General features: G+C 44.8%; 7 protein-coding genes across 10 annotated transcripts; 5 read left to right on the top strand and 2 right to left on the bottom strand.

Annotated features, from left to right (window-relative positions):
• The first annotated feature begins 20,262 nt into the window (after positions 1-20,262).
• JDP2 (Jun dimerization protein 2) lies at positions 20,263-35,778 on the top strand. Its single transcript, XM_065752330.1, has 4 exons — positions 20,263-20,503; positions 30,727-30,950; positions 34,055-34,159; positions 34,729-35,778. The coding sequence occupies exons 2-4, from the start codon at positions 30,750-30,752 to the stop codon at positions 34,912-34,914; spliced, it is 492 nt and encodes a 163-aa protein (XP_065608402.1). The 5' UTR covers positions 20,263-20,503; positions 30,727-30,749; the 3' UTR covers positions 34,915-35,778.
• A 10,642-nt stretch (positions 35,779-46,420) lies between these two features.
• BATF (basic leucine zipper ATF-like transcription factor) lies at positions 46,421-52,034 on the top strand. The gene is made up of 3 exons (XM_065755691.1): positions 46,421-46,833; positions 48,576-48,680; positions 51,443-52,034. The coding sequence occupies exons 1-3, from the start codon at positions 46,768-46,770 to the stop codon at positions 51,650-51,652; spliced, it is 381 nt and encodes a 126-aa protein (XP_065611763.1). The 5' UTR covers positions 46,421-46,767; the 3' UTR covers positions 51,653-52,034.
• A 7,783-nt stretch (positions 52,035-59,817) lies between these two features.
• On the top strand, positions 59,818-90,132 carry FLVCR2 (FLVCR choline and putative heme transporter 2). 3 transcript variants are annotated; one of them, XM_065752371.1, is made up of 10 exons: positions 59,818-60,327; positions 70,697-70,838; positions 71,506-71,646; positions 76,200-76,267; positions 77,007-77,110; positions 80,769-80,879; positions 81,343-81,448; positions 81,929-82,040; positions 82,445-82,500; positions 82,876-82,905. In XM_065752371.1, the coding sequence occupies exons 1-10, from the start codon at positions 59,818-59,820 to the stop codon at positions 82,903-82,905; spliced, it is 1,380 nt and encodes a 459-aa protein (XP_065608443.1). The 3 variants fall into 3 exon arrangements, 2 of the variants coding, with proteins under 2 accessions (XP_065608443.1, XP_065608449.1); XR_010623158.1 differs by lacking the exons at positions 59,818-60,327; positions 82,876-82,905 and adding exons at positions 84,965-85,061; positions 89,839-89,916 and having other exon boundaries at positions 70,606-70,838; XM_065752377.1 differs by lacking the exons at positions 59,818-60,327; positions 82,876-82,905 and adding an exon at positions 89,839-90,132 and having other exon boundaries at positions 70,606-70,838.
• Positions 90,133-91,694: 1,562 nt separating this feature from the next.
• Positions 91,695-93,132, bottom strand: ERG28 (ergosterol biosynthesis 28 homolog). Of its 2 annotated transcripts, XM_065755690.1 has the most exons (5): positions 92,957-93,132; positions 92,787-92,877; positions 92,354-92,472; positions 92,121-92,219; positions 91,695-91,985 (listed from the first exon to the last, which is right to left on the bottom strand). In XM_065755690.1, the coding sequence occupies exons 1-4, from the start codon at positions 93,087-93,089 to the stop codon at positions 92,140-92,142; spliced, it is 423 nt and encodes a 140-aa protein (XP_065611762.1). In that variant the 5' UTR covers positions 93,090-93,132; the 3' UTR covers positions 91,695-91,985; positions 92,121-92,139. The 2 variants fall into 2 exon arrangements, with proteins under 2 accessions (XP_065611762.1, XP_065611761.1); XM_065755689.1 differs by having other exon boundaries at positions 91,695-92,219.
• Positions 93,133-93,363: 231 nt separating this feature from the next.
• Positions 93,364-213,706, top strand: TTLL5 (tubulin tyrosine ligase like 5). Its single transcript, XM_065751986.1, has 35 exons — positions 93,364-93,435; positions 93,779-93,949; positions 95,972-96,081; positions 97,304-97,386; positions 98,107-98,213; positions 98,774-98,904; positions 99,408-99,490; positions 101,510-101,579; positions 101,885-101,969; positions 113,911-114,012; positions 114,133-114,224; positions 116,246-116,353; positions 122,859-122,940; positions 124,209-124,270; positions 124,995-125,086; positions 127,798-127,839; positions 129,449-129,562; positions 129,959-130,050; positions 130,621-130,683; positions 131,536-131,574; positions 132,552-132,697; positions 134,031-134,313; positions 136,759-136,879; positions 139,092-139,238; positions 141,327-141,427; positions 143,906-144,039; positions 144,623-144,730; positions 145,106-145,257; positions 145,339-145,516; positions 151,043-151,233; positions 161,112-161,266; positions 188,945-189,122; positions 199,048-199,268; positions 206,283-206,368; positions 213,584-213,706. Exons 2-35 carry the CDS (start codon positions 93,864-93,866, stop codon positions 213,622-213,624), a joined length of 3,885 nt encoding a protein of 1,294 aa, XP_065608058.1. The 5' UTR covers positions 93,364-93,435; positions 93,779-93,863; the 3' UTR covers positions 213,625-213,706.
• An 11,034-nt stretch (positions 213,707-224,740) lies between these two features.
• TGFB3 (transforming growth factor beta 3) lies at positions 224,741-238,930 on the bottom strand. The gene is made up of 7 exons (XM_065751853.1): positions 238,149-238,930; positions 232,882-233,045; positions 231,425-231,554; positions 229,832-229,939; positions 228,857-229,028; positions 228,244-228,397; positions 224,741-225,872 (listed from the first exon to the last, which is right to left on the bottom strand). The coding sequence occupies exons 1-7, from the start codon at positions 238,867-238,869 to the stop codon at positions 225,714-225,716; spliced, it is 1,608 nt and encodes a 535-aa protein (XP_065607925.1). The 5' UTR covers positions 238,870-238,930; the 3' UTR covers positions 224,741-225,713.
• Positions 238,931-241,193: 2,263 nt separating this feature from the next.
• On the top strand, positions 241,194-283,202 carry IFT43 (intraflagellar transport 43). The gene is made up of 9 exons (XM_065751865.1): positions 241,194-241,265; positions 241,462-241,548; positions 255,706-255,773; positions 267,635-267,667; positions 268,065-268,111; positions 279,799-279,871; positions 281,273-281,348; positions 281,699-281,761; positions 282,495-283,202. Exons 1-9 carry the CDS (start codon positions 241,221-241,223, stop codon positions 282,603-282,605), a joined length of 603 nt encoding a protein of 200 aa, XP_065607937.1. The 5' UTR covers positions 241,194-241,220; the 3' UTR covers positions 282,606-283,202.
• Positions 283,203-283,470: the final 268 nt, after the last annotated feature.

The following is a 283,470-nucleotide window of genomic DNA, read 5'->3' as shown; positions in this document are numbered from 1 at the left end:
CCACCGTTTTTCCCAGAATCGAGGGGGTTGGAAGGGCCGGCTGGAGATCTTCGAGTCCGTTGGCGGCCGGTAGGTGGTGCGGCCGAGCTCCGCGCCGCCTCACCCGGGGACCCCGCAGCGCTCTGCGGACACCTTCGCCAGAGCTGGGAGGGAAGGTCCTTTTTCATCGCTTAGCTTGGAAGTGAAGACAGCAACGAACAGCGGAGCGACAGAGAGCTCGCGATTCCTGCTGTCGCGATGTTACCAAAATGCAGAAAGGACACTGAGCCGTTTTCTATGCTTCGCCTGACGTTTCTCTTTTTGACTGTTATGTGCAGGTTGATGCTGCGTGTGCGGACTTGGGGCTGGGGGCAGATTTGTAAGGGTTCCCCTTTGTCTGTTCTGTACCTTGCTGGTTCTTAACGTTTTAGACTCACAAATATTCTAGGCATCGCAATACCTCCCTCCTGCTTCTCCGTTCTCCCGGCTCCTTGCGGTGGTCTCTGCTGACCCTGCTGCCAAAGCCCCTTGCAGGGGGACAGCTGGCAAGAGCTCACATCCAGCCAAGCTTTCAGCACATGGACTTCTTTACCCGGGCTCCGGTGGGCTCTGGCAGCCTTAAGTGATTTGCAGGATTTGGACATACTTGTAAAGACATCTGTCAGACAAACCTGGCTCTTTTAGTAGTGCAGTTCTGCACCTGACCCATTCTGGAGGAGTTACCTACAAATGAAAGTAGAACTGGAAAAGTGGTCAGAGTTTGGCTCATAAAATGTATAAAGTTTTTTTTTTTGCTTGGCATCTACACTGCCACTACAGTTATTTCCATGTTTGCAAAGAGATGCAGAGATTCTTTTTTTCTTGTTTTATTTTCAGTCTCTGCCACTTTGGGGAGATGACTGAGGAGGCAAGCTGCAGGTTGTGACTAATGGAGTGTCTCAGATGCCTTTCCATGATGAGACAGCCACCACTATGGAAAACACTGTTCTTTCTGGGGGGGATTTTATCTCTAGCTGTCTGTTATAGGGAACCCACTCTTGTTCTTTATTTTAGCTTTCAGCAAAGGAGGAAGAGGTTTTCCAACAAGTCAGAGTGAGCTGTCTTTCTAGAGCTCCAGCAGGTTCTCAGGGCTGTGATTCTCAGGTTTCTTTGTTTCCGGTTTACTCCAGGCTGAGCTGTTACAAATGTGCCCTGCTTGGCCTCTGCCATTGCCTCTGCTGAACTGAGATGTCTGTTGGGAGCTGTAGCACCAAGGAGTGTACAGAAGCTGTGGCAGTGGCAGTCCTTGCCCTGTTGATAACTGGGGTGTGTGGGCAGGTGCCTGTTGTCAGTGTGTGGATTGGCTCTTGTGATGTGCACAGTGATGGTGAGAGCAGCAACTGTTGATCCCTGGATTGGGCATGTATGCACTGTGGGATCTGTCATTGCTTGTGATACAGCTGTCCATGGCTTTTGTTCTCCAAAAGCTTGGTTTTAATGGACAGCATGACTGCCTATCAGCAGAAAATACTGAAGAATAGGTGTGGAAGCTGGGACAGAATGCAGGAAGGAAGCAGAGAGAAGAGAAAATGAAATCTTGTAATTGTAGGAGAGCAGGAGAGGTGTGACATTGGCTTTTATGGGGTGCAGTGTGAGTCTGAGGAGGAGCAGGTAGCTGAGAATATCACTGTTTGGAGAGGTTATTTAGGCTAAGCCTGCTGTGCTCAATGCTGCGTCCTCACCAAAATAAGCAGTCCAGTCTCTTCCAGACATCTGCATGTAGACAAACGCTGGAGGAAAGGCTGATTTTTTAATTTTTTTTATTTTTGCTGCTGCCTGGTTGGCTTTTGCTCTCAGAAAGGCATTAGCTATGAATCCTGACAATTAACGATTTCAATTCATTCTTTTCATGATGTTTTAGAGAGCTGTGGCTATTTTGGCTGTTGGACAAGTGGGATGAAAGCAGAAATTCAACTCAGTGCTGTAACTATTTGTTACTGTCCCTTTTATTATCTTGGTTCCCTTTGATGTGGAAATGTTGGCCACTCTTGTCCTCTGGAATGGTGCTCAGGGTAATAATGCAGGACATCTGTCTGCTGTGAGCCCATGCTGCTCATCACCTGCTTGTCAGGACCAGGTTTTGTATGCGTGCAGAAAGCCAGTGCTCAGCTGCACGTTCAGGCCAAGCTGCCCATGCAAAAAGAAGCTTCAGGCACTGCAGTGAATGCTGAGATTGTTTGTGCAGATTTTCCCAAATCTCCTGTGCTTGGGGATATCCTGCAAGGAGTCCAAACACTTTTACTAGAAAAGGATCATTAACAGCCAGTCCTTAAGAGATCCTGTATGTGTTCATTACCTTGAGCTGAAACCACAGATAGGATGTTGCTGGGTCCTGGCATTTGGTGCTTCTCACTTTGAAGTGTGGGCATTAAAAAGTAATTGTGTAACATGCCTGAATTGATTCCCTGTGTAAAAAGAGCAGCTCTGCTCTATTTGCAAGCTCTTCAGTCTCATAAGCTAGGCGTCAGTTGTAATAATTGTATATTATTTTTTTTAAAGGAAACATGACCATGTCAGATTTGGCACTCCACTTTAGGCTTTATGTAACAGAGAACTCATTAGAATCTCTTGATTAAAAAAAAAAAAAAGCTACATGAAGACTTTCTCCAGAAAAGAAGCAAATGTGCCTTTGCCCATTGTGCTTTCAGCTGTGGCATTGCAGCCATGAAATCCTGCAAAAGAGATGGGCTTAAAAGCATGGACAAAAATGTGAAACTAATTAGCTCAGTGTCATTGTCCAAGTTGAATGAAGTGCTGAAAGAAAATAAACATTTGCAATGAAACTCAGCATGGATCTAAACAAATTCTTTCAGCTTTAGTAATAATCTGTAGTGCTTCCTTAGTAAATGAATGACTGGGGATTTTTGTTTTAGAGCTGCAGTTGTACGCTGACAACATAACCACCAAGCCTGCATGGGGCTGTGGGGACCTGCATTTCCAAGGGCTTTTGCCACAGTGCTGGGCCAGGTTCTTTCTCTCTCTGCTATCAAAGTGTTTGTTTCTGCAGGCAATCATGGTAGCTGAATGTGTCAACAAAACATGCAGCTGCATGCATGGTTTTTCCTGTTGCTTTGGACTCCTGCCTCTTAGATCAGGCCGTGAATTATTATGTCTTTTCAATTTGCTTTGCAGCTAGTATCCCTGTGAGTGCCTTCATTTCCAGAAGAGGCTGCTCAACGAATTTCTCTTTATCTAAAGACTTTTCTGTACTCTGCCCTGTGTGGAGCTTGGTGGCTGCAGGCAGGATCATAGCTGCAGTTATGTCTGCTGTGAAATTCCCAAGATTCCCATCACCACCCTCATTTAAACATCCCCCAGCCCTGCTATAAACAAGTGAGAGACACTCACCCTGCTTGCTGGCTGGGAGCCAAGGGTACAGGGCGCTCCAGCTGGAGACACGAAGGGAGCACAGAAAATAGTGTCAAGTCATGAATCATCTCAGTGAGGACTGACAGCCACCATCAGCAGAACCAGACAGACCTGGGGCTCGCTGCTGAATTAAGTAGTTTATTTTTCATCAAAGTGACAATTCACAGGCAAGCTGGAAAGGCAGCAAAGCACTGCTGGCAAGCAGCTGCCTTTGCTCCATGCCTCCTTACCACATTATTTTGCAGCAAGATACCTATAGAACTATGGATGTAGCATATGGGCCTCTTAGCTGGTCCTGGCTGGTTTCCTAAGGTGACAAAGCCTATGTCATCATGCTGTTTACCATGGGGCCCCTCTAGCTGCTTCTGAAGATGCTGGATGGTTTCAATCAAATTTGAGGAAAGATTAGGAATTTCCAGGATTGCTATATTTCTACAAGTTTTCTAATGCTCTGCAGGTGGAAGGAGAACGAGGCCCAAATCAGCACCTTGTCACAGCACAGGCACTGGTGGTGTGGAGCTGGAACGTGCAGGGTACGTGTGCTGGTGCAACAGCCAGCACGCATTCATCAGGGCTAGCCAGAGCAGGGGATGGAAAGAAGTGTAAAGGGAAAGCCAGGATTAATGTAGTGCCAGAGGGCAAAGACACAAATGTGGAATATGTCTCATCAGCTGTTTTTTCTATTCCGAGATCCTTATGCATACCAGGTTGTGCCTCTTAATTCTTCAAAGAGTTCTATGTGGTCTGGTCATGAGCATAGGCTTAGGTGCACCTTCACGTTCCATGTGTGAGACTTGCTTAGTTGTCTTCATCCTAAGCTCTTCTTTAGCAGAGCCTGAAGCTTGAAAAACAGTGCCTCCATCCTGATGGGCTTCAGGGGATTTAGGTGCAGCCCACCCATGCCTGGCAGGTTTCTAGGTTGTCACAGCTTCTTTTCTTTGGATGTTCTCACTGCCCGGCCTATATATGCTGCACCCCTGCCACATGTATGAGATAACAAAGGCTAAGGCGCTGTCATGTGACAGGTGAAGTTGCAGTGAAGTTTTTCTTGGGTACTACATACTACATTTATTGAGTATTCCCATGGTTCATGGGTCTACAACCCATTTTCTTGGCACAAACAGCCTCATCCCCGAACAGGAACCATGTTTTGTGTTTGGGGGTTTTTTTTTGCCTTATGGAATGTCTTGCCACATTACTTTGGATGGGTTTTAGCTTTGTTTTGCAAGATGATCTCCTGCTGTACAACTGATGCCAGTAGATCCTCATGATTAACTGCATGCCCCAGGCAGTCCTACTTCATCTCTGCCACACTGCAGCACTTCCCTTCTGGGTCATCCTTGTGCTCTGTAGCTCTGGAGTCACCTTCAGCAGCTTTCTTCCACTTGATTTGCACTGGGTCTGCATGGCCTCTTGTCTGTGACCAGGGGAGCAGTCAGCTCCCTCTGGTTGCCGTGCCCCTGCTTCTTCAGGGTTATATGAGGAAATCTGAAACTTTCTTGCCAGAGGCTGGGGAGCAGATTCAGTCTCCAGCAGACCTGGAACAACGAACAGCTTGGAGAAGGTGTGCTTTCAGGACATGTGCCAGCATTGAACCAGCACCAAGAAACTGCGGCAGGTTTACAGAAATGCCACAGGCAAAACGAGAGCTCTGGTAATTCACAGGCTCCCTGGGTTTGACAGGCAATCATCCAGCCTCACCTCTTGTATAAGACTGGACCCTTCATTTCATGTAGTTACCCCTGTCCCACACCCAATAATACGTGCTTCCCAGCAGTGCTTTTGGGAAGTTAACCAGCCTCAGTGCAGAGCTGAATGGAGATGAGGAATCTGCCACTTCCACTGGTTGAACAGCTCCACTCTAAAAATAAATAAATAACTGTTTTATTTCTAATCAGAAATTGCCTTGTTATGGCATCCGGCTGTGGTCACCATTCTTCCTTTCTACAGGAGATGAAAAGCTTTCTGAGTGCCCTGTGTTTACTCCATGGGATTACAGCAGTACAAAGGCATTTTTTATTTTCATTTGTGAGGCTGAACAGGTTGAGCTTACAATGGGGCAGGTGATGCAGCTGTCCGCTGTTGGAGTTTCTCCCCAGTCCTTTCCCAAGAGGTCATCGTTCCTTTTAAAGCAAGGAAGTGATGCTTTTGCTGGAGCTGTACGTTGGCATCAAGTAGCTCCCATCCACCTGCCCACCGTGTCCCTCTCTGAGTGCCTGCTGTATGGACTTGGGCTGCATTTTAGTCTGTGTTCCTGAAGGAGAGTGCTTGGAGCCTCTGCATTTGGTGCAAGGTGCACGGTGAGTTAGACAGGGACAGAATCAGCTGTAAGTGAAAATCTCATTCTGGGTTGTAAGTGCTTTAAAGGGCCAAAAGTAATAAGTCACTGCAGGGAAATAGGCTTTCTAGTCTACACGGGCAGTGAGAGAGAGAAGAGAAAGGGCTCTAGAAGAGAGGAAAGGTTCTTGCAGTGTTGCTGTCATACCAATATAAATCTCTAAGGAAAGAGGGGGGAAACAGTAGCAGCAGAAAGCTTCCAGAGCAAAGGCAGATCTCCTCCTGACTGAAGGCTGCCAGCTCTGGACCTTGGTGGTGGTTAGTTAGCTTTGGTGAACCTCGTAACCACTGGCATGTGCTTGTCTTTCTCATCAGTGGCTGCTCACTAAGCAGGCCAAGTGGTGATATCCTAGCAGGAGTGTAGCTGAGCTGTTGGATCAAATTCTGGATTTGAACCAAACCAGTTCTGTTTTGGAGCAACTAAACTGTCCGGTGGGCTGGAAAAAGCTCTGGGGAACCTTGACCAAGTTTGCTAGAGATTGAAGCTGCGGAGAGTTTCCATCCAAAAAGGATCCAGGCAACAATTCCTTACAGTAAACAGAAAAAAAAAAAAGCTCTGCAGTTCTGTGATCCTTAAGCGTGGGGGGAGTGGAGGAGGCTGTTGGGAACAGACTGAGAGTCCTGGGAGGTTTCAGACTGACATAGCACATCTGTAGGGGAGAGTAGCAGTGGTGGAAACCCATAGGGAGACTGTCTCACATACAGAGCACGTGCTGTCTGTATCTCCAGGGGTTCCTCATACCTTCCTGGACGTGAGTGCAGGTGAGGAAGGAGGTTATATCTTTTGGCATTGTCAGCAGCAAATCTGACATCTGGGCTGGTCAGTGGAACTACCCAGGCATTCGGTTTGTTTACTTTTCTTCTGCCTTTGGTGCTTTTTGCTCCTTACAGAAGAAGGCCTGAGTGCGTTGCTAACACACCACTCAGGGTAAGCACTAAACGATACTCCCACTATTTTGAGGAACTGAGCTCAGGCATTTTTTAAATAACTGCTGCTTCATTGTGATTCTTGGACAAATTGAAACTAAAACTTCTTCCCCTCTGCATTGTTTTTGCCTGTCGTGCTGATAGGCTGCTCTGTGGTTGCAAATCTCAACATTTCAAAGTACTCTAAATCATTCCGTTCTCATCTGGCCTAACTTGACACTGCACTAATTTCGTTAACGTCAATGGCAATACTTCCTCTTTGTGTTGGCACAGAAGAGGATTTCTCCCCCCTGCTGCAGCTAGCAATATCTGCACAACAGAGGTGAACTTGTTGCAATGCAGAACACAAATACGTGATTGCTTGGACCAGAGAGCAGCTTTCTCTTCTCCAGTGTGTAAATGGTTTATCCAAGAGCACATTTTCAACTGGGGACTGTTGATTTCCCCAGTGCATGACCTACAGCACAGAGGAAACGGTATTCTGAGGAACCTGCTCTTCTCCATTTTTCCTCTCTCCATTTCCAAATGCCCTCATTGGCATCCCAGGGCCTAGCATCATAAGCCACTTGCTCTCTTGTCATTAAAAGCAATGGGGCTCAGCATTGGACTCTTTGGAGAAGCTAGGGTCTATTTTTAGCTGAGCTGCTTTGGAGAACAGCTGGGTAGGTGCAGGTGTGGTGTTGGAAGATGAGACTGGAGCTTATGGCTGCTGAGATCTGAGCAGAGCTCGGGTGAGTCTGGGAGGTTCACTGTTCCCCAGGGGTGTTGCAGGGAGGGGGCTGAAGTGGGTGTAGCTGGTGATACGTACAGGCAGCCAAAACCTGGTGTTGTAATGTCTGAGACGGTCTGAGTTTGGAAAAAGCCCCGATGATATCACCCCGCAGAACTGTTAACGGCAGAGCGCAGGAAAGGAAACATTCACAAGTCCTTTCCAAATCTGCAAAGGAGAGGAATTAATACTCCTTCTTCCCATACTCACCAGTCTGCTTGGAAATGGCTTTCATTCATGACCAGCTACAAGAAAAGATGGTTATTCCTCTTTTTAATTCTCCTTGCTGCTGTGATCTCTCTGCTACATGTAGCAGAGTGCTGAGGGCAGAGTGCAAGAGCTCATCAGTACCAGTTCCCTGCAGGGACACTGAACTCAGCAAGCCATGCTGCTGTTTTGCCTAATCCACTTTCAGAAGAGGTTAACAAGGCATGGCGCTTCCATTGTTACCTCAGAATATCCACAAAGCAATTAAGTTCTGCAGGAGCCCTCCCGTGCTCCTTTCTTGTGGCTGCTCTCTTTGAAACTTGTTGTGAGTCCTTGCTGTCCTACATCACCACTGGCACTGTCCGAGCCAGGTACAAGTGCTGAACCAAAGATCTCCCCTGCACTTTTCAGCTGTAGCCAGCACAGCACAGCCCTCCTGCTTAAGAAAGCACCTCTGGAGGAGGTGGGAGTGAGACCAGGCAGAGAATGCTTAGCTGATCTCAAATCTGCTTCTTAGTGCGACCCACCCACTGTCACAGTATCCTTGGGAGGATGGGAAGGAGGAGCCCAGAACTGCAGCCAGTTCATGTGAATTGAGCGAGCAATATCCTGCATGGCACAAGGAGTGTGAAGTATGATGTCAACCAGTGACTGCATGAACTAGGCAATTATCTTTGTGATTTTTCTCCAACCAAGATGTCGAGAACGAATGCGAAACATTTCCCTCTAGACTCTCATGCAGCAAGACCTTCAGATTGACAGGGCTGTTGTGTCACACTGAGAACAAGTGAATGCAGGGCCTGTTGAGCTGCTTTGACAGGGGGAGTGTTCTCTTTCAGCCAGCTGCTCACTGCCAAAGCACAGCCTTGCTTACCCTCTTTTCCAGCACTCAGTAGCATGGGCTGGTCTTCTTCCACCATCTGTGATGGATGAGATCAGCATGCGGCTCCCACCCTCCTGCTCGCGCTAGAGCCAACTTCATGGGCAATTTGAGGAAGGGGCAAGGCAGATAACAATCTTTTTCTGTGGCTTTCATGAAACTTGAAGTCATGCACTCGGGCTTGGCTGCAGACTGGCTGAGAAATGGCTGTGATTTATGCTTGTGAGCATAGTTTTGTAGCAAGTGCAGTCCTACCCTTAGGAAACCAGAAAGATAAGAGGAGGAATTGACAGTGTCTTTTGCTTTATTTTTTTTTTTAATTTTTAATTTCTTTTTTGTTTGTTTTTGAGTGAATCCCAGAGGACAGCAGTGGGGAGCAAGCTAGACAGGGAGCCTGTGTCGTGTTGTGGCTGCAGGCTAAGCCAGTCTTTTTCCTCACCTATGAAGAGAGTGAGAGTCTTTCTCCCAACAGTTCACCAAATATTGTAACCTGTACTGGAGGTAGCTGGAGCTGTTGACATAGTGGGGAGATAGACTGAGCATAATGCTAACCAATTTAGCCAAAAGATGACTAAGGTGGGGAAAGGATTGTTGACTCCAAACATCTGCGTGGAGATGGGAATTGCATTAACAAAGGAGAAAATTTAGACGGGAAAGTACTTCCTAGAAGTGAACTGTGCCTCTCCAGGGAGGGGGTGGGGGTCCTGTATCTAGCAAGATGGGAATAGCAAGAGGTAACAACAAATCTGATTGCTTGCCATCTACTGATAACTGAAGTATCTACTGATAAATAGTGTAAAATAAGTCTTGATAAAGAGCCAGATAACAACCCGACAGGAACCAAATGCAGAAGTCAGGGGCATGAGCAGGGTGGGACTTTGGGAGTTCTGATGCTGGCAGCATGTGTCTGGGAGATCTTATGACTTCATGATTTGAGCCATGAAGTTCTGTATTTAAGCTTTTTTTCACTCGGTACTTTTAATCAGAAGTAAATTCAGTTCCTGGGCTCCTTCTGTAAGATTTTTTAATTGAATGAGTAGTGTGGTACAGCAATGATCAGTTTGCACTTTATTTGCTGGCAGTGAGATTGCAGAGACAACCACACAGCTGTATGTCACTCTTCTGCTGTTTGAAGTGAAAGACCTCCCAGCAGAGAGAGCAGAAAAGCAAATTTATGACTGTGGGGAGTTTTTCTGTGATACGCACCAGGGGATGGAGTAGGGACATGAGTGGACAGTCAAATCCAGAAGTACATGAGAAGCAATTCCTCTGAGACGTGTCCAAGTGCCTAGACAGCCTGTAGTGCTAAAGGGGGCCTTCACTATAGGGCGGGCAGAGCTGTGGGTGAGTGGAGGAATTGCATCTGTAGGCTCAAGTTAGCCCCAACATCCAAACTGGAGAAGGGATAAGGCTCCCCTGTGGCAACTAACAGTGTCCTACTGATTGGCCATTCAGAAAAAGTGGGTTAAGGTCGGGGCTTTTCAGTATTTTGGGGCTTTGGCTCAGCTAGTGATGATTCCTTCTTTTTTTTTTTTCATTTGGTAACACTAGAACAAGATGGCAGCATTTTGTCTTCTTTGTAATCCCGAAGCCATGGTTTTGTTTAGTATGAGCCTTAGTGCCAGCTCTGGAAGGTTAAAATGTGAAAGGGGAACACCCTTTGCTTGTGCACTTGACCAGCTGGTCTGTTTATGACAATTTCTTAGGTGGCAATCATAAGATAAGAGGGAAAATGTGACTGAGATGGTGCTGGGAGAACTGAGGCAGAACTGTCCATCACCTGCCCCAGCAGTGAAAGAGGAAGTAAGTGACTCAGGGTCTAGGGACACAGCAGGGGCAGGATGGAGGTGACAGCTGCCTTGCAGGACTCCGGCTGAGAGTGGCTGGATGCAGCCTGTGGGAGTCAGCCTCTGTCACCCAACAAGCTTTCTGAGGGAGAGGTGTTGCCAGCCTTGCCTTGCAGAAACCCCACCTCATGGAAATGTCAGGCTGTTGGACACTTGATCGCGTAAAAGTGAAACTGACGAACATGGGGAAAACAGACAAGAAAAGGGGCTGGTGGTTGACATTGCTGTTTATCATGGAGGAGATTGTCAGAGTGCAGCCACAGCTGCACAAGGTGTCTCTCTTAGGCTAAGGGAAGTAAGTGCACGGTGAAAATAGACAGTAAGAACTAGGCACTTAAAAAGCCTAGGGCAAGATCACTCAGGTTGGATATTAGATATAGAAAAACGTCTTCTTGGAAAGAGTGGTAATGCATTGGAACAGGCTGCCTAGGGAGGTGGTGGAGTCACTGTCCCTGAGGTGTTCAAGAAACGTGTAAATGTGGCACTGAGGGATGTAGTGGGCATGGTGGTGATGGGTTGACAGTTGGACTGAATGATCGCAAAGCTCTTTTTCAAACTGTGTGATTCTATGATTGTCCACAGTGAGCCCAACTGATGATGCATCATTTCAGAGATGCTTATCTCCCCATCATCATGCTGGGTAAAAGTCACTCTTCAGCCTACCCAGCTCCACTGTTCGATCCTGGCCTGGCTTGGAGGCCTGATGCTGAAATGTCCAAAGAAGGAGTGGAGACTCCCATGGAGCTGTTGCTGGGAATGATCTGATGCACACATTTCCTCTTGTCCCTGCCTAAAGCAGACCTGCTTTGAGTGCCGTGATCATGGGCCACAGAGAAGATAGCTGCAGCTGGGGACACATCTGCAGTTTGGCGAAGATAGTTTCTTTCCACAGAAGCTCAGTTTCTGCATGACCTAATCTGGGTTTGCTGATTCTCTGTGCTGTGAGTCACCATGTGCATGGTCCTTTGGTCACTGCAGCAGGCTGCAGGACTTCACAGTGGCCTTTTGCTCTTCCTAGGAAGAACAGCTCTGACTTGGGTGTCATGTGCTCTTGCTCTTTGATACTTTTCCTTTTATGCATGATAAGATCATTGCAATCTGTAGGTTGTCATCCTAAGATCTTTGGCAGCTCTCTTTTGCTGTTGGTAGCTCTCAGGAATTAAAAGTCATTGGAGAGAGTCAGTTCCTGTGGGGCAGCATGTCTGGTCAAGGGAAAGCTCTACACAGCTGGAAAGAGGGCAGAAATCTCAGTATAAAAACAGAGCAGAAACTGGCCATTCATGGCAAGGCAATCTCTGGCTTCCTCAGCAGCCTGTCCAGCACCCGTGGAAAAGCTTTTGCCATAGGTAAAACTAGCCTCTCAACCTATGGGCTCTCAATCTTACCCTGTACCTAATGGGCCAGCTGAACCCTGAGCCTCTGCAGATCCCCAAGCTGCAAGCTCTGGGCCGTGGGTACCAGATTAGCTCGTTTTTATTTCCTTTCATTTAGCAGGATCCTGCAGAGCTGGGCAGCTGCCAGTCAGTCTGTCAAGACACGAACTATTTTGGGAATTTTTATGATGGAACAATATTTTTTTGGTAAACAAACGGAAAGCTGTTAAACAGGGACCTTCACCTCGCAGCTCCCGGTTCAGCTCCCTCACTGCTGCGATGCCACAGTGCCTGTACTGTCCACTCTGCAGAGCTCCCTTCATGGCTCCTGCAGGGGCAAAACAAATAGCAGCTTTTTTTTTCCCCTTTTCATGAACTCCTCAACAAAAAAGGGAGGGAGAGAGAAGAAAAAGAGTCATTTTGGTTAAAGGAGCAGAAGCTTTTTCTTGGTAGACTTAACCCCTCACACACCTAAGGGCAAGCTTTATGTTGGCTTGTCAGTTGTGCTGAGGCTCCCTGTTGTGTAGCACCTAGCCACCTCCCAGGCTGGATTTCCTTGGGACTGCTGGACTACAAATCCAGCCAGCAGCGACATGGGGTTGACGATGCTCAAAAAGAACACTTCCCTCTTCACAGTGCCTATCAATGGGAAGCCCTGATGGAGTTACAGAGTGCAGAGAGGAAGGTGCTTGTACAGAACTAAGCAGTGGAAGGAAAGGCAGAAACTCGTCCCACTCTAAAATGGAGGTGTCACATCTCCTTGGAAAAGCCTGTAAGGGGCCCATTTGTCCTTATGCTGTCGCAAGCTAAAACTGGTTTTGTGATTTCAATGACGTGTTTTCATGTCAGTGAGGAGTCCGGTTTTACGTGGAGCACAACCCCCCTTGATGCTGGGGGAATCGATTGGTACCGATCAGCTGGAACAAGCTGAGACATTTGCATGTACTAGTCCACTCCACACACACTTTGTCCACGTCACAAAAACGTCTTGTGGTTTTCTCCAGTTCCTGGAATGTCCAGTCCAGCTTGTACAACAACTCTGTCTCGCAGGCCTTCCTGGCAGCCCACTAACCACAGAGCATGCCGATTGCTGAAGGGTCTCGAGGGATGCTGCTCTGCTCTTCTTGTCTGCCCCTTGTTCCACTGTCAGACTCATCAGGGAGTTGTAGGTTGCCCCACTGAAACCTCACACAGTGGGATCTTTGTTTACCCTATCTGGTTCTGCCTTAAGGTCTCTCCTGTAACTCATTAACAGTTCTCACTCTGAGGCTCTGCCGCTAATGATTTTCAGAGAAGTCTTCAGCACGGTCCCACCTTTTCCCTGGCCAGCTGTCTTCCCTTCTCCTGCACTTCCCTCTCTTCTCTCCCAGTTTCTTGTTTTTAGAATCCCGACAAGTTGGCTCAGGAGCCATTACACCTCACCCTTCTCCCTCACATTGTGACACTTCTAGGATTTCCCATGCCCATCCCTATCTGTGTCCTTTTTCCCACTAACAGGTTTTGAATGCTTTCCCAGGGCAGCCCTCTCACCCCACTGTTCCTACTCTCAGTGCTATGTAGGAACAGCTCTCTGCTACATAGGAACAGAACTCAGCCCCACCATGGCACAGCATGCCAACTGAGTCCCAGGAGTGCTGGGAGGACATGGCGTGAACTTCTCAGGAACTCTGGCCATGCCACTGCGTGAGAGATGCACACCTGTCCTCAGCTCCCCTGGCACTCAGGGCATCCCTGTTCTGCAGATGGAGTTACACAGACCAGTTTACTCAATAGTTTTGGATATCATGTCTGCATTTTTAAACAGACACCTAAGCTCTCAAAATCCACGCAGCTATTATTTCTTGTGATTACAGCTTCTACTGTCTACTACTGGAGTCCCAATCCTACTTCCTCTTCCTACTTTGTCTTCGCTGACTTTACCCACTCACTTCCCCTCCCTTAATTGCACCCCACATCTTAGTTTCATGCACTGAGTTTATGCATGCTTCACTGGCCCTCGGTTCCCAGAGAACAGCCTCCATCCCCAGCAAATAGCCCAGCTCTATTCTTTATCTTTCTCCTGAACTGATTGTGCTCCTCTGCAGGACATTCCCTCTCTAGCACTCAGTGGCTTACGTAATTTAGTGTCACTTACGCCTATTGCTCCTGTTTCTCCTGCTCAGCCTCATTCCTCCCCTGGATAAGGATTCTTTTTCTGCTGTAATGTTATGCCTCCGGCATTGATCCAGCTTGGTACCCTCCAGGTCCAGCTGAATTTCGTCTTGCGTAACAGCCGTACTCCAGAAGCATGGCCACGCTGGATGATCATGCAGTAAGTCATGCTGATGTGATATTTTCTTCCTTACCTAGTGCCTCTCTGAGCCTCAGTCTTAGCTTTCCAGCTCTGTTTTCTCCCTAACAGGCCCTCAGGGCCAGCTTTATGATCCTCCCCTTGAGTTTGAGCATTTACCTCATGCAGGCACAACAGAACATATGTTTTCTGTCCTTATTGTAAATGGGAAGCACAGGGAAAAGGTCTTGAATAGAGATACTGGCAAAATGTTGCCTTGGCCTGCAGCATGTGGGCCTGCCTTGTCTTTACTCTGCCTGTGCTTCTGGGGAAGACATTCTTTCTCTCAGCTCCCAACCTGCAGGCAGCTCCTGAACCTCGGTTGTTTGTGACACTGCCATTTGTTGCCTTGGAAATAAGTGCTATTTTATCCCAAACAGAGCCTACAGATTCACAGTGCAATCCAGTGAGAGGAGCAGCTGGTTTCCCCCCATCTCTGTCTTCATTCCCATTATCCCCCTCCGTTAGATGACAGGAACCTGTGATTCAGTGTTGTGTTCATGACCCAGCTCTATCTACCAACATAAGTTGGGGAGCCCTATTTCTGCTGGATATGGCATGCCTTTGAGTCTAGCATCATCATTTTGGCTTCTTGTAAACAGAACTTGACTAAAAGCCTAACATAAATGACTTTTCTTGCTGACTTCAGTGGAGACCATGAGTGATGGGCAGAAGGAGCATTTGACACCGGCATTTTCTGTTTCCTGGGGCTTTGTAGTATCTCTTCTCACCCTCTCAGCCCTCTGCAGGCTCGTTTTGCTATTCTGTATGTTAGACTTCGGACACTCCTGTGCTCCCTGCAGCTCTGTAGTCTCCGTCCTTACCTGCAGCTCTCTGAAGGCTTAGCTGCAGTTTGGCTGTGGCTGTGTGAGGTGGGATGCAGGGCATTGGGCGGAGGATGTATGTTCGTGCAAATGTATTTTCCTGGAAGCAGTTTTCAGAAGACTGTTAGTACTGGGATATAGTGGGATCATGGCTCTAATAAGCACATGGGGAACCAGAGAGATATGGGTGCTCTAGAGGGCTGAGGAGCCCACAGGATCTGAAATGGTCCAGGGAGTGAACATCTCTGAACCTGAGATCAATTGCTTTGCATACAGTTCTATTTTCATTCTTTGCCTTTATTCTTCGTGATTCAGTTTGATTTGTTTGCATTCTGTTCTCAGGTTTATGTCCTATCCAGTGCTTTGCTGCCTGGGTGCTGTTTTTCATTGCCAGAGCAAACAGGAATGGGTAAATTTAGGCTGGAGATTAACAAAATGTTTCTTCCTTTCTTAGCAGTATGATCTTTGAGCAGCTTTCTAGTGGGAACAGTGAGAGCAAAATCCAAATCAGTTTCAAGACTGAGCTTGGTTTGTTTATGATAGGGATTATATAAGGGATGGCGTTAGAGCTTGTGGCTGAGTCCAGCGATCTTCCTCGGGGCCAGCTAGGTTTAAAAATCATTTGAAGATGGGGAAATTGTTCTCAAGTGCAGTACTGGGGTAAGGGGTGGTGGGGCACAGACCAGTGAGGCAGCATCATCAGGAGAAGAAAGGAAGAAAGCTGCCTTTCCCGTCCTTGCCGTATTGAGCTCTTTTGCTTATCACCAGATTTATCCTTTCTACAGTGAGTAACTGACTGAGGCTCCTTGTGCTGCACCATTAATCTGTGGCTTTCCATTAACAGGCAGGTGCTTGTACCCGAGGGACCACCGTGCTGACTGCCAGCGATTCCTGGCACTGGGTACTATGGAGTTAAGCAGCCAGGCTGGAGTGTGCAAACAAACAGTCAGGCCTGTGCTAACAGCCCTGCTTTGTGCTGGTGGGAAGCACAGGCTCCAACTTCTTCCGATTTCTCACCTGTCCAGACTGGTACAGAGAGAAAATGCCTCTTGGAGCTGCAGAGAAAACCACACCTATTTACAGTGGATTCCCCAGAGCCCTCCTGTGGGGTATTAACCCTTTAGCCCCAGGCCCAGAGCCTCCAAACACTTACTTTGGCAAGTCAGATCCCCCTGCAGAACCTGAGGAAGGTGGCCCTCCTCTGCTGCACAGCAATCCACTGCCACTCTGCTCCCTGCAGCATGACACTGCTTTTCTTCCCTCCCCATCTGCACAGTTCTCTCTGTCCTTTGGATAACTGTGTGTGGGGCTCTGTCGGTGGATGCCAGGCTTTACAAAGGGGCTTCCTCCCCCAGAGCACAGGACTTCTCCCCCATGTTTGGGTTGGAGCTGTGATCCCTCTCTGTGTTGTTCTCAACCCCACTGCGTTTCCCTGAGATACCAGCTCATCCCTCCCCCTTGAAATACCCTCGCTCTTCTTCCTGTTCTCTCTGTTTGCTTTCCCTCTTTTCCCTGGTTTCTGAGTTCTCTCGGAAGGAATCCCGAGCTCCGGCCTCCTTGGGCTGCAGTGTTGTGTTGTTGTTTTTCCTTTCGTCGCTATGGGCAGGGATTTCAGATACTGAGCCAAGGAGAGGAGGGAAGAAGGGAGGCAGCGAAGGAAGGAGGGAGTGCGAGGGGAGGGACAGAGAAAGTCGGGAAAGGGAGAAAGTGAAGTATGCAGGGAGCGGGGCAAAGAAGCCATGGTGAAGGAATGAAATAGGGAAGAGGAGAAGAGGGCATTGTGGAAAGGAAGGCTTTGGGATAAAATATAAAGGAGAGATTTTTATTTGTCCCTTTTACTATTAACACCACTACAGCAGACAGCAGTCTCCAGAGGAAGGCAGAGATCCCCACCGTCCGCTTAGGGTGCAAGGTGGGAAAGGTTATTCAAAGCAAAGAGGTATCCATCAGAGAATGAGCATCCAACCTCAGAGCAGTCAGTCGGGAAAGATGTCAGCAAGTAACACGGGAGGTGAGAACTTGCTAGGTAAGGAGAGAATGTAACACACAAAAACACAAAGACTTACAGGACCTTCTTTAGGTGTGTTAGAAGTAGGAAGCCAGAAGAGGGCTGGCAGATCGGCTGAGAACAAGGAGGAAAGTAGAGCAGTTAAGGAAGGTAAGGGAGCTGCAAAGCTAAAGAATTTGTAAACCAAAACCCAAGATAACTTCCTACCAGTGCAGTTCTGGGTACAGATGAGGAACCCTTAGGCCATGGAAGTTATTAAAGGAAATGTGGATGTGTCAGAGAACAGCATTCTCCTGATCAGGCAGCAGCGCGTCAGAACAGTGACTGATAGAGGCCAGCAGCTGCACTCAAAAATAGAGGAGGGCAGAGCTGCAGAGAGCTGCAGATACACGTCTTATTTCAGTCCCAGGTACATTGCTGGAATGGCCATTCAGGCTCTGCACGTCCCCTCCACACACCCACCTGCTCAGCAGCATAGCAGGGAGAGATCTGCAGCTCACTTTCCTCTGCAAAAATAATCGTGTTCCTGGAGCTGCTCGGAGTTCTGCAGTGCTTCCTGCTGTAGGAAGTATGGCAAAGCATGGGTTTGGAACAGGTTGTGAGCAGGGTATTTCAAAGGCACTTCTTGCTGAGGGTAAGTGGCCAAGTGGTGAGCTGTGCTGGCACTGCTGAAACACAATGAGGGAGTGGAGACCAAAGGCCCCAAAGGCTCCAAGCGGTGGGAGCCGTGCAGGGGTGGTTTTATAGCAGGATGGAAGCTGACCCAGATGGCTCTGTTAATGCCTCTCAGTGAGCCTGGGATGCACCTTTATTGGGAATACTCTGTGTGCTTCTCATCATCCCTGCTGGGAAAAGCAGGGAAGATAAAGGCAGATGTATCCTTTATACTTTAAAGTCTAAGCCAGTGCCTAACCAACAGAGATAAGAAGGAAATTCTTCTTTGATTGCTTATCCCACAACTGTCCAGCATGAAGACTGCTTAGCCAAAAGGCTGCAGCACTGTCAGGGACAAGCTCATAGGCAGCAATTGCCAGCCCTGGTATCTGCTCAGTGCTGTTTATAGGCCAGCAGCTGGGGATCAGCCAGCCCAGTCTGCAGCCTGGACCCTGCCGCTTTCCCCCACACTTCCCTGCTGTGTCTGGGGGGCAACACTCCATCCTCTCCTGCAGCCTGTGAGGTAGTACACACTTTTTAAGTGTGCATCCCCATGCACAATGACTGAAGTTCCTTAAAAAGTGTGTACATAAAATCAGCTAGAAATTAGGTAAGGTTAGGTGGACAGCTAAACTAGAGTGGGGATGGTGCAGCATGCAGGCAAAGGTGGCTGAAGGGAACTGCTGCCTTCCTCTGTGGGGTGACCGTTCATTTGTGCTGTAGGTGGGTGCTGTACTCCGACTGAATTGGGGTCAGGCAGAGCTCCTGCACAGCTTTCCCAAGGGCTGAGAGCAGCTTTCCTGCGATCGAACTCCTGGGTTGGTGCAGCTCTGTTTTGCTATAGTGTTCACTGTGTTCCTGATAACCTCTTGGTCCCCATGTAGTGCTGCTGGGCTGTGTTCCAATATCCAGGAGCTTTCACCTTCCACACACTTTATGCGGGACAAAAATATGCAGATCATCCCTTTGGTCTGAGCAGGAAGCCATCCTGCAGGTGGAGGGATACTGACAGCTTTTTGCATTATTGTGCCGTGGAGCATCACCTTTCCCCAGCTCTCGTGGGTCCCTTACAGGTGCTGCCATTCCCATGTGATTCATTAATCTCTGTGGCAGTGGTGGAACTGAGCAGCCCCAGTTGGGCGGCTGTGCTTGCCCAGCGCTCCATATCCCTCAGCAAGCACTCTGCTAGTCTGGGGCTCTTCTGTTCACTTCTACCCACTGAAACCACAAATTCTCAATGAATTCCTGTGCCCGAGTGAAACTATATCTGGAAAGCAAACATGTTTTGTGTTTACATGAGGCAAAAACCTCTTTGGGAAAAGGACAGTTCAGGCACAAGTGGCGGTGAGAGCGATGAGAATTCCCCTGTGAGTTAAGAGTTGCTGTCTCCAGAAAGAAGGATGCAAGTGTGTCCCTTCAAACGCGTGTAAGCACTAGCCTGAGCGAGGGTGCTTCCCTGGAGCTGGCACTGAAACAGTTAAAGAAACTGCAGTAGGGATAACCCGGATTCATCATAATGGAAGCTTAGTACCACTGGGAGAGGGGACCTGCAGAGTTGAACAGAGAGGGAAAGGCATTAGGGGCTGAACAGGGAGGTTTGGCTGGACCTTCTGCTCCCTACCGTGCCCTGAAGGCGGCTGTGCATGAAGTGCTGGGCAGTTCTGTTTGTCACCCACACCTTCCAACTTGAGGTGCTACCAAACCTATCCATCTGATACAGGGAGGGGAAGGAATGTACGTAGGTAAGGGCACCGCAGCTTGCACTGCTCCCTGATGTGAGGTGCTTAGATAAGGGAAATGTTGGGGGTGTGTGCAGATTAGTGAAATACTGGGGTTGTATGCAGAGGTGTATATAGAAAGCGTTCTGCCTCCCCTAGACCAGAAAGCTGATGGCATGAGGAGAGCAGGAATGGAAGACACAGGTGCCGTGTCCTGCGCAGCTGGGTTGCTGTCTTCTGCTGTAGGACAGCACGACTGAAGATGTCCTGTGCTGAGCAGTTCTGTCTGTGGCTTGGTCCCAACTGCACTGCCCTGTTTTCTGTTCCTGGGACTCAGATGGAGGGATTGGGATGTGCTGGTGTGGGAAGACCGCCAATGATGGGCAGTGCGATGGCAGCAAGAAATGAACTCTGGGAACTGAGCAGGAGCAATGACCGATAAGCCTGGAGCAGGAAGATGGAGCTGCTCTAGGAGCATCCGTGTGGGTGCATCCAGTTCCTGCTGCAGGTTCACATGGCTCTGTGTGAACCGTGCTTCCCCAGCAGCAGGTGCAGGTGAGAGAAGGCCAGTGTTGTGAGGAGGAAGGAAGCGACTGGCATCCATGCAAATCAGTTATCAGGAAGGCCACGGTCCCACGGCTGCTCCCTCATCCCCACCTGACGTCTGCCTGCAGTGCCAGAGGTCCCCCGGGATGTGCCGGTGACAGGGGCCCGAAGCAGCGGGGCAGGGGAGCCGTGACCCCTGCGCTTCTTCCCGGCTCCTCTCCATCGCGGCTGGGGCGCGGGGCGGCCGGCTCCGCGCGGAGCAGCACAGGCCGGGCCGGGGGGGATCGGTGCGGCGGGGCCGGGGGTGCCGGTGCAGCCGGCTGGTCCCACCCCTGCGCGCCGCTCCCCGCCCCGCGGCCCCGCTCCCCCGCCCGCCCTCCCTGACGTGTGGCGCTGGCAGCCCAGCCGGTTCCGCATTCCCGACCCCTCCCCGCAGCCCGGGGCCGCTATATAACCGGGGCTGATGCAACCCACCCCGCCGCCCGCCACAGCCTGCGGGAGGCGCGCACCGGGGCGGCGGGGGGCGGCGGGCCGAGGCGACCCGGCGGCGGCCGGCACCGGGACCGACACCGGCGGCGGGCGGGGCCCGGGGGTCGGGGCAGCGCCGGGCGGCGGCGGCGGGGCCGAGCCTGCAGCCCGCGCCCGGCCCCTGCGGTCGGGCCCCGCGGGCACCCCGGCGGCCCGCTCCCCGTGCACGGTGGGTGCGGGCGCAGCGCGGTGCGGAGGGACGCAGGGCGGGCCGGGATGGCGGCGAGGAGGGGGGTTGGGGGGGGGGGGGGTCACGGCCGCAGCCGGGCCGGGTGCGCCGAGGCGATCTTGCCGCCGCTCCGGGTGCGGGTCCGCGCGGGGCCGAGCTGTGCGAGGGGGCCGCCTTCGGGGAAGGGGTAGAGCCCCCGCGGGGTGGCGAGGAGCAGCCCCCGGGGCGGTGGGTGCCCACCCGCGCTGCGCTCCACTCCACCTGCCGCTGCTGGGGGCCTGCGCTCCGCCGGCGCCGTGCGGACAGCGCTCCCGGCTCGTGGCCGGGGAAGGAGGGGGCCCCGCCAGCCCCTCCGCCCGCTCCCAAGTACTGCAGCGCTCAGGCGTGGAGTTGAATGGAAGTTGCGTTCTTTTGCACGATCTGCTCCGGGAGGCACTTTTTCCATCCTGAGGAAATAGGCTTGAGAACAAATCGGGGGAAAGGGAGAAATAGCAAGAGAGTGAGAGCCCCCTTATGTTTCCATTTTCCTTTAATGAAGGCCCTGTGGAGGTGTATTTGAAAACACAGGGTCTCCTATGCCTTCAAGGAGGGTGAGAACACAGTGCTGGCTGCTTCCAGGGCCATATGCAGCGTATGGTGGCCAATGAAATGGGGCCTGGCTCGTTCTGTTGCTTGTCTTGGCAGCCAGCTTCATGGCTTGTGTTACCAGCCCTGGAACACAACCACTGCCAAACCGTGTGTGTGTGTGTGTGTGTGTGTTTGGACTTGGAGCTCAGCAGAAACAAATGCTCCAGCAACTCAGACTGAGATTTTTTAGCTCGTTTTGAGACAACTTGCATGTAAGAGCTCTATGTGGAGGCCATTGCCGGAGCTGCACTGGGAATTGGCTGGTTAATGCTTTTGAGGGACGTCTGGGAATACTGATTGTTGGAGTTCACATCCTCAGTATGACTCCTGGTGATTGAAAAATGTGGAAAGCTGTCTGTGTGGGGGTGAGCGTGTGGGTGGGACCTGCTGTCCAAACCATCCCCGTGTCAGGCAGCGACTGGCTGTAGGTTCCTCGAGTCCCTGGGATTTAATGAGGACAGCTGGAAGCCAGGTGCAGGTTGCTTCTCTGCTCCTCACCATGGATGATGCTTCTCCCTCCTCTGTACAGCTGAGAATGACCTTCCCTACAGGATGCGAAGGTCTCTGTGCTGTGCTCCTGGCTGCCGAGGACCAGACCTTCCCTCCTGCTCCCTGTGCCCTGCATTGCTGCAGTGTACCCTGCTGCACTGTTCAGAGCGGTGCTGAGCATCTGCTGTGCACTCTCCTTTGCTATGCTGCCATTTGCTGCTTCAGCTGCGTGGCTTGGGCCGGGTACTTGGCAGCACAATGCTTTGAGCGTGTGAAGCTTCTCTCCCTGCAGGAGGCTGTGCCCTGTCAGTGCTGGCTACCCCAGGACCAGGGCAGGGAGAGCTGCGGTGTGTAGTGTCCTGCACCTGTCCCACAGTGAGAGCCCAGCACAGGGCAGGCACAGCAGGGCTGGTGTCGTTTATCTGGGCTGTTTGCATAGGTTATTGTTTTGCACTATCTGACCAGATACTAACCCAGCACTGCAGGCTGTTTGATGTGCAGTGGGAGCTGCAGATCTGTGTGAGCCTCCACTGAGCAGGGCTGCTGCAAACTAGCTGTAGCTGAGTGACCAGCATAGCTAGCTATGTCAGCATTCAGAACATAGCTTTGTGGAGTTTGTAGCCTTCCTTGAGCCCTGAGGTTGGAGCTCTGTGCCTGGGGAGAGTCATCTCTTGGAGATTCCAACCTTGCTCATATGTGACTGTGGAAGGCCCTGGGGGGATGTTAACACATCTGCTGTTCACCTCTGTGTCTGAGCTGCAGCCTGGCTCAGGTCAGCACATTCCCTCCTCCCTGAATCCGTTTGAACTGCTCTAAGCAGGAGTAGGACAGCTTTTACCCTTGTGCTCTTTACTGCCCGCCTGTGTGCAGTGTGGCACGGGAAATGTCAGCCACAAATGTCTGCTGCAGAGGCAAATAATTAATTGCAGTAGCTGTGGGGAGCCTTGCTGCACTAGGTGCTGTGCAACCCCCTGCTGTTACAGGTTGCTCCGAGTCAGTGACTGCATTGCAGTGGTGGGGGTATAGCATCGTGCTAATCCATAGCTTTTTATTGCCCTGAGAAGGGATGGAGTAAAATGCTGGGGAAGGAGGAGGACTGCAAGCTGACTGCTTTGCTAGTGGCAAAGGGTTTATTTCTGAAGCTGAGGACTGATTTCTCCCCTCATAAGGGGGTAAGTTACAGCATCAGACAGGTGTGGGCCACAGTGGTGTGTACAGCTGGGGGGGCTGCAGCATGGCAGGAGGCACAGTGCAGGGGGATGGGTGCCCCTCTGATGGGAGAGAGCAGGGAGATGGCAAGGTCTGTGTTGCTGTCAGAAAGCTTTTCACAGCCTTCTGACTGGGAATGACTCGGGCATTCACGCTGCCATCTGTGTGTAGCTCGGTGCTTCGAGCTGAGCCAGGCTGTTCCCACTCAAGAAACGGGTTTAGAATTCCACTTCCTGAGGATCTGTCCTTCAAAGCTTCTTCCTCTTCTTAGCATCGAGGCCCTGCAGTCTGCTTGCTGCAGCTCAGTAGTCTGGGAGGAGATGTTACACAGTAGGCTGTTCTCAGACCCTGCAGTACTCTGCCAACTCTGCAGGGTTACCCATGGGAGGGAAGAACAGAGTGGGCAGATGGGGGTTTCTGGTAAGGGCATAGGTGCTGCTTTGGCTTTGCAAACCCAGAGCTGGGTTGCAGGAGCTGTCTGCCCCTTGAAGATGGAAGTGAAGCATGGTGGCAGCATGGCACTGCAGTGTCTGGCTCACAGAAGTGGCATGCAGAGCTGGTAAGCCATGCTGTAGCCATGCCTCAAACTGATATTCAGACAAAGGAGAACTTCCTTGAATGCTGTGCAACACTCATTAATCCTGTAGCCTTGCTAGGAAGGAGGCAGGCACAATTCAACCCAATGAGTGTCACAGCAGTGCTCTGGGACACTGCAGGTGTTGGGTTCCTCTGCATCACTGGGTTCAGCAGGTGAATGAATAAATCCACAGTGATGGTTAAAGACCTTGTTTGCAAGCAGTAGTGCATGGCGTGGGCAGCTGAAAGGACAGGTTACGACCAAAGGCTGCCGTTGTGTGTTGATGGTTGGCAAATAACCTTGATTCTGATCAGTGTGGCCTTTGACACTGGAAGTTATTGCTCTTAAAAATATGGACCAGGAGAAGCCAGGCAGTGCCATACCGCAGGTTGTTCCACAGCCTACGTCAAACCAAGTGTGCCATGCTGATCCCAGTCCCCTGGGAATGGGAGCACTTCTTGTTCTAGACAGAAGAGGCTGCATACACCTGGCACTGGGAATGTGAGGTAGTGGTTTTCTGCCTCCAGCTCTGTAGTGCTTCGTGCTGGGTGCTGAACCTTGAAGTGAAAGTGCTTCTGGACACCAGTGACCCTTAGCCCCTGCAGCCTCCCCTGCCAGATGTGCCCAGATGAGAAGAAGCTAGTGAGCATGCTTCAGAGCAAGTGATACCAAATTGCTCTGTCTTTGTTTAGAAAGTTGCTTTCTTGAGGCATGAGAAGGTGGGCATGTCAGGAAAGGGCTTTCATATAAATCATCCATCTGCCAATGAGAAGGAACTGGAAGGATGTGAGGTACATACAGACTGAGCAAACTTAATAGTAAAAATAGTAAAAAATGACAGTAAAACCATAATATGTTCCACGAGCCAAATGTTGCTTCTCATGGATGGCAGCATTACCTCTGATCTCCAGAGCAGAGTTCTTGCCTGTTGACCATGAGCAGGTGAAGGGCTGATTGCTGTGACGTAGAGGCTCCAAGGCTGTACATACAAATGGTGGTAGTGTGGGAAGTGCTGATGTACTGATGAAGAGATCAGAGATGCTTGTGTGGTGGCTGGCGGACTTTGGCAGGTCTCCTGTCCATGGCAGCTGGCAGGCAGTGGCAGACACCCAGGTGGAACCTGGCTGGGAGCAGTGGGCAGCAGGAGGGCTGGCAAGGCAGGCTTGGCCTTATTGCTGTGCTTTTTGTTGTGGGCAGAGGAGAACCATGCTGGTGTTTACTGAGTGGCAAAAGCCTAGGATGGCAGTGTTATGTGCTGGACTGGGCATAGGAAGAGTTCCTGGTTCAACCACTGCAGATGTCAGAGTGCAGCATAGCTTGTGTTGTCTCTTAACAAGAGACTGAAAATCAGATTGTAAACAGCTCCCACCGTCACCGAGGAAGCTGTCAGCGCTGCTAAGACAACAATAGTAATCTGAATTGAAGTGTGGCTGTCAGAACCTGCTTTGTAATGTTGTGATCCTGTCTGCACGATAATGCTACAGTCACAGCAGATTTGTAAAGAAGCAGGCGGCACGCTTGGATGAGTGAGGGTGCATAGAGTAGACCTGGTGAACAGTGGGTACAAATTAAGGCTGCTTCTGTATAGAGAAATGAATGTATGACTTTGCACAGGTGGGCATTCCTGTGCCAGATTTAGTCTGTGGGTAAGAATAGCACTGAGAAGGTGGCAGGGGGGCACGAATGTAGGCTAGCACATGGAGTACTGCCTTCAGGGACCTGGGCTGCGTGGATTGTGCCTACGCTCATCGGATTTATGCTGTAACTGCTGTGCTAATAGCATCTCTTTAAAAAAAAAAAAAAAAAAAAGGAAAAAAGAAAAAAAAACAAAACAAAAAACAACCCTCAGAGTCACCAAAAAAAGGCATCAGCAAAATCAGCATGGAGAAATAAAAACACAAGCAAATGAAAACTTGAACTATAGGGAAAAAGAAGAGAGGGTGTGGGGGACAGTGTCAGTGAGGCACTGAGCAAACGTGTCAGTGAGGCACTGAGCAAACGTGAGCAACAGCAGCTCAGTGAAGCAGCTTCCCACAAGGCAGCTGGTCCCAGGAAAGACCAGATTCAGGCAATAGGAGGAAAACGGGGTGCACTGCATGCTGCCTTGAAAGTGCTGAATTGGCTGATGTCAAACTGCTGACCGGAAAGGCATGGCTGGAGAGAAAGGGCAGAACCATGCATCACTGATATTGAAAGATGCAGCAAGAAAGGTGAGAAAAGGAAACTGTACTGTTGTCAGCTTTTAGAGATATGAGCGTAGCTAAAGTGACTGAACTTGCCAGTAGAGTGTGGGTCTGGGAGAGAGTGGTTCCAAAACAAATATGCAAAAGGAACTGTGGTAATTAGGAGCATTTACAGAAAATTTGGCCACAGGTCAGAGCCTTTTACAGCACTTGCTAGGACAAGGAGCAGAGCTGAAGGAGCACAAGCTGAATGCTGAGCCATGGAATCATGTGCTGCCCAGGTCTGTGCTGTAAGGTTAGTTGCTGAAGCGAGTGCTGAATGCCACAAGCTGCTCATCATTAGGCTGGAGTTCTAAGAAGGCCTGTTCTGTCTCATCGTTAGCTGTGGAGCATCTTGAGATGTTGTGGCACAATAATAAATAGTATGGGTGCAGAATGTGCAGCTCCAGTGAATGTAAACTTGAGCAGCAGGCATCATGTAGAGAGCAGTGACAGATGTAAGACTACACACATTCTCTTTCCCCTCACTGCTTCGCTATTGGCTTTATTGCGTGCAGGTGCACAGCTGGTGCAATTCAGGAATTGTGTGGTTCAGCAGTGGGACACCAGCAAGCTAGGTGTCCCCGATGGCACAACTTCTATTGGCTGGAGATGCTGAAAGGTTGCTTAGTATGGAGAAAAAAGTTGGTGCTATTATAGTAATAAGTTATGAAAAGAATAAGGAGTAAGGATCCAGCCAAAGCACAGTGTTAGAAAGTGGAGGAATACAGAAGTGAGTTGGTTCTTGTTCTTTAGAAATAACAAACACTTGCAAGGAAATATCCAGAGAGGAATTATAGACTGGCAGTGTACCAGCTGTATTCCCCATGTTCAGCAAGGTCTGGTTATTGAAAAACTACAGCTTAAAGGTCAAACTCAGATCCTGAACTTTGAAGTTCTTTCTCCCCTGACATGTGAATCTGGTAGAAATATGCTGGAGCTACAGGCAGGGTTGTCAGCCTCAGAAATAAGACCAAGTATTAAATAAAATGACATACTTGGGCATTTTTAACGTGGTCAGAGTGTAACTCCTTACCTTTAGGGTTATCCAGGAAAGGTGAACGTATCTGAGACTTGGGTTGGAACAAAGTAGTTGAAGGAGAGAATCCCTTCCATCAGCAGTGAGTGGCAGCGCCTGGAGTTGGGGGTGTCAAGAGCTGGGCTGGATTAGTTCTCACTGCCCCCTGCTCTGCAGAGTGATGCCATTTCTCCCCATTCCTGTATTCTGTGATTGCAGCCCTGCTGGGAATGGTTTACTTTTCTCTCCAAGGTCTGACTTGACTCTTGGCAGTTCTCAGCATGCTCCTGAGCTTCCTGGCTGCTAAGCAGGATCTCAATTGAAGGAGTCATTTTCTTCTTTCTCGCTTCTGTCACAGCTCATTCTGATAGGCAGGTTCACATTCTTCCAGGTAGCTTCAAATGCTTTGGTTGGAACAGCTTCATGTTTACTGTACACAGATGTGCATGCGATGGGTGCTTTGCCAGTGCACTAACTGGGTCCAGGATAAGTTTTTCGTGTCAGGTAGGTATTGGGCCAGCTCCTTCACTGAGGCTGTCTCAAGGCATGTTAAGGCACCAGATCAGAGGCAGAGAAAAAAGGTGGGTCAGATAAAATGCTGTGTTTTCCCCAGTCTTTAGCCAGCCTTCCCTGGGAAGCTGCTCAGACTGGAGTGCTGGGTGACACTTAGTGATCAGGCCATCCCAAAGTCTGGAAAAAAAACAAATTTCTCCTCCCTCCTTATTTCAGAAATCATGGTGACCACGAATTCTGCATGGCAGAGGGCCTGTGCTGTGCAGCCCAGCATGTAGGTGCTGTTGGCTGTGTGTCGTGGTGCAAAGCAATGAATGAAATCTGGTCCCTCAAGTCTGGGTTGAATTTAAGCATCCAGTGTTGGACTCAAGTCAGGTCTCAGACTGAAGTATATAAAAAGGTGAACCAAGGCCCCAGATTAATGTGAACTAGAGCAGCTCACGCAGAATTTGCAGGAGGCAGGCTTTGAGATTCATGTACTTCTGCAACTGATTTCTGTTGGTTTTATTAGGCCCAGACTGTTCAAGTTTGGGGTGGATGAGAGGGGTAGTTCCTGAGGAAGATGGCAGGAATTTAGGCACACACCTCCTTGCCTTCGGTTGCCTGGAGCACAGCCCAGTGCAGGATGGTGCCTGCTGTCTGGATGCCTTTAGTTACATGTGGGCCTGAAGGCTGGGCAGGGAGGTGATTGCAGCTTGTAGCACTGAGAGCATCCGTGTCCTGGTGCTGTGCAGCCGCTGCAAACGTGGGATTACAGCTATCTGCTTGAGGGACTGTTGTGGAAGAATGAACGCTTTGGATTGTTTTATGTCTCTGCAATCTCAGTGAGTTGATATGTGGTCTTTTCTGAGGTCAAGTGTCACTAGCAGGTATTTTCTCTTTTCTTTTTTATGGCCAAATGGGCAGGAGTTCATTTCTCAGCTAGTATTGCTTTCCTCCAGAAGTTACTCATCTCCTGCTCCTTGTCAGGCTGACACATCCCTGTGCAACACTCTATCTAGCTCAGCATTTGCCCTGCATACCAGCAGTGCCCTTTCTCATCGCTCCTGAAGGATGACCAGAGGAGCAGAGGGCTTGCTTCCCACTTGCTGCATGCCACTGCCTCTTTATGATAACCACGCTGCATTTGCTTACTATGCTGTTAATAAGTACTGTTGATTCCCACTGCTTCCTGCTGAGCACACTCTACAGAACAGCTTGTGCTGACACCTAATCTCCTTGGTGGCAGGTTAGGGCATATGACAGCTCACAGCATATAGTGAAAGCACTCTCTGGTGCAAATCTCTTGCTCTGTCACACCAGGATGGCTTGCGTGGCACCCATGCCAAGAGCTGTGCAGCTTTCATTTGCTTCTCTGTTCTGGACTAACCTGTAAGATTGGCTTTCCTTCCCATTCATTCCTCATCTCCTGTTCCCTGACATTAACAAATACACCAAATAGACTCCTGGTCAGGAAGATGTGCCAGTTCCAAGAAATGTGTAACATCTGTGTTTCTGGTGATTAACACTTCAGCTTGCTCCTGCTGACCCTGCTCTAGCAGGGTTGGACTAGGTGACCCCAGAGGTCCCTCCCACCTCAGCTGTTCTGTGCTCAGTGATCCATCACTCATGCCTCACATGCGGCTTTGCAAAGGATTTGTGGCCTAGTGGCAGTGCAGTTCTGTCGCTCAGGATGGTCAATGTGGAGCAGCTGTGGCAGCTGGCCTGGCAAGGTGTGTGTGTGCCTGCTTAGCACAGCTGTGGTGCCTGCACTGAATATCTGCATTGCCCCTTGCCTGCTCTCCCGGTGTCTGAAAGCACATACTTCAGAAAGAACTGGGCGAGTGCGCATTACTCTGAACTGCATGCATCTCCTGGCTCTGGCAGTCCGTGCTGTCAGTGCTTCCATCACTTTGCACAGATGCTTGTTGAATCCTGCATTGTGACCAGCCCCAGTGGTGGCTCAGTGGGCTCTTAGTTCCACGTGTGGCCAGTTCCTCTGTCGTCGTGGCTCTCTGGGAGCTCAGGCTGCAGTCCCTCTGCCTCCTGGCGCAGGCGTAAGATGGTGCTGCTGCCCCAAGGCTCCTCAAGTGTGCTGGAGTTGGTTTGGCTGGACAGAGCAACACAGGAGCACAGTGACGTATGGTCGTGTTGAAGGTGCAGGAGAAAAATGCTTGTAGAGTGGACAGAAGTGACTACATGTTGTAAGTGGGTCACTTCAGAGTGTCCCACGCCTGTTACGCAAGCAGAGATGTACTTACACTGTAGCTGACAGCCACCTGCTCCCTTTGCTTTTTGGCTGGTGCTGCAGCTCCAGCTCTGCAAGCTTCTCATTTTAGGTCTAATTTTATCTCTTAGCCCACTCGTTCTTCATGTTTCCTTGTAACCCCATTTCTTTTGCCTGTAAGTGACTTGCAAAGCTTGTCCCAGTCCTATTCTTGCCCAAGCTGTATGTTTTGTTTTTTTTCTAATAGAAGAAACTTCTTGCTCATTGCTCCATTTCCCCTCCCCTCCAGCCTTTGTTTCCTCGTGTTTGTGCTGGGAGATGTTTGCTCAGTAGCAGCTTTTCTCTCAACAGCTTTTCATTGTTTTGTCCTTGATCCCAGTGTGCCATGCCCCTGGTCAGCAGGCTCAGCCTGTCCAAGGCGCTCAGCCTCAGGCACATTGTGGTCCTCTTAATGCCATTTGCTTCTTGTTCTCTACCTACTCATTCACCAACGCTCAGTAAAGAGCAAACCACGATCTTATGCACTCCAGAGAAAGGCTTGGCAAAACCAATAGTCCATGAGATCACATCACAGCTTATCCTGTAAGTCACTGCAGCCAGCTCATGTTTTTCTGGTGCTCTGCTTCTCAGGTCTCTTCTCTTCATCTGCAGGTCAGTAGCATATCTTTCCTCTCAGGATTCATATATTTCTGTCAGCCAGGTTCTGCTCACTCCTTGCCTTTGCCAACCCCAGGGAAAAGTGGCCACTTCTGGGGCTGTGAAATAAGAAGCACAGAAAGGCTTGGGTTGGAAGGAACCTTAAAGTTCTCCTGAGCCCCAACCCGTGCCATGTGCAGGGCTGCCCCACAAGCTCAGGCTGCTCAGGACCCCATCCAGCCTGGTCTTCAGCACCTCCAGGGCTGGGACACTCATAGCTTCTGGGCAGCAGTGCCAGGGCCTCACTGCCTTCCGAGTGAAAAAAATTCTCCTCAGCAACTAACCTAAATCTCACCTCTTCTAGTTTAAAGCCATTCCTCCTTGCCCGTTGCTATCAGAACATGTAAAAAATTGGTCTTCCTTCTGCTTCTAAGCTCCCTTCTCTTCTCCAGGCTGTATAAGCCCAGATCCATGAACCTTTCCTTACAAGAGAGATGCTCCAGCCTTGTGAGCATTCTCATGGCCTCCTCTGGACCACTCCAACTGCTCCCCATCTTTCTTGTGCAGGAGCCCCAGACCTGGGTGCAGTACTCCAAACGGGGCCTCACAAGGGCGGGGCAGAGGGGGACAGTCACCCCCCATGCCCTGCTGCCACCCCTCTGTTGATGGAATTCTGTGCCACGCTGTGAGCTGGCAGTAATGGGCCATGTCCTGCTCTCTCTCCAGCCTGCGGAGCTGCTGCCCTTGCTATGATGCCTGGGCAGATCCCCGACCCGTCCCTGACGGCCGGTGCACTGCCAGGGCTCGGCCCCTTGACAGGACTGCCTGGCACCACCCTGACAGCTGAGGAGTTGAAATACGCCGACATCCGCAACATTGGGGCCATGATCTCACCACTCCACTTCCTGGAGGTGAAGCTCGGGAAGAGACCTCAGCCTGTGAAAAGTGAGGTGAGTCTAAGAGCTGCTATCAGAAGGCTCCTGTGGTGCTTTCCTCCCATCTCTGGTGGACATGAGCCCTTGTGTTCTGGTATCATGTTTTAGCTGTCTCCTTGAACCTCACTGGTGTTGAGTGTTTGCATCTCCTACTGCCTGCAAACAGAAATCCCTTAGTTTGAGGCCCTAGTCTGCTACTCCTCTAGCAGCTTTTGATCTGCAAGAGCCAGAGAAGCCCTGCAGCTGGCTGGGAATGTGCTGGCACTGGAAAAGGATGTGGTCAGGATGCAGCTGCATGGCTGATACCCATAGTGAAGCAGTACTTGTAGTAAAGCTGTGCCTGCATGGATGTCATGCATCAAACAGTGGGTGCAATACTCACATGGCTGTACGTGCTGTGGGACAGAGAGTCTGTAGGCTGTGTGCTGCCTTTCCAGGGCACAGCTCCTTTCCTCTGTGGTACCTTAGAGCTGGCCCTGCAGCAGTTGCTTGCCCTCAGTGCCTGTGGGGATGGGCATACAGTCCCACCAGCTCTGTGTTAACAGGAGCAGGGTAGCCCTCCCCTGCTGTAAGCACTGAATGTGCTCTAAGCTGCTTGCTCAGATACTGTGGAGGAAAGATGAGGGAAAATCCACTGACAACCTCCTGGACTGCCACCTTGCCTGCAGCCTCCTCCTCCCCTACATGGCCTGTGGAGCCAAGGAGTCGAGGATGGCAAATGAAGCGTCCCTGGTGTGGGTTTTGCAGCAAAAGACTAGAAGAGCTGAAGCAGTGGCTGCTTATTCCATGAGTAGCCAAGAAGCAACCCACGCATAGTTTTGCAGTGCAGCCTGCAGCTGCTTTCTTCTTGCAGGGAGTGGGAGCCTGAGTAGCCTGGGCACCATCATGCCCTGCTCTGTGCAGGGAGGATAGGCAGGTTTCTCTTCTGTGCTGTGGGCAGCAGCATCCCCTGGCATGGGGTGTCTGTCTGTGTCAGGGCACGCAGAGCTCACCCAGTTGGTTCTGGGCACTGGCATGGGGGGGGGGTGGGGAGCCCTGCAGGGCAGCCTGTGCTCCTCTTGGGGCAGCTGGGAAAAGGTGCTGCCAGTCTTCTCTGCCTCCAGAACCCACACAGGATATGTCTCCTAGGCTGAAGGCAGCAATCCTGCCTCTAACACTGATGTCATCCTCTGCCCTGGATGCAGCTGGCTGGAGTAATTCAGGAGGCAAGACAAACCTACTAACAGGGCTCACCTGCAGATTGATTGCTGCAGCATGCTATGGTGGAGATGACGCTCCATCATCTTCCCTCATGTCTCTCACTGAACTGAGTCTTAGCACCAGGGCCATGTCACCATTTTGAGTTGAAACAGGTAGGAAGGAAGAAGGCTGCTTTCTTGAAGTCGCAGAACTGGTGAGCAACAAAAAGTGAAGCCAAGAGTTCAAATTTTGCTATCTGTGTGGAGCTCGCCTCCCTGTAGGCCCTAAGGGACACCCTTTACTGGCCTTTACTGGCCCTTTGTGAAGTATAGGGGAAGCTGAAGGAGATGGGGGAGAGTCAGTTGACTGCTGCTGGGCAGAGCAGCTGGGCATGGAAATGTGGCAGGTATTTCCAGAGAGACAGTGAAGGCTGCATTGTCACTGTTCTCCCAGGGCAAGGCAGCAGGGCATGGAGTTAGGGCCTTCCTGGTCTCTTCTTCCAGTGCCACCACTGGCCTTTGGGAAATCAGTGCAGATCCCTCCCTTGTTCTCCCAAGTGTAGTGCACAATACCACACACACTGCTGTGGCAGAGGAGTGATTGCAGCCTGATGCTGTGGGAAATCTGTGTGGTTTGTGCTGACTTTGCTTGTTATTTTTCTCTGTGCTTGGGAAGTAAGGTACAGCAGATGCAAAAGCTGTTAGTGTTATAAAACTTGGACATTGTCTTCTAAACATTAGACATGCAGCTTACTTAATTCTGCCCAGACAGTGTTTCATCCCATCCTTGCACATCATGTTGAGATATTATGATTAGTGGGGTTTGGACTAGAAGAATGTTAGCAGCTTGCCTGGATTGGATGATGGCTCTTGCAGCCTTCATTTCCTGCAGGCACCACCAGCATATCTTTGTCTGGGGACACTTAGGCAGCCCTCAATTTCACCACCACTTTGTGGCCTCAGTACTGGAGATCCTGCAGCTCTGTTTGAGGTCCTCGAGCCCAAGAGAAAGCAATTAAGCTGCTCAAATGGTGTGTGCTGTGAGAGGCTCCTCTGAGGTATACCTTCTAATCACACTCGCCTTGGGAATGCTAGAGAAAGGAGGAGGCTGCCTTGTCAAACGAGTTACTCTTACAGAACATGCAAGTAGGCTGCTGAAGTGATTGTAAAGTAAATGCTTCTGCTGCTGTATTTGAAAAGATTATGCTGTCGGATGTCAATTGTTAGGAACAAGACAGTGCAGTCTGAAATCTCCAATTTCAGAGCCCCAGGCCAAATGTGGATGATTGTTTGTGGGTCTTAATGGCAACAGGGTCTTTTTCTCCTGTATCTGTGTCCCAGAGTGCCATGGGATGCTGAATTTGCAGGACTTTCTGCCACTCAGTTTTCTTGAGAAGGAGCTGGACTGAGTCCCTGGGTGTAAGAGTGCCATAGGCCTCTTACACAGGTTTTGTAGTAAAAATCCATGAATATTTTGATTGTGTTGTTTTCAGCTCACAGGGCTTATTAGCCTGGTCTGTGTGGTTTGCATTGGATAGCAGTGAGCATCTGGGTCATGGCAGGCAGCACTGCTGTGCCCTTCTTCCTTAGCAGGGATGCAGCAGCTGTCCCCACCTTGCTGCAGTGTCCGGGTGACTTGTCCAGCACTGAGGATGCAGCACTGGAAGTGCACTGGGAGTGGGCAACAAGCTGGGTTCAGCTCGTCCAGGTGTCTCTGTATGCTGCATGTAGCTATGTGTTTGATGCTTTGAAGACTCAGAATGGTGTCTCTAGATGTCTATATGTGGCAAGCTATGCTGTTCTGGCAGCAGTGTGCTTCTTGGTTCCTGGTGAGAATGGGACCATATTGCTGGTGAGAGTAGTGTCAGGACTGCTAGGGACTCCCAGCCTCCTCCCATGCTCCCCCGATGCTCTGACCTGGACTTCTGCATCTCATTGCAGCTTGATGAGGAAGAGGAGAGGAGGAAAAGGCGTCGGGAGAAAAACAAAGTAGCGGCAGCACGATGTCGTAACAAGAAGAAGGAGAGGACGGAGTTCCTGCAGCGGGTGGGTGCCCTGACCTGGAGGTGGGCTTGGGGCAGAGGGCTCTGATATCTCCCCGTATCTGCTGGAGCAGGAGCACTGTGTGAGCGTGGCTCAGGACGGGCTGGATGCCCGCTGGCTCCCTGCCCAAATTCCAGGAGGTTTCCTCATTCAGAGGCCAGATGCCCTCTGGTGGTGGCCTCAAGACAAAAACCACTTCGAGCACCTTTTCTTTAAGGGCCGGTGGGATACAGGCAAACGACACACGTGTTGTTGCAGACAGAAAGGTGAACCTTTAAAATTTGAAAATGCAGGTTTATTTCCCAACATCTGCCCAGGCCGTGGAAAGCAGCCGGGCATGGAGGCTGCTGTGGTGCAGCAAGGCCCTGTCCAAGGAGATAGTTATATTTCCTAGCCCTGACACAAGGTGATGGGCTGGGTAGGAGCTGCCTGGAGGAGCCCGATGTCTCGGCATGTCTTCAGGCTGCTCCTTTACTGCAGGGCTGAGTAGAAGTGGCTTGTTGGCCAAGTATTTCTGTTTGCACCTTGTCCTCGTGGAGCAGTCACGTGTGCTTGTGTTTCTGCTGTGCTAGGAGTCGGAGCGCCTGGAGCTCATGAACGCCGAACTGAAGGCACAGATAGAAGAGCTGAAACAAGAGAGGCAGCAGCTGATCCTGATGCTGAACCGGCACCGTCCCACCTGCATCGTACGGACAGACAGCGTCAAGACGCCTGAGAATGAAGCCAACCCGCTGCTGGAGCAGCTGGAGAAGAAGTGAAGGTGGCACTGGAGGAGGAGACTGGCGCGGGGTCTTCCAAGGTCTCTAATGTATGTACTGTATGAAGAACTGTGCACCGAGGCCTGGTGCATCCAGGACCCAGTGGGCTTCCTTGGGAACTATGGACCAAAAAAAATGTGGGGACAGAGAAGACTGGGAATCTGTCAGCTGTCCACTCCGTGGCTGCACCAGGGAGCAGGGCTGGTGGCACGGGTGAGGGCAATCTCTGTGTGATACCTCATCATGACCTTTCTGCCTGTTTGCGGCCCCGGGGACCCACGGCACGCAGAGGAAGAGGAGAGGCAGGAGAAGAGCTCCCACTCGGCCCTCTTCCCCACAGCCCTCAGCGTGCCCGTGGGGCGCAGGGGCCGCGTCCTGCCGGAGCCACCCCACAGGCCGCCGCTCCCGGCACACACTCCGCACGGAGCCGCAGACACTTGAGGCGCCCGGGCCGGTGGCAGGCCCGTCGGGGCCCGGTGGCGCAGGCGCCCCCCACAAGCACACTCTCAGTATAATGTTTACAGCCCAGCTGTCCGTGTCGGCCGTGCTTTTGAATGCACATTTTTACACTTTTTTTTGTAAAGATATTTTTTACGAAAGTTTTTATACAGCGATCTCTATATGGATTTATATAATCACTAGATGTGATCCCATAGAAATGTATGTTACGACGGTCTGTTTGTTACAAACGCATATGCCACAGTTATCTCCGTTGTGTTACCTGTCTGGCCGTGGGCTCCTTCCCCCAGCACGCTGGGACTGGGGCCCAGCAGCCCTCTGCAGTGCTGCCGCTGCCGCCTCCACCCATGTATGTCCTTCATAATACTCAGTTCTGTATCTCCCAGTAAATGTTACCTTTATGTACCTCTTGTGCTCTGTCTGAGTCAGGCCGTGGTGGGCTCTGGATGGAGTTCAGCCCCATGACGGGAGCTGTGGGGTTTCTGACTGTGCTGGCTGTGTTCTGGCTGACTGGGATCAGGAGACTGATCCCAGAGCCGTTTTGGTCTTAGCTGTGTTGAAGGCATTTATCTGGGGAAGCTGGGAACGTCAAAGGTGGCTCTGACATCTGTCAGTCAAGCAGTAGCTCAGTGCTGTACCTTAGAGGGGATGCGGGGCATGAAATGAAGAGGTGGGAGATGTGGGAGACCATTTCATCTTTGCTTCTTCCTAAGTTCAATTCAGTTACGAGTGCCACAGCTTGAGCCCCATTAAGGAAGACAAAGAGTGGTTGCATGTTGCAACATCAGAGTGGTGACGATCCCACTGTGGAAAGAGGCAGAATACAGGTCCTCTGGGCCTCTCCTGGGTCCCAGCTTTCTGAGAAGGCTGAGCCCTGCCAGTGCTGAGCACAGGGACGTGCAGGATAGAATGTAATCAGCCAGGTGGCACCCAGGTGCTAGGACAAAAGGGCTCTCTAGGACTGAAGGAGTTGGCATGCTCATGTGTGTAACCAATGCCTGTCACTATATTGGTGTGCTTCTGAGTCTTACATACAAAGGCAATGGGAAGGCACCTTGCTGTGGGCAGGGCAGGCTTCATCATATGCTTGGAACACCACCAAGCGATGGTGTCCTGCATATTGTCTCAGAGGAGCTGTGGTGAACTGATCTCCCCATTCCTTTACCAGTGTGGATGAGGAGACTTTGATGAAAACTGAGCTGTGGTGCAGACACACGTTCCAGCCAGTAATGCTGAAGTACTGCTGGGGGGAGGATAAGCTCCCCCTAGATGTGGTAATAGATGTGGTAAGAGTGCAGGAGGTGGCCTTTTCTGAGCATGACTGCTTCTCTGGTGTACATGTATTTATCTGCAGTTTCCTCTTCCACCTCCAGCAATATCTGACATTAGTTCCTTCCCCGTCTCATACTTTCTTCCTCGATTTCCCCTTCTGTTCTGTAACTTCTGTCTCTGGGATCTCCCAGAATGCTGCCAGCTGCCTTTTTTAGCGTAAGGTGTGTTGGATCTTGTACAGGCAGTTTTTGCCACAGGAGCATTTGCTGGCTGAGGTGTGCTAGAGAGACTTAGAAGGAAAGGATCTGGAACAAAGCTGGTGAAGAAAGGCAGCGTGTGGCCTGGCTCCCACCACAGCTGTGCAGCCCTCTGCAGCTGGATGGCACTTGGTTCTGCCCAGCAGCAGTGGCTCAGGCCTCACCCTACTCTCACAACAAACCAATGTTGGCACTTCCAAGGAATGTGGTGGCTCTCACTGAGCTGTGCTGAAAGTCTGCGGAGCATTTTCTGGGCCTGCTTTTCTCTTCAGGACTTTATTTCCCCCTGCAGAGTATTCAAGGTGATGAATTTCCAGGCTCCCACATGTATCAGTTTCCTCTTTCCTGGTCAGAGCAAGCTCCTTGAGGGACATCAGATAGCCCAATCACAGTCATGGCACGCTGCTTACTCTCCTGGACAGCCCGCATGCTCACCCTTATGTGGAGAGCCTGTGTGACTCCCATGTACTGTCAGCCTGGGCACTGCTGTGAGTGCAGGCGATGGATGGCCCTTCTCTGGCAAACAGCCATGCTGCGCTGAAACTTCCTGCTATGAAAACAGCTGGCTTGAAAGAGAAATATAAGATGCTCTTTGAAGCCAAGCACACTGAAAGCAGACAGCAAAGGCAACTGCAGCGAAGTGGTGGATCTGTGTTGGTTTAATGTGCAGTGCCTCCTGCCAAGGCTCAGGCAGAAGCATTCTGAGCCCCGGCAGTGCCAAGGCAGGATGTGCCTGTTTCCTGTATGTCTTCAGAGCAGCCCTTTGCTGCACTCCGGATCACTGCCAAGGAGATTGCCCCTCAGTTTAAGGCATTGTTTTTCCAGGGCACTTGGTTGGACCGCAGCCCAGTGGTGCGTTACAGTGGTACCACCTGAGCGTGTTCAGAAGCAGGGGCACATTTCAGGTATGAGCCCACCTCACCTATAATGTTGCATTTCTGGCCAGCCCTCATTCAGCTTCCAGCACTGGGCTGGCCCGCTCCTTGTTCCGAGCCAGCACGGAGCTCCCAAACCCAACAAGGAGTGTCGGTACCATCCTCCCAAGCACAGTCCCACGCAAAGGCTGATGATTTCACCTCGAAACGACAAAAGTTGCTTCCCAAAGGTCAGCCCGCTGCCTGCCGGGCAGGGCCCGTAGTACCCCGAGCCCGGTGCTGCCCGAGGCCGCCAGCAGGAGGGGCTGCGCGGCCGTAGGAGAGCCGAGGCCTGTCGGGGACCCACGGGCTTCTGTCCATTTCCATCTTCCGGGAGAGCCTCGTCGGGCCGTTACTTTTCTTGGGGTGATTCCATGATGCTGCGATGCGTGGTGTCATCTAGCTTTGCCAATGACCTGCCCTTGTTTCCTTTTGAGCTGGGGCCAGCAGGTATTCACTTATCTTTGTCTTTATTGGTTCTTCTACTTGGCTGGAAAACAACCCCTAGAAATCCCCAGCCTTGATATTTACCAAGAGACACGGAAACTGGTTCACGTGGTGCTGGCCTGCTCTGAGCGATGCCAGCACAGCCCATGGCTGCAGTGGGGCCTGGCTGCATGGCATGGCTGCAGGGAGCGAGAGAACCCACCCGCTGCTTCCTCCAGCCTGGAGACAGCAGCTGGAAGCAAGGATACAAGCCCAGTACTGCAAGAAGAAGCACCCAGTGTGTGCTCAGTGCTACTTACAAAGCCTGATGTGGCTCGAAGCAGAAGTGGAGTTTGGGTATGTGTGACAGCGAAGTTTCGCTGCTGCCTGTCACGTCTCAGATGAAGCTTCAGGAACAGGATCCTTTGCCAGTAACCACCACCTTGTGCTGATGTTATCTGGTTTCTGCAGAATGAACTTGCTGAGCTGTCATCTGTATCGCTGTCGGGGGAAGTCCTGACTCCTGACGCTGCAGTTCCCATGGTGGCTCCACCAGCGCCCTGATTCCAGCGGCACCGCCGGGTGGGGAGGATCTGCTAGATACCCGCGGCAGCAAGGCTGGGATTGCCGGGAGGAGGTGGGCGGTGAGGCTCTGTGCCTGCCCCCGGAGCTGGCAGAGCTTCCAGGCAGCCAGCCTGTGCCTTCTAGTCACTGCTAGTGCAGTGCTGCTGAGTGCCATAGCCCTGTAAGCTGGCCAGGGAGGTGTGCTGGAGTGAGGGAGTGGGCATCAACAGGTGCCTCTCAGCATGTGGCTGCTGGGATCTGCCACATAGGCACACCCTGTGGGTGCCAGGCAGTCACTGCCGCACTTCTGTGGAGGCATCTCTCCTTTTTGGTGAAGGTCTTTCCCCTTAGCAGTGTGATCTGACGTGCTCATCACTTCCAGGCTGCAGATGTTGGTTGTGTAGCAAGCCGAGGTACCAGCAAGGCATTGGCTGGGCCTCTTGCACCAGGGCAGCTGAAATATGGCTTCCTGCAGCCACTCTGCTGCCCATGGATGCTATCAGACTGATGTGCACAGGGTTTTAGGAGCAGCACAGCGTGCCAGGGGCCCTGCTAGGTCTTGCTGCGTGCATGGATCCAAGTGCATGGGCATCTCCCTGCCTGATGGCCACCACATGCCAGGGCTGCTGTGCCTTGGTGTTGCTTCTCACCACATTCCAGAGCATGGCCGAGCACTAGCAGCATGTTGATGGTGCAAATGGGTTCTGGTGTATCCAGCCTCTGTGTAGCAGTGGGAAAAGGGAGCCTAGGGAATGGGAATGGGAGAGCACATCCATCCTACTATCATACCAGTACCGATGGGTATGGGACATCTTGCCTTGTGTGTTGCGTCACTTCTACTTGCCCCACTGTGAAAATGGGAGAAGTCCAAAGATGGGCACTGACCTCAATCAGAGGCGTAGGAAAATTTCCCTATGTGGAGGCTAAAAGTCCCAGTAGTTTAAAGCGGAAACTAATGAAATGCCATGTGATAGAGCTGTGTAGAGCAATGCCTGGCTTAGAGATAAGTCTGTTCCTCTGCTCACCCCCTCACAAGATGTTCAAAGAAATGGAAAGACAACTCATTTCAAACTGGTAAACTGACACACTTCTCAGAGAGCAACTGATTGCCTTGTGCAGGTGGACAGGGTGCCCGCTGGCATCGCAGAGCACTGAGGATAAGGTACTCATGAAAAATGAGGATGTCCAAACTCAGGTCCAAGAGTTTGGATTAAAAAGAATGGGGAAATGGCACAGCTCTTTTACACATGCTTCAGGATTCAGGTAAAGTGGGGAGGACAGGATGTTCTGCCTTTCTCTGTCCCCTCTTTGAAGCTACAGAGGGAGCTGTCAGCAGCAGCGGGCATTCCTCACGCTGGGGTGTGAGGATGTGGGCCCTTCTCCCATGTCCCACCTCCCAGGCACTGCTGGGCATGAGGCCCTGAGAAATGAGGGGGAAAGGGGGAAATTGTGAAGAAAAAGGAGAGAAAATGAAGAAGGTGCTGTTGGGATTGGAGTGTGCTTGGAGCAGTCCTACTGTTCAGCCATTCCCTGCTGAGAAGGGCGTCTTGGAGTTTGCTAGCTGCAACATGCCCTAAACAAACTGTGCCCTGTCCCTGGGAGGGGTGGACAGATGGCGAGGGTGAGCTTGGTGAACATTTCTCTCTGAAAGGAGTCATGCATTCATTTAGGAGACAAGAAATGTGTTTGCTGCTGTGCCCCATGCCCCAGGGCATGGCAACCATGCCCAGTGAGCATCAGATCCTGTCAAGCTGCAGCCATCCCTGGGAGCAAAATGGTTGCTGTTCAGTTGGACTGACTGCAGCACCAGAACAGGGCCAAGGTGTGTGGGGCTGCACAGCCATGCATCGTTCCTGCCTCACTGTCTGGAAATACATAAAGGAAGCTGGGGCTGCAGCCCCCTGCAAGCACCAGTAACCTGCCCTGGGTGGATCAGCCACTCTGGTTAAACGGGTCGCTGCCCTTCCTCTTCGGGTCTTCCCCACTATTGCTGAACGATACTGCCATCGAGGTGAGTCAAACCGCCAGACAGCAGCTGTGCCCTGCACACACTGTGTCCATGCATTTGGATAGGTCACATGGTGGGCCCTGTCTTGGCAGGGGAAAAAGAAAAGCCCTGATTTACCAGCGACATGTGGAGGAGAGGCCTTCTGGAGCTTCAGGTGCATGCTCATCCAGTGGGCTGGGTGGACAGGTCAGCTCCTGGTAAGAAAGGGACAGGGTGCACTGAAGAAAGCAACTGTTAAGAATTTGGCCTTGACACCTGGGGAGAAATAATGGCACACATCAGCACATGTCAGGGACTGACCTTCTGGAGAGCAGTTCTGCAGGGAAGGACTTGGGGCGACAGGTTGGCCATGAGCCAGCAGTGTGCCCTGGTGGCCAAGAAGGACAATGGCATCCTGGGGTGCATTAGAAAGAGTGTGGCCAGCAGGTAGAGGGAGGTGATCCTCCCCTTCTACTCTGCCTTGGTAAGGCCTCACCTGGAGTACTGTGTCCAGTTCTGGGCTCCCCTGTACAAAAAAGACAGGGATCTCCTGGAAAGAGTCCAGCAGAGGGCTACAGTGGCAATAAAGGGCATGGAAAACCTCTCTCATGAGGAGAGGCTGAGAGACCCAGGTCTGTTTATCCTAGAAAAGAGAAGATCGAGAGGGGATCTGATCAATGTTTATAACTATCTACAACGTGGGAAGTAATCTGGTGAGGCCAGATTCATTTCAGTGGTATGTGGTGATTAGACAAAGAGCGATAGTCTAAAACCTGAATGTAGGAAGTTCCATACAAACATGAAGAATTTCTTTATGATAAGAGTGATGGAGCACTGGAACAGGTTGTGCAGATAGGCTGTGGAGCCTCCTTCAATGGAGATATTCAAGGCTCATCTGGATGCCTACCTGTGTGACCTATTGTAGGGAGCTGCTTTGGCAGGAGGTTGGCCTCAATGATCTCTAGAGGTCCCTTCCAACCCCTGCAATTCTGTGATTCTTAGTACTACACCAGATAATCTGCTGGAGAAGCATGTAAGCACTCACCTGAGTGCTGTGCTTGTTCTTAAGCTGCTAAATCCTTGCATGGAACAGATTAGAGGTTGTTCAGTTAATTACCCAACCTGCCCTAGGTATAGAATAGGAGAAGGAGGCAGCAGCCAGACTGATCTCTTCTGCAGCCTGGTGTGAACACGTTATTTGTGCCCTGAGACTGAAGCTCTGGGGTATGCTTGAGGTTAGACCCTGCTGAGCTCTGCTGGGACAGCTTGTTCTGGAGAGCAAATACATCTGGAGGTTAGTTTCTATAGCTTGCTTCTTGTGATACACAGTGAGGGACACACAGAAAACACATCAATGACATTCAAAAAATTCATAGAAATAGCAAAGACAGGTACAGAAGAACTATACACTGCCAGAAATGGCTTTGCCTGGGCAACCTAGCTTCACCAATCTCATACATGTAATCACCTCTGCTTTTTGCCCTAGATGACCACATCTTCATCAGCCAGACTGGATCACTGCTGGAGGGGACTGAGTGCTGGCCTACTGGGCTGCCTGCTTTCTTATCAGGGCTGACACTCCTATCAGGCAAGGAAACAAGGGACAGCAGAAAGAAAGGAGGTCTCCTGAGCAGATCTTTGGTGCCTCCTGAGAGAGCTGAATTTGCCCTAAAGGGACCTGGTGAGCTGCATAGCAAGTCTTTCATGGGGACAGCCATGTGTTCCTCATTTGCCAGGACTGTTTGTAGAAGACCTAAAGGTTTGCAGCTGCAGCCCCAGACATCAGGAGCTGGGGTCTGGTTAAATGAATTACTACACTGAGCCAGAAACACTGAAAATTTAGTTGCTAATTGGTTAAAATGACCAAAATTGATGAGTACTTATGAGCTAAATCCCTCTTTATCTCTCATTTTGCAATTGTGAAACAGGGATAACTCTATCCCTTCATGTGGAAAGGTGGTTGAGGAAACAACTTCGTTAACAGCCCTGGAGCACTTACCTGGGGATGTGGAAGAGATTAGCACTAGGAAGAGGCTGTGAAGAAATGAAAAAGCAGGATATCAAGGTGGGATCTGACCACCAGGGTAAAGGTAAGGCAGCACTGGCAGGGAAGGAACCTCTGTGAATACTGCAGCTGTAGAGCCCATCCCAGAACGGTATGTTACACAACAGTGCAAGTGCAGTGTGCTTAAGGGAGCTCATTCTGAGTTTTCTGTACTTTTGTAGCGCCTGATTTTTAAGGCCCTTGTTCATAATTAATTTTGGATGTTTGTCTCCTGAAGATGGTGAGGTTGTGCTCGCTGTGGATTGAAAGTGCTTGTGGGATGGGTGTTTGGGGGTGGTTCAGGTGGATAAACATGGTGGGACAGAGCACCTGTTTATCACCTCTCCTGTTGCAGCTTGACTCTCCTGCTCCTCCTTACCTCAGCACAGGTAATATAATTCTAGGATAGAGACAAGCTGTCCTGCCAGCTGGGGAAGCTGTCCTGATGCAGATAGGACTGTCCTGTCCTGCTGGGATGGAATGGGATGGGATTCTGTGCTGCAGAAACTTGCAAGGTAGAGTGAGGCTTCCATTTACCACCACCATTCACTCATCATCAGCATTGAATCCCACACAAGAGTTTTTGAGCTCGAATGGGGAATGATATGCAAATTATTGTGATTGCATTGTGAGAAAGTGTTTGCATAAGATGTTGCACGCGGAGCAGAAGCAACCCCCGCGGTTTACAGGAGGCTAAAGTTGATAACTTCTCTACGCTGGCTTTTTAAATAGCACCATTCACTGAGTGCTCATGCAAAGAAGATGAGTGAGAGGGATGTGGTAGGTTTATGGGGAAGCTGCAGTGGTCTTCTCTCCTGAGAAAGCAGTGTCTATGGGCAGGTGTGGGCTGGCTGCAGTTAAAGCCTGGCAAATGCATAACGTGCTCTCTTAGTAGCTATTCTGTAAATAAGTCACCATGTTTAAACCTTGGGAGCAACCCTTCCAAGCCCATCCTACAGAAGCAGGATGAAACCCAGGTCATTTCTGATGAAGGTTTGTTCCTCACCACTTCACATGCAGGGGACAGCGTTGCCTTCCTAACCTTGACCTATTTTCAACCTGGATCTTTCTCACTGAAATTGAAGCCTGGCGTTGGCTGCACAGAAAACAGTTGACCACTCTTTCCATTACAGCATATCAAAGACAGCTCCTTCCTCCCCCGCCCTCCCCTCTCCCCCAGGGCTTCTCTTTTCTAGGCTGAGTGGAGACCCATCATCTTCATTTCTTCCTCTTTGCGCAGGATTTTGGTGTGTTCACCCCATGGGTTATTTTCTTCAGGGCTTTTCCATGCCTTGGGAGGGGCAGCCACCCCCTCGCCTCCCTCACCCGCCTGCTGCCTGACAACTTGCACAGCTCTGCACCACTGCCAACGCTTTGCTTTGAGATGCTCTGCAACCCCCAGATTTTTCCCTGCTGTTCTGCAGCCTAACTGGTTATTCCCCACTTCTTCTCTATACACCTCACGTTGCTTTATATTTGCATTTGTTTTTGCTGAGTTGCACCTTGCTGCTCTCAGACCATGACTCTAGTAGCCGAGGTCACGCTAACCCCCAGCCTCTGCCCTCGCATCATCTGCACACCTCAGGTAATGGGACTGCCCTCAACAGGGCCCACCCCTGTTCAGCAGGGACCCAGATGGCTCCATCCTCCCCCTGCACTCCTCTGAGAAAAATCTCTGCTCTGTAGGCCTGCTGGCGTGGCAGTCACCTAACACTTGTTGCAAGTGTCATGCAGTGCTGCTGTTAATGATTTTGCAGCTGCTGTGATTAAGGTCAAGAAACTTAAAAGGTCCCATTGGGAAAGACAGGGGATGCTATTCACAGTGTGTGTTGAAGTCACCAGCAAGAGATGTGGGGGTTAGGAGGCTGAATCTCATGTAGGCTGCCAGATGGGATTTCTCTATCAGCCTTGGGCTGCTAAGAAGAGTCCAGCTAAGGCACAGCTCCAGATTTTTTTTTAAGTGAGTTTCCAAAGAACTGACTGCCCAACTTGTGTCTGCATATACCTAGCTTCCAGAACTGCATTCTGCCAACTACTCAACTCTGACTGAATTGTTTCCCAGCTGCTGGTCTTGCTGGCTGCCAAAGTAGGGCATTTGGCCTGTTTTGCCCAAGGTTGAGGCAAGTAAGAAAGGAGCTCTCTGCAGCCTGCCTTGGGCAACAGTGGCAGTAGAGCCTTTGAAGAAGGCTCAAAGGAGCTACTGATGCAGTGGATATGAGCCCAGGTGATCCATGAGTTGTGCTTTATGTCAGGGGAGTGTGGGTTTCCTCAGGAACAGCTAGAATCCAACAGAGTGCTTCCTGCAAAAGAAGCGCTGTGAGGGGTTGCAGCGTTCAGAGGAAGTGAGGCAGTGTTTGAAGTGATGGTTCAATGGTTTGGCTCCCAGCAACAGCTTGGCAGCCCTGATTCTGCCCCTCTTCTCACCAGCACCCTGTGGGTGCCCCATTCCTGGGGCTCTGAAGAGCTCTGGGTGCTGGGAGAGGTGGCAAAGGGAGCAGGGCTGTGCTGAGCATGCAGACTTTGTGCTCACAGGCTGCTAAGGCTGGGGTACAGCGCTGCATTGCACTGTGCTGGACTTTGATATTCCTGGGCAGAAAGTAGAAGGAATTGAAACACTGGTAAGCAGGAACTGCCAACTGCTGCTTTCCACAGCAGTGCGTTACTGTGGGTGGGCTAATGCATTGCTCTCTATCTGCTCTTCACAACACATGTGCACCCATTCTCTCTGAGGATGTGCACTTCTGACTGAGACGGACAACCTGCTGGCACCCAGAACTGCTCATCCTTCTGGCTCTGATGCTGTGAGCAAATCAGGAAGGGAATGGTCCTTCTTCGCTCCCTGCCATATACTATCACCTGCAGAGCTGCAGTTGAGTAAGTTGAAACATGGCAGTCGTTGGGCTGTGCTTGAAGCAGAGTGCTCTCAGGGCACAAATAGCAAGGAAACAACCCCAGTATGTTACGTTATTCCTGTCTCCACATCTGCTGCTGCTGGGTACGGTGAGAGAGGGCAAGAAGGGAGCAGGCAGGGAGCCAGGACTCATGCACAACAGCTGTATGTCTCCAAGATGGAAAAGCCTGTATTGTTGGGTCTATAGGATCCTCCCTCTCCTGCCAGCAACTCCAAATGTTCTTTCATCTCAGCTCTTTGCTTTCAGCTGGGCCTGGCTCATCCCACACATATAAGCCATGGCACCAGCATCATCTAGGTGTCACTGGCTGAGGATGCAATCTCCCCTGACATCTGTGCAGGCAGAGCTGGGGGTGGCAGGACAGGAGAGTGAGCTTTGGGGTTGAGGGAGGCTGCCCTGGAACTTCCCAGCAGTGTTAGGGTAATGGAGGCCACCAGCTCTGGATTGCATCCTGCCCTCATAAGGCTATGAGTGCACAGCTCCTTCTGCCCTGGAGTTTCTGGGGCTCCCAACAGCACCTCCTCCGTGCTGCCCTCCTCTGAGGGTCCCAGTTTCACAGCCAGGGCTGGGGCTTTTCTTCCCTTTACATCTCTGCTGTTTGTCTCGGAGAAAACCCATTTTACTGTTTTTCTACTACTTGAAGGTGTTTTTGGGGGTTTTTTCAGGCTATTTTGAAGCTCATTTTTCCCAGATGTGCTTTTTTTTTTTTTCTTCTTCTGTAACTTTTCTTCTTCGTCTTAAAGTTTCCGGCCACGTGACTTTCAGCTTACATCCCCTAGGTTCTGAGAAACCACAGGAGGCCAAGACCTAAAGGAAGGTGCAGTGCTCAGAGAGAAGAGCCAGAGGAAGCAGCAGAGCACAGGGCAGGAGGACAGTGTGCCACTGGGCTGGGGAGTACCAGAGCCCAGCAAGCACCCCAAGGCAGAGGAGAAATCAAGAGGGAAGCCAGGCACACCATAGGTGCAAAGGAAGCCGAGGAGGTCCTGGGAGCCAGAGACGAGAGACAGAGACAGGAGCCATGCCCCACAGCTCTGACAGCAGCGACTCCAGCATCTCCAGCCAGTCACCCCCTCCCAGCAAGCAGGTAAATAGGGACCCTTCCCTGCCTCTCCCCAGCTCTCCTTCAGGTGGGCAGGTGGCTCTGAGTGGCCAGGAGGAAGCCTGGCATCCCTTGCTGCTGCCTGCATGGCATGCTGTGATGGAGCTTTCTAGGAACTGTGGTAGAGAGAGTGGGATGTGGGGCTGAGCTGGGAGCAGTGCCCACTGAGAAGAGTATGGGGGAGACGAAGCCCAGAGAGCTGGGGCTGTGCTGAGAGCAAGGGGAAACCCCTGGGCATGGTGGTCCCGATACTAGCTGCCACATAGAAGGCTGCATGCAGAGTCCAGTGTCACCAAGAGGATGCTCAGGGGGCCTGCCTGCTTCCCACTGCTCTGCACAGCACTCAGGGCCTGGGGGAAGCCCTGCTGCTTTGGATTGCTTGTCTCCTATTTGTCCTCAGAGGGTTTTAATCTCAGTGATGCTTGGCTGAGGGAATTTTTGTTCAACAGAGTGCCTTAATGGTAGGTCTTTGGCAGGCAGAAACTAACACAAGCCCAAGTTATTTCCATCACCTTTATTATAGCTATCATTTGCCATCTGCCTAGTGCTGACAGCACCAGCAGCTACCTGAGATTTTGCTCAGGAGTCTCCAGGATGATTTCAGGCAGGTGATTTCAGGCTTGCAGCCAGAGATGGGGAAGCATCCTAGTGCAGAAGAGGATGAAGCACAGAGACTGCTAAGGGACTGGGCTTGGTGCACTACCTGGGAACTACTGTATATGAGGTTGGTAGGGTAACGAAGGCAAGGATAAAACGGTTAAGTTCAAAGAAGAGAAAAGATCTTGGGTGGGGTAGAGGGGGGAGAGGATGTGGACAGACTGATGGGCTGGGAAGATAACTTTTGTGGCTGAGTTTCATAGTCCTGTGGGGGAGCAGTGGTGTGAATGTTAAAGAGTCCACAAAAGAGGCAGCACCATATGAAAACAGAAGATGAAAGAATCTGTATGACAGTTTTAACAGTCAGAAGGCAGCAGCAGGACAAGATCTGAGCAGAGAAGGGCTGCTGCATGAAGCTCCCAACCTTGCACCATGAGCCTGAGCTCCCTTCTGTCAAGGGGCTCAGGAGCACTATGGGCAGCACTGTGGACATTGCTGCCAAGGGGCTGCAGAAAGAAGCAAGCACAGGCATGGGAGAAATGGAGCAAAGGAGGTCTGGGGAAAAGGCTAAAACTCAGAGTCTGCCTTGTTGAGCTTATAGTGTCATAGCAAGCTGCACCATGCTATAAGGGTCTGCAATAAAACAAGGCCGAGGGAGAAGGGTTGTGGAGAGGGCTTGGGATCTACAGGGATGGAAGGAGGAAAGCACAGGATGCATCTCTGGAAAGATACTTTAGCCAAGGAGCTGGAATAACTGCAATGCCATATCCTTCCATGGAGGTTGAGAAGGGAAAGGTTTTCTGAGCAAGGAACTCAAATTAACTCTCTTCTGGAGAGGTCCTTGTCCATGTCCCGCAAGCCATATCCTAGGCTGGTGTCTTGGCAAAGCAGCCACCTCCCAGCCATGCCAGGATCATGAGGGGATCATGATCTGCCCCTCTTGGCATCTGAGATGCCAAAAGCATTACATGTCCCTGGGATAGGACTTTACCTTTGTGCCGAGGAGGATGTATTCCATGGCCTGTGCTTCAAGGCTGTTTTCTGCCATGTCTCCTTTTTCATCTCCAGCCCAGCAGGAGCAGGGTGAGGGAGAGTCCCTGCAGTCATTTCCATGCCTTATGTTTCCCTAGGACTCTTCTGATGACATGAGGAAAGTCCAGAGGAGGGAGAAGAACCGCATTGCTGCCCAGAAGAGCCGCCTGCGGCAGACCCAGAAAGCAGACACACTGCACTTGGTGAGCACAGCCATCCTTCTCTGTTCCCAGCACTGAGGGCTCACACGGTGAACAGCATGCTCTCACCTGGGGGACTTGGAGCAGAGGTGCTTGGTAGAGCCAGGACAGAAACAGCGAAGCCAAGGCAGGGTGCTGGAGACAGTGCTAACAACATGGACAGCTTTCCTCTACACAGACACCCAGGGACGTTCCTCCTTCAGCAGGTCCAGAGTGAATCCTCTGGTTTATCTACGAAATGTTACAGGTTTCCTCTCTAGGCTCAATCGAGGTGACTCATTCTGTGTCATTGGTATCACGTCTGCCTTTGCCATGGGGTCTTTGTTTCCAGGATTCGTGGCAGGTTCTGTCACCACCCACGAAAATGTGATGGCCACTGAAGCCCCTAGTTCAGCAGGCAGTTCAGGACCAATAACAAGGCTTTATCTCTCAATGTGGCATAACCAGTTTCCTCTCGTAACTTCTGAATAGTTCAGCAAGAAGCTCTTCGAAAGCACGGCTTCATTAGGGTTGGTGCTCCCAGGTTCGTGCTTCATGTTGTCGCTTGGTTGGTGATGTGACAGCATACAGGCACGCTTTTCTGAAACGCTGCACAATGCAGCTGAATATTAATCATTTTCTAATATTTTAAAACATCCCTATGGCAGGGCATGCATCTCTTCTTACATTTGAACACCATACAGTACCTGGAGGTGTTTCCTATTGCATAGCATGGATTTTCCCTGCTGTCCCATTCTTTCCTGTGGCACCACAGGCACCCTGCAGCTCCTCCAGGTGCAGCAAATAGGGAGGCTGCATTTCAGGAGGTCTGGCCACTTCTTGCTGCATGCACTTGGCCAGGAATGTGTGGTCAGTGTTGGAACGCGGGGGCGAATACCTTTGCATTTTGCACTTTGGTAGATGCAGTCCAGGCTGCTGGTGAACAGGATGCAGAGCATGTGGCCTGCAGTGGGCAGAGCCATCTTTGTCCCTGAAGTATGTTGCCCCTTCCAGGTATGATAGTGAAGCTCACATTCAAAAAAACATCCTTTGACCTAGCAGTCTTCATACTTCCCCAAATCCTCATCTTTGGAAAGAATTCTTGAGACGTTGTTCCCGAGTCTTCCCTCTTACACTGTGACCTCAGTCCATGCTTGCAGTTGGTCTTACAGAGATCTCACTCTTTCCTATGTTGCTGATGAACTGACATGGTTCCAGGCTGTCTGCATTCATTAGTTCTAACACCAGCGATGGCTCTGGGAGCTGAGCCTTTGAGGAGTGGAGACGGACTCTTCTTTGGGCCTGTTGCTCCATCCTAGGCAATCCTAAAGACAGATAGGGGCTCTCATCTTCCCTCTTGAAAATCCTGACTTGCACTGAGAATTGGGCTGCTCTTAGGGCAGACAACAATCAACTTTCTTAGCAGATAAATGTTGTTCAGATGGCATCAATAACAGAGACTCATTCCTATCCCACAAGCTGGGATCTGGAACAGCTGCAGAAGCCCATGGAGCAAGTAGAGGGTGGATGGTGAATTTTTGCTAAGGCTTTTCCTGATCATCCCTTGTTCCCTCTGTCTCTGGTGGGCAATAGGAATGGTGCCTCTACACAGTTCTGCCCAGAGAAGTTGGAGTTGGGGTGCTTTCAAGGAGCCAGCAGCTCCACCTGTCCCCAGGCATCCCAGCTGCTGTTGAGGGGAACAGGTCACAGTGAGGTTGGAGCTCCCGGCCACAAGGTGATTTCTGTCAGCTCACAGTCTGACGTCAGTGACAAAACATTCTGTCACATCCCAGAGATGATGCCTGTTTAGCGTCGTAAGAGCTGGGTGCATTTACACTGTGTGCGGAGAGCAGGTGCATCCAGCAGTCAGCGCCATGGTGGAGGTCTGACAGGTCCACTCTGCCAGGGATCTGGTGCTGCTTTTGCCATCCTGCCCGAATTCACAGACTGTTCCCTGCTTCCTTCCGTCTTGCTGCATGACCACCAGCACCTGGGATGCCCACCTCTCAGTAGCAAAGGATGTGCTTTGCTCCTGGCCGCTGAGGCAAGGCTGAGCATCTCCCCTTTGTTGTTATTCTCATTAGTATCAGTAATAATTCATCTCAGAGGCCCGGGTTTCTCTTTTCTTCTGACTCAAGCGTCTCTCCCCTCCTCCCCACCGTGCCGCTGGTTTCCCCGGCTGCTAGCAGGAAGCAGTGAGTCTTTTCTTTCCAGGGCAATGACAGGTTTCCTGTGGCAGGTGGTTTTCTGGTTAAAGACGGCGGTTATTCGGCGCACCCTCCCCCCGGCCGCACGGCCCGGGAAGCGGCCAGCAGCATGCGTGTGCGTGAGAGGGAGCGAGAAAGCCTGGGCGGGCGCACTTCTCGTAAGCCCGGGCCGCCAGCATTGCACCCGCACCCAGCCCGCTGCGGGGGGGTGTTGCCCTGCTGCTGCTCGGTGCCGAATGTGCCGGAAATGTGTTGTTCTGGAAAGTGCTGGGCTGAGAGGCGCGAGCACCAGACCTCAGCCCCTGCCCTGCTCCTGGTGAGCGCCTCCTGGACGGGGCTGGGAGACGGCACTGAGGGACGTGGTTTAGGGGGCACGGCATAAGGGTTGGGCTAGTTGATCTTAGTGGCTTTTTCCAACCTTTATGATTCTGTGACCAGGAGGGGTCCCGACGCGTGATGCTGCAGCATGCCCAAATGCAGGGCAGCTCCTGCAGCCCCACTTGTAATCGCACCCTACTCCCATCTCAGTCCCCATTCACATCTGCAGCTGAGGAAGCCCCTGTGGTTTTGTCTCCCCAGGAGAGCGAAGACCTGGAGAGGCAGAACGCAGCCCTGCGCCGGGAGATCAAGCAGTTGACGGAGGAGATGAAGCACTTCACCTCCGTGCTCAGCTCCCACGAACCACTCTGCTCCATCCTGGCATCACCCCCACCACCCCCCCCGGAGGTGCTTTATGCTGCTCACTCCTTCCATCAGCCCCACATCAGCTCCCCACGCTTCCAGCACTGAGCCCGCTGGGGCAGCCAAGAACCAAATTGTGGGGCTCACTTTTCCATCTGGAGAGGGACAGATGGACAGACACCCCTTCTCAAAGTGTGTACTCTGTGAGTGACTTTGTCCAAGACCTGTTCCCTGTGCAGAAATGGCAGAGCCACCAACAAGCATCTTCAGGCGGTTTCCAGCTTGGATCCTGGAAAGAGGAGGCATTCACAAAAGAGCATCAACTGTTCCCTGGTTCTTGCCTGGGGATGTCACAGGCTGCCCCTGTGCCAGTGGCTGGCTGCAGCATGCAGCACTGGGAACTCCGGTCGGGCACAGGGATGAGAGCAGGGGTGGAGGGGAAGGTTGGGGGATGCAGAGTACAAGGGTGAAACTGGTTTATTTTTGTAAAATAAAGAATGAAAATACTTTATGCTTTGTTTTTCAAAACAGGATCAGGCACTGTGGAGATCCTGCATGATACAGGGAAGCTGGCGTGGTAGTGGGGGAAAGCTCATCTAATTGGTCTCGTTGCTAGAGCGATGGTCTGTAGGGGGCAGGGTGTGGGGGGAGACGGGCTGTTCCCTGATGTAGGGCTGGACCTGGCTAATGCATCTGACGTGCTTTGCAGAGCAGCATGGCCCTGCTGGGTGTGACGAGTGGAGATGCCAGTGGTGGTACAGGTGGTCTCTGTGCCCCAGAATTCCCAGCCTGGCAATCAGCCCAAGCACAAGGCTGAAGTCCACCTGCCAATGCAGGCCCTGCTGCTAATGCTGGCTCTCAACTGTTGCCCTCCCCGAGAAACCCCAGCTGATGGTTTTTTTCAGGATAGGGTATCACAAGAGGTGTTGCTGAAATAAGCTTCGTGTCATTCCTTCGTACCAGGACCGGAGCTGCTGCTTCCTGCACAAGCCTTGCCTGGAGCCACCCAGGTACAAATGCCTTTCCCAAACTGCAATTCACAGGGGTTTGGTGCTTCAGACCATGCAGCAACAACCCAAACTCTCCAAGAGTTTACAAGGCTCTGCTTCTGCTCCTCCAGCACCTGGTGGGTTTGGCCCTGTGTTTTTCACTTGCTGTTGCTTAGAGCTCTGACACCCTTGTGCTTGTTGGGTTATGCTGGGTCAGAGGGTGAGAATGTAACAACCTCGGGAAAGTTTGTTCTGATTTACAGCAGTATCACTGCCAATAATAAGAAATAGCCATCCATCCCAGCCTGATGGATGTGTGCTGTTTGGCTATGAAGGCAATATTTTTGTTGAAGAGCTGTCAAGGACTAAGATCCTGCAGGCTGGGTGGGGCTCTGCAAGATGCCCACAGCACTGCTAGACCACGGGTAACGTCTCTGCTTCATTACTGCGACTCAAAATGAAAATTAGTGGTAAGTGCTGAGACTGGGAGACAGGTAAGCAACAACATCCTCTCAGAACCATGAACAATTGTCCTGGCAGCACCAGCCAGGGTGCCCTTCCTCCACAGGGCTGAGCACTGGAAGCCCTTTAGGCAGCGCTGCCCTCACCCAGCATTGGTCCAACACCAGATCACAGATCAAAAACCTGATCACAGAAGATGCTTTCCATGGTTTAAGTGGGTTTTGACCTCTCCATTGTTTCTGGTTATTTTTGGGTGTCTGAAAGGCTGTCTTCCTTTGTTATGAAGAGTGGTTCCCTGGGAGACAGACATCAGCACCCAAACAGCTGGGGACAATATCTCTGCTCAGGGACACCGACCCTTCAGCCAGTGTCTGAGCACACGGTGTCTGAGTGGGGTGCTGCTGCTCCTGGTGCACAGACAGATGCTGTGCCAGCTGGCTCTGGTGCCACTTGGGCAACCTATGGCCATGTCAGTGCCCTTCTGCTGCACAATGCAGTCCTTTGCTGAAGGGCTCTTCTAAATCAGCAATGAGAGCTCCCAGTGGCAGTCAGACTCTTTTTGAGTGGAGGAATTCCAGGTGGGAAGGTTGCCCTTCCTTGCAAGCAGAGAATGAGGAAATGCTGTTTTGTGCTGGCCTCTGCTGGGCAAATGCTGAGTTCTGCTGGCTCAGAAAACTTTCTGCTAGCTCCAATATGGCACAGCTGGCTCCAGGATCAGGAAGGATGATTCCCAGAAAAGCATCTCTAGAGATGCTGGAGCTCTGCTGTGGGCAGCTCCTGGGCACAGCCAGCAGAAAGATTGATGCGTGGGTGCTGAAGGTGGTGAGGGTCAGGGGGAAGGTGGTACTGGGTGGCAGCTGCTGTGGATGATGCTCTTCTAGCCCTAGTGACAGCTGTCTCCAAATAGGTGTCTTTGCAGCAGGACAGCATAGAGATACGTGGCAAACTGCTGATGTGATCAGAGGTGGAGAGAGGAGTGAGGGGACAAGAAGGCCACGCTGTCCTTTATGTCCTTCACTGATCTCAGCACCTCCTATAGATCAAGGCATTCAGGCAACTCTGCAGAAGGGCAGAAAGTCACTGACTGTGGAGGGTGCAGAAATTTCCTTCATTTACATCCCCTCAAAAAGCACAGACTCAGCACTGTACAAGCACTCAGTCTCAGCATTTCAGGGTTGCTTCTGTGGTTAGATAAATAAAAACACGACAGCCGGTGCTGACGTAAGCTTCATGTATCTCACAGATGGGAAGCCCAAGGCAATCTTTTATGCCTGGCATTCCCTTCCTGCTCCATTCTCCTCAGCTGGGCTGCAGGTTCCCAACAGGTAGGTGCCGAGGAGGGGAGGAACAGAGCCAGCCCAAAGCAGGTGGATCCCTCCTGCTGCACCAGACAGCTCTGGTCTCAGCTGTGGTCACTGTGATGTTCTTCCTCAGAACTGATCATTTCAGGGGGCAGAAGGTGGCATGATACCCAAGCCCCCTCTGCAAGGAGTCAGAAGGGAAGGAAGGGCTCATGCATTCAGTTTGGCCAAGGACAGGCTCAGCAGCTGTTACCCACTTTGCAGTGACTCCAAAGTATTTATAAGCTCCTTTTGCAAAGCCTCCCTCCAAAGTGCTGGTGCTGCCAGCCTGCATCAGCAGGAGGAGCATCTTGTGCATACTGAACTGAAGCAACAGCCCATGGAAGGAATTAATATGTTTTCCAAAGCAGCACTTGTCACACAGGGGTGCTGAATAGATGCTAATGTTTCAGTATACAGAGATCAAAGAAGATCAGGAATCACTGCTGTGAGACAAGGTATTTTTATGAATCAAGAGCTGCGGAGAAGAGAAAAAGCAAAGTGTGGTGTAAAATGGTGAGATTTTTTTCCTAGAAAACAGCGCAGTGCCAGCGTGCTCTGTGTCCCTGCTCTGCCATGGTGTTGCCACCTTATTTATTAATGCTTTAGAAGGGGTCTGAGCACTGAGGCAGCAACGCTTGTGCATGTAAGGTTGTTCGGGTTAACCATACACCTACCAAACTGTAGGGAATTCAAAGACCCAACCTAGGACTCCTAAAACCCAGCCAAGTTTTCTCTCCCCACAGCAGTGATGGTGTGGTACCCTTGCTCCTGTCCTTGTCCTTTCTCCTTCTTGCCGAAGTGGAGGAAGAAGAGGAGCATGCCTGAGTTTGGTACTGACCCATGCATGTTTCCAGCACTCTTCAATTATTAATTAACTAATACCAGTTGTAAGCATTAAGAGATTAAAACCTTTTTTTTTTCTGTCATTAGCACGAACTGGTATGACTCACTGCAATTGAGGCTGGAGGATGCTGAGTAAGAAGGGCTTATATACTTTGAACATTTGGTATCTGGAGTTAATCTGTGACCCTGATCTGGACTGGGGACGTAAATCTAGACTGTGGCTGAGTTTTGAGACTTGCTGGCTCTTTCTTCTATTCATCACTGGGTGAAGTGATGCTCATGCTGCACGTGCATGCCTGGCGCGCAACAGAGAAGTTTTGCTCCAGTGAGAGAGCTAACAGACTCTGCCCAGCTGTCCTCATGGCTACATTTGTCTCTGCAGCCTTTTGCAAACAAAGGCTGTGAGATGGGCTCAGAAGCTAAAGCAGTACAGTATGCTAACCACAGCTCTTGGATTAGAGCTGGTTCTCATCCTGCCAGATCAGAGAGCAAGCAGAGCAAGCTGATAGCTGTTGCAGAAGGCCATGCAGAGGTATCATAACGCTCTGTCCCAAGCTGCGCAGTGGACACATCTGAGCAACCCTGAGCGAGATACTTAAGATTGTACAGCTGAGCCATTGCGCTTTGTGTAGAGGAAATTTTTGCAGTTTTGAATGCTGCAGGGCCTGCACGCAGAGCAGTTTTATAAATATAGCTATCCATCACCGTGTCCTCAGATCTTTACACACAAAACATAACAGGAAAGATTCAGAAAGGCTTAGGGAGTCAAAATTACTAACCCGCAGCAAGCCACCGCATTTGTAAACTGTGCTCTGGACCCTACCCTCTGCTGGCTGCCGGGACGCAGACAGCTGCAGGTGCCAGCAGAGGGCTCGCAGCCTGCCCTGCTCCATCGGGGAACAAGGCTGCCTTTGTCCCGCACGGCCACCCCGGCATGCCGCTGTGCAGCCCGTGCTGCCAGCTGCCCTGTGCCGCAGCGCTGGGACACGATGGCACGTGTGCGGGAGGCCGCTTGCTCTGCTGACACAAGTGGCTGTTTTCTGAAGACTACCGCTAAAGCACTGGGCGTGGAACCCAGCACAAAACGTTGCCCCTCTGTGTGCTCTCCTGGAAGGGATTGCTGCAGTGTATTGATGATGAATCCATGCCTCTCTGTCTGCAGTTTCCAGGCTAAAATGACTTCCGAGCTATTCCGAGCCACTGTCATCAGCCCAAAATTATGCATCATTCATCTTTCTCTCTCTTTCTTCTTAGAAGTTTAACATCTAACTTACCTTTATCAGCCTCCAGCAACAACGACCTTGTAATCTTCCCTTCTGTGAAAGACTGTGTGGAATAGGCTGGGACATCTTCTGATATCCCATCAGTCAGAATGTGATAAAGTCACCTAAGAGCTGTGCTAGTTAAATCTTCTAAGTGCAGTGATGAGATTTGAACGGCACAAATCATTGCTGGGAGTTTGTATGCAAGAGACGTCCTACATGATGTGGATGCTACCTATTTAAAAGGAGCCTGAGCTTCTGAGGTCTCTGCAGGAACTTCCTGGTTGGAAGATCCAGTGGGCCTTGGGGGCTGGAACTAGATGATATTTTAGGTCCCTTCCAACCTAAGCCGTTCTGTGATTGTGTCCCTGAGTACTCACTGTTCCCCTCGTCAACCTTCATCTTTCGGCCACCTCCTCCTTGGGCCTCTGATTCAGTACAGGAGGGAAAAGGCATCAAGGAATCACACTTCAGCTCGATTATCACTGCCACCATCATCCCTATAATTATGTTTATTGAAAAAACCAAGCTTGTTCCAAGGCATGTTTTTTGGTCCTTATACAATGTAGGCACCACATAAGTCACAGGTCAGCAAGGCAGAGTATATTCCAAGCACGTCAGAAGTTCTCTCCTTGAGGTCAGTTGAGAACCCAGAAGTGGTGGGCTCTATCTGATGGCCTGCATTGTTACATTTAATCTGGGACCTGACTTTCTTTGGCTTAGTGTCTTCCAACCTTCACAGATATTTTTGATTACAGAATATTGCAACCTCTTAATACTTGTGTCAACCTCCCTGTGTGGGAGATTTCCCTCTAAACCCATTTCCCTTTCAAATTCTCTTCAAGGGGTTGTCCTGAAATATAAATAATTTTTCATGGCTAAGAGGTTTTTACATAAAGATGCTGTGATTAGGGAAATCCAAAGGCAGCTGCTGTGCTGCTTCAAGAAGAAAAGGAGGTTTATCTGAGTAGAAACAGATGTGGCAGCGAAGAGGGGAAGAAATGCAAAGCACAGGAGTTTTATTTTTGTCCAGAAATTGGCTAATGATATAAAGGGGTGATTGAAGAGTTCACAGAACCAGAAACAAAACCAAGCAGCCCTGACAGCAGAGGAGAGTGGTTCTGGGAAGCGTGGGCCTGTACAGATGAGAAATCATCTGTGGGGGATTCAGGGCTGCCTGACTTGACAGACCCCAGTAACCAGGGTCTGAGCGCTGCCTTTGTTCTTCTGCTTTCAGCTGTAATTTCCATCATGGTCTGTGTTTCAGTCATTCTTAGTTTACTGTTTGATTTGTCTGATGAGATGAAGACAGTGCTTTGCTGTGAGCAAGAGGCTCCCTGGTCAGCAAGTTCTGCTCCTAATGTTGGTGATGGACTGGTGAAACCGAGGAGTTCAGGGAGAAAATGTGGAGCTGGCACTGGGCCAGAAGGGAACTGGAGATGACAGACTGTTTCAGAATGTGCTTTAGAATAGGGTTGGCAGGAGGAAGAGGACCAAATTTATTTCTTATTCCCTTCATACATCTAAAGATTTTTCTGTGTGTATCCTTTTTCTTCCTTAGCCATGTGAAGGAATATGCCTGTCCTCAGTGTCCTCAGTGTATTCCTAATGCATGCCAGTGTCTCAACTCATTTTTTTCATTACCCTCTTTTTACTTTTTCCCTCTCATTTCTGTGACCCAAGCCTGAAAACAATGTTCAGCCCCAGATGGTCACTGATTTCCTCCTTTCTGCTGCCAAGAGCTCTTTATCTGCAGCAGATTTCCATGTGGGACGTATCTCTATTATTCTGGATTTATCCTTGTTTACATATGAATCATGTAACACAGTTATAGGCAGCTAAAGCTACAGTCCTAAAGTTGTATGACCTAAATAAAAAATGTAGGTGACATTTAAATTAGTCTTGAGCAACACAAAAATTATGTCACACCATCTGCAAATTTTGCTCCTCCCTCTGCTTTTGGGACTGCTAACAAATGGCAATCCTCTGAGCAAACCCAGTGTGTCATGCTAAAAATGCCCATTTATTTCTGATCTTGATCTTCATTTTTCCATCACTCTTTAACTGATGATAGCCATTAGCTCTGGGTAACTCTGATAATATTGTGGGGAATCTTGTACAGACTGGATGAAGATGATTTTCTTTACTATTTTACTGTTATATCCTAAGAGTCCTTAGACTAAGGAGCTATTGGACCGTGATAGTCCCTTTCATTTTCCATTTCACCTCTGTGCTCTCTGCATCACCATCACTCGTTGCACTCCTGACAAATTTAAGTGATACACATGTATTATAACAAATTTATCAGCCCTTTCTGCCATCTTAGCTGGGAGCTTGGCATGACTTTGGATGCTCAACCTAACAAGAAATGAAACTATAAGCCTTAGTGATCCACAAAGTAAATACAAGCCAAAGAAACACCACCTTCTCACTTGTGATCTAAGCCTTTGTTTCAGGAATGCTGTGTCCTAAAGACATCACTCACATTTTTCCAAGTGAACTTGGAGCTGCTGTGTCAATGCTGGAGTGTTGAACACTAGCAACGACCAAGTCCACGCTTGTAAAGCTGAGTAACGTTCATATGATTCAGATAACACAATGTTAACTAAATGAACTATAGATCACAAGTGATCTGTGGGCAGCAATCTGCCAGAGTGACATACTGCTGAAGTAATTGGAAAACATGGGCTGACTCACTGAGCGCCTGGTGAGGATGAAAACAAACACCACTTTCGGCTGTTTTCCTTCAGTCCGACTGACACGTTTCAGTTCTGACCTCACTGCGTGTTTTCATGTCATAGCACGCTACATCATGAAAACACGTGGAAAGCCATCCCGAGTGAAAAACACAAGCGCTTCATTCCCCAAACGGCATTTCTGAGCGAGTCAGGCACGTGTGCATCCCTTCACAATTCCTGGTTATCTGCGTCCACCCAGGTGTCTCCTGGCACCAGGCCCTAGGGCGCACTCCACAACCTTCTCCCCCGCCCAGGGAGGTTTCCTCGCCGCAGCGCTCGGCGGCAGCCTGCTTTATGCGGGATCTGCCCCGAAACGAGCGTCGGTGCATTCGCCCGGTTCCTCGAGCTCTTCGCCTCGCACGGACGCCTCAACTTTCGGACGGGAACAGACGGCAAGGCTGAGTGCTCACGCACGCCCCGGCCGCTCCTGCACGACCGGCACCGCCACTTCGCAGCCACCCGGCGCCCAGGGCCGCCCTGCGGAGGGGCGGTGCGTCGGGAGGAGGGAGGGGAGGGCCGGGCCGGGCCGGGGGGCGGCGGCAGCCAGTCAGCGCGGCGGGGGCGGCCGGGCGGGGTTTCCCGGCCAGGTGCTCGGCTTCGGGGCCGAGGGTGCCGGCGGAGCGGAGCGGGGCCGGCATGGTGCGGAAGGAGAGCGGCGGGGCGTCGGAGCCCCGCGGAGAAGGGCGTGCGGCGGAGGTCGCCGCTGAGGTGCGGGTGTCCCGGCGGCGCTGGGTCGTGGTGCTGCTGTTCAGCAGCTACTCCCTGTGCAACGCCTTCCAGTGGATCGAGTACGGCAGCATCAACAACGTCTTCGTGCGCTTCTACGGCGTGAGCGCCTTTGCCATCGATTGGCTGTCCATGAGCTACATGCTCGCCTACATCCCGCTGCTCTTTCCCGTGGCCTGGCTGCTGGACAAGAAGGGGCTGCGCCTCATCGCCCTGCTGGGCTCGGCCCTTAATGCGTTGGGCGCCTGGGTGAAGCTGGGCAGTCTGCGGCCGCAGCTCTTCTCCGTCACCGTGCTGGGGCAGGTGGTCTGCTCTGTGGCGCAGGTCTTTATCCTGGGCATGCCCTCGCGCATCGCCTCTGTCTGGTTCAGCTCCCGCGAGGTGTCCACCGCCTGCTCCATTGCTGTCTTCGGGAACCAGGTAACTGGTGACTGCCACCTGGAAGGGACATGAGGTCACCTGCCTGGGCATGGGGACCTGGGGTGCTAAGAGGAGGAGATATGCAGAGCCTGTGTGTCCTTCCTCCTGGAGAGAGGAGCCAGGTAAGAGCCATCCACATGAAGGGGGCTCTGGACAGGTCTCACTGTGGCGTTTCACTACTTTGAAGGGAGCTTACAAGCAGAAATGGGGCTGACTTACACAGGCAGATAGTGATAGGACAAGGAGTAATGGCTTTAAACCAAAAGGGAGTAGATTTAGACTACAAGTTATGATGAAATTCTTTATTCAGGGGGTGGTGAGGCCCTGGCACTGCTGTCCAGAAGCTGTGGGTGCCCCATCCCTGGAGGCACTAAAGACCAGCATGGATGGGGCCCTGGGCAGACTGAGCTGGTGAGGGGCAGCCCTGCATACGGCATGGGTTGGGACTGGCTTGTCTTTGAGGTCCCTTCAGCCCAGCATTCCATGATTCTATAAACTGTGGTTGCATTGGGATTTGGTGCAGCAGTGTCCCCCTCCTGCTGGCTACTAGATGGGACAAAGGAGGCGAGTTGTACTTATGTCTGGGCCTTGAGGAAAAGGTCTCTAACAAACATTCCCGATACTTAAAAGTAAGGGACAGAATTTCTACAGTTATTTTGAGAAGAAACAAGTTTTTCTCCAGGCCTGGAGGAGCTAAGGTGTAGGAGCTCTCCCCTATAAAGATGGGTCAGGAAGGCCAGTGCCCCACCCTGGCTCAGGCTGTATCATGTTTGTCTGAATGCCAGCCAACGCTCAGAGGAGATAGTTTTTTCACAGTTTTGAAAGGATTAGTGAAATGACATGTTGACCCTTGCACTGGAACACCCACTGATCCCTGCTGCACTAGGCAGATGGGCTGATACTGATGTAGTGTGGCATGAGGGAAGTGGCTTCAGCTCTGTCATGTTGACACAAGGAAGAGGGAAGAACAGTCTGACATTTCATGTGTGGCTGGACCTGTTCCCCTAACTTCAAAATTCAGTACTTCTCTCTGACTGCTTTTAGCTGACTGGCTGGAGCTGTGGGTGGGCACCACTCTGACTGGAGTAGGTTTTTTTTTTGTTGTTGTTCAGCTGGCCAGTGCTTCGTCACCCTCACTGTGAAGAAGCTCCCACGCACATTTGTGTTGAACTTCTTATGCATCAGTTTGTGGCCATTTCCCTTTGTCCCATCGTCACAAGAGAAGAGTTTAGCCTTGTCCTTTTGCCTCCTGCACCTTAGATCAGATCCCCTCTGAGTCTTCTTTTTTCAAGGCTGACCAGACCCAGGTCTCTCAGCCTTTCCTCATAACAGAGGTGTTCCACACCCTTTATCATCTTTGTAGCCCTCTGCTGGACTCTTTCCAGGAGATCCCTGTCTTTTTTGTATGGGGAAGCCCAGAACTGGACACAGTACTCCAGGTGAGGACTCACCAGGGCAGAGCAGACTGTCAGACTTTTATTTAGGTGGAGTTGCTTAGCAGTGTGCTCAAGAAATACAATCAGTGTGGCATTCAGCCTGTGCTATGTGTGTATGTGGAGTCCACATCATCTAAAAGCAGCACATTGGTTGGGTGGTTGTGAAAGGCAAACTTTGGCTGGACGCTTTGGTCCTCCTCTGTGGTTTGAGTGAGACTATCATCAGTGAGACTACAGACCCATACTTAGTTCTTGCTTGTAAACCCAGGCTTTCCTTTTAGAGTATCAGAGAAACAAGAAATGGCAATGACTAAAGGCAAGGCATACCTCATAGGGAGTACCTACTCATTTCATTCCCTCAAATCAATGATCCAGTGAATGAGAAGTGGCTGTTTTTTTAGGTGGTGATGTTGGACAGGGCAAGAAATAGAGGCTTTCTTTTTCCTTAATCTGCAGTTAAAAGTGAGCTTTAGGGAGTGCCAGTAAAGGGCATAATATGGTGGATTTGTAATTGCAGTATTGGAGATGATTCCCTATGCTCCTCTGGGTTGCTAGTGTTTGCAGGACGTGGTTGCTGGAGCAGCAGGCCTTGCCCCTTTTCTTAAAATACTTGCTTTGCTATCTTTTGGGGATGAGAAATGCTGTGGCATAATGGCACTAATCACTACCTAGATGTTTAAGCAACAAGTTGAATTCCTGTGGCTTTCTAAGGTGTATCAGTTGGAGCCAGCTGGCCAAGTACTAGAATTCCTCGCCAATCTGTCTCAATTGGCATGGCATGTGCTAGACCACTGTGCTTGGGCTGTGTGTGTTCGGGCCTGTTGGCTGGAGGAGTGCCTCTCATTGCCTGGTCTCCATGACGAGCAATGGGCATCAGCAGCATGTGGAAAATTTGTACTGCTCTGCTACCAGTGCTATTGCTTTTTTTTTTTTTTAATTGAAATAATCTTCCTGTTCTGACTAAGGGAAGCAAGCAGCTGTTGGACTTGGGGCAAGAGTTAGATGATCTTTCTGCTGTAATTCTGACTCTTAGTTTCTTAGCAGGAGTTGATAAAAGCTGGTGATGGGCAGAAAGAAACCTTCTGTTTCATATTCATCTCTGCCTGTGGGGAAAAATGATGCGGCAGCATCTTCAGGTGGGGTCTGTCCTTGTACTGCTGGGATGCCTCTGTGACATAAGTGATTTAGGACTTCCATAAAGAAAACATCCTGAGGCAGAGTTTGTAGATGCTACATGTGTACTGCTTCTCTGGGCAAGTCATTCGCAGCTTCTCAGCCCTGAACACACCTTTGCCCAGTTTACTGGGGAAGAAATGCACTTCAGCCAAACAACAGCAGATAAGAGAGTGCTAGTCTCTTATCTCTTGTCTGGCAGTGATGAGGTGAGGGCTTTTAATTTGTGCAAAATGTATGATAATCTGTGAATGAAATTCAAGGAAATGTTCTTTCTTGGCAGGTTCTTTACTCTTGTTTCGAAATGAGAAGAAGAATCTTCAGGGGTTGGGGTGGAGTGGGCCTGATAATTCCAGATGAATTATCAGGTCTGCAACATCTGAATAGCCTTTGCTTTTTTCTTGGTTCTGCAGTGCCCTGTGTGGTGTGTGTGTGCTGCTGTTTCCCTCCCTGTTAACCCTGTTCTGTACTGTCTGCCCTTCAGGTAAGGCAACATCTGAAATTCCAGGAAGTGTTGTGTGGATGGAGTGTGTCCGGTGGGATTCCTTTCTTCGTGCAGACTTCTAGATCTCTTTGGTTCTTCCCTGTCTGCTGGGGGGCTTCCCGTCTCTTCAGATGAGATCTGATTCCTGTTAGAAACAGAAACAGGTGGTGATCGAGCTTGCATCTCTCTGTAGCCTGGCCCTTCATCTTCTGGGATTTTAGCTATTAGCATAGAGAAGATTTTACCAAGGAGCTAAGAGGAGCCAGTAGTGGCAGCAGTTAGAGGTGATGTTTTCCAGCACTGGCTCCTTTCTTCTCCAGCAAAGATGACAGGGTGCATCAGGGCACTTGAACTACAAGCAGTGCTGTGTGGCCAGCTCTCTGAGATCCTGCAGAGGCTCTGTGCGGGAAGGCATGCTGACAAAGTAGCAATGTGGCTTTCCCAGGAATGCCTAAGCTTCTATAAATGAGCACTGGAATCTGAAATGAACTTTTCCTACTCAATTAACCTGGTGATCCTTTCCCTGCCAGGCACCATAAGCAGCACTTTCCCCTCACAGAAGCAGCTGGCTTTTGGGTTTTGCTCTGAGGAGGTTGCATGGGAGTTAAGTGAATGACAGCAGTGTTTCTGCTGGGAGGGGCTGCCCTATGGCACCCTTAGCACTTGCCCTGCAGGATCCTCAGAGAGTGTCTCTGTTATTTGACTGTAACACGTCCTTGACCCATGTATTATATCCTGATGAAGAATTCCAGAAGCTGCTGAGGTGGCTGTTGGAGCTGAAACCCCTCTTCTGCTTTACTGTGTCTTATCTACTGCCGTTTTGCTGCATTGCATTTCTTCCCCAGTAAGCTGGGCGAAGGTGCATTTGGGGCTGAGAAGCCCTGAGTGACTTGCCCAGAAGAAGCAGTTCTCATGATCTGTCATTGCATCATGTTAAATAATGTAAGATGATGCCACAGAAGAAGTATGATGAGGAGGGGTGTTTGCTTTCAGAAGAGCTTTAGTTGTGTAAATGCAGACTGAAGAAATACATTATCTTGTATCAGTGGAAGTGTATATTAAAAAAAAAAAAAAAAGCTAAGCCTTATCTTATCTCTTCATGAGGCGTGGATTACAGTTTTTCCTCTTGCAGTGGGTCCTTTCTGCTTCTTAAAACACTAAAAAAAAAAAGTAACTAAGCTGTGCTACGTTTAAGTACAGAATCTTCCTGGCTATTTGGATTTTAATGGACCTTTATGGATGTTAGTATTGCTGTCAGTAGTACGGAAGAAGCAACACAAATAAAAACATACTGTGTAGGAACTGGCAGCTTCTGCTTTCCACAGCTCTTTGGCTATGTATCTTCAGTTGGAGACACCCACAGATAAAAGAGGAGGAAATGCTTCAGCCTGGAGCTGTGAGACACAGGCAAGAGTAGCAAAAGGGGCTGTGGTGCCCAGGGCTTTGGAGTACATGTGTACCTCTTCCACAGCATTCCTAGGGTGAGTGGTTCAGGTCTGATGCATTTCATTGCCTTGGCATGGGCTCAGTGTGTACTGAGCGTGGGTTCAAAGTTCGCCACTATGTTGGAGCACTGCATGAAAAGGAGAGCCCTTCTGAAGGGGACAAATGTTGCTGCACTTGGCTTGTGTGTTTTATCTGCAAGCTTTTTGGAGGAACAGTGTTTATGTGGTAAGGTGTGGTGGCTGTCTGGAAACCATATCTCAGAGCAGCAGTTGCAGTGCACAGGCTTGTCTGGAGACTTTTCATGAAGGAACTAAGTCCTTTGCATGGATTTTATTTATTTGTGCTCTAGAATACTGAATTTGATAGGATTTAGTAAGTATCCTTCCAAGAGAGACCTACAGAGAGTATTTAGACTCTTCTGTTTCCTATTTTCTGGGAAAGGTGCATGAGAACACAGGAGCACTTGGCTAGGGCAGGCAGCCCTGGGGCGAATCAGCACTCATTGATGAGCTCTAAGGGAAAGACAGTAATATTGGTGTGCATCCTTGCAGCTCCAGAGTCTCCACTTAGAAACTTGCAGAGATTGAGTTGAAATCGTAGTATCTGCAAAGCTGATGTATTGCCTCTTATACGTGTGCAGACAACTTTAACTGTTGTTACAGTTCTGTCACTTTGACCAAACTGACAGCCTGCTGTCCCTAGAGCTCCCTGGGACTCCTGCCCACGCAGGGCCTTTTAAAAATTCACATCGTGTTTGCCTTCCTGCATTCCTGATCAGAGTATTTGGTAACAGACTAGTTAACAGTTAGGTACATTGTGTGCAAATAATTTGGGTTTCCTGTTGTCCTGTTCTTTCAAACTCCTGAATGAATCCTTCCTGGTCCTGACACCTCGTAGAACAAATTAATTGCAATAAATTGATTAAAATCTTCCACTGATAAAACTTTGCTTGCTATATGAAGAAATTCTGTTGAGATGGCAACTTCCCGTAAAAACCACGCAGTGAATGCTGATGCAAGAGTTCATTTAGTTCTCCTTCTGTCTCGAATGTTCTCCTTCCATGGTGATCATCTTTTGGCCCCGCAGCTTTTCTGGCAGGCTTCCTGATTGTTCTGTGTTTGAAGAGTTTTGACTTATGCTGAGGAACAGCGTGACAAACTTTTCTGGCTTTATTATGGCTTAACTTCAGTTTGGTCTGGCTTGCTGTCTCTTCTTTTTCTTGCTTGAAGAAATGAAGTCCCACTTCTGAGGGTGTGCTGGTTTATTTGTTTTTTCCTTCTTTGCTTTTTAACTGCAGGTTTTTTTTTTTTTCCTCCCCTGTTCTAAATTTTTGGATGATATTCTGGCCACCTGCTCTGAGGCCCCAGATACAGTGTATTTGTGCAGACTTAATGCAAGCAACAAGTTTCTCTGGATTTTCCTTTCAGTTCCCTTTTAACAAGCTTCTTTCCTTTTAGGCAGATCTCTCTTGTGAGTTAAATATCACCATACTGGTCAGAAGGGATTTTTTTTTGCTGTTGTCTGTGTGTCTATTTTATTCCTACTGCTGCAAAGGAAGCTGAATTTGAGTTCACTGCAGAACCAGTCACTATCATTGATGGTGGGGCATGCTACCCTAGGCCTAAATCAGGAATTGTGCTGTGTTGGGTTCTCCCCAGAAAGAGGTATTTATGGGATCTGAAAATGCAGACTTTTGCATCAACCCTGTCATGACCCTTAGCCTGTAAGGGCATTGCCAAAATTTCTCACTGTTGTGTTTGGGTTTTTTTGGCTTTGCAGCATCTTTCTCTTTCTGTCTTAACACTTTAATTAACCTTCTTGGCGTGGTGGTCTCCTGTACCTTGCTTGCTCTGCAATTTTATAAGGCTTTTATATCCTTGCTGCTAAATCTTAGGTTTCTTTAAGGTGGATACCCACTCGTCCATCAATCATCCATTTATATTTTTATGCTGATACTGCACTGGTGATTATCCTTCAGCAGACTGTTAGTATACAAACAGCTAAACTTAAATTAGACATTCCATGTCAACTATGAAGCATTTATACCATCTTCCCAGCTACTTGATGTCTATTTTATCATCTGTTCTTGCATACAGTTGAATCTTGAATATGATGTCACTGTTGGCACTGCACCTTGATAAAATTCAGATAGGAAATACTTTATTTCTACTGTTTCCTTATCAACTTCTAGAGAATAAATGATCTGCGCTGCTATAGTTGTCGACTTTCCAGGTATTCTGTTTAAGAATTATCCCAGAGCCTTCTTAAGTGACAGCAGCCTGATTTCTGCAGGGAGATTCTTGGAGAATAGGACGTGATTGTGTATTTCAGGTGTGGGGATGCTCTCACATTGTAGATCTAGCTATGTGCTGAAAACTAAATCCCTCCTTCTGAAAGCTGAAGACTGTGGTGTGTAATACTCATCGTGTTGTACCTCTGTTGCTAAAGGTGATATGAATATCCATGGTATGTGAGTATCCCTCAGGAAGTCAAAGGGGCCGGCCCCATCATAATAGAGTTAGTAACGTCAGTGACCCTGACGTATAAAGTGTGTTTCCTGTTGCTGTTTTTCTGAGGTTTAATAAACTCACAATGGAGAAAGTGTTACCTTTTATTTTATTCGTTTAGAAGAGAAGGAGGAAGGATGGCCATCCTTTTGTGTTCAGGTTTTCTGAGAAGAAAACAGTGGTGTCTGAGAGAGCTATGTTGGTCCTGTTGGACTGTCAGTGACCACAGGACTCTCAGAAAAGGGATTTCTGAACAATTTGCAAAATAGATTCTCATTACCCTTTTTCAGATAGGAAAGGATAGAGAAAAGAGTGAATCTAGACCATGGTCCTGGAGAAAACTTCCTATTTTCTGTGCGTGTTCTGCCACAGTTCAGTGGCTCATGTGACAGTATGTGATTGCAGAGAGTGAACCAGGAGCAGCTAGCACAGGAATCCAGCCCCATCCTTCCAGGAATGAAAGGGTGATGGGGCAAAGAAGCAGTTTCCAGGAAGCGATTTATAGACCTCGTTCAAAGGGTAGAGAGGCCCACGTGGAGCCCTGTGTAAGGGCTAGGAAGATCCCAGCCTTAGATGGAAGGGAATGATGTTGAGTCTTGTCCTTGTAGCCTGAACTTCTAGGAGTGCTGAGAAGCAGTCTCAGCACTGGAACCTGGTGTGGCTGTGTCCTGGCTGAGCAGGTGTGCTGGAGCAGCAGGACCATACTCTGGCCAAAATGAATATGCTGCAGAGACAAATGTGCTTCTGCCCTGTAAGTGCCTTCTTGGTTTGGTGTCCGTCTTTACTGTGCTTCGTTGTGCTTACTGAATCTCTGAGTGCTCTCATTCCCAAAAGTGGCCTGATCTGGCATGGCACGTCCATAACCTCTTGGTGACTCTTCCTGCCAGGTCCTGCAATGTTGTGGGAGTGAACTCAGCACCATGTATATTGCCAATCCAGACCTATGCTATCATGGTATCCCAGAGAGGGCACTGTTTGACCCAGTAGGAGTTTGGCTAGATGCTGTTGAAAGTTACTTGTCTGTAAGATAAATACAGTCTCTGAATCTAGCAGACAGCTCTGAGCCATGAGCAGTTTCCTTGCCTCAGACATCCACCAGTTGAGTGGAGTAGGAGGGCTTGCACAGAGCTTGCTAGACAGCACAAACCGACTTTTATTATAACCAGCAGATGCAGCACCTGGAGAGTATTTGTTCTGTGATCTTTTATCTTGGCTAGTGAATGAGTCTTCTGAATGAGTCTCTCATCCTTCAGTGTGAGGTATGTCTGCAAAAGCATGCAGAAGGTGTGAGGAGTTTTTGCTAGAAGGCAAGTCAGGAGGTGTTTGAACTTGTGCCAGTGACACAGAGCTCCTGGGTTGCTCTGCTTTTGTATTCTGCCATGATTGTATGTGGTTGGTGGGCAGAAGGGTACTTACTTTTCTTGATTCTTGCTTTCTTTGCCTGTAGAGTAAGGTTGATGACACTAATACAGCCTTTCCAGGGACTATGAAAATACTGAGCACTGAATCCTTCTGTTGGTCAGCACTGCTGTTCTGCTGCTTTATCATGGGGCAGCTGGTCATGATTTTGCTAATGGGTTCATACCTACCTGATGTTTTCATAATGAAATGGTACATACAGTGGGCTTAATTTGAATACATCCTTATCTTCACGTTTTGCATACTCCTATCGCCTTTCAGCATGAGGATGAGAGCAGTGGCTCTTAAAAAGGCTATTGACGTAGCATGAGTAATCAGCATGGGGAAGAATGTTTTTTTTATATTTCTAGTCTGTCTCAGTTCAGTTAGCACTGTACCAGCATTGTGAGTGCTTTTCCAACTCTGAGCAAAGTGTACAGCCTGCAAAAGAAATTGGAATTCTGTGTTTGAAGAAGAGGTGAGAATGGATGCATGGCCACCTGCTGTCTCTTTCTTGGGTGCCTTCTCAGTCCTTCTGTTTATCTGAAGTTCTTGTGTGTGCCTTGTTACTGTTCACAAATGTAGGCTAAAACCAGGAAAAAATAAATGAGGGTGTTGCTAAACAAAAAATTATTTTTTTCCTGTACAGGGCTGAATGTTGCTTGCTCTCAGAGATGTTATCCAGAGCTTAGCAGATTTGTGGCTATTTTTCTGGTGTCTGAGAGGGTTGCAAGTTCTGAGAGGGGCCAGAGGAGCAGGTACATACACTCCTGGGGAAGCAAAATGTAACTACAAAATGAAATACAGGAACAAGTGGGAACAAAAAGTGGCTTTGTTAAGCCTCTTCTTTAGAGTACTCAGAAATTTGATAAGTGCACTTCGATTTCAGCCTTTATGAAAAACTTGCTCACAAGCATCAAAGCAGCAGTTTATCCCCTTTGTCCTTTGAGGACACTGAAGGCATGTGCCTTTTAGTCCTACTTGTCAGCATGACAAAGCCTGAGCTGATACAGCTCCTTGTTGCTCTTCTGGAGAAATTGCTATCCTGCAAAGAGTCCAGATGTCCTCACAGAAGCTTGTGCTGTCGCTGCAGGAGCTCCTCAGCTGGACATGTGGGGTTCTTGGCATAGCAGAGGACAGACCTGCAGGGGTTTCTTCTTGCAGCCCTTTAGGGCCAAGCATTTTAACTGACGCAGTTGCCAAACCCCATTGCACAACCTCGAAGTTTTGGAAGTGTTGGCAGTGCATATCCTTTGCTTTGAACTTTTATCTTCTTTGTAGGTTTTCTTAGTGCGCTGGGAAGGGTGTGAGAGGTATTAGGGTGAGCCTTGTCTTGGGAGGGTGCTCACTCAGAATTAATGAAATGGCTAAGACAGATCAATATCTTGCTCATAAGGAGTGGGTGGGATTTGACGTTACATCAGTCCTTCCTCTTCGTCTGGTTTGAGGGAAAAATAGGTTAAACTCATTGACCCAGCAAAGAACTGGGGTGTTTTTTGAGAGCATCATTTTCTACCATTTTTAATGTACCAAGTTAGATTACCAGGTGACTGGGCTAGCACCAGAACAAATGCAAGATAAGGAGTGGAATGTGTGTGTGGGCAGGAACGTGTATGGAGGAGCACAGGGAGAGCAAGAACTCCACTTTGTTGGAGGCAAGTATTCTGTTCAATTCTATTATAAAACCTTGACTCAAACATCCTAATAGTTGTGAATTTGGGGGGGGACCTCTCATAGCCTAGTTGCTGTGGGCAGCTGCTTTAGCTTTCAGTTATTAGGTTGTAAAGGAGATTTTCACCTAGGAAGTGAATAGGCCAAATTGAGCTCTTAATGTGTGAGGGAAGATTGAATTTCTCATGAGCTCTGAGCTAGTGTCATTGTTGTGGTTCCATGTCACCTCTATGTCCCCTCTCTCTCATGCTCAGCTCGGCATTGCTCTTGGCTTTCTGATCCCTCCAGTGCTTGTTCCCAGTGTGGAAGATGTGGAGGAACTGGCTTACCACATAAGTATCATGTTCTTCATGACAGCAGGTGTGGCAACAGCCCTGTTCATCCTGGTCGTCATAGGTAAGGAGGTGGGAAGCATGTGCATGACTTCAGGTGGGGCTGAAATAAGCCTGAGTGAGTGGAGATCACCTGTGGATGTGTCCCTGCACACAGCAGCCTGTGTCATGTTATTCTAGATCTTGCTGCTTCAAGCCCTTGATGAATGGCCATTGTAGAAGTGAGTTGGGAGTGGTAGCAGGACACTAGAGATGCAATCCCCCCTGTTAAAGATCTGGCTTCAGGACTGAGAAGTGATGGGCTTGGTGTAAAACCTAGTATAGTCTCCCTAAGCACTGGTCACTGTGGAGTACGAGGCCACCTTTTCCAGCTGGCTTTTCACATTTCTCTTTGGCATTTGTATGTCCACACAACACTTCAGCAGCTGTCTCTCTACCTTCCTGCAGACCACATTATTAAACCTGCCAGCTCTTCTGCTTCTACCAAATGATGCGTACAGAACATGCTAATTGAAGGTGAGGTGTATCCCCAGTGATAGGAGATGTAGAGGTGCTCTCTTCTCCTGCTCCTGGATAAGTCTGTGCAGAGAATCAAAGCTGAAGAACGCTGATATTTTTGACACTTGGATTTACTAGCCCCTGTGCTGTCCCTTGAGCACTTCTTTCCTCACTTGTGCCCAGGCTCCCCAGTTGCACAGTTGCAAACAGTTCTATTTTATGTCTGGTTTCAGTCTTCAAAGAGAAGCCTCCATACCCTCCAAGCCGAGCTCAGGCCCTGATCCAGTCACGACCAACAGAGGAATATTCCTACGTGCAATCGATCCTCCGTCTGCTTCGCAATGCCAACTTTGTGCTACTTATGATCACTTACGGTAAGGTCTGGCTATTCTTCTGTGCTTCTAGACATGCTTAGCTTCTCCCTCTCTCTCCCTCTATGCCGTGCCAGTGCTGTAACTGGGCTGCTGTGGGTTAGAGGAACATAAGGATAGCTCTGCTGCCACAGGGGTCCCTCAAGCACCGCAGTCTGTCCAGCAGTGGTTGCAAGCAAACACTTAAGGAGGATTAAAAGCAGGACAAGCAGGCATAGGACAGTATGACCTCACCACTTTTATCTCAGCTTGTGACTGCTTTCCGTTCTGGGGTTTTCCTTATCAAGCTATGGCTGTTTTTTTCTTTTTTTTCCTAGTTCATTAGTAACTTGGACTAATCTAAGTGTTTACTTAAGAAAAATGGAGCTGTATTTCAGTGCAAGTCACTGCATTGAGTGCAAGTTATTTTTCAAGGAAAGTGTATGGCTGCCAGGCTTCCTAGTGGAGGTGATGTAGAGCATGTAGGTGTGTAGATTGCACCATCTTTTTTGGCAATTCCTATGAAGCAAATAGGAGGAAGAATTAGAGACCATGTCCTTTTGCCATCTCTTCTTACATGCTGGATTTGCTATTTCTCTAAGGGCAGTGTAATGTGTTGAATCTGTTCCTGATGCTGAGTTGTCCTATCCAGAAGTATTTTTTTAGTTTAGCAGTGACAGGGAAGGCCACTGCAGCCTGTGCCTGGCTTGTGAACTTGTCTGCAGAGAGGTCTGTCCCCTCTTCCTATCTACTCACTGTGGAAGATTTTCAGAAGGAAAAATAAATAGTGCTTGAAGTTCTGTGTTCTGCTGTGTCTGAAGGACTTTGTAGGTGGTACATCCAATTGGAAAGAGTAACGTGGCATTTTATTGGTGCTAATGGTCCTCAGAGCTGTTGAAATCTCCTCTCTCTTCCCAGTGCAACAGATCTTTAGAAACACCCCTCTCAGACCACCCTTAGGCTCTACTGGTTTACACTGCAACTGCTATTGTGTTTTGTTTTCCACTAGTACTTGGTGTCCTCTGTGAAAGCAGAGATTGAAGAAACTGTCAAGAAACGGACTGAGGCAGATTGGCTAAAAGCTGGATTGTGTCATCTGCCTGGTGTGCATGTACATTTCAGGAAAAAGAAAGGTGAAAGCATTAGTTTTTATAGGAGTAAACAAGCCTTAGATGAGAGAGGCAAGCTGTCAGTATGAAGAGTGTATTTAGTATCTGATCTCCCTGGGATAATTCCTTCCTGGCAGTCACGAATGATGTGGCAAGTGTTTAGTGCCTCGTAATCCTGCCTTTCTTCCTGCTGCTCTGTGCATTTATCCTGCTCCTCCCTGTGTCGGCCTCATGTCAATCTCCAGTTCGACTTTAAGGCTGCTGGCAGTGAAGATAATGTGACTGTTACTCAGAGAGGGAACTAAGCAATGAAACCTTTTTTTTTTTTTTTTTAAACTCATCTGGCTTTGAAAATGGGGACAGTTTTTCCTACTCAAGTCAGAAGTTATGTTGGCCAGGATTTAAGACATCTGCAGCCACATGAGCACAGCTGAGTCATCCTCCCTAGCTAACACAAAGATATCTGCAGCTTCTTGTAGCTTTTGTATTAGCATAGTGTGCAATGGGGAGAGGGTGGGGAATTGCATGCTGCTTCATCTTCCCTGGCTTAAGAAAGAATGTGGGCCTTCGTGGGATGCCAGGTCAGAACAGGCCTGTGGATCTCTAAGGTAAAATGGTATTACCAGCAGCTGCCAGCTCCTTTCCTGTGGTAATACTTGCAGCGATAGAAACATCAGTGGCACTGCAGCAGTGCTAGTGCAGGGAAGCCTTCAGGCTGCCTTTTCCCAAAGACATCACCTTGATAAAACTGAGGCCTGACACGAAGTGGGAATGAAGCAGCTTTTGAGTTTCTTGGATTGGACTCTGTGCTGGAACTCCACATTGCTACAGAGAGGCAGTGGCCAGGAAAAGGGAGGGAAAGTTTGGGAAGGGTGTGTTAAGTGGGAATGATGAGACAGCTCCAAAAATAATGAGCATTTGGAAAGGGGCAGTGATGAGAAGGCAGGATAATGAGGTCTGAATAAGGAATCGTTGTTCTGGAGGATGATGAAGGTGAAGAGGAACACCAGTAGCCTGACTTGTAGGTAATATGTCAGTTAAAGGAGAATTGAATTCTAGTTCAAAGCTTCATAAGAGCTCCTTTTGGAACCTTAAGCAATAAAACTCTCCTTTGTGGCCTCTGTGAATTATAGGAGACACCGTGAGTTTTCAAAAATGTTCTTATACAGCACATTACAAGCAAATCATGGTAACTTACTAATGACTTGGGAGAGGCTGGACTTTCAGATGAGTTTATCCCAGACATTGGTTCTAGCTTCCTCAGTCTGCAAAATCGGGCACTATTGGAAGCACATCTTGCCTATTTTACAGGCATTCAAACAGCTGGCTATAATTTGTGGAGAAACTTCACGGAGCAACTGTGACATGCCTACATTTTTGCCAGCCTTCACAAATGTGAATTTGATGCATTGTCTTGATTCTTAGAATATTTTGTCTGACTCTGATGCCAAGTGCTGCTGCCAACTAGGCATCTCTTTCTATCCAGTTTAGGACTAGGCGCCTTTCTTTTCCTTGGAAATCACAGACCCTCTGTGGAGCCAGCATGCTGATGGCGTCAGCTACTAGTCTGGCTGTCCCCAGCAGGCTAGGTGAGAAGTATAGGTACACAAACAACTACCATGTGTTCATGCCCAGCTTTGAGGTGAAGCAACAGGGGATAGAAGGACTGTTCAGATCTGCTATACTCCCGTGACCTAGCACTGAGGTTTGTGGCGTCTCCTAGTGAGCTGGGTGTTCCAGAGGTGAAGACTCTTGTGGGTGCTTTGTCATAGCCAGGTGTTGCAAAGAGCCAGCTTTTGAGGCTGCAGGAGTTTCCTGCCCTTCTAGGTACCTCTAGAAAAGGATTGGTTGGGTTTTTCCTGCATAAAGAGCAAGTCACTCAGCTTACTTGCCTCTCCTGTCACTTGACATGCATTTGGAACAGGGACCGCTGCTGCAGGCAGTCACCTTATGGGGTCAGTTGCATAACTTATTCATCTGTTCTGCCCCATGAAGCTGTGAAGTTAGCTCTGCTTAAAGTTGTTAAGGATGGTGTGTGAGCAAAGTGTGATCTTCCCTCCAGCTATTAATCTTGTGGCTTCTTCGGTTGCTTCCTGAGCTGTGTAGGGCAGTGGGATGGGTTTGTGATTGCCCAAGGCTTCAGGAGCAGGGGAGTGGGAGTTTGACCTCAGTGTTTTGTCAAAGCTCTGCCTACTGGAATGCACTTCTGTACCACGTATTACCATCTTTCTGCTTTTAGCTGAGGCTGAAAGAGGAAAAACAGGAAGTGGGAACTTGACATGTATCTGGGCTGACAGAATTTCTGGCATCTGAGCCAGAATTCTAAAATTCCATGCCACTTCATGGAGCCTATAAATGTGTGAGCTGCAGTGGTGAAATCTGTCTCCATCCCTTCCTCCTACCAAGTTCACTGAAGCCTTGAAGAGAAACTAACTGCAAATGTAAATGACTTTCTGAGAAGAAAGTTGAGCTGACTGTTACAGACATCATCCATCTGGAGAAGGTTTCTCAGTATCACCCAAGGTGAGAGTGTAGCCGTTGTGGTACTGCTACTCCAGTGCCCATGTGGATATTCTTGTCTGCTATAAAAAAAAAAGAAAATTAATAATAATAAAAGCACTCTTGTTTTCTGTGCCATTCACTTAACTAAATCAGAGTTGCAAGTGTACTGCAGCCGGGTGTCTGAATATGGCTTGACCAATATCACCCTCAACAGTTTCCATTCTCACCTTGGGTGATACTGAGAAACCTTCCCCAGGTGGCTGACGCCTCTAACAGTTAATGTAACTTCCCTTTTTGAAAGATGATTACTTTCACAGTTGTTTTTTTATTTTTTCAGGCTTCAGTGGTATCTTGTAAAAACGTGAGACTTTCCTCGTGCAGATGCACACACCAGGTGCCTTGGGGAAGTGCTGTCTGTGATTGCCATTAGGTCTGCTCCTCCTTGCCTTCTGCTATTTCTTGGCTTGGAGAGGCTATCCTTTGCTGTCAGCTGGGAGAGGACTGCCAACACGTTTTTTTTTGGGGGGGGAAGGAAACCTTGCTCATCAGTGGCACTGGTGTTAGTTGAATCTCAGGCCCTGAGATTCACCTGATGCTGAGGCAGGCGCTTTGTCATTGTTTTGAGAAAGCTCAGCTCCACCACTGAAGATGCATCTGTCTGAGGGAAGGGTTGAGACCCTATGAAAGGCTTGTATGACCTTTCAGTACTAGATATGTGCACAGCTTCTCTCTTAGCTCTTCAGGTAAGAACCATCCTGACACTACAGGGTGCTTCCTACTGCATGCTGAGATCCAGTTGTCCTTGGTCTCTGTTTCTGCCAGTAATCTATGTCTGGTCTGTCCAGCTGTAGCATCTCCTGATACTCTGCAGCCTGGCTGTAGATTGCTTTCCTGATAATCTTGATGCATTTCTACCTAGCAGAGTAGCAGCAGACTGAATATACTGCATTTTCATCCCCCCCTCAGGTCTGAATACAGGCTGCTTCTACTCCCTGTCTACTCTGCTGAACCGCATGGTGATCTATCACTACCCAGTAAGTACATCCAGTCCTCGTGGCCTTCTGATCCTTGCTGTTGTCCATTGTTAGCTGCCCAAAGAGAGTCTGTGAGAAATACAGTGCTTCTGGCCTGGGTCGATGTGCTTCTGAAGCCTGCAGCACTTCTGGCTGACTCTGGTCTAGGTTTGCTGGCTGGCTAGAGGCCATTGTTTCTTTTTGTTCTTTACAGCACTCTGTGCAAAATGGGAGCTCTAGAAAAGACAACTCCTTTGCACCCTGAATAACCCAAGTATAAATTCTTCTGAGATTCTCCTAATGGTTGTCTCTGCCCTGTTCCTGGCAGTGATTTCTGCTGGCACATCTGTACCTGGAGGCTGCGTGTGCTCTGGGTGCTGAGCTGCTGTGGCGTTTTACTGCTGGAGCAGAGTGCCCAAGAGAGACTGTTCATCCTGCCTTATAGTGGGTCCTAGGATTTCCTGGTTCATGTGGCCCAAATCCTGATGCTAGATATCAAGCATTGTTGCATTTATGCTGACTTCCCTGAGAGTGCCTGCTCTTGCTGGCTAGCGTGCTCATGTGTTCTCTGGGCTTGCCCAGAGAGAAGTGCCTGTACCCAAAAGTGTTCTTGCAAATGCTGCTTTTGGTTAGCTTATTAACAGGAGTCGTCATGTATGGGACACTAACTTTGGTGTCTCTTCCTGTCTGTGTTCTCCACATCTCTGTTGTTGTTGGCTATGACTTGGCTCCTGTGTTTTTTGTATGTGTCTTACCACAGAGGGAGGAGGTGAATGCTGGCAGGATTGGACTCACCATTGTACTGTCAGGAATGGCTGGTGCTCTCATCTCTGGCCTCTGGTTGGACAGAACCAAAACCTACAAGTAAGTCTTTTGTTAGCCTGTGTGCTGCTAGTGATTCTGCTCTTCAGCTGTGTGAAAAGAGCAACTCTGTGCAGTTGCAACTTGGTAGTCCAGAGACTGAATTGTTGGGAAATGTTTGAAGGGAAAAAACATGTTTTTTGAGAATCCAGTTAGTCTAAAGTAAAGTTTGGAGCAGCGTGATAGTCTCTGATGGACTGATATGAGGTCTAGTGCTAGTGCTTCCTAGGGAAACTTGCGGGAGGGGAGGGAGAAGATAGCCTGGCTGCTGCTTTGCCAGTGATGAGAGAGCTCTTGGCACGAGCAGAATCATGACTATACCAGACCATTTCTCTACCCTTACAAACCAGCTTCTGTGCATCTTTGTCCTGCTTAATGAAAGACGCATTTAATCCAGTGTCCAGAGGCATTGTATGAATGCATGTTGTTGTATTCAGGCCAGAAGCAAGGGAAGAATTGATGAGGTTGTGGATGGGTGGTTCTGGATTTTCTGCTTGGTGGGCTGAGACAGCAGATCTGGCCTGTGTACTATGCCCATTTTCAAGGAGACAGTGGAAGGTCATTTGGTGTCCTGCAGTTCCCAGTTCTCAGGAACTCAGATCTTGCTGACTGACTTTTCTATATGGGGTGTCTCAGGGAATGGAGAGCCCCTCTCCTTTTTCATGTGGGGATCTATGTAATCAGTTTCCAGTTTGTCTGCTTGCTTTGAAAACTGCTTTTCTGGTGTTATGCAGGTGATGCACTGAAGGCAACTTTGGAGGTCTTTTCCTTATAGCAGCTTTTCACCTTAGAGGATACAGCTGCCTTGAAGCTGCCTAGTATCTTGTGGGCTGCTTAGGTGAATCTGGCAAACTGAGGGCTTGTAGCTTCTGAAGTGGTCTCTGTCCCTGGCTGTCAAGTATGGGTTCAGAAATGCAGAGGAACTGTGCTTCTGTGGCAAGAAAGTATGGTACACGGTGCGAGGGGACAGGAGCAAATGACTAAGAGAGAGACCAGTAGGTTTCTTGTCATTTCTAGATCATGTACCATTGGGTATATTTCTCATTTGGCAGTCCTAGGAAATGGAAACACAGCTTTTGTGAACTAGAGTAGCTAACTGTGCAATCTAACTTCTCTTTTTCCAGCCTGAGGTTAGTGGTATGGTAGCCTTAATTGGCACTGCTAGGGTAGATGGTATTCCTGACTCTCCCTGAATGGAGCTCAGTAGTAGCATGAGGGCTGAAGAGCTTTGTGGTTCACCAGGCAGAGCTGGAACTCACAGTTTGGCAGCATAGAAGGAAAATAAAATCTTGGATGCATTGAAGGGACCACATAGGTGAGCAGGGCTGGATGAGTACAGAAAAATAGAGCCACCCATAGAACTTATACAATGGGCTCCTAAGAGTATCTGGGAATAGATTTAGGCTTAGGTGAAGAAAAACTGCTAAGAATTTGCTCTCTGTTATAGCCTACTAAATGGGATTTCTGTGGAACTAGCAATTCTTTTTTTCTAAACGCTACAGAATCTTTATTTAGCCTCATTTAGAAGTCTATTTAAAAAACTGTCAAAATGCCAGATGTTCTAGGCAGGTACCCTCCCCCTTCTCTGCACTGCTCCGATAGTGTCAGGAATTAAATGGTAAGCACATGAAAATCAGGAAGGAAAAATGTCCTTTTTTTAGCGAGCTCAGAGAGAGAGGGTGAGAGAAGCAAGTGAATGAAATCCAGCTGTGATTGAGTGGAGCAGGAGATTAGTATCACAACGAACTGTAGAACACTTTTGGATCATCACTGTTCCATCAGCAGTTCCTTCCAGGAGTAAGGCTGTGCAAAGTCAGGCTTTCTCCATCTGTTGTGCTTAGGCACCAAATGGCCTTGCATTCTTGATTTTATTTGTCAGGTAAGTCCCTGAAGCAACCTCACCACTGTTCTTGGTTTTGGAATTAATAGGCACAGATTTGACCCATACAGATGTGCAAGTGAACGGTCTCAGCGCTTGGGCTATCTTTGGGGTGACCAGTTGAGAGCTGAACACCTCTTGAAAAGAATATGCTCTGACACTGAGTTAAATAGAACTTCCTATGCGTCTGGTAGGTTCCTGGCTGGAGAAGAATGAGGTTGAGACACCTGGAGACTGCTGGTTTGCTTTGGGTGTCTTAGGGGAGCCTGGCTTAGAGTTGGAGGCCCTGGGTCAGTACTCCTGTTCAACTGAACTTGGCTTTTAAGAGCAGTGTTTGCATGGCCTTCAGTCATGGAGCATTCTCCTTGTCCTCTGACTAGCAAATGTGCTGACAAAAGGTCACTTCATGAGAAACACCTTGCCTTGGTATCTTTCCCCAGGGAAAGATTTGTCCTTTGTTTCTCTCTGCCCCAGTATCTGCCTGCATCTTGGCTAAGCCCTTTGCTTGTCTGCAAAATTTTGGGCCATGCTTAGTCTACTGAGCACTGAGTCTCGTTTTTTGTCACTCATGATATACTCATGGGAGTGGAGTCTTGCTAAAGCCTTGCTTAACAGAAGTCTGCCTGTGTGCTTGAGGCTATTTCCTGCAGCAGGAGTTGCATTCAGAGCTGTGTGTTGAAGTCCAGCTTGGGGAATATGACAGGCGGGGACCAACTCAGTGGGCACATCGAAGGCACTTGGTGTGTGACTTCTACTGTCTTGAAGCCTGCAGTCTTGTTCTTTCCCAGGTGTCTGTCAGTTCATTCTGTACTGCTGGAGCCTAGTGTCTGAGGGATACAGATTAATGAGGAATGCTTGTTTTTGTGAGCCTACTAATGTGTGGTACCCCTGACAAGATTGAAAAGTTTTTTCTTCATTCCCCCCCCCAAAAAAAAACAAAAACAACCAAACAAATAAACCCACCCACATTTTGCAGTTCCAGTGGAAAATATAACTTGCTATAAACTGCAAGAGCTGCCTGCTTCTTTGTACCAACTTAGTTCTCAGTGGAGGATTGTGTTCTGGGAACTTCCTTCTTGCAGCTTGACACAGCGTCAATATGAAACAAGGTCCTGACCTCATCTGGTCACTAACTCATTCATCTCCTTTGCCTGGAATTGTGGAGAGAGGTGCAAATATGGGCAACTGTCAAGAAATAGTGCATCAGTTACAAACTGCTTCAAAAACTTGAAACATAAAGCCTGGGAACTAATGTCAGACCTCTACACTGAGACCAAAACTGGCTGGGGGTGGAGAGAACAATTTTCCCAATGTGCCAGACTGTCCCTGCTAGCAGAGATGAAGCTTCTGAGGATCACAGATGCATCCTTGAGGCTTATGGTGGTGAGCATGTATTGTAGCATTGACTTGTGTGAAGTTTGGAGACTGCTGCTTATAGAAGCTTCATCCAATTCAGACTTGGCCTGCACAGCCAGGGGGCTGTAATTCTATCCTTGAGCCTATTTCTCATTCAGCTTACGTGTTGCCTCTCTCCAAGGTGAAGGCAGATGGTATTAAAACACAAAGTGGCATCAGTGCAGTGCACTGAAAAACAAAGACACATAAAAGAACATTCTTGGTTTTCTCTCTGTTCTAGACAAGGATGTGTCCTTCAGACCTGATTATTTCAGTGTCTGGAATGTGTGAGAGCTACACTTTATTGTGCCCTGCAAACTATACCATGATCTTTGGGTGAAAAGGAGAATTTGATGATATAAAACCTTGACTGTTGTTTCCTTGCAGACAGACAACTCTAATGGTCTATGTCATGTCTCTGGTGGGGATGATAGTCTACACTTTCACTCTGAACCTGGGTCACCTCTGGGTGGTCTTTGTGACTGCAGGTGTTCTGGGGTAAGTTCATGTGCAGGCTGCTTTCCTCTATGCTTGAGCTGCTAGGATAGGAGGAGGGGGGCAGAAGTTGTGGCCCAGGGGGGCATGGGGAGAGCCACAGCCTGCCTGTGGCTCCTACATGGGATAAGGACAAAAGGAAAATGCATGTAGGCCTGTCTGGCTGATGGATGGTGCCAGGGGTGATGCCCTTCTATATGTTGCTTGTAGGAGATGCTGCTTTTACTGCCTCGTTCTTCACAGCTTCCTGATGGCTTGGCTCCATGCGCAAGGCTGTGAGCAAAAGTATTTGTGGGTTGAAGGGAGACCTATGCCTGGAAGACAGAGCTAGACAGCTTCATGGGCAATGATAGAGGACATAACTGGTGTACTAAGTCTGGCATCCCAGCAGGCATTTGTGCTACTTTGTGTCTCTGCAGTCTTCTTCCCAGCCCTTACGGAGTTTTTTCCCTGTGTTTCTTTACAGATTTTTCATGACAGGGTACCTTCCCCTGGGCTTTGAGTTCGCTGCAGAGTTGACGTACCCAGAATCAGAAGGAACGTCATCAGGGCTCCTTAATGTCTCAGCACAGGTTGGTGCTTTGTTTTCCTTTCTTGCTCTTTTTTTTTTAATAGGCAGAGATATCAAACTGTAGTTCCCAGCACTGAATCCCATTTCATGTCCATGATTATTACTGTGTACTGGAGATTTAAGCACCTCAGAACCTGGCTTTTTGAGTAATGGTCCTTGTGGCACTTGTCTACTGGCACCCATTCTGTTTCTGCTAAGGAAAATGCCAATCAGGATGCAAGTTATCTTTGCATTTTCCAGCATTACTCCTAACAGTCCAGTGAGAGATGTCCTGCTTTCTGCCCAGAGAGACATGGGCTTCCAGCCTTAAAGGGTTACTTGAATCAACTGAAAGAAGGTATCCCTGGATGTGTTTATAAACAAACTTTAGCGTAGTGACAGCAACAGTTTGGCCTGTATGCTCTGATACTCTGACAAAGTTGGGAAGCTGTTCAGGCTGTTTTATGATAACAGTACAGCTTGACCCTGTGTTTGTTTGTAGATCTTTGGTATTGCCTTCACCATCAGCCAAGGGCAGATCATAGATCACTTTGGGACAAAGGCAGGAAACCTCTTTCTTTGTTTCTTCCTGCTCCTGGGGTCCATTATGACAGGTAACTAAATTTCTCAGTGTTCTGCTGTGACTCTTCCCCTTGTGCTTGGCATGGGAACTGAAGGGCTTTGGGGGTTAGCATTACCTTTGGGGAAGGGTAGAACTCACACGGCAGCCTCATAGCAATGTCACGGTACTTTCTGAAGCATTTGGTTTGTGTTACAAAAAGATCCAAGGCTTCTTGCTTTTTGGGACTTCCAAGATGTACCTCCTGAAAAAGGAAGGATGTTAACTCCCTATTGCACCATACAAAAGCAGTGTCTTTCTTGTTCAGGAAAGTGGTTTCCCTTGCTCGCCACTATGCGTTCCCCTGGGGCCTCTTTGCCCCTTTGAGTCTTAGATAAATTGATTTGGGATTTGCATGGTAACTAAACTACCTTCACTTTTTTCTTCTCTTTGTCGAAGCATTCATTAAGGCTGATCTTCGGAGACAGCAGGCAAATGTGGAAAATGAACATACAGTGAGTAAATCCCCTTTCAATCCTGCTGTGCACCTGCTATTGGCTCAGGACAAACCTCAGCCTTTCTTCCTTCCAGGAATGGAGCCTGGTCTCTTTCTGAGTTACAGTTGTAGCTGTGATTCTATTTTCTCGACCCACCGCTTGCCTGGCCTGTGCAGAAGCTCCTTGGTGGCATGTTCAGACAGGTGGCTGTAATTTCAGCTTTGCCAGCTGCTGGGAGCCTCTGTTGGCTTACTTGTAACGTTCTGCAAACTCTATAGGCTCTGATCTTCTGGGAGTCTGCAGAGCTTTACATGTGTTGCTCTCGGCTAAAGATCGCTGTGGGACAGAGCTGTGATGGCTTCTTTCCTCTGATCATCCTTTTGCCTTGTTTAGAGCTGGGTAACTATTCTTCCAACTCCCTAGAGAGGCAGGTTGTTCTGATTCCCTGTTTTTAGCTGCAAAGTGGGGTTCTTTGCTCAGGCCAGGAGGGAATTGAGTGGCAAAACCCAAATTACAGCTTGAGCAGTGTAGCTCCTTACATTTCATGCGGTGCTGTAGGCAAGGCTTGTGTCAGAAGTCAGGGTAGCAGGTCCCTGTGGTGTAATGTTGCAAAAATTGCAGCTGTTTGGGTGTGGGACAGGGTCTCCATCTGAATGAACTGCAGTGGATACTCTCAGAAGTTCTCCCTGGAGGGAAAAAGAGAGGATAGGTGGTTTCTTTGGGACACTTCTCCTTAATGCTCTTGGCTCCTCTTCTAAGATGTTAGCAGAGATGTCCATTCAGTGTCCATGAAGCCATCAGCGACCATGACTAGCAAAGTGAATAAGCTCAGTTCTCTCCTGGCTTGAGTCAGACTTTTTCAGAAGATGATGCTGCCTGTCTCCAGTTAACCTAGCCAGTCCAATCTGGAGAGAGACCAAAAGGTCTGAGAAGCAGCCCTACTCTGACCAACTGCTCAGGAAGGTGGATTTTCAATTACAGAATATGTGCTGTTTTATTTTCACAGAGCTATCTGAGAATAAATGCAGGGAGTACAATAGGTAGGGGTAATTGATACTGCTGTGGGTAGTTGTTATATATAAAGTTTAGAGTAGACCAGGAAAAAGAAAGGGTGTAAATTTACTTAGTTTGGGTAAAGTAGCCTCTCCTGTTGTCGTAACTTAAGAACAGTTTTTGCTTTTTTTCTGCTCTGGGGTTGACAACTTAGACCCTGATGCTTACCATGCCTACAGTTAGTCTACGCAACTGAACTAGAAGTTCATAAGTTCATAAGTTCATAAGGTTGGAAAGGACCTATAAGATCATCTAGTCCAACCATCCTCCTATCACTATCTCTACCCAACTACTAAATTAAGTCCTTTAGCACCTCATCTAAACGCTTCTTGAACAGCGCTAGGGATGGTGCCTCAACCACCTCCCTAGGCAGGCCATTCCAGTGCCTGACCACTCTTTCAGAAAAGAAATGCTTCCTGAGGTCTAATCTAAATCTTCCCTGGCGCAACTTGTGGCCATTCCCTCTCGTCCTGTCATTACTTATCAGGGAGAAGAGGCCTACCCCCTCCTCACCACAACCCCCCTTCAGGAAGATTACTCATCTACTGGAATCCTGGCATGAGTGGAGTTAATGGGAAGAGACTTGGCTAAGTTGAGCTAGGGTGACAAGCAGTCTGTTTTATACACACCAAACTGTTTGTATTCTTTGATTAGCAGTGATGAAACAAGATAAATTTTAAGGAAAGCCATCCTCTCACTTCAAGCCCTCTGGAAGCAAGGTTGTCATGAGAGGTGCTGGTGACACATTTCATTCATAACGTGTTAGAAGATTCAGGAAATATCAAGGTTGTGTCACCTAGTGGTGGTAAGGCTCTTTCCCTTTTTGTCAGGTACTTCTCTTGCCAGATGAATTGTACTCTTCTGGCGTTTTTTGTAAAAGTCCGAAATAAAGTTGTAAGAGTTTGCTGCTGGAGAGGAGGTTTTGAGACTGGAACAGAAGTAGTACAGGTCACTTCTATAATCCTAAAAGCTTCCAAAACTGACTGCAGTAAGAACCAGAGGGATATGTGTGAGGAAGTAGGTCTCATCAGTCAAAAACTTTAATGACAGCACCTTCCCCTGAGAGCTTATGCTCTGTGGAAGTCATGATTGACACCTCTTCCACCCCCACTACAAATAGCTGAGCATACCACGTTATTTCTCAGGATTAATAACCAACCCCAAGGGCCTGACCTACTGAAGTGAGGCTGAACCTGGTGTTCTGCATTATTATGGATCCCTCAGCCAGGTGGGCAGAGGCACTGTGTGCTGCCTTTGTGGAGAGTTCTGGTGGTGTCAATACACTGGAGCTCTGCCATATGGTATGGCTGCCTTACCTGTGCTTGGGTGTTTGTACTGGTTTCTTTCTTTACCTGTTTCTATTTTTTTTTCTCCCCTTCCCTACTTGCCTCCATGTTTTCTGGGATCTGACTTGTGGCTGTTGTTACAGAGACTCCAAGGCAGCAATCAGATCACGGCTTATGGACTGTAGCTTGTAACTCTAACCCCATCAATTCCCATTCCTGTTCACTAGCTCACATACAAAGGTAGGAGAATCACACTAATGTGCTTGTCTGAACACTCACGGGTGGCACAGGTACCAAGCCAATGACGCTTCTGGGACAGCAACAGCAGGCACAGTGCTGAGAGCTGCCCTTCCTGGGAATGGGTTTGAGAGGAAGGATAAGACAGCTTTCCAGAATAGTGAACACTCACCAAACTTGTGTTGGTTGAGGTATTGGAAGAGGTGCAGCGCAGCAAAGCCTGGTATTGGAGCAGATGGAGTACTGAATTGACAGTAAGTTAACGGGGAAAGGAAATGGTATTTGGAGGCCCTTCTCAGATGTTACTTTTACCATCTGGATTCTTGGCTGGAAAAGATACCAGGAGCTCTGTAGAAGAGCTGGCTTTCATCACAATCAATAACAGAGTCATTGGGTTGGTGCCTTTTGGTGTACAAACACCTGAAAATTATAAAGCTCTGTCCTTGTCTGTCTGTGAATCTCAGTGGCACTTGGCATTTTCTCAGCTGTTGCTGTAGGTGTGGTGCTTTATTACTCACTGTTCTCTGCTTTGCGTACTGGCTGGCTGCTCTGCCAGGTAAACTGGGCTACCCTGTGCTTCTGATCAAACATCTGTATCATCACATGGCCACAATCTATGGGACTAACAGACAAAAGCTACAAGAGTCTCTTGGAGAAAACCACCTCAAACCTGCTAAGATTAGGCATGTGCTATAGCGTATGTGAAGCTGCCACACTTTGCAGATGTGAAGAGCAGTCACACACACAGGGAATGATTTGCCTCTTGGCTGAGCACTTCTAAAGCTGTCCCCATGTCTCTGGCTTTTTTAGCAGGCATATATGTATCATGTTCACTTGGGACAAAGTAACTGAGAAAATGTAGCTACATGAACTGGGCAAGCCTGTTCTGGTGTGCTGATAGGTTTTGTTGTTTTTGATGGCTGAAGCTTATGCCATTGGCTTCATTGATTGGTACTGGTTTTGTTTTGGTACAACTGACAGTGTTACTGCTCACATCCCAGTTGCAAAATAGGCCTTGTGAGGCTCAGGCATGCTGTGCTATAGCTATTGCAAGGAGATGATGCGTTTGGAGACAGATGTGAGCTTCTAGAAGATGCAGAGTTGTGGAGCTGTCAGCTGAAATGTTGTACTATTGGTTGTATGGTCCTGTTGATGACAGTGTTTTCACCAGTACTGACCCAACAGGGTTGCAGTCCCATGGTGGAGGTGGATGTTTCACTTACTGTTTTCTGTGGGACCTGTCTTCCAGTGTTGGGCCTAGCAAGAATTGAATCTTCCTGGTGTAAAAATAGAAATGATTGGATGGAGAACTGTCACAGCTTCTAACTGGATGTTCAGCTTTGGTGCGGAGTTGGACTGTGAAACGCCTGATTTCACAGTGTATTAAGATACAGAAAAGAAAAACACACATACTAATTCTCATACAGAAAGCTCTTCACCAAGTCGTACATTCTGGTGACGAAATAGAAAGTCTAGAATCTGACTGAGCAGCTGACTTTCTCAGGGAGAAGAGGAATGTATAATGCCACAGCATCGTGAAAAGAGTCAGTCAGTATTGTTATCAACCTTCACTCTCTGCCCAGGAGCCACAGCCTCCAGGCAGCTGCCTGGCAGAGCATTTGGTGGCTGTGTCTACCCTGCAAGATTGTTTCCTCTTCTTCCTGCAGGGCCTGCCTTGTGCTTACAAGCACTTTGCCTTCTGTCAGTGCCTTTTTCTGCGGAAGGTTATAGTTAAACAGATGTTGCAATTGATAGAACTCGTAGAGGATCGAAGCGGCACTGTGAACACTTTGTCCTCTATTGAGAAATCTGTAATGTGGTTCCAACAGTCCTCCCATTTGTGTCAGTTCCCAGAGCATTAGTGGGGTTAAGTGTCCTGAGATATAGAAAGTTGAATCAAATGCCTACAAAAAGGCTCATTATCATGTAAAATGGGCTGCATTTACTGTAAGTGTATCTGAAGCCATTCCTACATTCAGTCTTGAGGTTTCATAGTAGTGTCAGTTGAATCAGGATCCATATTATTGTCATGTTTATGCTGTGTACAGCCTGTGTTCATCTGTCCCTGGTTTCCAGCATCTATACAAACTGTCTGTTATTGTTTCTTTGTTATGCAATAAGCATCTTTGCTGATTTTTGTATTTGTTTTGAGTCAAAAGTGTCTTTGTACAAGAAAGGTCTTAAACACTTCTTTGGAAATATTTCTAAGCTGAAGTGTACTTTTCTTTTAAAGAAAGAAGCTATCCTTCTTGTTTGCTTGTGCAGGATCTCAAGCTGGCAGGATTGTTTTTTGTTTCAGGCTGGGCCTTGCTAGCCCTCTTTGAATATAGCAAATTGGATTGAAGTGTGTTCAGGATACTTTACACCTATTTCATATAGTAGGATATTTTTTTTTTGTCTGTTTGTATGTGTGTGCATCAAGGGCCTATTTCTGAATAGTGATTTCTGGCTTTGTCCTGATTTTTGAATTGTAATAAAATTCAAAACTTTTGTCTGGAGTATTACTCCACCATCAAGGCTGAGCACTGGTAAGCGTAGATGATTCTGAACAGGTCAGTGGACGTCCTAGATATGCAGCCATAATAAGGGATTTGCTTGAAACAAGGCTCAGATTCTTCTGTGTTCTCAAACCGTGTCCTGGATTGGTCAGGACTCAATCAGAGCTCAGTACAATGTGCTGACTGATGGTTGTGCATTTGCCCAGTTTGGAGATGGATCTGATGAATTGCAGTATAACACCTAAAACTATGTTGCCTTTTCATCCCAATGACGGTGCGACTTAGAGGCTGGCCAGGACACCAGGGAAAGCATTTTACTTCTCTAGCTTACTGGAGTCCCTTGCAAGCTGGAGCAATACCGCCTAATACAAAGATGGAGTTTTGCATAATGGGCACAGTATGTGCGCCCCCTCCTGTTTCTTAGACTTCCCTGCACCTTCTCTGTGTTTCTGGTATGGCAAGCAGCCTTCTGCTCCTCCCAAAGCCACGGGCAGGCTGCCTGCATGTCCTTTTCTTCTAGTGCTGTGTCTCCCACCTGTGAGAGCAGCCTTCCTGTCCCAAGGCGTGGAGCCCAGCAGGCTGGCTGATCTCCTAAACCATCACCCTTGTAGCTCCACACTACAGAAGTGGTGTTGAGTCCCCAAAGGTGCTTGGGGAGCCTGTTCAGAGCTGCCAGCATGCTTCTATGACTCACAGCTTTTCTCAAGCCTAAATGCAGCTTTCACATTGCTCCTACCTCTGGCACTGCTTCATGCAACCCCTCTTGCTAATGGGAGTTATTTTCTTGTTGTTTTTTATGCTTCCTGGCTCATGCTTCCAGGCATGTCTTTGAAGCTCTCCTGGTCTCATTATGTGTTCACATACTGCTGTTGACCTCTCCAAAACCTTTTCAGCTGCTGTTTGTGTAAGAAACTACTCAGAATGAAACTGTCTTGTAACTCTTGCTTCCATGCTGCCTGGACTTACCTTGAACAGCACTGGGGATGCAAACCTATTTGTGCACTTCTGACTCCTGCCTCAGATCTCAGTCTTGCCCTGCAGTGAGTTAGCTCAGAGTCCAGGCTGTACAAGACCCATGTTTACCCTTACAGGTCTGCATACTGTCTTCTAAGTCAGTGACAGTTGGGGTGTCTCAGTGGAAGCAGACAGAACTTGGAGAGATGTCTGAAGCCTGCTGGGATACCTGGGAGTATAAGGTCTAGTCACAGCTCAGCCCTCAAAGATGCAGCGAGAGGGGCTGATCCAGCCCTACCCAGGGAGGCTGAATTGGAATTGCAGAAGTTCAGCTGTTCTATGCAGCCCCAGGTTGTGTTAATCTGGCAGCAAGCTGTGTTGCCCTTGCTTTTCCTCTGTGAAATGACTGTACAGCTGCCTCTATTTTAAGAGAAGAAATTGTAGGAGAGTTCAGGTAATCAGGCTAATTCTTTCAGAGGATTTAGGTGGAAAAAAAAAAAGCTGTGTATCTTTGCCTTTCATTTTTTATGGCTCTTTAGGATACAAGTAGTGAATGTTGAAGAATGCCTTATCTGTAACATGCTATGGGATTATCCCAACCATAAGTCCAAGCTGGGGACAGGGAAGAAGGACAACAGAGCACCAGCCTTGAGTGGGGGTGAGGAGGGAATGAAAAGTGTTGAAGGTGAGCAGCACCAGCATCTTAATTTCTGGGAGATGAAGAAGCCCTCAGACATGCCAGAGAAAAGTTAGAATTGGAGCTAGTTGCTGTGCTGAGCCTCCTGCTGTAAGATACAGAAGAGTGCACAGGATACAGGTTCTCTGGGGCTCCTCAGACACTGCCCTTCTCCGTGGCATGAGAGAAGATTTCCCAGTTTCTTCCCTTGCCCAGAGAACTGGCCCTGCAGCTTCACCACTTTGAGGCCAATCTCATATCACTGTGACATCATCTGAGGACTCCAGCAAGCAGCTGAAGAGAAGTGAGATCGTTGCTCTGCACCGTTGTCCACAGTGTCCCTTGTCCGGACGCTGGAATGTTCTGGAGGAACGAGTCAGGAGCATTTCTGGGTTGAGCTCTCAGAGTGTGGAAGTGGTGATTTAAGTCTGATCAGATGGGGCTTTGAGCAACCTGATTTATTGAAAGGTGTGCCTGCCCATGGCAGTATGATCTTTAAAGGTCACATCCAAGCCAACCTATTCTGTGGTTCTGTGATTTGTCACACTAGTGGAGAGCTGTGAATGAGCCAGCCTCTAGCCTGCTGATCTCTGAAGCCAAACTGTGGCCATCCAGGATCCTAACCATACTCTTTTCTCTCTCTGATTTGCAGAAAGTGGTGCCAGAAGCTTGCACTGTTCCCATAGTCCTTGAGGAGTCAAAGCTGTGAAAAAGAGGGGTGGCAGAGCTGGGAGATGCGGGACTCCCCCCTGCCCTCATTCTCACCTTTGCTACCTACACCATCCTGTTACATGTGTATTCTGACAGGGGGGCAGCTGGGAACTGCTTGTAGAGCATGACAGCGTGAAGCAAGAAGGGAGTTGCTCCCTTCAGTTATACCTCTGCACCTTGCTGTTCTGGAGACTGTGCTAAGTGAGAGGAAAAGTTGGAAAAAGTCACTGCTCCCCTTCACCCCATGTATGCTTGGACAAAAAGCACACATGCTCAGTAAAACCCCAATTCTAGGCGAGTCCTGAGCAGGTGAGGGTGGCACCTTGCATGTGGTCGGTGCCGCATCTCCCAGGGAAGCAGTGACATGGAATGCTGGTGCTGGACCACGCTTACTGTGAGTAGCCTCAGGAGAGTTGTGACTTGGCTCTCAGGAAGAGGAATGTGATGAGTGCCTGTGATATCCTGCATGTTGCACAGGTGATGGTAGGAGCTGCAGCACACCAGCCAATCAGTGCAAAGCAGTGCAACTGCTGTGGCCAACACCAGTTTTTTTATATGTGGCTGTGGATAAAGATCCAACTAGAATTCACGAGTTGCTCTGATGTTCCTATATACTAGGAGTAATTGAGAGATACCAGTATATCTCCTACTAGAGGCAAGGGATAGTTAAGTGCTGTGGCTACAGCCTGAGCCCAGATCAGCACTGCTAGCAGCAGGAGTGACTCAAAGCACAAGCTGTCAAAGCTGAGGATCATATCTTCCTCCTTAACGATGAAGTGCCTTTTGCAATTTTTGACACTACACAAAAGCCTTTGTGGAATATGAGATGACCTGTCAGGGTGATGTTGCCCTGTGCTGCTATGGTGAGGTGTTTTCAGCACAGTGGGAATGATGATTTGTTTTAGTATGGAGGTTTCTACGTCATAATAGAAGCCTTCTTACCCAGTTCTGTCTTTTAGGTACTGCTACTCTGTATGCTGGCGTTTATCTCCCAGTTGCAAATGTGGATCCTCAAAACCCTTTTCTTTCCTTTCCAGCATTCATCCCTTGGTGGAGACATTATGTCCTTATATCATGCAGTTACATGCATACCCTACTGGGAAAAAATAAAAACAAAACAAAACGAATGGGGACCGGATAAAAATATATTAAAAAAAATCTTTTTTCTTGATAGTTTGGGATTGAGGATGTGGCAAAAAATGGCTTTTAAATATGATTTTTTGTATGAAATAAAAACACTTGGAGTGGAGTGTACAATGGAAGATGACATTTTCATATTACAGGGTTGAAACCATCTCCTTTTTTATAATAGCCTGGAATGCAGAATAGAAAAAACATTTCTCTGCCCACTGCTACTTTTATGCTCTTTTCTTCCTTTTATTTCCCCCCCTTTCTTCCTGAGAGGATTAGGCTTCTCTCCTAGCAGTTTCTGCTGGTTCCTTCCCACCTTCTGTGTACTGCTGAACTGCTCTGAACGTTCTTTCATCTAGCTCTAAGCACTCTGTTCCCATTTGCTCATTTCTAGTAATAGCTCTTTGCAGAGGAAGCTCTATCCTTGCTCCTGCTGCATGTGGCTTGTTGCCACTAGTATGCTGCAGCAGTGACAGCGGCAACAAGTCTCCTTGGGTGCGTGAGTGATATGTTCAGTCAGATGTGGACCTTCAGTGGAGTGAACTCAGTGGTACATTTGCTGTAAAGCAGGATAATGTATTCTGCAACACGCAGTAAAAAACACTTGCTCCAAAGTTAAGAGCATTTACCTGCTGCTGTGTAGCACAAAGACAGACACCGCACCCATCAGTTTTCTGTCATTTATTAGAAATGGTCCCTGCAGAATGCACACATGCAAATTACACACTTGGACCAGGGCAGCACACATTCTCTTTCCTGTCCAAGGAGTTCAGTGGATCCTGGATGGCTCTGCACCTCCTCCCCATGGGCACACCAGGAGCAGACCTTAGCGTTCTCATGGGAATGCCTGAGACACTCCCTGCCCTCCTGCAGGGAAGCAGTCACCAAGTGCTCCCAGCAAGCTTGGACAGACTCCTATGGGAGCTTGTCTTTGACACCAGTCAGCTGAAATGTTGCCTGGGCAAGATAAAATACTCAGTAATGAAGGATGATTGACAGAGTCCAACATCAATCTGCCACTGGGACTAGTGTCCTGGAGAAGTTCAGAGCTTTAGTGGAAGTCTGGCAGTGAGAACAGGAGACAATGCTGACCTTTACCGTGCACTCAGCCTCAGTTTTTCTTCTTATTTGCTGACAGTGCTTCTACCTCTAGGTACTGTAGCCCGATCAGCATCCCCAGGATAGAGAAGCCTGTGATGGGGATAAAGCATGAGTTCTATAAAAAAGGGCTGCACAAATGGGCACCCCCTCCCTCGTCCACACATAGTTCTGAGGGAGCTGAGAGCTCCACAAGAGGTTGGGGGCGGGGACAGGGCTCTGCTTACTCGCTACCATGAGGGGTGCCATAACTCCAATGGTCAAGGCTGCAGTGTGGTAAATGAAGACTTCAGAGAGGAAGTGACCAAGGGCCATAAAGAAAGTGAAGAGCGTGATGTAGTAGAGGCTGTTGGAGCAGAAAGGAGCAGGTTAGCACGCTTACAACACCAGCAGGGCAGGCAGCAAAGCCGCGTGCCGCCTGCTCTCATGCTCCCCGTGGAGCTCAGAGAGCACTCGATCCGGGTGCAGCGGAGGTACTAAAGGTCACTGTGCCATGCCGGGAGAACGGGGCGGCGTGTTCAGTGGAGCACTGTCACTGGCATTACCTGCCTGGAGGCAAGTGAAGGGGGAGAGCGAGGGTAGGGCCGGGGGGACCCCCCCGAGCTCAGCGTCACGCAGCACCGAGCACTCCCCCGCCCGGGCCCAGTGCTGCCCACGTACGTTTGGTTGCGGATGTCGATGGCGCACAGGCAGCGGATCACCGAGGACAGCAGCGTCCAGATGCCGAACGTCCGCGCCTGCAGCCCGTTCACTGCGCACAGATAGGGGAAAACCACGGTGAGGGGCTGCCCAGGGGAGGGCGTCCCTCCGGCTGCAGGCCGAGCCCTTACCGAGACCGGGGCTGCCGGTGTAGAGCTTCTCCGAGAGGAAGCTGTGGTCGCGGAAACTCTGCAGCGTGTTCCCGGCGGCGATGACGGACACCATGACGAGCCAGCTGCGCAGCACGTTCAGGAACCGGCTCATCCTGCCGCCGCCACGGGCCCGCACCGCGCTGCCGGACCGGGGCTCCGACCCGCGCCGCCCTCCCGAGCTCCCATTGGCTGCCGGAGTGCCGCTCCACGCGCGCGCCACGCGGCCGCGTGGGCCGCCTCCACCAATCGAAAGCCGCGCGGCGCGGCGTCCGGTCCCGCCCCCTCGCTCGGGGAGGTGGAAGCACCGCGCTTGCGCACTGGGGCGGGAAGGGCGGTGCAGAAGGCGCACGCGCGGTGAGGGCGGGGTGGGGCCAGCCGCCGCCGGTTGTTGTAGTAACGGGGAAGCGGCGGGAGTGGCCGCCGGGTTCGGCCGCGCCGATGGGGCCATGAGCGAGCAGGTACGGCGCGCAGGGAGCCGGTCCCGCTGTGCGGGGGCCGCGGCGGCGGCTCTCAGGGTGCCCCTTCTGGGGCCGCGGGGAAGGTCGGGACCCGACCTCTGCGTCGGGCGTGGCCGTCCCGGGGGATGTTTTCAGCCTGGAGGGCCGTTAGAGCGTAGGGAAGGCGCGGTGCGGGCGGGGTGTGCCGCTAGGGCGCCGCGGGTTGGGGCAGCGGGCCGGGAGGGGCTGGTAGGCGCGGGCTGTGAGCGCCCGGAGAGGTATGGCCCGGCCCGGCTGCAGGAGCGCGGCCCTCCTCTCGCTGCCCGGCCCCGCGGCGCGCTTAGGGTGCTGATTGCTGTTGCAGGTAGCAGCTGCTCTCAGATCCCTCGGGTCTGTAAGGAGGGCTCTCTGAGGCCGCCGAGCCAGCTGCATGAGAGCGCCCGGAGGAAATGCCGGCGGGCGTAGCTCGGGGTCTGGAGGAAAGCGGCACGTCCTCGGAGGAGGAGGAAGAGGAAGACGCTGGAGACGGGCTGCAGTAAGTAGGCTTCCTCTTAGCTCTTTCTGCGTTCTTGTCTCTGGTTCTCCTCCCAGCGGAGGAGGCTGTTGGTTACAGTTGTGTCTAGAAGCTGCAGGGAGACGTTGTACTTTAAGAGCCTAAAAGCATCGTGCTCATCGATGCTGGGCATGCAGCTGTTCCTTGGCTGCTCTAAACATTCCACTTTCTTTGATCGCTTTCTGTCATGTTCCTGAACTGGGAATTTCCTTGGTGACACATAAGAAAATGATGGAAATTCGTGTCCTTTTTCATTTGCATAGTTCTTAATTCTCCTTGGAGAAGGAAAATATATTTCATAGCGGATCAAAACACAATGTTATATGTATTTTTTTTTAAACTATCACATGGGAGTTGTGATATCCACTCAGTTTCAGGGGTTCCTATTAGTGACTAGTGTATGTTTGTTCTATCTTTGTTATTTTTACTTTCTCTTGGGAAAGAGTTGCTCTCTTCCTCTTTCTTAAAGTGAAACCCTATTTCTACTTCAGGTGCACCTACTTTAGTATGTCCTGTTTGTTTTTTTCTCACTACATACTGTGACCCAATGTCCAGCTGCAAACAGCAGTGCTCTTGTAGAGGAATATCACTTTGTACAAAGGGGTTGGCTCGGAGTTGTCAGGCACTTAAGGATGAATAGCTCAAGAACTGCCTTCAACTAGAACGTCTGCATTAAGTGTGCAAGTGTCATGCTAGGAATGAATGTCTGTCACCTGGAGGATTGCCTGAGCCTTGGTAGCCTTATTGCAAATCCTCAGGGTAGGCTTAACGTAAACTCTCCTTCTGTTGCCTCAGCTCATTTCCCACTTACATAAGGTTCTGTCCTGCAGTGTAAATTCTGGAATCCTCCTGGGTCCCTTCAGTCAGAATGGCTAACTGCACTCCTTCAGTTATTTCTAAAGGTAGCACAAGCAGATGTAAACTTGATTTGTTGGGGGTAATGTGGCCAAAGGAATCAAGAGAATTGAAGAGAACTTATTTTGTCAGAAATTTGTCCTTTCTGTGTTCCTGTGTTCTAAGTGAAGGATGTTTTATTTTTTGTAGTGCCTCTAAACCTTTGCCGATGGAGATATTGCATGTTCTGTAGCTAAATGCGTCTGTTTAGCATCGTGCCAGTCTTTCAGTTTCTTTTTGTCTGCGTAGATAGATGTAGATGTCTCCCCAGCCCCTCTGTTTCTGTTTTCTGCTAACTTTTTCATGTCTCTGTTTCTGTGAGCAGGGGGTTATAAGTAGCTTTATTTTCTTCAGCAGGTTGATGGGTTTTCTTTCTGTCATGTTAGGCTTTTATATTGTAGCTTTTAAATTTTAGTGTGTACTTCCTTAGTGAGGATGTAATAGTTCCCAATGTAGACTTGATGTTTTGGGCAGAACAGATCACTGTGTTGGAACCAGTACCATCCTTGAGAGGCTGGTTGGGGGCATCATTGTTGAACTCTGGGCTTGCATTTCACTGCATTTGGCAGAAATGAAAAAGGAAGAGCAGACATATTCATGGATCATGTTGAGCCAAATCTCTTCTAGTATGTCAAATTCTGCATGAGTACCATTTTGCTCATCTCAAAGTCTCAGTTTACAAGCAGAAAGTATGCACAGGTTTGTATATTTTTTTAAGTTGGAGACAGGAATTAGTGTTGTGAGATTTGATTGTGTGGATATCAGTAATTACAGTCTATCCTGAACAGTAGATGTTGTTCTCAGGCTATAAATCAAGAGAACATGTAGCTGTGCAAATCAATGAGTTTCTTCTAAATCATATTCAATAAAAACAATATAAATTAAGCAAAATTCCTGTTTAAAATGGCAAGAGCTACGTACAGAGTGGGTGGCTTAGAAGATTCATTTTATGGCTGAGTACACCAGAGTGCTTAGCGTGTGTTTGTGCGTCCCATCTGTGGACTAGCTGGGCAAGCATGGGCAAGTACAGAGAACTGCTGCATCATCATAGTAACTGCTGTGTGCGTGTGAGGTTCAGCATCTACTAATGCTAACTGTCTTGCATTTTAGGGATCATCCGTGCATCAGGTGGACTGGTGGCAGCTGCAGGCGGATCCCCATCTTTGTGTTTCATGCTGATGCCATTCTGACAAACGACAGCTACCTCCGCCTCATTGGAGGTGGGTGCAGCAGTTTGACAGCTTTTGGCCTGAAGGTGTGAAGCAGAAATCTCTTACCTGGATGTTCCCTTCTCTTTGTAGAGAGGGCATGCTAGGGAGGAACTTATAATCTTATTGTCTCTGAGCACTGAGATATTCAGAAATGCTTGGCCAGTTGGCAAATGTTTCTGGTATATTCAGCTTGTACCAAGTGCCTGTCTTTGCCATTCTGATGGGTCTTGAGGTGCTTTGAGTTGGAACTGTGTGGTTGCAAATCGGATTTGAAGGTTGTGCTACTTATGGTCATAAGATAAACTTACTGATTGGTCTCTGAGAACATAAAATCAATCCTTGCAGTGAATTTTAGCAAGGTTTCATCTGGAAATGGAGTCTCCAGCCCTACTAATTACCACCTACCAAGCCTTAACAGCAACTCTGTGCTTCAGAGCCTAATGTGTCTGAGTAAGACTATAAGTCCATGATTGCTGTTGTAGCAGCTCTGCAGTCAGGAAACCAAACCAGTCTAGTGTCAAATAGAAGAGAGCTTCTATATAAGGCAAAGTTATTGTAAAGAGTCCAGATTGCAAGAGTTAGTACTTGTGGGTGTGTGCAGCTGGGAACTCATTCTAGATGTGCTGAGTTGGGGAAAAGCTAAAAATCCTCCCAGCTTTTTTGACGCTGATACCTCTTTCTTCTCTTGCTTCTCCCTTTCTTTGATAATTGGTGCACTCGTTTCTAATGTCCTAGCCAAGCAGAAGTGCTCCTGGCTCCTTTGGGTAATGGGTGGAGGTGAAGTGTGTAGAAACTCCTGATCCTTTTGATGTGAGTTACAGCCATACTTGAATGGTGGCAGAAGCTGACGTTGATTGTAATTTGTATTCTAATTGAAATATGGTATCTTTCTGCCTTTTCTCAGGCCGCGGAGGATTTATTGCAGTTGAATAGGTTTACTATGGGATAACGCAACTTCTTAAATCTGCTTTAGAGCTTTATGTGTTCTTGGATGATACTTCTCTTTTCTTTAGACTTATCTTTATTGGTAGAACTTATTTCCTGAGGCTTAATCTAATCTTATCTTTCCCTCACTCTTTGCCTGTTACATGCAGCTACTGTGTGTACGTTTCACTGTAGATTAAGTGCAGCTGGACTAAGTCCTGTTGTGCTCTTCTTTGCTTGGTAGCATAGGTAACTTTAGTCTGTACCTAGAAGAATAAACTAATATTGTATCTTTTTCCCTGTTAAGAACGTTATCACTTGTCCTATAAGATTGTACGAACAGACAGCCGCCTTGTCCGAAGCATACTGACTGCCCATGGATTCCATGAGGTGAGTGCTGAACTGGAAGGTGTGTATGAATATTATGTGAAGCTAGAATCAAGTTCTTGTGGAGTCTCAGTGATGTTTTCTTTTTTTTCTCTCTGCACCTGTCCTCTGTATTTTGTTAGTCAGATAGGAAGTGTGTTATGAAGTCTGAAAAGCTAGGAAAAAAAGGGGATATCAAGGTTGTGTGTTTCTTTTCTTGCTTTAGAGCCCCGCCTCATACTCTTAAGAAGATCTGAAGAGTTTCATCTCTTAGCCTTTACAAGCTAATTCTTGTAGTGTTTTGTATTTCTCTTCTAGCATCTGCCTTGCACTAGAGGGTGTCCTGTGTGCAGCTTATGATAATTCGAGAGAAGCATTTGGGTGGTAGATTTTCTTCTGAATGAAGATGGGGAATTGATCTTCCGAGTTTCCTGGAGAAATCTGAAGTACTTTATAAATTGAATTTAGACAGTCTATAAAAAGAGCAGAGTGATTTAGAATTGATAAGCCTGATTAAAAACAAAATACAAACAGTATGTTTATTTTGTAGCATTACTGTGTAGTAGCTTAGGAGAAGAATCTGGCTAATACCTAATATAATAGGTGGGTAGAGGAAATTGTCTTAAGCTGGAGTTACTCTGGTCCCACAAATGCAAGGGCATAGTCTGTCACACAAACAGTGGTGCATCTCACTATTTCCATGGTTTTATGTATGGGTTTCTTGTTTTTTTTTTTTGTTTTTAGGTGCACCCTAATAGCAGCGATTATAATCTCATGTGGACAGGATCACACTTGAAGCCCTACTTGCTGCGTTCCCTTACAGATATTCAGAAAGTTAATCATTTCCCCAGGTAAGGTCTTGATATAATATTTTGCAGAACATCTTTGTCATGGTTTGTAGTAATGCAAGCATAACTTTTTTTTAATTTATTAAAAGAAAAAAAAAAAAGGTATTTGACATGCTTTAAAGTTTTAGCAGACTAAACTTGTACCATACACTTTTTTTTCATTGTAAACATTCTGGGAATTTGAGGGAGATATGTGAGTTTTAAGTGATTTTTCCATAGCCCAAATACTGATTTATTCCCCTCTCCTCTCTATTTGGTGAGATAAGTATTTGGGGGCTTGTTGGCATTTAACTACAACTAAGAACTCAGATTAAAATTTATAAACACCATTATAGCTGTTTCTTCAGTCCCTCTTGGGGGATAGCAAGAGGCACTACAGATGAGAATGGTTATTAACACAGCCATAGAACAGAGACAGTAAAACAGGAGAGTAGCTGCAGATGAAGGCGGAGGCCTCTGACAGGACTGCAGGTGCTTTAGGAATAGGTTGTTGCAGTGTTTGTTTTTTTCGTCACTGTTATTTTTCCCAGCATAGAAATAACACTCTTGGTCTGGAACTTCAGGTCGTATGAACTGACACGGAAGGACAGACTTTACAAGAATGTCAGTCGTATGCAGCTATCCCATGGATTCAAGACGTTCCATATCTTACCTCAGACCTTTATCCTCCCAGCAGAGTACCAGGAGTTCTGCAGTAAGTTAAGGATTGCTAATGATGCCCAGACCTAAGACCTACCTAAACTGAGTGGGGGGAAGGATATTACTCTTGAATACTCTAGTTTGCTGATCACTCCAGTGGTTGATGAAACTGGAAAGACAGTTGAAAAGACTTGCATGATTTCTTTGTATTGTTTTTACTCTGTCTACTCAGTGCTTGTATAAGTTCTCAAAAGCTGATTGAGGGTTAGGGCACCAGAGTTGATCTTTATTTGTTCATGGCATTGATGTTTGGCTTCATAGTATCCCTGACTAGTGTCTGGGAGTACAGAATAGAAATAACAAGTTACAGGGCAGGGAAAATAGATCAGAGCAGGAAGAGTGTAATAATTGCAGTGATTCCGAAGGAGTAAAAATTAAAAAGCAGATTTTGATCTCTTCCTGGAGTTCTGAGTCTCATATTATAGGCAACATTCTTACTCCTCTGTGAATAAGCAAAATGGAAGATGTTTCAGGCTTGTACTGTTTTCTTCTAACCAGGTACCTATTCTAAGGACAGAGGCCCATGGATAGTGAAGCCTGTGGCCTCTTCCAGGGGCAGAGGTGTCTACCTGATAAACAATGTAAGTACTTATCAAAAGGATTACTTTTCAGTAACACTGTTTATGAAACTGTGGCAGCTTCCAAGTGTCGGGCGTTTAAACAGCTAAGCAGACAATGGCCGTGCTCTGAATTTCAACAGTGCATTAGTGTGCAGTTTAACAGTCCAGAGCAGCTGACAAAGCTTGTCCTGGCCTATATTGTGTAACCAAAAGCAAGCTATTTCTTTGTTCTCTGCATTTACCTTGCAACTTGTATGGTGCTTTTGAGTCTTGGCTTACTAGGAGTGAGTTCATATTTCCTGAGACAGTATGGGAAACTGTTCTGCTTCACACTTTCTATTGTTTCTGACAGTAGGCTGACTTTAAGAAGATTCCCAGAACTCTCTTTGATTATTTGCCCTTTGCAGCGTAAACAGTCCTCAGTGTCCTTTTCTCAACCCTGAAGAGGACCAGATAAAATGAAACCATATGTGTTGCAATATGATGTGTATCAGTCTTAAGAATTTTGTTTCCTAAATGCCAGTGTGCCTTAATTGAGGTGTAAAGAGGATTATTCTTTGAATTTGGTATGTTGATCATAGTGTTATGTTGCCTTTTTGGGACTTTGCAGGAGTTAGGTTGTCATAGGTAACAAATAGATGTGGATAGGAGCCAGAATACATGAAGGGATTCCAATAAATATTCTCAGCAGCAAAATTGACTGGTGAGTTATTTTGTTTTCACTCACTCAAACCCCTTTAGCCTCCCCTGCATGGAAGGGGTCATGCTGCCTCATCTGTTCTCTACCTGGATCCTTTCCCATAGAATAAAGGAGCAATTTGCCAAGTGTATGAAGTAAGTATTTCCAGAGCTGCGCTCAGCTTTTTCTTTACTTGAAAGAGAAGAATGAGCTCAGGCTTTTATGGCAGTTGGCCATGAATTGGGAAAAAGACCCTTCTGGGACCAGTCTCCCTTTGTGTATATCTGTTCCAGAAACATTTCAGCTAGCTTAGTCCAAAGGGTTCATTTTCCTTCAGTGTGATTCCATTAAGGGAATGTTTTCTAGAATCTTATTGTAGTGGCTTGTTATTTAAAACAAACAAAACTCTCAGTTTCTCTGATCCGTAGTAAACAGGCTGTCATTTTTGTGATGTGCTGAGGGGAATTTGAGTTTGTTTCCTCATGTTATATACATGCACTCTATGTACCTAAGTTTCCTGCTTCTTACACTGTTGAAGCTGAATACCTGTAAAACGGAGTAAAGCCAGGGTGATGGGGTTCTCTCTTGGAAACTGTTTTGCAAGAAATTGTTACCATGAGTATTTAAAACTGGTTACAAGGAGATAGGCTTGTGCAACAGAGCAAAAAGTAAAAGCTTTTTCAGCAGATCCCATGACTTTGTGATGTGTATTTGTTGTACATGGAGTCTAGCTACAATTGTAGCTTCTGTGTCATATGTTAGCCCCTGCTGTGAAATGATCCTCCCTAGAAGGTACCTACCTACTCATGTAGTCAAAAGGTTTGGATACTAGCCGTAAAGATCACAGGCTGAGGGGTCATTTTCTTCACCTATGACCCTTTCACCAGCAGTAGTTACATGTTCCTTCTGGTGGCTTACAAGTAAATCCCTCCTCTGTGTGTCTGGTTAAGCAATTAAGAAACAGGCAAGAGAAGGAAATGAGAAGTTGAAAAAAAGGAAATGAGTTGCTGTCTACTTAATTTGATTTTTATTTTTATTTTGCCACACTGCTGTTAAACCTGCAGTTCACTCTAAGGAGCACTTAACTAGAAGATTTGGTGGACTTTTTAATGTAATCCTTCTGAGGCTTCTGGTTAGGATCTAATTATCTAAAGTGTGTTGTGACTGACTTAATTTTTTGTTGCTTTGTGAGGGAAGGTGTTTTTGGTCATATTACCCCCACCCTCTCATGTAACTGTTGATAGAAAGTGGTTTTAGGAGGTGAAAGCCGGAAAAATGCTAGGTTTGGTCTTGATCTTGTAATCTTGCTACTCATTGAGCCTTGTGTTTTTCTCACTCCTGGTTTCTCTGTTCTTTTGTAGCCGAATCAGATTGTACTGGAAGACAACATCCTGGTTTCTCGTTACATCAGCAACCCCTTGCTCATAGATGGTGAGTATGCTTAGGAATTGCACTTGCTTTCATGCACTCTTTCTTGTTTCTGGGAGCTGAAGAGCTCTGAAGCATTTGCAGAAGTTAATTAACTAATTGCGTAGTCTATGCTAGTATGGGGGGGAAAAATGAAAAATTCCTTGAAATTGGGAAGCTTTTCAGTTAGGAAGGCTTCAAGCACCATGTGTCAGCAGCAGGTAATGGTTTATTCCTCCCATTGCTCTTAGAATCTGTTGCATTTCCTCAACTGGTTATGGTATATAGAAGATATTTGCAGCCACTGACTTCTGACAACTCTATTTCAGATTTCAAATTTGATGTGCGCCTGTATGTTCTGGTTACATCCTATGATCCCCTTGTCATCTATCTCTATGAGGAAGGATTGGCCAGGTAGGGGTGTTTTTTTTTAAATTTCCTCTGTGCACATGCACTCTGTGATCAATGGACATCTTACCTTGCCTCTATAATTCTGACTTGGTAGCAAATGAGAGGGAAACAACTTCTGGCATTCTGCATGGTTTTTTTTTTTTTAAGTTGATTATATTTAATTTCACTTTGTCTAGTCAGTTTTCTTTGTGTAGATTAGAGCATCTTTAGTGAGGGATTTTAATACACAAGGAAGTAATAAAGCAAGTTTTCAACTTTAAACAGTGGAATGGCCACACACCATCGTTGGAGTGTTGATTCTAAATACAAGATTCTTCCTGAATCCATTTTATATTCTTCATGCCCCTTCTCCATCCTCCTCAGTAGAGGAGTATACAAGGTGAAGAGAATCTAAATCTTTTCAGTTTCCATATAATGGTAAAGCAAAAAAAAACATTTAGAAACCTGTTGATCTTTGCAGTCTTAATACCTTCAACTTGTCTTTAAAATTTTATGTCAGCATTCATATTTTCTATGCTGTCAAGTAGGATAATGTAGGTAATTTACTAACTTTACCCTGGTAGATTTCAATTTTATTTTGCATCTATGTTATGAAAGATGCATAAGATTTCCAGGGAGGATGCTTATCTGCCAAAAATACCTGTTTCTCTGTAATCTCAAATGAAAACTTAAGGTGGGCTGCTCTGTATGTCCTGCAGATGGCACTAGTAGTCTTTAGTTTTAGTGATTTGGATTTTTCCCATCCTCTGGGTCTCCAAACTCAGACTCTTGGTGGGAAGTGAGGATCTCAGTGCTACTTGATTTTGGCTTCCTGTTTAGCAACATGACCTACTGTTTAACAGTGTGATGTTAAGTGCTGGGAGAGACCCCTTTATTGCTTCATATGTGTAATGCTTTGGTTTAAAGCTGGGACAAAATATGTGTGATGTGGGGGGAAATGCCTTAACCTTTGGGAGAGGAGGCTAGTTGCTACTTCTTACTCAGAAAAACACACTTCTTTAGAGTGAGAGCAGTATATAGGACAGAACAGGGAGGTAATGGGCCTGGAATAAAAGGTAGCAGCAAAGAAATCTGAGGGGAAAACCACCAGCAGAACAAAGCAATCTGTTTTAGGGACCTGCAATAGTGAACTATGGCCTTTGCTTTCTGAAAGCATAGATAGTCTCTGAAGTGTAGATGGGGTAGCATTTTCTGTGTTGCTCTTGTGAAATGCTCTTTTTTACCCCCTATTTCCTTCTAAGTTGTTTGAAAGATAGTATTTCCCTTCAGACTTAGGCTTTGCATATTCCTAATATAAGAGGAACCTGGCTACTTCTGTAAAGCTGGAACTTCTGCTAGAAAAGTACTATCAGGAAATCAATAAGATGCGTGGTCTTCTTGGAAAGGGATTGATTTGATATTGTATGTGTTTGTGATTTGATATTTAACTAGATACTTCCATAGGCCTGGTTTCTCTTGGCATAGCTAGGTTTGTCAAGATGTGATCTAGACAGAAATGTGAGGCCTCAGTGCTGAGGAGAAGAAAGGGATTATGGATCCAGCCTGGGTGGTAGTATTTAACTTTCCATGTGAAAGAGTGAAGAAAAAAATTCCTTTGAAGGAGATGTGAAGGCTATATACCCAGAGATATATAGTAAAGCTTTCCGCTCTTGCTGGTTGATTTGTGCTTGAAATAGTGAATAACTTTTTGATCTGTGGTGGTTTAAGTTTTTTTACCTCTTCTTTGAGGTAAGATGTGTATTGCCAATGTTTAGTAAAGCTCCTTTTGTAGCTATTTAACTACTTTCTTCCCCACAGAATAAACTGTACTTAGGACATAACCTTAGATAATAATAATCAGATATTGGGCTTCTGGAAACTTACTAAGATGGGCAGTGCGAATGGTTTCTGTGTTATTCATTACAGTGTAACCTTTCTGGTCTTGCCATCATCTAGATTGATCATTTGTGATTGGTGCCTGGAGAACTCCACGTTTGCATTGAAGCTATAGGTTTGAGTTGACCAAATGGAGCATTATATTCTAGAATGAATGGTATACTTGATGAGCTTAGTCCAGGTTTGTCCAAGTGTATAACTGATCATCTGATCTCATGTTAATAATCTAGGTTGTTTTATTTATCTGACATCTAAAATATGTGATAAAATGCACTTATTGGTGTACCTTTTAAATCCTAGTATGCATAGGAAGTGAAGTGTTAATAAACTAGGGTCTTAATTACAGGCTGACCTCAGAAACTGCTTTTAAAGATGACTTACCATACCCAAGGAATAGTTACGTGGGCATTAGCAGGTGGAAGTCCCAAGACTGCTCTTGTGGCAGCTGTTGTATTGATGGATTGTGTGGTTTTTTGGAGGGGCATACTTCAAATATGAGAATAGCAAGCCTGACTGGTGCTTGAAGTACTTATGAAGAGGGCATGAGGATTGCTCCCTCCAGCAGCCATGTTACCAACTAGGAGCAGGATGCTCCTCTGTCTCCTATGTCATTTCCCCTCTTCCTAGTTATCTCCATGTGAGATGGAAAGGAGTCTGGTCCTGTCTTGCTTGGTGCCTGCAGAAAGAGTAGGACTTGACATGTGGTAGTGGTAGGAGTTCATAGTGAAATATCATCTTGCTTTCAGGATACTTCTCTATAGTCTATTTCTTGCCTAAACTGCAAGATTTGGGTAGCCACACTTCAGAGCCTGAGTGGTTCAAAGGGCATTTGTCCAGTGGGAATATGTTGGTCAGATTTGCACTGAAATTAAAAATTAGTTGCTTTTTTGTTTTTGTTTTTAAAGTGGATCTTGCAGAGGGCCCCAAGGAGCAGCAGCTGGGGGGAAACTTTCCACAGTGACTTGAGACAGAGTAGCAGCTGGGCTTCCCAGTGCTGCCACAAGCTGCTTTCCTCCTGCCTGAGCTCCCACTGCCCCATGACAGAAACTCTCCTTTGGTAGCCTGGCTTCCTAATTAGCACTGGCTCCGCTGGGATATTTACCTTTTCTGTGCAGGATTCCTGTGGTTTCCAAAGAATTCAGGTGTTTGCTATGAGCCAAGAAATTCACATTGCCTCACAGACTGTGCTTAGAGCAGAGTGTGCTACAGCAGCCTGGTCCCTGCCTCTTGCAGTAACCCCTGTCAGGCCTCCACTTCTTAAGGGGCATGCATTTGGTTTCTACTCAGGTACCTGGGAGCAAACAACAACCACTTAGGTAGATATCACTCTGCACAGAAGCTATAGGGCAGTGTTTCACTGGGCATCCTCTCTGGGCTTTGGGACAGTGAGTAGTGCATCCAGACAGGATTGCTTCCTTCTGCTAAGAGAAGCAGGGTTTGAATGACGAAAGGGAAGGATAGGTTCATTTGTGTATAGTTCATATGATTTTTCTTAATAAAAATGTACTAAGGATATAGACACCTGTTACCTATTTTAGACTCTGTTTACCTTATATTTGCTTTGTAAAACTGAGTAGCTAGGCCTAATGCTGCTACTGTTTGTAACACAGTAGGGCTGTGTAATAAATATATGCACATTGTTAACATTGTAAATATACAAATATTTACATGTATATAAATGTTACGTATACAATGTATATGCGTACATTGCTCCAAAAGTAATGCCTTCTATTTATTTAGAAACCACAACAGATAACAAAGAGCACAAGAGCACTACTTCATAGAACAAGTTCTCGGCACTATGTTTCAACATAGTCACCTCCTTTGGCTGTGCAGAGATGAACAAGAGCCTGCATGCTGTGCTTGTAAAAACAAACAAAAAAACTGCACCAGCAGAGGTGACCCACTGTCACCATAGTTGGAACACACCACCTACTGCCTCACTGTGCTCACATCCACTGTTTGGCCTCCATGAATGTTCACCAAACATCAGTGAATGTCAGCGGATGCAATTTTTTTGTCATGGAGGAATTCAGTTCCACACTACTGCTTCATATGCATTTCCATGTCAGATGCCATTTCATCAGATTTCTGATGGATTTCTGAAGGTTATTGTCTAGTCTAAATTCCCTGTGCAAGTCGGGTCACTCAGATCTTGTTGCACACAGCCACATGCCCAGGTGCTTTTAAGTATCTTCATGGATAGAGATTCCGCAACCTGTCTAGGCAACGTGTCATTGCTTAGTCCCCTTTGCAATGATTCCTTAGGTTCAAAAAACTGCTAAGAGCAGTGCGTATGTTGGAAACTCATAAGTTATGAAAACAATTTTTTAAAAGCATGAAAAACAAACAAAAAAAACTGGTCTTTTTCTTTCCCCGCACTTTCCCTGCAGTTTCTGGTGAGAAATTGCTCCTGGATCGTGTTCTTTAATGTAGAACTGCTTGCATCATTTTATCTGTCTTGGCTGGGGAAACTGCTGTAGCAGAAATGTCACTGAAACTCCTTTTGTATTTTTTATATAAATCTTTTGCAAGGTTTGCATCTATTCCTGCTCTTAAATGTTCTAAAGGATAGATGCTGTTAAATAAATAACATTGTTGATGAGAGTTTGTGATGCTCTCTGCAGGTTCTTTTTTTTTTTTTCCTCCCGCTGACCTATCTTTAGGGGAACAGGCTCCCAGGTAGCATTCTGGAACCCAGACTTTGGTGCTCTTTAAAATAGAAGTATTTGTAGCTTTCTTCTACCAGTTCTTGTCCATTGAACAATTACCTCAGGGCAATTGCTTCATTCTTTTGGTCCTGACTCACAGCAGTTCATGAGAACCATAAAGAGAATGGTGCAACCAGTGGTGCGAACAAAATTCTATGTGGACTTATTCCCTAAACAGGTTAGCAGCCAGTATACTAATAGGGAAGCTAAAATCTATTTACTGGAGGGGGAGGGGTGAAGGGGAAGGAAAGTAGATTGAGAAAGTGACTCCAAGTATGGAATGTGAAGAGCGTGCTCATGGAAACACTACTGGTTATTTCCAGGACATTTAGGCAGGAACGCTGTGTGTAGTCATGGAAAAGACTGTTGTAATGTGTGCTTTTTCTGTAGCACTTATTTGAGAGAAAAAGGATTAAGTATTCTTTTCTTTCTCCCACTCCAGGGTCTTTTCTCCTCCTCCTTTCCCAGGCTCTGGCTAGATATCTCAAGCATTCCAGAGCTGCCAAGTTTTATGCAAGCCCATGCAACAACTTCTGTAAATATTTAATGATCCAGTTTACGTATTTGCAAATTGACTTGCATCTGACAAACTTTACCTTGTGGTCAGTTCATTTCCCAAAGTAGTACTGAGAATAAGAGCAATGTGTAACCCCTCAAGTAGTTTCCTGCTTGAATGAGTTTTAGTTGAATGGTAGACTGTTTATATTAGGGCAGGGTAAGGATGCGAGTTGGGGCAAATGAAAAGTTGGGGTAGTATGGTGAATTTGAGGATTTCTGGAGATAAGTGCAGGCTCTATGATGTATTTTTTTTAGATTGCTGGGTCAAGAGGCAGAAGTTCTGCATGACACTTGTGGAGTAGGTGGGCTTCTGAAGGTGACCTTATGAGCTGAGGAGAGAGGGCGGTAGTGGCCTAGTATCTCAATACCAAAGGTGATTTTTGACAAGGGAAGTGTGTTGCATGACAGAGAGGCAAAGGGCTGGTATACTTCTGAATGATTTACTGTTAATCTGGTGACTGGAGGATCCTCCTGAATTAATCATAAGGAATTAATAAGGGTTTCTCCCTTTATCTTTTTGTTCCTGCTGGTTAGACCAGCTGCTGCCACTACTGCCGTCCTACCACTGTTTACTTTTGATTGCTCTTTCCCTTTCTGTGATCCAATGGAAAATGTAGCCAGAGTGAAGGCAAATGCCTTCTTGTTGAAGGTGAGTAGTGTGTAGTTGCTAGTAAAGGGAACTCATTTTTGCCTTTGGCTTGAGCTGGCGTGTACCAGCTCAGACTTTCAGCTGTGATGCAAGGAGGTGTGTTGTGTCAGAACTGTTGAATATATTCTATTCTAAAATCTATTCTAGATTTTAAATTCAGAAATAAATGGGATCTACTCTGTTCTGAGGAAAGATAAGGTGCAGTGGAAGGACTGAAGGTTGCAAGAGCTGTTCATAATCTCATTGCTGCTGCTTCTGCCCAGGAGGTTGGATTGCTGGCAGCAATTCAGGTGGAAACTGAAGAGAATACAGTCAACCTCAGTTTAACCTTTCTTGCTTTCAGCTGTAGTCTTGGGGTAGAAGCTGCCTCAGAACAGTTCTATCAAGAAGCTTTTGGAATCTAATCTCTTGTATACCATGCTAGGAGTTGTCCTTAATTTTGTTTACTTATCCGTTTCCTCGGGTTTTTAAAAGAGCAGGATTAATCAGAAAGGAAAGATTCTTTGAGAGAATGGTAGCCTAGCAAGGCCAGGGAAACAAGCTGTTGCAAGTGATTCTCTCACTTGTTGTTTGGTGTGCAGTGAGTACAAACAGTTACATCTGTGAGCAATAGTACACGTGTGATGTCATACTGGGCTTATGTGGCAAGATTTTGGTAGCAGCATGCTGCAAGGGTGGCCTCTGCAAGCAGAATCCAGCAGCTGCTTCATGTCAGCTCAGAGCCAGCTCCAAAAGAGACCCTCTGCTGGCCAGAGCTTAGCCATGAGCAGTGCTGGTTGTTCCTCTGGGAGAGCAGATTTAAGAAAGGGAAAAAAAAAATGTTATGTGACAGCAGCTGGGAGAAAGTGGTATGGTGAAGCTGAGCTACCTGTCAGTGTGAAAGCACCACAATACAAAGCACAGAGGTGACTGAGGGTAGAGCTGTGGTAGGGAAGTATTCCTCTTGCTTCGTTTCCATCCCCTACCAACAGCCATTGTCAAATGAAAACTTGTGCTTAAGAAGCTGCATTATGGAGAATACAAATATGAATTCAAACTAAAACAGAGTAGATGTCCTTTTGATGGTGGATATAGGACAGCAAAAATTCCTTTTTAGACTATCTCTATAATATTTCACATTCTTAGCAGAAAGAACTTAAGTTTTCCATGATAGAAGAAATAGGACATCTCTTGCACTGCTCTGAAGAGGCAGGAGTGTTGTTTAATTAATAGTGGAAATTTTCACCTGTTACTAGATTATTTTTCTTTTTTAAGAAGCCTACAGGAAAATTCTTTTTAAAAATTCAAAGCAGTGCGAATTTAGCAGTTGAGCCACTCAGGCCACTCAAGCTTCCCTACCAGGAATATGCAACAGTGAGTGAGTATGTTGGCTTTCTGTAATGCAAAGCATTTTGCCTGGTCCATGGCTTGGACAGGATCGGTTTACAACAGGGGAAAATAAGAGTTAGATGAAGCAGAGCAAGAAGGAGGTGGTGTTAGTGAGCACAAGATGGCATCTTTGAACTTTTTTGCTTGATAAAATAGCCTCCTCTGGCTGAAGATGTGCCTCCCTCTGTGGATACACCGGCCTGTAATTTCAGAGTATTCTTGGACTCCTGGCTGATTGCATGCTCCCACATAGCAGCATCTACTAGTAATACTTTGGCTAGAAAACAGTCCTATCCTGGCTGATGATGACCTGGCTTCGGTTATTTGTGCCTTCATCACTGTTTGGCTAGATTATAGCAATATGAGATACCTGGGCATGAAGCCTTTAGTGCTTAGGAAAATAGCTTGTACAGAATGTTGCAGCATGTGCTCATGCAAGTTGTGTTACTGGGAAACTATCAGATTTGCCCTTTACTTTCTGTGATATCTTCCCATATTGTTTTAAAACTGTTTATAGAATCTTGGCCCTTACCTTTTAGTTGATAACTGTTCTGTGTTCTGGATCAGTAAAAGTTTACTGGCGCCTTTTAGTGACATGAACAGAAATTTGATCATCCTCTAAAATGCTGAAAGACTTATTAAAAGCTTATTTTAATCTCAAGAGATTTTTGCAAGAAGATTTTGCACACTTTGAATTTTTCCTCCTTTCCAATCTTACAGGTCCCTTCCTACGTCCTTTCTGTATCTAAAAATTTCTGATTGTTGAAGCAAGACATTCTGTAGCATACAAGTCTCCTTCCTGGAGAGACCAATGAATCAGGATGCTCTGTAGAAAGAAGCTAATGCAAGCCTTTGAAAGTAAACCAACTGCTGTTTAGAATTGTCCTATCTGCTAGGGGTTGATGTTCTCATATTTCTGATTGTGTGCATAATTGACAGCAATAACAACAACAGAAGTGCAGTAAACCTAATTGTGCACTGCTTGAAAGTATTGAGGGAGCCCTGACTTTTTGAAATAGCTTGCTGCCTATGCTGTGTCTTCCAGGACCTGGCTGAAAGCATATTACCAGCATGTGCTTTCAATATGCTGCTAATAAATGATTGTTAATCAAGAATTCATCACTTCCACCTTAAGAGGCAAATACATGAGAGGATTGTTAGTGTTTTCAAAGCAGAAGACCTAAATCCAGGAAACTTACAGTTAAACTGAAAAGGAATGCTAATATTTTAAGCTGTGGAAATTTGTGGAAGGGGGATCCAAGCTACTTTCTGTTGCCAACTGCTCTAACTTCATGTATAGTTAAAGCTGAGAAAAATATGATGAAAGATTATACTGGTGTTTGTTTTTTTTTAAACTTGCTACTCAGTTGCTTCATGAAAGTTTTTTTTTCTGCTCCCACTTGTGTATTTAAAAATAAATTTAATTTGATGTGCATCTTTATGAATCTACTTGTATTGTTCCTGGAGTGGAGAGAGATTTCTCAAAATGACTATCAAATGAGGGCATTAGTGGCTTCAGCTTCACTGAGAAGTGGGGTTTTTGGCAGTTGTTTCTAAAGAAAAGATTATTGTGCAACTTGTTGGATATTCTTGTATAGCTCAGTTTTTTCTAAACTGTGGAAAACAATAAGGGGAAGATAAAGAGAGATGGCATTAATAAAGTGAAGGGAGATGTTTTTGGATTTTTTTCCTTTTATTAAAGTTCATTGTACATCTAGATTCCCTTCTCTTTTTTCCTTCCTCCATTTTTTGATTATTGCCTCCCTTTTCCTGCTTTGAGGGTTCAGCAAATATACTGTTCTTCTCTTGGAAATTACTTGTTCTCTGTCTTTCTGTCAGCCTTATGAAAGCACTCTTGGATAGTGCATGTTTTACTAACATTTCACTTTATATTCTTCCCCTTCATCTCTTCTGAGATAACATCTTAAACTGTAGTAGTGTAGGAGAACAGTTGGGATGAAGAAGATGGTGGATTGGGGTTTTTGTTGTTGTTTTGAAAGGGTTTGTGGGTTTGTTGGTTGTTTTCTTTCTGGTAGTTCTGCCAATCAGATGGCCTGGAGTATTGTGTCCAGTTCTGGGCTCCCCGGTACCAAAAAAGACAGGGATCTCCTGGAAAGAGTCCAGCAGAGGGCTACAAAGATGATAAAGGGTGTGGAACACCTCTGTTATGAGGAAAGGCTGAGACACCTGGGTCTGTTCAGCCTTGAAAAAAGAAGACTTAGAGGGGATCTGATCCTCATCTATAAATATCTAAGGAGCAGGAGGCAAAGGGATGAGGCTGGACTGTTCTCTGCGGTGTGTGGCAATAGGACGAGGGGAAATGGCCACAAACTGAAGCATAGGAAGTTCTGCACAAATGTGCGTGGGAACTTCTTCCCAGTGCAGTGACGGAGCAGTGGCACAGCTGCACAGAGAGGTGGTGGAGTCTCCTTCTCTGGAGACGTTCCAGACCCACCTGGACGCCTACCTGTGCAACCTGGGCTAGGGAGCTGCTTTGGCAGGGGGTTGGACTGATGGTCTCTAGAGGTCCCTTCCAACCCCTGCAGTTCTATAATTCTGTGGATTCTGTTCTTGGTCTTTTGTTTAATGTGTTTTATTCAAAATCTGGGGCTGAAAGTATATAGTGTAAAAGGAACTGATGGCATACAGGATAAGAAAATTGTTATGTTATGCTTGATGACAGGTCCATGTCCGGTTCTAGGATTTTACAAATATGGCCACAAATGGTATTCTCTGCATAATATTTAAGTTAATCAGTGGCTGTGTGTAAAGTGAAGATGCTGCTCCATGTTCTGGCTGTACATCCTAACAACTTTATTTTCTATACCTAGAAGAGAGTGTGTCTGTATCTGATTGAAAGTTAATTGGTATCCCTCTGTATTTGCTCAAGTGTCTGTTCTGTCAGTTTGATCTGTGAACTTGTCTGTCTTGCCTGTGGCTGCACAGTTTGTGGAGCAAATCAAGAACAATGGCTGGAATGTGCATGTGAGCAGGCACTGAGCTTCTACACGCAGTACATCCTTAGACTGATAAAGGCTGATTGTGCAACTACGCGGTTAGATTGTGACTTCTGTGCAAGATGAAATTTTAAATGTAGAAACTGGCACAGCTGTCAGAAGAAATAGTCCTGCACTCTTCCTAGCTGTTGTTCACATTTTCCCATTGAGCTTTTGATAGAGGTGTGATCAGTTCCCCTCTGGCTGTACAATGTGAACTATAACAGAGGGGTACCGTGGGCAGCTGTACTAGAGGTGCTGCTGGGTGCTCCTTTCCCTCCCCAAGACGCTTTTATTGTTTCAGCATTCATCCAACCTTTTCCTGAAGAGGTGTGCTTTTGATAAGATTGCTTGAGTGAAATTCTGTGCCTTATTCCTGTGCACATTTGAGACTAGTGCTGTCCCTTGTATTCCGTTATCCCAAGCTTTTCTGCTTGGTGAATTGATCTGATTTGTTAAACAGCTCAATGTAAGAAGGCTGTTTTTTGGTGACATGCTGTGCAGTGACAGACACTCTTCGCTCTGTAACCAGTGCAGGTACAGTGAAGCTGGGCAGATGAGCAAAGAGAGTATAGCTACTGAAAAAATAAATTATTACCAACTTCAGTTGTAGCTCTCTTCACTCCTAGTACAAAAGCAAATTAAAATAAAATGAAAATTAAAAAAACAACTAAAACCTGTGTTTTTCAGTTGGATCAGTTCTTTGGCTCATTTCAGTGCAAATATCTGTGATGACAAGGTGTGACTAGGAGGGATTTGCAGTACGGGTAATTAATGCCTTTTAATTAGAAAGTCACCACTGATGTCAACATAAGAAATAAGAATCACAGAATTGTTGGGGTTGGAAGGGACCTAGAGATCACAGAGTCCAACCCCCCCTGCCAGAGCAGCTCCCTAGCCCAGGTTGCACAGGCAGGCATCCAGGTTGCTCTTGAAACTCTCCAGAGAAGGAGACTCCACCACCTGTCTGGGCAGCCTGTAAACAGGCTGATTAAAATGTGGTATTCCTGGCTGCAACAGGATTCAGTCTGTAACAAACTGGATGAGATAGCAGTGACTTCTGTGATTCTGTGATTTGCTTCTGATTACAGTCTGTTTGTCCTTTCTTCCTGCACAAGTTAGATGACGTCTATGGGATCTGGAAGGGTTGCACAGTGCCCAACACCCTGGAGATGATGCTACCTTGTTGGGTGAATTGATTTGGCCTCCAGGTTCTGTCCCTCATTTCCTTACTTATTCTTGAGAAAAAGGATTGACAGTTGTAGGATTTACAGTCAGCAGTGATAAAAATCTGTTCCCACAGACAATCTTTCCTAAGGCATTAGTAGAGTACAGAAGAACTCAACTGTGTGTGTAAGAGACTTCAGGGAATATTAGCTGTGATACATCTATGTAGCATGACTGCTGTGTGTGTGTGTGCACTTGCGAGGAGCAGTGGATGTTACATATTCGTGGTAGATCCCATTGTGAAATTGAAGGGGCTGTGGTGCTGTCTAAAGCTAAGTGGCCTGTCTAGTCAGAATCAAAGCAGTCAAGAAGAAATGTGTATACTGTTAGGTCTGGAAAGCTCCCTGCTTTAAGATGCTAAAAAAGAGATGAAATGTGTCTGAATGTGGTCCTAAACTGTATTTCGTTTTATTTTGATAAGGGAGAGGTTGCAATTGATGATGTCACGTTGCTTACATCCTCTCCCTAGATGCTGGAGTCAGATGCTCCATGTAATAGATTGTGTTTAGTAAACATATAACTAATTCCAGAAACACTGTAAGTCTTGTCCCTCTTTTCAGGTTTGCAACTGTGAGATATGACCAAGCATCTAAGAACATTAAAAACCAGTTTATGCATCTGACCAACTACAGTGTCAACAAGAAGAGTGGAGATTATGTCAGGTACTTGGCTGAAAAATGGAACTTGATTTCTAGAGGCTGGGTCAACTTACCTTAGTTGGTCTGAGGTTGGTATCAGTCCTCAGTTACACCACTGGTGTAAACTTTTCTTGTTTATTTTAGCTGTGATGATCCTGAAGTGGAAGACTATGGAAATAAGTGGAGCATGAGTGCAATGCTGAGGTATTTAAAACAAGAAGGGAGAGACACTGCAGGTCAGTGAAGATTGTGTTGTTTTATTCCTTCTTAATCATCCCACTAGTGTGAATCGTGAGAAGTCAGGGAAGAGCCATAGTGAATCCCATTTAGTGTCAGAGCAGGGTGGAGGGAAGCATTGTTCTTTACAGCTTTCTCACTAGAGCTGTGTACTTATTCTCTATCCCTAGAGATGAGTCCTATCCCCAGAGGTAAGGCCTATCCCCTTCCCTCTTGCAAATAGCATTCTGAGCTTTTCACAGGGTATGTTTCTTAATATTTTTACCTACATTTCCCATTTCTTAAGGTAATTTCATCCCTTCTAAAAGCTTCCCTCCCTCTACTGCTCCCATGGCCTGTTCAGTCTGATGAGTGACCAACCTCTGGAGAGCTGTGCCAGTTTGAATGACTCTTGGATGTGGTGTCATCTTTCCATGGCTCAGGTTTTTGCTGAGTGTTTTCATTTCAGTTTGTGTTTCGTATAAAGTTGCTCCCTCTTCCCCACCCTTGCCAGGTCTGCTGGGAGTAAATACATATGCAGAGCAGGATCCAGGTATATCCTTTAAGGGATAAATTACCTGTGATACTGAGCTGTCAGTTATGCTACTGATAGCGGCTGTGCCCATCCTGCAATGGTTGCCAGGGAACAGTTAGATGGTGTAGGAAGGGGCTTGAATCTGGCTTTCAGGTGGAAGTAGACTTTTTCTCCATTGTGTGTATGCATGGCTGTCTGACTACTTAGACCATACGTTTTCAGTCAGCTCTGCAGATGTAGTTAGTATTGATAAGTCTTGTTCCCCTACCCTCCCCACATAAAAGATGTGTTCTTAAGTAAACCGTTGAGCAGTGTGAGTGGGTTTCTCTGTAACTGCTTGTCACAAGACTTCTTGCACCTTTCTCTGACGTATCTGGTTCTGGTCATAGGGAGGCAGAACTCTGGCTGGAAAGTGCTGGCTCTGTCTGGGCTGGCAAGTTTTTTGTGTTCTGAGATGTTTATGTGCACTTACATTCCCATGCTTTCTTGCTTCCTGTGACAGAGAAGCTGACATCTGAATTCACTTGCATGCTCATTTGTAATTATTCAGTTCCCTGTATGTCATTGGCTAAACATAAGAAATAGCAATTGTATGTCTAAATGAAACTCTTTAGTCAACTGATTGGTACTGGATGCTTTTTGGGATAGGGATTTCCAAATGTTTGTGTGGGTTTGCTTGTGTTCCCTTTGAGGGGTGAGAGAGGCTATGCTATCATTCTTGCTGGTTTTTCAGACTAGGACGCTAGTGATTGCTTCTTCTCCCCCTCCTTTCACTTCTCTGTTGTTTGTCCTTGAAAACAGAAACTGTGTTCTTTCTATTGCATGACTCATCCCAAGCTGAGTGTAAGATCCAGGTCTGTATCTAATGTGCATCTTTTCTTGCCTTTTGCTCCCTGTCTCAACACTGCTTCTTATTTCTGAGCTCTATTTTTGGGACAGGAGCCAGAGAGAGCTTTGTAACTGAAGCTGCAAGTTGTAGATCAGCAGGACTGCGAGATGTCACTAGTTTCTTTCATTTTGAAGTAATTTGTAAATCATGGTCTGGAAACAGCTGCTTTAGAGGAAGGTGCAATATCACAGAACATGTATTACATGGAAGTCCACACCAAAAAAAATATTTTGTACCTTAGTGGCTGTGGTTTAAAGTCTTACCTTGCTAACAAACTCTTGTTTAATCCTTCCTACTGACCTGAGAGAGTGATGATCAGACTCCAGCTGACTTGTGCTGATGTACTTGCCACATGTTTCTGCTCACTTGCACTGTACTTATACTCTTGTATCATACTCACCCGTGACCATTTTTTGCAGTAGATTACTTATGCATGTAAATGTTCCTGCTTGCATGGATTTCCAAATGTTGCTTTGTCATCCATAGGCTCTCATGTGCTTTGATTCACAAAGGTATTTGTCCACATGCATATGTACTCATGTTTTTCTAGATATAGTGTGTTGCTTCATGATCTACTTTTTTTTTTGTTTGTTTGTTTCCTTCTTCTCTCTGTTCAGCACTGATGGCCAGTGTGGAAGACCTGATTATCAAGACTGTAGTTTCTGCTGAGCTGGCCATTGCTACAGCTTGTAAAACTTTTCTTTCACATCGTGGCAGCTGCTTTGGTAAGGAACTTGGGACATCTGTGTTAATTGGTTTTTGAGTGTTATTTGAAACTTGCATCTTTCCAGTGCTATATAGGGAAACTTGCATTTCCTATTGCAAGGAAGCATGATTCTGGTTTTCAACTCACTATAGGTCTCTGGGGCCAGAGGTTGTTGAATCACAGTTGCCCATATGCCAACATCATTCATTAGCATCTCATACTAGAAAAGAGGACGATGAAAAGTGACTTGAAAGGCAACTGGAGAAGTGCTGGAAAGTTGAAGTAACTGACCCACTAGCCTTTGCAAGGGATGGCTGTGGATAATTAAATATACCTTCAAGAGTACTTAATACTTTCTATTGGGCTAGGTGGCTTGATATAGTTCTGATTTATAGTCCTGCAAAGGTCTCGTGGCTATGGAAGGAAGAAATGCGTAATACAGTTCCTGGAATGACAGTGGTCGCAATGCTTCTGGGCTTGTACTTGTGTGAGAGTTCCTCAGGGCGGCGTCGAAGCCTATTTCTGGCATAAGCTGGATGCAGAACTATGTGCTGGCAAAGGGCTTTGAGAACTTGCTGGCAGCAGATGCTGGGAAGGGGTCCAGAAAGCAGTGGCTGGTACCTCAGTGTGCCTTCTCCTGCTTTCCAGTGGCTGCTTCCCAACCTTCCCTGAAGAGGCCTCCGCCTGCTCTTAGCTGCCCTCTGTTCACACAGATGCACACACAAGGGAGCAGTCTTGGGGCAGGGGAAAAGAGTCTAGAATATATTTCAGTTTCTGTGTTTAGCTGTTGGGACTTATGTTTAAACTAGCTGTGACAGGTAATTCCATTTGTGTGGTCTTTGCACTGCACTTTGGTATTTACTGTTGTACAGCTTTCTACACTCTAATATAAATGCCATCGTCTTTGGATTTATAGGAGTGATGAGAATCCAAGGAGGACACATAGCTGATAAGTTAGTTACCTGCTAAATTACCTCTCCTCTCTGTCCTTGGCTTCCCCAAAGTAACTCATGCCTTTGCTCAAAGTTGGAGAGCTTTAGCATACATGGGGAATTTAGTTAGGTGGTATTTTGTGAAGTAATAGATTAGAAGCTACTCCAGAAACATCAACAACTGTATTAAAAAACGAAAACCAAACAACACAAACCCTCTTAACTGCCTGTTTTTTTTTTTTCCTGTATTCCTTTCTGTTGTGTCTTTAGATTCCACTGAACTGTGTATATGGAAATTAATGTTCCTCATGTACTTTCTGCTGGGCCTGGCTCTGAGGTTATCCCACTTCCTGCTGCCTCCCCAGGGCTGCACTAACCACCCTCTTAGATGCTCCCCCACAAATAAACTGTTTTGTTCCATTTGTTTCAGTGTAAACATAAATTTAGAGCTTCCCAGGAAAGAGAGCTTAAGTAGGAGCCATGCTGCTTCCCCAGGGAGCCTGAGGCATTTCCAGAGCTCTACACTTTCTGCCACCTTCCCTCACAATTAAGTGGTGGTCCTTGTCCCAAGGATTTGAGCTGCCCTTGTCACGCTATATGGCTTTTTCTTCATCCCTGTGTCACTTTGTGCCATTTTTGACTGCGTTGAAAAAACAAACAAAAAAGGCAGTTTTTCTAGCTGGAAATGTTCAGAATGGCTGAATTAATAGCTGTTAACATGAGGAAGAAAATGGGAATGAAAATTTCAAGTTAGCATGCAGGGGCTCCCAGGAGCCTTTTCCTTCCTTCTGGGCTGTGAACAGTGGAACTGCATGTGTGCCCTGAGAGAGACCAATCATTTAAACAGTACCTTACACTTCTGAAACATGTATCTGAAGCTCAGATACAGAGGTAGGCCTTATTAAAAAAATATATAGAAAGGCATGAGTAACTTTAATGTGTATTTTATTCCCATACTTGTAACGCTGTTGTGGGAGATAAGATTCCAGTACAATTAACACCTTCCTGATTAAAAAAAAAAAAGCTATCATAAGTACTTAACTTGCTTAGATTAGACTTCCCACTTCATTTCTGTAATAGTGTAGATCTCCTGCTGTGGTGCTTCATTCCTGCAGTAAACTTTTAATGTAAAATACTTGTCTTCTAGAATTAAGGGAAGAGACTCCATTCATGGCTTCCTCATGTCCTGAAACAAGGCTGGTGAGACAGACTGTATGATTCCAGCTACCTATGCTTGCCTAGAAAGTGAGAGTGGTAGGTCAGAATGATACTTTTCCTAGTGTCAAAGTGGCGAGCTGCTGAGTATTTGTTGAAAGATTGTAGTGAACTCCCTTTTAACCAGTGTGAGCTGTTTACTACACTCTGCTAATAACTGGTTCTCAAAGGACTTTGGATCCTCAGTAGCTTCAGTAAGTCCAGTTTCATTCCCAACTCTGTTCAACCCAGCAGTGACACTGATGAGCACTTGTGCAATCAAGAAGGCAAGGCAGGGGAGGGTAATAAACTTGTTAATCTCACTGAAGCACTGACTGTCCTCTCTGGCTTCTCCTCTGTTCTAAGGCTGAACTGATCGTACTTATGTTTCTAATCTCATCTATATCAAAATAGATTAGAGCAAATGAACTTTTGTACTACTTGCAAGGTGAGATAAATACTTAAAAAAAGTCTTAATTTGTATCTAATCACTGGTCTTCATCCATCTGCATTACCATTCTTTGTGAACTCGTAATTTTCCTACCAATAGCAGTTAATCTGTTTGGGAGAGTGCTAACTTTTTTTTTTTTTAATTGAATGGTGCTGGCCTGATCTTCGCAGAATTTTGAAGGATACAAAAATTCGAGATTACAAAGGAATTTCTCTGCATGTTTGCTTGAATTCAGTACAGGAAGTCCCTGCTTGGAGACTTAAGTCAGTCTTAAGTATACCACATGCATATGTTTTCATCTATGAAACCAGATTAAGATACATGACAAAGCAAAAGCAGAACAACTATTCCCCATGCGTATTCTTCTTCTGCAAAGCTTAGGCCATTCTACTTTTATCTCCTTGCTGCTAGTCTTCACTTTAAAGCCAGTATGTAAAGATGCCCTTTTGAATCTGAAGATTGTCCTCAGCATCTTCTGGCTCCCATCAGACTCAGGAGTCTTGTACCATCCTGGATGGGTCTCCTAATGATTATAATGTACTAAGGTAGTTTTTGTAACATATGTGTATCTTCAGATTTGACTGAAACTATCTGCTGCAACTAAGTGGTAAGAAACATTGACGGATATGTCTTCTAGCGATGGCTCTGTAGGAGCTAGTCTGTCTCTGCACTGTTTTCCTTACTTGTCACTTTGTAGCTCTAAATGGCCTTGGGTTGATGACTTAGAATCCAGAGTTCAGCTGAAAGTCAGAATCTTGCCTTTTGGTAAGAGTATCTTTGTAGATGTGCTCTTGTTTAAAATGAGATTGTTGCAAAAACAGAGGAGTTGCATACTCTGCAACTTTTTTCATTGTGTATGTGTCACTTCTTAACCTCAGGTTGCCTCCATTAAATTGCAGAAAACCTCCTCTGCAGTAAAGCTGCTGCTTTTTCCCTAGTGAATGAACTGAGAACAAAGACCAGAATTACAGTGACCTTCTAGCAATTGAGCTTATTCTATGCAAAATCACGAAAACATTGTTTGCACTACAAGCTATTACATGTAACTTTGTTGCTAGACTTAATAGAGAATAGCAAATTCTTTGGGAGTATTTTCTAAAAGGGAGTACCAATGCAGTGTGGCAGGACTGTAAGCCAAACTTTGAATACATGGTAGTTTACTAGAACCGAAAGCTTGAGATAATGTATGAAGCCTTCCTCTTGTTCTGAAATAATGGCATTGTTAAAAACTAAGAAATAAACATTTATCTCTGGCTGAACTGTTTGCTCTTCGTCTTCAGTCTAAAGCTAGCACTTTTCTTGGGAGGATTGGGAGGCTCTGGTAGCAGTGACTTCTCTTAATGGGAATGGGAGGATAGAGGCTGCTCCTGCTGAATCTTGGTGATAGCCAGTACCTCCTGATATAATTTTAATTTAGCAAACTGGAGGGGTGAAACTTTCTCATGGATCACAGTAGTGAGGAGAGGGGAGTGAGGGAAGGCACTGTGGAAACTTGGTATCTTAGTTTCTTCCCTCTTAATGACAATAGTGGTGCAAGATGAGCTTGTTGTAAACCTACTGTTACTGCAGCCTGATGTGGCAATGGCTCATTTGGCCTTTTTCTTTACCCTCTACAGAAGAAATTGGCAGTCTTGCTGAAACTGGTAACTTCAGAGGCTATACTTCTGGCCTTTGCTATGTTTATGTGATTCTACGTGTTTTGTGCTTGCCTGCACATAATTTTGAGTTTCATAGTGGGAGCATACTACTTCTGCTCTTAATCTAAGCAGTGCATTTTCCACATGTGAAAGAATGCCAAGGAGACATTACTACGATAATTAGGAATACAGGTAATTAATCTCCTGTTTGTGCTATAGCATTTCAGCCAGATTTGAGAACCCTTTGTGCTATGCCAAATATGGGGACCTGATACATTTGTCATAATGTAGATGATGTTTTGCTGCTTTTGCCATAAAGTAGCAAACTCATCTGTCTAGGCACTGCAGGTACAGCTTAGGAGACTTTAGTCACTGTGGAATGGCAGTGGAGTCTAACTAGGAGACTCTAAGGCATTGCAGGTGACATTAGATACCTGTGTTTAGCAATGGAATTAAGCTGATGGCATTGCTCTGAGGACATTATTGTCCTGATAAACAAGGCACTCACAAAGGAATGGAGTACCACCAACAGTTTAGTCAGGATTGGCCAAGTTACACAGGTAACCTATATGTATTTGTAACAGTGGATTGAGTGAGTGAGTAATTAGGACTACTGGGGTGGGAAACAGGGAGGGTCAAAGAACAGGTGACTTGGAAAGAAGGAAAATGTGAGAGAGAATGACTAAGACAGAGGAAGTAGATTACTAGCAAAGGTCCTTTGAGGGACAAAAGGAGAGAATGGCCAGCAGCAAAAGAAGTGTAAGCTAGTCAAAACAAAATGCTTTGCTTCCTGACTGGGGCTGAGAGGTTGCAGGCCAGCAGCTGACATAGGCCCACTCTTTGCTTCTTTGCCTTGGGCATGAACTGCCTATCTACTGGAGTTTGCTGTGCAGTGATAGTCACAGGTCTTCACTAAACCTGGGATTGTCTTTTGAAGTAATGTATTAAAAGCATCAGAAGTTGCTTTTGGACAAAATGCTTTGTTAACGTTTACTCACATAATCCCAACCTCCTCCTTTTTCCTACAGTGCAGCCTTCCCAGTCTGGGGAGCAAGAGAGCCAAATGTAGATTCAGCCTCATTTCTTTGGAATGAACCAACTCCTTAACTCTGCTGTTTTGCTTTCTACTCACTCTCTGGCTACAGTGTCTAGAAAAGTGAGCAGGCAACACTCTCAAATCCTACTGCCTTTTCTTCCCCTTCCAAGTCCCTCCCTGCAGCTCTTTATCTTCCTATCATAAGCTACTTGAGCTCTCGTACAGATCTCTGCTTAGGAAGATCTTGTCAGGCAGTCCAGCTCTCTGGAGCCAGCATGAGCATCAGGCAGGCGACAGAAGTCAAGAAGCAGAATTTAAGGGAAGCAGCATGGCAAATAAATTCTTCGGCTTCCACTTCAGGCACTAGGGAACCAGTTGATTCCATGGAAATCCTTCTTCTCTGCCAATACCCTGTTCTGTGGTGTTTTGAAAAAATGTGCATAAGTTGCGCTCAGGGTCATTAACTGTATTTCTTAATGCTGGAAGAGAGAATTGCATTAATGCCAGCTTCTGATTTACAGTTGTCTTTGTGTGGTGTCCTTCTTGCAACTCAATCCAAACTAGAGAGATTGTGTGTATAGAGCAAAACAGTGAAATCCATCTTGGAATGGGAAGCTGGCTTTGTTATGACCTGCACGGGGCAGAACACTTCTAGCAGATGTAATATGTTATGAAGGAGAGAGACATTTTAGAAGCTAATATTTCTACAGTGATTTACTATAACGTAGGGAAACTGTCAAAGAGATGAAGAGTTGTGGGAGGTAATCCATGTTGGTGAAGCTGCAGAGAACACTCTTTTATACTTGTGAGAATACTGCAGAGAAACATACAGGAATAACTGGAACGATGCTGATGCTTTCAAGATACAGTTTTCTATGGCTGGCTGGAACCTTGAATATGGGGATGAAAACTTTTGATGTTTGTGGGATCCAGTGAAAAAATCAGAGTGGATTACTGTGCCTTGTGTCAACTCTATGTAAAAACAAATTCTGCATGAACTGAAGTTTGTGTATGGCAGAGAGTTCATTTTTCTGTATAACGTTTTCCTACACTTATTTTATGCTTCTCTCTTTTCCTTACAGAGTACATTTAATTTGAATTCTGAGGGAGTGAAACTTCCCACTTGTGAAATGTTACTTACAAAGCCCTAGAGAGTTCACTGGATTTCACATAAATGGTGTAGATAGAAATGACCTGATATAAACTAATGTTGAATGTATCTGGATGTTTAAAGGTGCTGTAATGTAAATTTACAGTGCTTGCTATGTTTTCAGAGCTGTATGGCTTTGATGTCCTCATTGATGATACTCTCAAGCCCTGGCTGTTGGAAGTGAACCTATCCCCATCGCTGGCCTGGTAAGTGATTTCCACGTTGAAGCTATGACTGTTGCTGAAGGTGGTCAGCCTTGCAACTTGTGCTCCTAGGACAGCATGATCTCATGAGGACTGTGGAGTATTTCTTCCAGCAAACAGCTGATGGAACAGTTCTTTGCTTTTCCCTTTGCTGAAATAAACTCACTGCAGCAAAAAGTTTTGAAAGAACCCAGTTGGGATTCCATTTTCTTTTTAATTATTTCTCCTCTACAGTCCATCATCATTGTTAACGCTTCATAATCTCCCATCATAGAAAAAGCTTGAATCTTTCCAGACTATTGTGTGGGATTTAAGTCTGTTTGGCCAAGTAGATGCTTTAAGATTTTGGAGTCAAAGCAGAGTTCAGCCATTATACATGACTTGTGTATGCAGATTTATTCTTGGGTTTGCATTTTTGGTCTAGTATTCTTTCACTAAAATTCACAGTATGAGAGCTGTCTTGGCCCTGACTCTGACCTTTATGTTCTAATGAAGCTTCCATAGTACCCATTTAGTTTTCAGGTGCCACTGTATTTAATTTCCAGGCTTTTTGGCCTGTGCTCATATGTACACAATGGATTATTTTTCCTACTTAGAACTCTAACTCATGTATGCGTCCTTTGCCCTGCTTTATGATTGTCAGTCTTTTTGTCCAAGTTGTTGCCATCTTTTGCTGTACTGTAAAAAGTAGTTGATTTCTCTGCTCCCAAGAAAACTTAACTTCATTTGTCTGATCTGAATTTTGTTCATTTATGTCTGTTGGAAAAATTAGTGATATTTATCACTTGTTTCCTATCTGATCTCTTCATGTCTTTCACGTTTGCTAGTTGTTTTTTTCCCATCCATTAGAGCTAACCTGTCAGATTTCATGATTTTACATGGAAAAGGCATAGGTTGCTGTGTTTTTTGAGAATTCTGATGGAAACATTCAATGAAATGCAGCATAATGCATTCAATTATGTTTCTGGCCAAGCAGAGCTAGAAGAAGGTTGAGCATTTCTGCATTGGAAGACAAAAGCTGTGTAATGTTAAAAAAAAAAATAAAAAAAATCAATAGATGCAGTGTTTAGAAACAGAGATAGTTTAATCTGTTACTGTTTGGTGCTTATTTATGCGTGTGAACCCCCTAGATTTCCTCACATATTGATTATGTCTATGTTAAGGACTTAATATGAAGAAAATTTATTGTAATGCATCTTGTCTTCTGATGTATTTCTCCAACTGAAAACCAGACAAATAATTCTGCTTGTTCTCTGTTGCATGTGGGGTAGTGATGCACCTTTGGATCTCAAGATCAAAGCAAGCATGCTCTCAGATATGTTCACCCTCATAGGTGAGTGTAACAAATAGCTTTTTGAATCTTTCCTTCATCTAAAAATAATAGAAAGTATGTTAATGAGCTACATGTTAGAAAGCATATTAGGTTATTAGATTACTATGATAGAGGAAAATCCTTGTTAAGGATAGCAACAACATTTAGCACTGGGAATTAATATGTGGACATTTCAGCTTTAGAATGTAAATCTAGTTGTTTTTTGTTTAGGTGATATTAAGAGTCTATACTTGGATATTTTAAGACACTACTCTTTTTGTCTTAAGGAAGTGGCTTTTGCTTATTCCTCAGAATCAGTATATGTGTACTTTGAGGTTGAATGTGTGAGTTCTGTTTATGCTCTGTAGAAATGAAGCCAAGGCTGTGACCACTGCGTGACTTTTTAGTGCACTGCACCATTAGAAATTCATAGTACATCTTGTTTAAGTTACTTAAGCATCTTACCTCTATTGCTAAAAGTGATAGAACTGTCGTCAAGTAGACTGTTCAGCTGTTTGAGGGAGGGAGACAGTATCTGATATTCTGCAACCCAACTTTCTGATTTAAGTAGTTGCTTTTGGAGTGAGTTTTGCTGTTTTTTTTCTTTCCAAAAATGCCTTTTGGATCTTTAGGCAGTGACAAGAAGCTTATTTATGTATAGACTGAAATTATTAGCAGGAGTGCTAGGTTTGTGTTTCAGAGTTTACCTGTCAATAGGCTCTCATTGGTATCCTGATCTCCACAGGCTTTGTATGTCAGGATCCAGGCCAGCGATCAAGCCGAACTGCTTATCATTCAACTGAATCTGTCAGGAGAAATCCATACCAGAAGCTGCAGGTAAGTGACTTCAACATGCCAGAGCTGAGGAAGGTAGCAGTAAAGTAATTCTCATTGAATTTGTCTCAAAGGTGAGAAATTGAGGATAGAGGAGGACAAGGACAAAAGGATAAGGGATAATGGTTTTACTGTGAAAGAAGGTAGTTTGGGATTAGACATTAGGAAGAAATTCTCCATGATGAGGGTGATGAGGCAGTGGCACAGGCTGCCCAGAGGAGCTGTGGATGTCCCATCCCTGGCGGCATTCAAGGCCAGGCTGGATGAGGCTCTGGGCTTCATGATCTAGTGAAAGGTGTCCCTGCTCCTGTAAGGGGCATTGGAACTGGATATTGTTTAAGGTGCCTTCTGACTCAAACCGTTTCAGTAGGTGAGGTTATCTGGATTTCCAGTAGAACTACAGAATAGCCTCAGAATGCAGCTCAATGATGTCAGTGTACCCATTTTAATTTTATTGTAAGCAACAAGATTCCAGAACCCTAGAGCTTTATGAATGTCTTCTAAGACCTTCTAGAAAGAAAGAGGTTTTGCATTTGAAATTTAAAACTTCTTACCCATATAATTGTGGAATTTCTCCTTTTTTTTCCATTGGATCCTTGGATTCAAACCTCATGTGGCTTTCTGTGATTATCTGTTACTTATTCTGCTGAGATAGCACTTTCTGAGCACTATAATGGTGAAGAGCAGTTGTTCTCTATCACCTGGCACCACATGGGTCCCATAAATATCCATGAGAGTGGAGCAACCACAAGAAGAAGGGAGATTCCCCATCTTCTTCGAATTTTCGTATGATTTTTTTGCAAGGCAAGTAGACAGGAAGTGTATCATGATGCTCTCTGCATCTGATATGCGTTGTTCTATGAGGTACATGCAGCATGGCTGTTTAACTCAAGCTCAATTAGAAAATGAAAAGTAATTTTCATCCAGTGATGGAGTACCAATACACTGCCCATTTTGGTAATGGGGAAACTTATAGAAACTTTAACACTTCGCTTCTTGAAAACTTGGGATTTTGAGTCACTAGGGAGAAGTGTGAATAGTTGGTAGGTGACATTTGAGCACCTGGCTCAACCTGTCTGAGGTCAGTTTTATAGATACCTCTCTCTTATAGATACCTCTTATGGTCAGTTTTATAGGTACCTCTCAAAATAAATGTGCTCTCTATGTCAGATAAGTATGTCAGATAAGTAAAGAACCATTCCAAAAGAGGGAAGTGACTGCTCTTCTCTCTGATACAGTAACTGTATCAGATCATGATGGCTTGAAATCTTTTATCTGGAACAAATAGCTGTACTCTCAGAAAACTGAGCTGTTAGGAATCACTGAATTTTCAGCAGGCCTTAAATTTTATAGATTCGTTTTGATTGAGAACTCCAAATGGCTCTTGAGGCCTGGACAGTTGAAATATGCTACGATTCATATGATAGAGCAGTGATCACAAGGTAAAGTTTCTTTTGGGACATTTGTCCATTTCACATATGTTTACAGGGAATAGCTTTCTGTGATAGTTTTAAGAACCTAGGTGGAAATCCCATGAATAATTAGATCTATAGATATTTCTGTGCTTCTGAAATATTGTGGCCTGCTCTTTGTATGTGTTTTATCTCAGGTTTAGTTGAATCTTTCATACTTCTGTACCTACTCTTGGTTGCAAAGACTACTTGTAAATTATTTTTTAAAATTCCTTCTTTAATCATCACAAAAATCACTTTCTGGGAAAGAAAGCCTTATGTTCCAGGTCATGAGGTAGTTACAGTGACTTCTGTTTCTTGAGTTTTACTGGACTGCAAATTTCTTGTGTGTTTCCTTTTGTTTGTCTCTCTGAGTGTTTCTTCCTCTAGAGGAATGAACAGTTGAATGGCTTCCGTTGTAACTTGTTGATTTGGGCCAAAACCTTTCGATTAATCTTAATAAATGAACATTGATGTGTTTTGTATAGACCAACTATAGAAACAAACTTGGCAGTAGCACAGCTACAAATGGTAGATACATCTGTTGAGAATCCTTTCTTACACTTTTGAGCACTAAAGAGGAAAAAAGTGGCCTGAATGCCACCAAAGGCAGGAAGAATGTAAGCTCGTGTGGTAATAGCTTTCTTTCAATCATACTGCTGCTGTCAGACTTGTCTTAGTTGTAGACCTGATGCCAAATGAATTTTTAAGTAATATCGGGTACTTTTTGACATTCTGATCACATTTCTGCATATGTACTAGAATGTGAAGTAACATCTTGTTTCTCCACAAGACTTGGAATAAAGATCTGGAATCAAGATTTTTACAATTTTTTCTGTCTGTTCTATGGACAGCTCTGCTTGGCAGCAACTGTTTCTTCTCAATAAGTAGCTAATAAGTATTTTCCTCTAGGTAGCTCTTATCTTAGAAAAATACAGATTTTGGTCTTGAGAGTTGACTTCGCCTATTTTTGAGTGTTTTTGTGTGTGTGTGCTTGTGCTTTTGAAAATTATGTATATGTCCAGATGCATTGTGAATAATTGTTGTCTAAATTTAGTGCTGTATTCTGGAACAGGGGTAGGATATTTTTGTGGTGGACATGAGCATGATCTGAAAGAAAGTAGAAGCTGTTAGCTATTTCTCTGGACTTAATTTATAATTGTTTGCTTCAGGGCACTCACTGCTCCTCTGCAACTCAGGCAGGGATGATAGTGTTTTGAAGAATACAAGGTTTTATTTTTCCCCTCTGTGTGTCTCTTGCAGCGTCCTGTGTCTGCACAGTCCCAGCCAACAAACACTAGACTGGTAAGTAGTGGATTTAATTCATCTTCCTTCATCAACATAAAGAATGCCGTTTCAGACTTCACCTTGTACAATAGTCTTGCCACCCTCCATGCAATCCATATGGACAAATCAATGTTAGATTATAATTCTAAGCACCTGGCTGTGTGGGGGACTTGGTAGGCGTTATTTTGCTGCTGGGCTTCATGGACTAGCACAGTAGTGATGATTCATTCTAATTTTCTGTGGTTTCCCAGCAGGAAGGAAGGTAGCACAGATGGAATTGTCTTGAGATCCAGATTTGTTCCGTGGGCTGCCATTTTAGGTCATTCAGTACAAGTTTAGCTGAGGCTATGAGAAAAGATACGACTGGCAGAAAAAAGTGTGACTGAATAATGAGGTTTCACAGAGAATAGGAAAGATCTTTGTGCCAACTGCTGTCAGTGATTAGTATAATGAGAGTCATGATGTGGGAACCAGAGATGCTTGCAGAATTTGGAGATTAAATCAAAGTGCATGGATTTATCTATACTTTTAAAGATAAGCTGGGTCAAAAGCAAGAATTTCATATAGTTGGAAAAAATGTCACCCACTGACTTTTGTCAATGCTTGCTGAAGGTTTATAGAGACCGAACAGTGGATGTGAGTACAGTAAGGTAGTGGGTGGTGCATTTCAGCAGTGACAGTGGGTCACCTCTGCTGGTGCAGATGCTTACAAGAGTGGCAAGCAGGCTTTTGTTCATTGCTGGTGAAAAAGCGTATCTAATGGCAGTGACTATGCTGAAAATTAGTGTTTTGTAGCTAAAGATTTGCTTTACCAAATAGAGTTCTTGCGCTCTTTGTGTCTGTTGTGGGTGTCTGTTGTGGTTTCCATGGAATTAAGAGGCCTTACTTTCAGAGCAATCTACGTATAATCCTACTAATCTGGGGATGTTTTGAATTCCTGTTGTTATAATTTATTACAACTGCTCATCAGATCGATTTATCTTGGAAATCATTTATTTTCTTCACTCTTCTCCTTGTTCTTCTTTAAATGTATATACATATGTAAATAGAAAACACAAATTCACATATATATACAGATAAGCCAGCAGTAGAGTAATAATGGGCATTAAATTTAATTTTTCATGTTTTTTCCTGCAACTTTATCTTATCAGTGAATTGCAGTTCTGTATTCCTGGCATAGCAGCACAACAGGGACAGAGAATCGTGTTTGTAATACCATTGATGTGTGAACCCCAGTGTTTTTTGGGGGACTATGAATGTGAATGTTGGCTTTATTATCCTTCGGGCATGGATCTTTCTGGGCTTAGGGGCTGAGTGTGTGAATCCTGACTTCGGTGCTTTTGGGTATGTCTCATGCTTTCCCTGAATGGGCTAGGAGTGTAAATAGTAGCAATGGTGTCTGAATTATTCTGTTCTGCTCAGAACTAGGAATATGAATACTCACAGTTAGTGCCCACTGGGGAAAGATTCTTCAAAGAGTGGACTGCATCAGTTTGAATTTTGGCCATAATACTCTAGATTGTAGATTCTCCTGGAAATGGAGTCCTAGAGTTTGAATGTAACTTTTTTTTTTTTAAGAAATCTGTTAAAGGAAGGGAAAATTTTTATTCACTTTGTCTCTCTGCAGCGTACCCGTCCTCTTTCTGCCAGTGATGCTGAAATGAAAAACTTGATGTCCTCAGGCAGGGAAAAAGCAACAGGAAGGCAAGGAAGCACTGTTCTGGGTCTCTCCATGGAGGAGGTAAGTGAGCTATTAAATATATTTTGTTTACTTTGGCTTTCACACCATGTGTGGGATCACTTCTCGGCAAAGAGCAAGTGGACATGTATGAAAACACGACAGAAGTACAATTTTTTTGGAACAGAACTGCTGAGTTCTACTGTTGGAGCTGCCCCTTGCCCTCAGTTGAGCCAGGCATACATGGTATGGATCCAGGCCATGGTAGACTCCTTTGGAATTTAAACACAAGATAAAATTGCCTAAGGATGTATGTCGTACATACCCATTTCGCCCCAAGGACTGCAGTGATATCGTTTTTATCCTCTGAAGTTCAGGGATTTTTCTAGGATTCTTTTTCCACTGCATCTATTTTGCTGGCTCTAGTTATTTTCTTCTTTATTTATTTATTTTTCCAAGGTAAAAGTTCTTCGTCGTGTCAGAGATGAGAATGAACGGAGAGGAGGTTTCATCCGGATATTCCCTACTCCATTAACATGGGACCTTTATGGGTAAGAATCAAAATCCATTAGGATGGTTCAGTGTTACACTAGCGCTTTCTGTTGAGGAATATTCTGTGTTAGGTATGTGTAGTTTAATGTGGTTAGCTGTCAAGAGTGTACCAAGGATTTTGGTAGAATTGCTGTTAAATTATTGCTGCTTTCTCTAATTGCACCTTACAGAAGGCTATTAAACATTGTTTCATAGATACTGATACTGCTGTTCTGTCAGAATAAAAATGTCTTCTCTTTAAATTACTTATTGCTGCTATCTGCTTTTACATCCTACAGCTACATATACTGTGTACTCTCTCATTGGGCCATAAACAATTCAGGAGTGAGTGATACTATATTACGCTTTCTTTTTTCCTTTCCGGTGTGCAATGCTTCTTCGTGTCTCTTGTCTCGTCAGGAATTTCGTCTGAGGATTGATATCTCTCCTCATTTATTTTCTGTTGTGGTACAGCATGTTGTCTCAATCAACTTGTTCTGGGATGTTTTTTATAGATTACTTTTTTTCTGTATAGTGTCTTTCAATATGGGGAGCTCTACCTTGATACATTCTATATTTCGTTTTTCTAGATCCTTTTTAGAGTACAAGACATCAATGAATTACATGCTGGCTACGCGTCTCTTTCAGGACAGGTAGAATGATTTTTGGGTTTGGGAGGGAGACAGAGGACATAAACAACATGAAAAGGACTGATTGTTCACTCATCCAATGTCATAAACATCAGTCTGTGATTTATAAGGGTAGTAATAGTTGTACATCTCTTTTCTAGTGTTCTGGTTGTTGTGGAAATTTCTCTCATTATTGCATGTCTCAGTTCTGAATCCAAGGGTAAAAGGACAATATGTAAAAGGCATGGAAGTAAAGAGATGACTCTAGACATGTAAAACCTCAAAGTACTAATGTTTTTTCATGAGGAGATTATAGGTGGTCCTTGTTTACCTTTTGTTTCAAATTTAAACTCCTATCTTAACTTTCCCTCATGTCAACACTGAAAATTTATTCCAGAGGTTTAGTATCCCTGTCTCTTGACATATGCAAGCATGATTTGATGCCTCATTCCTTGGGTTGCGCTTTGAGTCATGCTGCCTGCTAGTTGAACTTCAGTTGAGAGCTGTATGCACTTTCGTTGTTTAGCATGCATACTCTTCCACAGTTTTTCTTACCTGAGTTCTGCAGTAAAGTTACTACAGAAGAAAGGTAAGGTTGCACTGTACGATATTTTGCTGTGTAATTTCAGGGATGTTTCTAGAAGCTAGTGGCAAGTGATGACATCCCCCATTTGAGTTAGGAAGATGTAAGCATCATTTTTAGAACATTTGCTCACAGTTTCTCTTTTAGAGCTTTTTATCCTCCTTTAAGATAGGATTAAGAAGGAATTCTGTGAATTTGGTCTTTGCATTTTATATATAATAGATTTTGGAGGCTTTTTAATAGAGTCAATGGTCAAGAATGAAAAATAATTTTTGCCCTTGTTCCCTTCTTAGGGACAAGATGAAAGGAGACTTCATCACTGGAAGATCTCGGTAAATGCTTAAATAATTTGAATTTTTAGAATTTATTCTAAATCTAGATTTTCATAGGTTTGCTTTCTAAGTCCTGGGTCAACACCTATTCTACCCCAAACCAATTGAAATAGGAAAGAGTTGCATTGCTCCCACCTTTCATAACCAATTTTATAAAGTAAATACAGTGAGGAAACTGTGTCCCAACATCAGGAGAACTAATGTTTTTGTTGCACTGGACCTTAAAATCACTCTTCGTTAGGTTTGTTACTCTGGCACTTCTCATGTACTATGCCCAGTATTACACAGTCTCTTTTAAAAGATTCCATAATATGTGAGGTTTCAGAACTTCATATACCCATATGTTCACTTTGCTAGTTCCAGAAGATAAATACAGCAACAGAAATTTTCTGTGGATATTCACACTTACATTGTGAAGATCGTTTTGCTGGGTCTTTCTGTTAATGCTAGAAAGTTAGCATGTTTTTTTCTTTAATGGAATCTGGCTGAGATCCTTCTCCTTTGCTGAATTTGTAGAAAGATTGTCAATTTTCCCCTAGATTATGTTAGTTAAATTCTTGTCTCTGGTGTAACAATGAAGAATAAGCTATCCACTTAGAAGGTTTTGCAGTCAGGGGAAAGGTCCACGTGCTTTCTTTGCACTTCCTTCCATTGTTTTGTACTCATACTGTTCAGTTCAGTTTTCCTTACTAATTGTGCCTTGAGCTGCTGTATATTGGACAAATGCTGCTGAGCTGAAAAAGCAAGACATTGGATAGATGAGTCTGGAGCTTTTGAGAGCTGATGTTCTGTGTAGTACTTGAAAGATTTGGTCTGAACATTTGTAAGGTTTAAGTGGAGCAAATCTAGACTGATAGTGATTGTTTTTGTCGTGTCAGGAAAACCATTTCTTGAAAAAATGTAGTCTGCTGAGTTTCTTTGTAACATCAGAGAGGTATGAAGATCATTTAAGTATGTCTTCCTGTTATACTTTCCAGACAAGATCTTAATGGAAGGCTGGATACGAATCTGGAAGCTGTAGACTCTCACTTTCACTTTTATGAAAGAAAGCTCGTTTCACTAGAGTTACGGAAGCGCCGGCGATGTCATCTCAAAGCTAGAGCAGCACAAACAAGGTCATCAGGTATGCACAGCTAGAATGTTAGATGAACATCAAGTCCTAAAAAACACATGAGCTTTTTTATTTGAAATCTGTGTGAATGGGGTTGGTTGTTCTAGCTATTGTAGTTCCTAAGGGGATTCAGGGTTGATGTTTGTATTTCATGGGTTAATAATTTTCATTTTATTATTCTTCTGGGCTTCCTGCCTTCTTAGTGTCAAGAAAATGGTCAGGGTCATGAAACTGATCAGAGTAGTGGAATACATTTCCTTCGAAGTGGGGCTGAGATAGTTGCAGTTGTTCAGCCTATGGGAGTGAAGGCTCCAAGGAGACCTTATAGCAGCTTTTCAATACCTAAGGGGATCTGAAAGAAGGATGAGGAGAAACCATTTACCATGGTGTGTTGTGACAGGGCAAGGGATAATGGTTTTAAACTAAGAAAAGGTAGGTTTAGATTAAATAGATTTAATTGGGTCATTAGGAATTGGAACAGGTTGCTCAGAGGTTGTGGATTCCCCCACCCTGGAAGTGTTGGAGGTCAGGCTAGATGGGACTTTGAGCAGCCTCATTTAGTTGCATGTGTCCCTGCCATGTTGGAATTTTGAAATGAAATAACCTTTAACAGTCCCTTTCAACTTCAACTGTTTTATAATTCTAAGAATCTCATTCCCACTATTCATATCTCTACATATCTAAATGTAGTCAGTATTTTCTTGGATGTGAGCTTGTAGTTGTATTTTACAGTATTATGTGTCTCCATCATTCTCCAGCTTTTCAGAGAAAAATGAAAACTTATAGCCTTCCAGGCTAGATTTACTACACTTGAATTGACTGTAAGCATTTGGAAAGAGAGAAATGCTTTTTATTCAAACCAATGTGAAAAAGACTTAAAAGGATACAGAGGGGAATGATCTTCATAAGTGACTGTTCCTTAAGCCTTTATCTAACCCTTTCTAGTAGCTACCTGATACCGACTGCCATGGGAGAGGTTGTGTGTTACATGATGACTTACAGAGCTATATTAAAATATGTAATCTTTATTGGCACGTGTGAAAGTAAAAAAAAAAATAAAAAATCCAGAAGGTGAACGTATATGTGAACTCAAGGCCTGCTGAAGTATCAGGATGAAATACAGGGAACTACTGTTCTTTTATTTATCGTTTTGTGAAGTGAAGTTATTTAGCTGTTTGATATGTAAATGGAAGCCAGAAAGAATAATAAAAGGCAGCAATAGTTATCCTGCTATTCTAAAATAATGTTCTCTTGTTCTGGTGGAAGAGTTCAAGAATAAACCTAAGCATATTTATAGTAGGACAGTCCCCACAGCTTGATACAGAATAGTTTTTCTTTTCTACAGAGATATCACAGACAACGAAGCTGTCCCTCACAGATACAGAAGGTGAAGAGGAAGAGGAGGTGGCAGATGAAGATGAAGAGCAGGATGGAATTGTTGGCTCTCTTTCAAACAGCCAGTTGAAAAGTGAGCCAAAGCTCTCTGACCTGAAAATTGCTAATAAGGAAAGATTGCCAGAAGAACTTGACAAGAAAACAAGAAATGGAGGAGAGCCATTTCTTGGAAAGACAGGCTCAAAGTCTCAGTTTAACTTGCTGCAGATTCTTCAAAAAAGTGGAAATCTAAGGTGAGAGATTTCTGTATATTGCTTTGAGTTTCACTGTCAGCTAATATAAAAACATTAAGGATATACACGTGTGCCCCACTACGAATGAGAGTGAGGAGATTAGAGGAGACTGGGCTTAAAGGGCCTGGATTTTTGTCTGTGAGCTTAAAATAGTTGGCACAGAAGGGAGATGGTTGCAAAGGTTGACAGTTTACTTAATGCCTGATTAGTGTAAAGCACAAACTGTAGTTTTCATTGGTGTTTTTTTAATCTGATGACATAAGATATTCTTTTAGTCAACTTGGGCTTCTAAAATGCTTTTGTCTTAATATAAGATGCTTGCTATTGAATTCTAAAATGTGTCTTTTCATTCTCTGTATTTTTGAAGAAATTGCAGCCTTTATATGTTATATTATATGTTATATTATATGTTATATATGTATATTCAAGAAAGGTTGGGAAAGTATGCCTCAGTGCTACCTCTCCATAAAAATATATTTTTCTCTTTGTTGTGCTTATATTTTGGATGATGTCATTTTTGTCTCTGATGCTCAGAGTCTATACCTCCTGAGAGCAAGACAAAGGTCATTTGAGAGCAATAAGTTACTGATGTGTCTTATTGCCTGCTGCTGAGCATGACTGAGAAGCAGCAGATGGATGATTCAGCTGCTTGAAAAAGTGTGGTAGTACTGGAGGAGAATGTATAGAAAAACAGCAGTCCAGGTCCTAGTAGACATTTATAGAGGAGTGGTCTTCCCCTTAAATGCATTTGATAAAAGTGGCTATTTGCAGAAGGGTTAGAACAAGGAGTGCTTATACATCTAGAATATGAAAAGCCCTCCTACACAGACATAAGAAATATTGCTTTGTGTGAAAAATGTGCAAAGGTAGAGGGGGGGAAAAAATGTTGCTTGTATCTGCCTTCTTAGATTATTTTCTGGAAGGATTTATGAATTATCAAATGGATTAGGGAATTGTTTTAAGTTTTTCTTCTGGCAAGAATGTTAGCTGTTATGACAGAAGATTTTGAAGTGCTTTTGAGGATGGGTATAGCAATTATGTCATCTACCTATATATAGAACTGACTTCTGCCAGGAATGTAAGCTCTGTCTGCTGTTCCTGGCAGAATCTTGCTTAGCACCCAGTGATGTTGGGATTTTCCCCCCGCAGAAGTGTGTAAGGCTTGTGGTGACCTCATGTTTCAGGACTGTGCTGGGCTTGTCCCCATCTGATCTGTCATTGATGGAAGCTTTGATGCCATGTCAACAGACCAGGGAGCTGAAGTAATGACATTTTCATCCAAAAGAAACTAGGCCCGTTCATCCAAAAGAAACCAGCCCACAGGACAAAGCTGGAGAAACAGAAAGCAAATCAAAACTATCCATGAATGAAGCTAGGCTGCATGGTAATAGAAGGTTCCTAATTAGTGAAATAGTGAGTTCTGGAATACCATTTCAGAAAAGTAGTGGTTTGAAGAATCTCATGATTGTAGGATTATTTTTTTTTAAGATGAAATGTGATAATTTTTTAGAAAATATTGATGTTGCCTGTAATAGAAGGGGAATCAGTCACTGACACTAAAGCCCATTTTCTTCTGCCTTTTTATGAAATGGAAGGACAAATGATGCTTGGCAATGTAAGTGACAGTTTATGGTGACACTGGAGGAAACTATGAGGAAGAATAGACTGAGGAGGAAACAGAATGTTGGAGGATTTAGACAAAGATGACACTGAGCAGAAATAAGTAAAGTTTTCAGCAATTTCTCTCACAACAGATGCATATGCTATTGTGAGGGAATAATAATCAATGTGTCTTTCCTTGTCTCGCCCTGGTCTTCTCCTCAGTTCGTGCTCACAGCTTCCCAACATGCTCAGCCAGCTGCACAGCAGATTTTGCTGATGTTTGTTCTTTCTTCAGTGGTGCCTTGCTCAATGAAATCTGGCCTTTGTCCTTGGACCAGCAGGGGAAAAGCTTACTTTCACAGATTTAATTCTGTCATTTCCAATGGGAATTGCATGGCCTTTGTTAGAACTCTGGCAGTGATGCTAAACTCTTTATTTAATTTATGGTCTGTTGTTGTGTTCAAAATGCTTGTGAAGATGAAGGTCCAGGAGAGCCTTGAACTGGGTTTAAAAATTCAGTTTTACTGATGTTTGTGATACTGACTTTTGGAGGAGAGTTGATATGGATGTGAGAAGGCAAGGAGAGCGCTCCATTTTTTGTAGTGGTCTTAGAAGTTAGAGGGCATCTTCTGTCTCTTGTATCTCTGAAACTGTGCCCTATCTTTGTGAACTGAAGATCTACTTGGGAATACCGGTGTGGTGAAGTGATTCTCTTTTTCTCAGGTGTCAGTATTTTTGCACCTGCAAGGTTCTTGCTGAATATACTCTCCAAACTATGCCTGACAGCTGTAATTCTTTCCATTACTACTCTGAGTGGCTGACTGTGATGCTTCTGGTCCACAGCAAAGTGCAGGCTCGTAGGGCTTTCTCTGCCTATCTACAGCATGTTCAGCGGCGGTTGATGAAGGATGCTGGTGACAAGTTCCGGAATGCCACCTGGGCTGCCAAAGAGAATGAGCAAATGGTAAGAAGCTTTGTGTTACCTTAGAGAAGTCCAGCTAAAATCTGTCCATAGCTTTGAGATCAGTTCTGATCCTTGGAAGAAGTGAAGTCCAAAAGTACCTTATGACCAGCAGGTTGAGGGAGGCAGTCCTGCCCCTCAACTCTTCATTGATGAGATCTCACCTGGAGTACTGCATCCAGGTGTGGAATCCTCAGTACACGAGACACAAATGTATAGGAGCATATCCAGAAAAGGGCCACAAAAACGAATGGAATGGAACACCTCTCCTATGAGGACAGGCTGATAGAGCTGGAGCTGCTCAGCAGGGAGAAGAGAAGGGTCTGAGGTGACCTGAGAGCAGCCTGTTGTTATCTAAAGAGAAGCTACAGGAAAGAAAGAAACGGAGTCTTTAGCAGGGTCTGTGGTGATAGAACAAGGGGTAATTGCTTCAAGCTCAGGGAGGGTAGATTTAGGTTGGATATAAGGAAAAGTGAGAATGATGAGGCACTGGAACAAGTAGTGTTGTGGTTGATGCCCTGTCCCTGGAGACTTTCAGGGCGAGGCTGCATAAGGCCCTGGGCAACCTGATCTAGCTGTGGTGTCTCTGTCCATTGCAGGGAGGTCGGACTAGATAGCCTTCAGTGGTCCTTTCCAACTCTTAAGATTCTATGACTGTACTTGCTCATCTTTGTCTAGTTATCTGTATGTTAAAATATAGTACTGACAAGATAGGAATGCTGGCTGACACCTGAGCAGTGTCAGAGTAGACTCTAGATGACTAACGTGTGGTTGACATTTGAGCTTCTCAGATCTTTCTGTTTCTTCACTGGATCTCATCTCTCATTTGAACATCTCTAAGATTCCTTAACATTACTTAGCAGTATCTAATTCATGCTACTATGACATTACCAAATAAAATAAAAATACAACCACTCAAATAAAGAAAGTACCCTGTTAAGCTTTTTCACTTCTGTACTATTCTACTAATTGCAGGCATCTGTACTTTAGGAGTGTCACGTGTGCTCTAGATAGTGAAGAGAAAGTAAGAGGTACTGAGAAAAGGAAGTTACTATTAAGCACTGGTATTTTGGGGGTTGTTTTTAGTTTGTTAGTTCTGTTTTTCTTTTAAAGCCATTTGATACATTTCTCTAGGCAGTATTTTAAGGTCCTGTATTTAGTATATATGCATTTTAAATATTGCAACAAGCTCAGATTCCCTCATAATACTTCCCTAAAAGAGTGCTGTGTGGCAGGCTCTTTAGCTTTCTGCAAACGAATGTTCTTGCTGAATGCATGTTTCAGGGAAAGAGCCAGTACAATTCAGAGATAAAATTGAACTGTAAAAGAGGTAAAAACTGAACTGTTGGGAGTAATTGGTTGACTCAGTGGAAAATGTTACTCTTGCTCTTTCCAAGGAGAAATTAAAACTGAGTTTTTCAGAGTTACTTTGTCTGCTATACTGTAAACAAACAAGCAAACAAAAAAACCAAATATTTAAAATAACCAACCTGGAGTAGTGGCAGTGAGAGATGACCTGTGGAATCCATTAGCTTGTGTATGAGGTTGCTCTTTTATGCATTAGTAGTGCTCCTAACCCAAAGCACATCCAGAGGTGACACAGAAAGGGTTCAAAACACTCACAGGATGCACCTTGTCTTAGGATCTGTCTCACCATATGTTTTGCCCAAATAAGGTGCAAATACAGACATTGATCCTGCTTGGTTGGGGAATTAGAATTACGTGTCTGTAGATGGAGAAGCTGTGGTGATAATGTATATATGAAAAGTGATGGTTACATCACTGTAGTAGAGATACCTGACCAAGAACCCCTTCACTGTGGTATTGCTGAGGGGGTTTTATGCTAACACATAAAATGCTACACAATTTGATCACCAACCTTCTTTAACATGCTACAGTTTGTGTTTTGGAGGTGTTGGACTTTATAGGTTCTTTTATGTTGTTGCTGCTTTGTGGGTTTTTTTTCCCAAACACTCATCAAGCTTTCTCAGTTCTGGCCCTCATCAGACAAGGCACAACATCCTTCTTCTCCACAGTCTAGGATTTGTAGGGCTGTATTAAAAATGCACGTTACAAAATGTCCCGAGATCTTCGCTGACAACTGACAGACAACACCTTAAGTTTTTGCCAGTCAGGAACTACTATAGCACCTCTGTTGCCTTTTCTCCACATCTTTCAGCTGATCCATTGTTAACTCCATTTTCCTTGCTTGCAGGAGCTAGTGGTACACTTTCTGAAGCGAGCTGCCAGTAATCTTCAGCAGTCCTTGAGGATGCTGCTCCCCAGCCGTCATTTGGGGCTAAATGATCGCCGTCGCATCCTGGCTCACCAGTTGGGCGAGTTCATATTCTGTTATAACAAGGTGATGAATTATTCTTCTGGTAGCTTATTCTATTCAACAGTCCAGTAATCTTGTGCATAAAAGAAAAAAAATCAGTGAAAGATTGTAACTGGTAGTTCTCTTTTTCTTTGTTTTGTCTTTGGTTTTAGTGCTTCATAAGGCCTCTTCCCATTTCTCCCTGTTTTCATTATGCTTCTATAGAGATAAAGAATTTTTATACAGTACAGTATGTGAAATGTACTTTAGCATTCATTTAGTATGCTGAGGGAATGCTAACCATCTAGATTTCTATAAGATAAATCTCTACGTGGTCAGTGACTAAGAGAATTCCAAATTTAGATTATTCTTGCTTCTTCAGATTTACTTCTTAGCTTAGTGATTTCATGATAATATTTTGTAAATTTTTGAAAAAAGTTTTTAAAATACAGCTTCCCCTTTCCCTTGTCCCCTAGCATTTCTTCAGTGTTGGAACAGGGGTAGTTTGAATTTTGCTTTCAGAGATTGCTGTGCACTCAGCCCTCTAAGCTCCTAGTTAGTAAAGGTCATTCAGTTACAGTACTTGGTTGGAATTGACATCTGGTAACTTGATCTGTCAAAGCAAGGCTGGTGTTAAACAAATCTATTCCAGGGAGTGTCTTGTATGCCTAACACTCAGTGAATTACTGTGCTAAGAGAACCACAGTGTGCTCTGGTGGCTCTGCAGTGGCTGAAAATCACAACTGCTTTGGATATGATTTCCACTCAAATTGTATTCAAACATTATGATTTTCTTCTCTCAAGTAAATTCACAAAATAACGCTGTGTTACTGGAAATAAATCAGTAAGAAAACATATTTTCTTAGTTAAAACAAGTGTAAACAGATCACTAGAGGTTTTAGAGCATAGATATTTAATCTTTTGAGAGACAGTGAGGCTACAAGCTTTTGATGTCTGATTCCGAAATACAGACTTTTTCTCACTCATAACTTCAGATTTAGCAGGGGACTCCTACCAGTTATTATGCATCTTCTGTAATCACACAGAAGAAGAAAAAAAGAAACTGCCTCTGACAAACTAAATAACATATCAATATTGTTGGGACTTCTACTTATGTAGTGAAGAGGAGAGGCATATTCCAGAGTAGCTTTTTCTCCCTCTTGAATTGTCTTTCACAAGATATACTGACCCTTTTGTCCTAGGAGAACTTATAGTAGCAGTAGGTGAAGTCTGGTTAAATAAAATATATATGTTGATATTGGAATTTCAGGCAGGTCTGTAGGTTTTTTTTTTGTTTTGAATTAACAGAAGTGTTTGTATCAATACAAGTTTTAATGCCAGCAAGTGCTACTAGTGTAAAATGTAAAGATCATTTATAACTGATAGCTTTTTCACATTCTCACAAAGGTTTATCATCTTTTATTACAGCATATTCTAGTGTATAAGTACATATTTGCCACAGGCTGTACTGTTTTACTTTCTTTGCTTTTGCTATAGATTATTATTTGTATGTAGTTAAGACCTAAACAATTTACTGCAGGATGGAGTAGTTTAACTTGAGGAGAACTCTTAGTTTATAGTATAAAATATGGTTACCTTCTGCAACATTCTTGATTGAGTTTCTGCAATATAATTTTACATTTGTCATTCTGTCTTCCTGAGTATTTTATTGGGGGTTGGATTCTGATCTCTAGAGGTCCCTTCCAGCCCCTACAATTCTGTGATTCTTTATGGGGCAGATGCTCAAATAAAAGTTATTATGAGAAACTCTCTTTCTGAAAAAGTAGAAGGGAGATATAATATTTGCAAAAAATGATTTATGTCCCCTCCATACTCTCTTGTGTCCTAGTGAAGGATATATTTGATGCGGGAGCACATGTTTAAGCTTTTGCATCATTTCAGCAAGTCAGTTCTAATAAGTTACGTCAAGTAGATGAATGAGATTAGCGTACATTTAAGTGTGCTGTCTCTGGGGCTCTCTGTGCTGCAGATAGAGCCAAGTTATAAATGTCTTTAACTTCGGAGTTGATATTTTTGTTAGATCTCAAGGAATTACATTTTGTCTTCTCTGCATGACAACTATGCCACTGAACAGAATAACTTCATAGAGAGACTAATGCTGCTTATTCACAGGAAACAGAACAGATGATTCAGAAGCGATCCAAAAAGAAACAGGAAGAGGAAGAGGAGGGAGTGAATCCTGAAGATTTTCAGAACTTTATTACTAGAGCAAGGTAGGAGTGGATTTTATTCCATTTGGTTGATGATCTCCCAACCCTGAAGATGATGGGACTGTGCCTCCAGGTATCCTTACTGACCTTAGTGCCTGCTCCCGCTTATGCTGGGGGGACAGAGAATTTGATGTCTCTTTCTCTCTCTCCCAGCAAGCAAATACTTGTAGAGTCAGTATCTGCTTTGTAGAGAAGGACATACAATAAATGTTTTGATTATTAAGTAGGTCCTCAAAGAACAGCAGTGGTTGCTCAGATCTCAGTAAATTGCAACCTAATGCTGATGAGCATTGTGGTCTACTTTCCTGTAACACTAGAAGTTTTATGGAAGGAGAATGAAATTAGAGCTGCTTCTCAGATGGCCTTGAATGGCTGTGGTTGAACAATTGTCTGGCTCTCAAGATTCTGCTCTCAGAAAACCAACTTACGTGCATTCTACCTCTCTTCGTGAACCCTCCAGGATGATACTGAGATGAGGGAGGAAGGGAATTAGACTATCTTCATCCTAGCCTTTTACTTGGCTTGCTAAAGCAGTTCAGTGTGAGCAGTTACTTTAATGAGAGAAAATACAACTTTTCCTATATACGCTCAGAACTTGATCTGACTGATTTAGGCGAGTCTGCTGGAAAATGTATTTTGAAAATAGGTATATATTCTTTGTGACCTGTAGTACTGTGTGGAAAAAATAATGTTATAGCCCCTCTTACTGCAGAGAGGTCTGAAATTGTTCCATGACCCAGAATTACTTCCTTAAGCCTCTGATTCTCAAGCACAAAATTTGATTCCTTTTGACTTTTTTTTTTGTTATTCTGTATGTTCTATGCTTATATTGGCAGGGTCTTTAGTTACTATCTGGACAGGTAGAGTTCATCTGCCTTTTTAATGCACTTCAGTTTTCTCTAATAAACTTGAAAGTTACTGCTTCCATCATTTTCGCAATTTCAGTTATTACATTGTTTTTTTCTTTTCCTCTCTTTGGATAGTATTTTTAGTAACTGATCTGAAGTAAGTGATACATAAATCTTCACGGCTAAATTGAGGAGTCACAATCTCAGAGGCCTGGATCGCCTCTCTTACAAAGACAGGCTGAGGGATCTAGGCTTATTCAGTCTGGAGAATCCTGAGAGACCTCATTGCAGCCTTCTAGTACTTAAAATGAACTTAAAAACAGGAGGGAGATTGACTTTTTACAGTCTTGATAGTGATATAGAAGAAAGAATAGTTTTAAACTGAAAGAGGAGAAATTTAGGTTAGATGTTAGGAGGTAAGGCGTTGGAATAGGTTTCCCAGAGAAGGAAAGGGAACAGTTTTTCACTTTGAGTGTTTGTTCTGCAGCATAGTGAGTGCAATACTGGAGATGATAGATAATAAATGTTACTATACAATCGAAGTTGTCTCATTCACTCTGTAATTTTGATATTTTCATGGATATATTTCACTTAATGCTTCAACCGTGCTTGTATACATCCTCATTGCAGCATAAAAGTAAATACATGTGCTGGTAAATTCACTTAAATATGAAGGCATCTCTCCACCAGAAATTCTTCATTCTTATGTTTTCTCTTTACTGTATTACTGCTTTTGGAGAGAAGGTAACCTTCGCAGACTCCAGTGGGGCCAGCTTTTAGACACTGCTTTTTACCAAAGCTCAGGGTAGCTGAGATTAGTACAAGAATGATGTGTAGAGTACACTTCGAAGGATTATAGCTGCTGCTATGCAAACTTATATTCCTGTTATATTTTTTAGTAGTGTTGCTGGCATTACTTAATTTTGTGTTCTGTATGCTCAATAATGCTGAGGCAACAGCGGAAGGAAAACTTGTTATGTGTGTATAGAGATTTTTAGAAAGTTTCAGCTTGCACTACTAAGTAGTTGAATTGCTAAGTAATGCTAGCTTGGGACACAGAGGCTTAGGACATGGGCAATTAAACTTTATTCTTATCAAGAAAATGAGAAAGAAAAACATGCAAGTTTGTGAGATTCACAAAAATATTGTGACTGTTGCTTGTCTTGCAGTTTTGGCTAATTAACAAGTTCTTCCCCCCTCTTTCCTTCTCCTTCACCCCTCATTTTTACTGAAGCTAATGATGACCTTAAAACAGTCTGAGACAAGTTCTCTCATGAATATGATAGCTGCTTGTCCTAGAGAGCACCTGAAAAAGATTGACTAATTTAGCTAAGAATATAATCTTTCCTGTTGAGCTAATTGTTCTCAGCATGTTTGGAGTTTCTGTTTGGTCTTTATTTATCTGAAGAATATTCCTGGGTCCCTTGAATTTTCTACTTCCTAAAAGAATGGCATTTTAGTGGGAAACTCTGATTTGTTCCTTTCCTTCCGTTCTTGCAAAACTATGCAAACAACTTGTGTGGCTTCACATTTTTCCCACTTTCCTTTTCAGCCTCCTTACTCCTTGATCGTTACATAAAGAGAGAAAAGTTAAGAGTCTTCATTTAGGTCTTTTCTTCTCTCCTTATTGTAGTGAGAAAGACTTGGAGGAAGTGCTGACATTTTACACAAAAAAAAATAAGTCAGCCAGTGTCTTCCTAGGATCAAGCTCCAGGACCGCAAAACCCAGGGACACCAGTAACCAGTTAGAGAGTCAATCTCAGGGGGGTAAGTGTTGCAGGCAATTTTGAGATTATGTTGCCCGGACTAATCCAATTTCACTTCAGTTTATAGAAAAAGACTAATCCAGAATGTTATTCAGGTTTCTGGAAGTTGTGTGTTTTTTGTTTTTTTTTCCTTGTCAGTGATTCCTTGCTTTAAAGACTAGGGTAGGTACACCCCTGACTTCTTTCAGTGGAGTGGTATGTAACAGGACCAGCCTTTATAAGGAACTCTAAATATGATGACTTGTGACTGATATCAGAAGTGGAAATCTAAAGATACTGAAATCAGAAATGTTGAAATCCTGTAATCAAAGTAAGAGATGAGAGAAACCAAGACTTATTCAGTTGTGCTGCCTATGGTGATCATACCAAATGGAGGGTGGAGTCTGCACATTTAAATCTAATGAAGCATTCTGTTGATGGAAGCGCAGTATTAGCTGCTCACATCTAGTCCACCTTGTTGCTGTATGTGACAGTACAATATGATCAATATTGTTTCATGGTCTACAATATTAGCAGGAAAGTTCATTATTAAAAGGTTTTAATTCTGCAGTCTTATTCCAACTTCTAATTCCTAATTGTTACAGACCACCCTGAGGTGATGAAGAAAGTAAATTATGATCAACCCAGAAGTTCAGTTGCAGATCTGCCTGTAGAAGGAGGAGGCTGTAAACCCAAAGAAGTGAAATCAACCTGTAAGTAAACAGACTTCATTTATTGTCAAGAAAAAGTAATGAATGCATATACTGTTTTTAATACATATTTAAACAATTTTTAGAATCTGTGAGTTCAAACCAGCTTTGGGGAATATTGTGCATCTTTTTCTTTTAAACCCACGAAATACTGTAGGGTGAGCAGTATGAGTGAGTTAGCTGCTCTTTTGTGGAGAAAAATCTAGATATGACGAGCACTGAAAGAAGATATCTCTCATGTAGAGCTGCCTCTTTTCTTTACTTATAGATGAGGTCACTTGTCTTCAGCGAGTCAATGAACAAAAGTATCTCAAATTGTTATCTGAAGGACCTCAAAAGCACTATCTCTCATGTGGTGTGCTTGCTGTCTTTTTGTAGTTCCAGAAAGATCCACCTTCTCTTTAAATGCTGATGTGAAATTACCTCGGTACTGCCCTCCTAGTGCTTCTTCCTCTGCTTCTGGTGCCACGTTCCGGAGAAGTACCAGTTCCCAGTTACCATCTCAACCTGCAGCCTCTGGAAATCCACAGGTGCCTGATTGCTGTTCGTTGCCATCTCCTCCAACTGGTCTAAGACTGATTCATTCCTCATCTTCCCTGCCTTCCTCCCAGAGCCAGAGCACAGCCACTGACTGCTCTTCTGTCTTCATAAACCCAGTGTCCAGTGAGGCTTCTAGCCCTGCAGGGTTACATCATTCTGGTATCTGTGCCATTGGCCCACTCTCATCTTTTCAGAGAGCTGCTCAGATCTACAGCCAAAGACTGTCCCGATCAACCTCTGCAAAAGCAGGTGAATGTTCTGTGTTGCCTAATGACTGGCTAATGCAGTATGAAGTTTTTGTAAAAATCCCACCTCTTCCAGAACACATATTACATTTCTAGAATTGAGTCTTGTTCAAATGGTGCTAAATTTCTCATGGAAAGGAGGAATGCATGAAGCAGCCCTTGTTTGTTGAATCTGCCCTTTTACTGAAAAGATGAATAGGGAATTGAACTTGTTTTTGGAAAAGCTGGGAAATAAAGTGTTATGTATTTCTCCTGTTTGTATTACTATTTTTTTGTTTAGTGATTTCAGTGTAGTTTCAGTTAGCAGAAATCTTTTCTGTCTATGTGTGGTTCTTAGTTTCTTGTTTTTCTCTCAAAGTGAAATCTCTTAGTCAAATTTCATAATTGTTGAATGCTTAAAGGTGTGCCAAGATCCCTTAAAATGGAAGATCTGTGTGGATTTGTATTGTATCTCATTCTGTAGGATCTTCCAGGATTGTTGCCATACCAGAGTATCTTAAAAATAAGATCATTTGCTGTTCTGGGATTAGAACATAGTTAAGCAATGTAACTTTAGATTGTTAGGATTTTGGAAGGTAGAAGAACTAGAGGTTTATGGATGCACACAGTAATCTGTTCAGAAAGTTTTGGAAACCATATGCAAGCTAACAGCCATGGTCCTGGTAACATGTTTTTCTTTGAAATGATATTTGCTTTGAGTTCTGCATCAGCACATTTTCACTAGGGCTGCTGTATATATAAAGACAAATTCTCTAGCATTAAAATAAATCAGACTTCTCAATTTTATAGCGTGTTTAAAGGAATCCATTTGTTTTGAAGGACAATCATTATAGGTTTAACATGTGTAACAGCTAGCCAAAATTCTCTGGCATGTGTGCAATTAACTACATTATGTTGAAGACAGTGTAAATTTGGCATTGCTTAAAGCTCATATAGGGAAAATGCTATACAGAATAGAAGGCTGTATTCTCCCTAGAACACACAGTGTCATGGTTTTATGATTTTTGGTACTGGTATTCCACATCATAACATCATGTAGTGCATTTAGAGTTAGAGTTAATGCTCCAGCTCTGTGGATCATCGATAGTTCCAGGTATACCTTTCTCAGAAGAGAAGAAGAACTTCATTCCCCAGAGGACTTTGCGATGCTTTGCGTTGTTATGTGTTTACGCTCAGAGGGAAAGATAAAAACTGTCTGTGGTCACGGGACACTCTCTTTCCTTTGGGATGGACTCAGCAGTGGGTGCTCGCTGCCGTCCGCCTTCAGCGTTAGCGTAAGGCCTTCGGTTTATCGGGCACTCTCTCTTGCTCATTTTACTTGATTTATTAGCTTTAATTCCAATTATATTGTATTATATTGTTATTTTGCTTTCTGATATCTATTTAGTAAATTAGCTTTCCTCCTCAGATCGTTGCCGCTTTTTTGTTCCTAGGCCTATCTCCCTTTTCCCTTTCTCCCTTCCCCTTTCCTGGGGCGTGGGTCCGTGGGTCCCCCACACCAATCATCACGGAACCGGGCTGAACCTGCCTGTAAACCGTTGACATTTTTTGGCGCCCAACGTGGGGCAAAACCAGCTGCCTTAGCCGGGCAGAGACATACTTTTAGAACGAATCTCTCTTCGCTCTCAGAGCTCCGTTAGCTTATCTGTACTGCAGGTGCTGTATGGCAAAACACGACCTTGAAGTCTGGGCGTACTGCCAGTTGTCCTGGGATATTTGTAAACTTTTTGGGTACTGCCAGCTAGTTTTAGTAAAGAAAAAAAAAAAAAAGAAAAAAATGCTTTCTCTTTTTAAACTGGTCTTAAAGGGACTGCATTTCATTGTTTTTTTTCCCTTGTAATGCTCAGAACGTACTGGGACTTAATTAAGTTTGCCAGTCTGATCCACGGAGCATGGTCTCTGTATGATAAACTAAAAACACTGATGGACATACCTACCTGGCTTTTGTATACGATGTGGCATTCAGTTCCGGAGGGAGTAACTCCAGATTAAGTTGTTAACTCTATGGAACTTGTGATTTTTAAACAGACTCCTGGTCTCTCCTTTGAATTCATTATGCATTTTCTGAATGCTCATCCAATGCTCGTAATGATTGTGGTGTCAGTCTCCCTGAATGTACTCTTCATCATTTTACTCAGTATTTTTATTTATAATATTTTGAGAAAAACCCTCCTTAGAGCAAGAGAATACTGACTGGCAGGGAGTTTGGAGGGACTTAGGAGAGACTTTAGAGAAATGGGCATCACCAGTGTCATGGAACTTTTCTCCTGAACACCTGCAAGATCCTGAGAACTTAAGCAGATATTTGAGACAGGGATGTTGCGGCTCAAACAGATCTGAGGAGGCCCAAATTATTTGGGGTCTGGCTTATGCTTACCGGGCCTTATTCAATACTATCCCAGAGAGACATAGAGTTTTTGAAATAGAGCGAGAGAGTCTCCGAGCCGAAAGGGACAGTCTCCTAATCCAGAAAGAGAGTCTTCTAGCTGACAATCAGACTCTCCAGGCTGAGAGAGACGCCCTCCAGGCTGAGAGAGATGCCCTCCAGTCTCAACAAGAAGCTCTCCAATCCAACATGGACACCCTCCAGACCGAGCAAGACAACTTCTGGTTCAAGAGAGATGCCCTCCAATCTGAGAGGGATGCACTCCAGACTGAGGAAGATGCCCTCCAGACTGAGAGAGACAACCTCTGGTTTCAACGAGATGCTTTCCGATCCAATATGGATGCTTTTCGGTCCCAGTGAGATGCCCTCCGATCTGAATTAGACACCCTCCAATCTGACCAAAAACACCTCAAAGCTGAGTATCTTTCCTGCCAAGGTACATTATTCCATTACGAAAATGAACTGACCCATGTTCGAGCTCAACAAGACAAGCTCCAAGGTGAACTAAATTCCCTCATAACTCAGCGAGATGAACTTCGAGCTGAGCTAGAGAGTATGATCATTAATACTAACCAATATGATCAACCACAAGTGACACCAGAATCAATGTCAGTTGCCCCTGTAAGAGGACGGAGAATGAAAAAAGTCTCAACTCCCTTAGAAGAGAAGAAAGAGGAGGAGCTGAGAGTGGAAGAAGCAGACTCTGAAAGAGAAGAAGAGAAAGTAGAGGAACCAGACGCTGCAAGAGAAGAGGAGAAAGGAGGTCCAGAGGAGTGGTTCAGAACTCTAGATTTTCCAGTAGGAGGGCTGAGTCACCCAACAAGATTACGGTCACCAATGCCTAGAAGGGCAATGAGTCCTGATAGAGTAGGAGATGAAAGAGAAATTGTTACTGATGTTACTCGACCTCTGAAAATGAATGAAATTAGAAGTTTGAGAAAAGACTTTACACGCCATGCAAGTGAACCTATTGTCACCTGGTTACTACGCTTTTGGGACAGTGGGGCCAACAGTGTGTGGCTAGATGGTAACGAAGCTCGCCAATTGGGTAACATTGCCAGGGACTCTGCCATTGATAGAGGCATTAGTACATGCCACAATAGACCCTTCACTCTCTGGAAGCGGATGCTGATAGCCGTGAAAGAAAAATATCCCTTCAGAGATGATCTGTTGCCTGAGAAGAAGAAATGGTCTGATATGGAAAAGGGCATACATTATTTGAGAGAATATGCTGTGGTGGAAATGTTACATGACCCTGCATTCATTCATGATGAACCAAACCAAGAGCATGACTCTGAGAGAATCAGATGTACACCAATCATGTGGCGTATATTCACGAGGACTGCACCAGGCAGGTATGCCAGTACGTTAGCAGCAATGTATGGCAGAAGACAAAGAAGACCCCTTATAAATGACCTGATTAACAAACTTCAAGACATCGAGTTACATTTAACCCCTCTACGAGCTTATGTTTTAGCCTTGGTAAAGGTAACTGAAAGACTGGACAGACTAGAGAGCAATCAAGAAGATATAATGGATGAACTGACTACTGTGCTTGGTTCTGACGAAACTGATAGATTTGATGGGAACCAGGATTCCTAAAATAGTAACGTCTCAGCTATCAAAAGAGGACGTTCTCCTGCTCGAGGAAGTGACAACAGTAAGACTATGTCACGTATTGCCTTGTGGCGTTACCTACGTGACCAGGGGGAAGCTATGAAGAAGTGGCATAAAAAATACCCACATCTGCACTTCAGGCACGGGTAAAAGAATTACGAAACAGATCAACCATCAGGGTGAACTTCTCCAAGAAGGTGACTGCTCCAGTGACTGCCGGACACGGCAGTAGCCGTAAAAATAACAGAGGTAACAAATAGAGGGGCCCCCAGCCAGGTGGGGGAAAGGGATAATAGAGTGTATTGGACTGTGTGGATTCAATGGCCTGGCACATCAGAACCACAAAAATATAAGGCACTGGTGGACACTGGTGCACAGTGCACTCCAATGCCCTCGAGTCACCAAGGGACAGACTTAATCTACATTTCTGGGGTGACTGGGGGTTCCCAAGAGTTAACCATGTTGGAGGCTGAAATAAGCCTCACTGGTAAAGACTGGCAAAAACATTCTATTGTGACTGGGGGCTTCATGTATACTTGGTATTGATTACCTCAAAAGGATATTTTAAGGATCCCAAAGGGTATCAATGGGCCTTTGGAATAGCTGCTGTGGACGCAGACAACGTTAAGCAGCTGTCTGCTTTGCCTGGCCTATCAGAAGATCCGTCTGTTGTGGGGTTGCTCCAAGTGGAGGAGCAACAGGTACCAATTGCTACAAAAACGGTGCACAGACGGCAGTACCGCACCAACAGGGATTCCTTGCTCCCCATTCATAACCTGATTCGTCAGCTAGAGAGCCAGGGAGCAATCAGTAAAACTCACTCACCTTTTAACAGCCCCATATGGCCGGTGCATAAAGCCAGTGGAGAATGGAGGCTGACGGTAGATTACCGTGGCCTGAATGAAGTCACACCCCCACTGAGTGCTGCTGTGTCAGACATGCTACAACTCCAGTACGAAAACCGTTGACACACAGGAAGTGTCATACCTTCTTTCACATCTGTGTGACCAACAGATTGAGAGAGTCAGACGTATTATTAGACGGGATGCAGAGGAGGACCACAAAAGTTATCAGAGCCAAACGACTTTCCTCTGAAGGGGGACTGAGAGAGTTGGGGTTGTTCAGCTTAAAGGTCTCTACAGAGACCTTATAGCAGCCTTCCAGTACCTAATGGGGGACTGCAAGAGAGATGGGGATGAATTCTTTACCAGGATGGATAAGATAAGATAACGGGGAATGGTTTTAAAGTAATTAGGATAGGTTTAGATTAAATATAAGGAATAAATTATTTACTTTGAAGATGGTTAGCCATTGGAACAGGTTGCTCAGAGAGGCTGTGGATGTCTTCTCCCTGAAAGTGTTCAGGAATGAGACCTTGAACAACCTGATCTAGTGGAAGTTGTCTGCCATGATGGAGGTTTGGAACTAGATGATCTTTAAGGTCTTCCAACTCAAACCATTCTTTGATTCTGTGATACTGCTCACCAAGTATGACTGAATATTTTGTTGATCTTTGTTTTTTGGTAGGTTTGCGCCATCGCAGTCCAAGTGGGCAGCGTGTGGGCTCTGTCATGGTGAACAAAGGTACAGAAGATGCTTCTTCCCTGGGCAAACGTTACAGCCCCAGTATGGTAGTAGCAGAACTGCAACAGCTGGCAGAAAAGCAAGCAGCTTGTCAGTACTCCCCACCAAGCCACGCCAGTCTCCTTACACAGCAGGTATGTAAGCAGCAAAGCTAGAATCTCCGTAACAAGCTTGTGTGTCAGCACTTAATCTGGGCTGAGTTGTGTTGGAAAAAGCAAATCTTAAAAATCCCTTGAACCTTCTCTTCTCTAGACTGAACAATCCCAGTTCCCTCAGCTGCTCCTTCTAAGGCCTGTGCTCCAGACCCCTTACCAGCTTCTTTGCCCTTCTCTGGGCATGCTCCAGGGCCTTGATGTCTTTTGTAATGAGGAGCCCAAAACTGAACACAGTACTCAAGGTGCGGCCATGGGTTGATGGCTGGGGGTAGATGTGCTGGGATGCCACAGAAATCAGATTTTCTTAATTCTGCAATTGTACATTACTGGAGTAATGATGATATAGTCTAGGTCTGTGGATGCAAGTCTTGGATGATAAGAGCATAAGAGAGATTAAATCATTTATTATGTACGAATTTCCACTGCAGTAGGCACAGAGGAGCTGCATTTTCCTTCCAGACAATTAAGTGAAATTACTATCAGACGACAGAACAGACAAAAAATAGTGAGACTTCTGTGGCTGGATAAGTACAACTTTAAGAAATGGGAAGATATGCAATAAGTATAGTGACAAAGTTTCTATGGAAAGGTTGAGTTGGTGGTGAAGTGTGTATAGAGAGCAGAAGTGTAACAAATGTACTTATTGGTAATGAAGGCTGTAAATGTTTCCTGTGAATTAAAGCAGCGAGTCTAGCTCCAGATCCAGATAACCAGGCATTCAAATAAATAAAATTGACGATTGTTTGTTTTGGGAGAAAATAGAAATGTGTATAGAAAGCAGTGGATAATAAGGTAAATAATGATGATTTTATTTGTGTTTCTCATAATAAGGTAAGGGGGATATTAAGTTTAGTAGGAAGACTACAGAGTAAAGACGATAAAAGGGAATAGTTACCATCTTCTGAAACTTCCTGTGACAAGATGCCATTAAAGTCAAATGCTTGACAGGATTCAAAGCTATACTGTAGATTTATGTGGACAATATGACCTGGAATATTTACATTCGTTATTCTAAAATAACGAATGTTTTTCAGATGCCAAATTGCTAGGTTCTAACATACAGAAATAATGAATTTTCTTTATCAACTAGATGTTTCAGCTAATTGAAATGGAAATTACAAGTGTATTCTATCTTTTGAAATGTGTCAGGCAGGATAGCAGTTTTGCTGGGTCATTGTTCTGAACTGGCTTTCCATCTTTCACGTGATGAGGAATGTGTGCTGTGCTTGTGTAGCCATATTTATGACCTTTTCCTTACCACACTGTTTTACTGTAGTCAAGCTAAGTTATTTCCTTTATGTTAGCAGAGTTTCCGAGACACTTGTGAGGAAATCATTATCTGCAATTAGGGATTTCCTAATTGCAGATGATGAATAATTATTTTTACAAGATGCTGACGTCCTTGTCAGTATGTGCTGTGTAGTGGTTCAGCTGCAGTGTTGGCAGTGTATTAAAGTCAGTGTGTCAATTCTGTTTTTCAGATTGTCCTGAAATTTTGCTAGTTTGATTTGCCCAGTGCTAAACATGAGCTAGGATTACTCCTACTGGAGTACTGTTAGAGAATAGCAGCAGATACAGTGATGGTGAATCAGGGAAATTAAACCCTTTTTATTTTATTAGGGACTAAATTGCCTTTATCTTCTTTTCTAGCTTAAGATTTTTTTTTGGCTCCTATGCTACTTCAGGAGAGATTAAGTAAGATTTTTTTTTTGGTCTATACCCATTGGTGGTTGGCCTTCCCTGACAGAAAGATGGATGAAGGGTGTGACCAAAATAATCTAGACTTGTTTTCCCTCTGCTATGTTCCCTACCAGGCATGAATTCTAAAGTTTGTACTTAAGGTGTGTTTAGCATAAAATAATTCCATGTGCTTGCACTGCAGGACTATCTGTGGGGAGAAAGTTAAAATGCACAGCATGTGTGTAGATCCGGAGCCAGGTGGCTGGATCCTGGATATATATGTGCTTTCCTTTGTGAATAGGAGGCTACTTTTCTCTGAAATATGCTGCAAGGTAAAAAGAGGGTTTTATCCTGTAGTGCTGAGTCTGTGTGAGGTCCCTATCACAGACTGGAGGCAGGGGCTGCGGTTGATATCTACCAGGCTGTAGTACTTTGTAGTTATTAATGCTCACGTACAGAAGAATGCGTTGAATTGGCCAGCTTCACCAGAAGGAGGGAGAGAAGGAGGGGAAGCCTTGTGGGAGCTCTGCCCTTCTCTGTGAGGGAGGGTGTGAGATTTCAGAACCGAGCTATCATTAGGATTAGCTCCAATTCTTCTAGCCAGAGAGTTCAATCATAGGGATAACATCAGACCACCCAGGCAAGGGCCAGACCGAGCTGTCTCCATCTCAGTTATGCAAGCAACCAGTGCCCAAGATCTAGCAGCCAGCATTCCTGCGAACAGCTGACAAGTCCATTGGAGGATGGAGTGTTGTCCTCATTCTACATTTTTCATTTGGACAGAAAACGGAAACTGGGAAGAAAAAGAGGAGTTTAGTAAATGTTAGGACAGTGGAGAGGAAGTGAAGAATAAATGGAATAGGCACTTTACAGTGCCTCAGAGTGACTTTGTGGAGATCTTTACCACAAGAATCTTGAAATAAAGAGCTTCAGCTAAACAAAAAAAAAAACAACCCTGCAAAACCCTGAACCTGTATCACTCCTTGTCAGTTACCCATCTCATCTACACAGCTTTGAGACCCTGGTGTGCATTATCCCTGGCTATGAAATGAACTGCCAGTGAGACAAACCACTATACCGGTTCCAGTGCTTATTATCAACTCTTTTGCTTCTGGACCTGAGCAGAGCAATGTGGAGGGTACAGAAAGACCAGCAAATATTTTCAGAACTGTAGGGATATTTTCCTCACTGAATGTTTTTGGTGTGTGTTTGTTTGTTTGTTTTCCCTGTCACAGTGTTAGTCCCTTGATTTGACTGAACTTACTTTGTCTGAATCTTAATCCGATTTAATTTCCTTACGTAACACTTTTAGTTGACTTTTACCCTTGTGCTGAGAGGGTGAAGGGGAAACGTAGAAGAAAATGACATCTCAGTCTGTAACCAGGAAGAGGAGCAAGAAGCCAGGAGATGAAGCCTGAGGTCTATTTTTCTTTCTTTTTTCACAAAGCTGTTTGTACTGCTACAGGGCCCCATCTTTTCCTCATCTTCTGGCTGTTGACACAGGAGTTGAAATTACTTCTAATACTGCTAACTTATAGCTTCAACAATAATACAACTGATATCAGCTGAGGAAGCAAAAATGTCAATGTGGCTTCTGCAGTGCAGGAATTGAACCCTTCTGCTCTGAGTTGCCAAAGGGAATAGGAGCAGAGGCTTTTGTTATAGCGCAGCAACGTTTGCAGATCTATAGTCACTAAATGGGCCAGACTGAGCAGCTAGTGCTTGTATTATGGCAAGAATTACACATTGATGAACAAATGTGCCTTATCAAAATTACTCCCACTGGGAAGTTTGGAGGCAGTGTCTAAATGAAAACCTGACTTTTTCAGAAGGAAGAGGGGAGTTCAGCCATCCACAGCAGCAGTATGAACATAGCATTTTTTTTCATTGTTAAATGGATGCATACGCTGGAGACTCTACAAAGGAATTTGCAAGTTTGTCAGGTTTCCCAGGAATGTCTCTGGCAGGTCTTTGTCTGGAACATTTTCTGGAGACTGGAAGGCTTCTGCTCTGTATGCATATGTATGTCCTGTAAGCTGGTAAGCTCAGCAAGCAGAGAAGGAATGTCACAGGCCTTTGGCCAGATCAGCCTTGGTACACACGCAGATTTCACACTTTGCAGCCTTTAGCTCCAGTTCTTCCCCTCTGACTGGCTGCTCCTACAAATTCAAATCTGAGCATAAAATGAAGCTATTTTAGGGTGTGGCCAGCAAGCTGACCTCGATCACAAGAAAGTGGCCCTACAAAAACATTAGTATTGTGTGATATCTCCAAAGAATTTGTAGTAGGTGTACTTTATGTCACTGCTCAGACAGTGAAAGTATCTGTGTTTTGAGATTGGTTTGGAGTTTCTACTGACATTTCAGAAAAGAGTCAGCTTCCCATATTGAAATATTCTGTTGGATTTCAGCCTCTCAGTACATTAAGGAAGATGGTCTGCAAGGAAGATGGAAAATTTCCAGTAGGACTGCAAAACCTGGGTGCTCTGTTAGATTAAGTCATTAACCCAGCCTAGGGCCTGGGCTAGTTGACAGATGTACATGGGAGCTCTGTGGTGAAGCCAAAAAAACAAGCATCATGTAAACTGGGTAGGGAACAGATTAATAAAGACTATTTATATTAATGTAGTATATAGTCAGCCATCTCAGAAGGCAGAACAAACAGAAATATAATTGAAGTAATGCAATAAAAATCTTTTTTTAATATGGTAGGTTGTTAATTCCTGCCTCTGTTCCTGGGGATGTGAATATTTCACTGATCGCAAAAGCTCTAGGGTATATGTGCCTAAGGAATGGTTGGCAGGTGAAAATGCAGTGACTAGGCAAGCCAAATAGTGAAAGAAGAAGTATTTGTTTTACAAGCTATTGAATATAAAGGTTGAATTGATGGATGTACAGTATTAAGTAATAAAATAGGAAATTAGGGATTGACTTAGGTGGAGGGTGGGTCTTGAAGTCAAATTGAACATACAGGATAAAGTAGATCAAGAGCCAAAGGAGATCTCACAAATTATTAGACATTTTACACATTCTTCGGTTTTCTAATGGAATGCTTCCTTCTTTGAGCATATGATGTATGAGCATATGTGTTGTCTTATCCTTCTGAGGTGCCAAAACTTAAAGGTTCTGGTCTGTTTGTAAGTACAGTGCTCTTCTAACTTGCATGTGTCTTAACCTTAATCCACATTGAACCTTTCTTTAAAAGAAAGGATTTTTTTTCAATGAACTGTTAAAGCAATCAAATTTGAAACCTATTAGTACTGTATATTTTACCCCAAATTCTGTGGTGCTAGGCCTCTTCCAGTTTTAGATTATAAACTTTTCATCACGTTGAATGCTTTTCTGGAAGAAATTATGAAGTCTACTATGACTGCATCTTCTGGCCTATCTCTTGGTGTTGATCTTCAAACTGACCTGACTTCTAAATTCCTTTTCCTCATCAACCAATTAGAATGACCCACATGGAAGCCTGAGATGTGTGAAATAGAGATGATGTGAGTGTGGCTCCAAGTAAAAGAAATGGCCTTTTAGTCTGTAGGTCTTTTGTCCTCAGCACATCGTTTATAGGCAACAGGATATGACTGGCCACTGGCAGGAAAAAATACTAAAGCTGCCAAATGCGGAGAGTGAAGTAGGTATCTTTGTCCTGTGTTGTTTGTTCAGTGTTGTAACAAAGTGATAGTGAAACTCGGGGCCTGCTGTTCAGGCTGTTTATAGTGAAAATTTAAGTCACTTTTCCACGCTGCCAGAAGAGGCATAACTTCTAGCAGTGGTGTGTCCCTGTTCACCCTGGTTAACTCCTGCAAGCTGATAAGGACACTTGACCTTTCAGGAATCTTTTCCTGAATCTTTGAAGGCTGATCTGTAGTGCTGACTTGTTTGTTCATTTATTATTATTATTGTTAACATTAGCTACTTTAAAAAAAGCAGAATGTCTGCTTCTTTAGCCTATTTGAAACAAGATCTAAGTGAAAATAAAGCATTTTATTTAAGGAAAGATTAAGTACTCTAATATGATGGTGAGAAGCTGTTGAACAAATAGTGTAATGTAGATCAAGAATGTAAAATCTCCTCTTTAGACTCTTGCTTGTGATTTCTAAAAGGTTCTTTGTCCAGAGAATGCTGTTTTTTATGAACAAATTCTACCCTGGAGTTTTCATTCTTCCTACTTTTATTTGGATATCTCATTTAATGGCATATGTGGGACAGCCAAAGGATCTGGCCCAGCCCAGCGTGGGTTCATGAAATGCAAGTCATCCTTGACCAACCTCATCTTCTATGACTGAGTGACTTACCTGGTGGATGATGGAATGGCTGTTGACATAGTCTACCTAGGCTTCAGCAAAGCCTTTGATGCTGTCACCCACAGTGTTCTCCTGGGGACGCTGGCAGCACATGGCCTGGACCATGTACTCTTGGCTGAGTAAAGAACTGACAGGGGGGGCAGAGTGTGGTGATGAATGGAATTAAAGCTGGTGACTGACTGGTCGTGACTGGTGTACTCCAGGGGTCGGTATTGGGACCAGTCCTGTTTAATATATTTACCGATGATCTGGATGAGGGGATTGAGTGCACCCTCAGGAAATCTGAAGATGACACCAAGTTGAGGGGAAGTGTCAATCTGTCAGAGGGTAGGAAGGCCCTACAGTGGGATCTGTACAGGCTGGATAGTTGGGCTGTGGCCAATGGGATGAAGTTCAGTAAGACCAAGTGCCAGGTCCTGCAATTTGGTCACAACCCTATGCAATGCTACAGGCTGGGGCAGAGCGGCTGGGAGGTTGTGCAGAGGAAAAGGACCTGGGGGTGTTGGTCGATGCTTGGGTGAACATGAGCCATCAGTGTGCTCTGGTGGCCAAGAAGACCAGTGGCATCCTGGCTGTTATCAGAAATAGTGTTGTCAGTGGGAGCAGGGAGGTGATCGTCCCCTGTACTCAGCGCTGGTGAAGCTGCATCTTAAGTACTGTGCTCAGTTTTGTGCCCCTTACTATGTTGAGGCTGGAGTGTGTCCAGAGGAGGGCAGCAAAGCTGGTGAAGGGTTTGAAGCATGGATCTTATGAGTGGCTGAAGAAACAGGAATTGTGTAGCCTGGAAAAGAAGAAGCTCATGGGAGACCTGGTTCCCTCTACTACTCCTGGAAGGGAGGTTGTGGTGAGATGAAGGTCAGCCTCTTCTCCCAGGTAACAGCATTAGGGTTAAAGAGGGAATGGCCTCAAATTGTGCTAGGGGAGATTTAGATTTGACACTGGGAAAAACCTCTTCTCTGAAAGAGTGGTCGGGCACTGGAATGGGCTGCCCAGGGAGGTGGTAAAGTCACTGTCCCTGGAGGTGTTCAAGAAATGTTTGTATGTTATAGCGAGGGATATGAGTTAGTGGGAAATATTGATGTTAGACTACATGATCCGAGAGGCCCTTTCCAACTTTTATTAACTCTGTATTTCCCATTTGAATCATAAAGCAGATTAAGAAATTAAATTAAACAAGGCTACAGAATGATACCCAAAAGTACTGGATACAAGAGTCGAGACCTTTGCTTTTGTTAAATTTATTCTGAAAAGTATTTCTGCGAATTAAACAAGACCACAGATAGGTGGTTCTTTTAAGCTTATGTACGTCTACTGTCAAGAAGGCAAGTGTATTTCTTACCTTGAAACATACTATTAAAAATAAAAATGTTAACAACAAAAAAACACTTTCTTCTTATAGATCCATATGAATTAACATCTTTCCTTTTGAGACACATTAGCCCTTATTTTTGTTAGTTTTTTTCCCTACTACTCCTATTTTTGAAGCTACGAGCTATTCTTTATGGAGCTTTCAGTACCTGCTTTTGTCCAGCTACCTTAAAATATCTTTTTTTTTTTAAGCCAAAGAATTTATTTGTTGCTAAGAATTTGCCTCTCTATGAGGGATACTGTTGGGTCAGGTGTACAGGAGGGTTAATAACTGGAAAATGAACCCACTCTGCTGTGCACAGATGTGTTGGGGTTCCCTCAGCAGCCCACCAAAGCAACATCCTGGTGAGCTACTTTTACAGCAGCTGAAACATCTCAGCACATGGCACAGTAATAAGAAGTAACACCCATTTGGGTGGGCTGGCGGCAGCCAGACCTTACTATCTTGCTGGTGTTCTCTCCCTCACTCTGAATCCCTTGCCTGTCTTTAATCCTGCTGTAATTTAAACACCTGTCTCTCTGGAATGTGTGAAGTGTCCTTTCTACCTCTGTGAAACTATTTGCTCACCTGCTTTGTTTAGAAAGCCAGCTTTCAAAAGAATACTGATTATAATATTAGAGAGGAAAGCATACCACATAAATAGAGCAGGGATGAGCTGGTAACTCATCAGACTAAATGTGGTGAGGAGAAAAGGTTACATAAAGTCATCTTAGTTTCACATGCATCTGTATGAGCAAAGTTGTGACTGCTGTTGCTGACAAGCTAAGAATTGTATATATACTATTTATTTTGTATACAATGTTGGCCTCTGTTTGCCTCATTTGCTATTCTTGGTTGTTTTATTTTTTTCAGATCATAAAATCTCAGTGGCCACAAACTGTCATTGTTATGTATTTGAATGGTGTCTGGCACCGTAAGACCTAGTAGTGATTTGAAATTTTCTATTGTTGCAATGAAAAGGCTTTAAATATATTATTTAAAGTCTACAGAAGGCTTAAATTTAAGGATGAAGTAGAGGTGCCAAAGTGACTTCTAATGTCTTTTCCACATGAAGTGGGTAGCACTGCTCATTTCTAAGCTTGCTCAGTGTGTCCCGCTGTAAGACCTGGGAACTGTGACTTAATGAATGAGGATAATGCTCAGACTGAAGGAAGAATGGGATAGGATAGAACTGGGAAGAAGTATGGCAGAAGGAGGATCCTTTTGGAGAATTGGGCAGAAGAACAGTGTGCAATTACAATAATTTAATTCTGTCCAGAAATTGAAGTACGTGTGTTAAGATTTCTAAATTCGGGAAGTGTAAAAATGCCTCTTAGTACTGAACAACTGAAAGGGTGACAGCATCCTGTGTTGCCAGTTACCATGTTAGTTCATGTTCTAGAGTTCAGTCAGCATACGAATTGTGCAGTTCTGCGTAAGACTGTGGTAGGTGTGAGTGCAGCATCACTCACTGCAGCTTGTATATACTCGTTTTAATTAGAGTAATTCCACACAAATACTGGTAAAAGAGCATTGTTAGGATAGCAAAGCTGGGAATTTGCAAGCTATGCTTAGGCATTTATAGGAAGTTAGGTTACACTTAGGTAACTTACCTTTGAGATCTGGAGCAGATTCAGGGCTAGTTTTTCAATTCTTCTTTCCAGTTACCCTATATGTTATTGGTTACACACACCTTTCAGTTTCCTCAGAAATGAGCAGAGGTGATACAAACAAGTCACCTTTACCATATACCCTCAGTCTTGATGCAGAACAAGTTTTTTTTGTGCTTCTGAAAAAGCAATATGTAATCATGTTGTTAAAGACATGTTTTTAAAACGTATTGTTTAACTTCTGTAATAGGTGCTGTTACTGTATGAACTTAGGCTCTCTTCAGTATATCATCAGGTTATGTATGCTCACAGTTTGATCCTTTTAGAAGAAAAATGTTCAGAGAAAGAAACAATGAAATATGTTTTATATGCTTAAAGCCAAACTGATAATTTCTTTAGAACTTAAACTTACACCACATATGATTTTAGGCTATTGTCAACTATTTTGTATAGTTACTTGTGGGCACAATTTGAAGGTGGTTTGGGTGGAATTGTTCACTCGTGTGTGGTAGAGTTAGTTACTCAGTTTTAAATCAGAGGTGCATATGGTGATGCATTGTACATCTGCTGTGGAGTGGGGTAGGGAAAGGACATGTGCATATGGTTTGATCAGTGACACGGGTTGTGATGACTGGACAGACACACTGAATTCTGTTCAGAAAGTGTAATATAAGCATCTGTCTTTTGATTGCAGAGTTAATTTTGTTAATGTAGAATTACTTTTTTACTGTATGCTTTTATCAGTTCTATAGCAGGATACATTTTCTTGCTTTAGGATTTTTGCTGGATTCACGTCATTTTCCTCCTTTGAGCTTTTACTTACCTAGTACATACTCTATCCAGTATGCTTAGTGCCATCTTTTGCTTATTTCTTGTTTTTTAATTGTTTCTGATGTCTTTTTCATTGCCTCTGCAGTTGACAAGCTTGAACTTAACAAGTGGAGGTGTAAGCAAGGGGAATGCAGCTGTGCCCCCGAGCTACCAATCAGCACTTAACAGAAAAGGGCCACTGTGGGCTGTTCAGTCAGACACTCTTACAGATGACAGAAGATCCATCTCTTCAGCAGTCAGGTAAGTTAAAACTGATGCTCCATGTTTTTTGAAGGAGTGTGTGAGGTACTCAAAAGCTCATCCGTAATTTGTTTGATCTCTTGCTCAGAGGATAACACCTAAGGGCCAAACACTAGTTCTTTTCAGATCTGCCCTAGGAATTAGGCCCATGAAAACACATCTGTGTTCCTAGTACTGGCAGTTTTGTGGTGGAATGAGGAAATAGATGAACACATGGAAAGGGAGGGAAAAGGGGAAAGTCAGTTTCTCTGTAATTATATCTCATCTCTGTATTTGTGAGTTTTGGTTCTTTGGTGTCAAGACATAAGCAGAATGTAAACCTTTACCTGATACTGCAGAAATCTCTACCAAGGCCTCATCTCCATGCATTTTTTCTTTGAATATCAAGCTTCTATTGTTCAAAGTTAGAGCAGTACCCTGTAGTGTTTTATTAAGTTTCCTCTTCAGATAGCTTCCTTCTGCTCTTTATTGATTTTGGTCATTGGAATTTGTATTTATGGCTGATATACTCATGGGATTCAGAGTTCCGATTCTGCAGGGGGAAAAAAAGGCTGTTCTTCCTGTGCTTGAAACAGCAGCTCTATTTACCCCAAGGATTCTAGATTTTGGAAGGTGAGAGCTAAGTGAGCCTATGGCAGAAGGCTAGGCTGAACGCAGGCTCAAAACTCCTTGAGACATCTGATTTGCCAGTGCTTTTTTTGTCCTTTTAAATTCAATAATGAGACAACACTTGCACAACATTCATTTAGAACTAGAAAACAACGTACAGGTGAAAATATTAATTCATCTCATTGATACCTGAATTACTGGAAAATGGAGGAAGGTAAGAAAGGCAGATATGCAGTACAGAATGCATGTGACCTGGGTGGTCATCTTTTCCCAAATGGGTGCTTCAGTAGAAGGGTTGGAATGGGATTTGGAAAGCTCAAGAAAAATTTTTCTTATTTCATCAGTCACTGCTTTTCATCCTGCCTAAAAAAGAGGAATGTGAGAAATGAATTCCTGGCCTGTTTCTGTTCCAGCACAATGTTTGCCTCTGGGGTTTGCAGTTATTAAGAGAGGTGGTGATTCTGTTCTTGGAGATCAGCCAGGCTAGCTATTACCTAATCCAAATAAAGAACCTATCCAACAGGTGTATACTGCCTTCCCCTCCTACACAGGTTGAGGGAGCAGCAGAATGCAGGCTGTCATAGAGCTTCTGTTTGTTTCTCAGTTCTGCTTGCACCTCTGTAATTCCTTTCCAGCTACGTCTGTATCCACGCAGTCATAATCTTCTATGAATCTCTGCAGAAGGCACAGTAGTTACCACCTTTCTCTGAAGCCATTTCTACTAAATGCTATTACCTGCTGATTTGATAACCTAACTTTTAAACTCTGAACCGTGCTTCATCTAGCCTTGTATGTGTAGCTTGGTGCCTGTAGAAATTGTTGTATTTCATACAAGGTTCCAAAAGTTCTTCGGAAGTGTCTGGCCACAGCTGGTATAAGATTCTGTCTTCAAATGTTTCATAAAAAGTTTGATCTTTCAGTACTTGAGTTATCTTTATTATTCTCAAACCAAGAGACAGAAAGGTAGTAAAAGGCCCTTTGCTGAATTACTTTATTTTCATGGCTGCTTGCATGAAATGGCCAGAATACTGGAAATAAAAAGCTCTACATAAATATGGGGAAAAAATATCCGGAGACAATGCTGGATTACTTGGACTGTGAACTTTCTTTTAATGAAATAATTCCAAAAGGTGCATCAAGATCATGATATATGGAGATAGCTATCTTGGACTTCAAATGACTTATTTGCTGCTTGGTCTATTACAGTGGAACTCAGCATTTTGTAGAGGGTCATCTAATGAGTGTCAGCCTGTGCTCAGTACTGGATGATTATTTGAAGAAAAGCTTCCTGTTTTTTTCCATTGAGGTTCTTCTATAGCAGTTGTAGAATTTTGCAAGGATGGAAATGTTTTGTCAATGGGCCTCTTATCTGGCTTGAATTTGGCTCCAGTTCAAACATCTGCCTCTGAAACTCAGTCACTACAGTTTTTGCAGAGCTGTGTGGTAAAACTAAGCCATCTTGCTGCTTCTGAGTTCTGTTTTAAAATGTTACTGTGATGCTATTGTGAATATTTTTTTCTCCTCTTTAATTCCTATTCACACAGTATTGATTTATCTAAATTTCTCTGAGCAAAAGTTAGTTCTCCATTTCTTTAGTTGAATGTTGTCTGTATGAGAAGAGTTGCCAAATTAGTAGTCAGCTCAGCAAAAGAAAAAGGTGATCTTGAGTTTGTGATATAGAGACAGAGAACGACTCTGGATATGTTAAAATGTTCTCAACTACTGTAACATGGCTGTCAGAGGCCCTTTGCCACATTTGCTGCAGTCCAAGCTGTATTGCCCTCTATAACTCTGCAGCTATGACAAACCTGCTCTCTCTTTCTTTAACTGTAGTCCTGAGGGTCTTATTCCAATCTGTCCCAGTTTCTCGCTCTGTCAGGCAGGATTGTTACTTATTCACATTCTGCTTTAGCCACATAAACAGGTTTGTTATGCACTTTGTAAGCTAAGTGTTTAAGATTGCTGTATAAATTTTATCATAATGTTAATAGTTTGACCTAAGAACAACAAAAATGAAAGTGATTTTTTTTATTATCCGTTGGAACTGATTTCCTGACATTAAATCTAAGAACTTACTAGGAATGTGGCAATGATCAGCTCCTGAAGACGTTCTCAGTTGCACAATAAATGTAGAAGATAGTGTCTACGAGAACAAAATTTATTGTTCAGAACCTAAACTAATTTCTGAGTACTGTTGGCAGATAGTTGCATAACCACCAATAACAGGGGTAGTAGGCTTTCCTAGCAGCTTCTGACACTGGAATCTGCTCTGCTATCTCACTTGTTTTTGAAATTCTTCTCAAAGAGTTGTTTGGGCTTTGCAAATCACTTAATCTCCAAGACCTGTGCCAAAGGTAATGAGAGAAATCTTTCTAATTAGTACAGATTTCTATATTTTCAGTGGGCATCTTGGATTCTGTCATCCTTGAACAGGTTCACTTTTAGAACTCATCCAGGCAGTGTGCTGGCAGGCATTCAGCAGTAATACATGGTCAGTATTTTTCCAGACCTTTGTGTTGCATTAGCTTCTTGGTTTTTCATGACAGCATTCTCAAAACTAAAGACACAACCAACCTAGCTCTGCATATTTTTTTCCTTGTACCTTTTGACAGATTTATCTAAGTTGTGAGGGAGGCAGGCAAGCAAACTTTTTCTGTCATCAATCAGAAACTAGAATGGCAGTCCAAATTATACCACACAGCTTGGATTATGACTGCTGTTAAAGTCAGAAGCAAAGGATTCTGCTCTTCTGATTGCTTAACGTGCTCAAAATACTGCTTTGCTGCCTTCTTAGCCAAGGTGCTCAGGCTCATCAAGAAATGATGTTTTGTTGGCAGGCTCTCTAATCTGGGTTAAATGTTAAAAACAAGGTTTTTCAGTTTTCTTATCTAGGGGTTTCTATGTTTAAGTTGCTCTGTCATTCTTAGTGGTAGGAACAGCTTAGGCATTGTGGGCTGTGTGCATATAGCTGCCATATGCTCAAGTTCCAAAATAGGCTTTCCTTTTTGTAGTTCTGTTTTATTTTTTACCTGGAAGTCTTGAGTGTGTTAAGGAAAAAAAAATCTGAAAGTCTTGTAAGTATCTGACCTGCAGTGAGCCTGAAGCATTCTGGAAGAATTAGACGTGATGCCCATCCACATTATAGTTACAGCATTCACATAATATGTGCTTATGGGCTGCGCTGCATGTATTTACTGCTCGTGCACAAATCAACATTATGGGCACAGTAAATCCAGTACTACTTAAAATGACATCTTCCTGTGCCTGTTCTAATAGCAAAGATGTATTTATTTGAAATCCAAATGTTTTAGACAAAAATAATGGCATATTCTGCTTTTGCACACTCCACCTCACGAACTAGGACCACAAATGCTATATTCCCAGACAACCTTTTATACTAAGTGTGCCGTCTGTGAAACTTCATGCCTGGTCCATTACTACTAGGGCTGCACGTAGTACAGTTTCAGAACTTCTGTTGTAGTCATACAGAATATACATACTTCAGGCTTGTGAGGATGTGGGGGAGTCTCCAAGCTCTTCCAAGAGTTTGTTTGTAAGTGTCTGCTCCATTTCCACTGAACCTTTGAATCTTGACAAGGAGACACCAGGCAACTATCACAAGCTAATTGTTGTTTACCAGTCTTGATTCTGTGTGTCAAAGGGACAGCTTATTACATTTGACTTAGAGGTGAAAGTAACCTCACTATTTTCTCAAGTTTTCATTTAAGTTTTTCAAGCTACAGAAGGTAAAATATGAAATCTGGTGAGTGCCTGGAACCTGAGTAGGTGGGATGTGAAGAGCTATGAAGAGAGCTGTACCAGAACAGCCATACTAATGTGCAAGGTGGTTCTCACAATGCTAGAAAATGCTAGAGAAATTGGTGAGACTGTCTTCTTTTTCAAAGACTTGTGGCCTAGGGGTCTTAGGATGGCAGATGCAGCATGGCAGTTGTAGTATGAGCTCTGGAAAAGAGCTGGCTGCATATGGGCTTGCAGCTAGAACCAAAGAAGAGAGAGCTCTATTTGACAGCTAATGCTATTTTTTATGAGAATAGATCAGTTTCTCTTTGTTGCGTGGTAGGTATTGCCTTGTAGTTCTGCATCTCAGGGGTTAGTGGTAACTTTACTGTCTTCCCAGTTGCATGTTTCAAGCTCCCTGCAGTCCCTGGACAGGTAGAGGCTGTCCATCCTCTGTCCTGTGCTCCGCTTGCCAAGTGACTGGAGCATGTTTGTTTGTATAGCAGCTGAGTGCAGGCTGAGTTTGAAGAGACTGTACTGCACTGGTGCCTCTGGGAGGAAATGAAGAGAGAAGGCAGCAGGCACTGATGGCTACAGCAGACCTTCAGTTTCAGGAAACTCTCCAGTGACCTTGACGCCTCCCTGGCTAGGCAGTACAGAAGTGCCAAAGCAGCAGCAGCAGAACATGACCAAGACCTGCCCTGTGCCAGCACTGCCTCCTCTGTTCCTTCCTCTTAATACCATTTGTCCCTTCTCTTTTCTCTCTTTGAGGAAACGTCTGATTATGAGCTCAGCCTGTCTGCACTACACCGCTTTTCTGCAGGCTGCATGCTTATACAGTCGTCTCCTTTCTGTGTAAAGATGTCCTTTCTAATACCAAACAACAGCAAAGTGTGCTGTTCTTGGTGAGGAGCAAAAGGTGTCATCATGAGGCATATCTCGCACAGGTCTATCTGTCGCCAGTTCTCCCTCACTGGGAGGGCCTCCAGCTCATAGAGTCCTTTTATCAGGCTGCTTGCAGGGATGAGTGCTGTGTTTAGGAAGGCTTGTATAGAAACGTCCCTTTTAATAAGACTGGCCATTTGCATTAGGACATACACAAGGCTGTCTCCTGGATTTTCTTCTGTGGCAGGCCTCTCTTGTATGCTTAAATTCAGTTTATTTTTTTAAGTGGGAGAATGAGAATGGGTATAGTGATTTTTTTTTCTGTGACCCTGTCTGGTTCTCCTGAGCAGCTCTGTCACACCGTATTTACTTGTGGCCCTTGAGAAACAGTATTTCTGGGAGTCCTGAGTCTGGGAGTTGATGTAGGATTACTATATTCAGAGGAAATTTGAGGAGGGAGTGTGAAAAAAAGAAATTCTGCGTGGGTAGCTGTAGGTTCTTGTAGGTCTCCTTGTCTCTAGCTTGTACATGTTCTTTCTTCGTTTCCCACATATTTGTGCATGTAGCAGCCTTTCCCCCACCCTGATAACCTCCAACCTTTTTTTTTTTTTTTTAAGGATCTCCCAGGGTCCCTGGTGACAACTTGTTAACTTTGAAGGCAAACTGGCTGACTTCACCTTCAGAAATACGCGGCTTGCCTTGTATTACTTCTTATATATTTTGGTCACACTGAAGAAATGTGTGATGGCAGGTTCAATTACTTTCCTCCTGCTTGGAAATTGCCTGAGCCTCAGCACCGCAGGTTGGCAGTGCCTCGAAGGATCCCTGCTTCCCACAGCCAGGCCTTGGCTCTGGCTGCTTGGAGCCTCTGGGAGAGGAAAGGCGGAAAGCTCGTGACTTGCCCAGACAGTTTGAGGCCTGGCCCTGCAGCCTCGGCTCCCCAGACGCTGTTGAGTCGGACTTGGCTGGCAGCCGCCAAGCTGTTACTTTTCCGAGGTAATAAGTAAGATTAATCGCAGGACCCTTTCCAGAGGCGAAGGGGGTTTGGGCTGAGTGCAGGGAGAGTGCAGGAGCCAGTGCTAGGTCTAGGAGCTGGAGGCAGGAGCTGAGGCCTTGCATCAGGGGAGAGCTGGGCACGAGCAGGCCGGTGCATGGCCTGCAGCTGCAGCCTGGGGATTCCTTAGGCTGGTTTCAGCTGAGTGAAGAGGCACACAGCATCTGCGTTACCTCTTGCAGGTCTGTTGAGCTTGGGCAACTGTGCTTTTTGCAAGTAGTCCTAGTAATGTGAGAGCACAGGTTTCTCTTCCAGCACCTGGCTTTGACTTACATGACTTCCTTTCAGAGAAGGTATGGAGATCTTTCCCATTATTCCCATCAAGCAGCCCATGTTGGTAGGTGGAGGGTAACAGGGTTTTCATACCTTCCCTAAATATCATACAGCATCATAGTTCTTGGTTCTTTCTTTTCAGCTGCCTCCCCTACCTGACCTTTTACCAATGTAAACATAGGATTTGCATCCTGGATTAGGCTGCTAATCTTTATACTTCACCTGTCTTGTCCTCTGGAGTAACTGCCACTAGTGTCTTCAGTAAAAATGCAGAACTTGTCGATCAGCAGTAAATACATTTCCTGTCTCTGAGGAAAGCTTGCTTTTGCCTTCTAGCTGCTAACGGCTTATAGTTCTCACTGCATTTTCTGTTCTACATAGGTAGTCTAGGTGTGGGTGTTGTCATTAATCATATTTTACTTTCTGGAAAGGTTGTAGCTTCATTCATGAGCTGTAGCAATGAGTTCCACAGGTGAATTTAGTATTATTCAAAAGTTTCCCTTTTTAATTTTTTTCAAATTTGCCAACAGTCTGCCCCTTTAATATATGTCAAGGCAAACAGAAGTGCTTTCTTCATTTTCTGCACTATTTATTCTGTATGTCTCTATCATCTCCCTCCTTACTTGTCTCTCCTGAACTAAACAGGCTCGTTCTTCTTCAAGTTCTGAATGGAAGCATTTAAATAATTGGCTGTCTGTCTTTATTCAGATGACAAGACTTGAAAGCAGTATATCAAGTAGGACTGAAAAGCTGATTTTATATGACATTGTCATTTTTAATGTATTATCTAACTCATAACTTGCATGTATGTATACCTTGCTGGCTTCTGACCATGCTAAGCATTGAGTTTTCATTAATATGTAGTTGTTTTTCTTAGACTTATAGTTAATATAGCACTGAGCAACAGGTGTAGGCAGTTTGTGCTGGTACGATTCTTTTTTTAATTCCTCATCAGTGAACTCTTGTGGCTTTTAGATTCCATTAATGGATTTTGTTGACTGTGACAAAAGCTACATGCTGTTCTTGGTTCTAGTAAGCATTTAATTTTGTATAGACCTAGTTTAAATCTTCTAGGATCTTGCCTCATACCCTCTCCCCCAGCTATCCCTAATCTTAGATCTAAAAAATATCCTGTAGAGTTCTGTGTGTTTTATTTTGCAAAGTCATCTCCAGTTCTCCTTTTTCTCTGTATTTAGTTACATCTCCCAACTACTATTTTTAAAATGCTTTACAGAGTGGTGAACAGAGGGTTAATGTGGTCATAGCTCTCGCTTCAGTAGTTTTTTATGGGGAGATCAACTCTGCTGCTTTTGGCTCTCTAGGAAAGAGGATACCCCTGCAGCCTGGTACTCTGCAGGATCTGCTCTGCCTAGAACAGCCTTTCCCTCTAGGGGAGTTCTGAAAGGGTTACAAAGGAGCCTTGGCTGTTTCCTTGAGCTATTTGGAAAGGACAGGCCTCAGACAGTTTGGCAGGAACCTGGGGCCCTGTTTTTTCCAGCCCAGCCCTTCCTTCTGCACGGAGCTGTCAGGGAATCCCACGAATGTCTGGTTTCTCCCCTTTCCTAATTTTTTAACAATATTTTTATCCATTCCTGGCTCTTTCCCACACAGGGACCTCAAGTTTTGTCCATTGTGTGGCCTTGCAGGTAGTGAGATGGGAATGAAAGCGGTGCTACCATGCCATAGCTGTTGGATTGAGTTCACAGTTGTGTGGCTGAGAAGGGCACTGGGAAGCTTCCCAGAAGTGTCCTTTCTGGCACTGATATGTTAAGGCAGGTCCATCCGACCTAAGAACAGGGAGACTGAATGGGCCTATCTTTGAGCTGCACTGTTCCTGTGGGTCACAGAGAGGCACTTGAAGCCTCAGAGCAGCACGTTCTATATTTGCTCTACTAGGCACGCAGCAATCTGCTGCTTTGTAACAACAGAAAGTCTCTTTTAAGCTAGTCTTGTAATGGACAAGACAGGTTAGCAGCCTTTCCTTCATTTGCCTTATGCCCTCCAGGGCTGTCCTGAAGCTGACTCATAGTGAATATTTTGGAGATTTGAATTTGCACCGTACCTTTTGGCGTCAAAGAAATGGATTTGTATAGAGTGAACAGATGTCTTAATGCTAGGAAGTCTGTTTACTGCTAAGTGCAAAGGCATTGAAAGGTGTCTTTGTGTTGGAGATACTGTGTTTTGCAGCCGAGAAAGCAAGATAATCCAAACTCATTTTCTTTTTCTCAGTAAGCCTCTCCAATGCTGGGAGCAGCGTGTGATCTGAGATCCATGTGGGAAGCCTTTCCAGAAGGCAGCCCTTTTGTGGGACAGTCCCAGGACAACTTCCTGAATTCAGCAGCCAAAGAACCTGAAGTCAAGCTCAGATAAATCAAGGGATTCAGTGACCAAATAAGAATGCCAGAGCAGAAGGTAGCTAAAGAGGCCAAAGGCTTTTCCTTCTTCCTGTTAGGCTTTGTTCTGGGGATACCTTCCCTTGAACAGTGAAATTTCCACCACCACCGTGTGTTCACATTTTCCATCCAACCCAAAGTCATGCTTTGGCTTGGTTTGTTCAGGATGAACACTGTACTCTTTGATGTGTAGTCCTGTGATATAACAGGAGTTCCCTTCCAAGAGCACAGAGAAACCCCTTTCCTGTCTCTGAAAGTGTTAAGTCAGCCTTTCCTATGAAGATCCTACTTTGTCACCTAATTTTCCCTAACTTTCAGACTGGGGAGGTTTTGTAGCTGACACAGGAGTTGGTGAATTCTATGCTGTTGGCTCTATGACAACCTGTTATTCTCTGGGGCTTCTCTAGGCTGCAGGTATCAATCAGCAGCCATTTGTGAGCTATGCAGGGCTCTAACATTTAACAAAAAACTCCTTTGAAGAAGGAGGAGGGAAAAAAAAAGGCATTAAAAAGTTGGAAAGTATTTCAGCTTCCATGTGCATATGGTGACAACTCTGTTTGGAGATCCTCCTTTCTAGCTCATAGGTTTTTGAAATGTGCATACATTGTGTGATCTGAAGAGAGATAGCAACCAGAACTCCCCTGAGGAATGCCAGGTTTTTGTTTTGGGTATAGTGTGAATGAGTAGTGTTGGTGTCTTCTTAATCTTTAGCCAGTGCTGTATACTGCCAGCTAGGGAGCAGTGTGACCAAAATGGTCTGGGTAAGAGAACTTGATTGGTAATAAGGTAGAATCCACTTCATTAGCTCAGAAAAGCCAGATGTTGGGCTGTCCAGAAGCAGTGCTAATTACAAAGATTTTTAAGTGTACTGGCAAAGGTAGATTCTACAGTGTTAGGATTTTTATGTAAATAAATATAATAAATATAAGTCTTTTATGGAAATACTGGTGTATCCAGGATCCTATATAATGACCACTTGTTCCTAGAGGTTTACTCTGTAACAGTAGTTGAAAGGTGAGTATCTTCCTTAATAAATAAATTAAACAACCACCAGGTAATTTTTAAGGTTACCAGCTTCCAGACACAATCCTATTGCACTCACTGAAATATTAATAAAATTTCTCATCAAATTACAATCCTTACTGTCCACAGGCAAACATGCTACTTGGGAAGTGTGTGTCAGGGATGCTTAGCTTGGGCAAGAGTCACCCTCAAGCAAAAGAGCTGTAGCTTATGGGGCTTTAACCTCTTGTATGCCTCAAGAATTCTTTATTTGCTTATTACTGGGGAAAAATAAAACATATATTTGATGGTAATCTGCTCTGAAGAATGTAGCCAGACTGAGCTGTGAATGTCTTGTATGGAATTGAATTTTAATCAAAATCTAGCACAGAAAACATTGTTTAGTAGACTATTTGAAAAGGAGGAAGAAACCTCAAGTCCGGACCATGTGTTTTTTTTGTTTTTTATTTTCTTGGTACTGTGAAGAGTGCTGATGACTGGAATGGTGTTAGCTTGTTTTCAGTCAGCATTTTGAAAAGCTGCAGATGCTGAGACCTGAAATTGAGTGATTTTAAGAATTTTTTCTTGCTGCTGCTGAGTGCAGGTCCTCAAGGAGGACCACTGAAGGCTTGGCCTTACTACAAGCTGACTGAACTTTCAGATCCTCATCTTTTTTTTTTTTCTTTTTCCCCCTGAACCAATATAGCATTTTCAGGGATTTTTTTTCCTGAAATTTCAGCTACAGGGCAGTATAACTAGATATAATATACTTTGTGTTAGTCAGAAAGTCAGGTTAGACACCCATGTTGGTCTCTTATGGTACTAATGAATAAGTATCTAGGATTTGTCATCTGACACAAACAGTAACTCTGAACTTCAATTGAAGACTGTCCAGTATTCATTGAAGACAAGATTCTGCTTGCTGTTTTTTGACTTTTAATTTCCATGACTGTTTCCTTAAAACCTGAAATTGTGCTGTTACATAAAGCTTGAAGTAACTTCTTTGCTAGAAAGTGTGTTATTATTAATGTATTTCTGATCTCAGCTCTGCTAACAGATACTCGGATGTAAGATTCTTTAATGGACTCTTGATGCTGCAGTCTTTGGTTTCTCCATAAATACCCTCAGTTGGCTGATACTTTAAACAGCACTTAAAGGCTGTCCATCTAAACCAGTCAGCATGACAAAGAGAACACCATCTCAGTCAAATGTGGAAAGTAGTTTATGTGGAAGATACAAACACAGGCTCTTGAAACTCTCCAAGAACCCCAGGAGCAATACTTCAGAGACTTCGTTCTTAAGATAGGTGCGTTGATAAATGCATCTCTTTATTAGAAAAAAAAACTGCAGTTGGTATCTCCAAAATATTCTCCAAGAGAATGAGATTTTTCTCCTACTGACAGTAGTACTTCTAGTAGTACTTCTTATCAAAATGTCAAGGAAGTTAGAGTTTATTCCCTATGAAACAAAAGGATGCCTGTTAGGATTATTTGGAACAACTATTGTAGAGTTTGGTTTTGAGTGTGAAGAACTTGCTGATCTTTTTTATTAAATTTCTTCAAGGAGAAGCTTTGATTTAACATAGAATTAATTTAATCAGACAGCCATAAAAACAACAGCTTTGTTATTCCTTCTTGTTTGCAAGTATTTTAGTTCTTAATTTTAATCTATTTTATTTTCTCCGAATAAATGCACATAGCACATTTTTAAATATTAAGTATCTTATTTTCTAATAATTTTGGAAGCCTAATTTTATAGGTTGGGCTAATTTGGTATATTTCAAGAAATTTGAATCCAAACAACTTCTAGATTAAAAAAAAATTTTTTTTCCTTCTGTTCAGGATTTTGTTTTTTGCATAACTTTTTTTTTTTTTTCTGAAAATCAGAGTCACCTTCTCATTTCCTTGTGAAATTTCACTTTTCTGCTGATTATGCTAGCCTTAGTGATTGAAATCATTTAATTATGGAGTTTTTTGTTTTTAAGGTCACTTCCAACACAAGCCATTCTATGAAATATGAAAATATGAAATCTGGAAGTGACCTGAAGTTATGCACAGATTTCTACATTATGAGTCACGTGGGACAAAATGATTCATCTACTGCAGCAATTTTCTTTAAAGACGTTTTCTAAACTGATTGAATTCCTGAAGTGTATTATGATTTCTTAAGACACTGCAGAACCTGAATATTTGACTATAAATATCATTAGGCCTGAAAATTGTATTGCTGCATTTTTTGTTATCTGCAGGTCTCATTCTGAAATAATGTAAATTCCTGCTATACAAGTGGCACAATCTGTGGAGTCCTATTTTGTTTTTAGGTAGCAAAACCAGGTAACAACTACTCTTGTAATTTAGTTTCAGCTTTCATCTGATGTCTGTTATTCACCTTTGAGAGGTTGCTTACTATCTTAACCTCTGGCTAGTCTCTGGAGGGCCATTAGCACAGTGCAGAACAAAAGATTAACCTTTTTGCAAATAATACTGTATTCTGCATCCAGAGGCCACATTCATCTTTTGACAGAACAAAACTGTAGTAGTGTAGCAGTTCTGGTGTTTCTCAGAAAAGTCTTTCCTGTTTAGAGTGTTGGCTGAAATATCACAAAAAGCATCAAGTATAAAGTAGATGCATATAAAGAAGACCTCTTGTTTGGACATTGGACACAGTTGTCATGGTCCTTTCCTGGTGTGCCTTATCTATGCTAGGAGGGGACTCTTGAAAGGACATTATTCCACTAAGTGGCTGGGATATTTTAGCCTATCCTTATAAGGATTTAGCATCTGCAGCTGCATCTTTGATGTGTTCGTGCTTAGCATTGCATGCAGTCACTTGGTGAAATTCCTGAAGTACTGATTCCATGGTTCCCATCTGTGTTCCCGAGTCTGGGAGCTTCTGACTAATTATAAAATTTTCTCTGTATACTGTAGGAAACAATTCCATTTTGGCTCTAGAAGAAGGGATTGGGTTGGACTGCAATATAGGATTGCATAACTTTTTTTCAAATTTAACCACAAATTCCTATGAAAGCTATTGCATTTCTCTGTAGATACCTGCTTTTAGCTTCTGGTTTCCACTCTCATTAGAAATATTCAGTGCTCGTATACTGTCCAGAAGCAATTGAAAGGCTTACCCAAAATCAGTCATTAAGAAAGCCCAGCAAAGTTGCATCTGCAAGTGAACAGCACCATCCTATTCTATCTTTCTCAAATCTCTGAGGGGAAAACGTGGACAGAGCGTTCAGTTGGGATGACCAGCAGAGCTAGCACAAGTGTATCACACCTTTTTCTGGCTCTAATGGAGGAGGACACATCACAAATAGGTGTCTGTTCAAATGGACTAAATCTAAAACCTTCTACTTCTAGATGCTGCAAATTAAACAAGAGCTTAGCCTCCTCCTTCTAGCCTGCCACTGTATGCCAAGGCAGAATTTTCATGTATAAGACTCCAAGCTCTAGGTCATCTAAATAATTTTTTGTGCATCTTGAGCACCTTCTGCAGCCTGGATATCTTGACAGAGAGGGATCTTTCAATAAATCCTAAGTCTGGGAACTGCCTTCTAGATCACACCAGTTCTTCATACTGTACAATAACTATCTGAACATCCTTTTACTCACTTTCTTTTAATGACAGACTTTGTCTGTCATCACATTTAGCAGTTTCCTGGGGAAAGATATGGTTGACCCAGGTAAGCTTGAGCTTTGTCTGTACTTTCAGCGGTATAATCACAAATTCCCTCTTCACTGTGCGTAACTGTGGTCCATCAGCTGGCCTGCTTGGTCAGCGTGTGCATTGCTGCCAGCTGAGGAAAGACGGAGGCAACTGAATGATCTGGGGCTCTCACACAATTTTCCACTCCAGCACCTGCTTTGGAAATGGCTAATGAACTGCCAAACATGCTGAAGTGGTTAAGTGTGCCAGCTCCTAAAGAAGCTTAAGGGGAGGAATGGTTCTTGCCTGATGGGTTTTCAAAGGGAGTCGAGTCTTTGAAGTTTTGTTTTAGCAGCTGCCAGGTATGCTGCCTCAGCCCGTGCTGCACTTCTGCCCCCAGCCTTCATGCGTTACTACGTTCTTCTTTACACGTGCCAGAATGGAGAAAATGGGGAATAACATTAATTAAACCAAGAGTGTTGATATTAGCAATAGTGTTGCCTTATTGTACCCTTTGGGTTTGACTTCTTCATGCCAAATATCAGTGAAACACCTTGCACTTGCTTCGGTCCATTAGAGTAACAAATACCTTCAGTTTTCCTTGCTTGTCAAATTACTGCTTCCTTGCTTCTCTTCTGCTTTAATGAACTGTTTCAGCCAAAATCAGGATCATGATTCCTCCCAAACTAATTATAGTAAAAAGTTTTGTCAGTAATGGCAACATGAAATAGGCAGAAATTTATATCCACGATGCCCCAGAACTCCTTTCTCAAAATGATGACATCAGATCATTTTTCTCTGGGTCGCACTTTTCCTTATTGGAAATGTTGGGGCTGTCAAAGCAGGGACAGGCACCATTCACTACAGTAGCTGCTGGAAGTAGTTATCTAGGAGCTTCCCCTTTGCTCACCCAGTTCTTCTCTGCTGGAAAGATGGTGGGTTTTTTAGTTTATTTACGCTGATCCTGTATGATGATGTGAACTCCTCGATGAATTTTCCTATTGAAACATTGGGTTACTGGAGATGCTGTAGGTGTTCTTTCTGTAGATGAAGAGGTAGGTAAACCCCAGTAGGAGATGGGAATTTATAGAGCAGCACTTGGAATGGAGTAGGGATTTTTTTCTGTACAGCTTAAAACAAAAAAGGAACAACAGGGAGGCCAGAATTGTCATAAACTGGAATAGTCTTCTCTGGCAAGGGAACATGCTTCTGTGGTATTAATCATTGCAGGACAAAGTGCCAAAAATGGAGAGACTTTTGCTCTGCAGTACTTGAATAGCTTGCTTTTTCAGGTGAGGCTTTATAAAAATAAAAGCTTTTCTATTCTTTTATTGCAGATCTTTATAGTCCAGTTCTGGTATGTTGATACTAGTTTCTGGTGGTAATAGTGCATGGGAACTTTGGGAAGAGAGGTGCAGTGATTTTTGTTGTTTCAGTGTTGGCTATAGATTTTATAAAAATAGTTGCTCTTTCAGCATTAAAAGTAGATAGCACGTAACTCATCTGAACCTGACATTCTGTTTCTTTTTTTTTTTTTCTAAGGTTGCATTTTAGCTACCACCAAAATGTGTCAATTTTTTTGAAAAATATCTTGTAAGTTTTTAAGGTATTTTTCCCCACTGAAAAATGTGTTGTGGTTTTCTGGCTGTTTTTTTTGTTTGTTTGTTTGTTTTTTGGTGTGTGTGTGTGTATGTGTGTGTGTACAAGTAGAGTTTGTCTGGAAGATTCTTAGAAGGAGCTCTACAGACCTGGAGAACTGTGAGTTTTAGCTTGAGAAGAACATGGATAGGAATTTGTTTTGCCTTGGCTGAAATAAGCACTTCCAGGAAACTATCTTCCATTGCCTCTAAGGATACTGGGTGACAATTGGGTGAGTGAAAAAACAGGCTTTACCTCTTACAGTACAAATACAGTATTATATGTGAATTAGGCTTGCAGGGATTCCAGGAAAGATTCTAGCTGTAAAATATCTAGCACCACAGTCCTGAGATTGCTTTGGTTCCAGCATGTTGTGCTGCTCTTAGGATGGCTGAAAGCTTGTGTTTTGGTGTTTGTGTGTAGTATCTATCTGTGGCCTCCGATTCAGTAACTTTTTTTTCAGCAATATGCAATGTGTATGATAAGTTAATCATGTATATGCAACGTATACAGTTCTTAGGTCAATTTCTTCACTAGTAATAACCCATATGATTATTATATTTTTGATTACAGCTCCAAACATAATGCACCACCGCTCCTCACCTACATTCTTTGTAATTGTGTTGTTACACACTTAAGTGTCTGCTAACACAGGCACCACATCCCTCTTTTTCTCCATCTTACTGTTCAAGGAGCCCCAGCAGATGAGTTTGTCTTTGTACAGAAGAGGTAAATAAATACTTCCATTACAGGAGGTACATAAATACTTCCTTAATTCCAGCCTAAGGGAACTTCAAGAGGAACCTGAGAAGGAAAAATACTCAGTTCAACAACTGGGAGGTCACTCAAATCCAGTCTGTTTGTTGCCATACCTTGTTACCTTACTTGTTCATCCAAGGGATGAGAAGAGCAGACACTTCGTAAGAAATCAAAGTTATAACATGGAGAAAAATGGTGGTGATGCATCTTGGGGGAGCATGTAAGGTCCATCCTGCTTAGGGGACAGTGTATGTCTGTCTTTTTAATGGGCAGCTCCTTTAGCTTCATTACACTGGAGCAAGGTCGATAATTTGTTAGGTTTTAAGGAAAGAGAGATCTCTTGCAGACCTTTTCTTTGCTCATGTATCAGTGCTAGGGGAATTATCCAAAACCAAGAGACTGTTACCACAAGTGTATGGCTGCACTGCAAGGACCCGCAGAATTGACCTTCAGTTCATGTTTTGTATTTTTTCTTACTTGTTTGTGTTCAGCAGATCGTTGTTATACAACTCTAATTATGTTGCTGACTGGTAGCACCAGATGTGCCTTCCTATTGCCATTGCAGTACTCTCTTCTCACAGCAGCTTTCCTCCTAATATTGCTGGTGCCCAGGTAGCCTTCAGATGATGACAACTCATGGTTAGTTGAATTTGCACTTTGATCTTGCAGTGCAGAACAGATTCTGGCCTTCCCTCTAGGTATGGAGATTATAAATGTAGAAGTGTTGCTTCTCTTGTGAAGTTCTGTTATCTGGCCTTGATTTTTGGCCCTGAGATTTATAGGCATGATGTCAGGGAACTCTATAATTCAGCATGCCTTGTCCCCATAAACAGTTGTCCCCATAAACAGACTTCTAAGCTATCAAGATTTATAAAGGCTTCTCTAAAAGACTTTGATTAGAGGCTCTTCATCTACCACAATAAGAAGATAAGCGTACTGGATGTCAAGCAAATTTGATTGCTTCCACGAAGGTCAGAGTAAATTTTGTAGAATTTGGAGGCATATGCAGTTTTGTTTGTTTAGTAATTAGATGACAAATCACCTGAAATTGAGAGAATATGACATCTCTACTCCATAGTCATGTGACACAACTCAGAAATCATTTGGGCCTCAACTGGTATGAAACTTGGGTAGCACAGTCCTGGAGGAGCCCTTGACACCTTGTAGTGTAATGCCATCCTGTCCTGCATCTTTTGGGAGGCTGACAGAGATAGGGTCTTTTAGATCTGTAGGGTATTTATAGTCTTGAGCAGGGGCAGAACACTGTGAGTACTCTGTTGTCTCCTGAATCCTAATCCTACCAAACTCAACGGTCTGTTTTTTGTTTGTTTATTCTTCTCAAGTGCTCTAGATTTCACCAGTGTAGCCCAATTCTAAGTTTTCATTTGCCTCTTGAGACTTAAATGAGAGGCCTGAGCTGTTCCCTTCATTCCTCATTCTGTTATTCCAGTGGGATCTTGCAGCTGCTGCTTGGGCACATCTAGTGAGGAGCACAGCACTCTGGGAAAGCCTATGCAGAAGGAAACTTAATGGAAAAATATTATGGAGAAAAAAATGTGTTTGATGGACTTATAATAAAAAAAGGGGGAGGGGGAGATTTATTCACTATAATAGGAACCAAATGTTGGCTAGGAGAGCAGCTGTACTCTCACTCTCCCTGTAAACTGTGAGCGGCTTTTCAAAGGAGGCATTGCAGGGTGTAGGGCTAAACTACTGGTCCTGACTTAACCCTTGCACCTCTAAAGTGTGGTAGGGGATATGCGTTTCCAGGAGAGTGGTAGAATAACGTCTTCAGTTACACATCCAGCCTAAGCATATTCTAGATAGATAGAAATGAAGCCTACTTATGCTTTCATCCTCTTGTGATACTTTTGCCATCCACTAAAAACAACACAGAGTCAGGAATAAGTAGAGCCCATCATTCTTTTCTGTTTTCATTTTCAGTGGACCTACCTGCTGTCTGTTCAAGTCACATTTTGATCCATGATAATATTTTATAGCGGAGCCTCTGTAGCGAGGAATACCTCTCCCATCTGAAAGTAGCACTGCAGTGCATCTAAATTCCTGGTGCTTTGAATTCACTGAATAGGCAAATGTAAGGTGGCAGGTTAGGCAGGCCGTTAGCCAAATCTGAATGATTTATCCCAGTGAAAGCAGAGCAGAGTAGTGGTGAGCGGAAACTGCTCAGAATCTATCTGTTCTGTTTGAATTTCATATCTAATTAGTGCTTTAAAATTTGAGGGTTGTGATGTGGGGGAAGGCAGTTCAGGCAATTACATGTCAGAAATGTAGGCAGGTAATCTTCCCCAAGGCTTCCTCATGAGAGAAGAATGATATTTTGTATTAATCTTCCTCTGTAAATATCTTGTTATTAAAATCTTTTTGCTAGCTTGCTTGCATTTGCAAGTATGGAATTATGTCCAGGAAACATGAGGCCTCCACCACCTCTCACTCTGTATGGTTCAGCCCTTTGTTTGCACTCACTGAGGCTATGTGAACTTGTTAATCTGGATCACATGTTGAAGATACGCTCAGTTACCTTCACCAATTCTCCAGTGACCTGATAAACAACAGCAGCATGGCAGCACTGAACTTGGCAGCCATCTGGCTGCTAATTTTCTTCTTGGTTTAGTCTTTCTAATAGTGAATTTAAAAGCTGCTGTTGTAAAGAAAAGGAAAAACGCCCTGTTTTTTACCAGCCCGTTATTCTCCAGATCTGAGAGACTGCAGCCAAGGATGCTACTAAGGCCCCAACAGAAAAATGGCTACACTGAAGAGTAAGCAATTTCATTTATGAAGACTGGCAAGTTTAGTGCTTCTCTAAGTAAGAGGTTTATAATGCCAGCTAAATCTTGGAATAGTTGAGGTAGGTTAGGCCTACCTGAAGAGATTTACTAGTATTCCATAACCTCAACTTGTTCTTCTGCTTGATTGCCACAAATCTGTTTGCACCTCATTTCCAACCTGCTAAATCATGGTATTATAGAGAGCTGGGGCCTAAAATGCACTTAATTCCTAATCTGCAGCAGAATTTAGCAGACACTACATTGTCTGTGTTATAAGAAAATCTATATTTACTCTGAAACTCAAGGAAAAAGGAAATAAAATATATTATGTAGCAGCATGTATCAGAGGAGGAGAAAGCCCAGCAACCTGGATAGTACTTGTTAGAATATAATAAAGGAGCAGGCTGGCAAGGGACTTCTTTCTCTTTTAGCACTTCTTGCTAAAAATTATGCACATTAAAATGTTATAAGTTGTTTAAATTGTGCCTCTGATAGCTGTTATAGTTAACCTGTGAATGATTCTGGAAATTGTTGCTAATTCCACAGAACCTCTTCTGTTCATTCCCTAAACCAACTTTTGACGTGCACCTGGTACATTTGCTGTCTTACAGCTTGAAGATACTGGTGACTTCCTTAGCTGCTATGTACATAGAGGCAGCTGGGGCTGCTGGGAAAGTGGGGAGCAGAAGAGCTAAGGCTGAACCTATTACGTGTTGCCTGCATCTGTGCCTCATCACTAAGAGAAAGTTTGATTGGTGCTCTGGGACAGCTTTCCTACATCTCTCTAACACCTTCACTGTGGGAGATTGTATGTGTCACTTTGAACTGGATTTGAACTCAAAATGCCATTCCACATGTTCATGGTGCCGATGCAGCCTTGATAGGCTGCTTATTAACTTTGAATGCTTTTCCTTGGCTTCCCTTGCAGAGCCTGGAAGCAGATGGCAGACTAGGTGATGGCTTCCTCCTTTTACACAGGCTCCTGATTCCTGCTCCTTCCCTGTCTGGCTGTACCTTTGCCAGGGGAATTCTGGACACCTCTCCGGGCTTCAGGAGATCTCCAAATCCCTAGGCTGAGCTCATTTAGGAATATCAGAACTGCTTTGTTCTCCCTGTTGTTTTTTGGAAAAATGCCTTCCTTTACTCCTTAAGTATAGCTGTTGTGTGTTTGCAGGGGGCCTGCACGTTCCAGCAGTCAGATCTGCAGGCCATGCTAAAATAGAGGCTCTTGCTGACTAAGCTGCACCAAAATGTCTCTTTCCTAGAGACTCCTGATAACAGCAGAGGACAGGAGCAAACCATTCTGAAAAGCTTGATGTTGTTTCTTAATTTTTAATTTACTGCTTTTGAATCTGAGGGGAGGGAAAGAGGGAGAAGAGACAAAGAAAGGCCTTGAGGCGAGCAGCGCTGTGAGAGGCCCGACTGCCCTGCGCCTCAGCCAGGCCCCCAGTGTCCTGGGCTTTGTCCCACTGTGTTTATCGTTGCTCCATAGCCAGCACCAATCTAAGGCCTATTGTTAGGGATGGAAGAAATGCACAGTGTGCCAAAGAAAATGTTCAGTGTTTTTCTGAGTGCCTGAGCATAAGTCAGCAGGATGCTGGGAGCTGCCACACTAGATAGAGTCATTAGACTCACTGGGCCGACTACATTTTTAGCAGCTGGTGCCCACAAGGGCTTTGTACTGAAAAGCTTCCTGGACCTGTCATACCACCTGAATGCCCTGTAGGCAAGAAACTACTGCCTGAGATAGTCTTACATTCCTTGGCAAGGTAGGAGCTCTGATTTATAAATGCTCTGAGTTCCCTTATTGCCAGAGAGGGGCCTTGTTCCTCCCTAGCTCCAGCCTTTACAGAAAGGGATATAAAGCATCATTGTTAGCTTGTTACCTAGTCTGAAAGGAGGATAATTCTTTAATCAGTTTTGTTGACCTTCTGCTACATCAGCTCCTGTTGTGACCTGTTGGTTCTTACAAACCAAGTATAGTTAAACATAAAGCATTTTTCAGGATTGCTGAAGCTTCATTTGCACAAGTAATTTGAGCATCGTTTGCATTACCTTTCAGTGAGATGTAGGCACTTTTCAAATGTTTCAGAATTCCTGCTTACTAAGTGATGAATGGGGAACAGCAGCACACTGCATGAATTGGTATTGTTGCCTGCTATGCAGGAGTCAGTATCAAGCAAGTGCCCAGCTATTGGAGGAAGGCTTCAGCTGCAATATAAATGAAAGCCTGAAATGTGAATGAAAGGATAAATGAAGTTGTTCTTTTGGTTACAACTTGCTGTATGTTAGGTAGTAACAAAATAGCTACAAGGTTCTCTGGCTGCCTTTGTGGGCTTCATTGAAGCTTCATTCCTTGACATTCTCTTTAAATTCATTTGAAGTTGGGATAGAAGTCAGCATCCTCCTTTTTTGTGAAAGCTTGTCACCCCATTCCTTTCTTACAGCAGCTGCATTTAGAGCTTCTTTTCCCTATTTTGTTTTCTGTAGTCAGTGAACAAATGTATTAGCATGTAGAAGTGGAGTATATCTGCGTTAGCTCCTAGCACAGGTGTGAAGGTAATCGATTATGAAAGTGTTGCTTACACCAGAAGAGAGCTAATGATTTTTGAAAGATGTCCTTGTGGAGAACCAAAGCAGGAAAGAGAATTGAGGACCAGCAAACCTGAAAATTAGTGCATGGTGTTCTAGCACTTTTAGGCTGGGTTATGGTCATAATAGCAGAGAGGTATATTGAAATTTATCTGGAAAGGAAACTTGTATCTTTTGTAAGACAAGAAGTTTGCACTGGAGAGTCTTAAACTATCATTGCAGAGGAAGAGGGAATTCTGGCTCAGGCTTTACAAAAACTGCAGTTCAAAGAAAGGAACACAGTGGGTTTCTTGCCAAAAATACTGAGTAGCCCTAAGAGCTGCTGGAAGCACAAAATTTTGCTTACAAAAGATGGGCCACAATGCCAAGGCTGAGATTTCCTGTACACAGTAAAGGTCTGAATCCTGGCCAGGTCTCTAGACTAAGCAACCCATAAATAATCCTGAGCAAGCTGTGAGAAGATTGCTCACAACCAGCCTGGCTGACAGAATGAAACTTAATCTCCTCTGGTGGCACAGGCAGGAATTTCTGTTTCCCGTTTGCATGTGTGTACATCCATGAATATATCTGTCCACTGTACATGAAAGCAAATCACAGAATTTCAGGGATTGGAAGGGACCTTTGGAAATCATCAATTCTGACCTCCGTGCTAAAGCACGTTCCCTACAGCAGATCACATGGGTAGGCATCCAGACAGGTCCTTAGAAGGATACTCCACAACCTTTCTGGCAAACTATTCCAGTATTCTGACATCTTCATTGTAAAGAAGTTCTTCTACATATTTGTGTTGAGTTTCATTACGTTCCATTTTTAGGCCATTGCTCTTTGTCATATCATTTACACCACTTAAAAGAGTCTGGCCTTGCCCAGTTGCCTCCTGCATTTAAGATATTTATAAGCACTGATCAAATGCCCTCTGTCTTCTTTTCTCCAGGCTGAACAGACCCATTGGTTTCAATGGGTATATCCCATTGAGGACTATGGATTTGTGCACTTTGATTTTTGGCTAGATGATTGCTGACCATATCCTGCTCAACCAAAGGGAAGTCTTTCATTCTCCAGGCTCCTTCTCTTACTTCTAGGGTCTGAGATTCACAATGGGCAGTCTTCATAATAAAGACAGAAGCAAATATTTATTTGAGGAGTCATTAACGTATAAGCAGTAATTCTGATCTGAAAGCAAGTAGACCTATGAATACTGACTCTTAAGGAACCCTCATTTCTACTGGGGGGTACAAGTTGGTTTTTTTTCTGATTATTTTTGACTTAGTCTAAAAAGGTGTGAGTTGTGAAAAAGCTTTTTCTTCAGCTAGGTTGTGTATAAAGAGTTTTTCTACTGTGTAAACTCTGTAGTATCTATTAAGCTGCGAGGTCCTCCAGTCTTTTTGCAGTGTTCATTACTGTACTAAATCTGTTGCTGAATTCCTTAAGCAGAAAAGCTAATTTCAGGAAGGGCACAAAGGTGCTATCTTGCTTTGTTAAATCATCTGACAAGAAGTGGCTGAGAATAGGAACTATACCGTGGTGTATTCCTGTGAGCGCGGCTAGCAGACTGAGAGCTCGAGCACGTCACTGGCAGCAGCATCTTGAGTCTCAGACTCTAAGCCCAATTTTCCTGTACTAAGGGAAGTTTGGCTTTAGATGTAATATCAGCAACCTGGTAACGTATTATATGGGGACTTTTTGAAAGTGCTGATAAACTACTCCTCTGTGAAAGTGATCTAAAGACTTGCAAGTGAGTATACTTCCTGTTCTCAAGTATCTTATGTTTACATTAAAAAAAGCTTTAAGTTATGAATTTATATTGATTTCCATCTATAAAGGAGGAAACCCATGGCAGCTGAGAAGCATATTCAATCCAGAATGGTTGTGCAGGCCATGAGTGTGAAATCTGTTCTGACAAGCAACAGTTCTTTCAGTAGAGTATTTAGAAAAAATAAGCACTGTTGTGCTGCATCATGTGATGAAAAGGAATACATATATTGGAACTGTAGAGATTTGCATATGACCATCTGCAGTGAAAGAAATGTTGGCCAGTTTTGTGCTTCTCTAATTTAGTTCTTCCTAAAGATTTGGTAGTATAGTTTCAAGAGTATTCTCCTGGGTAGTTTAAATTAAACATACCTGGGTAATATTATATCCTTAAAAAGGTTATAGATCATATATTGGTTAAAATGGGATGGGGTGGGGGGAAATTAAGTTAGAAATGAAATGAAAGTTTTTGAAAGTCTATTTAAGTTAACAAACATTGGATTGATCCAGTGCAGCCTTCTCAGTCTCTTTAAAAACAGGACCATCAGACTTCAGAGTTTGTCTTCCCATAATAGTTAATCCTTTGCCTAGGTATTTCAAAGCAGAAGAAATGGGGATCGAGGAAATGATACTGAAGTTCTGCCATTCTGTTTGTGGCCCTCACAGTACTTCAGACTGCAGTTGATGCACAAAGCCAGTTTGGCAATCTGCAGGTCCAATTTCAGTGGAGTTTTCATTTATATCAATTTTATCTCCTTCATTTCTTCTTGACTTTCATGTTTTAGAACAAATCACTCAATCTTTTGTTTCCTGGGCATTATTGATGATCAAAGGATTGAATTTATGGATTGCAGGTTCTGAGTTGATACGAGAGGAATTGGAGCAGATACCAGTTTTTAGAATGAGTAGTGTAACTTGACTGAATTCCCTTAACTTCTGACTGATACCTGCAACAGATTTTGTTTCAAGACCCCTGATGCATAAACAAAACTGGTTGCATTATCTCAGACCAGAAGGACTGTGTAACTCAGTGTCCTGTTCAGATGGCAGCCTATGGAAGATAACAGGGGGAGAGCATTAGGTGATGTTATGCAGTGATGGTAATTCTCCAGTGTTCTCTGGGACTCAGTGATTTCCTGGACAGGAGGTGATATCTTTGTGTATATATATACACAGTTCTTGTGGCTCTTGCTTCCAATAGTTTGTATAATCACTTCTGAACCCTGTACGTTTTTGGCATCCCTAGCTTCCTGTAGTAAGAAGACATCCACAGTTTAATTAGGTGTTAAGAGAAAAAGTACCTCGTTTTATTTATTTTAACCTGCTCACCTGATGGCTTCATATTTTTTTCCAGCATCTTACAATATGAGAAGTAATCATTTTCCTTTTTTCTTCTCCCTGAACCTCATGATTTTAAATATATTTTTCCTACTCCCTTTCAGTTGTCTTTTTTTTTTTTTTACAAGGAAGAGTCCTTGTTTATTTAGTCATTCCTCAATATATGTTGTTCCATACCTTTAATTATCTTTTTTAGTAATGTGATATTTGTTTCACACTTCTCAATGATTTTCAGTTTTTCAGCTGCAAACTTTTTTAATTTCTCTCTTTTCCTAGATCATTTCTAAGTGTTTTGAACAGCAGAGACCATAGTACAGATTCATGTGAGACTTCAGTGAAAATTGTCATTTTATTCTATCTCTTGTTTCATGTGCTTTTAATTAGTTATTAGATTCATGAGAGGTTACCCCATAGGATCATGCTGGTTTACTTTCTTCAGGAACATTTTGAGTGACCTTACCAATTTTTTCTCAAATGAGGAATTACCAGTGTGAAAATGTTACCCCAAGCAAATTGACAAACATTATTTCAAAACAGAAATGCTGAAGATCATGATCTCTTAGTAGTACTGATGAGTAATTAAACTGTTTACAGAGCCTTAATGTGTCTTTTTTGGAGCTCCTGAATGCTTATCTTTGTCTCTTTTGTAGCTGATGTTTGTTTCAAGGGCTGATCTGCAATAACCCCCAGCTATCTCCCAAAGGGTACATCCCAGGCTCAGCACAGTCCTCTGTGCTTTTCAGCTAAGAGCGTGCCCTGACTTTACTGGAAGAGTAGGAGAGTCTGCAGCTGCTTCTTCACCCAAGGGAAAAATGTAGGGAGCTTTAACATCTGTATGGGTGAGGGAGTCAGCATCTACGCAGTGGGAAGAGCCGTTTTTATCCTTGGGTGAGAGCTGAGTCCAGATGGCAACAACCTGCTGATAACCCACTTGGTAAGCCTGTAGGATTGGAGGGAAGGCAGCTGGGGATTGTTTCAAAGATTCTTTGTGGTGCCTTTTGTGGCATCCTGTGCCCAGTAGGGGCAGTGCTGGGAGGCCAGCACCTAAACCATTGCAGACAGAACCACAGTAACAGAACCATGGCCCCTGTTACTGACCTAGGAGAGGTTAAAAGAATACACACAGCCTGAACGTAATCACTGTGGAGGTTTCCCTGTACTCATCTTGTTTGAGGACAGAAAGAGAAAGGGGAAAGTATCTGAGATTATTTTGTAGGAGCAAGAGTAAAATGAGTCTTGTAGGGCAAGGAAGAGAAAAAAAAAGTTTAGGTGTTGTAGGAGAGGAAACTGAGGAAAGATGAAAATCTAAGAAGATATTTAGAAAGTGTATGTATTTTAAATTTATAATAACATTTTCAGATATTGGATGATGTTAAAGAACTGTTACCTTATAAAACAATAAGAAGAGATGATTCCTGCTTCATTAAAAAGAGGAAAGAAGAAGAATAGCAGGTTCAGAAGAGGGAAGCTAATCTCTCAAGAGATCTAGCCTCAGAGTCAGGTTTAGACTTCTACAACTTGTTTTTCAAGGCTTGAGTACTGTCAGCAACATTACAGTTTTTCAAGCACTGGTGAAAGAAAACAAACTGAAAGACTGAGAATCTTGTTGAGGTGTAGCAAAAGGTAGCAGGAAGCAAGAAGTAATTCATTCAGTATTGCACTGCTGGAGTATGATGGGAGCAAAGGAGTGAACAAGTAGGATCTCTTGAACAGAGAGGAGTCTAGAGAAGTCTACCTACAGCCAATGGCTCAGAGGAAATAGTGGTAGCAGTGCTCCATGCAGCAGGAGTCCTAGAGGAAGCAGAGGAAGTATTGGCAGCTGAACTCCTTTTCCACTAGGGGGTCTTACTCCTGTGTTGCTGGGGAACTGAGTATGGATGGGTACCCATTAGAGTCCTTGTTACCGGTTTGCTTTGAAAGGTACGCATTAGGTATTTTTTTTGAGAGAGTACATGGGGCTGATAGTTTCTTCTGACATTTTTTGAATTGTCCTTCATAACATTTTAGGCAGCTGCTGTGATAGTGAAGATTATAGGGGAAGCTGTGACAAATTCAGAGAAACTAGATTGTAAGTTTTGAAACGAGGAGATTGCAGTTAACACTTGCCGAAACCATCACCTACATTCTGAATCATGCCACGAAATGTAAAAGACATTGATTATCTTTTACATCCTAGTTAGTTGTGACATACACAGGAAACACAAGGAAAGTCTGCCCTGGGAACTGAAAGGAAACATTTGAAAAGAGTGGCTGAGAGAAACGTGGCAGAGATCACCAGAAACCTAGGCATTGGGACCTGAAGGTTTAGTTAGCCAGAGTCTCAGGATACAATGGGCTGTATGGCATCCTCTCCTGTGAACACAGAGTGTTGGAATTGCAGGGCCATCATAGCCTCTTCAGGACAACTTGTGGCCCTGTCAGTCTGCCACCTGTTCTCTGCAAAGCCCCTCGACCTTCTGCATAAGTGTGCTGGTACTGCCTTCTCACCACAGCTTACAAACTTCAAAGCAAGCCAGTGAGCTTCTGTCAGTACTTATCAAGTTGCAGACCACAGCTGAACTTCCACCATGTAAGCCTGGGTTATAAGAACTGCCTCTTTGCTGGAGGCCTTTTCTCTGGGTAAGGATTGCATTACTTAGATGATGAAAGAAGTGAATCCATCTTCAGTCCCATTACGTCTTTTGGATTGTAATTGTGTGGAGTCAGTGTATGCTGTAGTTGCAATCTCATCCTACTGGTTATTTATCCTCTCTGGACATTATTTTGCATGCCTTTATTCTACCCTCACTGCAGCATGCATGTACTTGGTGTGAGCTTTGTGTTAGTTTATTGACAATCTCTACAAATGCAAATAAATACTTATCTCATTAGTGACATAAATCTGTAGCTCTTTCCTGTTGCAACACTGCATTTTCTTATTGCTGGCCATAGCTCCAATTTTGAGTTTCTTTTCTCTTTTGTCTTCCTTTGTTCCCCTCAAACATGATGTTACAGCTGTTAATGTAGTTCTGTCCTGGAATTCAAGGAACTCTTTAGCAAGGCAGCAATTGGCACATGGCACCTGTAGCAGGTATCGTGCTCTTTGGAGCCACTTAAAACAAATTCACAGTTGTCTTAAGTATTAAGGAGGTTTTAGGAAGCAATGGTGCCTTGTAAGCAAGAGTCCATATAGGCAAATAAGTGGAAATGTGATGTCATTTTTTTTTCTCAGGGCTCCAGAGGGTGATCATTTTGCCTGGGAGGGAGAGATGGAGAACAGCATCTGCGGCAAGGTGACACGGAGTCCACTGGCACACCCCAACTATCAGCTGAATTTAGCTGCGCAGCAACTTCAGCAGCAAAAACTTCAGACACGACAGCTATTGGAGCAAAGCCAAGCCCGACACCAGGTAACTAAGAAGGCTCCTGTCTCAGACATAGCAGTACTGAGTAAGTCTTAGCTAAGTCAACCTCAAACCAGTGCAAAAGGCACAGTTTTTGTGGAAGAAATAGCTCTCCAGTGTTACAGCAATAGAACAAATATTACCTGCAGTGATTTTAGTGAAATGTTGATGCTGCAGTTCCTGCTGGCCTTTTCCACCACGTTGGCGTCCTCCTCCATCTGGCTGTTGTCATGCTCTTCCTTGCTTTTCTGCATAAGTTCAGAACATTCCCTTACATTGTCTCAGATAGCCTTAGAACTGTCTATAGTCTCCACAGCTCTTTGTCACTTAATTGCACAGTTCTGCTATTACTTGTGTTGCTCATGGGCTGTGCTTCAAGGTGGGTCGCTCACATTTCAGTGTTTTCAAATCTGGGGTCTTTACATTGTTTTGACTACTGTATGTTCTGTGGCAAGCAGATCAAGGTATTATCTTGACAAAATTCTCCTCCTGGATGTCTTCTAATAAGATGCAGCTATCAAAAATGCAGCATGTTCCTAAACTTAAAAATTATTTAGGAGAATCTGCATCTTCCTTTTAAACAAATACATTAATTTCTTTTAAGATCTTACAGTGTGCAGGAGGCATGGCTGCTGACACTGATGCTAGGTACAACTTTTTTCTGCAACCCTGAAAATCTTCTCAGTCTCCTATTTATTCTGTTATTGCTGTATTTAAGATTTTCTTTCTCTGCTTTGCACTGAGACACCTGACAGACATATTACTCCTTTGTTAACAACTGCGAGAAAAAATTACAAGTTGAGTGTCCAAGAGCTAGAGGAAACATGAAAACAGGTTTGTATTATTGATTCTATGGGTGATTTCTAGATGCCATGGGTGGTCCACTGTCTCTGAAACAGCTTTTCTTTCCTGTCTGGGAATCTTCCAAGATTACAATTAGCTAACTGCTGCACTCGTTACCCTTTTTTTGTTATTATGGAGAGGGAGGTGTGTTTTTTCCTTCAGATGATGTCTGAAAGTATTCCTTACTAACGAGAAGTGTTTGTGTGAACACTCAAAAGAGACTGCTTAATTAGAAAGGAGATATTTGCTGGACAGTCTGGTAGGAATGGACTCCAACAAAACCACGAATTGAGCTAATGTGGAGGTCTGAACACCCACTCTCCCTCCTATGAAGCATATGAGTCACTAGTCAGAGTCTTTGAGAATATCTTCTAGGCAAATTGCCCCATCCTTTTCTGAGAGCATCTTGAAGGAGAGGTCCTTCACCCTTTGCTCCTTCCACTGTCTCTAAAAGCCCTTGCTTAGCCATGTGGTTTCTGTCCCCAAATTCCCCCACCTACAGACTTCTTGCTGCCCCTCTGAGCAGGAGCAGGAGGTCTTCCTTTCATCAACGTCCAAGGGGCTTTTGATGGGTAGAAGTGGCTTCTCATGAGCTCAGGAAAGGACTATAAACAGGCTTGTGCCTGTGAGGAGGCCAGAGCTGGCCATGGGGCCTGGCTGAGCCCTCTTCTAATTGCTGACATTGAGCTGATGTTGTTCTTGGCCTCAGGCAGTGCCATTACTCAGGAGTTTCAGTTAAAGTGATTCTTTGTTAAACCTCCACTCACCCCCACAAGATCCCCCTTGCTGCTCTCCCTGCCTTCTCTTTCTGAGCCAGGCAGTTCAGAGTTGCAGTACTGAGGCCATTGCTGTGCCGCAGGGCTTAGGCTGCTCTGAAGTTGACATTAATGAGGAAAGGGATTTGCTGAATATGGGGGCTCTCAGACTTTCTGTAGTGAAAACCATATCTTAATAGCTTGATTGCCTTTTGGATACTTCCTCTCACAATAAACTTTGTATGGAGTCAGCCAGACCTCCCCTTCAGTTGCGGTTGCATGGAACCTCTGATGCCCCTCCCAGTCACTGCACTATTCTCATCTTTATTTTACCTGACTTTCCTCTGTAGTTTGCTGTTATCAATCTCTTCCTTCTTAGTCTTCAGTTCTTTGACTTGACTGTTCCAGGACTTGCCCTTTCTTTTCTGTTACTTGCACGGTCCCTACCCTATATCTCCTTTGGTGTCCATCCCAATTTTTCTGCTGCCCATCAGAAGTATGATTTCAACACATTTTCTGCTTAGTGTCATCTAAGCCACCTAACTCTCATTGCCCACTCTGTCAGCAGTGTACCTTCTCATGCAGTGAAATCTGCTGTGTGCTTTGTTGATTTGTTTGCTGCATTCAAGTTTGTCAGCTCCCCTCTCCCTTCTGTTCACATAGCCTTATCTTTACTTCCATGGTAAGGCATCCTTGTGTCAGTGGTGTTGACCAGCCTTGTAGTAAAATCATGTTGGACAAGTATGGCAGATGTTTCTAGTTTCCTTAATCTGAGTGGCAACTACAGATACAGGAAGAGCTATAACGTAAGCCTCTTATTCTTAGCTCTACATAGCTTAAGACCCTCAAATTCAGTGTTGCTCTTTGCATCTCCTTGTTTGTTGTCTTCTTCTCTCATACTTTCCCCATAATGCCTTTTTCTGATACAGTATCATGTTCTTTGTCACTCCCTCTTCCCATGCAGCTTGGTATGGATACTGGAATAGAGAAAGCTTACTAGTATTATGCAAGATACCATAGTTGGGAGTATTCAGAGTTGAGAGTCAATTCGATCTTTTATAGGAAGCCCCCTGCAGGATAGGAAGGATTATATATTTCAGTCACAGCATTAAATGGTTGGTCTGCACACAATCAACAGTTGGTACTCTGATCTCAGAAAATATGTTGGACAAAATTGCCCAAAATTATACGTGTTTAGAAATTGCCACCATTCCTCCTACCATTTAAAGTACTACTAGTGATAAAAAGGGAGAGGAAGGTCTAGCAGAACTATTTAGAGACTCAGTACCCCCATCAGAGGCTGGCTGTGAGGGGAAGGAATGATAAAGAGGAAAACAAGGATTTAATGGATAGGCTGAACAGCTGGGCTGAGCAAAATGGGATGAGGTTCAATAAGACCAAGTGCCGGGTCCTGCACTTTGGCCACAATAACCCCATGCAATGCTATAGGCTTGGGGCAGAATGGCTTGAAGAATGTAGAGAGGAAAAGGACCTGGGGGTGTTGGTTGATGCTCGGCTCAACATGAGCCGGCAGTGTGCCCAGGTGGCCAAGAAGGCCAACAGCATCCTGGCCTGTATTAGAAATAGTGTAGCCAGCAGGAGCAGGGAGGTGATCATCCCCCTGTACTCAGCTCTGGTACGGCCGCACCTCGAGTACTGTGTTCAGTTTTGGGCCCCTCACTACAAGAAGGACATTGAGGCCCTGGAGCGTGTTCAGAGAAGGGCAACAAAACTGGTGAGGGGCCTGGAGCACAAGTCTTATGAGGAGCGGCTGAGGGAGCTGGGATTGTTCAGTCTGGAGAAGAGGAGGCTCAGAGGAGACCTTATTGCACTCTACCACTTCCTGAAGGGGGGTTGTGGTGAGGAGGGGGTAGGCCTCTTCTCCCTGATAAATAATGACAGGACGAGAGGGAATGGCCACAAGTTGCGCCGGGGAAGATTTAGATTAGACCTGAGGAAGCATTTCTTTTCTGAAAGAGTGGTCAGGCACTGGAATGGCCTGCCTAGGGAGGTGGTTGAGGCACCATCCCTAGCGCTGTTCAAGAAGCGTTTAGATGAGGTGCTAAAGGACTTAATTTAGTAGTTGGGTAGAGATAGTGATAGGAGGATGGTTGGACTAGATGATCTTATAGGTCCTTTCCAACCTTATGAACTTATGAACTTAATCTCACTCCAATCCAAGAATGGAAAAGCATAGGATACAGGTCAGTTGGCTCAACAATTTTGGATTCAACTTTTTTAGTGGTTCCTGAATCTTCCTGAATTATTTTAATTAGAATTAAAGGGCTGATCTGGAGCTTGGGTGACCACTGTTTTAGCCTTGTCTGCTGTCAGGCAGTTAATGAACGATCCTGTCATGGTTTTATGATTTTTGGTACTGGTATTCCACATCATAACATCATGTAGTGCATTTAGAGTTAAAGAGTTAATGCTCCAGCTCCGTGGACCATCGATAGTTCCAGGTATGCCTGTCTCAGAAGAGAAGAAGAACTCCATTCCCCAGAGGACTTTGCGATGCTTTGCGTTCTTACGTGTTTACGCTCAGAGGGAAAGATAAAAACTGTCTGCAGTCACGGGACTCTCTCTTCCCTTCGGGACCGAGCTCGGCAGTGGGTGTTTGTTGCAGCCGTCCGCCTTCAGCGTTAGCGTAAGGCCTTCGGTTTATCGGACACTCTCTCTCTCGCTCATTTTATTTGATTCATTTGCCTCAATTCCAATTATATTATATTGTGTTATTTTTCCTTTCTGATATCTATTTAGTAAAATAGCTTTCCTCCTCAGATCGTTGCCGCTGTTTTGTTCCTAGGCCCATCTCCCTTCTCCTTTTCCCTTTTCCCCCTTCCCCTTCCCCGGGGTGTGGGCCCGTGGGTCCCCTGCCTAAATTGTCACGGTACCGGGTCAAACTGTCCTGCAAACCGTGACAGATCCCTAGAAAATGATCTCCACCATGTGTGTGTTAGTTTCTTTGATTCACACTGACCACCTCTACTAAATGCTTTGCAGTTGTGAAAGTTTACCTCCATTAATGAAACAAATATGTCCCCAACAGGGGAAGGCCTATTACTTGAAAGACTGTCATGAAAAACGTGTGCAGGACACCTCCCAACCATACATTTCACATGACTGTTCAAGTTCCAGTTGGAAGGCAGACCAGCCATTTGTCAGTAGCTGAAGTGTATTTATCAAGGCTCCTTGGGTATGGCATGACCATACAACATGATTAGTTGCCCATTTTTCCTTCTGTCTGTGACAAATAAGCTAGTTCAGTTGTATGTAAATGGATAGCATGTGAACAAATGACAGAAGCACCATGATTAATAACACAGGCAGATGCTTCTGCTTGTGCGTTAATGAGTTCGATATGTTGGAGATGAGCTAGTTGTGTTGGAAAGCATAGAAGTTCCGAGCCAATTGTTTGCGTAATAGGAATACTCCCCACTGCCGTGCTGTGGATGCATCTGATCATGAGAGCTTATTGCGTATTTCTTTGTGGTAGCACCCACTCTTGGTTGAGTGCTTTCCAGACACTTCAGAATGATGTTTTCTCCTCCAAGCGTTTTGCAACTTGCAGAGCAGCAAATACTGTGTAGATGGAGCAAGAAATAATAATCAACAATTTCCACTCATTGTATGTGGACGTTAGTTCTCACTGTGCAGTGTGGTGGAAATAGATCTTCAGTGCCAGAATAGGTATTTTATTCTTTGGATAAAAAGAAAAGCACCAAACTCACTGAACGTGAATCTGACAATTAAATGGATAAAACGCTGCAGTGGTGGGGACCAGGAAGTGACAATACAAAGCCTGAGAGAAAAAAAAATAGAAGGGACAGAGTTGGAAAGTGCAGACAAGAAGCTTAAATCCAATATCAATAAAAACAAGGAACAAGAATTACAAAATTAAACCAAAAGAGAAGAAAACCAGGTTTGCTGCAGTATTTTTAATGTTTAAGGGAGCCCTCATGTGACACGTTATGACCTGAATGTTAGTATCTCTGTTGCAGTTGGCAAGGCAGTTGTTATACCATCATTGTTTACTCTCTAATTGTTTCCTGTACTGGAAAGATGCCATAAGCTGTTAGGGAGGTTCCTTCTTCACCATGTGGCTGTGTTCAGTCTGCTTAGCCTAGCACCTACCAGGTTCAGATTTTTTACACCAAGCATTTCACATGGGAAAAAAAGCTAAATTAGTATAAGGAAAGTTCAGTTATATTTAGGAATCATCCTACTTGTATCAAAAAAAAGTAATCTTAAACAAGGTACAAATCATGTCAATGAAATGTGTGGTCAGTTATGATCGCATTTTCAATCAGAAGTGTAAGTAGATTTTGTGCAATAAAATGTTGGACTCATTTCATCCTATGAATCTTGTCTTTCAGTCATTTGAAGATGGTAGTTCTCAGAGGTTTTAATGTGTCAAGTTCAGCAAACTTTTTCCTTTTAACACATCTTACTCTTTCCTGAATTCCCTACAGTTTACTTGATCTTACTGAGAATTTTGGACATTCGAGATAACATTCCTAATATTCCTAGATTATTCCTGCTTGAGGACATAAGGCCTCTTTGAATGCACCTTAAACATCATGAACTGTTTTCTGAACTGATATATATTGTACTCTTGTCAGATATGCAGTCTCACTCCCACAACAGTCTCTTGCTCATTCTTGTTTTGCAGCTTTTTCCCTCCAACTGTTTTCACTGTAGATGTGCTAACTGCCGTTTTTCCTATTTGAATCTTGTGATGCTGATGAGTCAAAATCTCAGTCTAAGTAAAGGAGAACAACTGTTCTGAAAGCACTAGTCTGTACTGATTTATACCAGCTGAAACTTTGTCCCCATGTTCCCAATCCCATCACTATTATTAGAATTATGGTAACGCCCAGTTGTATTAAGTATCTTTCCTATACAATGATGTGGCCCAATCCTTGCCCAGGGAGCTCCTAGTTTGATAGAGAGGCAAAGGAAGAGAGCACCAAATCAATTTATTTTAGTGCACTGTGGTAATTTCCTGAAAAATTCACCTGAACCTGTGGTTCAGGACATTCTTGAATACCTTGAGTTTTCTCTTCTTCCTTTTGATTTTTTGATGACACCAAGATTCTTCTCTTTCTGCAATTCAGCACTGTGATAGTTAAATAATAAGGTCAAAATACGCTATTATCCCCATTTTGTGAATTGTTAACTCAACTGATTGCTGCATCCAAATTGATTTAGCTGAACATATCGATATGTGTTCAGAGGAGTCTACACTGAACAATCTGTATAAATCCAAAAGTCATCTAAGCCTTTTGATTCTTTGTATTTTTGCAAGTTACCAGAAATGCAGTTGTTTTTCTAAAATGTTGGGGGCTTGTTTTTTTGTTTGTTTGTTTGTTGGGTTTTTCATCTTTTTTTTTCTTTTTAAACTAAATCCTTGTTATAATTTGTTCCTTATGAACATCACAGTTTCCAGCATTGATGATTCGGAGCTGTCTGCATAACTGCACAGATCTTTGTGCAGTACTTGTGTGTGTACATTTGTCAGTTCTCATATACTGCTGAGTCTCTCACTGCTTTCAGGCTTGCTGATTCAATTTAAACCAAATTACCATGATATAGAAATCTCAAAGCTATATTTTATACAAATATCATGAAAATAAAGAGCTCAGCTACTGTTCCCATTAAGGCAAAGCTGCAGCATTGGGCCACTTCTAATTATACAGCAGAAAACCCACACAAGAATGCCTCAGACGTGTGAATGAAAGCCTAATTTAGGGCATGCTTTATGTTAGATATGGTAAGATTCAACCCTGAGACAGATTCACAGGAAACGAGCATCATTAGCTGCTCTGGTCACAGAATGAGCATGTTTTGGCTTGCAACATTTATTCTGTTACTGTGCTAGGAATGGGTGTTAGATACAGGGATGGTAAGTGCCAGGAACATTCTTTCTGTTTTTGAAGTTCATTAATATATCTGCTTTTCTTCAAAGTACTGCAGTACCTCCCTGCTTTTAATCATGAGCAGCCCTAGTTCAGTTGCTACTGGCTAATACTCTTAGATGTGCATTCTTATTACTGACAAGCTGTACATGGTGAGATTTTCTGATTAAAAATGTCTCTTTTTGTATTAGATAACACTTTGTCTATGCTGTACATGTGAAGGTGGATGCAAGGGGGGGTATGGTCAAATGAGGCAAATGGAGGATTGAGAGTCAGGATCTTCTCTTAGATCACAGCCTAGCTTTTCATGTTACTTCCATCTGTGGCCTGGGGAAAATCACTTTCTCTGTTTGCTAGATAAGGTAAATGCTGTATTTTTCTGCATCATTTTGGAGGGTGCTACCTGCTTCAGAACTGCTTCTGTCATGGCTTCTTAATGCTTCTGTTATTCCTAGGCTCTGAGCATTCAGGATTCTGAGTGCTAAGGCATTTTTCCCACTTTATGGGTATCTCTGGAGTAAATCCCCAACCTTCCTTTTGTGCAGTCAGGCTCTGTTCTCCTCAGCTGCCCATTATTGTTTGCACAGTAGCCTCTCCTGGTTTCCTGTTCTGTCCCAATGGAGTTCACAGCAGGGCAGTATGCTTTGTAGCTGAATCCAGAAGCCATGGTCTCTTGTCAGCTTCCATCTTTGCCTGGAAGGCAGCCAGAATCTCAGCACAGCGTGGAGACAAAGGCTATTTTGGAATTCCGTTATCCCCAGGAAAACATCCATGATCTTTCCATAGGCAGGTCTCAGCCTAGCTTTTGCTGATCAGATTTCATTAGATTATCCATTCTTGCTGCTTTCTTGAGAGTCACAGACCACCCTACGCATTCTTGTTAATATAGGGAAGTTAAGACTGTATGCTTTGCGGGCACCAGCGCCATAATGATTTTAAAAACAAGAAGGGAAAAAAAAGATCTACAGGAAACACCTATAGTATCAAGCAGGGAACAGTGAAGTGGCGTCCCTGAGTAAGAAGGGGCTGCAGTGAGCTGAGGGTCTATATCCCAGCCCTGTAATGGGTGAGACTCTAAGATACAACATACTGAACTAAGTTTCATTTCAGTTTGTTTTACTGAGGGCAGGTGGGTGTGACTACTATTTTCCAGACTTCTGCACTTACACCAACTGCTTATTTCTAAAGCTGAAAGCTGTGATCAAGGTAGAGCTTCAGGGGAGGGAGAGGTTAAGAAGGATTGGGAGCTCAAGAGGATCTTGTCAGTGAGATTTCGTTAGGAAACAGGCCTGTTTTGGCTCCTGCACTTCCTTTTCTCCCTAGAGCTCAGCCTGTCAGAAACGCCTTCCCACACACCACCGCCTTGCCATTTACCAGAGAATTGCGGGGGAGAGGGGCTTTTCCTGTCTGTGTGCTGAGACTCAGCCAGCCTTCAGACTGTGGTTTTCTCTGGAGCCCACTCTCTGTGGCTTTGTGTATTTTTCACCGGAGAAGGAGCTAAGGACAAATGCAAAGAAGTGCACTGCTGCCAAGGTCATGCTGAGGTGACAGGCGATTGCTCAGCCATCCCCTTCATCTCCTATCACTGACCTCTAGCTGTCGAACTGTGTGGCTATGCTATTGTCTCTTTGCCCTGGGAAACTAAGAAACTTCAAGGAAAGGCAAGGCAGAAATCCCAGCAAGTTGCTCCTTTCTGAAAAGAGCTGAGCAGTTTGCAGCACTCTGGTAGGGAGCCATTTCCCATTCCCTGCCATGCCAGTCTATTGCTCACAACATGCAGATTCTTTTGTTCTGTGTCAAATCTGAAACATACTTACTCTTCCACTTGCTTTAGGAATAGAAATTTTCTCAGTTCCCTGGTATTCATGGGGATTTCCATTTTGTTAGTTGTAGACCTCAAGTCTCCATTTTCAGAGAATGCACCTTAAAGCTTTCCAATTATCTGAAGCACCTACAGGGTTGTACTGAAGAACTGGTATTTTAACATCTTTCTCATAGCCTTTTTTTTTTTTTTTTCTAGAACTCTGTCTTAATCCCAGCTCACAGACAAGGAACAATTTACTGGGGAAAATGCAGAAAGTCAGTTAAAACGATAGAAGTTTTATTTCTTTGTTTATAGGAACCCATTGCACAATTAGATTGCAAATGTGACCTCTTATTTTTTTTTTTTCCTTAAGAACTGTATTGTTATGTGGTAGTAATAAACTTCTCTGTCTTCCAAAATGCTGTAGTTCAGCTCTCAAAACTACTTCATTGACAACTGTTCTTTTTGTGCTTGGAACTGCCCATGAAACTCTGGGGTTGCCTTCACTGGGCAGAGGTTCTCCCTTAAAAAAATGTCACCCACATCTATCAGCTATATTCAGGGAGATGATCACCAATTACTATGATTTTGTTTTGTTTTGCTTTTACCAGGCTCTCTTTGCCAGCTACTCACAATCCAGCACCAGTCATACACCTATGTCAGCTGGCTCTGTTGCCCGCAAGACATCAAGTGCCACTTCTAGTATTCAGAAGGCAGCCAGTTTGCACAGAGTGATGCCATCCCAGTGTACGCCTTCTCAGCTGGTTCCAAAGCCTCCAGCAAACCACAGACAGGCAGTGGTCAGAAAAACTGCAGCCCAGAGGATTTCCAAGTAAGTTACATCTCCTTCCATGTACAGCAGGAAACTGTCATTGGTTCCACTCAGAAGGAATACGGGAGAAGAACCTGTCTACATGTGATTCAGACATAGGTCTTTCAGGCTGTTCAAAATACATCTCAGAATAGCTTGACCTGTGTGAACTGAAGTAAATGTGCACTATCGTGCATTTTCATGGTTCACAGGAGCAAGGAAAGGCAGACTGTAACATCATACAAACAGGGACATGGGAACTACCAGATTGAATCAGAGAAGTGTCGTGTCCAGAGTGTGAGTCAGTTTCCTAAGTGCAAGTTGCTAGTGCCATTTTAATTGCCTAGAGCTGTTGTACATGACCTCGAACTGCTGCTCCAGATAAGTACAAGTTTTCTGCAGGTTTGGTTTTGTATCTGCCAGTCCCATGCAGGTGTTGCAAATAACTTGTCAGCTGTGTTTAGGCACCTGAGTCACTTCCTCCTTGTTTAATCTTTGATGAGGGTTAGAGTCTTGTAGGTCTGAAGAGGCTGCCAAAAAAAAAAGTAAAACTACTGATATCTTTAACAAGCTAATCTGCCCTTTAGCCAAGTTTTCCTGTAAACTTAACGTATGATGATTGACTTATGCCCTTAGGCAGAACTGTTTATTTCATTTAACGTGTTTGTGTCTAATATAGTGATTGCTTTCCTTGCTGTCTGTAGAAATGCTCATCCTTCCTTAACTATTACTAAGCTTCTAGTTACAGTGCTTGCCATTCTTAGGTAATTTGTTGTATATTATCTTTAAAAACAAAATAACAAACTCACCATGAAGTGTTGTTTACTCATTGCAAGTTTCCTTTCTTTCCATTTCTTGGTGACATCTCTTCTGTCTATTAGGAAAGAATGTGAGCAAGGCTCCTGTTTTCCATTTTTCTTATCCTTTACGTTTCTTGTTAGCTCCCTTAGCTCTCTTTGTTTATCTTCTCTTGGTCTAATGCAGTTCTATCAATTACATCCTTTGGCAAGTTTTTCCTCAGACGTGCTTCATTCCTGAAGGGCAGAAATTACATTCATAACTTCCTCTCTTATATTCTATACCCAAAAGAGTTGTAAAGCTTTCAGAGAAGGTTCCTGTGAGGTTTCCTGGTTCTTTGTTTGCTTCCTGGTCTGAAGAGAGGAGGCTTAATAAAAGATTACTGATGAAAGACACTTCATAATGATGCTGGGGCACTGTCAGTGTGTGGGAAGCTTGTGTATTTCCTGCTTGTACTCTTGCTATCTTAAGAGCTAGCATATTCAGTGAATGCCCAAAACTATCTGAAAAAAAACAAGATGTCAGTAGACTTTGTCAACTCAGTAAATGCTGATGCGAGCATCAGGTCTGGCAGGTATATGCTGGTGAGTTTGCTATCTGAATTATTTCATGTTGGATTGCTCATGTTAGTACAGGTGACAGGCTGTGTCAGTGGGTTTCTCTGCTGGGCAGCAGAGATGTGTATTTCAAGATGCCGGTGTGCTGTGCTCACTTCTTGGCAGAAGAAATGTTTATCCTTGTGAGATGGAATTGCAGCTCCTTGGACAGACTTTACTTTGCTGCATTTTTGTGGTTTCTGCTCTGTGACAGGCAGGAGTGTGGGAAAACCGGAAAAAGTTCAGCACCAAAAATGCACAGAAGAGGGGAAAAAAAGCAAAAGATTCCTTCAGAATTTTAGAAAACTAATCCAAGTATTGAAGGCTGCAAGGAGCCACTCCGGAAATACTTTCCAAGTTGCCTTTCAGACTCCAGTACAAGGCTCAGAACCCATTCTTGTCATTCACGGGATCTTGAAGTAACATTTTTTCACTTACATGGAAAACACCATATAGTGCCTAGCTATATTTCCAGCATACTGAGAACTAATAATTTAAAAGCTGCTACGTCTCAGACTAATTTAACCCATCCATTGTTGTCAAGAGTAGACCAGAGATGCATTGAGGAGAAGAGTCAATTAGAGACAAGCCTCGGCCTCAAATGGATCTAGATTAGAGATAAACATTTTCTAGCCTGTTCTTTGCTATTTTGTTCTTGGTTATTTTGGGCAGAGTATTCTCAGACACTGTGTGTAGACTGCTTTCAAGTAAATCCAGTGGCAGTGTGTTATAGAAGACTTTGTCTTCATCTAAATAACCTTATTATTAGAAAGTTTCTTCTGATGTGCAATCTGAATTCTTTTTGTTTCATCCTGTTGTACCTCATTTCTCTATCCTGAACCACCCTCAACACTTTCCCTTGCAAATACTTTCCATCTTTTGAAAGTCCTTCTACTTCTTAGAGTTTCTTAATGTTGTTCAGACTTGTCGAGGTTTTGCTAACCTCAGATAGTAGTTCCACCTGCCAAATCCTTAATTTTCTCAAATTTACTCTATTTTCTTCAGTTCATGAGTGTTCTTGCACTGTAGCACCCAGAATCGTACTTCTCCAATGTGGGACTACTGTATCCTTAGGTTACGATGTGACAGATATCCCTTTCTGTGATATCTAATCTAATTTTGGCTCCTTGACTCCTTCGTTTCTTTGTAAGGTCATCTCTGATTTACTGCTCACTTTCACCCCTAATTCTTGTTGGCTGTTTTCCTGACCTCTCCTTACAAAAAATCCTGTTGCTATGTATTATTTCCCCAAGATTCACTGAAACTAATGCCTTTCTATTGTTAAAGCTCTTGTGTGTCATTTCTTTTTTTCATAGTTTTCAATAGGTCAAACCTTTATTTCTCTGACTGTTCTTACACCACTTGGCTTTTGTTTAACGTCTTAATGAAGATCTTTTTCAAGTTCTTTGTAGAATTCCTCCAGAGACTGAACTGTGAAGACAAACTAGAATTAACTTTGTCTCTTTGACCTCTCTATCCTTTTGCATGCGTTATCATTTCTATCCTAGCCAGCACACGTGGCTTCCAGAAGAGGAAGGAAAGAATAAGTAGTTGAAAACACTTCTACAAATAGAGTGAGATGCTAAAGATGAACTTTACTGATTAATTCAGATACAGTCTAATGTGACAGTAACTTGGACACTTCTCTGCCTAAAACACAAAGGAAAAGAGTAATGAAACAGCCAGACAATTCAGGTTCTGGTCTCTTGTTTTCTCAGTCTCTAAACTTGTAAAAGGTGGTAGGATGACTTTAAGATGGACTGTGTCCAAAGCAGACTCCTCCTTTAAGCTAACAGAGTGGAAAACTGGGGCCCACATTGAAGATGTGGAAAAAGACTGTAGTAACTGGGAGAAATGGTTTAACATGTAGCTTCGCTTAGAAACATATGGTCACAAAATGGTCTCCTGAGTCTCCATAGTTTTGATTAAATGTACTCAGATTACAAGTAGAAAGATAGCTTTTGAATAGCTGATACAACAAACTCTTTTTTTCTTTCCAAAAGTCAGATCAGGTCCTTTCCACTGCTTGTCTTGCCACTGTTCACTGTCTGTGAACCATGAAGAAACCTGCTGCTAAATGAGTGCAAAAATTTGAAACAGGAGTCGCATAGATAGTATTTGTAAGCCATGGGATGAAGCAGATGTCCCTGGAAGCAGCATTTGCTGAATGAAACCTTCACATTACAGATGACAGAATGCAAAGCAAGAAAATATATTAGCACAACTGTGAGGACCCAGAGTGAATTGGTACAGATGGTAGACAGAAGATCTTTCTGCTTTTAGGAACAACTAAAATACAGTAAATACAGATTTCTAAACTATCATTCCTATGTGATAACTTTTCAGAGAGCTGCTCTCTATGACAGCATCAAAACTGACAGTTATATTTTATGATCTTACGTGTCTTCTCCAGCTTTAATGATTCTTTGATGTTAAATTAGGGCAAGGTTTGGTCAGCCTATGAACAGCACTATTAGTTAAATGAAAGGTCTTCAGAAACATACAGCAGCTAATGTTAGACCACTGTACATAAAGAGAGGAAATACCAGATAGATAAAAGGAGCATACAGTTCAAGATTTTATCAGGGAGAGAGCAAGCCCAAGATCACTGACTTTACCAATGATGGACTGAAACACAGCTAGTGGGGGTGTTGATCAACACGGCCTAATTCCTTGTACTGAATTTCTCTGTAAATATCATTCCTAATGGCTCTACTCAGGAAAAAAAAATATTTCCTTCGAGTCCCAACACCATAGCCCATGATCTTACCTTGTTCTTCTCTTGGCTATTTATTTGTTTTCAACAATGCCAGCAGTAAAAGATGCAAAGTCTGCTTTATTGTAGCTAACACAGAAATGGGATAGAGGTGGTGAATTTCTCCAGGGTTCAGGAAATCCACTCCACAACTGGGTGGAGTCCTGACTACAGTTGAACACAGCAGCAGCCAGCTGTTCTAGGGCAGGCTGGCCAAGCTGGGCAAATGTGCCAAAAAGTAGAAGAATGGCCATAGGGCAAGCACTTAGAATGCTATATTTCTGGTTTGTATCCTGTCCCACGTGTGCTTATTCACAGACATGAGTGAAGTGCCTCAAATGAACTGCTTATATCACACATAAGAGGAGAGGCATCAGGAGACCTCACATGCATCTATTACTGAGACCACTTTTTTTGCTACCACTGTTCCGAGGCATGCTTGTTGTTTTAGCTCCTGACCATGTGGGTTAATCAGTCTGCCTGACCCTTAGATATTTTTGGCAGCAAAAGCAGTGCATCTGAGAGACTTGCCTTGATTTAACACCCTGACACAGCTGGCCTCACTAGGCCTGCAGCTCTTAGCCCTTGGCTAGCCTCAGATCATACACACAGATACACATGTGGAGATACCTTGGCCAAGAGCAACAGAGGAACGAGCTCCCTGGCTCTGGCTCTTCACATCTGTTGCTGTCCTCTTGTCAAACCTGGGCTTTATGGGATGCAAGTTTGTTAGTGTCCCCCATTGGACCATTAGACACATTGATGACATCCCTGGAATAGGTTGTTAAAACAAAGGTGCTCAAAATTCAGTCAAGAAAATATTTCTTTGCATCTGTGGAACTAGAACATCCTCCAAATCTGCAGTCCAAGGCTGGGTAGCTTAGAGGTGGCTTCATGCCTAAGTGAAGAAAGTCAGTATCAATTTAAAGGAGGGCTTAGTTATCTAAGCAAGAAAAAAGGCCCATGTCAGATATCTAAGTGAAGTGGGGAAAAGGCTGGATTTGTTAATTTAAAAGAGGACATAACAATATTTTAAATGAAGGACATAACAAAAGATTGCATTGGAGAAATGGAAGCCAAAATGACACAGATGCTAGAAACAAGAAAATGAGAAAAGTAATGGGATTTCAAGCATCCAAAGGAGGAAGAAAATGGAAAAGAATTTACTCAGTTAAAGTAGTGAATACTTTCCAGGACTAGAGCTTCTACCAGGACAGCAGAGAGAACCTAAGAGGTGAGCTTAGCACAGTGAGAGATGAAGGCCACAGGGAGATCTGAGAATGAGCTGTATAGAGATGACAGTTAAAAATGCAAAAACCAGGATGTAGAAAGAAAAGGCAAGTTAGTAGAGGGAATTAGTAAAAGTAAAGTGGAGATAGAAGTGTAACTTCCTTATTTGTTGTACTTGATGACATTTTCAACTGCTTGTCTTGTATTCTACCTACAAACAGATTAGCAAAATTTAGCTGTCAATTGTGCTGCATTAATGAAGTGGATAAGCTAATTATGAGCATGGAATGTTTATATAAAAAGCACAAAGATCTATCGGGATTCTCTGCCCCTGGATGGACCACGTACTATCAGCAGGAAAAAAAACCAGCACAACATAAAACATAAGTACAGATCCAAAATTCTCTCTAAGAGACAATAAACATAGGAACAGGCACCTCATTTGACAACAGCATTTCAAATTACAGCTGATTGAAATAAGGGGGTGGACTTTGCAAATGTTTCTGCTTCCCCTTCCCATATGGATTCCAATTTACTTTACTTAAATGCAACTGAGGTAGGAGTACTTCTCTGTTTAGCTGCAAGAAGCACCTGGATTACTGGCAACTTGCTGACTTTGAAATCTGAAGGCAAAACGTTTCAGAAAAAAAATGCAGTAACTGCACACATGTGCCTGAATCTGTTAGTAATCAGGGCATCACATGAGGATTGGAGCTCACAGCGTTCTTCAGGAGAAGAGCTCAGAGTAACCGTATTTCATGGCAGATATGAGTGAAGGAGAAGCTCTGTGGCACAGAAATAGGAGCATACAGAAGTCTGTAACAGTCAGCACAAGAGTTGTGCAGGGAGGAAAAAAAGGCAGAGGGGTAACAGAAGTGAGGACAAACCAAGAATAGATTAATTTTTAAATACCGAATAGATCATTGCAGCTGTACGACTTGATCTACTTTAATGAGTAGATTTTTTTTCTTTAATGTGGGAGAGCGTGATCTCATTTTGGTAAAGAGTATTTACAATAGCTAAAGGAAGTGCAGTTGTTCTCCATACAGTATTGTTTTACTGTAACACAAATGCTGAGCTAAATGCAGGAAGATTTGCATGAAATATCTGTTTGAGGACTGGCTCTTTACTACCAGAGACTATAAACGCATTCTGCAAGTCTCAATTGCCAACATAAGTTAGAAATCTTGCCCAAATGAGTTGTCTCTACTGAGACAAGATGCAAGGGCTCCGATTTTGAATGAAGCTTAGGTTTTCTTTGCCAGCCCCCTTCTCATGTGCATTTTTGTTTTAACATTGCCTAATCATTTTGCTTCAAATCACTGGAATAAGTGTACTACAGTGGTGTTACTAGTTGAGTTGTGCTTTTGGTATCATTTGCCATTCATCTTCTTTATCCTTCAAAGGTATGTGGGACAATTAAACACTTTAGGTGCACTGAAGTCTTGTTGGTGGCTTGAGCATTTGTCTGTCACCCCCTGCTTTTTTGGAGCTGTTGCTGTCACTGCCTGTTTCATACCACACAGCTTCACTGAGCCACAGGCTCAGTGAAATTATGTAAAGAATAGAGAATTCTAATTAGTTTTGTTCAAAACCTTTATGCTTTCTTGGTATATCCCTTTTCATCTCTTTCTAATTGATGTTTTCACTTCTTAGAGTGACCTCCAATGAAAGGCAACTTAACGGATTCCAGAACAGCCCTCTCAGTGCTGCATCCTGTGAACCAGGGTCAAATTCCACAGGTGAGTGCTGAAGATCAGAAAGGGGGAGTAGCCATGCTGGGATGCTTTCATCTTTCTCAAGCACTGCCAGTTAAAAACAAACAAACAAGCAAACAAACAAAAAAATACCTTAGCACAAGGAAGAAACACAGCTGTCTACTCTGTTCCTAGGTAACAGCTTGGCTTCAGATGCATAGGGAATTTATTCTTCCTGGGACTAAAAAGACTAAACAAAAGGGATCAAAGACTGGGTTTCATAGAATTGGAAGAGGAAGATGCTTAAAAATGTGGCTGGGAAAAGAAACTTGGCTAAAATGGCCTTTCTGCTTTAGGCTTTGGCTCAAAGATGCTCTGTTGTTTAAGCTTGGACTTTAATAAAAGGCCAGGACATTCTTTACATTTTTCTTCAGTCTTGCAGAAGAGTGCCTTGGTTCAGAAAGATGTCAATGAGATTTGTGAATCAGCTGCATAATGAAGTCAGTCAGTAGAGGCAAAACCTCCCAAAGAAAGATCACTAAGGACCTATAAAATCAAGTCTTCATCCTTCCTTAGGGATTAATTCTTTCAAAGAGGCTTCTCTGCTAATACTATATGAGGATCTCAGAAAATGATGACTTAATGAATTTTTTCATTGATGCAGACATATTTGTAGTAGAGCATAGTCTTGATGAACCCATATTACTCATGGCCAGAAGTAATTTGTGATAATACTGTAATGGAATATGTGGACAAATTATGATCTAGAGTGCTTTGAAAGACGTTTGTTTCTGACCTCATCTTTTACTTTGAAAACCTTGAAAACATGATTTGAGTATTACTGAAGCAGTCTTGTCTGTGTTTTCATGGGCTGAAATAGAAGTTAGTAGAGAGGTGAACTGCCCAATTCATATCTTGGATATCTAGCTCTGAGACTTAAAGGTGACATGTCCAATATTAACGTCAGGGATTTTATGGCTGGTCCTGCAGCACAAACATTCAGCTAATGCATTTATCCTACAATTCTGAACTGCCTCCTATGTTCTACCACCTGCCAAAACGTTCAGCTATCCTACCAGAGATTTTACAGAGTGAACAGCCCTTGTCAATAACAAAGACCCTACACCACATGGAACATGGCAGTTTAGAAATGGAATATAATGAGATTATCAAAATAAATTTTTGTCAACTTTGTAGTATATATGTAATTGAGGCAAAATTCTCATTTACCGTATAGCTTGTGTTGAGTTTTTTGGCATATAATACATAAATTTACAAGTAAATGTGAAACAAAAAGTAGTAGTTTTCAAGATGTGACTGAGTGGACTTGTATGAAGGTGATTGTGTACTGAATCTACCTTTTTTAACATTTTTTTGCCACTCTGTAATTCTAGGGGTAGGCTAGCAGAACTAGGATCTGATGAGCAAGTCACTCAAAGCTTCCTTGTCCCTAGAAGAATTATGTATCTGACAGAATAGTGCTAAATTTTGCAGTGATTGAACAAATTGGAGCAAAATGTTTGTTCTTGGAAACTAGAGGAATTATATTTTCTTCAGCTTTGCACCAAGCCAGTGGTATGCATTAGAGGCTGCTGTGCCCAGTCTGTGTGTCTCAGAGACTGCTCTGGTCCTTCCTGCAGGAACAGCTGTTTTTCTTCTTCACTCTTCATTGATTGCTTACACTAGGGCCCTGATTTCCCTCATCAACAGATTATTTGGGGTTCTTGTTTCGCATGTATTTAGTATCCTAGATACTAACTAGAAGAATTGGAGACACAACACATACAGCAGATTACAAAATAAACTGCAAGATTTTAAAGATAGGAGGCTGTGAACAGTTCTGGAGATAAGAGGAATCAAGCAGAACCTCTGTGTAAACACATGCAATTATCTTTAAAAATGTTTGAGAAGCTTGAATGGACCTCAACTGAATACAGGTCTGTAGAACAATTAATTGCAGAGTTGGCATAACCATTTCATACCATTGTATGAGAGTGCTTTTGTGAAGAGAACATCCTGGAGGAATGAGGAAGTCAGTTGAGTACCATGGTCTACTGTTGCATGATACTGGTCTGAGCCTTCATCTGACTTTGGCTGTTGTCCCTCTGGCTCTTAGCTCTTTCTCTTTGTCTACTCAAATAGCCTATCCAAGGAGTGGTAGATATTCGGGCTTTGCAGAGAAGCATAAAGTTCTAACCAAAGCATAAAGCGTAAAGTAGCATGATCTAACCGAAAGTGAAGATGATGCTCAAAATAACAGTGAGACCAGTATTTGAACACCGTCCAACTAAGATGAGTGCGCAGCAGTGTGGTTGGCTGTAATGAATGCAACAGCTTGCAACAGTGATAGTAAGGAACGCTTTTTCACTTGCTCTTCTTTACATCTACTACAATCTCAAGATTTTATATTTTACAGGACATTTACAAGTAGACTGTATATTTCTGAAGATTTTTTTATACCCTAGATTATTGTATGGGCCTGCATGAGAAATTCATGCACATCTTTTCACTGGAGACATGAAATTGGAGTTGATGTTGCAGTTGATGTGCAGAGCTGTGATGACTGTTGGCTACCCACTGCCTGAATTAACATCATTCTTGAAATGAGGACTTTATATAAGCTTGTAGAAAGAAGAGATTGTTTTAGCAGGCATACAGATGTACAAGGTTCAAAAATTGCTTTCCACCAGCAAAATAAAGTCAATAAAACACAACAGGCACTTACTCATGACATGTAGAATAAAGGGTGGCGATGGGATGGGATGCAATGAGAACTGTTGCCACTGTGCATGGCTGGTGTCAGACACCCAGCTATTTGCTACAGTAGGGTGGAATTCTCAGCTGCCCAGCCTTGTCCAGGCTTCCTCAGTTCCTGCCAGGCTCTTCTGCAGCACAGGGAGACAGTAGCTTATTGAACACCAATGTATTTATTTTTATGTTGATACCACATTCCCAAAAGGAACCTTGGCTACAGTTTCAGCTGGTCTCACCACACTATCCAAATCCTTTGTCAAGAGCAGCTGGGAGAAGAAGTCACTCAGATTTCTGCACAGTGCATTGCTGGTACGCCTCCTCCCTCCCACTAATCCTGTTAATTCCAGTCTTAATTTGCCACCTTCTTGGTTCTCTCTTGTTGCTGTGACTGACTGCACCAAGTGGTTTTGAATTGGAAAGGTGACCTTAAAATGGGCACATTGAGTAACCTCTACCTTGGACATCTTTGGCTACTCAGGCAAAATGTATCTTATGAACGAAAGAGAACTTTTGGTGTCACCTTGTAACTTATCTTAATCCAGGAAGAGAGAAACAATGATCTCTTCCATGATAATCCTTCCAAAACTGCTTCCCTGCATAAGAAGCTCTCAGTGGGTTACTGAAAGAGATCGGTGGTCTGATACTCTGTGCCTTGCACCAAACCTTTTCAGTGATGCCTTTCACCCTGTTCACAACCTTTGGCAATAGCAGTAGTAATATTTTGCCAGCATCTCTCTATCCATTTTGTAGTGCCATCTCTGCAAAGAAGGGGTTATGGAGAAACACAATCATTTAGTTGTATCATATTTTGAGAAGCAATTTAACTTAAGATGAAAGTTGAGGTGAATCCTACTGCTGTGTTTCTCTTTTGGGAAGGGCAAAGAATGAGTTACAATGGAAGATATTTGGTTTCACGTTTGTTCTTAGAATTATCTTTCTAAAGCCACTGTTATTCCATGTACCTCAACAACATCCTGGATCACCTTTCTGAGCCCTACTGACATCCATGATTCCATAAAGAAGGTAGACAGGATGGGGGGGGGGGGGGGGGGAGAAAAAGTATGTTTTCTCCCTGGCATACTTGTTGCAGTTATCTCATGTCAGATAATAACAGGAAAGCCTGTATTACCAGATGAAGCCAGGAGGGAAAGGAGAGAAGCAGACAAGGCCTTCTCCTTAAGCTGTTTCTTGGTACTCTTTGTAGAATCAAGGAGCCATTACCTTATGACTAGCGATAAACACATTGATGAGTCTAAAAAATACCTTTAGAATAGATACAGCATGAACTACAAACAGGCTGTGCCTGTGTTTGAGCTTATTCAGATATCAGTAAACTGTGGAAGTCCTTCTCTGATATTAATGAAATAATGGCCAATTCAGCTATTGCCTCTCAGCTAGAGCTGAGGGTCAATGTTCACTTCTAATGATCAGATACTACATTTATTGTTTAACTTGTGACAACAGCCTGCCTTTCACATCTTTGGTCAGCTTTTTGCCTTTCTTTTATGTAAGCCTCTTTCCTGTTGCTACTGGTCTCATGCCACATCCTCGTGGAGAGGACATTCCAAGTTTCAGGAACATTTGGGAAAACAGGACTTAAAGGAAGAACAGCCTTTAGAAATTGGCTTCCCTGTTTGAGAGCTAAAACTCAGCTGGAATTTCAAGAGCCTTCACTTCTGACTCTAAGAAAACTCCTAAGCAGGATAAGTAATAAGTTCAGGCAGCTGGCATTTTTGCCTGACCGGAGGCTGAGCTTTGCTTGTTCTTAGTAGTTAGGTGGTTGCAAACTGCCTGCATTTCCTTGCTGTGTTGGAATGTCATTCAAGATCAGGTGTGCAAAGACTGTAGAGAGGTTATATAATGTCTTGGCTACCGATGTCTCACATCTGGCCCTTTGGCATTAAGCTACCTGTAGGGAGGATGACTTTGCCTGTCCAAATTGGATTTTCTTTTAATCTGGCATTACTTTATGGAGGCTAAAAATAGAAGCCAGAATGTGTGTGAATAGGGTAAAAGGAGTGTCTGAAGTTATGAAATGAAATGTGTGGAAGAGCCAGGGAAGAGAAAGCCACAACAAACCAAAGAGTAGAAAACTGAAGAGAAAGCAGAATGAAAGTGGTCAAGTACAGAAAGGTGTCGGCACTCAGGGTGAGAGCCCACTCAGTGTCTTCTAAGTAATATGAGGAAGAGGGACCCTTATGCTGGTGTCCACTACCATGTTTCCATTTGTTATTTAGGCTGCTCACTGCTCTTTTGCTACAGAGAGTCTTTGCTCAATTGTATATAGTTGTGTGCGTCCTGTTTGCGTCATTCCCCCCCCACCCCAAGTACTTTATCATGCCTGGGAACTGCTGCTTTCCTTCATCTGCCCATTCCAGCAAGCCAACTTGAAATTGTGCCCAAAAGATGGGGGAGGGAAGGTTGGCCTTCAGTTGTCAGCTGTCCTAGATTGCTAGTGTCAATCACACAAGGATATAAATAAAACATATCTATTTATTGCCTTTCTTAGTTATACTGTATATTATTAAGAGAATGCTGGGCATTACACTGGGATTATAAATTCCCTCTGCTTTGGGATAAAAAATCTGAATTATTAGAACTATTAGGGCTTTTTAGGGAGAGTGTAAGCTCCTGTTTTTAATACTGGATTCAGGAGATTTGGACCTGCAAGTCTGTGGCAGAAGTGGGAAGTTATGGGTATGATGAAGTAGAACCAAACTAGTGCTAAATGTTAGCACAGGTCCCTGACCTAGTACTGTCAAGCAGCTTGGTACTCTGCTTTATCTCATTCCTGCAACTTGGAAGTGGAGTAGATTATGTGCTGGTGTCTAACTAAAACTGTACATCTGTGCTGGGGACATCTATACAGCACTGAATTATAGCATGAACATACCACATTTACACAACTCCTATGACTCAGGCATATCCATAAAATTGAGATAAACCTTTTTGCCCCTGTATAACTGTTCTATATACAAAAGTGTTATTGTTTTGGGGGTGCAGTTGTCGATGACATGCGTATAGGCAGATACTTTGTGTTTTAACACCTTGTTAAATACTTGTATGTGGTGCTCACTAGAGAGAATCAACAGTTCATGTTGGCTGCTGTCAATAATAATCTGAAGTTTTTCTGTTCCCCCTACTCAACCAGAACTTGAAAGGATGCAGAGTAGCTTCACAAGATTAATTTTTAACATTTCAAAGCTACAAGTTATGTACACTAACATATATGAAATAATTGAATTGTAGCAATGGGCATGAGCTATGCTTATGGTAAGAATGCACATATTTATACGTAGGCATGTAAACACCTCTCTCCATGTTGAGTCCTCAAGGTAACCACACAAGAACTTACATTACATGTTTTTAATTCCATTTGTGAGAAAAGATAAACTGTATTGTGCATTTCTGTAAGACAAAGAAGGCTCAAATGCCTCTTCAGGACGGGAAGATGAGGTTGAAGTTGGCTGTCTCTCTTATATGCCTTTGTTTTCTTAATATCAGGATATTGTCAAGGGACAATTTTCTTGACTGGTATTTTATCTTAATACACATGGTTGACGGATTTGTTCCTAATTCAGGTTCCAAACTTTCTGTGCAGTGACAGAGCTGGCAGTGCTGCTTTTTAAACATCTTTCCAGATCCTCTGTGCTGTGTGATGCTTGGCTCTATGCTGGGCTTTCAAGGAGAGTGTATTTTTTAAAATAAGGCAATATTTTTAATAAACTCAGCTCTCAACAAGTGTCGCTCACATTTAGGAGCAAGCTGATGTGCTAAATACACCAGACAAGCTTTACCAGCTAGATTAGCTGTAAAATGCAAACTGTCTAAAATAAACGTGCTACATTTCTAAATGTTTTGGAATTATCTTTTTAAAGGAATGAGCGAGGATTTTTAGTAAGAGAAGTGACAATGGCATTGACTTAATGTTATAACATGCCTAAATAGAAAAATGTAGCAGTACACAGAATTAAAAGCTATGTCTTTAATAATAGGAAGAAGAAAATATTTCCTATCCCCATCGTGTTTCTTTTAAAGATCAACTTTTTCATAGCCCCACTATTCTGCACCGAGGTCATTAGCATCTTTTGGAGTATGGGAGTAGATTCCCATGCAAGATGAGTGAAAGACTCAGAAAAAAAGGTGTTCCAATATGGGAGAAGGATTTAGAAATACTGGAGGAGTGTGTGAAGAGATGAGTTATACAGGGAAGTGCAAAGAGGTTATTGTGAGGCTTGAAAGGAATACTTTGACCACTTTTTCAGACAGTGGCTTATTAATTTAGGTTTGTCATACTGTTACATGATCTCCTGTCTTTCTGTAGAGAATGGCTGTATTATAGGGAGGATCAGATTAAGAGGGAGGAATTGAGGTGGTAGCTGAGATTTGCAGGGTAGTGCAGCAGTGTTTCAATAAATCGGACCCCTCTGATTACTCAAAAGCTTTACTTTCTGGTGTTTTTTATTTTATTTATTTTTATTTTTGTTGCTGTTGTTTTCCCTCCAGCTTCTGTTTGCAGAGAAGGACTAGCACTGAACACCAGGTGAGAAATCCAGAGTCTTGCTTCAAAGTGTGGGACAAAGGAAGAAGCAGCAGTGACTTCAGACCACCACACTCATATAATGTCCAGAGGAGGGTGAACAGGAGTCCCTGCTGAGAGCACAGCCTGCGGAGGAGACTACCTGAACATCTGTGGAAGCTGGAGATGCAGCTGTAAGCTGATGACTGTCTCTGAGAGCTTCTGCTGCTGAATCTGAGGGTCTCTTCTTCCAGCTCTTCCTGATCACTGACTGTGAGATCTTTTTATAACACAGAGGTTCTCCAGCTATCCGTATTATTTTTCCCAAGGTCCAAGTTTGAACGTAAAGATTCCTGATTTGCTCAGCCATTTCAGTCTGTCATAGTCTGGTAACAACCAGTATTCTTTGCTGTCATCACAGCGACCAGCAGCAGAGAATAATATTAGATCATATGAGTAAAGGCATCCTTACAGTTGCCATCTTGAACTTTGGCACAGAGCCATGGAAGTGCTCAGTTTGAACTAAGTCATTTCATTTGATTGTTTTGATTATAATTTCAGTTATTAATTTACACCCTCAAAATATTTGCTCTTGGATGGGATTTTAAATCTGTCTTTGTTTCACTGTTGGATGTGTATGTTTGTGTGGTTTATTTTTGTATTTTGATTTCTGTTTGTTTAGGCTATATAAACTTCTTTAATTGGCTGATGGTTGCAGACCCAAGGTTGAACTCTTAAGGTCCAGGTGGCTCCTATCAGTTGCTATAGTGGCTTGGTGAAGCTCTCCAGTTAGAATTTTCCTAATGTTATGAAAATTAATTTGCTCTGTGTTAGAAAACAACATCAGCAGCTGGAAAATGTTTTGGAGAGAAGATCCACCTTTACTTAAAGTGAACAGGAAGGAGCTTCAGCTCTGGTTCTTCATTGATGCCAGGTTAAAGGAAAACCTGCTGTTTTCGTGGTATTTTCCAGCTTTTCCCTTATCAAACAGCAAGTAGTGTGATTGTGGTTCACAGAGAGTACAGTATTTCCCTTTATTTGCACCAGAGCCCTCAGAGGGCTTTTTACGAACCTGTTCGATCTGTTTTCTTTTTCTACAGCTCCCCTGTCATTTCTGCACTGCATAATTGGTGTTAAGAGATCATTCTCATGTGCTGACAAATTAGATAATGATCAATCCAAAAGGGCTGACAGAAACAGTGTCAGAGAGGAGAAGTGTTTTTTCTTGGAATATTGTTTGTGTTCACGTTCACTCTTGAGTTACACATACTTCTTATCATTCAAGACCAGATAAATTGTAAAAATATGAAATAAGTATTTTCATACCCCATTAGCTTAACTATCACTTGCTTCAGGCACAGATTCATAGGAAAGAATGTGCATTTTTCTATTTCTGCTCCATTCATGCACGTGACAGAGATCAAATACTTCACTTGTCCAAACTCTTACTTCATTGGCTTATGTTTCATTTCCTAGGCAGTCATAATTCTGTTTGCTTTCCTTGCATCTTCCATCTGTGTTCTTCAGGTATCACTGCATCATTTGTCCACTGCTTTTTCCACTGTCCTCCGTGACCAGCAGTTCTGAAAAATCTCATGATGTTGCTTTCAGATCAAGTCCTTTCTGTTCTCTTCCAATTACACTCAGAGATCTGAGACAGATGTTTCTAATGTTTCTACTTCTGTGTTACACTGTTGACTCGTCATTAGTGAAAAATCAGTTGCAGAATTTCTTACTTCAAACTTCTGTGCATCCCAAGCTGCTGTGGGCTTCAAAACCTTGGGTCTGTCTTCTGATAGCCTACTCAGCCACATTTGGTATTGACTATGGCCTCCAGTTCTGTTTCAGAATGGAGCAATTTCCCTACAAGATCTAGCTTCAGTAGATAACTAATTCCATTGCTTGCTTCCTCCTAGGGAATCCAAGGTACCTTTATTCCACTGGGTGTCATGTGCAGGACTGGTTAGCTGTAGCATATGCATCCTTGTGGAATTCTGATTTCATCTGGTTTTGTTATCTAGTTTCTTAATTCAGGTGAAGCTATTCAGTTTTGGAAGGTAGATACTTTAATGCACAGCTAGTCCAGGAAAGGTAGTTATCTTCAGAGGATCTTTAACAGAAACAACATTCTGTAATTGGTAATTCTGCAAATTCGAGCTGATTTATTATGAAAGTAGATGAATTTTTTGTCAATGTTGCCAGTCTCCCACCCACTGATTTTCAGCTCATGTTGTACTCAGCTATAGCCAGCATGTCTTCTGAGCTTCTTCGCACTGCAAGTTAAACACAGTCAGCAATACATCTGTAACTGTGATGACTTAGTAAAAATATATGAGACATCTTGTCTCTTAAGATTTTTGAAATTTCCTGAAAAATGAACATGGGAGTAGGAACCTTCCTTAGGAAGGGACTGGTTTTGTCAGCATTAGGAGCAGTGAAGTCTTACATCCTTTGTTCTTGAATTTTTTTTCTGCTTCCAACAAACAAAAGATCCAGAGTTATCAAGACTTGTCCTTTACCTCAAGGCAAACACTTAGATTTTAAACTCCTCTTCAGCCTCTGGATATGTTAGGGCAGCCAGTGCATTAAAGGAAGTGGCAGTATTACTTTACTTTGTGCATCTGCTGATCCCAGCTCTGAGCACTTTTGCTGTTACCTTAGGAGCACATGCAATAATACAGCAAAGAATCAGGAATAAATCCTACAGTTGTAGCCTCTCACTTTTTCTGCTTCCCTGTAATCTTCAGCCTTGCGTCCCTCTATGTATTTGTGCATGCTGGATTCTGTGGGCCAAATGTAACATTTCATCTCTTTGCAGGTCTGCTATTTCCATGTCTGTCAAAAACCTCTCTCAAAGTGCTTCAGTTAAGAAATTCATTAGAGTGGCATAAAACTGTTTTTTCAACATCTTGGAGTAAATGCATTTTCCAGGAAGTGTGTTCTTGTACAAGAGAGGAAAGGAGAATGGAGCATTTGGATTTACAGTAGTTGAACATGAGGGGAGTACAGTTATATGTGTACTCTCCCAAGCTTACTTGGTCTCTCTCTGCTTTTATGACATTTACTTCCCTACGCTCATCGTTGAGTTTCATTGGAAGTGCCCTTGTTTACTGCTGGAAAATTGCCAGTACAAAGCCCACAGTAATCATGCAGCAACTCCTTCAGTGGTGAGACTGGATAACATTACCAGGGGATCCTCTTTACTCCTCCTTGGTGGTGTTTGCATCACTTCTAAGTTAAGAAGTCTGTTTTATGACAAACAATCTGGCTTGTTTTTTTGAACAGGTGCACGCCAGAGTCCTGAAGGGTGAGGAAATACAGAGTTGATACAAGCATTTTATGCTGTTCAGGTGGTGAGCACACTACAGCATTGAGAGATGTGAGATTCCTTCCAAGAAACTTAAGATTTACTTAATTAAACTTCCAATGACTTTTTTACCTGTCATTCCTACATTTGCTTTTCATTGTAATCTTGTGCTTACTATTTGAACCTGTGTGGACTATTTGGTGCTATTTAAGTAGTTTGAATTTGTTTTTATTTTTTTTTCTTTTGTTTTTGGTTGCGGTAACTGACTGATTGACCCTGTTCACAGTTTCCTTTCTGGGCACATTATTACTGTGGATCTGTCATGGGATTTTCCAAAAAGAAATTTCTGAATTTTATTTAAACATGGGACTTGACCTATTTTTCTTCTTTTCTAGAACCTCATGTTTCTAGAGCTAAGGCATTCTTGCTTACGCTAAAAATCAAAAGGATCTTATTTCTACAGAATCGGGTCTGCCTTGAGATTGGTTATAACGAGGACCCAAAACTTAATGCTTGTAGTTTTCTTCATTCAGAAACTCTTAAACTGAAAAGAAAACAACAACAACAACAACAAAAAACACAAGTAAGGAGAAATGCAAGGGAGAAGATGAAAAGGAAATTATTGTTCCAGTCTTGCATCAAATGAAACCAGCAGATAACAGATTCAAATCAAAGGGGGAGAGAACTGTTTTCTTTCACATTATGTAATTTACCTGTGGAACTTCTTGTCACAAGATACTGTGGAGATGAAAGCACATTTGTGGTTTGAAAAGGCAAGTAGACAAATTCATGGAAAAGAAATTTATTAAGGTGTTATATATTAAAACCAAAAAATGAGCAGAAAGTTTCCGAGCCTTTTCAAGTGATTGTGTAGGGGAAGTCTCATGGTGGGCTTTTCCAGTTCTTAACTTGTCTGTCAGGTATGTGCTGCTGATTACTTGTCACAAAGAAGAGGTGGGCCACAGGTGGTCTTGTAGTCTGACTTTGTATGAGTATTTTATTAGATCAGTTGCAGTACAGCCTACTAAGAGCAGCCAAGGCAAAGCTGCCTTTCATGATAGTAGCACGCTCCACCAGAATTCACTGTGGTGTTGGGCTGTCTAAGGAAAGTCTTAATTGCTGACATTTACCAAGACTGTCCGCATCTTGACCTGGACAAGCACTGTATGCATTGCAGAGGCTTTCGAAATGTTGAAGATTTTACAAGTGCATAAGGTCCACCTCTAAACCAACCAATCACTTGTGATTTTAGAGGAAGGTGGGTTGCAGTTGGGAAGTCATCCACAATATGATATGTGTGAATAGTTAATCACTCAAATATGGAAAAGAAAGTTACTTATCACTAAGGGAAGCTCTTATGTTATCTTGTATATGCGCACATTTGCTTCTTGCCATCTTTGTCTTCTGAAGTGCTTGAGTGCAAAGCACCTTTGTGGTGAATGTGGACAACCACAGCACATCTTAAACAATTGCAGTACCTGGTAGCTTTTCTGCTCACTTTAGAACCCATCTGCCCTTTCCTGAAAATGAGATCAAGTTTCCCTGCTGCTTTAGAGATGAGTAGTTAAGAAACACAAATGGGTCATCTCCAAACTTACTGGATCCTGTGCATTTTCACCACAGAGGACAAACTCCACTGAACAAAAGGTGACAAATGAGGCACCATGAGGAGTCTGCTCTGTCTGTTACCTTACCAAAAAAGGATTTTATTGGCCTTCATTGAAAATGAGTTTTCACTGCTGTTTCCAATTTAAAGGAAAGAATCACTGATGACTGTGGACACCCTGGTGTGAATTCTTTACCACTGGTATTCAGTGAATCAGAATCATTCCCTAGGGAAAACAGTATACTTAACAGGGCCTCTTCTCTTAAAGTCCACGCCTACAGTGCACACAATGAACTTGAGAAATCTTACATTCTTTGAAAAGGGATTGCTTCTTATTTGACCTATTAGTAATATATATATATATATATATTAGTCTTAAAGAACAAATCTGATCCAATTGTTAAGAATTTTGGGGCAGTTCAAAATCTGTTCTTATCATTTATTTGGGGCAGCTACAGGTGGTATCACCTCTAAAAGGAATTTCAGAATTTTAGCACTGTATGTGGCTTTTTGCCTATGTGTTGTGAGTACTACCATGTCAAAATTAATGAGGCAGTCTTTAAGTTCCTTTACTGACAAGTCCGAATGTTTGGCTGTCATTATTCTATCATTCCACTGTAGAGGAAAACCACCTTTTTGTTCATATTGGAGAAGAAAAACGAGATTTTTTTCCCCACTATTTCCATTAATTGTTATTATAGGTTTCACTTTCTATTTTCAAGAGTTTTTGCCTTATTTATGTGACCTTCTGAAAAATATGTGCTGTATCAGGTATGTCCAATACATCTGTGATGTCTGTGCCATTCTTCAGGGTTTGCAGATGGACAACTGTAAATCTACTGGGAGGGCAAGTGAGACTGTGGCTGTCTCATTAGTGTCACTAATTACAGTTCTCATGCTTCCAGTTGCAACATTATTTCCCCATTTAAATCAGGGATGTCTTCCCTCTGGAAACTGTTATTTCCACCATGTCTAATTCCAGAAATTCAATGTGGAACCCATTTTGTCTATGATATCAGCTGGGAACTTTTTTTTTCTTGTTCACAGATGTTTTTTTCTTGTTCACTCATGTCTCCATATGTCTGCTGAAAGTTCTTCTTGAAAAATAGCTAAAAATAAAGATCAGTGACTCTTCCTGCCAAACTATGGCTCTGCAAGTGTTCTTAGGTCTTCTGAACGACTTGGGCAAATGCAAGTGACAGTGATTAAAATAAAGGACGATTTGAGGATAGGCAGCACATTCTAACTGCTGCAAAGCTATGCTTTCCTGAGATTTTATTGATGTTTCCTTTATTTTGTTTCTCTCTGTTCTGTTTGTTTTCTGTTCTTCAGATTAGCACAACAGAATGCTTGGCATAGTAGTACCTAAATGGGATCTTCAGATCCTGAAGTATAGTTAGAGATATCTGTAGCAAGAATCTTTTGATGGGGAAGATTCAAATTGTGTCACTCAAAGCAGCTTGTTGTAAGCTGGACATCTTCCAGAGACTCTTGTTGAAAGTCAGACTATCTGCTACTGCTTTCTCCAAAAAGTGAAATTTCTTACAAATCCTTCAAAGGAGATCTCCCAAGCATGTGGGCAGCAGAGTTTCATCTCTTCAAAAGACTGTACATTTCTGGTTAAAGAAAAGCCCACAACATGGTCACCAAGACATTCCTCAGTCATTACACTACATGCATTGCACAGATCTTCTCCCATGGCTGTACAGCAAATCTTTGCTTTGTCTGCTTCCTGATGGGGATAATAACCTCAAAAGGAAAAGTGAATCCTTCCTGAAGAATGTCAGGATATCTCTGGTTTGATATGACCCAGCTTGCTTCTTGCTTCAAATAATGCGCATGTGCTGGTCATGATATATTATAATGCCTCATGCTAATTTCTGCATGTGAAGAATGAACATATGTATGCAGCTACTGAAAAAGATCTGAGTGGTGGCAAAGCAGACAAGAAAGTCACCTTCACTTTCTGCAACACGCATAGCTCCTATGTGTAATTATTTCTTGCATCAGTCTTTGTGAACAGCAGTGAGGTATCACCTTGCCTAGCCAATTAAGTGGAATGAGATATGAAGAACATCACCCTGCACCACAGCCACTACCCCCCCGAAAGGAGAAATAAATCTTTGTAATTCAACAGTGCCAGCATGTACCACAGAGGACAGAGCTTCTGCATGAAAGCTGTTCAGCAAATCTGCAGGAAGTGGGAAGCCAATAACGTGGAATTTTTTTTTGCCACAAACCACAGCTTTAAAGTGCTTCTATTTTGTACTAGATATAAAGGTCCTTATCCTTAAGTGTGTTTTCTATGAAATCATAGCCCACTACCAGGAGGGGACCAGCTGATTGGTTGAATGCCTTCAGACCATCTCTGCCATCTTCCCTATACAACTCAGTCCTAGGGATGGATATTCTAAAAGCAGCTGAGTAACCAACATCTATAATCTTTGAAATTGGTCTGTCTTAGAAACATACTGTGACATCCAAAGTACTGTGTAATGCTATTTCTGAAATATGGGCACAAGCACAATACTGTTTTTCAGAGAAAAGTGAGAATGACAAACATTAATTGACAGATTTCATTTGCTGTATTTCTCAGTGATGTATCTGCGTTCATTTCTAAGACAGTTTGTTTCCCAGAGAATAAAACTGTCTCTTCTGTATTGACTTGCTGCATGATAAAGGATCTTACACAGGGTATCTGAAGCCTCTCTTCAAGAGAGGACAAAAGATACTGAGCATAACTGCATCTGTCTGTCAGTTATGGAGCTGCATAAAGAATGAAAACGGGCTTAAATGACTTCCCTAGAAATGAAAGAAAATATTTGTAAAGCAGAGATCTGAATGTTCAAACATTCTTTTGATAAATATCATAGTATGCATGTTAATTGTTGTTTTCATATAGCTTTTAATCAATATATTCTAATGACTTTGATTTGTAAAAAAATGTTAATAGATATTTTAAATAATTATAAGGTACTCTATCACTCTACCCATATCACTGCTGTTATTCTAAACCACAATTCATGTAGTTTATAAGCAGCCCTTACAGCCATCTATTTTTCTACACCAGTGCAAATCAGTATAGTTTTGCAAGTGCGTAGATACCATACCTTTTAAAACTGAAAGCTGTATTTTCTCGATAGATTTTACTGCTTTCCAAACACATATTAAGAGAAGAAAATTCAGCACTATGTGGCTGATGCTTTATATGCCACTTGAAACACGTGCAGTGCAAAAAGAGCCTTTCCTCTTCAATGGACCTGGCTTTTTGAGCTCTATCCTGCTCACGCTGTAGTGCTCAACCTGTCCTGCATTGGACTTTGGATTGTACTGAAGACGTCTGTCTCATAAGACATCATAGGCAATGGATCCTGTTCTGCCATGAGATGGCTGTAGTGGTTTCACTGACAAGGAAACCTGAGCCAGGAGGTCTTCTTTATTACTGCTCTGATGAGGACAGCCTTGTCATTGGTAAGGAAAGCTTCGTATCAGATTGAACAATAAGCAAAGGATCTGTTAACAGGGAGAATGGAAATTGGATATCTACAGCAAGAGATGTGAGGCATCACAGGACAGAGCAAAACAGAGCCATGATGTTGCTGGAGAAGTGGACACGTATGTTTGTCTTTTTATCTTTGATTGCTTTTGGACATGGTCTACCTTGTTTACCATAGGTACTACTGGTGCCTGTTGGTTCTGGAAAGGTGAAGAACCAAGAGGCATACTCCTATTCACACAGCAGTAACTGGGGTGTTTTACTGCTTTTCGTAAGTGCTGTGAGATAGCTAGAGCCCATCCAGCACCAGAGAATAAAGACTCATTTAGTCTGCACAAAGTGCATGATTGGCTGAAATATCAGTGTATGTTCTTGCACTGACAGAAGCAGTGCTCCTTGCAGAGCTCTACACTGCACAACAGCCTAAAAAAAAAAAAAAAGTCAAGTTCACATCTAGACCTCTTGCATGCTGTGATAGAGTATGTGACAGAGAAACAGGACTACACAAATGGTGATTAGATCTGGGTAGGATCTTCCCTATGACAGCACAGAATTGTGGGGGATTTTTCACTCTTTCTAACCACTGATCTTTGTTAAAGAGAGGAAAGTGAGGGGGGATTGTTTTCATCAGCTTCTGTTTGTTCCTGGGAATAACAAAAGGGAACTGTTGGGAGCTGTATTCATTGTTGGCAGTGAAGAACCCACTTTTTCATTGCCATTGTCAGTTTGCCACCTAGTAACAGAGTAGATAGAGAGCTCTTTGCAGCTGGTCCTTCTCACACTGGGGTCCTGAAATGTTTTAGTAAGCCTGGGCCCAGGAGTGGATTCAATCTCTTATTAACCCCACGTAGGTAGTATAGTTTGTTGCTGAATTATAGCTCAAACAACTCTAAGAAAGCTTTTTTAACTGTAAGAAGATGAATTTGGAGCCTGTCTCACAAATCTAATTCTCAATTGCTGCTAGGAAACTGAAGTCTGGAGAGGAGTAACTGAAGGGAGTGTTTGACATGGAAAGACTATTGTACCCATGAGGTTACCTGTATACTAACTGGTTGAACGCCCTGGGAAACCTCTCCCTTGACTTCCACTTTGTCTTCTTTCCAAGCAGTTTAGCATAGCCTGCTCCCTGTGCCGCCCCTCCCTGCCACTGAGCAGCAGCAAACGAGGCCTAGCAAGGCAGGCTCACCTCAAGGGCCCCGGCAGGGTTAATCTGTGGGTGGTTCTGGCACGCTCCAAGTGCCACGTATGACTGTGAAGCTCGTGTTCTTGCTCAGCTCTTTGCAGCTCCCCCTCCTTGTGCTTTTTTCCCCTTACTAGCAAGAAAGCTCTTCAATTGGATGGGCAGCAGAGCCAGCACAGGGCTCACGAGGAACAATGACCGAAGAACAGACTGTAGCTTGTAAACCAAAACCTCCCCAGGGGCTGCTGCTGCTAAAAGGAGATTAGAGAGAATTCCTGTGCCAACTGGCATCTGGATTTCCCTCTCCCTCCCCTCCCCAGTGCAGCCACTAAATTTCTGGGCTGTCTATCAGCATGGTAGTGTAGCTACAGTGCGCTTACCTGCTCCCTCCCTTGGCAGGCATGGGCTTGGAGAGCTGCACAGCAATACAGCGCTGCAGGGCTGATCAGAGCAGTACTTTTCATCATTACACCAACAAGACAGGTCAAAGAGCCCCAGGGAGATGAAAGGGATAAAGCTGAGCATTGGGGAGTGTCTCTCTCAGAGCATGTGTGCCCCAGCCAAAATGTCATGCAGGCTGGCAGGCTCCCTCTGCTGTCCCACCCTTGCTGATCTTGCCAACTGGTGATGGAGGAGGAGAGTTGTTTATGGGTGTACTGAGATGTTTGAGATGTTACGGCAGCATCGTGGCAAGGTGTATGGAAGCAGCCACTGAGGTGCAGGAGCAGACCAGGAGCTGCATTCCAAGCTGACCATGCAGAGCCCTGGCCACAAGCAATTAAGTTGTTCCATATCGTGACATTCAACTGCTGGGGACCAGGAAGTGGGAGGGGACAGGCAGGAACTTCTGTGGCCTTTAGAACATTAAGTAGTTGTGGTTGAAGGAGAGGCAGCCTCTGGGTCTCATCTGACGTGCAAGCAAGTACTAGAGGTTTGTAATTTTCAGAGTATCTGTGGCTGAAAAAAGCACACTTTTTTAAAAGCAGTACGTTGATTACTTGCCAGGGTCACATCTGTGAACATTTAATAAGCGTATGAAATGTTCATGGTAAATCTGAGGGGGCTGGCCTCTGTGTACAAGTCTGTACTGGCAGAACTTATATATTCCAATGAATGTATGATTTTTGTCAGCTGTGACAACTATAATGGTCTGATTATTTAAACAGTACTCTTGGAAGTATTTTATATTTGAAGGGTCCTTTATGTGAATCTATCCAAGTCAGATGCCAGAGGTGACGCATCTGTCTGAGGGACATGGGAAGGACAGGGCACATACACAGCAGACACTATTTGAAGGTACAATGGAATTTCCATTCTGAGCTCTCTGGCTGACCTAAATTCTGCCCATTTCTTTAAAGAGATATTCAGGAAAAGGGAAAGATTTTAAAGTGACCAAGTATGCTACAACAGTAGCAGTTTAAAAACCACCAACAACAAAACAGAAAAAAACCATCCAACCCTTCAAAAACTTCCTTGTGAGAAAAAAAAACCAAACATAAAACAGACCATCTCCCCCCAAAAAATATTTATTTTTACAATGTTTTTGAGATTAATATTTCTTTTTTTTTTTTTTTTTTTTTAAGTCTCGGCAGGTGAGGCCTGGGCCACACTGAGATCATCGTGCACAACTCCCCAAAGCACCTCACAAACCACAGCAGACAAAGGGTCCTCAGGGTGTTACCAGATGATGAGTGAATGGCTCCAAAATCCAGGTACCCCCAGATAATGCTCTTGCCCTGACCTGACCCAGAAACCATCTTTCAGAAACTCCAGAAATGGAAAAGAGCTGAATAGAGACATCAGACTTTGTAAAAATGGACTCAGCACCCTCTTTGCTTGTCTTTGCCCACCCTCAGCAGGCTGAATGGGAGCCTTGCAGATTGCATTTGAAAACCAATAGCCAGGATCTGCCAGCTGAAGTTACAGGTCTGGCAGAAACACAATTATGGTTACACGCCTCCTGGATCACAGTTCTGAGGAACACAAGTCTGTCTGTATCTCTGAGCCTCTCTTCTCTGAGCAGCTTCTCTGCTTGGTGCATTTTCTTTCTCTAAAGAAAAATCCAGGATTTTCTCTTGCACGAGGGAAAACCTTTGTAATTCTTCAGGCCAGTGGGGAGGGCAGAGGTCCCAAAGGAGTTACAGCAAGAAGAGGAAACATTTCCCCATTTCCAATCCCTCCTTTCAACTGCTCTTTCTCATTCCTTGCCTTCCCATTTCAACTACTCAGCATTCAAACACACAGCAGTTCCTTCACTCTGTCCTTCTCTTCTGCATCAACTGTCCAGTCATTTTGGAGTGTGGTCTTTGTGTCATCAAAGTAACTCCCAGAGGCAATGTGACACTGGCAACAAGACCGAGAAGTGTTCCAGAAGAGATTCCCAAGGACTGCCAGACCCGAAGCCACAGGGTTTAGCACTTGGCATTCTGCATGCATAGTCTCTGACCCCCAGTTCCTTTTGTGCTAGCCTTGGAGCAGAATGGGTGCTGGCAGTTTCTCTCTCGGCTTTGGGCAGCCCAGGGTGCCTTTCAGCTGCACTTGCAGGATTTCACCACCATGTTGGAAAGCTGCTCCACTTTGGGTGTCCTCCCAACATAGTACAAGATGGTGAGTGGCTCCAGGTCCTGTGGGACGCAGCAGGGTGAAGCAGATGCCTCAGGGTTCAACGTGTTGTACAAGCCCAGCACCTGTGGAAACAAATGTAAACGTAGTGACAAAGTCAGGAATCCATTTAACTTGGTTGAGAAAGGAAGGTACTGCAAGCCCACAGGTCTCCGAAGTATTTTGACCGTGCTCATCAGGGGCATTTCCCTGATGTGACTAATATTCTCATCACGTCCTGACCATGGCCTGCTCCTGCCCAGGCCTGATCCAGAGCCTTTTCCTTTTTAATTGTACAATGTAGACTGTGTCTGATGCCTAAGGGTGGAAGAAGTACAAGCAGTTCACTCCCTTAATCTCTAATTTGGTACAGTGGATAGTGCTACTACTTCTTGTAAGAAGTCAGGGTGTAACCAGCCTGGGGCTGCGTTGTCTTTGGTTCCATTACAGAAACCAGAACAAAGAAAATCAATGCTGCTTATTTCAACCAGCATCTCTAGATAGCGCTGGATGGATGCCCGTCCTCTCCAGTAGCCACAGTTCCCTCTCAGCTTTGAACTGTCTGATGCTTTCTTTCTCCACTCCATCCTCCAAGTCATTACACTGCAATGCTGGAGCCAGGACAGCATCCTGTGGGACCCCACTGGCTTCTTTCTCCCAGCTGGCCCCAGCCCACAGACAACTGTACACTCCAGCCATGTAACCGCAATGAAAGAGCTGCCATGTGTCTTCCCAGAGGAGGCTGCTCTTCAGTGGTAAGCAACATCTTGATCTGTGGGGGTAAGACACGATCTCACCTGTGCTACTGTTGGTTCCTAGCACCCATCTGGGTTAAATTACAGGGTCGAGCTCATTGACTGTTAGTGTCTGAGAGTGGGAGGTGCTAAGGAGACATTCTGTTCTATGGCAGAAGCCCTCTGGGATACTGAATAAAGGTAGAGGCTGTACCACGTGGGTACCATGTGCACTGGGGCTGCTGTACTCAATGGAGACAGTGGGTTAAAGAGACTGGTGAGAAATGTGATTTTCACCATGTTTTTCCTAGGTGGTGCTGGCAAGCTGTCAGCAGCTGTATTATTCTGAAGCTTGCTGGGATCACTCAGCTGACTTTAGCACTTGATTTCCCTTCTTGCTCAATAAGAGAACATTAGGAATCGTATTAAAATCTCACTTGTGTTCATTCAGTTCAGTATCTGTATAGTAGTTCAGTGGGTAGGGATGGTGATAGGAGGATGGTTGGACTAGACGATCTTGTAGGTCCTTTCCAACCTAATGAACCTATGAACCTATCTATTAGAGTTCTCAGGTCTGATGCATACATGTTACCTCTCCTAAGCTATTCATTCACCTGCCCTGTCTCGTGCTTCACACCCAGCGCCTGTCCTCTCCTTCATTCCCTGACATCTACTCCCACTAACAGCAGTCTTTTAGCTTCACCAAGCTTTGCTGCTGTGCAGATTCTTTAAGCTGACAAGAAAATGTTAGCATCTTTCCTGTGGTATAATCTCTTCCCAGTTAACTGTTCTTCAGCTAAATCTGTTTCTTCTAGAAAATTTTTAATGAAACCTGAAGCTGATTCGCTGTGAGCTGTTGCCATGTCTGGCTTGCTGCCTTTTCTCTTCTGCAGACAATAGCCCAGGATTCATCTCAGGCTTTTCTTGCTTAGGAATGGACTGTCTGCTCATTAGTCTGCGTTCTCCTCTTGGTTCTTCTTCCATGGCCATGCTTTTTCTATCGCTTTTGTTTTTTGCTCAAGACAGTAGCAAAGCTCAGGTGGTATTCTTCCAGAAGACTGCCCAACTTAAACAGAAGTTACATTTAAGTTACCTGAAAATATTTGCTTTTTGCCAGTTTTACTCATTGATTTCACTACCTTGTGGGTTCCCAATCCACACTCTGCCAGGTGGGATTTACACAGCTGGAAAGAATGCCGATGCAGAAAAGGGAAGCTTGCTGCATAGCCATGTTCACTTGGAAATGGGCTGCCATTCCCTTCTGGGCTACAGCTGCCCCTGTGGTAGTAGGCAGCAGGCGTGTGCCATAGCTCAACAGTTTTGCACACCGTGTGCAGAAAATTCCACTGCCAAGTGAAAACTAGAGGAAAAAATTGTGCAGAATATAACCACCAGAGTTGGATGTTTTATCTGAACAATTAACACTGACCACTACCAAATGTACCCTAAGTCCTGCTGTTTCCCCATCTCATAGAAGAGACTGCATCGTTCTCCTTAACATTTTCCTGGACACATGGACTCAGTACTGGCTCCATAGGAAGACCATTTCTCCCTGCTGAACTACTCAGACTCTTTCCTGCAATTTCCTTGTAGTTTTTTTTTTTTTTTTTTTTTTTTGCAGGTATTGATCTGAACTGCTTCTGCTGCTTTGATGAAACCAAATGCCATGAGACTGAGGGAGGAAAGGGGCAACAGGGCCACAAGGATGATATGCTGGATGTACCGTGCTATGAGTGGTGTCTGCACTGCGGAGGTACGGACAGGGGCCCGAACAGAAGTTTGCAAAATAGCCTTTAGGCTCGTGGACCCATTTCCAGCCCAGGTCCTGTCGGAAGTCGATGTAAAGACGACGCACACAGCAGTTCTCCTCCAGGTTCCTGAAACACAGAATGGACATGCAGTGAATCTGAAGAGGGACCTTTCCATGCTTGCATGAAGCACCTTCCAAAGCAAAAGGACCAGGACTAGTATTGCCCAGTGGGATATATGGTGTTCACCTGCACTGGGTGCTGAGGAGTAGCAAAGGCCAGCAGATCTGCAACTTGGCACTGCTCATACATACTGCTACGCAGTTCAGGCACTGGCCTGGTCCTTGCCCAGGCTGTACTGCAGGAGGCTGATCACAAGCCTCCCTCTAGTCAGAAACTCAGCCAGAAGAGCCTTCTGGGCCATCCCCTTCTTGGAAGCCACAAGGAGCATCAGCTAAGCTGCACTGCTCACATGGTCCCTGCAGTACCACGGTGACTTGCAGCCCCCTTGGCAGGTTCTGCCTTGCCTGATGATGTGAAGTCCCAGCTCAGGCATGGGAGCTGGCCACTGGCAAGATTCTCACTTACCGGAAGCAGTAGTTGGTATCCAGGGCCCGCTTCTTTCTCTGGCCTCCCAGCGTTGGGCTCTCCAGGCGATGTGGGGGTAACATCATCAAGATGAGGTGGGGATTATGCAAGTCCTTCTGCTTCTTCAGGCGCCCCAAGTCCCCACGGCCATAGTCATCCTCACTGTCAATGCCTTCAGACAGAAACAGATGTCCACATCAATATGGAAGTGAAGGATGCAATAAGACTTTCCAGTGTGCTTAATACCCTCTGCCTGCCCTGAACCAGGGCAAAAGAGACTCAGCCACCACGTGTACTCACTCTGGGACTTCTTCCTTCCTAGGGAACTCTTAACTCCTAGTGAATCTGACTGCTGCAGGCCTGAAACAGAGACCTGTGGGCCACCTGTTTTACCATCTGCAAACTGCTGGTGGGGCCATTAATCCATCACACTCACTCCTGGCTTCAGTCCCAGGACAGGCAAGAAGATGAATGGTTTAAAGAAGATGTCAGATCATTGGCACTCTGCAGAACAGCCTCAGAAATGGAGCCTGTGGGGGCCAGTGGCTGCAGCCCAGGGCTGCAAGCCAGGAGGTTCCTATGTTTTAGGCCAGCCAAGCCACTGACTCTCTAGGCTACCTCACACAGGATGCCTTACTTCCTTGTGTTTCAGTCACCCTAACTGGAAAGCAAAGCCTCTGCAAAAATCTGAGAATGCATCAAGCTGAACTTCTCAGAGAGACACTCAAATACAAAATGATTCCTTTTCACAGAAACGCATGTAAACCTCACCCAGAGTGCACATTTTTCTCACTTCTAACCTAGGTACAAAGTGGGTATACTCACAAGGTCAACATGCAAACCCAGTGGTGTATGCTTTAAGACAAATGTTGTGAGGGGTAGAATCCTCAAATATGCAAAGGAAGACGTATTTTTTTTTTCCAGACACTCCTGGCTTTCCCTCCAATAGCCTCCCCAAGCCCAGCTCTTTATCACCTTTGAATTTGATCTCCAAGACTTCATGCAAATTCTCCAAGATGTCCCCATTGGGCTGAAAAGTATGGCAAGGGCAGTGTATGCTGATTTCCAGGCCAAGGTTGGACTCTGCAAAAAAAGGAGAGGACTCTGAAAAGCAGTATTCCTCAGCTAGAACAGCTCCCGATACAGGGAAGCTCCACAGAGGGGGATCAGTCTCAAAGTGAAGGATGCTCTCTTTGGGAAACAGGAGCTGACTTAGAAAGGAGAATGGGAAGCAGAATCATGTGGCTTCACTTGTGCCAAAAGCCACGCTCTTGCTAAAGGGAGCTTCCTGGGCAGGTGAGAAGGGTGTTTCTGGTTACATTTTTTAGGCTATTCAGCATCCAAAAGCATTTGTGAGCTTTGAGGAGTTCCACTAGAAAGAAAGTAACTATTTTGCAGAGTTGGTCTGTGGTGCGTGTCTGTGTTGAATCAAATTTGCCACCCTCAGTACCTGTCTACTATCTGGCTTCTGCTTAGTGTCAGGAGGAGAGATCTGAGAGTAACTGAGTTGGATGTGGACAAGTAATTTCACTGGAAGCCTTTTTCTCAGCAGCTGCAGCCTCCTGTTTTGCTGAACTGCTAGTGGTCTCGCAGACTTTCCAGAGGCAAGTCTATTTTCGTAATAACTTCCTGGACCCATCATGCTGTGTGGGCCTGACCCATGGAACCCACGGCTCTTATGAAAGCTCCTTTTCTATGTTGTGTCATGAATTAAAACATCTGGCTCCCTGGGGCACTGACAAGGAGCCTAGCACCTTTTCTCCTAAGCACCATATCCGATGTGTGTCAGTGTGCGCCTGCCCAGAGCTCACCGCAGTTCCAGCGCTGAACTCCAGCCATCGGGACACAACTGGGACTGCTTCAAAGAGGAGGAGCCTACAGGCTCACAGCTTACCCTTCCAGGGAGCAGCTGCTTGCCAGTGCCTGCATTCCAGTTTTCAGTGGCACCTAGCTTCTATCTGTGAGGCCAGTCCAGTGGTGAGTCACAGTGCCCATGCTCCAGCTGTGAATGGGGGCAGTGTTCTTGCAGGGAGCTGCCCCATAACTATCTGCTGGGCTGCCCAGTGGTGGCAGAGGTATGTTCTGTCTAGGTGTGTCGGCCTCTGGTATTTCCTCACCTTTATACCTGCCAAGCTGTAAACAGCTAAAGAAATCAAGATCCTTGCTGTTCTTCCCTAATACATTTTCTCTATCCCATAAGAAAATTACACCAGAGCAGTCCTCATTTTCTGTGTGTTACAAGTGATAGGTTAGACCAGCAGACAGATTCCTCTGGGCTTTAGAATCAAAGAACCAAAATAAGTGTCTTCCTGAGAACAATTTCCTCCTCCAGAGAATGAGATCCTACTCTGACTCAGCCCCCAGAACTACGCAGTGGGTACTCCAGACAGAGCTAGGAAAGGAGAAAATGCTACACACAGCTCTCTGGGGGAAGGCGTGTTCTCAACCTGAAAGCTGCCCAATATTTAAGTGTCGCTCCTACAGAAACAGGAGTGGGAAGACACTCCTGACAACACTGATCCACATTTCTACGGATGCCATCACACCCAGTCCAGCTGAGACCCGTACCTCTGTGCAGGAGCCACTCGCGCACGGTCTCCGTGACATCAAAGGACAGCCACTCCGGGGAGCCCCGCGTCTGCACATTCCTGCCACTGAGGTAGCGCTGCTTTGCTATGTGCTCATCCGGCCGCAGGATCTGCGTTAGAAGGAGCGGTGCAGAGAGTGAGCCACTGTTGTGCATAAGGAAGGCACAGCCCTGTGTCCTTCCTCCACAGCTTGCTACAAATTCAAAAGGTGAGTCCCAGCACGCATGACACCGGGAATACCCTGGCACACTGCAGGGACATCCTTCACAACCAAGCTATTTCTCCAGCCCGTATTTCTGGGTCCTAAGCAGCTCACCTCTCAGCCTTGTTTCAGGGTGCATATTCAGAAGCAAAAGTATACAGTGATAGATCTAGCGGGTGGTTTTGTTTCTCAACATGAGCCTGAATTTCAGAGAATATCAGTAGGTAAATGAGCATCTAGCCATGGGTCCCTTGCCCAACAAGTCTCTCGAGTCCTGCGAAGTGGTATTTTCATGTGTTCTCCACACTTCAGCAGCTATCAACACACTGGGGTGGATCAAGTTTGGAGAACTCATCCCCTGCTCTGACATCCCATTTCCAGACAGACACCGACAGCCTGTGCGAAGTGCTCCTTGCTGCAGGACCCCGGGTTCTTCCCACACAACACAGCCTGCAGAAAAGCTCTGGGATTGCCTGCTAGCAATTGTTATCACCTGTTAGCTGGAAAACTGCTCTGCCTTTTAAAGCTGAATTCCAAGCAGACCTTAAGAGCAAACAGCCAAAGGGCAATTTCAGCTGCATTGTTACTGCATAGCAGACAGACAGCAGCCTGTGGGAATATGCTGCCTGGATGCTGGACTGCACCATTAGCTGTGTGATCCAGCCTGGTCGGAGACTGCTTCCAAACCTGAACCGGACCTTATCTTGCCAGTGGACACCAAGGATTCAAACCAAATTCCAGATAAGCACCTGAGCTAAAGGTGGCAGGAATTGTCCCCACAGAACTGCTGACAAAAGGAACACTGAAACCAAGCACTTCTTTTCCAGTAAGTCTGTGAAAGTCAGAGAGCTCCACCCATTGGATTAGCACCAACTGTACTGTACTGCTACAGTCAGAGGAACAACTCTGCCAAGGGACTCAGGCATGCAGGAGTGACAGAAGGGTCAGGACTTCTCTGCTGGTGAGGGGATCCTCTTCCAAACCCTTCTCAGTATAGGAAAGAGCTACATAAGCCACAGTACCCAGAACATCTGGGCCACGTGAGTGGGGAAAAGGACAGCACCACTCTGAAACAGGAAAAAATGTGTCTGTATCTCTGTTTATATGCTGGAAGAAGTCTGGAGCAAAGTATGGGATCTCTTCTCCCTCTCATCTGTGGCCTTGCACCCGGAAGCTGGGGGAGTCACTAGGGAACCAAGCTATTGTGGCCTGAGGCAGGCGAGAAGGATACTCACCTGGAAGAGCTCAATGCGCTGCTCACTGCGCTTGGAGCTCGGGTTGGGCACACGCAGCACCCGGAACTCAGCTCGAAACAGGTTGGTGCTGTTCTTCTCTGCTGAGGACACGTTAAAGCGGAACACATTGGATGTGACACCTTTTGGACAAATGCCCAACTCATCTAGGAGAAAAAAAAGAGGGAAAGGCTAAGAATTTCAGGCCAGGGGTGACTGAGAAAAAGCTTCCAGCTAAACGTCTCACCACCTTATGGTTTGGTTGTCTGGCTAAAGAGATGGCAGGAGGAATTAACTCTAATTTGCTCCATGTTGAAATGTTTCGAAAATCTTCCCACCACCGCCACCATTATTTCAATACTACAAGCCAGAGAATCAGTAGAGACCAAGCACAGTATTCTTAATTCTGACTCTTCCAACTCTACCCATCAAACATTGGTAATGCTTGTAAGTTTCCTATGTTTGTCAACTCCAACCAGGCCAAGGGGACAGCCTCCTTTGCTCCTTGTGAGGCCCATTCCCAATAACCACAATGGTGTAACTCTGTGCTAATGCTGGAGATGTGAAGCCACACAAAAATCTATCTTGTTACAGGAGACAACATCAAGGTCTGTAATGAAAACCAGAGAAGTGTCCACAAAGTTTGGTGAGGCAGTAGAACAGGCTGCCCAGAGATGTGGTAGATGCTCCATCCCTGGAGACAGTCAGGCTGATGGGCCTCTGAGCAACCTGATCGAGCTGCAAGCATCTCTGCTCATTGCAGGGAGTTGGATTAGATGGCCTTAGAGGGTTTCTTCCAAGTCCAACAATTCTGTGATATGTATGAGGTACAGTAGATATCTTGAGAGCAGTGACTCTCCAGTGTTTACTAAAGGAACTGGGCTGTAAGGTCAATTCTCACTCATGACCCGGAGGAGGAATTCATGGAGTTCTTTGGGGACAGAGGCCGCTGCGAGGCCTGCAGAGATCAGATGCATGGCAGGAAATAGCACAGCAAGGCTCTGCCTGGATGCGTGCCTGCTGAGCAGAAAAATACACTTCACAGATGCCCAAAAAGAAAGTGGGCAAAAACCACAAGATTTCCTCAAGAGAAAATGAGCATCTCTTCATTGGAACCATTTTGGTCCCATGGAAAAGACGGTGCTGCTCCTCTCCTGTTTACCTCTCGTAGCCTTTGAGGCTATAGCATCATCTAGGCTTTAAGGCTTCTTGCAGGCAAGGCACAGCAACTCCTGCTCTACAACCACATGCAGATCTGTTTGCAGTCCTGCAGAGCCTCTCATATGACCTCTGGCTGTTCTCCAAGGCAACACGAGGCTCTCATGTCAGCTGATATTTGTGTTTTTTGTTTTTATAATTAAAAACAAAACAGTAAAACAATAAAAGCACACACACAAAAAACACTTTTTCTGAGCCACAGTTCCAGCCTGTGACAGATAGGCTAGAAGACCTGGCAACGCTGGAATTGCGTTCCTGGAGCTGCCCCCTGTCTTCAAAGCACCCATGTCCCACAGAAACAAGTTCTGAAGATGAGCTAGTGGTGGAACAGCATCTGAGAACACAGGCTCATCTCTCATGCCAAATTCTGCTTTGAGTAACAGTCATTCTTCTTCTGGAGTCAGTGCTGATGAAGCTGAAGGTCTTCCTCTTGTGCTACACCCAGATTCAGCAAGTGGGAGCCTGCCAGTCTTCTTAGGAACCTAAAGTTTTACTCAATAAGCTAATGACCAGATGCTCATACTGAAATTTGTTTTAAGGCTTTTTGCCATACCTACTATCAAATGGAACAGCTTTTCCATCCGTGAACATCTCTGCCTGCTGTTAAGGATGGGGATTTTTGCAGCCCCAGGAGACCAAACCCCTTGCAGCCACAAGCTGGCACGCTCAGCCCAAGAGCCCTACAGCACAGAGTGCACTGAGCTGCAAGAGGACACCTGCTGCGGGGACTCCACAACTGCCATCGGTTTTGTGCCGCAGATAAGCACAGACCATTGAGCTCAGATCTCATTATGTGCCCAAGGGCATATTTCTCGCTGAAGTCTAACACAGCTAACGTTCTGTCAGATCTAGGTGGGTACCGTGTTTTAATTCCCCCTTAAGCTGTTTTGTAATGCTTGCCCTATAAATAGTGCTGTTAACAGCCTGCCCTTCCATTTCTGAGCTGACAGCTTGTCCATGAGGGGGTGTCCCACCAAATCATCAGAAGTGCCTCCAGATCAGACCGGTGGCCAGCGTGGCCCACAGACCGTTTACAATGTTGGCACTTTTATCTGATTATCTATTTAGAGACTCCAAATCTGGTCCTACACAGCAGAGTGCAGAGAGGCAAAAATCATTTATTGTTCTTCAGCTCCTTATATTTTTTGGCTCAGTGAGGCAGCCATGCTAATAAGAAATGGATGGCTGCCTTCTGTATTCCCTGGATATCATCACACTGCCTCCTACCTACTTCCAATGGTGTTTTGGAGACCTTCCTGCTGGAAACAGTAAGAGTTATTTTCCCTTCCCTAAAGCAGCAGCTGGGAACAAGCCCCCTGTGATGGGGGAGATAGAGCTGCTGTTTCATTCTGAAATGAAAGGTCAGAAGGCCTGCCTCACATAGCCAGATGTCCAGAACACGGCCCTCGCTCTCAGAAAGATCTCTGCTTTTTGAGCAAAATCCTTATGCTAAGAAGTCAGAGGTATGCACAGCTAAGTGATGTTTTCAGGAAACTCTGTCCAGTCCCAGCTCAGAGTGCGTTAATCACCTCAGGATGTGGAACTGCTCAGATACCAGCAAAGAACAAAGCCTAGAAGCAATATTCCTTCAAGCTCCTCCAATCCACAACATTCAGTGTCTGTAAGAAAGCCAAGAGAAGGAAATCGTGCCACCCATGTACCTATAGCAGTCTGCCAGACATGACAGGCTGTATCTTCATGATCAGTCTTCCTGACTGTGGATCCCAGCTAGCCACTGAGCTGCTGACGGAACAGATGATGGGACCAGCAGTGCCTTGGAGTGGAGGATGGGACACATGGAGCATGGTCTCTGGGAATTCCCCTCTTCCTGTCACTGCTGTCAGGGAGGTGCAGGCTCTCCACGTGCCACCAGTCCCACATGGCCGCTGATCCTGGCAGGCCTGAAGACAGCTGACTGCTGTCTGCTTGGAGTTTGATGTCAGGGAAGGGCTGGCTGGCTGCAGGCCAGCATCACCTCACTCCGTGCCACACCACTGCTACTGAAAGGTGCTTAATGTCAAAGCTGCACAACTCAGGAGGAAAAACAGATCCTTCTGAACTTTGCAGGCAGCAGGTTTGGAGGGAAAGTGTGCTTGGCCCAAAGACCCACGTCTCTAAATTGCCCTCTCTCTTATGTTAGCTTGGGAGATGGCATAGTTTTTCCCCAGAAGGTGAGTAAAGCCACCAGCAGGACCACTGCAGAAGCTTTCTGTGGTTGAATCCAACCCCCATGAGGTGAATGGCTAGTTGAGAGGGAGCTACACGTTCCTTGTAATTCAGTGTGTCTCAGAGGCACGGCAGGAAGACGATTCCCTGAGTCACCCAGCAGCCTAGACTGGGGACAGAGACCGGCTCCTGGAAGTCCTTCCTTCCTTCCTTCCTTCCTAGAAGGACTGGGCTCTCCCCACTGCTATTTTTGCTCCTCAGCTTTCCTCACTGTTGGGCCTTAAGTTTTGGAGAAAGATAAGTTCTCTGAGCCAACAAACTGCTTAACTAATACTCTGGAGCTAGAACAGTTCGTGCACGCGCGCACATTTCGAACTCATCTGTATCATCCTCAGTTCCCTCAATGGAGCCGTCCTCCCCTTCCCCCAGAGGAGCCTGGCTTTGGCTCCAGCTGCTCTGAGATCACCACCTGGCACAGTGACAGAGCCATGGGAAAGTTGAACGTCAGCCACTTCTGCAGACACGAGGCCAAACTCAGCCACGGTGTATGCGACGAAACTCCCCAGGTTTGAAGAGAAATACATCTCCCAACACCACAGCCTACCTGGGGCTGGCCTGTGACCAACCCTAACATCCCCTCTTCTCTGGGCAGAGGGGGTGCCCAGAATGCAGTCTCAGCACAGCATGGGCTCACTGCTCAGTGCCTTGCTGTAGCACCACAGAGACCAGGGCAGGCCCATTCATTTCCAAAGGTATAGCGAGGTTACCCTGCACGTGGTGGACAATGGCTAAGTTCACATGAGTTTCCTCGCAGCATCCACTCCCGTCCCACGCTCTTCTCACACCATCTTGCTGTTCCTCCCCACTGCTCCTCACACACATCCTCCTCCTCCCTCTTCCCTCTCCTCTGTATTCACTACCCACCGCTGTGCTTTCCAGTTTCCTCTTTCAAAGCACACCAGCTCACATCATCAGTGTTATTTTGCACAGGCGTGTATTTTTAGAGTTTCAGAACCCTTTGGTGAGTCAAAATTACTGAAATATAGGAAAATTGCAAATACTCCGTGCGCTTTCTGTTCCTGGAGTCTGGGCACCTCCTGAACTGAGGGCTAATCATATAACCATATGGAGCGCAGTCTGCTAGAGATTAAGTGAAATTCGTTGCATTACCACATCGCAGCTCTGATTCCAGCTCATCGTATGTCAAGATTAACATAAACCTGGCAGAGGAGCCGCATTCTGGGGTTGCAAGCACCAAGTCCCAACTCCACCCCAGGGCTGCCGGCGCCGAAATCATGTCCCCATCACGAGGGAACACCCTGGAGGATGTTGCGACTCTGTGCCCACCAACATCATCCCATCCAAAGGGATTCTAAGCGCAGACAGAAGGGATCGCTAGTGCCTACATCTGCTCTGCATCTGCAATCTACCCGGGGTTTCTGTCTGCTCGCCCTCCGACTTCGCATCTGCATCTGCTCAGCTCCCGCACCTGAATTCGCTTAGTGCCTGCATCTGGCCCCACTCACGTGCTCTGCACCTGCTCCACATCTGTCCGTTTCCTCAGCGGCTGCGCTCCTCAGGGCGTCCCCGCGCATCCCGGCTCTGCACCTGCTCAGCACCCCCGCCGCTCGCGGAGCGGCGCGCCGCACGCAGGCTCCTTCCGCCGAGCGCCTTCCCCGAGCCGGGCACACCGCGCACCGCCGCGGAGGGCTCCGACCGCCCGCTCCTCCCCCGGCAGAGCCTCGCTCCCCGCTGCCCCCGCGCTCAGCCCCAGAACCGCACCGCCCCCTCCCGCAGCGCGACGCCGGCGCTCCGGACGCGGGCTCGCGCCGCGAGTGCCCGATTCCCCCGGCCTCCCCTCCGGGCGCGGCGCGCCGGGCGCTTACTGTGCTCGGGGAGGCCCTGGATCATGTCAAATTTATGGATCTCTTTGGCATAGTATTCGGACTCGGTGTTCTCCTGCGAGCAGCTCTCCTCCTTCTCCTCCTCCATCTCCTCCAGCAGCTCGCGGGTGCTGTTGTAGAGCGCCAGGATCTGGTAGGGCACGTGAGCCGGCCCCACGCTCTCCGGGGGGCTGGTGAGCCGCAGCTTGCTCAGGATCTGCCCCCGGATGGCCTCCACCCGCTTCTTCTTGATGTGCTCGAGGTCCAAGGTGGTGCAGGAGGACAGCGCGAGGCTCACGGTGGCGAAGCTCAGCAGCGAGAGCAGCACCAGAACCCTTTGCGCGTACATCTTCATGTGCGAGGGGGCGGCGGCGGAGCCGCCGGGGAGAGCCCCCCGGGCGGCGGCGTGCGGCGGGCGCGGGGTCCCGGGCGGTGCTCCGGCGGCGGCCTCCCCAGATCCCGCGGGCTGGGGCTTGGCGCGGAGGTGCATGAACTCACCGCGCCGCGCGCGACTCACGACTTCCAGGAAGAGCTGGCAGCGCTCCGCCGGGGGAAGCGGCCGGCGCCGTGCCTCGCCGCGCCGCGCTCCTTCCCCATGCGCCGCCCCGCGCCCCGCGGAGCCGGGAGCGCCCCGCCGCGCCGCGCCGCCGCACGTGTCAGCAGCGGGCCGGGCCGCTCCGCCGCCGCCAGGGGAGCGCGGCGCCCGCCCCTCTCGCTGCACCATGCATGCCCCCGCCGCGTCCCGCGCCCTACATCACCGCGCCGCCCGCGGGCTCCGCCGGCCGAGCGCAGCGCCGCGCCCCGGCCCCGCCTGCACACTGCCCCGCCGCCGCGCTCGCCGCTGAAATTTTATACCTCCCTCCCGTGACGTCCCCGCGACGGGGCTCGCGCGGGGGAGGGAGCTCCAAGCCCGGCCTTCGCCCGCGGCGCCGCGCTGATGGCTTCAGCAGGCGAGCGGCGATCGCCGCCCTCCGCCGCCGCCTCCTCCTCCTCCTCCTCCTCCCGCTCCACCGCCGCCCCCCGCGCGGACGGCGGCGCCGGGCCCCCGCGCCTCGGGCTGGGCCCCTCCGACGTGGCCGACGCGGCCCCCGCGGCGGCGGCGCACGGGCGCCCCCTTCTGGCGGCGGACGGGCTCGGAGCCGGGCCCTTCGCGGTGGTCCGCCCGCTCCGCCCCTTTCCAGCGGCGAAATCGCTTTAAAAGTGGCAAAAATACCCCGAATAGTTTCCCGATGCGGTTTCTTTCCGAGAGCGGAGGGGAGGGGCCGGCGGCCCCGGAGGCGGCGGTGGGCGCTGGCGGCCCGCGGAGGGGTCCGGCAGGCAGGGTACCGTCCCCGGGCGCCCGCCCGGCCCAGGTCACGGGCTGGGATCCGCCCTTCAGGGCCCCGCGGGCTCCTCTCCCGCGCCTGGCTCCCCGCCTGCCCGCGGCATTGCCCGTCGCCCTCCTCCCGCACCCGGCGCTGCCCGCTGCTGGGGCCCACAGAGTGGCCGGGCGTGCCCTAGGGATGCTGAAGGTCGGCCCGACGGTCCCGTGGTCAGCGTGGTGCCTGCGGATGCACTTTCCCAGAGACGCTGACCCTGACCGGGAGCGTGGCCGGGCGCGGCCGCCCCGCCGGGGCAGCGTCCGCTCACAGCGCGGTGGGCACCCCTGCTCGAGCCGCGGCCGCCAGGTGCGGAAGAGGCTCTGCGGGAGCCCATAGGGCGGCTGGCAGCGTTGCGTCCGAGGGGTCGCGTCGTATTGGAGGCCACGCTGACCGGTAGCACTGATGGCTCTGGGCTGCGGCAGCCCACCTGCCGCAGTGCCACGTGGTGAGTTACTGGCCGGTGCAGAGATGGGAACGGCAGCTGTGGGCTGATGAGAGCGGCTCCCCAATGGCTGAGCCCAGGTGCGGGTGTCAGTAAGGATCCTGGCGCGCTGCAATGGATGCGCTAATGATATTGGCTGCTCACCCAAAGCTGGGAGCTTTGTCAGCACGAGGGCGGCTGAGATGCCCTGCAGGAGGGGGTAGGGCAGCCGTCACTCGCTCTGGTGGCTGTGGCTTGCTGTGCTCCCTGCAGCAGTGCAGTGCCTGCAGGCGGCTCTTCAGCACCCCAGCTAAGGCGGCCGTTGCTCTCTCCTGCTGAACAATGTGTGGGCTCCCTACTAAAGCTCCTCTTCAGCTACAGTGTGCTACTAAAGGTGGCTGGGAGCAGGGTGCGTGGTGGTGCTCGGGTGTGGTGGCTTTCCCAGGCTCACCAGGCTTTCTCTGTGCAGGCGGAGGACCGGACACAGCCCTGTTCGTACGTTCCGTCAAGAGGCAATGAGCACAGTGTTGGGGAGCTCTGCTAGTCCTGCTCCGTGTGGCCAGGTGAGTGAGCCCACTGGTCCTGCTGCTCTGTGATCCGTTTCTACCCCTCCTACAGCTGCCCATCAGAGCAGGGGTGGGAGAGGCAGGGCCATGTGTCCATGACTCTCGTGGTGATAGCATGGTGCAGGTGAACAGTAGTGGCCTTCTGCTCGGTGTGGGTGCCCAGTCTGTCACTGGAGCGCATCTCCACATCTAGGGGATCATGGTGTCACAGCACCCAGCCGGCCTGGCTTCAGGAGAGGAAAATCACGTCTCACTCACTGAGCCCCTTGAACATGTAAAGGCTTGGGAAGACAGATAGTATCTTCTATTAGAGCAATTGGTACAGCTGGAGAAAGCAGACAAGTCTTCGGGCACAGACACACAGCGTGTATGGCTTTTTCCAGCTGCATCAGTGGGTCTCATAAAAAGTTATTACTCTGCCTACAAAGCACCCGTCACTTAATCCCTGGATCATCACAGCCACAACACAACTGCTTAAAAACGGCAAGGGGCGTTAAGTGTTCTCTCGCACACGCCATCTTTATGCCTGCATCCAGCCCGCCGCTCCCAGCAAAGCCGGGCAGGCACACCGCCGGCCGGGGAGCAGCTTCTGGCCGCCGCCGCAGAATTAACGGGAGGACGGCTGCAGGCGGCGAGGGCTGTCAGGCAAAGCAGGAGGGCCGGGCAGGGGCGGGCCCCGCTGCCGGTTGCTAGGGACGCGGGGCGGGCCGTGCTCCGGAAGCGACAGATGGAGGCAGAGCGGGAGCGGGCCGAGGCGCCCCGCCGCGCGGGGGTGAGCGGGCCCGGGGCGCTGTCGGCGGGCGGGAGCTGCCCTCAGCGTGGCGGCGGGCGGGGGTCGGTGTTTGCTCTCCCCTACGGCTCTCCCGTGGTTCTCCGCGGTTATGGCCGCCCTTCTGCGGGGCGCCTGAAGCCGTTCGTGTCGGTAACCGCATGCCCTTCGCTCCTTTGCGTTTCCCCTTGTGCCACAGGTGTCCAGGATGGGCCGGCGGGCTCGCCAGGCGCTCTTCTCAAGTGAGAGTCTCAGCGGGAAGAGCTCTTCTGCGTCCACGGGAGAGGTGGGTGTCCCTCCAGAGGTCCTGTCTGTGTACCCCACGGGAGCTTCTTGCCTTCTGAGATTTGTTCCCTCGTTACATCCTTACCCTTCAAAATTTATCCTTAGAGCTGCCCTGCCCCTTCCCTTGTGCCACCTTTGGCACCACGTGTAGGTTCACACAGCTGTTATTTGGGGCCGTGGTCCCACATAGTGAAGTGTGGAGTAGTAACAAGCAGACTGGGACCTCTTCCTCCCATCCGTGCAAATCTTCCCATACACATATGTAGGCTTATTTTGTTACTAGTGTTTCACCACCCCTGATAGCAAGGCAGAGCACAGGCAAGCGGATACTTTTCTTTTGTGTTTGGTTTATTCAGGTGCCAGAGTACAGTTTCTGGTGGTTAATATCTAACTTGTATGGCAACACAATTTTTCCTTTCCTCTGCTTACGTGCTATTAAGGCCATGTTAGGAGCTGGCTTTGCAGCACGTGAGGCTCTGTGATAATGTGCAAATTCATTTCCCATTTGGCTTTGGAGAAAGACTTTTGTTCAGAGTCTGTTCTCGTCAGTACCTCTTCAAAAAGTACAAGGCTGCCTGGAACCCTTCTTTCACAGGAGGGTGAGGCAACATCCTGTAATAACCAGGAAGATAAGGGCTGAACCTTTTGATTCAGTCTCTTGCTTAGTGCTGCAATTGCTCAAATTCTACCTAGCAATCAGTTTGCTAGGAAGGCCTGATGGGAGATGCTAGGTCTGTTCAAAGCAAATGGAGCTCTTTATGCGTTTATTTTGGTAACACAAAAAACTGAAACAACAATGGGACCCATAGGTAAAGAAAGTCTTAGAAGCAAGCTGGTAGGGCAAGCAGGTGTTAACATTGGTTTGCTTCCAGGTGAGGGTGGCTCACTCTAATTGTTCACTCGCCACGATTGGCTGTCCTTTTTATGGACTGATTTCCTGCCCTGGAGAGGAATAAGAAACAGAATCTTTTGACTGAAGGCACTGGGTTTTTCAGCAGCAGAAAGGTGAGGCCTTCCTTACCTTAAACACTTCAAATATGTTATTACTGGATCTTAACCACCAGGAAGAAAATCGTGTCAGTAGTCTCCCTTCAGACAGTTCTTTGTTTGCTGTTAACGGAAAACCTTGGAGCTCCTAGAGAAGAGATAAAACGTGCTGTGTCCTCAGCCTTTTCCTTTGCTCTGGAATTGGAAGCCTTTCATACATGGCCGTGGTTGGTACCAAAAACGTCATTTAATAGAACTACTGTTGTGTTTTCCTTCACCTTGGACTGGCAACTACCTTTTACTTTTCTTTAAGCTTGGCTTGTCTCAGAAGTGGTGGTGTCAACTGTTACAGTGGGTGTCTCATTCAGCCGGCTGGTCTTGAAAACTTCTCAAGGAGTGTTACTAAAACTACAAATGACAACAAAAAAACAACCCACCCTATTTTTTTTTTCACTAGGACTGACTAGTGGAGGAAGCCCCATGTAATATCAGCCCAGCAGGTTTTATTCCTGTTAGTGATTTTGAAGGCGGAGATTTGCTCTAAACTTTTGCTGTATTGACTCTTTCTGGTGAAGTTTTCCATCTGGGATAGTGATTCTGTCTTTGGTAGTACCTCAGGGTTTTAGGACTGTTTTAAGAGTCATCTTGATTTTTATTTATTTTAATGTTTCTGTCAATCCATTTGGCTCAAATCTCTGATGTAAACACCTCACTTGTCCTCACATTCTGATCTTTTCTTGATGCTGATAACCACTCTGGATGTGTTTTGCCGTCAGAACAGCTTGCTCGAAGGAAGGAGAAAGTGTCTGTCTGTCCATGTTTTTGGACTTATTATAAGGAAATCACTTTGTGGAGTGAAGAACTCATTTAACGTAATTAAAAAGTTCTTTGTTTTGAAGTCAATAGGCAAATCTTCTGTTTTGGTGTGTAGATCTTATCAGATTACCGCTGATCTCTTGTTGACCTGGACTCCGTCTTCAAAAAGAGACTTCAAACAATGATGCCTCTCTTCAACTGTCAGTCTTCTTTCACAAATGTGTTGTGAAAAGCTGTTCCCTAGGATATAACTCCGATCTCTTGTGCCCTGTAGCTGATTATACATCCCCCAATCTCTATAAACCAAGGTGGTATCAGTATTTTTTGTGTGCCTGTGGTGTATATGCATTGTTTTCTCTTCTACAATAAATTCTTGATTTGAAGTAGTCTCTATGATTCCTCTGGCAAAATATTTGTATTTGATAATTCTCATTCCCGTGTGAAATAATCTGCATTACGTTAAAATTCAGACACCTCGAGGAGCTCAGGAGGGGTCATAAAGCTGACAGTTTGCCATCTAATGTGCAGAGCATTCCTGTCTTCTCAGAAGGACAAGTACCAACAAACAACAGTGCAGCTACATACTATTTCAAGAGGCAAGAAGGAACATGATTATTTGCTGTAATTGGTGCAGTCTGCATCCTTCTGCAACAATGGCTGTGCGTGTTCCTGGCCTTTAGAGCTCCTTGGCAAATTAGCAGGCACTTCTTGAGCACCCAGGGGAATATGCTGTAAATGGGAATTCCTAGAGATAAATCTACTTGCTGTGTGCCAGAACTCTGCATTTCAAACATTCATTTTCATAAGAGTAATCTACCCATTTTCCATTGGGAGGCCTTTCCCATCCCCTGGCTCACTGTGTTACTTTTTATTCATATTGATGCTATCAGGTTTCTGGCAAAATGGGACAGATTTGAGCTGGTCGTGTTATTTGTGCAAAGGGAGGGGCAGATGTTATAATGAGATCTGTTGAAGATCTTTGTTCTCGCATTCTACCAGAACTTCTGGATGCTTGTCTAGAACAAAAGTCAAGTCTTTTTCCTGGCTGTAGCACTTCTGCGTCCAACTGCCTGAATGCTGACTTGATGACATTCACCAAAATAAACTATTCAGCCAGGTTCAGAGCTCTTAAGGAGATTGATTTGGAAAGCTGAATGGAAAAGCCTTCTGTTTAAATATATCAGCATTTTTTTTTTCCTTTTCTGTGTTTCCTCTCAGCAGGAGTGGGCTATTTGTTGTTCCATAAGAAATTAGTATGCAGAAATATTTTTGTGTTATTCTGCTTGCACAGTCAGTTTTCTCTTTATCCTACAGTGGAAAGGTTGCCTTGGGACTTTGTTCAAGACTTCCTTGGATTTCTGCTCTTACAAACTCAAGTGATGTTGTCAGTGTCTTTCTTGCAGTACTTTGTAGATCCTGTGCAGAGGCTGCTTTGTGTAGGCAGTGCACCAGCGTAAAGGATGAGGTTTACCAGGCTGTGCTGGAGTCTCTCTTTACAGGTAGGATGAGGGTCACTTTCACTTAGTGGCATCGAAATCCCCTTCTGGTTTTCTTCTGTGTTTCACACAGGCCTTGGGAAAGGCTCTGTGCTTTTACTTCTGAAGGTATATTCTTCCTTACTGCCATACCTGTTATTTGTAAGCATGCCTATGTAGTTGTAGTCCTTGAGTGATAGTTAAAAATGAATATTTCTATGCTGCAAAAATCTTACATAGGCAAGTATACAGACAAAACCTTGAACTGCCTCCACTGCCTGCTGGGCAGATGTTCCCACAGGAGTGTTTTACAGAGCAGCAATTTGGACTTCTACCACCCAGCTTACTGATGCCCTGGTAGTGGCTTCTGGCTGAATTCTTAGGCTTCATTTAAATAGGACTCTGGTTATGTAACCCAAGCAAATAAACAACTGCATATCAGTTGCTGAAGATGAAACCCAGATGGAAGATTGCTCAAAAAAGTGGTTATTTAAATGCTTTTTTCAACGTGTCTTGTCTGGCTGCATTTCCTTCGGTGTGACTGTGAGTCCTGTACCACCTGGGATCTGCACATCCAGAGGAGCTTGGGTCATGCCGTGCCCTGCAGATACAGGGCACGTGTCCTGTTAGAACAAGAAGCCCCTGGTTCACAGATACACAGTTCCAAGAGATTTTATTGGTTAGGTCGATCTGGTTTCATTTACCTTGCTGTCCTAAACCTGCACGTAGCTTCCCTCTGTTCCTGTCTCAGTAAGACTGTAAGACCAAATGGCAACACAGAGGCGAAGTGAACTCAGGTAAGAAAATATTTTAATCAGAGATTTATTTATAAATTGCAGGACTTCCCTTCTCCCCAGGAGAGATGATGCATTCCAGATAAAGATCGGCCAAGTTAGAATAGTGGTTCCAGCCCTAGTCCCCATACAGGGTTGTGAGATACCTATAGTTTCTCCCTGAATGATTCTGTTATATCTTGGATTGCATAGAGATTACTGGGATTACATCTTAAAATGCCTTCTCCTTGCATTTGATGCCCAACAACTGGTTGTTGCTGTGCTGGTTCTGGCAGTGTTTGTCACAAAGATACTCAGCCAGTTCACAGGTTTCACAGTGATTAACAGGCTGCTTTATGTAGTTGTTCATCTGCCCCATAACTAAGCCATCCCCTTATACAGTAGGGTTACCTAAAGTTCATGTACTTATGCAACACTAGGGCTATCTCAAAAGCTAACTGCTGCAGCTACCACTACCAGTGGAGAATCTGACTTTGCTCAGAGTGGCTTCTGATAAAGGGTTACAGCCAGCTGTGGTAAATACCCCCCAGTGTGATGGCTTCAGCATCTTTTCTGGACTGGCACAGTTGCAGAGTTTGGCCATTCAGATATTTCTAGTGCCCTACATGCCTGAATTGTATGGGCTATGTGAACTATGTTTTTTCCATTCTTGCTATTATTGTAGCATTTTTGTTTGTTTGTTTTCAGTATTTCCTTCAGTGATCTGATTGCAAACACAGGAGAGGTGGACAGCAGTAAAACAGGCATGCTCTGTGGTATTACAGTTTGCATATGCATAAATGCCTGCGGATATAAAATCTTACAGTAGTGTGATCATCTTTGTACTTCATTCAGGTGATTAAGGTTGCATAGCATGTACTGCAGGATGGTCATTCATGTCAACCTTCAAGCTATTTTGTGCAGAGTTCCATAGTTTTTCCTTTTAACTTCTTTCTCTTTTCCTCTCCTTATCCTTCTAGGATGAAGACCCTGAGGAAAAGGCTGACCATGTAAGACTAGAAGCTTTTTAGGTAGACACTGGCTTCTCTGAAGGAGTCCAGTAAGGCTGAACTGTTGGGCCTGGGGACTATCATAAGGGAGGACTCTGGTGATAAAGAGTAAGACAGAGTCATGCCTGAGATGCAGTGCTTCCCATGCATCTTCTGTTCCTATTGCTGACAATTTTTTGTCTTACTACCTGATGGCTGCTCTTACCAGCTGCGGCTTTGTGTGCTCAGGTCGCAGACGTACATGTGGCCATTGAAGAGGCATTCTGTTTTCATTTAAAAATAAGGACAGCATTTAGCTGACAGAGTACAGAACCTGAGCCTACATGTGCTGTCCACTGTGTTTAGCTTACTCCCACAACATGAAAACTTGTTGTAGGAGATTATGAAGTCTCACTGGTGCCCCAGAGGAGAAGGCCATCCAGTAGTAGCAGGATTGTGAGCTTGTGTATTTCCTGTGTTTCCTGTCTAGAGTAGCGCTTTGTATATGCTAGATATTTAAGCATCCTTTCCCATACTCTGATTCTTTCTGCTGAAGCACGAACTCTGTAGTAGTAGTGTACTAGATCCATTCAAGAAGTCTGGAGCCTGAAAAAAGAAAGCTGTATCACCCATCTCATTAATTCTGGCCTCAGCAGGGGTTGGTGGTTGCAAGAGTTTAGGACTATTCACTTTTCTCTTGGTGGTGCTAGGGATGATATTGCAGGAAAGATCCACTGAGTTTATTCATCTGTGACAGATGCTTCAGGAGGGAGGTGACCCTGCTTATAGCAGGGGGTTGGAACTTGATGAACTTCAAGGTTCCTTCCAACCCAAACCATTCTATGATTCTGTGTCTTTCCTCTTGCCCTCCGTAGGGCTATCCCCAGAGTGCTTTTCCAAAACTTAGACAAAGAAGCTTCCTGCAGATGGATATTGTTTTGGGAGCTACTTACCCAATAGATTTTTTTTCCTAGTAATTGTCTTAAACTTTCTTATTTATATATTACCTCAGTGAACTCAGTCCTTACAGTTGTTTCACTGGAACTAATTCCACCTTCCATGCATTGCCCTAATTCATCGCTTCTGAAGAGCTGCTGTATTGAGTGGTGGCTGGTCATGTGCTGCAGGCACCTTCTTGCTCCTGGCTGCACAATTTCATTAAAACAACTTAACTGATTTCCACATGAACAATTGTTATTGCTTCAGGGGTATTGTGCAATAGTGCCTGGCAAGGAGAGTTTCCTTAGTATGAAGTGATTCCCTCTCTAAAACCACTCTGATCTGGGTAACTCCTGCACACTTTATTCAAGCTTATGCTCTTAAGCAGCATAGTCGTGCTTGAAAGTATTTTTCCATTTGTAAATGCCTGTGAAAGGTAACAGAATGGTTAACTGGGCATTCATAAATCTGACTGATCTGTAGTTTGCTTGTAGCTTTTAATACGTGTTTAAAATGCCTACTAACTTCTATTAATTGTATCATAGCTCCCTTTCAAGCCAATTATTAGCAAAACTTTATAAGTGTGATTCAGAACTGTTTAGTTGCAGTATATCTCTCCCTTAGTCATTGCCTGGCCAAGCTGAAATACTTGGCTTCTTGAATCATGTCCGAAGTTGGCCCTTTTGTCCCCCTGATGGCTCATGTAACCCTTCTCTGAACTCCCTTTGGGCTGTGCTGAGTATTACAGTCTAAACTCTTTCTGAATTTGGTCCCTTTCCTCTTGTTGCTCTGCAGTTTGTGGCTGTCAGAATATCAGCAAGCACCCAGTTGGTGCCGTTGATGTGAACGTACCTGCTGAAGTCCTGCCCTCCAGCCAGCTGCCTGCTCAGAGGCTTGTTTTGCATCCCCTGGCAAACCACTCATCTCGCATCTGAATTTTTGCCTGTTGAGTCACTCATTTGTCTGTGCCTTCCAAGGCTGCCTGGGACAACGAGCCAAAAGCTGCAAGGCTGATCAATACTATAAGAAAAGGGTGTATCCTAATATCTTAGTTAATCTGCAGAGGCAGAATAAGCAGGACTATGAAAGTGTATGGGAGCCAAGATTTTTGCTGGATTCTCTTCCCAGCTTTGCCACAGATTTGCTCTGGGGCCTTGGAGAAGTCCCTTTTCCAATTTGCTTTAGTCCCTGTTTAAAGAAGGGATAGAACTTCATGTAGGAAAATGGTGGGGATTCCCTAAACACAAATCCACAGAAAGATGCCTTACCCTCATAGCAGAATCAGTATTTTAGCCCATTGTAAGCCCCTACTCTGTGTAGTATGCAGATGATGTCAGATGGGGCTGGGAATTGGTTAAGGTAGTAGAAAGTGGCTGGGAACTGCAGTGTGTGTGAAACTCTGCTTTTCTGTGGAGTTCTGGCACCTCTCAAAGCTATGGGAGAGCAAGTCCTTCCACCATCCTGGTGCTTTGGAGCTGTCAGTGTCAGAGCAGGACTCTTTTCTTCAGGGACCACAAGGGATGAAGGTGTTAATTTTGATGTTGAAGCCACGTGTTTCACACACAGATTCAGAGTTCAAACCTGCCATCACCTTTCCAAGCTGGAAGATACTGATTTTATTGATGCCTTCTTGTTCATCAAATCATGTTTCCCACTTCCCTACAGAATATTATATATTCTGGGAACTGGAAGCTATCTTGGGCTGCAGTAAAAGATTTTCTAAGTTGAGGCTACAATAGTTTGAGCAGAGTGACATCTGTTCTGGGACTAATGAATCCAGTTGGGACCTTATCCTATAATTTTGTTTTGGTAGACCTGCCATAGGTAGTCCTGAAGATCTTTATGGGGGGAGAGCACCTGATTTTTGACCCCCTAACTAGGTGGTTGCTGACATCTGTGCCTGCTAGTCACTCAGCTCCTAGCTGAGTGGTGATATGCTTTAAGGCAACAACTGCAAAGAGGAAATGAGGATCTGACGTCCCAGAGGGACAGCTAAGTCCTTCTGTAGTTCTGGATTCCAGTGCTTTTAAAACATTTTCAATGGGAAAAAACAGTCAATTGCTTTTTTAGATTAAGAAGACATATCAAGAACAAATGTTTTCAATAAATGCTTGTTGGAAGAATAGCTATCAAAGTTTTGAGTAGCTGAAATATGAAGCCAATTGCAGGGCTCTGTTGCTGAGTGACCCAGTTTGGTGAGGTTATATATTTGCAGCCTAAAATACAGTGCAGATGACACAGGGACCCCCTGATGAGAAGCAACCTGTGCCAGCTGTGCAGTGCTGAGCTGTTGCACAGCGTGGTTACCACAAGTCGCTAAAGCCAGACTGTTTACAGAGTGGAGCTGACTCACATGGATCCTGCTTGCAGGTGTGTCTGCACCTGTGGTATAGACATGGCCTTGGGCTTTGTATGATCTGGGCCTTTAATCAGAGCAGTGTTTTCCTAACCCAGTTCTTATCCGAACACAGTGGTTGGCACTCAACTCCAAACTCATTCCATTGTCTGATCTGGTCTCAATCTGCCTCTCAGGCACTCTCCAAGTGGTCTTCCTTGTGTTTCTTGCCCATCACTTAGAAATGTGGAACTGAGAATCCGAACACTGGATGCAGTCATCCATGTGCTTACTGGGGGACTTTATTTATGCAAAAACAATGATGCTGTTTTAGGCACTATCCAGCCACTCTAGTCCAGAGAGTTAGCAACTGAAGAAGACACATGTAATTGTAAAGTGGCCTCTTAAAGCCCTTTTTGGATCAGTGACTTGCATGACAGTAAGATGTAGAGAATTTTGTCGAGTGACTGGGACAAAAAGTTCACATCCCTAAGACTCTGTAGTCATACTGCATTGCTTTTTTCTCCAGCATCCTGCTCTTACCTGTGATCTTCAGCCTGTAGAAGAGCTCTCACCAGAGGAAAGATATTTTTTTGTGTGTGTGGTTTGTTGCCAGAGTTTTGCCTTCTTAGGTATTTAGCTGGGAGTGGGATGGCCTGGCACTAGATAGCTGACTGGCATTTCTGAGAACCTGGGAGAGTTCTCGAAGGCAGAATTTCCTGTAGCTGGTGTACATTTTTAATACCCTCCCATTTGTGTGTTTGTCCTGGACTAGGCTGAGTGTGTCCCTGCATGTCCTAGTCTCTGTCGACTCTTTGGATTCTTGCGTTACGCTTATAAACACACTACCATCATCCGAAGCAGCACTGGCTTTTTTATCTGCTTCCTTCTCACAATGATTGTATCTTTTTCTCCAGTGGCCTTTTGGTTGCTTGTAGAGTTGCAGGACTCCCAGCCCGTTCCCGGGGACTGCTCAGCTGGAAATTGGCCAGATTCTCCAGGAGGAATCTGAAAAATGCAGCTGAACTTCTGTTCCCTAATTAGGCCAACTTCCCCAGTGTGAGCCCCAGCACTGTGTGGCCTGGAGCTCCCCAAGGCCTTGTGCTGCCTCTCTCCCATGTACCCCAAGTGCCTGGCTGGCAGGGTAGCTATTTTCAATTTCCTGAGGTTGTCTCGAACCTTTTGATGACATCTGCTCAAATAGCATTTCTAGTCAGCCATGTTTCCCAACCTTTCTAGTAGTGTCCTTCCTGCCAGGCCACCTTGATGTGGGTTATGGGCAAAACGTGAAAATCCCATGGGAAACAATTTTACTATCAGCTTTTTCTTTTCTTTCTGCTCATTATTTCATGCTTCAAGTGCTCCCAGGCTCATCTGAAGGCAGCAGAAGAGCTGTAGGAGGGGTGTAGATGGATTTGAACATGTCTGTCAGTGTACAGCACAAGGTAAAAACAAGTGGGTTGAGAGATGTTTGCATCTTGGAGGGCTGGAAGGGGCACAGCCTTGTTACTGTGGCTTGTTTCTACCTGGTAATAATTTGCTCATAGAATCATGTTGTGCAATGTTTTCACACAGAGGAGAGCAATAACTCTTGAGACAAGTTAAGGTGTCAAATGCTGCAGTGTGACAGCTTCCCTAGCAGGTGCACTTCTTCTTAGCCAGAGCTGACTGTTGTTTTAGGGAAGAGGTTCTTGTCAGCTGTTTAACAAGATGAGCTGTTCCTTTGCCTGCTGTGATAGATGTCAAAATATTTGAAGCCCCCCAAGAAATGTTTCCACCTCAATAGCCTTTTCCCTTATAAAGGAATGTCAGTGACTATGAAGAACGACAGATTGTGGAAGAAATGAGAATCTAGTGTTTTCTGTTAGGCATTTAAGATGTGCAGAAGTCCTTGGAGGAGATACTTCTACAGACTGTGAATATGATAAAGAAGCCTTGGAGAGATGGGCCCTTTTTGCAAAAATACGAGGCTTGCATAGAATTGGGAACAGAGCCCTTTTTGATATCATATATGCTCCGAGATGTGAGTAGATTGTGAATGTTATGTGGCTGCTTAGAAGCAGGAGGGTTGTTTGACTTACAGCTCCTTAATGGGCAACAGTCAGAAGTAATTAGTGAGGGCTGTTTGTGAAGATGAGCTTTCCCTTGGTCAGCCTCTGGCAACTTGCTGGAGGAAAGGAAACTCGGCTCTGGCCATACTTCTTTCTACTTGCTCCATGGCCATTATTAGATGAAAAGAAGGTGCTTACATACTGTATAAAAATATCACCATGCTTGCATATGGAGGAGAACACAGATCTCACGCATTTTAAGGTGTACTGCATAAGAGAAAGATTTTGTGCCCTCTGTTGCACACTGTCAATGTCATTTGAGTCCCTGCTTCCCTGCACGGAGTGCTTGCTGTTTCAAAGGAGTTGTCGTGTTGATGAAGATAAATTAATCCACATTTCCAGACCCTCCTGAGAATCTGAAAGACCCAGCATGCCCATAATCTGCCAGTGTCATGGTGGTTCCCAGCAGAAACATCACTGGATCCTCCAGTTCATTGCTTCCATGAGGGAAACAACATCCAGCCAGCACCTTCCAAACTGCAGACATGAGCCGACAAGTAGCCTGGAAATTTCTGCCTTAATGGGGAAGCCAGATTAGAATCCCACATCTATCTGATAAGAAAGAGCCTGAAGAAGGAGGTAGAATTTTTTCTTTAATAAAAGAGAGATGGGATTCAGGTACACTGAGCAAGGCCAGTAATTTTCCAAAGGGGAGATAAAATCCTGATTATGGTGGTAGTATGAAAGCATTGGTAAGAGTGCCTGGGAAATCCTGCCTTTGGGAAAATGGCACCAAACTGAATTTCTGAGAAAAAAATTGAGTAGGAGATACAGAACATGGCAATGTGCCTGAAAAAAAAGGGAGTCTGCAGAAACAAAGGTAGGGGAAATCTGGAGATAAAGAATTGACAACTCAAGCAGAAAAGCAGGGCACGGAGAACAAATGGTAAGTTAGTGGTGTGAAACCAACCGAGCAGTAGGAGTTGAGAGAGAACACTTTTGTCAGGAGCTGGTGGGTTCTCAGTGTTTTGAACACTAAATGACTTCGGGTGCATGGTTTTGTACGATAAAACTCTTGCTTTTGATACAGCAGGTATCACCGACAGGTTCTGATCATTTAAAGCCCCCAGTTGTTTTCATCAGGAAGACATGTTCAGGAGCACATTTACTCCATGACAGAAGAACAGCATCTTTCATTTCAGTGCAGCTTCCTCTGGCATTGACATTCTTTTCACTTTCTATGTCAAGCTTGCTTGCAGTTGCAACTTCTCTAACTGTGACCATATTACGGCAATGCACAACGTTACGTTCTCAATTGTAAATTACATTTCAGAAGTGGGAAAGGTAAGTTTATTTACTTGACAGAAGTGCTTGTGGCATGTGACCTTATTATGGCACTTTCCAGGCACCTAACAAAGAAAAACTATTTATTCTCAGCTGACAGGTAACATTGCCTTTCCTGTTGCTAGTGCTCCTGTGGGCAGTTCAAAAAGAATTACCTGATTTATTGCAAGAGGAATAAAAGGGCTGTAGGTATATGTGAAGTATTTGTTAGCGTCTGTGAGACGTTCAGGGCTGCCTGATGTGTATGATCAATGGGAGTACTTTGTAAAACTGGAATGACATTGGAACCACTCCCCTAAGCACAGTGGAGTCACATCCTGTGCAAGGACTGGGGCAGCCATTCTCACCACACTTCCATCTGAAGTGCCCAACTTAGCTCATGTTGGAGCTGGAGATGAGTTTTGGCGATGCAGGAATTAAATTGCTAGTGCGCTGGCATGCCATGGAAATGCTATGTTTTCTCTCACCCTTATGCCTTACGTTCTTTGGTGACATTTGTGTTCAGGGAGCAAGGCCTGCTGGCTACCAAGGCAACGGTGCAGGGGAAGGAGGGAGAAGGGATGTTTGCGTGGGAAGGATCAGTTTGGGAGGGGGTGTGTTTTTGAGGTAGGGATGTGTGTAATGGGAATAAGGATGTTTATGTGGGCACACACGCCCATATGTGGTGTGTTTTTCCCCCTTTTCCTGGGCTTTGGGTGTGTCCAGATCAACTGAATTCAAAATGCTCCTTTTTTGGCACTGTAGCCTCATCTCTATTTTGGCATCTTAAGAATCTGGGGAAATCATTTCAAGATCAGAAAACTCCATTCACTTGGGCCCCCAAAGGCTTCACATTCTGTGACATGGTCATTCCAGTCGACTGAGCTCTGTCCCCTGCGGATGAGCCCATATAAGGAGGCTGTTTCCTGCGTTTCACGCTCCCTGCCTGTCCCTCTGCCCTGCTGTGCTCTCTTTGCTGAAGAAAGTTGGTATTTTGGGACTGCAGCTCCTGCCTCATTCCTGCTCCCTGTTTATTTTTGGAGAATGACTATTTTTGCTCCTATCAGGGAGCTATGCGGGGTCGTGCCCCCTCCCTGCAGCAGGCAGTGGCTGCCCCTGGCAGGCTCTCTTCAATTCCCACACTCACAAACAATGCTTCTGTTTCAAGAAATAAACATGGGGGACCCCTGCCATTGGGGGTTAGTTCAGCCCCTGCCTCATCTGTGATGAGAGACAGTTTGGCTTTGGCTCAGGTTTGACCCCACCTCACAAGCAAGCTTCCCTTGTCAGGTCTGAGATCCTCAGGAGTCACTCAGCCCATTCCCTTACTTAATAAAAATGAAGGGAGCCTATGTCCTCCTTCCCTTGCCCCAGTTCTTTTGCTTTTACTGTGTTTTCCCAATTTTCAGACATTATTTTATTCAATTATCTTTTTTTTTCCTTACGTTTTCTTCATGAATTTGTGCAACTGGGCATTATAAACTGAGACTGCACGGAGAGTGGTGGAGTCACCATCCCTGGAGGTGCTCAAGAGCCGTGTAGGTGTGGCACTGAGAAACACTGTTAGTGGGCACGCTGGTGATGGGCTGACCTTTGGGCTGGATCATCTTAGCAGTGTTTTCCAACCTTAATGATTTCCTGATTCTGTGATGATCGGGAGCTATAGATGCTATATGTAAGTAATCATCCACTGGGTTCACCTTGCTCCTAGTGCTTTCGCCACTGGATGTTGTGCAGAACACCAAAGCCACTTCTGCGTGAGTGCTTGTTGGGCCCCAAACTGCAAGAAGAAACTGCGTCAGGCAGCTCCCGCGTGGTGGGCCTTGTACTTGGAAATTCCTGTTGTGAGCCCCAAGCTGAATTCTTGTTTTCTCTTGCCATGCAGCCAAGTGCCACACAATACAAAGTAGCAGCTTGTGTCTATAAGCTTTGAGTGAATTTTCCCTTTAGCATCCCAGAGGTGGTGATGGCAGGATTCATCTTGCCTAACTTTACAGGTCTTTGGTGTGGCTGACATCTGACTTCCTATTCTAGTCAGTGAAAATAAGGCAGATCCCTCTGGGGAACGACTCCTCATCTAAAATAGTATGCCTAAAATGTGTGCTGACAGACTCGTGTCCTAGCAAATGTGTAAAATGTGATGCTCCCAACTGAATTAGTGAAGGTGTTCCCAGTGAAGCATGCTCTGGAGAGCAGCATGTCCTCTGCAGGTCACTTGTGCTTTGTCTCTTGAGCAAATCAAAAGTATGCAAACCTGCAGCTTGTCAAGGTAGTGACTAAAGTAATGCACCTCCTGCTTACATAGACACATACAAAATTGTCTTAAATATCTCTTATTTTATGATTAAGCAGCATTTTAAGCATCATCTCTCCACCTGTTTGGTAAATTGTTACCTGAGTATGTGTGGAGCTGGGCTAAGAATTGGCTTGACAGGAGCTGGCTGTAAAGTTTCTCTTTTCTTTATTGAAGGACCCACCACCTAAACCCCCACGCCGGCAAGGAGGCTGGGCGGTCGATCCTGTACTGGCACCCACCAAGTGAGTACTCATCTCTTTCTTTGTTAAGGAGGCTTCGGCATGGGTTAACTCATTGTCACTGTTTGGACTTTGCTATTGCAATAGAATAGTGCAATAGGCACTGGAAAAGTTCTTTCTGGATCTTGCAGTTGATGTCTCCAATATTCTTGTAACTCCTTGGAACCATCTGAAGTATTGTTCTTGCTTGGTTCCACTAGGAAATGCTCTGTGTAGATTGACCTGTCTGGGCTTTGAAGTGTGTATACATCGCTGCCTGCAGGAGGCAGTATATTCCTCACCTGGTGTAGTCCAGGTGGGATTCCTGGATGAAGTCAAGACCATAATAAGGATGTTAGATACAGAAGCTGGGGGGTGGGATTTGATTGCCTGCATCCTTTCCAGGAGGGTGACACGTGACAGTGACCCACTGACAAGTATGCAATGAACTGTTCAGGATTTAATTATAATCCTCGATGGTAAAGGTGAAATTTGTTAATGTTTATGTGTGTATGGGCTTGTGGTATAATGGAGATGGATGGAGATGATCAGAAAGAAGAGATGGAAGAAAGAATTATTCAAATTGTAGAATGTATGTTGAAAATTCTGATTCCCTTATGAAAGGGAAATAGCATGGTTATCAGAACTAAGGGACAGTTCAGACCAAGAGATTGCAATCTGTTTGTTATTTATCAAACTCTAAAGTTACCTTGGAGTCGCAGTTGTTATTCACAGAAGTGAAGGGCTCTGCCATTGAGTGATATGAGATTGCTTGTATATATTAAGGCCTATAGTAAGAGTGCATGTGTCTGGACATGTGCTTTGGAGACACTGATCATGTATTTTCCATCCTGGAACCTTGAGAATGGGACAGCACATCCAGAGATGTGTTACAGTCAGTATTTCCTGAGAGCTGGGAGAGGTGGTCTAGAAAACAGTACTTTTCTGGGCAAATTATGGCTCTTTGTTTGTCTCTGAAGAATAAATCACCTCTTTGTAGAATCAAGCTGAAGCTTATGGAAATGTGATAGCAGAGAACAAGGGTGAATTGCATTGCTTAGGAAAAATAAATCATGTAATTGGTGGCTATGTGAGGGACTGGATAGGAGCTAATTCGGTTATTCAGAGCTGAGCCTAATGTGCCCTGAAGGACAGTGCTCAGGTTCTTAACGTAATGGCACGGTGCTATGTGCTGCTGTAGGATGTTTTCCATGGTTTAACTTGAGCCTTATCTGATAAATTTGGAACAGTAGTTATCAGCAGTGCTTCTGCAGCATCCCAATTGCAATGGATGTACCAGGTGCTTGGAGTAAATGCTTCTGTTAGGTTGGAAGCAGAACAGGAGCTAGGGGGCTGCAGGCCTTTCTAACCATAAAACCCTGCCCAGTGGGATGTAAGATGAAGACGTGCCCCTTGCTCATTCATGCATACAGTATTGTGTCACACCTGACAGTATTCTCTTCCTTTGTATTACGATCTTTTATGGAACAAATTTTATGAAGAGAAGGTTTGCTCTGACATTTTTTAGTTGTAGGAGGGATGAGGATTTTGTACAACTCTTCCCCTGTCGTTCCTTTCCTTCAGCTGCAGATTCTTGAAAGGCTGATCTCTTTTCCTTTCCCTCAGAGAAGCCTGAGATGCTGGCCTGTAAGGCTGTCCTTGTGACATATCCCAGAGTTGAACCTTCATGTGAAAAGTCTGAGTCATCGGCTGATGTCATACCAGTGTTGCTGTAGCTTTCTTGTTTCTGTTTTCTCAGGCTTTATCTCCCCACAGCTTTTCTACCAATTTAACTCAGTTTGGAAGACCATCAGGTTGTTCCAATTTCACTGGGGTAGATATAGATACTCTAGAATAATGTGCTTTTTTAACATATCTGATGCAGCTATAAGGACTCTTATGACAATATAATGGCCTACACTTGGAAGTATACTGCTTTAAGTAATTTTATTTAAGCAATTTATTTATTTAAGTAATTTTTTTTATTTATTTATTTACATTCTGTGATATTTCGCTTATAAAGTGAGGGTGAGCAGAGTGGCTGCAGTCAGATACTCTGTGTTGCATTAATATATTCTGGGTCAGATAGGATGCTGCAGCCACTTGAGAAAGTCTTGTTTCTGTCTGTGTATCATTCTCTTCCTTACTCGAGGTACAAGCTTTTAGCTCTGTTTCTGGCAGAGTCAGCCAGTTGCAGCTGTATACTCATCACTGCTTTCACTGCAGAGATACTTTAGCTCTTTTTTGCTGTATTTCTAGTTACAAGTTTTATCAGTTTGAAAGGAATAATTGAAATTGTTCTCTGTGTTTCCATTGGGCACATGTTAGAGTAGAATTTCATTTGCAGTGTGTTTTTTCCGTTTTTTCTATCTTTGCTGTGCCCTCATCAGCCCTTACCCATCCAGCTCTTGTCATGCAAAGGTGAACTTCCAAATATTTTCACCATTTTGCTGATTCTTTCCATTAGACTTGTGCTTTCTCAGGCTATTGCAAGATAGGAAGAGGAGGAGATCCCATAAAGTTTTCCGGTCTATAATTAGTTTTAAAATTCATTTGCACAGATTGTGTGCAAGGAAGAGAAAGTAATTTTGTCACAAGTTCCCACGGTGTTTACAAGTGCCAGATATTAAAGTCCCAAGAATCATCAAAATGCTGTCCTTTCCTCTTGTTCTTAAAATATTAGAAAAAAAAAAAAAAAGGTTTTCTAAAAGTCAAGCATGGAGCAATTACTTTGGACTCCCAACACCTCTATAAAACAGTTGGCATTACTAGGAGTAACATTTTGCTGATATGGATAATAGTGAGGACTATAGATAAGCATCTGAGCAAACCCTCAGACTTGCCCTCTGACATCAGCAAAAAAATGGTGCAAAGTAATGACACAAAAATATTTTTTTGCTTACGGGGCTCTCTGCAACTGAATGTACTGTACATTGTTTGGAGAGAAAAGAGCATTTCTCCATGAGAAGAGGCAGTCCCATTGCTGCCCCAGCAGTGTTCTGGCCCCAGTGTTAAAGGAAAGGGGACCAGCTGAAAACCAAGGCAGCTATTGGAGCCTAGTACCCTGCTGACATTACGTAAATAACAGTAATTACAGATGGTTTTATGCTAGAGAAGCATCACTTCAACCACTGGATGGAGCTCAAGTGCCATTCTGAAAGCTGTACTGATGCCCTTAATAACATCAGTGTTGACATTTGTGTCAAGCAAAGCAAAGGTTTTATAGTCTTTGGAAGGAAGAAACACAAAGTGCCTGCTGGTGGAAGAAGGAAAAAGAAAGTCATTTTTGCATATTGTTGGGGATTTGACAAAGGGGAGATGCTTCGAAGACCCATTTAATTCCAGCTTCTACTGATCTCATCTGTCTGACTTTCCTTGTAGAATTTCTTTCATTTTTCTTCCTGTAAGTATGTTTTTTTTGTTGTCTGTTTTTTGATCCCATGTGTCTCCTTTCTTCCACACAGATCCTGGCATTTTAACAACAGGTGCTCCAGCCACAACTGAAATTTCTTTCTTCTGGCTGCTTGGTCATACAGGGCTTATTTAGGTGAATGACCAGAATGCTTTAGAACAGATGTGCTGGTAAAGTGTCCAGCAATGCTTTTCACAGGAAGACAAATATCACGGCCCTGTAAGAAGGGAGTGGATGCAGTTGGGGTGACCTTTAGAGCAGAACGGCACTGATAACTCAACCTTTGTGTAGACATCATTTTAGACTCTGGATGTTGGGCAGTGGTGAGATTGCACCCTGGAGCTGGAGGAAAGTTATTTAAGAGATTAAGGTTTTTTATGATTTAAGGTCTCTAGAGGTAACTAAAGTTAAAAACCTCCTGTTTCAAGAAGATGGGCTTAAACTATCCTGTGTTGTATCTATATAAGATGACCCTCAAGAGTGCCTGGTTTATAGAACCTCTGTCCATCCCTGTCTTGCAAGTGGGAGTAGTAAAGTGCTCACATGTTTCTCTATCTGACATGGCAGGGAAAACTTGTGTCATTGTGTCTGCCCTCTACTCCCAGTCCAGCAGTGCTGAGATAAATCTTGAGCTAGGCTTCCCTATGACACTGCCATGTAAGGAGCAGATCCAAGCTCCTGGTAGTGGTGAAGACAGCAGACTCCCTCTGCGTCTTGCAGCCTTCTGTGAATGTCTTCAGTGATGTGAAGAATACAGGCACAAAGGATTGAGGCTACCAGGTGAGGGGGCACAACTGAGAAGGAGAAGATAGAAAAGGAAGTCTGATTAAGTTTTGTCTTGAAGTGTCTGTTTTTGGGTTTGTCCCTGCATTGATCTGCAAGGGAATGAGGCAAGTAATAGCCCCTTGGGGACCTTCAGGACTTTCCTCTCAATGTCAGCCGTCATTTTCAATCACCCTCTCCCTCCCAGCCATTAATTTTGGCCCAGGATCATGGGGACTTGTCCATCTATCACTCCTAATTGACACTAAATGATCTGTCAGTTTATTGATGAACGGCAGGAGTGGAATTGTCACAATATATTTTACTTTCTAACAACTCCTCCTGACAATTTTACCTTGTCCATCTCACTCTCCTCACATAAATCTCCATTGGCCTCTCATTCCTTCTCTTGGGCTGTTCTGGTGCCAACCGCCTCCACGCCATCGGCACGCATCAAGGACATCAAGATGGCGGTAAGCTGCAGTGTGCAGGCCTGAGGTGGGTTTGTTCTTCTCTTTCTTTCTCCCTCTTTCTTTTTCTTTTTTTTTTTTTTAATAAGCTGGATGTTCCAGGAATGCTAACAGGCTCTTGTCCTCTTGTCCCTCTGTGTCATTGCTGGGGTGAGCTCTCCTTGGTGTTTCTGTTTAGACTCAGTAAAGATAACTGGCAGAAAATTGAAACTCCCTTAAAGACAAAAGAGTCATCTGAGAATCCCTCAGTACCATCGCTGTGATGGGGGATTTTTTCATTTTAATCCTGTACAGTGTGACAAGCAAGGGTTCCCAGCAAAGGGAGAATGCTAGACTCATGCCCATACCTGTGTCTTTACAGTGCCCCAGGGAGCCTGGAAAAAGAGTTGGGCTTTTGTCTTTTTTTTTTTTTTGAGCTATTTTTCTGCTTTTTTTTTCTTTATTAGTGAAGTTTTCTTTGTCTTTTTACTGACAAACACTGGGCAATTGAAGAAGTAGAAGGGCTGTAAGGTCTTGCTCCCTTAGGAACTGGAAAATGGAACCTGCACAACAAAAGCAGGATATTTGACAGCAGTACATGGTAGCAGTCCATGTAAGCTGCTGAGGTGGCAAAGTGTGGTCAGGGTGAAGTCTCTCAGCTTTTTTGATTGAGGACAAAGCTTCTTCCTTCCTTAGTTCTCCACATCTCCAGGGAATTTATTAACACATCCAGGGAAGACCATACTTGCTGTTCCAAATAGTTTGGGCTTAAAGAAGCAAAGCTCTCTTGAAGACCACATGCAACTTCAAATTCTTTTTTATCAATCAAAGCCAAGGCTAAAAACTTGTCTGGCCTATTTAGCTCACTTCTAAATTGTCTGTGAAGTCTGGCTTAATGCAGTTTACCTGCAGAAAGAGAACTAAGTTGACCCTGATCTACTTGTTTGCCCCTATTTCCCCCTGTTCCTCACCTTTTCCCATATAGCTGCTCTACTGTTCTCAAGTTCTTAACCCAAGTTCTTTAGATACCTTTTTTTTTCAGAAGATGTGGCTCTCAGATGACAGCACAATGTGGTACTTTTACTTAGTTTATCAGAGTTCTTATGTTTGTTTTTTAATACAGTGTTTTTAGTGACACAAGTGAAAAGACTTTGGTCAAGTCCTTCAGAATTTGGAGTTTGCTTTCTGTTGTGGGATTTAGGGGAAACAAACAAACAAAAAGCAAGCTTCTTTTTCTTTGTATTCTAGTTCTGTTTCCTTTAGCAGTCAGATTTTTTGTAATCATGCATATCAGAAATGCATGTTTCCCTTTAAATGGGAACTGAAATGCTCCTGTAACCCCATTTGATGTGAGGGTTGGCCCTGGTGCTCAGTGGAGACTGAGGATGTGATCTCTTGGACAGGAGCCTCTGTTCTCAGGGAACAAAGATGTGTGGTAGATACCTCTAGAAGCTGTGGTGCTGTTTTCCCACACAGCAGGAATTTGTGTTGAGTGTTGTTGTTTTTTCTGTTGCTCAGTGGGAGCTCGGAGCGGCTCTGCTGGTCAGCTCTTTACCAGCGAGTGGGTTGGGGCACCCTGGGAACGTCTGTTATGGGGAGTAGGCTGAGGATCAGCAACCCTGTGAACTGTCTGTCTGCTTGTTCACTTGTGCCAGTTCCTAAAACCTGCTTGCCTGAGGTTTTTTCATTTCTTATTTCTGTTAAGTAAGCCTGTGTACTAGGACATGAGGAGAAACAACAGCGTTTTTGCTGCAGATTGGCTAGTGCTTCATACATGTCAGCTGAAGCTGTTTAGCCCCAGTGTCTGTCAGATCATAGGACCTTAAAGCCCACCCAGTCCCAAACCCCTGCATACACCCCTGTGTGCAGGGCTGTCCCCCTTCTTTTAGTTTAAGCCATTCACCCTTGTCCTGTCACTGTCAGACAGTGTGAAAAGTTGGTCCCCCTCGTGCTTGTAAGCTCCCTTCAAGTACTGGAATCATGGACTGCCGTGATGTCTGTCAGGGGCCTTCTCTTCTCCAGGCTGAACAAACATAGTTTTCTCATTCTTTCTTTGTAGGAAAGGTGCTCCAACCCAGGTCCTGTCCCAGAGGAAGTGCTTGCACGTTGCTGTGCCCCTCTTCTACCCATGCAGCCCTCAACATGTGATTCAGGCACCCCAGGGAGCTGTGAGGCATCAGAAGGTCATCTGTGGGACCCTTACAGGTTCCACAAATGTGTGTCTGCCCAGACCCCATTGAGGAAATGCCAACACACGCTCATGGGCTTGGGAGCAGAGGGCTGTGAGATGATGTCCTGTGACAGAAATAAAGGCTCATTGCAGCCCTGCCTCCAGAGAGGTTGTCTTTTGAATGGTCAAGTTTAGATTGGTTTTAGGAATCTTTTCCAGGCTGCCGCAGCCCTGGGAAAGGAGATAGAGATCTCAGAACTCCAAGGAAGTTGAAATGGGATAGCTGACAGGATGGGTTTGGTAGTGCCTTCCAGCAGCACTGTGGTTTTGTTCTCTGAAGCTTTGGTGGGTGTTCTCCACCCACTGCACCTCAGTAAACAAACAGTGACCGAGACCCACACACGGGGAGCTGGGAGTGCTCGCACTCACGCATCACTGTGGATGTGCAATGAGTTGTGCCTCAGGCTGCAGAACAAGCTGCTGCTCGTGGCTCACCACCCACTCACCGCAGTGATGGGCACAGACAAAATAATTGAGCAAGAGTGTAAGAGTGTAAGGTGTCTTTTTTTTTTTTTTTTTTCCAATTTAATCATAAAGAGAAGTGGTTTAGGCATGCAGATGAGGCTCTCCCTGAGCTGCCGGGCCCTGTGAAGCATCCTCTGGCCCTGCGTGCCCTGTCCCCCCGCACCCGCATCCCGTCCCGCGGGGCCGCCGCGCCGCCGAGGCCCGGCAGAGGGCGGCCGTGGCCCGGTAGAGGCCTCCGGTCGTCCTCGTCCATCGCGCCGGAGCTCTGCGGCCGCTCGGCGGTTGCGGGGGGTCCTCCCCGCCCCGGAGCGGGCTGCGGCACGGCGGCTGCGGGCGAGAGCTGCGAGCGCGGAGAGATTTCAAGGACGTTTCCCCCCATTCATCCCAGTTATGTGCGCCGCTAAAATAGGTTAACGGTGTCTAATTAACCACTGCACGTTGTCAAAGCGGCATAAAGATAGCAGCCTGGCTGTTCTCTGAGCCCTGCTACTTTGTCTCCATTTAGATCGCCGTGGTAGTCCATTAAATGAGAAAGAAACAGTTTAACGGAGATGATGTCTACATTAGAGCTGCCTTTCGCCCCTCGGCACGGCTGTAGGCAGCTCCCTGCCAGCCGGGCTGTGCCCTGCGGTGCTGAGCGAGTTGTGAGGTTCAGCCCCCTCTCATCAGCATGAGGCAGGATTCCGGCTGGCCGGGACTGAGCGGCGCTCCCGAGAGAGATCAGATTAGTATCCTCGGCCCTAGCACACAGCTTGGAGAGAAACAGGTCGTGCATTGCAGAAGTTGTGCGGTAGGATGCTCTGGGGTCTGCTTGGGGGGCTTCTGCCCCATCAGAAAGAATGAGAGAAACAGAAGTACTGTTCTCACAAGAACTGATATGATTTATAATACAGCAGACAATGCATTTCTGAGCATTGCTTCCAGGACCGTGTTATTTTGTTCACCCTTATGTCAGTGTATGTGTCTGTACAGCACAAAGATGCACCAGGGGATGTTCAGTGTAGACATTAGGAAAAAAATTATTTACCATGAAGATGGTCAAATGCTGGAAGAACATTCTTAAAGAGGTGGCTGATGCCTGTCAGTGTTGAAGAGACATTTGGATAATGCCCTTAATGCTCTGCTTTAACTTTTGGTTAGCCTTGAATCGGTCAGGCAGTTAGATGTGATGATCTTTGAAGGTCTCTTCCATCAGAATCATTCCATTCTATAATTCATACACAATCGCTCATTTTATGGATGTCTGTTGCTACCCTCCCTGGGCTTTGCCTCCTGTTAGAGCAAACAGGAAATGCAGGCAATGTAATTGTTGCTGAGAATGTGAGAAAAGGGTAGGATATCTATACAGGCTTGACTTTAAAATCTGTCTTCTTCCATGCTGGTTTTCACTCATTACTAGAAAGCTGTGCCCTTGGAGATGAGGAGGATGCTGTGTACCCAGGCATGATCTTAAAGGATGAAATGCTGTTCTCAGCATGTTGCGATTGGTATTGATAAAGCTGAGCCAGTTCTCAGGAATGGGTGCTCCACTCCACTTTAAGCAGTTTTCTCCACAAAGCAGGGCTTCCAGTAGCACCTGGAGACCAAAGGGACAAGCAGGTAGCTGGTCCTGCAGGCACAGCGTTTCTGTGCACAGCACAGCCCTCAGCTGACCTTATGAAATGCACAAGGTTGGAAGCAGTGCACATTTCAAGGATCTACTAACAACTTTCTTTTTGCCTTGATGGTTTTTAATTTTAGGACATGGGCCAAAGCTTGTCTTTTCTCTGTAAGTCAATTTGCTAAGTAGGTTTAGATGATGCAATTGGGCCAAAAAAGTAAAAAGTTAGCCAGGAGAACAAACCAAAAGTTTTTTTTTTTTTGTTTTTTTTTTTTCCCAGCTTGGAACAAGGAATTAAGAAGTAATGTCATCAAACAAAATAAAAGGAAGGCTTTGGGTTTAGGACTTGTTATCTTCTTTACCTAATAGCTCGGACATCAAAGTCACAGAGAGTGTAAAATGTGGAATTCCTTACAGAAGTTTCATACCATGCATCCCAGATAGTTCTCTACCCGTGAGCTGGTTTGAAATGCCAGTTTCATCAAATGGTGCTATTCCAACTCATATATAACAAACCTTTGTCGTGCAGGTGACTGAAAGCAGATGTCTCACCTAAACAGAACAGCAGTCATTTCTGTCTCCTGCTCTGCTTCCATGGGTATTTAAATGCTTTCTGTTAATGACAGTACTGTTAACATAAGAGACTGTTGTCCCCTACTGCTGCCTCTGTACCCTGAAGCGTGGGGACTGACACTGACAACAGGGCTTTTGCTAGCCCTAGAGAGAACTGACCTGCTTGACAGAAGGGTGTTCTAACACCCAGACTTGGGCATTATAATAGACAGTGCTGCTGTCCTTTCCTGGTTTACTAATTTATTTTCCACATTACTGGTGTTGTTTGTTTGTTTGTTTTTTCAATGCAGTGCAGTTATTTCATTAAAAAATAAAGCTATTTGGCAAGCTTGCAGATAGTTTTGGGAGTGCAGAAACTACCTTCTTCAGAAAAAATGTGTAGAAATCTCAGTATACTGGACAAATCATGAAAGTATTAAGTGAGGACAGTAAATTAAACCTAAGCAAGAGCGTTGGTACCCCCAGCAAAGCTGTCCTGATTTGGAGTCATCTAGATCAGTGAAGTGAGCTCTCATGATGTATATTTGCTTATTGCCTTCAATGAGTCCATTTATAGCATAACCAGAAAAAGTCTGGAAAGCTTTAAGTCTGAGAGCAAGCAGAATAGTCTCTGCCTCTAGGACTAAATATGACTGCATTCCCAGAGGGCCACCTGCATATCTATCAGGACAGAGAGCTCACAAAAAAAGAAACGGAAATTGCTTACAGGGATAGCAAGGTGTGACTCTCTCCTGGGAAGTATAAACATGTTTTGCTCCTGCCTGGGGACAGGCAGTGAGCAAGAGTAGAAGTGTGAGTACTGAGGGAAAAAAAGAGTTATTTGGGGCTGGACAATTACCAAGAATAATGGGACCATGCTAAGGAAAGGTTAGCTAGAACCTGCAGGAAATGATCCCACTGCGAGTGCCATGGGTCTGAAGATAGTCTGTGGGAAGTGGTTCTGTGAAAGCAGAAGGGAGAGAGAGAAAATGGAATAAACCTTGTATCGTCTTTTCATCTCTGTTCAGATTCCAAACTCCGCTGTGAGCTGGCAGTGGGCTCTGAGCCATTACTTTCTCTCTCTGTAGTATCAGCGGATTACGAAGTATGTTTTGCACTATCGCTGGGGAAAAGAACTTAACTGGACAATTACTCCTCACTGAAAGAACTCTCCTAGATTCACCGACTCCGTTGTTCTGCTGGAAGCTCAGGTGCAGGTGTCACTTCTGTGGCTGTAGTTCTGACCATAGCAGTGGATATTATTGGATTCTTATCACTTATTGGGTCTAACCTTTAGCTTCTCACAGACTGCAAACTCCAAGAGCAATGGAGACAAGGGTCTTTCTTCTTCTCATAGCAAAACACTGTGGTCTTTCTTCTCATAGCAAAACATTGTCTGTGTCCTGCTCCTTGCCCTTAGAAGAGCAACCTGTTCACAGGAGAATTCAGTGAGCCCCATGGTCTCATCAGAGAGAATCGATGAGAAGTCTGCCTGTTTCATGGAAGTGCTTTGAAAAGTGCAGTGCAAGGCAAAGCAGCAGGTTCTCTAACATCAGTGCATGTGGTAGGGCAGAGCCCCATGTACTCTTGTCATAGTGCTCTGACTTCAGAGGGGAGAATATTTATTCCTAATGCATAGAGATGAAACTTCACTCTGCAAAATGGCCAAAGCAATCAGTGAGTGATGAAGTATCTGCTAAAAAGAAACCTGGCATTTAATTAACTTTTCAAAGTGCTGGTTCAGCAACCTCCATGTTTTACATTTTGAATATTGAACAAGCATCCCTAATCGGAACTGAATTACTTCTGGGCTTGCTGGGGTGGAGAGCAAGGGAGCTGCCATTTGCCAGTGCCTCCCCCCCACATTATTATTATGAACTTCTGTTAACTCAGCCGGATCAACCCTGATTTACTGCAGCGACAGCGTGCTTGACCTGAACTTGGCCTATGCAAGTGGGGCTCCTAACCCTCAAAGGTGACTGCATAATCTTTAAGCACAACCAAGGGAGAGAAGAACCTGATGATCTCTCAGAGGGAGACAGACAAATTACACTTTCTTTGTTGCTCTTCAGTGTGCCAACTTCTGCAACAAAGACAAGCTTTCCCCACAGCTGATGGCAGAGAGTATGAAAAAGTATCTGAGAAACTCAAAAAAAAAAAAAAATAGGGACTCTGTCTCTTGCTGTTTCTGGACCTGGTTATCTTCTGGGACTCAGATGATTCAGCTTTAACCTGATGATGCACTCAAGGACTTTTTGATACCTTAATTTAGCAGTCTGTTTACAGGTGTTATGTGTGATATTAGACCAGGTTACAGGAACTGCTTTATACGTTAAGAGAGATATAGATAAATATTTGTTTTTTAATACATCTTTCTAACCTTTTCTAAGCATGAGCCTTTCCCTTGTCTTGCAGGTCAGGAAAAAAGCATGCAGAAGAAGTAGAAGAGTAAGTTCCCATTGTTGCTAAGACTTCTTTCACAACTTTTGCATCTGATTTCACAGAGAAAGGGTATGCAGCTGTCTAAGCTCCTGTACATCAAGATCTGGAATGTGGGACAGATACAGAGCCTGTCATGAATTCATGCAATGTGTCCTAGCATGGTTCAGCGCTGGTTGCCCTGGATATGGAGTTGAAGGTGGCTGTGTCACTCCTGTGAGACAGAAAGAAGTGGAAGTGTCTGCTTTCCCAGCAGACTCATGCCAGGCTCTGCTGTCTCAGCCATGTGTAATTACCTGACTGTTGGTCACTCAGGCATTTTAGACTTGTGGGGAAGAAGGAGATGCAAGAAGATGCTTTTCTGGGCTTTCATTTGGAATTCTTTTCTCCTTGTGTTTTGTTGCAGCCGTCGTCTCCGGCAGCAGAGCCAGGAGGTACCAAGTGAGGGAGGAGGTATGTTTTTACCTACTTGACTGCCAGAACTGCCTTCATATTTGTCTGGGGCTTATCCAGTAAAGTGAGCAGAGGCATCTATCTGGTAAGAAATGGCTAGAGAATGAACCACCTTGAGGAGAGAAATAGATGTGGCCACTGCTTAAGTCTCTCAGCTGCTGAATGGGGGGGAGAGAGAGCAAAGAAGATGGAGAGGAGGAGGATGAGATGAACCTGTAGTCTAAGTCTGTTTCTTCATTGACACAATAATAAAGTGTCCTGAGGAAGAAAGAAAGCATCACGGGGACACTTCTCTGTGATTATCTCCAGAGGGATAATAGTGTACTGGGGAAGAAGAAAGCTGAAAGACTGATAAAAGGGTAAACACAGGGATAGAAATCACTGCTGTCCCCTAGTTTGGGTGATAGCAGGCTCTACTTAAAGCTCCTCTTGTGTTTTGTGATAAAGCCTTTATCTTGTGCCTTTGAGGACAAGTGCTTGCACAGGTCTCTTGGGGCATCTGTCATTAGAAAACTTGTTATTTAAAAAAAAAAAAAGAACAAAAAAACCCCACACTAATGCAAGATCTTAGATCATAAGCTGAACTTACACTGGTGGGTTATCCCATCCCATCCTTTTACAGGCCGCTGTGAAATGTACTGAACTCCTAACTTACCACTTCTAGTTTTCCATTGTGTTTATATGGACTGTTGAGGCAAGAGGAAGCTCAGGAAAAATCCATGATAGGAAGTCCTAGGCAAACACTAGAGGGCTGTGGATGTAGGAATTCACTGAAGTATCTAGGAGCTACCTCCGTTTTCAAGGACTAAGAATTTTATACACTGTATAAGAAGTTGCATCTGTAAAATACTGCCAAGCATTAGGAGAATTACTGGAAGTCACAAAGGGTGAGACATCAATACGTTTAATGAGACTAATTAGAAGACTTATTTGGGTCTTCTAGACAGATTAAGCACAGGAGCATATGACTGCCTGAAGTGACACCTTTATAGCATTGGCATCTTCAGAATAGATTTAATGTCCCCCCTGAGGTGTTTCTTTGACTTCTTAAATTTCAGCATATATCACTGAGGCTGATAGTCTGTTCTGAATAGCTATTTGTCTGTTTGCATATGTGGTGTCCTTCTTGTTGAACCTCGGTCTTCTATTCAGAGTATAATAACTTTGCTAACCGGGTGTAACAATGCTTGCCACATGTTTGCAGCATATGACTTCTAGTGCTCCTACACAATGGGTTATAAATACAGAATAGAATTGATACAGAACATGGTATGAAGACATGGTAAGTTGTAATACACTTCGCTTTTTTATTTGTACCTAACCTGTGGCTAATAGTTGGTTTCGACTTGTTTGCTAATCAGAATTCAACTTTTGACTATATGCACGTGTTAGAAGAAAGATCCTGCTAACATTACTGGGAGTTCACACTTAGGCACTTTCTAGTATAATGGGATACACTGATTTATAGATCCAATTCTTATATGGTAAAATCAGTGGTCCTACTTCTACAGGGAGATTAAACAGACTAATTCTGGGAGAGCAGTTGTCCGTGTAGACTCAGCAATTGCAATGAGAACAGATGACATATAAATAAACTCCAGAACCTGATTAAAAATGTTTTTGTAATTAAGCAGAGAGACACGTAAGAGCTGCCCCGTGCAGAAGGCATGCTGTGGTTGTGCCTTGAATTGAGTTGTATTGGCCTCTCCTTCACACAGTGAAGGGCTTGTGTCCTTAACGGTAGCGGTAAAGCCCAGATTCTAACCACACAGGAATCAAGACATTAGTGTATAGATCCCCCAAGGATGGGTCATGGTTATTCTTTGCTGCATAATGTGTTAGCTTGTACAACTTAATATGAACAGGTGCAGTTGCCTCCTGATTGCTACTGTCAACCAATACATTTATATTACCTTCCTTTACCCTATTAAAAAGCTTAGCTGTACCATTCCATTAACATTGCTTGTCCGCTGTCCAACCTTTTTATTAAAAGAATGAAAGGCAAAAAACTATATGCCCTTAAAAAGATAGCTTATGTATCTGAAGTGTGCCCAGGTGTAATCATATGTATGGCACTAAAGCCCAAAGGCTCAGAATTTGGACTCAGTTGGAGGAAGCACTGAAAAATCACAAGCCCTGGAGGGAGTCTGTGGTTTGGCATGTGGAGAATGTGAGAGACTGGGAGAGAAAGACAGTTGATTCTAAGAGTCTGGGAAGGCTGTGTGAAGACTGAAGTAACCTGGGATGTTGTAAAGGGATGGACCAGACAGGGACATCGTGTGTGGAACTATATGCAGTTTCAGCCACTGCTTACAATTAATTGCACAGGGAAACCCAGGTGCAAGTCATCCACACTTTGCAAGATAAACCACTGAAATATTAGCAGTGAAGTACCTTGGCTCAAGCTTTGCTCAGAATTCATTTTCTTTAAACTGTATTTCTTCTTCACTGAGGCTAGCCCAGGACAAGAGAGCCATTTTTAAAAGGAGCCAGTTTTGAGTTATAGGGATCAAAGAATTGTGTTTCACTAAAAGCACCATCTGCTCCTTTAAAACTCCAAGCTGAAAAGACTGATATGAAAAAGTACAGTGTCTCTCCAGCAATAGTTCTGCTGCATCTATCTGATGGATGCCGGGCTTTCCTACGGCGCCTTCTCTGTGCCCATCCTCCTGAACAGTCATTGGTACATGTTAGAACATTATCACAGCAAGTGGATAACGGTCCTTTGTTAGGTTGTTGTGTGTCCAACCGAACCATAGCGTGGTACAGCCCACCTCCTCTGTACCATGGAAAACTTGCTTTAACAGGATTTAATGCCTCACATCTTGAGGAATAATAAACCTTCACAAGCCTCAAAAAAAAAACCGTGTAATTCCTAGAGGACAGGCCTAGTTGAGTCACTTTCAGCCAGGGGCAATTGGGGGCTTAATGCCGTGTATGTAGCAATCTGGGCAATCTGAGAGAGAGGAGTTTAAGGGTAATTGCTCATTTTTCTGTCCATGTCAACAGGGAAAACGGGCAGCAGAGACTGAGTGCTATACAGCCAGGAGACTGCAGATGGGAGACATCAGGAGCATTTAACAAGTGCTTTCTGTAGCAGCCAAGAGCAGTTTCTCCCCAGTACAGACTTTTTTTGTCATGAAATGGGAGGACAGGACAACTGAGTTGAAGGGCCTTCCCCCCACCTTGCTCCTTTCTCCAGCAGGGTTATAGAGTCGGTGCTTCTGCTTTGCTTGCGTTTGGCTTTACTCAGCTTGTGTGTCTCATTCTGACATGCAGCTACACTTTTCTGTGAGCAAGCTACTTTGTTGTCTAAAACTTTCCTCTTTGTTCCATTCTTGCCCACCTGTTCTGCTCTGCTATGCTGCACACCCGGATGCCTGTCTCCTCACTGCTTTGCCCTTGGGCTTTTCCTCTTAGCACTGTTAGCTGAGATTGTCATCTGTCTCCCTGCTCTCTTTTCTCTACAGACTGTTTTCCCATCTTCAGAAATCTTGTGCCTTTTCTTTCTTACTCTTGCATAGCTCCTAGAACAGGGCTTTTCATGGAGGACTGGGCTGTGACACATGTGATACTCTGTGGGAACAACAGCTTGTTATTTTAAAGCAGATAGTGTGGGTGAATGAGAGAGCTGACTGAAATGAAAGCCTGCCTGTGCTACACAGACAACCCCAACATGACCTGCAGGTGAGGAAAGCTGCCAAGAGACAGTCATTGGATCTGTGCCCTCAAGGCAAAATCCCTTCCTGCCTGCTGGGAAGCCTCCTCTAGGAAGCAGAGCTGACGATGAGACCTCTTTATACAATGTCAAATCTTTAGAAGGACTTCTTACCCTTCTGGCATGTGGCAGCAGCTCCTTTGCATTTGAACAGGACAGGAGTCCAGGCTCTGTGTGCAACAGGAGCAGTAGAAAATGTGTTAATGCTCCATCTAATACTAATCTTGCTTGGAGAAAAAAAAAAAAAAACAAAACCAAGAAATGGAGAAAGCGGGCTTGTACCATGGTCCCTGCATCTTCCTGGGAGTGATGTCTGTCTGTCAAGAGAGAGGTGGTCCTCAGAGGATATCACAGGATGTGGCCATAAAATACCAAACACTTTATGAGCTTCATACAAATATGTACCAATGCTGAAATTGCTCCAAACAGAGCTGACAGTAGGAGCACAGTGTTGGTTATGTTGTGTGAAGTTTGCCACCTAGTTGCTTCCTAGTGAGATGCTGTTCTGAGAGAACACACCGAGTGCTGGTGGTTTCCAGGGGGTTGTGGCTGCAAGGAGTGTATGACATAGAAAGATTCATTGGTCAAGCATGAGGCAGAAGGGTGAGGGCTGGTGGATGGGAAGCTAGACATGAGCCAGCAGTGTGCCTTTACAGGCCAGAAAGCCAACCATACCCTGGGCTGCATCAAAAGAAGCATGGCCAGTAGGTCAAGGGACGTGATCCTACCCCTCTACTCTGCACTGGTGAGGCCTCATGTGGAGTACTGCATCCAGATAGAGTCCTCAGTACAGGAGAGACAGGGACCTGTTGGAGCGTGTCCAGAAAAAGGCCACAAATGGTCCGAGGGATGGAACGCCTTTCCTGCTAGGACAGGCTGGTAGAGCTGGGGCTGTTCAGCCTGGAGAAGGCTCAGAGGTGACCTGAGAGTGGCTTTTTAATATCTAAAGGGGAGCTACAGGAAAGAAGGGGACAGATACTTTAGCAGGGTCTGTGGCCATAGAACAAGGAGAAATGGCTTCAAGCTTAAAGAGGGGAGATTTAGGTTGAGTATAAGGAAAAGGTCTCTTACAGTGAGGGTGGTGAGGCACCGAAACAGATTGCCCAGAGATGTGGTGGATGCCCTGGAGACTTTCAAAGCAAGGCTGGGTCGGGTCCTGGGCAACCTGATTTAGCTGTGGACATCCCTGTTTGTTGCAGTAGAGTTGGACTAGATGACCTTTAAAGGTCCCTTCCAACTCTAAAGATTCTATGAATCTGCAGGAACTGCCATGGAGATGGCCAGTGGGTTGGTCCTTCAGAGGCTTGAGAGCCAGCAGGGGAGTGGTTTACACAGAACTGTATGTGCTAAAAGTGTTGAACATCAGTTGCAATGAATACAGAGTGAAAAATATGGTGTTTGGGAGTTTGTATGAGGGACTGAAGAGAGGGTCTTAAGGCAGAGTGACAGTGACTGCTGTGTTTCTTGGATTCTGTGCTATGACTTTGTGTGTGGCTCTATCAAATGCACCGCTGTTCTCCACTACGCTGCCTTAAGACTCTGCATAAGGTCAGTGAAGGGCAAACTCAGACCAACCTCATGGTTTCTTCTCTGCTGCTGGTCCAGACCAGCTTGGACTCCTACAGTGACTGCTGACATTGTGATCTGGAGTTTCTGGTGATTGAGGAAGCCTGTTTTGGCAGCCATAGTGGATGGGGGAAACAGGGAGTATGTCCCAGGGGATATGGCAGAAGTCCTGTTTGGAGTGGCTAACCACTTGTCACAGGACAGTGGACAGTGTAATTGCAAGGGAGCAAGCACAGCTTGTTTGGAGCTAAAAATAAAGGCCTGGGTAAGCATCTTCCATCACTGAATTCTGCAGTATGGTGGATACACAGTCATGTTGGTCCTGTGATAGCTGAGTCCATAAGTGTAGTTGACGGACTAGGTTTACCTAAAATACCCTTTAAGAAAAAGCTCTTGAAAGATGATTACAGAATTGAGACACCATCATTTAAAACTGCCAGAGGCAAGCTCCTTTGAAAATTGCAGCAGTGGAGGGACAGAGAGAGAACCACGTAGCCCTTGATTGTAGTGTTGTTCCCTCAGGACCCGTCCCCCCTCCCCCTCGGTTTCACATCTGATATGAGAGAGAGCAGCAGTAAGATTCCTCATCTGTCTTATGAAAATCCGATTCTGAGTGGCTCTGATCAAACCTGGCTGGCTGTCAGCAGCGGTGGCCTTGTGTGGAGGGAGGGAGGCTTCTGAGGAGTTGCTGGATGTGGAAATGTCATGGGTGCTGCCGATCAAAGAGGCATTTTTTAATAAATATATATAAAAATAAAAAAAAAAAAACCTAAGGATTTAGCATAAAAGAAATGTAGTTTGTCTTGTTTTTCCAGTGTAACATGAAGAGGATGAAATAGAACCAGATACGCCTGCTCCCAAACATACATCCACAGGAGCATTTGAGAAGCTTCTTTCTCTGCCACACTAACGCTCTAGCACAAAATCACTCATCTCAAGTGTTCTTGAGGAGAGTTTCGTGTTGCTGAGTTCACCAAACCCTCCCAGGGAACTTCATGCCTTCTCATTTGATGCCTTGCCACCTCCTGAGTATGTTTCAGCAAAGGAGCAAAGAGCAGCCTCTGTAAAGAAAAATCATGTTAGCAGAAAGGAGGGCAGGTGCTGCGGGTAAAGGCTAGGAGGTGTCTGCCCACTGTAGATGCTGATAACCTCAGAAATAATGTTGGACTCCAGGTCCTGAGCTTGGACTCTAGACTCTCCTGTCTGCTGCTCGTGGAAGACCTGTGTGTTAAGGTGAATCCTTGGATTCCTTGTCTTTAAAGCCTTCAGCATTTAGTCTCGCACAAAACAAGCTATAGATTACCTCCTGTTGAAGCCCTGCATGGAGCTCAGTAACTCATCTGACACAGCTCTTTGGCAGCAGCTTTTCCCTCCTCATGCTTCCCATGGATCAAAAGTGAGGCTTTGTTGCAACAGCAGCCTTGGAAGATAGCAAATATGGCTGATGCTTGTCCAGGTGAGGAACAAGTCACACCACACTAAGCAGTCTGTTGTGATGCTGTCCAAGGAAGTAGAGTGTCTCAGTGAACCTCCTGACCTCCCTGCTAGTTCTCCATCTAGCTAGCAGTATCATCAGAGCTTGGTGGCTGAAGAAAAAATGATTTTGTCTTATGCATCTGTAAAGCAAGGCTGGAGGGTCATTGCTGAATCTGCTGCGTGATCACGTCCCGTATAGGTCCTATGAATCATCTCACACAAAAGAGTGACTTTTCCCTTCAGCTGTCTAGGTTGTGCCATTACAATTCTCTTCTCAAAAGCATGTTTTAGAATATGAGAACCTCAGATTATCTTCTGCTTGTCTCTGCTTTTAAGACTGCCCCAGCAGCTGTAGTTCCACCTGCTTTTCACCCTACCGTTTTCATCTCCTTGCTGGCTGAAAGGTACACTGCTCAGCATCAGCCTCTTGCTAGGGCAATTTCAATCAGGGAAAGGTATCCCTATGAAATTAATGTCTCAGCATCCAAAGAAGTGTTCTTTATCCTTTCCACTTGCCTGCTGCTCTCCTGAGAAAGCTTCCAAAAGCCTTCAAGCTTGTTTGTGTGTTCAGTAGAGGCTGTATGTGTCCCTTATTCCTTATGTTTTTTTGAAGATTTTTTTTTTTGCCTGTTGCTTTCCACTTTTTTCTATTCTTTTTTTAATTCTCCATTTTTCCACTTAGAGAGAAAAATTATTTATTGCATTGAGATGTGCTAATTAAAGCCATTTTCTGGTATTTGGTTACTGAAGTGTTTGATGTCTCTCTGACAAGACCATGAAATGCGCAGAGTGTCTACAGGGACAGAATTTGCTGAACACGGTGCTTTGTAAATGAGGGGACACAGTGTCGCAGCAGCTCATGAATATGAAACGCCCATGATGCTACCTCAGTGGACTTGAGAACACAGATGAATCCTGTCATGTGCTAAATGAGACCAATTTCTTTCACTTAACTTCATCTTCAATCAGACCTTCTTCCATTTGCCTGTTTAAAATTCCCCAAACGTGATGCAGAAGGTAACAGCATTCAGTAAAACAAAGTTTTGCAGCAGCAGAAATATTGTAATTATCTCATTTTTACATTTTATGAGCAAGCAACTTAAACTAAAGTTATTTTCATTCTTATGCCTGCTTAGTGGCAGGGGACTGCCAGCTCCAGCAGCCACTGCCCTTTTTGTTCTCCAGATATGGCAATGGATGGGAAGAGAGGACAGCTCCATCCCCGCTGCAAAAATGCCCATTCTGAACTGGCATTGGAAATATGCACCCAGCTGGTGGGAGTGAATCAGATGAAGCAAGATGGAGATGTTCTTTTGGGTGTCAGGATTTTGGGTGTGAGGCTTAGGTAACTTCCAGTGAGAAATGGCAGACACCCTACAGAATAACTGTAGGCTGGATCTGGGATGTGGTTTCTAGTTGCAGCTCTGATTTATTGCCTGACCTTGAACAAATTCTGACTGTCTCTAAAAAAGCATTGAGTTCTCTGGGGCTAGGACCAGACTTCATTGTGATGAGAGGGGGTCCAGAATGCAGGTGTTGCTACTAAACCAAAAATAAGCCCCTTGGAGGGGGTGCAACTCAGCAACTTGCAGTTGTAGCTGGGCACTAGGTAGTAGATGTGCCTCCTCCTGCTTGTGGCTTTCTGTGGTTGTCATCAGTAACCTGCTAAAAGGCAGAAGAAGTGATGGTCACCGCACGTGCCCTATCATGAGCACAGAGCCCTGCTTTGTGTTTGACTGTGGCTACCCAGATGTAGCCTTTCCCCTCTGTTTTTTCCTTCTACAGCTTTCACGCTTCTGCCTCATGCTAGTAGTGCCTTGCCATAACTTAGCTATGGAACTCTTCTAGTGTTCAGTATAGCAATTGTAATAAAAATACTGCTCTTATACTCTGGACTTAGATGTTCTGAGACATTCGGTTTGATGCAGTATATTGAAACTCCTGTTAGCCAACACTTGTGCTTACATCTCCTACCCTAACCTCTGTGTGGTTACACTCATTTTGTTTTCATTCTTTGATAGTTTGCTCTTGCTCACCATCGTATGGGGAAGGAGAGGAATCTGCAGTTGTAATCCAGCATTTGATGCTCAGTATTTTCTATCTCTGTCATGAGCAGTGGCTGAAACTAGTGTCTTGTTTACGAGCTGAAAAGTCCATGAGAAAGGCTTTGTTTTACTTTGTTCTCAGTCATTTTGAGCAATAGAGGGAAACCTCATCCATTCCTCTTTAATGCCACTGTGTGCTCTGAGTTTTATGTTATCTCCTCCACCTTCTATTGCATACCTATGTCTTCTGCTTGTGAAGCACTACCTGGCACTTGTGTCCCCCTCTTCTCCTATCTCTTCAGCTGAAATGAAACTGGGATACTCTCTAGGGGAAGCTGAGTGCTGCTTGTAGAAGCATTCACCCTGGCAGTTTTATCTCCTGTGTGAAATGGGAATTCAGAGGAGTTCTGTCAGGGGAAGACCGTGTGCAGGAGGCTACGTAGATAGCGTTGGGAGTTTGTAATGTAGCCTTGTTGTTGGAAATGGCTAAAACTTTCTGTACGAGCTCTGCAATATGAAACTGGGAGAACATGGTCCTGTGGGCATTTCTGTATGTATTACTGCTATGTCTAAGTTGTCTCATTGCAGCTAATGGCAATATTAAAAGTAAAGCATATGCCTGTATTCCTGTAGCACTACAGCCCATGTGGTTCTGTTCCCTACAGTACACATAGTACCATGACTTAGCTGTGTTGCCAGAGCTTGCTGGAAAAAGAAAGGTGTATGCCCTAAGAAGAGCAGTAGGGGGCAGGAGCCTGAGTGAGGGAAAGGTTGGCTTCTCATGTGATAAAGGTGAAAAAGGAGATAACTTTGCAAACTGTAGGGAGGAAGAAAAGGGATTGTGGAGAGGTGGCACCACAGAAATTGTCAGAGGGTAGGAGAAGTTACAAGTAAAATAAGACCCCAAAATTTCAGGCTTGCTTTGCCATTGATAGCAATTGGCCTGGGGAACTATTTTTTTCTTTCTTAATAGTTTGCAATGTTTTTTGTTTTTGTTCCTGACATTCTCTGACAGTCTTAAGGAGTATTGCCTGTGCCTAAAATGGACAAAATCATCAGCACTTTGCAGTGAGAACACTCATGTGGTTCCCTTTGCTAGAGGGGCTGGCAGGAACCCCCAGAGCATTTCCACTTGTTCTGTCTGAAATATTTTCAAAGTGCCTATAAAAATATTGGAGCCTTTAATTTCTTTTGGAAAGCATTTCTACGTGATTGCCTGCATGATGGTAATACAGAGTAGAGACAGCACTCAGCAAGGAGTTTGGGAATCTCTCCATGGAATTCAATGGCAGTGAGATAAAACCAGCATTGGCAAATCTAGGACTGCACAAAAAGAAGGTGCAGCTCGCAGTACTAAGTTTACAGTTTTCCCTATTGCAAAAAGAAATCAACAGAAGCAAAAGCCTGGCAGGGTACCTCTGTGCAGTGCTTCATTCCTCCCCTTGTACAGCCTCCACAGTCTGTTCCCTCCTTGGTCTTTCTTACTTATGGACAGGGACTTTCTTCCATATTGTCACTGAGCAGTTCCCTCCACCCTCTGTCTACGGAGAGGCTGTTACCCTGTGATTACACTGTGTTATGGATTTTACCCTGAGCTGGGAGCCCCTGTATAGAAAAGCCAGCAGGGGAGCAGGTTCTCTGGGCTCTTGTCCCTACAGGCAGAGCAGGGACAGATATACCCCAAAGGCACAGTAACACACTGGTGAGGCATTTCTTGTCATGGAAGGGACATCCTGGGGGCCTGTTGCTGCAGTTTTCCTTTAAATGTCTTTGAGAAGTTTGCTGTAGTCAGAGAGCTGCTTTGCAGGCACCTGTTCCTCAGGCAGCTGGGGAGCTCAAAGGCACAGCTCTGCTGAGATCATCCAAGCTGTCACCTCCGCCTGCCTTGGCCTGGCTCTCACTGCAGCCGCTGTCCCGCTCAGTCCTCCGCCAGGCAGCCAATTAGTGAGAAATCCCACTGTGTGGCCAGCACCGAATGACCACTGCACCAAGGCCCGTGCTGACCTGTGCCCTCCCACAGCTGGGCCAGGGCTGCTCCTGCCCCAGCATCTGGTGAGCCCCAGGGATGCTGAGGGGATGCAGGGCAGAGAGGGAAGCTGAGAGCCTGTGGAGCTCTGACAGGCGGCTGGACAAGGGGCTCCTCAGCAAGACCCTGCCGGAAGCCTTGGCCGCCACAGGTGGGGACGTCTCTCCAGCTTCTGAATATTCATCTCAGCCTGGGCTGCAAAGCTGGGCAAAGTCAGGCCCAGCTGCCTGCTGTGCTGCTGGCAGAGGCAGGAGCAGCCTGCCTGCTTCACCACTAGAGGAGCCAGCTCTGACCCCACCTTGTGAGTGTGAAACTTCTTCCCAGAGCCAACCACCAGTATCTCTGCCATCTGAGGACACAGCATCTCTCAGGGTTTTAGCAGGATGCAGTGTGCACCCAGTTTTTCCTTCTCTGTTTCTTTTTCCTTCTAAGTATCCTTTTTCAGTGGAGTAACCATAATCATCATGCTGGGAATACATAGTGACACCTATCAGCCATTCCAGGTTTACTCTGGAAGTTACAAGAAGATTGATGACATTACAGCTTGGTGCATCCTCCCTAGTCTTAGTGTCAACTAGACCACCAGCACTTCCTCCTTCAGACATCCAGAAGGTCACAGCCTCTGCTCAGTCTGCAACCCAGCCAGGAGCTCCTTCAGCATGCAGATTCATTCATGTGGCTTGTGCCATTTTATGTTCAACATCTCATTTCTAACAGATTCTAGGTCGCTGAGCAGAGCTGAGCAGAGCAATCGATAACATATCTCTTAGGAAGCAAATTCTTACCAGTCTTCAGATGATGGCCAGATTCTTTCAGCTTCAAGGTTGTCTTCAAATGCTGCTTTCTCTTATTGTAGATATTCCTGTGATCCCTGACTTAGAGGAAGTCCAGGAGGAAGATCTGGCCATGCAAGTGGCAGCTCCCCCCAGGTAAGAGTGCTCCTGAGTCTCACATCAGCTGTGTGAAATATGCAGTGAAATTAAACTCCATCTTACCTCATGCCCTGTGGGTGTTAGTGGCAGTGCCGTTTGGGAGGATTCGATGCTGAGCATTGTGACAGTGAGGCTCCGGGCTGAACAGTACACACTTGTTTCCTATTACATAGAAACAGCAATTAATGCATTTTCTCTCTGTATACACAAAAACTACATTAGCACAATACTTTTGATGTTGCAAAATCAAACTCTGAAAAGTTAGGTGTTGCTTGATTTAAGGTTGCCTGTGTGACAGATGCCTCCAGTGCACATGTATTATCACACATACTTTGATTGCACACTGCTTTGCCCTCCACAGGATATCTTTTTCACTCAAGGGCTTCGTTAATTTGCAAAGCACAATGTGATTTGTAGGTGTATCACAGTAGTCTTGGGATTAGCTCATAGGAGACTAGTATGTTTTAAAAATTGAAAAAAAAAATCAAAAGTTTTGGAGTTCATTTTCTTGATACTTTTAAGTCTTCTCTTCTGTTGTGTCTGTGGTGAAGATCACAGACTAGGATTTCTGTTGACCCTTGTTTGGATGACCACAGATGCCTCACTTGCAAGCATAGAGTAGGTATTGTAACTAAATAGCTGTTAATAAAAATAAATGACACTTCATCACAGTAAATTAAAATTAAATTTTGTCTCTCACTAGAGTTGTTGTTCTTTTTTTCTCTCTTTTATATAATCCCATCTGTTCTTCCTGTATTGATAGTCACTCTGCAATATTAGACAAATAATTTTCATGGGCAAACATAGAAGATAAATTAATACAAATCTCTGTAGTACTGTGCAACATGCAAAGGAAAGTATGACAGGACAGTATATTGCCTCTCCTAGCCCTGCTCATCTTTGGAGCCTACATTTTAAGAAAGTGCATTTGATATCTGAAATTCAGCTGAGAGAAGGAAATCACAAAATCTTCACTGTTATACAGTTTGCATTGTGGGAACTCTTAGAGTGTGCTTTACTTCCCAGACAGGAGTGGCATTTTGGCTGTTACATGCTGGATGTATCTGTATCTGGGCTGTCTGAATGTTCATGTTTTCTTTCTGGCCCTTGCATCTGGCTTATGGATCTTCTCTCTGGCATGCCAGGCTCTCTGAAGGAGTCCCTGGTCACTCCATATCCTATTTTTACATGTGCTCAGCCTGGCACTCAGATTTGTCAGTGCCTTTTAATTTGATGATTGAGATGTGCTTCTATTCTTGGACAACCATCTTGATATGCTCATCACCCAATGTTGATACTGAGGTGGGTGTCCCCACACTACTGTTCAAGCCATTGTTTGTCTCACTGGATGTGCTTCCGCTCTTATCAGGGGTGTATTTTGCCCCTTTCTGTTTGCAGTGTGCAGGTGAACCGAGTGTTGACCTACCATGACTTGGACAAAGATCTTATGAAGTATGCAGCCTTTCAGACTCTGGTAAGTGGATGTTGGTGTGGGGTGAACAGTGTCAGTCCCTCTCCTTCCAGTTTTCCATTGTCCTCCACAGTGATACTCAGCTGCATAAAATGCATTGCCTTGTCATCCAAGCACCTTCCAGTCTGCCTGTGTTTTCCTCTCTGCAGTGCACTTTTCAGGCTTGTGAGTGTCTGCAAATAGTGTGTGTATAGTGCCTGTTATTCATACAAGGAGGTACCTGCTGCTGTCCTGAAGAAGGTATACGTCACGTATGGAGCAAAATGTTAAGCCTGTATCTCTGGCAGCACCCTCTCTGAGGAAATGGTTTCTGCTTCTTCTGTGTCTGTAAGACTGTGACTGTGTGTTCTTAGGATGGCGAGGTTGACCTGAAGCTTCTCACCAAAGTCCTGGCTCCAGAGCATGAACTACGAGAGGTGAGTTTTTTCTGGAAACACCAGAGTTAAAAGCTTCTTATGTCTCAGACTGTTCTTTGAAAGTAGGCTTTTGTTGGTGGGGTGGAAGAAAGAGACTTGAGGAGGAGCCTGTGAAGAGGAGCTTGTTTTCAAGCTGATGAAGGTCCCATTTCCTCAGCAGATTATGTTAAACGTTCGTAGGTCTTTCTGTGTGTGAGATTATGGCACTGCTGTGACTAGCTTCCTTCAGTTTGTAAGAGCTAGTGAAGGGCCTGGTACTGTCACAGATCCCTGCAGAAACTGCTGCGTTATATAGTCTTTTGGTAGCCACCATGGGCTCCAGGCTGTTCTGCAGAAAGCTACAGAGGAACTAAGAAAGCATTTAAGGTTAGGGCAGAGGGCTCTTTTAAAGCAGGACAGAAGCTCAGTACAAATATATAAGCAGTAGCTCAGGACTTGAAACAAAGGATTTCTGTGGCCCAGAATCACAGTTGGTTCAGTAGAAGGGTGGAAGATATTTATGTCTACTTATGCCCTTCTTCCTAAAATTAGTGATGTGGGCTTTACTGAATTTGGGAACATGATTGATTCTGCCAAAATCTTTAATTTGTAACACGGATTCACATTCCATCCTCTAGGTTTCCTATCCCAGTCAACAAAATCTATGCCTTCCCCTCTGGCAGGGACATCATTTAGAGACATCTGGGAGTCATCAGTTAAATTTTCAGCATGTTTGTTTTTTTCCTCTTGATAGGATGACGTCTGCTGGGATTGGGACCATCTCTTCACAGAGGTATCCTCAGAACTAGTAACTGAATGGGACGTGGGACAGTCTGAGAGAGAGGACCACCTCAGTGTACCCTAGAGCACTGATACACCAGATATCTCCTCGTATACACATTCCCTGTAAATAGTTTAGCACTTTTAATTTTCTATTCACTTGTTTGTATTCAAGAATATATTTCAGACATGGAAACAAATAGAGCTATCTCCATAGGAAAACTGGCTCAGAAGAAGTTTTGGATATTTTATAATAAAAGTCTTCGTTCTCAAAAGAGATTAAGAATTACAAACACAATAAATTATTTACTTATGAACAGCCACTGCTGCCTTACTGCAGCACCTGTACAGATAACTGCAATGATCAGCCTTTCTTCAGCAGAAATGTAGCCTCTCTGGGAGACCATCTTGCACAAAGAATGGAGTCTGTTTTTCACTGATGGCTAAGAAAGAAACTTGAGTTGGTACAATTTGTGTGCATAAGATGTGATCAAGATTATAATCTTCCCACAGCAGATGCCACAGGCTGTCAGGGTACCTGTTTTACATTTCATCCATCAGCCTCCTTCTATCCTTTGCTGGTTTAACATTTGCCCTGGATCTTTACACCTCTGTATTGACTCAGAGGAAACAGTATCACCTACTGAACTGCCACTACTGCTTCTTACACCATCTTTTTTTTTTTTTTTTAATTTTTTCCCTGGAGGTATCCCAGCCAAGGACTGACCGAGCCTAGCCCTGCTTCGCTTTTGCAGCCAGATGAGATCCCATCTTGAATGGAGTTAGCTCCAGGCAGTAGGTAGTTTGCAAAGAAAATACTGCTCATTCCACACATGAAAAAAAAAACAAACCAATAACAACCATGCTCTGAAACAAGCTAACTCCCTAGTGTGTTTCATTGGAAGAAAGTAACCTGCTCTCATTGTCACCTAAAAAAAAATCTGTTTAGC

The sequence above is a fragment of the Cyrtonyx montezumae genome, unplaced genomic scaffold (genome assembly GCF_038088225.1).
Source record: "Cyrtonyx montezumae isolate F1298 unplaced genomic scaffold, pur_monq_1.0 scaffold_10, whole genome shotgun sequence".
Lineage (NCBI taxonomy): Eukaryota > Metazoa > Chordata > Aves > Galliformes > Odontophoridae > Cyrtonyx > Cyrtonyx montezumae.
This window is presented reverse-complemented; position numbering and strand designations above follow the sequence as displayed.

Excerpts from the sequence above, each read along its gene's own strand:
- TGFB3 (XM_065751853.1), bottom strand. The coding sequence starts at position 238,869 with ATGGTGCAGCGAGAGGGGCGGGCGCCGCGCTCCCCTGGCGGCGGCGGA. Across the intron at positions 228,398-228,856 it reads GATACCAACTACTGCTTCCG|GAACCTGGAGGAGAACTGCT; the intron begins GTAAGTGAGAAT and ends TCTGTGTTTCAG. Across the intron at positions 225,873-228,243 it reads CAGACACCACTCATAGCACG|GTGCTGGGCTTGTACAACAC; the intron begins GTACATCCAGCA and ends TTGTTTCCACAG.
- FLVCR2 (XM_065752371.1), top strand. The coding sequence starts at position 59,818 with ATGGTGCGGAAGGAGAGCGGCGGGGCGTCGGAGCCCCGCGGAGAAGGG. Across the intron at positions 60,328-70,696 it reads TTGCTGTCTTCGGGAACCAG|CTCGGCATTGCTCTTGGCTT; the intron begins GTAACTGGTGAC and ends TCTCATGCTCAG. Across the intron at positions 82,501-82,875 it reads ATGTGGAAAATGAACATACA|AGCTGGGTAACTATTCTTCC; the intron begins GTGAGTAAATCC and ends TGCCTTGTTTAG.
- TTLL5 (XM_065751986.1), top strand. The coding sequence starts at position 93,864 with ATGCCGGCGGGCGTAGCTCGGGGTCTGGAGGAAAGCGGCACGTCCTCG. Across the intron at positions 101,580-101,884 it reads CAACCCCTTGCTCATAGATG|ATTTCAAATTTGATGTGCGC; the intron begins GTGAGTATGCTT and ends ACTCTATTTCAG. Across the intron at positions 139,239-141,326 it reads TCATATTCTGTTATAACAAG|GAAACAGAACAGATGATTCA; the intron begins GTGATGAATTAT and ends GCTTATTCACAG.
- IFT43 (XM_065751865.1), top strand. The coding sequence starts at position 241,221 with ATGGAGGCAGAGCGGGAGCGGGCCGAGGCGCCCCGCCGCGCGGGG. Across the intron at positions 255,774-267,634 it reads CCTGTACTGGCACCCACCAA|GTCAGGAAAAAAGCATGCAG; the intron begins GTGAGTACTCAT and ends CTTGTCTTGCAG. Across the intron at positions 279,872-281,272 it reads CAAGTGGCAGCTCCCCCCAG|TGTGCAGGTGAACCGAGTGT; the intron begins GTAAGAGTGCTC and ends TTCTGTTTGCAG.
- JDP2 (XM_065752330.1), top strand. The coding sequence starts at position 30,750 with ATGATGCCTGGGCAGATCCCCGACCCGTCCCTGACGGCCGGTGCACTG. Across the intron at positions 30,951-34,054 it reads CTCAGCCTGTGAAAAGTGAG|CTTGATGAGGAAGAGGAGAG; the intron begins GTGAGTCTAAGA and ends ATCTCATTGCAG. Across the intron at positions 34,160-34,728 it reads GGACGGAGTTCCTGCAGCGG|GAGTCGGAGCGCCTGGAGCT; the intron begins GTGGGTGCCCTG and ends CTGCTGTGCTAG.
- ERG28 (XM_065755689.1), bottom strand. The coding sequence starts at position 93,089 with ATGAGCCGGTTCCTGAACGTGCTGCGCAGCTGGCTCGTCATGGTGTCC. Across the intron at positions 92,473-92,786 it reads ATCGACATCCGCAACCAAAC|CCTCTACTACATCACGCTCT; the intron begins GTACGTGGGCAG and ends CTGCTCCAACAG. Across the intron at positions 92,220-92,353 it reads GGCACCCCTCATGGTAGCGA|GCTTCTCTATCCTGGGGATG; the intron begins GTAAGCAGAGCC and ends TCCCCATCACAG.
- BATF (XM_065755691.1), top strand. The coding sequence starts at position 46,768 with ATGCCCCACAGCTCTGACAGCAGCGACTCCAGCATCTCCAGCCAGTCA. Across the intron at positions 46,834-48,575 it reads CACCCCCTCCCAGCAAGCAG|GACTCTTCTGATGACATGAG; the intron begins GTAAATAGGGAC and ends ATGTTTCCCTAG. Across the intron at positions 48,681-51,442 it reads AAGCAGACACACTGCACTTG|GAGAGCGAAGACCTGGAGAG; the intron begins GTGAGCACAGCC and ends TTGTCTCCCCAG.